Genomic DNA, 272,515 nt, shown 5'->3' with positions numbered 1-272,515 from the left:
GAAGTTACTATATTTTACTTCTGAGGCTAGATTATAAAAGACATTGTGACTTTCACCTTGCCTTCTTGGATCATTCGCTCTGAAGAAGTAACACTATATTCTGAGGACATTCCAACAACCCCATGGAGAGGTCCATATGGAAAGGAATTGACACTTACTGCCAACAGCCACTATCACCTTGCCAGGCATGGAACTAAGCCATCCTGGAAGTGGATCATCCAGCCCTAGTCAAACATTCAGATGACTGTAGCCCCATCCAGTATCAGGACTATAAGCTCTTTTTTTTTTTTTTTTTTTTTAAGGTTTTATTTATTTGTCAGTGAGAGAGAGAGAGGGAGAGAGAGAGCGCACTCAGGCAGGGAGAGTGGCAAGCAGAGGGAGAAGCAGGTTCCCTGCTGAGCAAGGACCCCCGAAGCGGGACTGGATCCCAGGACCCTGGGATCATGACCTGAGCTGAAGGCAGGTGCTTAACCAACTGAGCCACCCAGGCGTCCCAGGACTATAAGCTCTTGAGAGACTGGGAGCTAGACAACTCAGCTAAGCTATTGCTGAATTCCTGACACAGGGGAAACTGTGAGAGATAATAAATGTTTATCGTTTTAAACCACTAAATTTTGATGTTAATTTGTTGCATTTGTTATGTAGCCTAGATAACCAAAGAGTGGGGGATGAAAGAGGAGAAAGCAAAGACTACCTGCAAGGCTATAAATTGGAGCACTAAGTGCTTGAAAGAGGAGCAGGGAGTGGTTGGGATGGGGGAGATAACGAGTTATTTTCAGGCTCTGTGTTTGTTATGTCTGTAGGATTTCCAAGTGGATATATCCATAGGTAGTTTTTGCCTGCTCTCAAAGGCCTACTCATCCTTGAACACTCAGTTCAGATGTCACTTCTGTGAAACCTTCCTGATTTGCTCAGGCAAAACCTAAATCTTCTGAGCATTTATTTCACATTATTATATAGCAAACATAAATCATTTTGCATTGCAATTATCTGTTTGCAGTTATTTGTTAAATGCTTGCTAAAATAATACTTTTGAGAAATTTGGTGTGTGTACCCATTACACACATATTTTTCCTATTATTACAGGCAACGGGTATTTGAGCTTTTGGAGCCGACTGAGCAAACCCGCCGCTGGAAGACCTGGAGCCACACCTCCAGCCTGGTTCCAAAGTAGAACTCCCACCTATACCTAGGTCTAACTCCGTCCGTACCTGGGTTGGGCTTCTCCGCTCCTTAGCTCCGCCTCCACCCAACTTCGATTGGCTGGAAGAGGAAATCGGCTCGACCATTAGTCCTTTCTTGAAGGGGCGGAGCCAGGTTGCGTTCTCGTCTGGCCGACGCAGGACGAACCGGACCGAGGAGACCCGAGTGGGGCCGAGGCCTGCGGCCGGGCGGCTCTGAGCGGAGGTGGCAGGGCGCGCCCCACCCAGCGGCCAGGCGGAGCCAAAGATGCTGGCTTCTGCCACGCTGCCCCTCCTGGGCTCCCAGCCGCCTCCGGCCTTGCCCTTCCCGCTGCTACTGCTGGCGATGCTGAGCGGCCCGGTATCCGGCCGCGTCCCCCGCTCGGTGCCCAGGACCTCGCTTCCTATCTCCGGTAAGGCGTGGGCGCCCTCGCCCTCAGCCCTTCGCATGGCGCCCAGGCCCCGCCTGCAGGTGCCTGCACCCACCTACCCTCTCCACGGACCCGGGCAGGCGCCCTGGGGCCTCTCGGCGCAGCGCATCGCGTCCCGCGCCGCCCACGCCCCATCAGGACCAGGGCGGGACTCCCACGCGGTGCTGCTCCAGCGCGTCGTTCTCCCGTCTCGCGCTTCGGCTCCCAAGACACGGCCAGGAGGCCCCCGCGGCCCCTTACTCGCAGAACCGCGGGAGGGTTAAGCCCCTCACCGTGCCGACGCGGACACTGAGGCCCAGGGAGGGAATGGGGGTTTCCTGAGGTCGTCCATTTCGGAGTTCTCTCTCCCTTATTCTGTCTTCCCAAACATACACCTGTGTCCCTCACGCCAGCTTGACACCCGTTCTTCTTCCAAACTCATTGGCCTTTCATTCTCCTCCAACCACCCATCCTTCTCCAGCTCGGCATTTCCATCTGCCCACTTCTCAAATCCATTCCCTTATCATCATTTATATGTCCCTGCAAGCTTTTTGCCCTTCTGGTAGCCCTCCTCTCCCTAACTCACTTCCCAGGCCTCTCCCAGCTCAGACACAACTCCCATTCTCTGATCCATGATCCATCCTAACCCTTTTAACTCCTCAGCATTGCCTGCTCTCTCTACACGTTCCCTACATTGAGTGTTGAGAAACCGTTGAGTGAGTTGATTTAAAATTCTGTTTAAATGATTTCTAAAATCTTCAGAAGGAAAAAAAAAAAAGGAGGAAGGAGATTTGGTCCTTTCAAAAGATGTGGAAGAAGCCAGGAGATGCCACAAGGTTAAAAACGGTCATTGGAGTGATTCACACTTGAGTGCTGTCTCCTGAGGTGGGCATGAGCATGGCCACTGACCTTGTTTTCTTCTCAGTGGACAATGAGTGTTAGTACTTTGTGCAGAGAACCAGTGAAGCTGAGAGGACAACCTGTTGGCAAAATGTCACAAGTGGGTAATAGTAATAATAGAGTCTAAACTTCAGACTAGTGACATGTAGGGTTGCTACAAATCCAGAAGACAAAGTTGTGGTCAGAGACTGGGGTTTGTTTGTGTTGGGGCAATAGCCACAAAATAGAATTGAGGTTGCCTGCCTGGGTTGATAACCAGAAATTCAGAGAAGTCTAGATAGCAAGGTGAAACAGAGAGGGGGATGAAGGGAGATTGGGTGTTCCAGGGCTTATAATGAACATGAGAGAATAGGCAGGTACAGCATAGACATGAGTTTGTGGGAGGATGGGGTGGGTGGGGCCCCATACATCAGCACAACTGGGAATGAATGGCTTGGAGCCATTCTGCCTGTCTTGAGGGTGGCTGAGCAGATGAAGCAGGTAGACCAGAGCTGTGTTGGTGCAGGGATAGGGGCCCCAGAGTGAGCTAAGAAGGTAAAGTCATGCTAACTTATTTGTCATAATATTTATTTTTTTAAAAGATTTTATTTTATTTATTAGAGAGAGAGAAACAGCATGAAAGGGGAGAGGGTCAGAGGGAGAAGCAGGCTCCCCAATGAGCTGAGAGCCCGATGTGGGACTCCATCCCAGGACTCTGGTATCATGAACTGAGCCGAAGGCAGACCGTTTAACCAACTGAGCCACCCAGGCGCCCTGTCATAATCTTTAAATAGAGTTTTGAATGATGATACGAAGTTTAGGTTTGGCCCATATGGAGCACATGTCTAAGTAAGAAAGAAAGGAGCCATTTTGAAACATGTTGTACATGTCAGTTGCTTCCACATATGTTATCTCATTTAATTCTGTCAACAAGCCTGGTTGTTGGTGTTTACAGATGAGGAAAGTGATGCTCAGGGCAAGTAACTTACTCAAGATCATAGAGCTGGTAAGTGAAAGAGCCACATTTAAACTCGGGCTGATCTGTTTCCAAAGCACATACCCTTCCCAACTCTTTGGGTGGAAGTGGGGTGGGGTTGGGGAGGACAAGAGCAGTGGGAGAGACAGGGGATGGTCTCCTAAAGTGTTGGTGAGGAGAGTGAATTGTTCCCCTTCTAAGTAAGAAGTTACTAATGAGTAGTGATGAAAAAAAAATAAATTTGGAGAGGAAACTACTTGTACCTTCTATAGGTATTTTCAAATTATGTATCATATTGCTATGAATAGAAATTACAGACTTAATATTTATGCTGTTATTTTAATAAACTGTTCTATTTTTATAGAAAAAGCATACTTGACTGCATTGTGTGCTAAATATTCTGGCCTCTCAGTTCTCTCTCTGTGGGGAGGTTAGATGGTTGGCCTGTCAAAGCTCTGTTTTTCACCCTCATGGCTGCTAAATAAATAGTACTTGGAAGAAAACAGAAATTGAGCCCTTGGGTTTTTCCCTTATGGACCCAGCCCTTATGAAGCAATGACTGATATCACTCTCTCCTCTCACCCTCTCTTCCTGCCAGAGGCTGACTCCTATCTCACGCGGTTCGCTGTCCCGCAGACATACAATTACTCTGTCCTCCTTGTGGATCCTGCTTCCCATATACTTTATGTTGGCGCCCGGGACACCATCTTCGCTTTATCCCTGCCCTTCTCAGGGGAGAGACCCCGCAGGGTGAGAGATGGAAGTGGGGAGGACTCCAGAGCATGTGATTAGATGCATGGTTTTATGGGATTGGTGGGGGGGGGTTGTTCATAATAACCAAATATGTAACAGGGTGGGGGCGGGAGGGGGAGTGTTGGTGAAAATGAACATAAAATATTCGTTATCTTTGCTAAGGGTGATGGGGTGGTGGTCATGGTGACTGGGGAGGCTATGAGGGAGGTTCATGATAGGGAGGAGGCCACAGTGAGCAGGTTTCAGGTCATAGTGGGCAGAGGAATCATTAGAATCACATTTCTTTAGGGCAATAGCTTTTAAACTTTTTTGACCACCCCTTAGTAAGAAATATTTGATACATTTTGACCTAGGACAGGAAGTGTGTATTGGAAGAACCCTTTCTTGAAAGAGTATCTATTCTCCTATGTGTGATATATTCTGATATATCCTATTTCATTAAAAATAAAAGCAATTGATTTCATTACTCATTAATGGATGGAGACATCCAGTTTGAAAAACAATGCTCTGATTGGTGGGTGGTGGTGGTTGGGGTGGGGGTGGGGGGCTCTGCAGTTCTCAGATTGATGAAGGTCGTGGAACTGTTTTAACTACCCTGACTTGGGAGGAATTTGGGGAAAATCTGGGAGAAACAATTATTCCTCCTTTCTCAGATTGACTGGATGGTGCCTGAGGCCCACAGACAGAACTGTAGGAAGAAAGGCAAGAAGGAGGTAGGTGTGACTCTTGTCCCCATCCTGAGTGTCAGTTGAGACTTAGTTCCAGCCCTGACTCTGTGTCTGTCCCCTGCCGTGCTCCCATCCCAGTGGGCCCGGGCAGGGACTCTAACACCATGTCATTACCTGTCATCTCTGATCCCAGAGCTGCATCTAACTGTCCTGACACTACCTTGCCTTTCCTTGTACCTGCTGCTTCTGATTCTCTCTAACCATCTCTGACCCCCAGGACGAATGTCACAATTTTGTCCAGATTCTCGCCATTGCCAATGCCTCTCACCTCCTCACTTGTGGCACCTTCGCTTTTGATCCGAAGTGCGGGGTTATTGTGAGTGATGGGTGGGAGGATGGGAAGGGTCTTCTATGAGTGACCATGGTGCGGGGCATGCTTAAGGCCACACTTGTGCATGATACACATTGGGGGTGAGGGATGTCCTCACAGGGTGGAGCCTTTGTCTGCCACGGAAGGGGGGGTAGGAAAGGGAGGGGGAGGGAGGTTGTCTGTGGAAGTTGAGGTATACAGAGTGTAGAGAGAGAAGAGGGATGGTGAAGGGAGTTAGAGATGCTAGCTAGGCCTGGGAGAGGATAAATCCAGGAGAGACTTTAGAGGCCAGTAACTCCTGTTTCCTTTGCTCTGTGTATGCTTTGTCTAGGCAGCCTAGGTCCATTTCTTATTCAGCACAATTCATGCCTGCTTCTTTCTCCCACAGCATGTGACTGTCTCTCACCCCCTTCTCCCACCTCCACTGCCAACTTCATTCTGTGTGAGCTGTGACCCTCTGCTCTCACGGCTTCTGAGGTCACTGCCCACTAATATAGTACTTGGATCTTGCCTTCAAAGTGGGCACTGTGTCAGTCACCTTTTCCTCTAGGCCCTGTTCATTGCTGCTGGAGCCCTGGGCATCTCCACCCTCACACTCAGGCAGGCTTGGGACATGTATACTCCTGATCATCTCTAGGCCAGTCATGGCTTCTGGAGTTAATGGGACTGGTGGCATCTCAGGAAGGTCTTACTGTTTTTGAACTCTCAGCTTTTCCCATCAGTTATCCAATAGTCAGTCACTGGTCCTCTGCCAGCACACACTTGTGACAAGAATCTAGGATGAGTCAGAAGCCTCCCGTGTTCTTTGTATTCATTGGCTTCCTTTTCTGCTCCAAGGAGCAATAGGGTAGTACAATGACTCCCTTTTCTGGCCCTGATTCGTAACCGTAGATTTTGACTTGACCCTACTGCAAACTGGAGTACTGCTTGCCACCCAGATCTCATCAGTGTGTATGTCCAAACCCCTCCTTGTTGAAGACGATCCTCATATCTCTGGCTTTGAATGCTATAATTGTATATGCTTTGTTGTCCTAGTCAGTCCCTCTGGGCTGTCCCTGAGATTAGTTGGGTTTTTGTTGAGTCTTTTTCATAATGTGGATGAAAGACTTTCCATCATGGTGTGGATAGCTTCCTTTTCTTGGGAAGGTTTCCAGTTCAGGGTGGTATTGAAAATCTCTATCACCCATCAGGTGATGTTGCGGGTTTGGTTTCCTTACAGTTCTCACAAAGCTCGGAAAGTAATGGTAGAACTACCATTGCCATTTAGGTCTTTTTCCAGTCTGCACACACTTGGGGAACCCATGGGTGTGAATACCGGTGCCATGGCTTATAGACAACATGATCACTTCAAGTTAGTCTCCTAGAGCCTTCTATTCTTCTTTGGCTCTGTGAGGGGACCCTAATGGTTGTTATATTCTACAGACATAAAAGGTTCTGTACATCTTGTCAGGATTGGACTCCTATTCATTCCTGAGAAAAATCAGCAACCAGAGTGGAGCGAGGGGTCTGCCTTTTTCCTCCCATGACTTTTAGCTCCTTCTCTGAACTCTCCTATCTAGCAGGTGTATAAAATGAAGAACCATCCTTTGGTCAAGGCTTGTTTGTAGGAGAATATAGGGCACAGCCCCCTGCCCCCAAAATCAGCTGTGTTAACTCTTCAGGCCATATACTAGACTGCCCTCTAGACTTCTTCAGTGCTCTCAAGCCTTTACTGTTTGATCCTGCTACCTAGCAACTCCTGTCTGTTTAAGCAAATTCTTGCCTTATCCTTAGTGCTGAACCTCTCATGTCCCAGACTGATGACTTTGAGACCATGTATAACTATTATGTGGGAGCTTTGACTAGCTGATCCAGACACAGCAACTCACTCAGAGTTGATTGCTCAGAGAAACAAAGGTTCTTACAAAAGGCAATTCAAGCACTGGACCCACCAGCTCTGACAATGTGGAGTGCTGCCATTCAGTGATAGCTCATTGGACGTTGGAGTAAAATATTTTAGTTTGCTTTGTTGAGGAAGTCCTAGCAGTTAACAGAGAAAAATGCTAGACTTAACAATAGCAATGACAAGACTTCCCACTCAGTTGAAGATGTACTCTGTCCCAGGCGTGGTACTAGGGACTTTACATTCGAGATTTAGTTCTTAGCACCCCACTGTGATATTTAGGTATTATTTATATCCATTTTACAAGCAAGGGAATGGAAGTTCCAGAAAGTTAGGTACCATGTCCAATATTATGTAGCTGGCAGAGGCAGAGCCAAGATTTAAATCCAGCTGTGTCTGGTTCTGCCCCAGAACCCTGATCTTCTAGTCCAGCCTGCAGCAGAGAAGACCTTATCTGGTTTCAGTGTCTTGTGGCATTTGTCCTGTTTCATGTGACAGGGACCATCTTTTCTTTTTTTTCCCCCTAACCGCCTGGGGAAGGTCCTTTGTCTATCTTGTGTTCTTCTTGGCCAAAGCCAAAGGATGGATTCCAGCCCTACAGCTCAGTGAGAGCCTTCCTGCCTAGCTCTCTGTCTTTCAGCTGGAGGGACTTGCCTTCACCATAACTGCTGATACAATGAGGAATCTCAGCATTCAGACAGAGACTGTAATGGAGTAGTCTTACCCCCTTCAGACCCTAATTAAATGTCATTTTGACAAAACAGTAATCATAACCTATCTAGTTAATAGGAGCCTCACTTGCTCAAAAATTATAAACCTACATAATACAGTGATGCCATTTGGGGAAACTGGATGAGGACTCGTTTTGCATACTGAGTTTTAAGGGGCTGATAGGCCATCTCTGTGAGGAAGTCCAGCAGCCAAGTCCAAACACAGACCAGAGATTGGAAGGCATCAAACTTTCAGAGAATTTGGGGAATAATTTGCATAGGAAGTCTAACTGGAAATGTAAGAATGAGTGAGGTCATTGAAGTATATATGACAAGGACTAAGGATAGATCCTTACACAGTTAGGGACTAGAAAGGAAAATAGAAGCAACCAAAAGAGATAGAGAAGCAACAGTTAGATAGGGGGAGGATGGTAGGCTTCCAAGAGAATCAAGACAGAATATTTGAAGGAGGGAGTGAATCAAAAATATCAGATGCCCCATAAAGATTAGGAGGTTGAACACTGAGAAAAGGAGTCCTTGGTGAAATGTTAAGGGAGTAGTCTTAGGCACAGGGATGGGAAAGCATGATTTGTTTTCTGGGAATAACAAGCATCCAGGTCTGGTTGGAAGAAAGTGTTCATTTTGAGCAGTATTAGAAAGGAAGTAATTTGGGCTAACAGGTTTGTATTCTAGGCAATGGTGAGCCACTTTGTCACTCTCTTGCTCAAAAATTTATCGAGGCAGTGACTGATATTGTAGGAATATTAATCTGCAGAGCAAATTGGGGGCAAGGCTAGGCAGTGTGGAGAGGAGGAGATTACTGCTGTAGTTCAGGTGAGAGGTAGGAAGAGCCACCACAACACGTATTAACCTTTGTTCAAAGTTCCCAGACATCTTAGTAGTCTCTCACTCAGCTGTCATCCATCTCTTTTCTCAGGCTAGGCTGCTCCCACTGCCACACAGGTGAGATGCTTGTGCCCCTGTAGGGTCCCTCATTCCATCAGACTCCCTTGGCCCCGTGTTCCCTTTTAGGGGACCTCAGATCACATCTTATTTTAACAGGCCTTGTTCAAGGCTCTCTTGGTAAAACAAAACCTTATTTCCTGACTATAGTTAATAGATGAGTGGTCAGAACGGGCCCATAGTATACTTATACTCAGGGGATACATATCTGTGTGGCTGCTGCAACCACTATCAGTGTAATTAGGCTCCAGCAACACCATATGCCCTCCCTAGTGAACTAGAGGTATTGTGTCTGGCTCTTCATGCCATAACTTTGATTCCTAACCAGCCACAGTTAATTTCCCTGCCAGTCTCCGGTTGAAGTCATCCCCGGTTTCCATTTTTAGATGTTATCTTGAAAGCTGTCTTAGTGCTGGATGCTCAGGTAAGGTAACTTCTGGCTGGCCCTGGTGGACTCCTACATCTCTCGCCTCCTGTCCAGGTCAGTCCTGCTGTGGTCCCTGAATGAAGAAGGCAGTTATTTGACAAATCCTCAAATTTTGACCTGAACTTCAGATCTTTGCTAACTTTGCAGATTCCCTTCCCCCTTTCTATGTATCCCTGACTCTGGTCCTGTCCTTTATCTTTGGGGTAAGAGTAGGGGGAGGAGGCCCCTCTCTCTAACCCCCCGGGCTTCAGATGATCTTATATCAGCCTGCACTCTTTTTTACCCTTCCTCCGGATGCCTCCTCTCTTCCCTTCGTCCTCCTTGTCCTGTCATATAGTCCCCAGCCAGTTGCAAACCCTAGCATTTCGGAGGAAAGATCTGCCTCTTGGCCTCTTAGTGTCTTAGTCTAGGGCCATCGACGGGGTTCCTTCAGCAGGGCATGTGGGTGTTGGTACTAGGGGAATGGAGGGAAGAGGAGTAATTTGATGAAAAGGGGGATGGCAGAGATGGGAAATGCCGGAATAGGTGGGGGAATCAGGAACAGCAGACTGGGAGTTACGGGGATGGTAGTGGATGAATGGGAGATGAATGGAAATTGGGCATTTCCTTCATCTGACCATCTTTGTAATTCTCACCAGGAGCCTCTCCATGACCCTAAACCAATTGCCCCCTTCTGGTCTGTAGGATGTGTCCAGTTTCCAGCAGGTTGAAAGACTTGAGAATGGCCGGGGGAAATGTCCTTTTGAGCCAGCTCAGCGGTCAGCAGCTGTAATGGCTGGTGAGTGGGGAGAGCCCAGAACCTGTGGCTCCTTGCTGTAATTGCCTCCTTCCCCACCCCTGCTGTTGGAATTACTGTGTCCTTTCTTTCCTTTCCTTGCAATGCCTATTATTCCCATGTCTCTTTCTAGCCCTTCCTGTTCTTCCCACAGTGCCTGTGTCCTTCTGCTTTTCCCCAGATTCTTCCCCGGGGTTTTCTCTAGAGTATGCATCCCCTACACCTCTAGTGTAAGTGTTTGCTCTCTTAACCTCATTTTCTTTTCTCATGGTGTTCCCTCCCACCCCGCCCCCGTTTATAAGAGGAATCTACTACAGAGCATATTGTAACACATTTGGAAAAAGTATGGAGAAGAAGATAGAAATCTTGTAGAATAGTGCTGTCCAAAGGCACTTTGTGGGACAATAGAAATGTTCTGTGTCTCTGCTGTCTAAAATGATAGCCACTACTTACACGTGGCTCTTGAGCCCTTGGACAACATGACTAGTTTGACTGGAGGAAGGAATTTGAGTGTCTAATGTCTACCATCTTTGCACAGTTCTAGAATATCAGAAAACCACTGCCACTATTGTGGGATATTTCTTTCTAGCTTTTTAAGTAAATGTGTGTGGGCACTTGCATCTGCACTCATACATATAAATTTTGCTGGCTGGTCCTTTGTTGCTCAGAGGAATCAGTAATCAGTAATGACTGTTAAATTCCTGCTCTTACTTCCTTTGACCAAGCTGTATACAGTTCAAGTGTGCAATGGTTCAATCATAGTTGATGCCCAAATCTTTTCTGGAGAATGACTGCGTAATCCTTCAGCAGCCACAAAGTGAATTATTTGTGTGGCATGGAGCCTGTCTTTTAGGTCCACCCTTCAAATTCAGAGAGTCCATCCATTTTCTCACAAGAGTATAAAACGAGCAGGTTAATAGAAATTTTATGAGAGTGTGTGTATATTGTAAAACTTTTAAATGTCATGCCACATGGATTTAATTTTGAATTTTGTCATGTAACTTTTTATCATAGGCATTTTTATACAATTTAAAAAATTTTTAAAAGATTTTATTTGTTAGAGAGAGAGCAGGAGCAGAGGGAGGGGTGGAGGGAGAGAGAGAGAGAGAGAGAGAGAAGCAGACTCCCCTCGCTGAACAGGGAGCCTGATGTGGGGCCTGATCCCACATCCCAGGACCGCGGGATCATGACCTGAGCTGAAGGCAGACGCTTAACTGACTGAGCCACCCAGGTGCCCCCAATTTAAAATTTTTTTGTGAAGAAAATTTTTAATAATATGATGCTACCCATCCTGTGAGCATACCATAATTTAATTAAGCAGTCCCAAGTTATTTATACAAGTTTATTTGATTTCCAGGTTTATTTAATTTACCTCAGAGTTTTTGCTAGTACCCATAACACCATAATGAACACTTTTGTGTGTAAATTTTTATCCTCATTTTAGATTGTCTCAAGATTCCTGGAAATGGATTACTATATCGAAGGGTGTGAACATTTTATGGCTCATTATTTGTTGCTAATTGAGTTTTTAGAAAGAGTGGTACCAGTTTACACCCTAAATCAGCAGGAATGAAAGTGTTTTGCTTTTTTCTCACATACATTTTGCTAGAATAGTATTGTTTTCATTTTGAAAAATCTTTGCTAGTTTGAGGCTAAAAAATAGCACCTTGTTTTAATTTGTATTTCTTTGAATATTAGGGCAGTTAAACATTTTTAATATTTTAGTACTTATTTTTGTTTCTTCTTTGGTAAATCCTCTGCTCATATTCTTGGGCTAATTACCAGGTGGGATATGTGTTCCAATCTATATCCTTTCCTTTGTGGTTATATATGTCTTTAAGTTAAATCCTTCTCCAGTTAGAGAGCAGATAAAAATTTTTCTTCTTACAAGTTTTCCCCCCAAACGTTTAACTCTTTGATCTGTTTGGAACTTACTTTGATGAATGGCATGAGATGGAGATCTAAATTTATTTTTCCCAGTTAGCTGATCAGTTGACTCAGCAGCATTCATCATACTGCTTTTTCTTTCTTCACTGACTTTTGCTGTTCATTATTGTAAAATTAATTTTTACCCATTCTTTTGGACTACATTTTATGAAAAACAAAAATTGGGACACAAGATCTAACAGTGAATTTTTTTTTCTTACTCCATGGCGTTATAGAAAAAGTCTTAAAAGCTAGCTATACAAATTAAATCACTCTTAGTCATACAGTTAATGACTTCCCTTTTCTGAAAAGTAATAAAATAACAGAGTTTTTGAAAATGAACATAGGGGCGCCTGGGTGGCTCAGTCATTGAGCGTCTGCCTTCGGCTCAGGTCATGATCCCAGGGTCCTGGGATCGAGCCCCACATCCGGCTCCCTGCTCAGCCGGGAGCCTGCTTCTCCCCCCCTTGCTTGTGTTCCCTTTCTCGCTGTCTCTCTCTCTCTGTCAAATAAATAAATAAAATCTTAAAGAAAAAGAAAACATAAACTATAAATCTAGTAAATACAAGATTTGTCATTTTTATCATTCATCTGCAATTGAAATTGATGAAACCTTGTTTATAGTCATACATGTTTGCATAGAACAATTTAGTCAATAGTTTTCTTGGCTTTTTATCAAACATCTTTGGCAAAACTCTGAGCCAGTCATTGGGTCATTAAGAAAGATTTACCAGTTTTAGCAGCTGTCTCTTGATTCTACATAATTTTTTATCAACAAAATGACTTCTTAATTACAATAATCTAAGGTTAATTGATTACTTTGACTTTCTTTGTTTCTTCTTTTTTATTTAAAGTTTTTATTTATTTATTTATTCATGAGAGAGAGAGAGAGGCAGAGGGAGAAGCAGCCTCCCAAGGTGAGAGAGAGAGAGAGAGAGGCAGAGGTAGAAGCAGGCTCCCAAGGAGCAGGGAGCCTGATGCAGAACTCGATCCCGGGACCCTGGGATCATGACCTGAGCCGAAGGCAGACGTTTAACCATCTGAGCCACCCAGGCACCCTGACTTTCTTTGTTTCAAGTAATAATATTTATACTCAACCTTCTGCATGTAATCTGTGTTCCAGTCAGCAAGTGAATTCATGTGGCTTAAGAACACAAATTTCATAAATAAGATCATTGTATGACAAAGAACATTTTCAAAAAGGAAAGACATTTTTCAAAAGGATTTCAAGTTTCTTTTTTTTCCAGTTAATGAAATTCAGGTTGCCTTTCATCTGATAATTGATGGAAATGATCAGAAGTCACTTTCTAACTATTTAGAATGGCTGACTTCTCCATGTCTCTTTCTGTCTTCAATCCAAATCACAGTCAATACCAATATTATACATTTTCCTCTAAAGTTCGTACTTTATAGGGCTATAATTTAAATTTCTTTAAACTTGACATATGTGCCAGTGTTCAGTTGGAGCTTTCAATGTTGATCTATTATGCCCTGCTGCCCCTTTGTTTTGAAAATAGCATAGAAAATTGGGGCGCCTGGGTGGCTCAGTCGTTAAGCGTCTGCCTTCGGCTCAGGTCGTGATCCCGGAGTCTCGGGATCGAGCCCCGCATCAGGCTCCCTGCTCCGTGGGAAGTCTGCTTCTCCCTCTCCCACTCCCCCTGCTTGTGTTCCCTCCCTCTCTTGCTGTTTCTCTCGATGTCAAATAAATAAATAAACTCTTAAAAAAAAAAGAAAGAAAATAGCAGTATAGAAAATAGTGACAACATTATGTAAGAACTAGAACTTAAATTCCCAGTTAGGATCTGTAAAAATGTCCTTGAGGATTATAGAGCTTTTTGAAATAAAAAGAGGAGCTTTTAGTAATGAAAATATTGATTAGAATGTAATAGCAGGAGCATTTCTTATTTTAAATTATAAAAATTACAGTGTGCATTGTGGGTAATTGAGAAAATATGGAAATATATAATGAAGGAAGTGAAAAGCTAATTGTAATTCAGTCATTACCAGGTAGCCCTATTACTATTTTCGACTATTTTCTTCTACTGTGTTTGTGTGCATATTTGTAATACATTGGAATTATCATACATATTTCATTTAATATTGTATACTGAACATTTTCTCATAGAATTAAGTATTCAAAACATGATTTTTAGTGATTGCATACTCTTCCATCACATGAATTAGCACAGTCTATTCCCATATAATTGTACATTCAAAGTGTAAAATAAATTTTTGCTTTTATAAATAATGCAGAAGAAATCCTTTCACATAAATGTTTATGTAAATCCCTTACATGAATCTAATTAATTGCATATGAATCAATCCAGAAAGTAGAATTGCTAGGCCAAAGGGTCTAAAGGTTTTTGTTTTTTTTTTAAGATATTGTTTATTTATTTGACAGAGAGACACAGTCAGAGAGGGAACATAAGCAGGGGGAGTGGGAGAGGGAGAAGCAGGCTTCCCGTGGAGCAGGGAGCCCGCTGTGGGGCTCCATCCCAGGACTCTGGGATCATGACCTGAGCCGAAGGCAGACGCTTAACGACTGAGCCACCCAGGCGCCACCAGTGTAAAGTTTTTATGGTACTTAGTGGATTTGGCCAAATTGCACTCCACTTAGTCCCGCCAGCATTGGCAAGAGGACCTCTCTCATTGCACCCTTGTCAGTCCCAAGTAAAATAGTTAATAAACATACAGTGATTCCTCCAGAGCCCAATTTTATATATTTTTGCTTGCATCTCCATTAGTGAGTTTGAACAACTTTCCATGTGTTTATTGGTACTTGCATTTCTTTAGGAAAAAGCCTCAGAAATCTTATCTTCAAATATGGCATTTATTTTTACTGCACTTAGATAATTTTTTTTAAAGATTTTATTTATTTATTTGACAGAGAGACAGTGAGAGAGGGAACACAAGCAGGGGGAGTGGGAGAGGGAGAAGCAGGCTTCCCGTGGAGCAGGGAGCCCGATGTGGGACTCGATCCCAGGACCCTGGGACCATGACCTGAGCTGAAGGCAGACGCTTAACGACTGAGCCACCCAGGCGCCCTGCACTTAGATAAAATTAACAGAATTTTCTCAGTGTCTCTTTTTGCACTGTTCCAATTTGGAAAAATGCAGATATTTTTACGATAATGTTCACATTAGCCTAAGAACACTGGCAATTCCTTCTGTCTCCTTTGGAGGGTCTTTGTCTCCCACTCATCCTTTCAAGGTTGGGGTTCCTTGGACCCCCTCTCAAGGTCCTGTTGTCTTCTCATTCTATGTGGTTGTGGTCTCAACCAACCTCACAGATTTGTTTCTACTGCGTTCTGATGCCTCCCAGACATTATCTGGGGCTACAGACCACATATCCAGCTGCCTTCCAGACATTTCCACATAGGTGTCCCACAGAAATCTCAATATCAGCATGTCCCAAACCAAGCTCATCATCCTCACTCACGTCCCCCAACCCTGCTCCACCACCAGTGTCCCCTCCTCTGAGTGCACAGTGCTGTTACCCTCCCAAGTAACCCAGCTGGAGACAGCAGTCAGTCATCTTTGGTTCTCCCTATCAACATCCTATAACAAATAGGGCTTTTATCGAGAAGAGCAGAAGGAGGGAGTATTTGTTCTTTCTCTTAGGGAATCTATCCTATGTTTTATCTTCTCTGTTTGATCTCATTGCATCTTGCGATTACTGCCTCTGACAAGAGGCACTGCAAATGTCCCAGATGTACCGGGTGCTGCCAGCATTTTGGGGTCAAACCTACCTCTTAAATTCAGGAATGTTTGCCCCAAGACTAGCATTCACACACTGAAACAAGACAGAAATCCTATGTGATCAACAGAGGAAATGGTAGAATAAACACTGCATCTCCAGCTATCTAATTATGTCCTCATCATAGGCTGTTATATTAAAAAAAAAAAAAAAAAAGTAGCTGGCCTAATCCTTAGATAAGGAAATGGAGAATATTAGGCTAGGAGCTATCTATCCTGCAAAGCTCTGACTGTGTGAAGAAAAGGGAGTGCAGGAAGGAAGGCCAGGTCATGTTTAAAATCCTTTTTTTTTTTAAAGCTAATGAATGATTATTCCTATTGTAAATCTTCTTTAGAAGTGACTGTTTTGATACCAGAGTGAAAAATTGGAACCCCAGGGTGGAGTGAGATACTACTGTGGAGTATGCAAGGCTGTCAGCGTTGGGTTGCTGACACGTCTGGGAAGACTATGTCACAGGCTTTACACTTGGGCGATGAGAGATCTCTTTCCACACAGAATTGTGATTTTTCTTTGGTTGTGATTCTTCATCTTTTGTGGCTTTCAGTCTTTTTTTTCCCTCGATATTTCCAAAGTGAAAAATACCTTAATTTGGGGGGGTTATAAAAGCTTTTAAAAGATGGTAACTACAACAAACATTCAGTGAGTACAAAAAAGTAGAAAGGAGAAAATGAAAATCATTGTAATTCCATTAATCAGAAATGTGTCAGTAACACTGTAGAGTTGTAGTTCCTTCCAATCTTTCCTATGTCTGCAGACATATATGTATTTTTTTAAAAAATAGGGTTAGGGTATACCTGGTGTGTTTTTTCTAACCAGTTTGCTCACTGAATTCAGCACTGGGCATCATTCTCTTTTGCACGTCATCTTTTGCCAATAGCAAACGTGTGTTTTAATGTTTACTGAATTGATCCATTCAGTACTGACTTGCCAACGATTGCACCTACAGGGGTATTTTATTATATGAGCAATGCAACATAATATTTGAAATTGATGCTGTCCTGGAGAATCTAGGACATGTGGTGATCCTGTGTCCTCCTGTCCTCATGACTGTGATGCTGCTGTTCCTTCTTGGGGCGCGTGTGTGTGCGTGTGCGTGTGTGTGTGTGTGTGTATGTGTGTGTATTGCAAGCCCCTTGGTACTCCTGGAGTACCTGGAACCCTGCTACTTCCCCCCAAAGTGTCTGACCCCTCCCGCTGCTCTTTCACTCCGAGTGAGTGTGCTCTTCAGCAATTCTAGGCCCCGGAGTTGCTGTCTGTCCCCATTGATCCCTTAGACACTTTTGGAACCTTTTACCTCCATCCACTGCTGGGTCCTTACAAAATATTTGTTGCTCCCCCTGCTCCCGCCACCAAGTCATGCTCCCAAATATTCATAACTGTCTCCTCCACAGATCTCTCTCCATTCTCAGGGTGTCCATTGACACAGCTTCTGCTGAGTTTTGGTTTTAGAGTGTTTTGTGTACAATGCTCGTAGGGAGATTTTTCATTGTAACTCTGGCTTCTGTATCAACTTTTCCCACTGCCTTGGAAGTACAGACGGTTGGCTTATTTGCTGCTCCATGTGCTATCAGACTATGCCCTGCCCTCAACCTGGTTTTCTCCTTCCTGAAGTACTCTGGGAGGGAATGGGGTGACATTTTATAGCCCACCCCTCTCCCTACCTGCTGGCAACAACTCAAGCCTGTGGTCCCTGAGGTTTCATAAGGAGCCTCAACTCACATGCATCAAATGGCGGCCATGCGCCAGGCCCTACGTGGGTTGTGTGTTTGTATCGCATTTAACCCTCAGCACTGCTCCGAGTGGAGGGTGGTATTATCACCATTCTATGTTTGAGGTACCTGAAGCTAATTTGCCCAAGATCATACTACTTATAAGTATTTAGGGTCCAAAGCCAGGCCTTCCAAGCTACAGAACACTTGGATTCTTTTTATAATCTCCAGGGATAGAATAGTCTCCCCTCCCCACCCCACAAGAGCATTTCTAACCCTCTGCTGCTGCCCTCAGAGGCTTTCTGACCCTTTTTTGCTTTGTATGAAGTATTTTTTAAAATAGTGGTTATTGGGGCGCCTGAGTGGCTCAGATGGTTAAGCGTCTGCCTTCGGCTCAGGTCATGATCCCAGGGTCCCAGGATCGAGTCCCACATCGGGCTCCCTGCTCCTTGGGAGCCTGCTTCTCCCTCTGCCTCTCTCTCTCTCATGAATAAATAAATAAAAAAATCTTAAAAAAAAGTAAAAAGAAATCTTCTTTAAAAAAAAAAATAAAATAGTGGTTATTTTTCCAGTACCTGAGACAAGCAACTTTGCTCAAGCATCTGTGACCCCAGGATGATCATGCTTCCCCCAGAGTGGCTCTACTCTACTGCTTCCTTCAAGGTGCATGAGTCCCCATGGCTCCTGCTGAGCCTCCCCTGCACCACCTCCTAGCACACCAGTCTCTCTTGCTTCTCTAGCCTCTCTGACTTGATTTTCCTGGTTGTCTTCAGTAGCCTTCCCCCTTAAATGGTGGTATTCCCAGGGACCTTTTCCTCACTTCCCCTTTCTCCCTGGCTATCACATTCATGGTGTGGCTTAAGCCTGACTCCCAAGTTGCCTGACTGGCCCTGTTGCCTGGGCCCTTCTGTCTGATTGCCTTCCAGTGTCTCCAGCCAGATGTCCTGAAGGGACTTCAACCTTAGCACATTCCACATCTGACGTCCCAGCTACCTCCTTTATGGGCCTTCTCCTATCATTTCCTGGCTTTGCTCACAGTATCACCCTCTGCTGTCACCCATTTTATAAGCTAGAGACCTTAAAGACATTATTTTATTCCATTCTTTCACATCTCATATTCAGTTAATTTTCAAATCTTGTTTTTGTTTCTGCCTCAGAAATATCCCCCAGTCTAGTCCTTTTATTTTTCCTCCCTCCCTCTTTTCTTTTCTTTTCTTCTTTTCTTCTATTCTATTCTATTCTATTCTATTCTATTCTATTCTATTCTATTCTATTCTATTCTTTCTCCCCCAGCCCTTTTATTCCCTGTGCTGCTACCTAAGGTCTGGCCTCCACTCTTGTCTGGATTGTGTGAATGGCCTTATAACTAGCATTATCTTCTTAAAACCCCAAACTGATCATGTCACTGTCTTCCTCAAGAAGATCTGCAGTTTCACTCTTACCTGTAGGATAAAGTCCACACTCCGTGGCACGGCAGAGCAGACTCTTCACAGTTGGGTGCCCACCTTTTCACCTCCAGCTCCGTCTCTGCTCACTAACCCAGCAGTCCCCTGTGCCAGAGCTGCGGCCACAGGGAGTGCCCCATGTCCCCGAACATGGCTCCTCTCTTCCCCACCCGCTTGTCTTCCTCTCTGAAGCCCGGTCCCCTGGCAAATAGCTCCTTCCTCTGACCTGGCTCAGCTGTCACCTCTTGGATGCTGTTCCCCCCGGTTATATGTGGCTGGGTTCTCCTCTGTGCTCCCCCACATATCTGCTAGTCCATGTCTCCTGGTATCTGAGCACACGTTTGTCTTCCAGACTCGAACGGGGGCTCTTGGAGGCAGTGATGTGCTTAGCACATGGCACAGTAGCTTGGACGTAGTAGGTGGTGAAGGAATGCCACTCTGTTCTCTCCAGAGTTCCTGGGATACTCAGAATTCCTCTGGGGGGCTCATGACCTTCTATTACCCCCAAGTAATTTTCTCCAAGGCGTGTCTGAGCCCTTGTCTGTGTTACAGGGTGGCTGTGATTGTTTTAGATTCCTCCCACAGAGCTATACCTCCCATTCCTGCCGGGCACCTGGGACTTCTCTCTTCTCCAGTCCCCACCATCCCTAGAGCACCTCTGCCCCTGCACTGTACCAGGAGGGAGGCTCTGCCTCCTCATTGCTTCCTCCAGCTGCCTATGCAGCTTTCATTAATCCCCCAGGCTGGTGTTCCTCCAAGTGAGGTCCTGAATCACCCACATGAGGGTAGCTCTGACTGCTTGTTTGAAACTTAGTTCTTGGGCCATCCCCTAACTACTGGGTGAGAGTTGCTGGGCCATGGGCCCAGGAATCTGTGTTTTGATCAATTCCCCAATTGATGATGGTATACCCCAAAGCTATGACTTGTCCTGAAGCAGTGTCCACCCCCCAGTCAGAAAGAGCACCAGTTCCCTCAGACATGGACCAGAGTGGGAGAGCAGAAGTAAGACCGGGGTATGCTGAGAAGTGAACCCCCTTCCTGGAGAGTCACGGTGTAATCAGTACGGTAGGGAATAGAGGTGGCCCTAAAACAACAATGACAACAAACAAGCCAACAGACAAAGCCTGATTTTCACAAGGCAGCCCTTATTCTTCCTTCCTGCACGTTAGCATGTCGGCAGTTCTCCCTTAACATGGGTGGCCTTTTCTACCCTGGAGCCCTTTGTGTCTACGTTGACTGTAAGTGAGATGCTGCCTGTCAGGTGCTTGGCGGTGCCTACCATGCAGTGGGCGCTCAGCTCCTGTGGGTTCCTGCCCCCGTGTCATCCCCTGCTCTGCCTGCAACCCCCTTTGTTCCCCTCAGTCGTCTCTTACAGCCCGTCTCCTCCCTGTCGCCCTGCAGGGGGTGTCCTCTATGTCGCCACTGTGAGAAACTACTTGGGGACGGAGCCGATTATCTCCCGGGCTGTGGGTCGTGCCGAGGACTGGATTCGGACAGAGACCTTGCCGTCCTGGCTTCACGGTGGGGAGAGGGGGAAGGGTGCTCTGGGGAACAGAGCTGGCTGAGGCCGGGTGGCCCCAGGCTGCGTCTGTGGTATCTGAGGCCACTGGTCTCCCCAGCCCCAGCCTTTGCTGCAGCCGTGGCCTTGAGCCCAGCCGAGTGGGGGGATGAAGACGGAGATGATGAGATCTACTTCTTCTTTACGGAGACTTCCCGAGCATTTGACTCATATGAGCGCATTAAGGTCCCACGGGTGGCCCGTGTGTGTGCGGTGAGACCACTGTCCCTTCTGTTTGCCTGTCCCCTTCTGCTCTGCCTGTCCTGTCTTTGCCTCTCTGGGCCTCTGTCTTTGCATCTCTCCTCTGTCTCCTTTTTCCCTCTGCCTTGACTTCTTTTCTGGGAGCTTGGGGAGTGTGGGGAAAGGGCTCTGGCCTTTCACCCCCATAATTACCCTTATGACACATTGTCCCCAGGAGGCGGACTAGTGGAGAGGTCAAAGGCAGGAACTATTGAGAGCTAGTCCTGGGTTCAAGTCCTGGCTCCACCAGTTCCTGCCTCTGTGACTCTGGGCAGGTTCTTTAGCATCTTTGAACCTCTTCTGTGAGATGAGGATATTAATGATCTCTAGTTGTAAGGGTTGTTTTGAGGACTTAATAAGGTGACTTATGGAAAGCATGTAGGGCGGTATTTCATAAGCACGCAATGAACTCAGTCACTGTCATTGTTACTGTGACCCCGTCCAGCCCCAGATCTCCTTATCCCCTGCAGTATTCTGTATCTCCATCCTTGCATTTCTGTGCATCTGTCTTCCCATCTGTCCGTGTCTGCTCTGAAGACAGGGGGAAACCTATATTGGTGTCCTCATGCCTCCCACAATGTTGTTGTTCTAAAGAGAACTTCCCATGTGCTTGTCACCCCAGGGGGACCTTGGGGGCCGGAAGACCCTCCAGCACAGATGGACGACATTTCTGAAGGCTGACTTGCTATGTCCAGGGCCTGAGCATGGCCGGGCCTCCAGCATCCTGCAGGACGTGGCCATTCTCCGACCTGAGCACGGATTGGAGACCCCCATCTTTTACAGCATCTTTTCCTCCCAGTGGTGAGGGGGGCCTGGTGTGGGGGAGAGTTACAGGGTGGGAGATACATGGGGGATGGGTGCAGCATCAGTGCTATCTGCTCCAGAGGGGTTGGGCTCTCCCTGGAGCAGGCTGCATGGCTCCCTCTGCATTTCTCATGGGTCCTCTCATTGGACAGGGATGAGTTGCTGCTCCCTAGTTCCCTCCAAATATCTGGCTCCAACCTGTGACTCTTACAGGGAGGGGGCGGCCATCTCTGCTGTCTGTGCCTTCCGACCACAGGACATTCGGACAGTGCTGAGTGGTCCCTTCAGAGAGCTGAAACATGACTGCAACAGGGGACTGCCTGTCATGGACAACGATGTACCCCAGCCCAGGCCTGGAGAGGTGAGGGGGATGAATTTTCTCACTTCATGCCTGCATGGCCACAGGAGAGAAAGGGCCCAACTAAGCATCACGGACACTTCCTGGCCCCTGGGAAACTGTCACCCACCCTGTGTTTCCTCTAGTGCATCAACAACAACATGAAGCTCCAGCAGTTTGGCTCATCACTCTCCCTGCCTGATCGTGTGCTCACCTTCATCCGGGACCACCCCCTTATGGACAGGCCAGTGTTTCCAACGGATGACCATCCCCTGCTCGTCACTACGGATACAGCCTATCTCAGAGTTGTGGCCCACAGGGTGACCAGCCTCTCAGGAAAAGAGTACGATGTGCTCTACCTGGGGACAGGTATGTTCAGTAGTTCAGCGAGTTGCCCATCCAGTGCACACATGCTCCTGTCACAGAGCGGGTCCCCTACATACAGGTGTCAGAGTCCCCAGGCACAGGTACAGTTCTGTCATTATGTCTTACCACTTGTCTGCTTCCTAGAGGACGGACACCTCCACCGAGCAGTGCGGATTGGAGCCCAGCTCAGCGTCCTGGAGGATCTGGCCTTATTCCCGGGGCCACAGCCAGTTGAGAGTATGAAATTGTATCAAGTGAGTTATAGATCTGGGGGAGTCTGGTGGGGGTACATCTGAGTCCAGAGCTGGGGTCTGGGAGATCCAGCGTACTCTTCTTTCCTCACTCTCTTTCTGTAGAGCTGGCTCCTGGTGGGCTCCCGTACCGAAGTGACACAAGTGAGCACAACCAACTGTGGCCGTCTCCAGAGCTGCTCAGAGTGCATTCTGGCCCAAGACCCTGTCTGTGCCTGGAGCTTCCGGCTGGATGCATGTGTGGCCCACGCTGGGGAGCATGGAGGGTGAGTGTTGCTGTGCCCGTCTCTTGCCTGCTGCTGTCCCAGGGCACCGGCCCATCCACATGTTTGTGTCCGTTTTTCATCCGCTCCTCAGTCGGTAGAGCGTGTGACTCTTGATCTCAGGGTCATGAGTTCAGGCCCCATGTTGGGCGTGGAGCCTACTTTATTTTAATTTAATTTAATTTAATTTTAGAGAGCGTGAGTAGGGAGCGAGGGGTCGGGGAGGGGCAGAGGGAGACAGAGAGAGAGAATCCCAGGCAGGCTCCACGCTCAGTGCAGGGCTGATGCGGGGCTGGATCTCACAACCCTGAGATGATGACCTGAGCCGAAATCAATTTGGACACTTAACCGATTGAGCCACCCAGGCTCCCCCATGTGGAGCTACTTAAAAAAAAAAAAATGTCTCTCATCTGTTAGTGCTGCCCTATCTGTGTGTGTGTGTATTCTGTCTGTGTCACTGTGTGTCCATTTGTCAGTGCATACTGACTCGTGTGTCTGTCCATCTGGTGCTGCCTCATCAATGTCCTTGCCTCTCTGCTGGACCTGCCCTGACCATGTGACTGACCTCCAGGTTGCCCACACTTCTCAGTTTTCATTTTACAAGAGCTCTCAGAAGTGTTTGCAGCGTTGACTGCTCCCTCCTAACTTCCTTGAGATACTTGAGCCTCTTGCCTTCTCTGACTCTGCATTCTCCTGGATTTCCTCCTTCCCCCACCAGTCTGTCTCCCTTACTGACTCCTTTTCCATCCCACTTCTGAATGTTGGTACTCTTCAGGGTTCATTCAGTCCTTCTCTTTACACTTCCACACACTCTCTAAGTGATCTCATTCCCGTTATCTTCAACACCAACTGAGTGCCGCCGACCACCACTGATGTGTCTTTAGTTGAACTGGGGGATTCCCTATCTCATCGCCTACCTGATATTCCCTTCACAAGCAACTCAAGCTGAGCAAGTCTTAGCATGCACCATTGTTTTCCTCTTTCCTTCACATGCTCTTCCTGTTTTTCATCATTGCAAAAAAGGGACCTCCACCCAAGCCAGAATTGCCTGTGCTGTCGTGCAGTTAGTACTGACTCTAGCTCCATCTGTCATATCCTCAGTCCACAGCCACTTTCCCCCTTCCCTGCTGCTTTCACCCTAGTCCAAGCCATCATCGCTTCTTGACCAGATTACTCTGGCAACCTCTTAATTGGTTTCCTTTTGACTTTTGGGGGATCCGACCATCTCTTTTCCCCTCAGGGGCTAGCTTAAAATTATATATCACATTGAAGCAAATCCCTGACATCATATTCATCTGAAATATTTCAATATGTATCTCTACCAGGTAAGGACTCTCCCTCTCTTTTTCTTTTTAAATTTTTAAAAAGATTTTATTTATTATTTGAGAGAGAGAGCATGAGAGGAGGGAGGGACAGAAGGAATCAGACTCCCCACTGAGTATAGAGCACACCACGGGGCTCGCTCCCAGGACCCTGGGATCATGACCTGAGCTGAAGTTAGATGCTTAACTGACTGAGCCACCCAGGCGCCCCCTGCAATAAGGACTCTGTTAAAAAACATTTTATTATAAGGAATTTCAAACATTCAGAAGTAGAATAATACAATGAATTCCTATCATCTCTTGCTCAGCTTCACAACTATCAACTCCTGACCAGTCTTGCTTCACCAACACCCTTGCTCACTCCCAGTTATTTTATAGCAGATCTCAAACATCTTATCACTTTATCCATAAATCTTGTAGTATATTACCTTTAACGCAGGTGGAATTAAAAATAAGACAAAACCATATTATCATTATTATACCATAAACTTAATGTCATGAGACATCCAATCAATGTTCCAGTTATCTCAATTGGGTATGCTTCAAGATAGTTGCTTAAGTTAGGATCCAAATAATGTCCATCGATTGAAATTGATTGATGTGTTTCTTAAGTCTTTTAAGTTTTAGGTGAGATTCCGTTTAATGAAACATTTTTGATCAATTGCTTGGAAAATACTTTTTTCAAACTGACTTTGAGATGTCCTATTTTGAAGCCCAGTTAATTTATAATATATTTGTACATACTACTGAACCATAAGGTTACCAATATTTTAGAAGTAAAAGTATTTGTTTTGGGAATCAGTTTTTCATTAAGAATGTTGATCTGGTAGTTTCTCTTGGGAGAACTTTTAAATGTCTAAGACAAGGCAAGTGCTTTATTGTTTTAATACCCATTAAAATAAGAATTTCATTGTTCTTGTGTATACTGTGTACTTGAGCCTCTTAAGATGTATGTATGTGTGGGGTGTGGGGTATGTGTATATGCTAGTATATTTCTTGGTAATTCAAGAAATTACCAAGTTGGTACTTCTTTTTTTTTTTTTTAAGATTTATTTATCTGAGAGTGAGAGTGAGAGAGCATGCGCACGAGTGGGGTGAGGGGCAAAGGGAGAGTGAGAAGGAGAGAAGCAAACTCCGCACTAAGTGCAGAGCCTGAGGCAAGGTGTGTGGGGCTCCATCCCAGGAGTCTGAGATCGTGACCTGAGCCAATATCAAGAGTCAGATGCCCAACCGACTGAGCCACCCAGGTGCCCCACCATGTTGGTACTTCTATGCACTCTATCCTCCACACCTCAATTCATACAAGCGAGAAAAACAGACTGGAGTTCCTGTGGCTATAGCTGCTCATATGGCCTTCCCATGTTCCCTACTCTCAGCCAGACTAAGTGACCTTGGTTTTACCCAGGAGACTGTAATGTATTCATACCAGTTTTGGAGCTCATTTCAGGGGCCTTAATTCATGTGCAAGGAATTCACACTCAAATAGAGTCTATCTTTGGTTGAGATTTTGTGTGTTCAGATCAGTGGAGGTAGCTTGGTGGAGGTCTCCCTCTGGGGAGTGGTGACGGAGTTTAGAGTGAACAGTCTGTACTGCTGTCCCTGTGTCACGCACAGTCCACCCATATCCTGGAAGTAGCAGGATTGTGTTGTTTGAAACAGATCCATTAGAGGCTAATAGACATCAATAGGTGTTGGAGAGAGAAAGTTCCTACATAGAGGTGAGCCGCTTTTATGAAACAAAAAGTCATCTCCCTCACAGAATTTTGATTCACTTTTATAGAAAAGAAGTTTTCTCTCTTTTTTAAGATTTTTTTTATTTATTGAGAGAGAGAGAGAGAATGGTAGAGAGAGAGCATGAGAGGGAAGAAGGTCAGAGGGAGAAGCAGACTCCCCACTGAGCAGGGAGCCCGATGCGGGACTCGATCCCGGGACTCCAGGATTATGACCTGAGCCGAAGGCAGTCGCTTAACTGACTGAGCCACCCAGGCGCCCAGAAGTTTTCTCTCTTAATAGAAAACAAGTTAACTGTAGTTTTTATGTCCCCCCCCCCCCCCGCCCCGAGAAATCTTGTGGTTGTGGATACCCAGATACATTTCGTGGAACGTTCATATGAGTTTTTTTAAAGCATCCTCCAAACACCTTTCCAACAGACTTACTGCTAATTCAATTCTCTGTGGTCTGCTGGAAATATGTGTAGAATTTGACATGGCAAGTGTCATGAGGAGCAAAAGGGGTATTGGGGGAAATTTTATTGATGAGGCTGATAGTTTGACTATCAGAGAGAATGTTGACTGATAGTTTCAGAAATATTTATGAAATGATGGGAGCTATGAGCCCATGACATTACTAAATGTTCTTTGGTGCCGAGCAAAGTAGAAGGGGATGTTGACACTGGATTTACCAAGTATTCTCTTCTATACAGGCTGGTCCAAGACATAGAGTCAGCAGATGTCTCTTCTTTGTGTCCCAAAGAGCCTGGAGGTCTGTATGGTTTAGGGGAATGTGGGTGGAGTGGGTGAAAGGGGCTAGAACGCTGTCCATTTGGGACCCACTTTAAAAATTGGAAGGTATGGCAGCCAGTGACCCGTGGTCTTACTGTCTTTGGGAATCTCCATTTTATCTTTGTCCCCATGGCTCCTTCTTGTGTCTGATATCCAGCTATAGTCCGCTACATTACATCCCAGCTGGTAGCATTACCACCTTTCATGTCTTTGCTCTCTCTGCAGAACGCCCAGTAGTGTTTGAAGTTCCCGTGGCTACAGCAGCACATGTGGTCTTGCCATGTTCCCCAAGTTCAGCATGGGCATCCTGTGTGTGGCACCAGCCCAGTGGAGTGACTGCACTTACCCCTCGGCGGGATGGGCTAGAGGTGGTGGTAACCCCAGGCGCCATGGGTGCTTATGCCTGCGAATGTCAGGAGGGTGGGGCGGCCCGTGTGGTAGCTGCTTACAGTTTGGTGTGGGGCAGCCAGCGGGCCCCCCCAAGTCAGGCCCACACAGTGGGGGCTGGACTGGCCGGCTTTCTCCTGGGGGTTCTTGCAGCATCCCTGACTCTCCTTCTGATCGGTCGGCGTCAGCAGCGACGGCGACAGAGGGAACTTCTGGCTAGAGACAAGGTGGGCTTGGACTTAGGGGCCCCACCGTCTGGGACGACGAGCTACAGCCAGGACCCTCCCTCACCTTCTCCTGAAGATGAACGGCTGCCCCTGGCCCTGGCCAAGAGGGGCAGTGGCTTTGGTGGCTTCCCTCCACCCTTCCTGCTCGATCCTTGCCCGAGCCCAGCCCACATTCGGCTTACTGGGGCTCCTCTAGCCACATGTGATGAAACGTCCATCTAGGGCAAGTGACCACTAGTGCACAGGTGACTGCTGGAGGGGGACGACCATCGAGATGCTGGGGGTACTGGGCCTGGAAGACGGTCATGGGCTCTGAGTTCTCTTTGATCTTTGCGTCATCCCTTAGACTTCTGTGTCTGCCCTCTTGGGACCTGGCTGGGCTCGGGGCCAAGCCTGTGCTTGATTTCCTGATTCCCATGAGAGACCAGAGCTACTGTCTCCAGTGAATCAGGACTTTTCCCACCTCTGACCTCTGAACCGCTGCGACCCCTTCAGCCTTGGCCTCCTCTCTTCGGGGATGGGGTATAGGACATAGCTCTGACTTTGTCTTCTGGTAGGCCCTGGCCGGAAGGAAGAGCACTAGAGTTGGTGGGGGGCTAGTGTGCATTAAGTCCTTTTGTTCATTCTCTTAGTTTATCGGATTCTCTGTGGGGAGTGCATGATCCCCGTGTTGCAACATGAAATCTCTGCCCTGAGATGTCTCCCAACCCAGTTAGTTGCCCTTCTTCCATGAAAGAGTGTGTGTCAATATGCACGTGTTTGTGGGAGTCCTGGCCACATGTGCATGCATGACTGGGCCAGTGCTCTGGTGTACCCCTGGGGGGTCAGGCCCGGTGCTCGGGTGTACCACTGGGGGGTCAGGCCCAGTGCTCAGGTGTACCCCTGGGGGGTCAGATGGGGGAAGATGGGAATGAGGCATTGCCTGCAGAACTTCAGACCCTGTAGCCAGTGAAGGAATGGTTTTCCTTTCTAAAAGGAAACAAACCACCACCCCGTCCCCATCACCTCCCACAACCCTTCTCTTGAGTAGAGGAAAAACTCCCAAAGTGACCTTTTGGGTGGGAGGGACAACGGTACACATGACCCCATCATTTTCTTTGTTTTTGCCTCCCGGCTGCCACCACTGCCACACACAGCTGTTCTTTCTCTGGCTGGAGTATAGGCTGGAACCCCCTTCTTCGGCTCCCGTTAAAAAAACTTTACAACATTCTAAGTATTAAGGGACAACAAAAGGGGAACAGTCATAGGAAATACAAGTTGCATAAAAATAGGTTTGTATCAGTGACTTTACTCAGGTTGACACCCTTGCCCTAAGTCAGAAGTTCTCCACCTGGGGTCCATGGACTCCCTGAAATCGATGCAAAATGTTGTCTGTACATGTGTGTCTGTATTTTTATGGGGGATGGGGTGGGTGGGTATGGCTTTCATCAGCTTCTCAAGGCCTTAACAAAGCTAAAGGACCATGCCTCGAGGTCGCCACCCAGTGGTCACGCTGAGGGAGTGCCATTCACGGCAGTTCTTCCTGCCCCACCATCCGTTCCCTGTGGTCAGCCTCTGGACTCACAGCCGCTGGATGCCCTCTTGTTTCTCCGGTCTCTGGAAGCTGGGCTCTGTGTGTATTTGAAGATACTATCAACTCCTACCAAACATAAAGACCTCTTCCTGCTTCACAGCTCCCAGATGCTCTAGGAGTCTCCTGCTCAGTTCTGGTCTTGCCCTGTGTATGTGCCTCGTTCATCCCTGGTAAGGGACCCCCTTGGGCTCCAGTGAATGATCCAGCCCTTCCAAGTTGAAGTTTTCAGCTCTACTTTCCTTGGCAGCAGCCTGTGAACTATTCAAAAGAGTCCCCTTGGGCTTGGAATTACCAGTGGCTTTGCCACTAATATGTATATGATTTTCAGCAAGTAATCTAAGTAGGAACACTGGTTTACTCATCTGTAAAGTGGGGATAGTAATACCTACCTCAGGGTTGCTGCAAGGATTGAATGGGAAAACATGTAAACAATAAAGCACTATCTATACCAGTAGATGTTGTTACTGTAAAAACTGACCGATGATGCCATAATCCTATAGCTGAACCGTATGATAACCGTGACACGTGCAATCACTATAAGCCCCATTCTGTGGGAGGAGGACCATTGGCTCACACGGACATCCTGTCCTGGGTCATCTCTGGCCAGATCTTAGCTGCTGGTGTCCAGGTTTTGGGAGGCCGGGCCTGTGATTTTTGTGATCCTCAGATGTGCCTAAGCTTAGTGACCTTCTTAGTCCTATGTGAGAATGGAGGAAGTCTTGTGTTTATTCCCACTTTGTTCTCTTGAGGTTATGGGTTTGTTCCATTTTGGGGGAGGAAGAGAGGTGAGGCGATGTCAGAGGGGCCCGGGGTCTCTGTGAAGAGGAAAGGGACCACATCACAGTGGATTTGGGGCATTTGGTCCTTGGACAGTGGCTCTGGTTGGAGGAAAACGAGAAATGTAGGAAAAATTGAGGAAGAGGAAGATAGGCATGAAGGAAAAAGAGCCACCTTTTGGTTGGTGTGAAGTTCAAGCCTCCAAAGTGAGTGGATAGCACAGGAATATAAAGCCAACTCCCTAAGAAATAGTGTGAATAACTGATTGCATGATCTTTTACCTGTGAAGGTGTGTGAGAACGGAGAAGATCTGTCTGTGGATAGGGGAGCTGAAGAAGGGTGCAGGGTTCCTGCGGGGAGAATTGTAAGGATTCTGGCAGCCAGAGACCTGCCTGGCTTCACATGTTAAAGCAGCCACGGGGAGGGGGAGGGTTGGGCCTTGTGTTTGTGTTTATCCCCTGACTCCAAAGATGGCACACTTTCTGGCCCTCACTCTTCAATTCTCCTCTGTTTTTGGCTCTGGCCCCTGGTCCATACAATGTGACTCTTGGCTTGCCCCTAACCGGTGGTCTGCTGCTACCCACATGGCCTTACTGAAAGAGCCAGAGAGGGGTGCTGGCTGTTGACTCTTACAAGCCAAGTGAGCTCCCGCACTCCATTGGTCCTAACCCAGCAGGAGGCTGACTCACTTCCTTTCTCAGGCACTCCCCCTTTCCCCGGCAGTCCTGCAAGTTCACTGGTGGCTCAGTGATGGCAGGAAGGGGATCTTTCCATATCTGCTGGGTCCTGACCTTCCTGGCTACTATGTCCCTTTCAGGGAGGGGGGCAGTCATGGCTACCACTGACCGTTCTTGGTCATCTGCACACAGGTTGTGTCTCAACGGTCGGGATAAGACTGGCTTTGTTGGGTGTAGCAGATGTGACAATTTGTGTGGCCAGTAGATAGCAGGTGTGGTTCCAGAGTGTCCCATCTGGATTGTAGCAGAGGCAAGCCTGGCATTTAAAAAAAAAATCTTCACCAACCGGAGGAGAAACTAGCAATAAAAACAAAACCTAGTTCTGCAGTTGTTTTTTATTTTTTAAGATTTTATTTATTTATTTGACAGAGAGAAGAGCACAAGCAGAGGGAATGGCAGAGGGAAAGAAGCAGGCTCTGCGCTGAGCAGGAAGCCTGATGTGGGACTCGATCCCAGGACCCTGGGATCATGACCTGAGCCAAAGGCAGACGCTTAACGACTGAGCCACCCAGGTGCCCCTGCAGTTGTTTTTTAAATGCAGGCCCTTGGTGGGGTCTAGGGACAGGCCTCTCTGTGACAATGACAATTTGTGTGGCCAGTAGATAGCGGGTGTGGTTCCAGAGTGGCCCATCTGGATTGATGCAAACCACCAGGTCCTGGTTGAGGTTGGGAAAGGCAAGCCACAGAATGATCTAGCTCCCCGAGGAGGTTAGATGAGGCCAGGTATGGTTGGAAGGGCACAGACAAGAGATCAGTTTCAGGGGGCTGCTCCAGGCTCTGTGGAGAAATTAGTGCAAGTCACGAACTCTCTGCCTCTCCTTCAAGGACTCCCGGCCATGGGACTAAGGTTTTCCCCAGACAGACGGGGCCTGGGGCTTGGGGCTCCAGGTGAATCCTGGACCTGCCCACTGGTGGGTGTGGTAATCCTCATTTATGTCAGGGTTGGCCCTCCTCTGGTGGACTCTTGGGCTTGGCCGGTATAAGCTAAGGGCTTTCATTCCCTGCAGCTGGAGCCACGGTTGGAGCAGGAGAAATCAGCAACTGGTACTGGCCCCAAAGACCCACGTCCCACTCTCAAGTTCAAGTAAGGACTTTGAGTTGAGGAGGCTGGGAATAAAATCCTCCTGGGACTGGGTTCACTCCAGGGACTCTCTGACAGTTGAGAATTGGGGAGGCTGATAGACCTTTCCAGTAGAGGCTTAGGCAGAGCACTCATGGGGAAAGTCCAGGCCTGGGGCCTTGGGAGGCATACTTCCTAACTGTCAGCTAAGGGGTTCTAATCAGCCTCAGGTGGATTCACTGGAACTTTCCCCTGCAAGCCTGAGAATGCCAAGACTTGGCACCCATTGCTAGCGCTCTCCTTTTAAGACACGTCATTTTGTGTGATAGGTAAGCTCCCGTTCCTTCCCCTAGAAGAAGCCAGGAGGCAGGAATGGCCCTTCCCTGAGGTGAGAATGGGGGTGCCTGTTTTATTCTTTTAGTGACATATACCTGCCCCCTGCTTCCATGCAGCTTCTCCACAAGCTCTGGGGGGATCAAATGCATGGAGGTTGGAGACAGTCATGACCTTGAGGTTATGGAGAAGTGTCCCCATGATTAGTGTAGAAGGATGGAGCTGCCTACCGTTTGTCTCTGTCAGCTCAGACGATGAACTTCCCATCACTGATCATAGGAACCAGAGACTCTTCTGCTCTTCACTGGAAGCCGCACTAAGTTCCCTAAATTCACGTTCAATTCTAGAGAAAAGGATGGCTACCCCCACGATGGCTGAAATAGAATATTTTCCCCCAGAAGTGACTGGGTGCTGAGAACCAGTTAATTTGACTTATAGAAATAAGTAATCTTTTCTGTACCTGTGGGTTTGTGGAGAAAAATTCATGCCTACTGTAACTAATAGAGTTTCTAAAACTGGCTGAGTGCAGAGTGCAGGCATTATGAACTGGCCTATAGAGTGAGAGAGGAGAAGGGACTGTGGGCAGGGTGGAGCTAAGTGAGCACTAGGGGCCTGAAGTGAAGAAGGAGGACCTTCCTCCAACCCTTTGCAGGAGCCATTTGCCCTAATGTAGCTTCTCCTCACAGATATCCACCAAATTAATCTTTTGTCAGACTCAAAACCCATCACATCTCAGATGTACTGGATTTAAGTAGCTTGTGGTTTTGTCATAATACTATAGCTCATCATACGTTGTGATCACCTTGTACTTCCCGGGTAAACATCCTCGAAAAAAGGGCACACGAGCCTATGGAGTCCTAGTTGAGAAACCACGATGTCCACATGCTACTTCTACAAAGGTTTATGACAAACTGCCATTAGGCATTGTGCTAGAGAAGTTCATATTCTTTCGGGCATTTATTGCTGTACTAGTCAGGACAGGCTTTGTTATGGTGGGGTAACAAAAAACTGGATACTCTTGGTGGCTTCAAACAGCATGTTTCTTTTTACAGTACTTTAAGGAAGTTCTGACACCTGCTACAACATGGATAGACCTTGAGGACGTGATGAGAAGTGAAGGAAGCTAGTCACAGACAGACAAATTCTGTATGACTCCACTTCTAAAATGAGGTACTCAGAGTAGTTACAGTTATAGTGACAGAAACTAGAATGGTGGTAACCAGGGGCTGGGAGTGAGGAGGATGGGGGGATTGTTTAATGGGGACCGAATTTCACTTTTACAAGATGAAAAGAGTTCTGGAGATGGGCGGTGCTCATGGTTGCACGATATGGATGTCCTTAATACACACTTAAAGGTGGTGAAGATGATAAGTTGTATGTGTATTTTACCACAATAAAAAAAATTGGGAAAAAAGTGAGGAAGACACAGTCCCTGCCCCCTTGAAGCTCCTAATTCAGTGGGGAGGCAGACAAGTGAGCTGATAACAACACACTTTGAAAAATACTGTTTTCAAAGTGTGTCCCAAATCTGGAGGAACCCAAAGACACCCCTTTCTGTATACATCTCTTCTTAACTGGCAGCTTGAGAAACAGACTTGAGACACCAACAGAAGGCTCTCTGCCCCCTAACTGGACTACCCCGAAGCTATGGACACAGTCCAATGTAGCAGAGTCTAGTGAGATCCATATGCCTCATCTGGTCCTTGTCGTGTGTCTAACCGTATACCGCAGAACTTTTAGAAACAAGATGTGTCTCGGTCTACAAAACTGGCCAAGATTAAAAAAAAAAAAGATTGATGAAACTTTGTGACTTTGTGCTGACAAGGGTTTGGGGGTGGGGAATTGAGTATTCTATCTTATCCTATTGTTGAAAGTGAAATTAGTTCATGCCCTGTGGAAGGCAGTCTGGTGATATCTTATTAAAACTTTAAAATGTATACATCGTTTGACCCAGTAATTACACGTCTAGAAATCTATTTTAAGGAAATAACAGTATACGTGTGCAAAGATGTATTTCTAAAGGATTTCATTTTAGTATTATATGCCTAAAATATTAGAAAAAAACCTATTTAACAAGAGAAATTTGGTTACATAAGACTCAATATTGACTTGGAAGAAATGTTCACAACGTTGTTTGGTGAAGAAAAGGGACAACCCTAAGAGAGAGAAGAGAAGTCCCGACAGCTGGGAGCTGGCCTGGTATTACCGTGAGGCTAGAGAGTTCTGTGTCACAGCACAGCAACAGCAGGTAAGGCCACTCTGTGATGTGATGGAGCAGATAAAAACAAGACCACTCCGTAATCATGTCTGCATACAGATGAAACAGGAACCTTGTCCAAACCACAAAAATGACCAAGCATCCGCCTGTCCTGGTTCACAGTAGGGTCTGCTGCTCCTTTACCAATTCTTTGCCAGCTTCAGCCTCCTGGTGGTTGTCCCTCCTTCTGGGTGACATTTATTAAGGTAGCCAATCATAGAATTACCCCGCTTCCTGGCAACATCCAATCCAGAGCAGAGCCCAGCTTCCTTAAACTCTCCTGCAAATAACCTATGGAGTCCTGTAAATTCTTTCTAACAGCCTCTTACTGAAACGCCCACAGTTCCCATGGTTGTGTGTGCTCCCTTACCGCAGACTGAGAAGCTCAAGTGCAGGCGTGTTCCTGCTGGTCTTTGGTTTGAAGGACAACCAGCATAGCCCATTTGGTTTGTAATAGATATGCATTTCCATTGTCATAAAAATATGTGAAATAATACAGACCAAGCTGTTAGCAATGGTTATCCTTGATGAGGGATGATTTTTTGTTTGTTTTTGTTTTTGCAATATGCATGGATGGAGAGAGAGAGAGAGAGAACGGGAAGAACAAAAAGGGAAGGAAGACTGAAGAGAGAACAATGTTGACAATAGCAGTGGCAGTGGTTCTGAACTAAGTGTTGAATAAGGGTTGAGAATGGTGCTATTGGATGATCTTCATTTTCTTTCAATTTTCTACAGTGAATATGCATTACATTCGAATATGAAAGATAGCAGAAGTTACTTTTAAATGAAAGAAAGTTGGGATTTTTTCCAAGGGGCAATGCTCTATGACCCTTCTTAATTTTTATTTTTGCGGTGGTATCTCGCACCTGGTTTGTACACAAGTCATTAAGTTTGAAGCCTCCCGGTTTTCCAGGTCAGCTGCAGTACAGTTAACATACAGTAGGTGTCGCTCTTTCCCAGAGAGTGGCGCATTGCTAATGGCGGGAAGTCCTCCTACTGGTGCCCAATTCTAAAGCAATTATCTGTCTGTGAGATACACCTAATCTCTAACCTTTGAATACTATGTACTTGTAACTTTTCTTCCTCTTGTAACTTTGATCCATGACTCAATCTAGGTAAGAGGAATTACTAAAGTAAAACACACTCCTTGATCTTTCCATGTAGCCAGCCTGTCTCCACAGTAATTTGAAATACGCAGGCAGCTATTATATATTGCATTTTACAGATGAGGAAAGTGAAGTTAACCAGGAAATTAAGTCATTAACAGTTCGTTGGTCCAGGCTTCTTTCCCCTCCTTCAGCTAGTTCTAGAAATTAGCACATATGCAGCAGGACAACACTATTTGTGCTTTAAATATATCAGTATATAAATGTATCAACAGTAAAAATACATTTGGATTCACTTTCTGAGAACTACCGTTCAAATGATGAGAATCAACCCATGCTGCTTGTGCAGTGTGGTTGTGCAAAGGGGAGCCCTCTCTCCTTTGGGCAAGGTGGGCAGGCTTCAGCAGTCTGGGAGCTCTTTGCACACACCGAGGCAGCCTTGGGGAGCGTGCTGAATGTGAGTCAGGCTTGTGCATGACTTGGGGTTAGCATTACAAACATCTGCATTGTGCTCTGTGGTAGTATCAGGGGCCTAGGGCTGTGTGCCGCTGCTTCTGAGGTCTCACGCTTTCTGAGGTCTCACGCTTTCCCGACCCTAGCATGGGATCCTTCTCGGGTGGTCACTTCCTGATTCCTGCTGCGTCCCCCCTTTCTCATTTGCTTTTCTCAAAGGTTATGGAGTTAGAAATCAGATAACAAAGCCAGGCAGAAATGAGTATAAAGTTTATCAGGTTCAAAGTCAATCTATATGAGCATTTGTATTTGTGCGTTTACTTCCTGGTTTGTACCTGAATTATGGAAAGGTGATACTGATAGGGAGCTGGTTCTGGAGAGATGAGGAATGACTATACCAGTCTCTTTTCAAGTCCCAATATAATCAAGGCCAGCCTTGATCTCCGTCTACTGAGTCACCTTGGGACTTGGTCCCTCACTCCAATACTGTGCCATTTGGAAGAGAATGCTCCAGGCTAGGGCAAAGATGTCCCGCCTTATGGAGCTGGCCTGACTGTCCTCTGATGGTGTGGTGGGTTCTGGGCCCGGAGGGAAGTTGGTGGGGTGTGAGATGAGTATGAGGCAGAAGAGGCTCCAGAGAGGGCCTGCTAGATTATGACTTAAGTTGAAACAGGGAGGTGGCAAATTTCGTTCTTTTCCCAGCAGGTATTGAGAATCAGTCAGGGCCTTCTAGAGTCTCCAGGGTACAGAGTGGAGAATCAGCATGAGAACTGGATGCACCACATATAACAGCAACCTACGCCAGGCAATTGTCCTCTATGAGGTGGGTGATGGCAGGTGCAGGGTACAGACACAAAATTGTGGCCAGTAGGAATGAGGTAGCAGAAAGGACTCAACCAAGCTGTCTGAAGTGCAGGGCCAGGGCCCCTGGGAAGGGGAACAGGTGAGAGATATTTAAGGTCTTCAAGAGATCTGGGATGAGGTTACTGGACCTGGCATGCTCTGTGCATGACTTTCAGCCCAGTAGTGGGGCAGAGAAGCCTGGCATATGGAGGCTTGAGGCTGCCAGAATGATTTCTAAATCACCCACAGGGGAGGCAAAAGCTTCTGCTGGATGACTACAAGGGAGAGCCCTCTTTGGGCAAGATGGACAGCCTGCAGAGGGCTGGGGTCTTTGCAAACAGCTAGGATGGGGCTAGAACTGGCTGTAGGTGTTAATGCCAGGGGCCATGGTCACCTGGGGAATCAGGCCATATGAGGCTTTTCTGGAACCTGCAGGCCTGGGGCTCCCTTTCAGAGAGGAAGGGACCAGGCAGAGCAGATCAATATGGGTTTTCTGGGAGATGAGGGTGAGTTGGGAATTGCCCGAAGTCACGAACACTAACTACTTTAGGAGAAACACACCTCATCCCAGTGACCTTGAAAGGAGTTTGCATGTACTCCTATGTACATGTGTTTGTGGGCAAAAAGATTTATTGGCTTTTTTGGGTCATATAAAAATGCTTATTATAAAGCATTCAGAAAATACTGAAAAGTGTTTTATGTAAGAAATATAAGAATCACCTGGAACCCCGTAAACCAGAGATATAATTTCTAAGTATATTTTGGTGAATTTCCTTTCAGACTTTTCTCTGTGTATATATTCAACATTGGCTTATGCATATTTATCCTTTAAATTAAATCATTGTCTAATTCTGTTTTGTAACCTGCTTCGTCTATTTGGTACTCTATCTTGGAACTTCCATAATAATAGAGGTGGTTCTATCATCTTTGGTAGCTACATAGGATTCTTTTGACTGATTTTCTTATTTTAACTAGTCTTCTGTTGCTGAACATCATATCAGCTGAAAATAGTAATAAATTTGTTTCTTCCTTCTTTTTCTTCTTTCCCCAGCATGTTGGCTAGAACTTCCAGAACAAGCCCAGATCGAGCTCATCCTTGACTTGAACCTAATTTTAGTAGCAGGGCCTTTAGGATTTCACCGTTGTTTTTCATGCTTCCTGTTGGTTTCTAATATGTTAGTAGTATTAATGGAGTCTCATTTTCTATCTTAAACACTAACAGGGTTTTATGTTTTTCTTTTAAGAGAATCAGGATGGTTGTTGAATTCAGCCAAACACCTCTCTAGCATCCATCCAGGCGATGGTATAGTTTTTCTCCTTCAGCCTGTTAATGTTCTGATGCTGAGTCTGCCTGGGTCTCTGATTTTGCAATGTAGGAAGGGGACGTTGATGCTTTTGGAAATCTGTGGAAGAGGTGGCATGCTTCATGCCCTGTGCTCAACCCGCTCTTTTTACTGAACAACGCATCCTAGAAATTGCTACCTCTAGTTCACGGGGCATTTCCTAGTTGTTTTTCATAGGTACAGAGTGTTCTGTGGTGTGCTTGTGCCACAGTTTATTCAACCAGCTGCCTAGTCATCGCCACGTGGGGTATTTCCAGTCTTTTGTGGCAGCATGGAACCTCACAAATACGTGATTTCATAGATGTATGGGTATACTTTAAAAGAGTTCTCAGAAATAGGACTGCTGTCTGTGTAAGAATGAATTGGGAAGGGTTCAGCATTTTCGAGATAGATAAGTAAGCAAATAAACTCTGACTCAGATAACGGGAGTTCAGATAACTTGGCAATGATCTATTCCCACTTTTGGTAAAGCGTCCGTAGCAAAACCAGTTGGGCCTTGGGCTCTTGCACGTACGTGTATGTCCATGGCAGGGCAAGTGGTGGTTGGATCATTTCACACTTCCTTCTTGATACCCACCCTTTCTCATCACCATGCACATCCTTCAGCCTCAAGGGTTATGCACTTAGATTCTCCAGGACATAAAGGCAGCAGGGAAGATGATAATCGTGGCCACACACTGAGCCCCTTCCTGGGGCCAGGCACCAGGCTGAGTGCTGTGTCTTATTGCTGACCCTTATTTTGGCCATATCAGGAGCTCTTTGTATTCTTTTTACAGATGAGGACCCCAGACCTCAGTTTGCTCGAGAACCCTGCTAGGAAGCAGTAGATGCAGAATTCGAAGTCAAGGTGGTCTGCTCCACAGCCCTGCCCTACTAGCCATGCCCCTGCCCCTCTTCGTTGGCATTCGCATCCTACGCCTAACAAGAACCTGGGAAAGACTGACTGGTCGGGATAGGTCCTGATGGTTAAAAACAGTACCCTTCAGCTTCTGGATGATTCTTTTAGATAACAAATCTGTGCTGCTCTTTTCATTCTGATATCAAATCAGGTTGGATTAACATCTGCCACATGGAAGGCATGAGGCTAGTTGCTGTAAGGAATACAGAAGGGTAAATCAGGACTCAAACCTGGACAAATTGAGGCCTGGTCTTATAAAGCAATGTGTAAGCTGACTGGTTAACATAAAAATAACTACTCCTGCCAGATAATTTGCCGAACTGACTTCCCAGAAGTGGGACTGTGTACATTAGAAAATAGTTATAAGATAAATATAGTCCATCAAGACTGGGTTCTACTCCTTCCCAGGGCCCTCACACTACACGCTAAAGTAAACTCCAGGCCTAACAGCTTATTAAACATCTAAATCAAATCATGGAAAACCTAACAAAGAGTAGAGTCCTCGTTTCTATTATGGAGAATAATGTTATAAGGATTGAAGCTACAGGGAAAAGTGATAAAGAAAAAGATTGATAGATAATGGAAAGTTTTAAAAAGAATTTAGGTAAATGAGAAAACAATAAGATTATGTGTCAATGTGATAGATTATACAAAAATTTATAAAAGACATTCTGAGTTTTATAATGAATCAGCATAACTTCTTAAATAAAAACTGCAGTCATGGTAACTTAAACTCAAGTTTAAAAAGGCTTATTCAAATAAGTAAGAAAATAATGCCTCCACTCCAAATACTGACCAAAAGACATGGACAGACACAATGAGATAATCTGCCTGATTGTATTAGTAAACTCCATGACAGAGGACAGGATAAAGTCAGGAGAGGAAAAAAAGCAAGAAAGCAATGAAGATGTCCAGTGCATTCATATCCTTTAACCTAGTTACCCCCCTGCTCGGAATATAATGTAAGGACAGATTTTAAGGATAGGGAAGCTAAATGTACAAGGAGCTCCATGATAATAGGGAAATGGTAAACTAAACCATAGTGTGTTTTTGCAATGGAATGTTATCCAATCATTAATATAACCATTATGAAGACTTTGAGACCACGGGCTTATAAGGTAATGTCAAATGAAAACTGTAGAAGTTTGCCTACACAACTATTCCACTTCTGGAAAAGTAAGTTCTTACAATTAGGGCCTGGAAGTAAACACAGAGAAATGAAAAGATTCATGTTTGGATGACAAAATGGATTTTTTTTTAATTCAGAAATTTTAAGCTTTTGGACAAAATTGTTTTTTTTCTAAAGATTTTATTTGAGAGACAGAGAGGAGAGCACATGGGGGTGGGTGGGAGGGAAGGGCAGAGGGGGAGGAGGAGAGAATCTTGAGCAGACTCTGCGCTGAGCATGGAGCCCCACATGGGTCTTCGTCTCGAGACCCTGAGATCCTGACCCTGAGATCACGACTGGAGCTAAAAACAAGAGTTGGCACTTAACTGACTGAGCCATCCAGGTTCCCCTGGACAAAAGTGATGTTTAAAGAAAAAAAGCAGAAAACAGAGGTGCTGGATTCTCTGGGTGTCTCAGTGGGTTATACCAACACTGTCTACACCAGCCTCAGCCACTAGGCCAGATATGATGGTTGAGCCCCTGTCTCTGTAGCTGTGCCCAGACCCAACCTTGAGTTGGTGCCTTATACTCATAGAGCTCCTCTAGCCCCCTTTAGCCTTCTGCCCACCCCTCTCTGCATCCTCTCATGGAGCGCATCTCCTTGGACAACCCTCAGTGCTCAGGAGGGCTTCAGTCCTGCGTAGCATGGAAAAGCCCCAGGCACGGCCACTGCCTTCTCAGGCCCCTCTTGCCCTCTGTCTTGTGATGCAACAGAGCAACCCAGCTCATCTCAGCTTCCATATCCCATGCCCATGGGCTTCTATTATCCCTGCACCCACATTCCCACACGCTTAACTGAAGTAATTCCAAATGAATGAACAAGAACTGGATTTTGTTACATTGAAGGTAATTACCCAAGAAACAGGAGGCTGTATTAAACTTTTGTGATTTACCTTTTATATGACCAAATTGCTTTGTAAAAGGATTCATCCAAGTTAAAGTGTAAATTTAAAAGCCTTTGAATAAAGCCTAAGATAGAGGTAAAGGGGCATGGACGATTGACAGGTATAATGCAAGAATGAGAAGTAACTGAATATGGATTGTAAGAGTCTGGGCGTTCTCTGGAAAGTGGTGCTGAACACGCTCAGTCAACTTGCAGTTGTCTGTACGAGTGCAAGGCCACAGAAGGTAGCTGTGATGTAAACCAGGGCATGATCCAGGAAAGGCTCTTATTTATAGAAGAGTGGGTCTGGGAGGCCTGACTGCAGACAGGGCCACCCCCTCTTGTCTTTCAGCTCAGGAAATTCAGGGCCACCAGAGGCCCAGCCAGGATCAAATATGATCTGCTGCTGCCCAGTCCGGTCCCCTTTCCCCTTCTGGAATGCATTCTAGAGGGTTTCTTTTTTCCTGTATTAATTTCTTTTTTGCAAAGTTAAAATAGTCACATGATTTAAAAATAAAAACAATACAAAAGGTTGTACATTGAAAAGCCTCCCTCCCACTTCTCTTATTAATTTCTTACATAATCCTTCTAGGGTCTCTGCGAAAATACAAGCAAATCTAAAAATATTAAAATGCATTCTTATTTCCCACTCTTTCTAACACAATCTATAGAGGAAATCTTTCCACAGCAATGCATAGAAAGTTTCCATGTTCCGTTCTAAGATATTGCATGTAAGGATGTACCATGGTATATTTAACTAGTTCCTATTTATGGACCCCTGGATGATTTCTAGTCTTTTGCTTTTACAACCTGTACCTGCCATAACTAACCTTGAACTGACATCATTTGTAGGAATGTAGGTGTATCTGTGGGATAAATTCCCAGCAGTGCATTTGTGAGGTCAAAGGATAACTGCACGTGGGGTTTTGATAGATGTCGGCAAATTGTCTTTCATTGGGCTGTGTCATTTTTCAGTCCTATCAGTAGAAGTATGCTGATTTCCCCATAGTTAGAATTACTCCTTGCTGGAAATCTGTCTTCACAGATTATATTCTGTGTGGAATAATATTAAATTATGTTTCTTCTTTTGAGTAAATACCAGTTGGCATCAATTGAGGGGCATTAGTTCTGAGGCACGCTGGGTAACCTGGGGAACCAGACTCAACTTAAAAACTTGGCATACCCAGTGTGTGATACATATTCCAGTGTATCAGTGTCTCTCACCCCAAATTAGCTCTTCCCTGAACTTCTCGCTGAAAGGCTATTCCTCAGAATAACCTTGGATGTTGAGTAATCAGGTGGTCAATTCTAATTTTATCCTCAAAGGGATTCTGTGGGACATGAAAGGTAGTTACTATGATTTCCACTTGACAGACATAGAAACTGAGGCACAGAGCAGTGAGATAGCACTCTTTTACTGCCCCTTCCTCTCCTGGGGTGGGACTCAGATGGAAGATTGAGGTCTTGCTGAGCTGGAGAGCATTTTGAGGGGGCAGAGCTTTGTTGCCTCCTGCTGAGGAGATGTAGGTCATGCAGAGGGAATGGAGAGGAGTATACTGAAGGTTGGCTCTAGAATCCAGGCTTAAAAGAGAAAAAAGAAAAAAAGTTATCTTAGTTCAAGTCCTACTTTGAGACCTGGTCTTCTATGTCCCCAGTGTTCTTTGGGGTCAGGGACTAAACCTTCTTCTCCTTCATATCTATCCAAACCTTGGATTTACAGTGTCCAGAGCAAGAGTACAAATGGAAGATGCCAGCTTCCAGCCACCCCCTTCTCTTCCTTGGCCTCACTCTAACCTGCATCTCTAGAGAGACAGAGGTTGTGGGAAGCCAGTAAGCAAGAAAGCACAAGTACAATCTATGTTATGGGATGGGATGGCCCAAGGATGGGCAGGGAGGGAGGCGTCCGAGAGCTGGGGTCTTGTCTTGTCATGGGAAGATACATGGAGTTGACTGTAAGTGGGAACCATTCTTTTTCCTACAGTAATTCAAGTCTTCTGTCCTTTATGCTGAAGGCAGAGAGATCTGTAGACTCAGGCACAAAAGTGCTTCCCAGACTGCTGTTCAGGCCATTATGTTCCACCCAGATTCAGGGCTCAAAGATCCCTATGCAGTATGGTAATGCAAAATACACATCAACTGAGTGGTTGCATAAAAATAGAACTAAGTGCAAATACTTCCAAGAGAGTCAGGTTGCAGTGAGTCTCTTTGACTGTCAGTCCTTCCCCACTTGAGAGTTTATTCCATGTCTTCTGTCCCTTCAGCTCTCCTAAATTGTCTCTGCCATTATTTCCATTTCACGTGATTAGGGACTCCAGCCAGTAAACCAACCCCCAGTTGGCGCCAGAACAGTATTACCAGGTTTTACTGCATTTGGTCAAATTTTCATAAGCTCTGTTTTGCTTTCTCACAAAATTCTGCAGTCAAGGAATTTAAAGCCTGGTGCTTGAATGCTCTAAGTACTCAAGGTCTCACAACCTTCTCAGGCAGCTGAGTCCACCTTTGAGCCACTCTGACCTCCAAACGGTCTTTTTTAGGTTCAGCTGAGACCTGTCTTCTCCAATTTTCTAATCATTGGTCTGCATTTGACCCCTTGGGGGTCCATACAGAATATCTCCAGTTCCTTTCCCAGTTGACCACCGTGGCCCAGTTTACCACCACAATCCATCTGAGTTGTCCCTGTGGATCAGACACTTCTAGTGTCTTCAGCTGCTCTCCATTATTCTCCTTAAGAGCTGTCTCCTAAACCCACGTGCTGAGTTGTCAGTGTTTCAAGGGGCTGTTGGTGGATGGATAACCTGACATTCAGAAGAGAGGACTAAGCTGATGGATATAGATTTGAGAATCATTAGCTTGTGTAGGGGGTGAGCAAAACCTTAACAGTAGATGAGGTTGCCCAGGGAGACTTCAAGGTGAAGAGAGGATGGAACCTGGGGGGAGATGGATTGTTCAAGGATGGGTGGACGGAGAGGAAGGAACATTGGAAGGACATGGAGAAGGAGTTGTTGGAGAGGCTGGGGAATTACTGGCGAGAGTGTTATATGGAAACGCAGGGAGGAGAGAGTTTAAAATGGGGGTAGCAGTGATGTCTAAGGCAGCAGAGCCCCAGGCATTTGGCAGGTGGAGAGAAGTGAGAGTGGGAACTAGAGAACAGAGGGTTGAAAATGGGAGGGGGGAAATAGAGTCAGTGAGCTGGGAAGGGAAGTGGGGACCTAAGAAAGGGGGGAGTCTAGGAAGATGTATATGTCTCTAGATTAGGAGAGACCTGAGCTTGTTCCAGTGCTAATGGGAAGGGGCCAGGAGAGAGAGAGTGGGGTAAAGAGCAGAGGGCAGGATGCCCAGTTTTCCCTTGACATAGTAGGTGTGGTCACTTACTGATGACTAAGGGGAGCAACGGTAGAGTCTGAGAGTAAATACCAAGGTTTGGAATAGATTCCCCTGCTCCCAACAAAATGACATGTTTCCTGCTTGACTCTGGACTCAGGGCCACAGCTCCTGCTGCCTCTCCACCCCGTCGATGAGGGTCATCCCTGTGGATCCCACTGGTGGCCTGAATGGACCCCAGTTTATTACCTTTAACCTTGAGGGCAAATTGCTGATTAACATCTTAGTGTTCAAACTGTTCTATGGATGAGTCAGAACCTGAGGGACCAGGGACCCTTCCAAGTGCTATAAAAATATAAAAGTATTTACTACTGTAGCAGCTGCATGAGGTAGGTACTATTTTTATCTCCACAAGGAGACTGAGGCACAGAGAGGACAAATAACTTGCTCCAGGTCATTCAGCTGGTAAATGGGAGAGCAGAGCTAGGATTAGAATGCCAGGTATCTGGTCCCAGAGTCTAAGCTCTTACGTTTCTTCATTAAGAGAGGGGAAAAGTAATATACAGAGCAAAGGAGAGAAGGAAGCTAAAGAGATGGTGAGGGTCCTGATGGTGTCTGAGTCCTGGTTCTAGTCCTCAAGGTCCAAGCTTCCCTGGTTCCTGCTCTCTCGAGACTTGCTTCTTCAGCTACGTCTTCGGGGCTCTGAAGTGCCCCAGTGTCATTTTAGTAAAAGGTGAAACTGGAGAGATTCTCCTGGAGAGGCTGAGCTGTTTCTGGGAAACTGAAGTTTCATGTAGCCCTGATATCTGGGGATCTCTGAGGGGCAGGGTATGCTATTGGCGCCAAGGAGGATTGTGTGGGATTCCCACTGTCTTGCTTGAGGAAGGCGATGCGGCAGTTGAGGTAACTGAGTCAGACCCGTCATGGGATTGTCTAGCCCATTAGTCTCCCTTGTCCTAGCCTTGTCTTTCCTAGGTTTCCGCCATGCTCCGTCCCCTGGAGATCCTCGAGGGTTTACCCACAGCCCGTCCGAGCTGGGATACTCTGGCTGTCAGCTTTTCTGTTGCCTTCCTCCCTCCCTTCTCCAGCCTGGGACCCACTAGCTACATTCTCATCAGTGACCCACCACTTGCTCTCCCTATGCACCTGTCAGGCCCTGTCCCAACCCTGAAGTGGACCTACTATTTGTCCTCTCTGTGGGAATTCAGCTAGAGAAAATTCCACAGCCAGGCTGACTTGTTCTAGAACAAATTTATGATTTCCAACCTCAGCTGGGTTCTCAATGTTGCTACAAAATCTTTTTATGCCTCTATCAGTCAGTACTTTTCAGATACCCCATGCTGACAGCTCTGAGCTCTGGCTGTGCTTCCTGAGCCCCCTCCCCCTCCTCTCTGTAGTTTCTGTCTGCACTGCTGGAGCAGGGATGGGAGGCATACTGACTGAGTAGTTAATGAAGGTGGCATGGGCTATGCCTAGAATATTGAAAGAAAGGAAATCAGAGGGCCCTCAAACCACAGTATGAAATTGGTGTCTGTGCTTCATATCAGAAATATACAAAGTCACTGAAAAGAGACGAGTTGGATCCCAGGCCTGGATTATGGTTTTAACATATCCAAAAAGAATGTGTCCGTTTATAAGTGCCTTGGTCAGCCACGAAAGTCCAAGGAAAAGGGAGTCCCAGAAGCAATCTCTAGGATGAACCATTTCAGTCACTGGAGCAGTTGCAACTGATCACACACACACACGCGTGCGTGTGCACACACACACACACACACACACACACACACACACACACTCATTGAATCCCCTGGGACCCCAGTAAAAAGGAAAATATGGCACATTTGAGCTTCATAATGCAGCCACTGTGGCAACACAGGGAACAATGAAACCTCTACACGGCTCTCATCAACCTTTCTAAAATATTTGACACAATCTTTAGGACTGGGGCTCTGCTGGCTAAGAAGCACATTTGGTCCTCCTGCGGCATTTGCTTTAGACAAGGTTCCATGATGTTGTTGACTCACAGATTTATGTCTCTAGCCTTCTTGCTGAACTTCAGACTTGTGTATCCTACTGTGTATACATCTACCCTCGAGTACTGAACAGCTATCTCAAATTCAAGAGGACCAAAACTTAATTCCTCCCTCTGCCCGAAACCTGCTTTATCTGTAGTCATTTCCATCTTGGTTATGTTCATGGTGCAGCTAAAATTGTCCATCAGCATCTAATGAAGAAACCTCGGTGATCAGGAACTGTTATTGTTGTTGTTGTTTATCGGTTGCTTTTCCCACCATAGACTTACCCTATGTTAGCTCTCTGGGTAGTGGCTATGTCTTTCAACCCTTCCTGGGCAGCCCCAAGACCTGGTGTCTCATCCTGGGGAGGGCTAGGCTGGGCTGGCCAGGACCTGAAGATCTTAGGGGAGGAAGCTCAAGGATCATCCCAGAAGCCTGGATTCTGTTAAGGCAGGAAAGCAGAGCGGTCATCAACCAGAATGGCCTGGGTTCAAGTCCTGGTTTCACCACTTACTAGCTATGAGAGCCAAGCAAGTTATTTACCTTCTAGAAGATTCCGATCCTCATCAGTAAAATGATGGTTTTAACAGTGTCAGTGAGGGAGAGTGTTAATTAAATGAGAATATAAATAGATAGTGGTGCATAGTGAAAGCGCAATTAAGTACTGGTAGTTATTCTTCATCTTAGGATTTCCTGAGCTAGGAGTAAAGAAATGAAATAGGTTTGAGACCCTAAAGAAATTCTTCTGCAATTCATAAAGAACAATACATAAAATACTCATTGAAGAGTTGAGATGGAAAAAGATCATCTTCCCATAAATATTGGTGTATCATTTCATAGTTTTTCACATTATTCATCCCTTAATCAACACCCATTTATTGAATACTCACTATATGCCAGGCACTGTTCTAAATGCTAGGGGAAAAAAAATCAGTGAACAAAGCAGGCAAAATCCCTGTTTTCTTGACTAAGCTTCGATGGGGGTCAGATATTAAACAAAATAAGTTATATTTCAGGTTGGAAGGGTAAGGGTGATTCATTTGGAGTTTTAAATAGGGTGATCAGGGAAGGCACATGACCCTATGTTCTGACTTGGAGGAAGATATAAAAATATCTTAAAGTACAGTCCCAGCCCTCTAGAAATGCACGATCTGCTCAAGGAGACAAGGTAGCATTCACATGTCAATCAGTGATGAAACAAACAAGGCGTTATGTGAATGGCTGGTGGAGACAAGTAATGTTCTAGAAGGTCAGAGAAGCTGGAAAGCAGGGGAGGGATGCAGCCCAAGGACCCATTGGCAGGACTAGTCTGAAAAAGTTTCATGAAGGGAGTGGAATTTAGCTGGAAAACAGTGAAACAAGTTTTTTTCCTGCCCTTGTTCCTCTCCCGTTTGTTGCTGGGAAGCAGCTTGTGTTGCAATCTGTAGAAAAGAAACACGAAACTTGGCATTTTCTAGGAAGATGCTGTAATAACAGGAACAGAATACTGTCACAGTGGCTTCAGTGGAAGCCCACGTGGCCAGTCAGAAAGGGCTGGAGGGAGAACACAGCTTTCAGGGCAAGGCCAGGCTTTGAACTCAGTAGGAGCCAAACTCCTGGACACTCACTAATAACCTCCACATTGAGGTGATTCCAACTCTTTGTAGCATGAAAATGTGAGCAGGCCACAGGGGGCCCTTGCTTACCTACCAGGAGCCGTCAGCAGGAGGGTCCTTCTGTGTCCTTCCTAAGTCTTTGAGCTTGTACCTGTTCCCCGTGGCTGTGGCCAAGTCCCACTATGGGTCTGTGTTAGAAAAGCCCCGAGGAGTACAGACACAAGCCTGGGGATGGTAGCCAAGTATAAAATGGGGCTTGAGAAGTGTGAGTTCCTGGTACCCATTTTATATTGGATTGCAAGGGGAGAAAGAGGTCAGGGTGTGTGAATCAGAGAATAGATTAGTTCTTTGGACCTAAATGAGTCAGATTTCCAAGGAATCAAGTATATTAAATTCACCCCTGCTTGGTGAGGCTGAGGCAGGCGCTGAGTTGCTCTAACAAAGTAGACAGGGGAAAAAACAAACGCTTAGGTAATTGGAGCATTAGAGTACACTGAGGTTGGAGGAAGGGAGACTTCTTGATCTCTTTCTTCTCCTTCCCTATGTGGAGTTGCGACTGAAGGCTTACCTTTATTTTCTCATGGCTCTTTGGCCTTCACCTTGAACTAGTATCTAGTACAACTCGTGTGCTTGGTAAAGACGGTGACCCTTGTAAATGTGGTGGTTAAAAACTCCAAATAAGGGGTGCCCGGGTGGCTCAGTCAGTTAAGTGTCTGCCTTCAGCTCAGGTCATGATCCCAGGGTCCTGGGATGGAGCCCTGTGTCAGGATCCCTGCTTGGCGGGGAGCCTGCTTTTCCCTCTCCCTTTGCCGCTCCCTCTGTTTGTGTTCTCTCTCTCTCAAATAAAAATATCTTTAAAAAAAAAAACAAATAAGCAAACAAACAAAAACCACAAACTTAGGCTTTGAAGAAACATGGGCTTAGGTTCTCTTCCTGGCTCCCTCCATTACTAGCTCTGTGGCCTTGAACAAGTCACTACATCTCTCTGAGCCTGTGTCCTCATCTGAAAAATGGGTATAATGATAGTGCAAACTTCATAAGGTCATTATAGGGCTCAAATGAGAAAATGCTAATAGAGCACAGCACCTGGCATGTGGAAAGTACTTAAAAAGTGTTAGTTATTACTAGTATTTAGCCAACTGGGAATGAGGAAGAATGATTAAGGGACAAATGTACAACAAGCTGAGAGAAGAGTAAAAACTGTCCTGCCTTGAAATGTAACCAGACATCTCCAACAATGCTCCCAATTTGCAGGCCTTGATTGCCTCCAGAATGGTCCCTGGGTTTGTCTCTTCCCATCCTCTCTCTTTCTCCAAACCCAGCCCCACAATCCTGAGCTTCATTCCTGTCTTCCTTGAAATCCAACATGGAGGTCTTGCTCCCTGATTACGGTGGCCAGAGGCAGTGTCTTGGCCTCTCCACAGCCGTCTCTATCTGTTTCACCCTGCTCCTCTTCAGTTCCTCGTAACATTGCAGATGTCCTTGTTCCCTGCCCTCTTTGTCCTTCAAAGAACTTCATCCAAATTATGATCATTTTCTCTTTGGAGCCACTCATTCTAGATGAGCAGTGTTTGCAAATGTGTACATGGATGTGATTTTTTTATTGCATTTTTTTAAGATTATTTATTTATTTCACAGAGAGAGAGAATGAGTGTACAAGCAGGGGGATGAGTAGAGGAAGAGGGAGAAGCAGGTTCTCCACTGAGCAGGGAGCCCGATGTGGGATTTGATCCCAGGACCCTGGGATCATGACCTGAGCCAAAGGCAGACTTAACTGACTGAGCCATCCAGGCGCTCCCATGGATGTGATTTGAGGGTCAGGATGAAAGAAGTGCATTCATTCAGTTCAACAGTTACAAAACACAATTGGTATTTTTGCAGAGGAAATTAAAATAACAATTGATACCATTTTCTCCATGGCAAAAACAAGAAAAGAATGACTATATACCTTGAGTAGATGAGGAACATAAATTTATATAATCTTTGTGGAGAGCAGTTCAACAATGTGTATCAAAAGTGTTCATACCCTGGGGCGCCTGGGTGGCTCAGTTGGTTAAGTGACTGCCTTCGGCTCAGGTCATGATCCTGCAGTCCCTCGATCGAGTCCCACATCGGGCTCCCTGCTCAGCAGGGAGTCTGCTTCTCCCTCTGACCCTCTTCCCTCTCGTGCTCTCTTTCTCTCATTCTCTCTCTCTCAAATAAATAAATAAAATCTTTAAAAAAGATAAGAAAAAAAAAGTGTTCATACCCTAACATTTTCACATACTCTTCAATTTAGCAATTCTACTCATAGGAATTTAATTAAGAGTGACAGTGAAGATTTACAACTTGTTCATCACAGCAATTGCTTAGGATCAATGAAAAAATTGCAAATGACCTACATGCTCAAGAGTAGGGGATTGGCTGAGTAAGTGGAGACATATCCCTCTACGAGATCACTCTGTAACCATTATGCTAATGTTATGTAAATCTCTTTATGAACAGTGAAAGATGTTTGTCGTACTGGGTGGCTTGGTCATTTGAGCGTCTGGCTCTTGGTTTGGGTTTGTGTCATGACCTCGGGGTTGGGAGATGGAGCCCTAAGTCCGGCTCCACGCTCAGCGCAGAGTCTGCATGAGATTCTTTCCTAAATGGTCCCCCTTTCTAAAAAAGTTATTAGTCATTTTAAAATGAAATAATGAGTCAAAAAATTATCTTTACTGGCAGCTAAATAATTATCATTGTTGTGTAGACGATGAAAGTTATAAGAATGACCCCTCCCTCTCCCTTCCCCTCTGCTCCCCCGCCACCTTGCATGCACACATGGACTCTCTCTCGAAATAAATAAATAAAATCTTTTAAAAAATTAAAGCACTGTGCACGGTGTGTTATAATGAATATTTATGTATTTTTAAAGCGTTGAAAGATGTATATCAATTTATACACTAGTATCTTTGGATTTGAAATTTACATAAGATATTCTATCTTCTTTTTACTTCTCCATATTTTCTGATTGTCCTATGATGACTGTGAATTAGTCATGTAATTATAAGCCATTATAATTTGCATAAAATTGCCAGCAACATATTTTAGGCTTTGGGGATTCAAAAATGAATAAGGGGAAGAGAACAAACATTTGTTGAAAGTTTCTAATGTGCCAGACACTGGATTGAGGTCTTTGCATAACTTAATTCACTACACTTTCACCGTAATTGCATGAGATATTATGGTGAATGGTCCCAGTTTGCAGATAAGGGCACTGAGACTCACAGAAGATTAGAAATGGGCTCAAGGTCATACATCCATTGGGATTTCAAACCAGGTGTGACTCCAAAGCATTTACCATTATTCAAATAGATTTAAAGTTTCTCCATGACAGCACAGGAGCTTGCAGTCTGGGAGGAACTTAGCACCCACATACCCAAAGACTCCTGGCCCAGGCAGTCCCCGACTAGTGGCATCGGAACTGCACGACAGAGGGGCCGTGGAGACACAGAGATATGGCCTCTGGCCACTGCAGCCGGGGAGCGAAATCTGACATGGACTCGAGGTCAGATTTCAGGAATCAGCAAATGGGTCTTGGGCTTCCAGAAGGCGAAAGCACGTGGTGCAATGGCAAGGAGGGGCAGGTGGGCACAGAGGAGGAGTCCTGGAGTCCCCGTGGAGAGGCTCCTGCCACCAGCAGTACTGGACTAGGGTTGTCTGGATGCAGGTTACTGACTGATGTTTCCTGGTTGATCCCTTTGTACCTCATTTATTTTCTGGCAGGACAGCTTTTGTCCCATTGATTTTTACTCCTGGGTTTGTCTATTTGTTTGAAATCTCCTCATTTCTTTTTGATAAGTCTTTGTGCCCCATTGAGCACTGCTGAGTGTTTCTGCTTCACGCTCATCGAGGAGCCATGTGAGGAGGAGGGCACCCTGTTTGTGGGACCAGGGAGAGGCTCCCAGAGGCAGGGCCCAGGCAGGGTCCCTGGTGTGCCACTCCATCTTCTCTGCCACCTGGAGGCCTCCAGGACACTGGAAGCCTCAGAGGGGAAGAAAAGGAGAGAAGCAGAGGGCAGAGGGAGAGGCTAGGGAAAAACCTGGGGATGGGGCTGGACGATGGGGGCAGAGTCCCAAGCCAGGCCTAACAGGGCAAGCCTGGCATCTCCCTCTTTCTCTCCTCTGGCATTTGACCAACCAGGGATTCACTGGGGTTATATTTAAAAATATGCCTGAAAAATAAATGCAATTCATGATCCTGGATTGGATTCAGAATTGGAAAATAAAGTTTAAAAAAAAAACTCTAGGAAGATTAAGGGATATAAGTCAGTCATACATTAATTAGTTTTCTAAGCTTTCTTATTCTGTGGGGATAAGAGAGAAAAATAAAGGGAGATAGATTTTGGGTTAAGAGAATAAAAATAATTCTAAGAAGAAGAATTAAAAGGGGGACGAACCGCTTTTGCATTTCCCATACTGTTCACGTTTAAGAGACGTTGCCTGACTGGTCTCTGGAAGTGTGAGATTTATGAGTTGCATAAAGAGCCTAACTTTTAGGTCCCTCCAGGATGTGGGATCCTGGGGGTCTCCGAACCTCTTTCTCATCTGCAGCACATTCCATCCCTCCCCTCCTTCCTATTTGTCCTCCCTTCTGAGCACTGCCTCAGGAAACCCTCCTCTCTCTCAACCTTGCGCTCGCTCCTCCCTGGTGGGCTCCGCCTTCCCCTCCGAGGTGTTCCCTCAAGTGCTTTCTTCTGAGTCCTCCTGCATTGGAAGAGATTCTGCGGGCCTCGAAAGTTCTGGGCTCCACTTCAGACCCGAGGAATCAGCACCCGGAATCTGCATTTTAACAAACTCCCTCGGTGCTTCCTCTGCATCTGGGAGATGAGAAGCTCTTGTTCAGTGACCTCGGAGGTTACTCAGAACCTCTTTCCTGAACCTCCACCTCCTCTCCCTCCTTCTCTAATTGTAGTTGCCTTTCCTCAAGGGTCTCATTGGCATGGAGGTACTTGGTCTCGCACTATAAATGGTCCGTGTGTGATGGGTGGTTTCTAGGGTCCGCCACAATACCTACTGATTATTTAGAACCAGACATGACAGGAAATGAGTTTGGAATTCTATACCACCTTTGAAACTTAAAAAAAAAAAAATCTTGGGAACAAAAGCCATGAATGGTCTGGGATCGTCTGTACAGTTATTGCTGAAATTGCTGGAGTGTTTAGTATTTGGAAATCTGATTCCAGAAACAAATTGGCTGTGCCATCAGTCATAAAATGATGCAGTCCTGAAAGGCTTGATGGGTCAGGACAAACAGGGACAAGGGAAGAGAATGGGGAGGCTTCGGGACTGCATGAACTGAGTGGAAATGTTTGGCATTTGGGGCCAGGAGCATGCAAGGAGCAGCTGCTCCTCGTGAACTGGGCACCTGGGACTTGTGGAGGGAGAGACGAGGTCTCGGCCTGGCTGACCGACATTGAAACCACTTGTTGGAGGCATGGGTGCGGAGCTGGGAAGGCAAGCGCCCGTCTGTCACATGGAGGGCTTTGCTGATCTCTGACACTCGATATTCCCCCTTGCCCTGGTGCCAGGAATTAGGGGAGAGAGCACTCTGGGCCTGAGTCAGGGCCAGGGATACCAGGCACAGGCGGGGAAGGAGCCAAAGAAGATGACTCTGATATAAAGTCCCGCTGCTTGAGGTGGAAAATAAATCAAAGAGAAGGAATCAAGGTGGTTAGGTAGAAAGCATGCACATGCTTACCCCATCCATCGCTCCCATCAGGCATCTTTCTGAGCAAGGCCCGCAGTAGCTGCCCTGCTGGTCCTGGGAGGCAGGCTGGGCAGACGTTAGAGTCTTCTCAGTGTTCGACAGACCTGGGTTCAAGTCCCAGTTCTGCTACTTTGCTTACTAGTTGTATTACACTGGGAAGCCCAAGCTCTCTTTCAGCCTGCTTCTTTATCGGTAAAATGAGGATAACGAGAGTACCTAGCACACGGGGTTACTTGAATGAACTCACATGCGTAAGGTCTGCTCATGGTTGTCATTTGATAAATATTAGTTATTGTTGATGTTGTTATTGCTACTAGTCAGGAGAGGAAGATCATCAGAGATGTCTGGCCCAAAATGATCAAACCTATCCCTGATCTCTTTCTCTGTAGATTGGGATGAGTCTGTTATCAAGTATCTAAAGAGATGTCATCATTTCCTGACTCCTTTCAGTAAAAAGTGTTTCTTCTCTGCATTTCTTTTCTTTTCTTTTTTTTTAAGATTATTTATTTATTTATTTGACAGAGAGAGACACAGCAAGAGAGGGAACACAAGCAAGGGGGAGTGGGAGAGGGAGAAGCAGGCCTCCCACGGAGCAGGGAGCCTGATGCGGGGCTCCATCCCAGGACCCCGGGATCATGACCTGAGCCGAAGGCAGACGCTCAACGACTGAGCCACCCAGGCACCCTCTGCATTTCTTTTCTACAGATAGAGAACTGACAGATTAGCACCATCTTAAACTTCACAGAGCTCACAGTCTGTCCGGGAAGAAAGAGGAGGTAATAAGTAATTTCAGACTGCCCAGGAGGAGTTCAAAAGGGGGAGGGCTTAACACATTGCGGTGAAGATGATGCTCCCCCAATGGCCCAAGCTGCTGCCCCCTTGACCCTCCCTTCCCAAAGCAACACGTAACAGACCAGTCCACTAATCAGTCACGGAGAAAAGGTTCATTACCAAGAAAAGGCTTTAAATGTGTTTCTTTTAGTTTCCCTCAAATTTGAGGCCTGGTTTTAGGAAGTTGCTATAACTTGAAAAATTTCATGCATAGCATAGGTATCTGGCAAAGAGTTGTAAAATGTGTACTCATCCCATGTGTACTCGAATTGTAGAGGCACCTGTGATACAGTAAAAAGAACCCTGGTCTTGGGGAGAGGAAAGCTGGGTATATCCTGGTTCCATGTGCTGTATGACATCGGGCATACATAAACTACTCTGAGCCTTAGTTTCTTCATCTGCAAAATGGGATGAGGACATCTAACTCCCAGGGTGATGGAATGATTACATACGCTTGTACTCAAGACAACTGCAAAATGATGAACAAACAGATGGCATTGTTTATCTGTGAATCTAAGAACCAGAATTTTCCAGACAACAGAACACTGAAAATAACAAAAACTAGTTCCAGTGTAAAAAACTAACATTTGAGTACTTACTGTGTTTAAGTGCAGTACACATATTTCATTTAATTCTCATAAATAACCAGTGCAATAGATCCTCTTAACTATCATTTCATGGATGAGAAACCCAAGGTACAGAGAAGTGAAGTAACTCATCCCGTACCCCCTGAACTGGCAAGTGGCAAAACCTGAACACACTCCTGGGTCCTCTTTCTCAGCGTACTATACTGTGGGGTGCTCACGTGCGTGATCTCCTTTAAAACGCACAGCAATCCTATGAGGGCTGTGTTATCATTTCTACTGAGCAGGTAAGGAAGCTAAGGCATTGAGAGAATAATGACTTTCTCAAGGTCACAAAGTTAAAAAAAGTTGGAGTAAGGATTCAAACCCTGGCAGCCTGACCTCAGGGGCTGTAATCCTAGCCATCACTCTAATGGAATTGTTCTAAAATTATTATTTACATAATCAATCACTTTCAAAAATCATGGTATTGGGATGCTAGAAGGAAGAGTCGCTATGGTGCAGAGTATAGGGCGATGGGGTAACCCACTGGGCTGTGAGTGACCCAGACGATGACCCCTGGAGATGTCACAGGGGTCACTCTGAGCAATAGAGGCAGAGTGGAACCAGCTGTGATGGAAATCACAATGATGTTGCGGGGCGGGGGAGGGGGGCGCTGACCCATGTGGCTCCAGTACATGCTTTGGTTGTGAATGAACATCTACGCTGAATTACCTTTGTGTAAATATGTATCATCAGTCCCCTCCCAAATCTGCAAAATGGAAAAAACAAACCAAAGGGAAAACTCCGGAGGATGTGTGGAGGCTGGATCAAATCTCTGCTCTGTCCTGGACTCCTTCAGGCTCCGGCCACCCAATTACAGTTCGCTCAATTTCCCCTTTCACCTGCAGGTGGCAGCACGAGTGCCATCGCTGCGAGTCCAAGAGAGAGTAATTTAGAGACAGAAGAAAATGGGCTTAGGTACAGAAACAAGATCCCATGAACTCCGACTTTGGATAAAACACGTCATTCATTTCAACCCCTGCAGTCTAGATGAACTTGAAACTCCCCATGCTCAGGCCTCGGGGAGCTGCTGTGCAGGGCAGGCGGGAGGGCAGGTGCAGCACCCTCTGACCCGCTGCGCCTGAGGCTTCTCGAGGTCCAGTGGGGCAGGGGCCCGAGCAATATCCCGCGAGGTTATCAATCCGTTGGCGGCCATACTGCAACACTGGGTTGGTCCTTTGCCCTTTACAAGACCTTATATCACTGCATCCACTGCCACAGAGGATCCGCGCCTGGTCAGCGGCCCTCCCACGTGCTGTCCCTCTAGGGGACTGCGCATGTCCGAGGGGTGGGCTGCTGTGGGCTCCACCGGGCTAGCTTCCCGATTTGTGCAGGCCCCGGCCAGAGCAGAGGAATTGGTCCTGGCTCTGCTGGAGCCTGGGGACAGGAGACTTTTCCCTTTAGACCAGACAGGGTGGTGGTGATTTTGTCCCACTTTCGCTGTGCAAGGACCTGTTCACCATCTCTTTCTATACCTTTTCTCCTCCCCTCAAATAAATACTGATCACAGGCAAACCAAAGGATTAGCGACTGACTGTGGCCTTCCACAGGAGTACTTATATTTGTAAGGAGAGAGCTGGATACAACTATGTCACAAATCATGGTGTCCTTTCTGGTATGTGGACAGGCTGTTGGGGGAGGTCTTTGGGGGCTGTAGGTTCTTTCCTCAATTCCTTAAATTACATCTCATAACTTACCCAAGGCCAAACATATGTGGCTGAAAGGGAAGTCTGACTTTTTGGCAAACCTCCTTCTCTTGGGTGAAGCATGGAGATGTGATCTTACTCATCTGAACAGCAATTTAGAACCTCAAGATAGAAAAAGCATAAAACTCAGGAACTTCTTTAATCAAAGCTGATTCTCTAGGAATTGCAATTGCTTTTATTCAGCTACGGGTTTGGAAGATACCCATTCCTCCCATGGACTTCTAACAGGTAAGTGTTAATCCCTGCTGTTTGTAATTATGATAATTACTACATGTGACCATAGTAGCTGACATCCATTGTTATCTCCTGGTACTCTAGCACAAAGAATCATTAACTTAGTAGGTGGCACACTCCTATTAGTTTATCGGTGCCCCCCCCAATGACAGCGGGTATAATTATTCTCCTGTAAAATTACCCCTCCCTCTACTTTCCCTACCTAAATTCGCCTGCCTTTCAGTGAGCTCAACCTTCCAGTGAAGATTTCTGCCTGTTCCTCTCCCCTCCTCACCTAAATTCTCCAGACTCCACTCAAGCTTGACCACCCAGGAAACTGTCTAGGTTATACATTATGAAATTTGATTATAGTTGATTAAACACATTGTTAAATATTGCCCTGACTTGTTCTCAGTTTTCTTTCTGAAAGTATAATCTTCTGAACTAGGCTGTGCGTATCAAGAGGGCAAGGACCATATTCATTAATCCTAGGTTTAATAAGGTGTGTTAATAAGATTAATAGGATGCTTAATAAATATTTGTTTAATAGAAAGGTATCAAGATGAAAGTTCATTGTTGAGGAACAGGAAAGTTCTTCCACTTCATCGTTTGATGAACGTTTCCTGAGTTTCAGCTCTGTGCTAAGACGCTGTGCTGGGCTGTGTTGAGGATATTAAATATGAGGAAGACAAAGTCCCACTCTAATTTGTAGGGAGGTAATACATTCACACAGCTCACCAGAAGGCAGTGTAAATGCCTCAGAGTGTTGGAAGCAAAGAGCCCTAAAGTTCAGAGGGGCAACAAGAGAGCTTGTGTGGCTGGTGGTCGAGGAAACTTCAGAGAAATAGCATCTGAGCAGGGCCTTTGGGTATAGGGAAGATTTCAGAAGGTGAAGATGCAGGCATAGGAAATGGTATAAGCAGAAGTACAGGGATGAGAAATAAGTACTAAAACTTGGGAAACCAAGCAACTCAGTTTGATATCAGTAACAATATCTGACATCTATTAAGAGCCTACTGTATGCATGGTATTATGCTTTATGTACTTTATCTCATCCCATCCTCCCAATAACACATGAAATATGTACTGCTGATACTCCCATTTTATGGATGGGGAAACAGAGGCTCAGGTAATTTACCCGAGGCCTTAGCACTACTAGGTTGGGATCTGACTCTGAAGTCATGCTAGTCCACCTGATATGTGTGGAAGGAAGTGCGAAACAAGATTGAGAGGGTTGTTTGGCAGATGATTTTAAATTGTGCCTTGAATGTTAGAACTCAGTTTGGTAAGTAATGGAGGGCTGCTGATGATCATTGAACAGATAAGCCACCCAGTGAAAGTCAGCCTTTAGGAAGATTAGTATGGGGGTTGGAGGTAAGATGGATTGGAGGGAACAGAAACAGAGAAGGAAAGACCAAGGAAGAGGTGAAAGCAAGCAGAGGATAAAAACTCAAACTCTGAGTGGAGCAGTGAGAATGGGACATTTGTTGTTGTGGAGACATTTTAGAAGTAGATTCTGTAGGGCTTGGTGACTTGGTGAAGTCGAGGGCAAAGGAAGGAGTGGACAGTGACTCCAAGGCATCAAGCTGAGCCCCGAGGAAGTGGCGGCAACATGGGCAGGTGCTAGGAGGCAGGCAGAGCTGGTTCAACATGGCTCCCTTTGCTTGGACAGTAGTGTTGGCAGAAGTACAGTGGGCTATATTTTGGTGGTCACGTGTAACGGACGGGGGGAGATGCTGGTCTGGAACACTGGAATGAGGTTAGGGCTGAGGGTATAGATTTGGGGATCCTTCACAGTGAAGCCAGGAGAGAGAAAGCCCACCCAGGCAGAGAGAAGAAAGAGGAGAGAGAGAGCCAAGGGAGGGGCCTAGACAGAAACTTGGGGAGGAACCGGAGAAAGACAAGTCACAGAGGGCAAAAGAGGGACTGGTCAGTGAGGACGGAGACTGAGAGGACATCACAAAAGCCAATGCAGGGACTTTTCAAGGCAGATAAATGGTCAGCAGCATCAAGTACTGTGGAAAGTCACAGAAGAAGAGGACTGAATTGCTTTGGCAACTAGGGGATCACTAGATCTAATGCTAGAGGATGACATACACATATTATGGCGTGTGTATATGGTGGAATATTCTGCAGGCATTAAAAACCAGGCTTTCTAAGAATAAGGATTTGGCAATGAACAGAATGTTAACATATACTGGGGTGTTTTCCTGTGTTTTCTGCCAGGCACTCCTGCTTTTGTTGAGCTGAACAGAGTTATAAGAGGCACTGAGGACTAGAATGGGATTTGAAAGGCTCGGTTGCTTGATATTGGAAAGGGCTTGGAGTGATGTGCATGAAGGATCAGGGAAGATGAGGAAGAGGGCAGGAATGGGTGAGAGGGACAGGCGGTGAAGAAGGCAGAAGAGCCCAGATAAGGCAGAGAGCTTGCGACTGGGAGCGAGGACACGGCTTGAGTTTGTGAGATCTGGAGAAGACATAGAGGTCTGCTGATGTTTGCACTGATGTTGGCCATGTTTCAAAGAATGTGATTCCTTACATGGTTTATTGGAAAAATTGAGGCAAAAATATAAATTTATTTTTAATGACTTCTTGGATATTGTATTCCTCTTTTTTTTTTTTTTTAAAGGCATTTTGGGGCACCTGCATGACTCAGTTGGTTAAGTGTCTGACTCTTGGTTTTGGCTCAGGTCGTGATCTCAGGGTTGCGGGATAGAGCCCTGTGTTGGGCTCTGTGCTCAGTGGGGAGTCTGCTGGAGATCCTCTCTCCTTTTCTGTCTCCCTGTACCCCTCCCCCTACTTGCATTCTCTCTCTCTCTAAAATAAATAAATACATCTTAAAAAAAAAGTTAAAGAAAGCATTTCATGGTGGAAAGTTTCCAAACATCCATACAAATAGAGAAAATAGTCTGATGCACCAAATTCAACCATCACTCAGCTTCACCAATTACTGGTACATGGCCAGTCTGTTTCACATGTGCCCCATGTGCTCCTCCCTCTCCATATCATCTATAAATATTCCAGTAGCTAAGTCTAAAATAAATGTTCTTTGAACATAAACATAGTACCAATTTCACACTTAGAAACTACCAATAATTTCTTAGGTTACCAAATAGAGAGTTCACAGTTTCTCAATTGTCTTATAATATTTTTAAAGTTTATTTAAATTGGGATCCAAAGCCCACACATTGCAATTATTTACTCTAGCTCATGAATCTTGTTTGAACTGCAGTTTCCCCCTTCATCTCTTCTAATGTTCCTTGAATTTTTTTTTTCTGATGAAATCCACTGTGTGGATTTTGCTGATGGTGTCCCATGGTAGTGTCATTTAACGTGTTCTTCTGTCCCTATATGTCCTGTAGATGAATAGCTTTGTGGTTTTTATTTTCTTCTTTACATCTTTCCACAGGTTTTCTACCCATCACTCTTTACTTTTGTATTCAGAACTTAGGAAGTTAAAAAAAAAAAGTTCTTTAAGATGGCTTTAGTAAAAATCTTTCCTAAAAGAATGGATTCAGAAATTAGGCATTGATGGGGCTCAGTTGCTTAAGCATCTGACTCTTGGTTTTGGCTCAGGTTGTTGCACCGAGCCCCAAGTCAGGCTCTGTGCTCAGTGTGGAATCTGCTTGTCCCTCTCCCTCTGCTCTTCCCTCTGCTCATGCTCTCTCTCTCTCAAACAAATAAATAAAATCTTTAAAAAAAAAAAGGAAATTAGGCATTGATGAAACAATGGTGAAATTCTAATAAAGTCTGTAGAAACATTAATTTCTTGGTTTTGATAATTGTACTATGGTTCTATAGGATGTTAATATTTGGGGTGGCTGGGTAAAGGGCATATCGGACTCTTTTCACAATATTTGCAACTTTTTTATAAGTCTGAATTTACTTCAAAATAACAGAGTTAAAAATTTGAAAGAGGATAGGGCGCCTGGGTGGCTCAGTCGTTAAGCGTCTGCCTTCGGCTCAGGTCATGATCCCAGGGTCCTGGGATTGAGTCCCACATTGGGCTCCCTGCTCAGCGGGAAGCCTGCTTCTCCCTCTTCCACTCCCCCTGCTTGTGTTCCTGCTCTCGCTGTGTCTCTCTGTCAAATAAATAAATAAAATCTTAAAAAAAAAATTTGAGAGAGGATTTCAGTAGAGTGACAGAGATTGAAGCTAGTTTGTAGCGAATTAAGAAATAAAGGGAGACAGGAAAGAACATGCTGCAACATCTGGCTATTTAAAAATGTGAAGTTAGGAAGTAGCTCAAGGGAATAGTAAGATTACAATAGTTTTTAAATATTTTGAGACTGGAGGAGAGGGGTGCCTGGGTGGCTCAGTCAGTTGAGTGTCCAACTCTTGATTTCAGCTCAGCTCTTGACCTTGGGGTTGTGAGTTCAAGCCCTGAACTGGGCTCCACACTGGGCATGGAGCCTACTTAAAGAAAAAAAGAAAAGACTGGAGGAGACCTGAGATTTGGGGCAGGAAAGCCAGAGGAGTTTGAAGATGTAAAAGTAAAATCTTTTGTATGTATTTAAAATTTTCTGTAATGAGTTTTTTTTAAGATTTTATTTATTTATTTGACAGAGAGAGTGAGAGAGCACAAGCAGGGGGAACAGTAGAGGGAGAGGGAGAAGCAGGCTCCCCACCAAGCAGGGAGCCCAATGCGGGGCTCGATCCCAGGACCCTGGGACCATGACCTGAGCAAAAGGCAGATGCTTAACCATCTAAGCCACCCAGGAGCCCCTGTCTTAAGTTTTTTTTAATAAATAAATTAATTGATGTTAAAATGAAGGATAGGAGCCAAAGCAGAAATGGGTTTGCATGGACAAGGAAATAAAAACCTCACCTCTTTCTCTGAAATAGGAAAAATCCAGGAGAGGATGGATGTAGCCAGAGAGAAATTTTCGGGTGGAGAGAAACAGTTGAGGCAGACTTTTTACTTAACAGGAAAATGAAAATGACATTCTCAGGTGAAAGCGAGAGACACGGGGTTGGAACTGAAGACTTGTCGATCCTAGAAAATTTTTGCAAGGGCTGGAGGGAAACAACAGTAAGCCAATTCCAGGTGGATAACCATGGGAGCAAGGAGGGCCCAGATGAAGTTGGGGAGTGTAAATACTTAGCAGGCCCTGTGGTACAGTTGTGATACTTTCTCTAGCAAAACTTGGCAACCCTGGAGTGAGCAGATGGCAGGTGACCTAGACTGAGGGTTGGTGTTGGGAGCATTGGCAGGTAAAAGGGCCAAGGGGGCCAAGCATGTTAGCAAAGGCAGCACTGAATGCCTGGAGGCCAAGAGCTCTGTGGTAGACTTGCTTGTCCCTGGTCCCACGGGGTTACATCAATCATCATGCCTTCGACCTTGATATGTAGAGTTCTTGGATATTCTTTGTTTAGCCAAGGGGGATAGTTGTTTTGGCAAAAGCCAAGTCATAAAATGACAGAGCCAGGGTTTACCTTGTTTGTAGGTTGCTCCACCTCTCGCAGCTCTCTTCTCTCTGGATGAGCCACTAGAGGGATGTTCATGGTTCCACAGAGATGAGTCTCCCTTCTCCTTTGTGGTTTCACTCACAGTCTGAGATTCTTGGCATTGATTACTTCCTCAGGTGAGGAGAATGGGCATTTCTGTCCAGCAATTTCCAGTTAATAGATTTGGTTCTTTGATTTCTCAGGTGGGTTCTGGGAACAAACAGCAATGTCCCCAAAAAGCCACCCGCACTCCCTCCTCAGGTCGATGAGCATCCTATGGTGTTAGATGCACATGCCTTACCTGGCAACCACTGCTGCCAGCCCTCTCAGGAGGATGGCTTTGGGGAATCATTCCTCATGAGAAAGTGAAGAAATAGTAACTCAAAACCAGGAATGCTTTTCTAAAAAGATGGTGTATTAATTTGTTAGGACTGCCATAATAAAGTACCACAAATTGGGTGGCTTTAATAACAGAAATTTATTGTCTCACAGTTCTGGATGCTAGAAGTCCAAGATCAAGGTGTCAGTAGGGTTGGTTTCTTTTGAGCACTGAGAGGGAAGGGTCTGCTCCAGGCCTCTCTCCTTGGATTGTAGGCGGCTGTCATTTTCTTTCTTATGTGTGTCCATGCCAGAGCCCAAATTTCCTCTTTTTATAAGGACACTAGTCATATTAGATTAGGACCTACCTTAACAATCTCATCCTAACTTAATTATATCTGCATGACCCTATTTCCAAATAAGGTCACATTTTGAGGTGCTAGGGTTTAGGATTTCAACATACAAATTTGGGGACGGGGCACAATTCAAACCATATTGGATTGGCACGGTGGTCTGCTGGTCCCTTCTTTGTCTCTTCTTTGCCGCTTCTGTCCTGTAGGCCCTCATGACCCTCTGCCTGGGGTAGTGAAATTGCTTCACATGCATCCTTGTCTCCTGTCCCTCAACCCTGGTCTTCCTTGCATGTTGCTGTCAAATTCATCTTTCTAAAATTTCCACTTTTATCATGATTCCTGATTATAAGCTGTCCACGGTTCATTGCCTAAGGAAGTGGTCCCAAAGCTTGGAAGTTTGTTGGAATCATGTGGCAAGTTTAAAGGAATACAGGCTCTAGTCTCTGACATTCTGATTTATAAGGTCCAACGTTTTTTTAAGCTCCCCAGATGATTTTCATCATGAGATGCACCGACGTAGAGTATAGACTCAAACTCCCCACAGTCTGACCCAATGTCATCATCCTCTAGGACCCTCTGTTCTACTTATTGGACCCCAATATGTATCTTAAAGTTGGACCACTTGAGGAGGCCCTGCCTGCCCCTCCTTCTCCAGCCTGTTCTAGGTCTCAAGTTCCACCTTTTCTTTGGAGTCTCCCTACCACTCCGTCCTTCTGTTACCTCCCCCTCTTTGACCTCTGGTATCTTCCTGTCTGTCTTAGTCACTAGGCAGAGAGCTCCACCTTGTAAAGTTTCATAGATCACAAAACGCCAAGGCTGGGATCACCCTAGAGACCAGATGTGGCTCAAAGGCCCTCAGGGTTCAGAGGAGGAAACTGAGGCCTCTACATGATTTGCTCAGGGTCACACAGTTCAGGGTGTGACTCCAAACAGAAGGACTGAATAAAACCCTTAGACTTCTTATCTCTTCTCCTACCCCACACAGCCAGTCAATCGTTCTCTGGCAGTGGGAAAGGAAATGTGTTCTTGCAGAGGCTGAGCTGAAGAGGCTTTGGAGTTGAGGACTCAGAGCAGGGCACCTACTGAAAAGAGTGGAGTTAGGTGAGAGACCACATACCGAGCTGACTTCCCTCCCCTAGGACACTGTCATCAGAAATACCTGAAACAAAAAACTGGGTCACTTCTATCTGGAGAAACCGACCGGTCTAGAAGGAAATACTGACAGAGAGGATTGATCAACAAAGTGGTTGGTTTCCAACAAGCCCCACCCATGCACACTGAGCTGTCAGTCAGCCTTTGGTGTCTCACTTTCACATGTGAATAAACAGTCACGATCACCAGAGACCCAAACAAACAAATGAAAAGCACAGGAAATAAGGAAGGTCCTATAGTCCAGAGAGGAGTACAAAAAAGGAAAACGGGTTTTATGTAAGGGACTGGGAGACCGAATAGCATAAGACTTTTCAATAGCAAGTTGGAAATTAGAAGACAATGGAAGAATACCTTCAATATTCTATGGAAAGTAGTTTTTGACTTAGATTTCCTTCCCCAGACAAACCATCCATTGAGTCTGAGAGTGGGCCAATTCAGACAGGCAAAATGCTTGTATCTCCCGTGTATACTTTCTCAGGAAGATGGTGCAGGATATGAGCCTCTAAAACGATTAAACCAAGAAAGAGGAAGCCTGGGATTGAGGACGTAAGGGATTTACACAAGAGAGAAGACACCCAGGGTGATGGGGAACAACTAGGCAGCAGACTTCAAGAAGAAACAACCAGACAGAAGCAGAGGGTATAGGGCTTCAGGAGGAGAGAAAATAAAAGAATTGATGGATCATTGCATACATTTGACTATGTGAAAATTGTGTTGAAAGGCCGTGATAGAATATGGGAAGACTTAACCACAGGAATGAAGAGACTGATGATGAAAACACAGGTAGGAAGACAGAAGGCAGCAAGGAAGGATGTAGCCAAGAAAAGAACTGAGCTGATAGACCCTCAATGTACTTAGTTGTGTTGAGAGGAGGTTTATAGCTCTATGTGAGAATTTGGGGAATGAAATTGGGACATAGAAAGATAAGGCAATTATCTAATCCAGGAAAGACAGAAAGCTGTACCAGAAAGGAAGTGTTATCATGGCACATTATATGACTCAGCTGTGAACAATATTATAGGTCAGTGATAACATAAATAATAAGTATAGATTTAAACAAAAATTGAACTCTAACTATATTGTAAAGATTAGGGCATGATAAATGTGTGTGTGTGTGTGTGTGTGTGTGTGTGTGTGTGTGTGTGTGTGTGTGTATGTGAGCCAGTTATTACACTGTCGTGTCTCAGCTTCAAACTCACCCTTCCGCACTCTGCTCTGCAAACTGCTTTTCTCCTTTGCTGGCTCTGTGCAAGGCTCTGTCAACAGGGGAACTACAGTGATAGTGCAGAGTTGGAGGAGGAAAGGCTTTAACCTTCCGGTCTACTTTCTTCTCTCTCAGTGTTCATTCATTCATTCAATTATTCAACAAAGATTTGAGTGACTACTGTGTGCCAGGCACTGTTCTAGGTGTTTAGGACTTGTCTGACAATGTTGCTGCCTCCATAGAGCTTACCTTCTAGGGCAGAGAGATAATAAACAATGTATATAATAAATAAATTGCATAGTGTTGCAGGGAATAGAAAAAGAACAAAGCAGAGTAAGAGTGGTTGGGAGTGCATGGGTGAGGATTAAAATTTTATTTATCTATTTAAAACAAAATTTTTTAAAGGTTTTATTTATTTATTTGAGAGACAGCTCGAGAAAGAGAAAGAGCACAAGCAGGGGGAGGGGCAGAGGGAGAGAGAGAAGCAGACTCCCCACCGAGCAGGGAGCCTGATGTGGGGCTTGATCCCAGGACCCCAGGATCATGACCTGAGCTGAAGGCAGACCCTTAACTGACTGAGCCACCCAGGGGCCCTGAGTATTACAATTTTAAATAGGGTGGTCAGGGTAGACTTCTTTGGGAGGAAGACATTTGAGTAAAGACTTGGCCTTACAATGAGAGCAGGTCTGTCACCTTCAAGGAATGGTGCAGAGGCCATGTGGTGGGCTGCAGCAAGAGGGAGAAAGCAGTGGGAAAGCTGAAATTATTTGTCCTTGGAAGAAGGGAATGGAGATGAGGTGGGTTTGGGCAGAAGACTGCTTTTCTTTGTTAGGAGTCGTATATGATCATTTCACATTTTAAACCATGAACATGTATAACCTTGATAAAAATAAAAATTAAATTTTAAAATGATGAATCACAAAATGTGTTATCCTGAATTGGATCCTGGAATAGAAAAAGGACATTCATGGAAAAGCTGGTGAAATCTGAATAAAGTTAATCATAATGTACTAATATGGTTTTCTTAGTTTGTACAAATGTACCGTGTAAGGTAAAATGCTAACATTAGAAGAAACTGGGTGAGAGGTAATCTCTGGATTATCTTTGTAACTTTTCTGTAAATCTAAAATTATTCCAAAATAAAACGTTTATTTTAAAAAAAACTTTAAACAGAAAACCGAGTCACGTGGCAAGATGCTGCCGTTTTCCTCCCCCCAACTCCCAGCCCTGTTCTCTTTCTTGAGTTTGAACAGTTGGTTATTTACCTAGTAGTAGGAGGTGATTTACCTGTGGTCCTGGGCTGATCCCCAGATGGAAGGAAAAAAGCCAGCAGGGAGGATTTTGTGGACCACACCTATGGAGCATCCCGTTCACGGATCCTTGGTGGATGACATTCAGAAGCTGAGAAGCACAAACCAAGATAGAGGCGTTTAAGCAGAAAAAACATGAATGTACAATTCCCGTAAGTTTTTAAGAAAGCAGAGTACCAAAAATGTCTTCACAGGACTTTATGTCTTGCTTAATCTCCGTCTCTAGTGAGCTGTAAAGTTAAAGGAGTGGCTTCAATGTAGAAATAATTCCAGACCTTTGATTCAGTGGCTTTTTTCTTGCTTCAAAACTCCCTAAAATTTTTTGGTGAGAGTGCCTACTTAGGTGTTAATGAGAAGATATTGCCTATATCTGTGCTTTCCATGTACACTTTTATGTTCTTCAGTGTATGATTATTAGAAAGTTGTTTAAAAATTTTCTAGACAATTATTTAATGTTAGCAAAAAAAAAAAAGCCTAATTTTTGGTGCCAATGCTCAGAGACTATCAGCCTCCTCCTCAGCTCCCTGGGGAGTCTTTTTCTAGTATTGAGGAAATCCATTTCTGTTCATGCTTATTCCACATAATCTGCTTTCATCCACAAGCTCTCTCCTCTCTCTGATGCTTATGCTTTGGGAACTAAAGTGTGGAAAGTGTGGAGGAAGGAAAGTGTGTTGTACCCTATTTTTGTTTTTTGTCCTGCCGCATACCTCCCCTGAGATGGAGCAGGGCAATCCTTAAATTGGGATGAAAGGAAAAGGGAAAGAGAAAATGAGAGGGAGGAAAAAATATGGACAATTCAACATATTCTCCAGCCACATTTAGTCCATCCTTCTGGCACTTGGGAATCTGCCTGCTATATTTTCTGGAATCGTGAGCAGCTAAGTGATAGTGAGCAATTAGCACTCAGAAGTTTGTTTTGATTTTTTTTGTTTTCTTTTTTTTAAAGATTTTATTTATTTATTAGAGAGAGAGAGAGAATGAGAGAGAGCATGAGAGGGAGGAGGGTCAGAGGGAGAAGCAGACTCCCCACTGAGCAGGAAGCCTGATGTGGGACTCGATCCCGGGACTCCAGGATCATGACCTGAGCCGAAGGCAGTCGCTTAACCAACTGAGCCACCCAGGCACCCTTGATTTTATTTGTTTTCTTCACACTTCTTAAAAATTACTTAAGAAATAAGTATTCATTGCAGAAAAACTTTTTTAAAAAGACAGAATATTGAAATAAATTTAAAAAATCACTTGTAATCACAGGAGTCATCACTCCCTGCAATATAACCACCACTCAATGCAAGAAATCAATACACGTAGAGAAACAGAAACAAGAGATAAAGCACTGGAAACGTGTGAACCTCCAGCTCCAGAATCTTCTGAGACACAGAGCTTGTGGCTTGGTGGTTTCATGTTTTGCCCATGGATGCTCATCACTGTCACACTGATCTTCTCTATTGTATAACACCCTTTTGGTTGTAAGCAACAGAATCCCAATGGGCATTTATTTATACAAAAATGAATAGAAACAGAATGTTGGGCCACCTGGGGGGCTCAGTCAGTTAAGTGTCTGCCTTCGGCTCAGGTCATGATCTCAGGGTCCTGGGATAGAGACCTGAGTCGGGCTCCCTGCTCAGCGGGGAGTCTGCTTCTCTCTCTCTTTCATAAATAAATAAAATCTCAAAAAAAAAAAAAAAAAAGAAAGAAAGAAACAATGTTCAGGTGGCATAAGTTTGAATACTGGCTCTCTCATGGTCTTTAGCATATTACCTAACCTTTTAAAGCCCGTGTTTCCTCTTCTGGAAAATGGTACCCATCTTCTCAAGAAGTTGTTACAGAGTTTGAATGAAATAAGGCATGTGCCTGATGCATGGTACCCACTCCATAAATGGCATCTGGTATCAGCAGTAACTGAGTAGTATCTGGTGTCCGGAAGTTGTGTTGCTAGCATGTTGTTACTAACGGAAGCTGGAAGGCAGAAAACAAGGAGTGAGGCAGGAGCTTCCCTTCCCACATGTCCACTCCCTCTCGAATTCCACCGTGCCCTGTTGCACGCATTGCTGGTGTGGACACCCTTGCGGCTGACATCCTCCTCCACCGCGAGCTCTCCAGGGAACATCCATAGCTCCCTGAGTGCAAGTGACTATTTCTTGACTACTGGGCAGCACCCTGTAGCCGGAGTTCAGGAGAACTCCAGACTTCCTCAGTCACGGAGGGAGGTTTTGCCGCAGATTGTCTGGGGAGCCGAGAGCTCTATGGTTTGGGACAGTGGATGTGGGGATGCGGAGAATCCTGTAAGACACCAGTGAGTTCAGGGCTGCTCTTTCCATGGAGGGTAAATTTACACATTGTGTTTGTGTCCTACGTCCAACTTCTTGTCCTTTTTAGTCAAATCAAATTCATTTGGGGGGTGGTATTTAGGATCTAGTTAATAAAATGTGTCATGAAAAACCAACCGGTCTGGTAAAAACCTCTTCAGAAATAATTATCTTAATCTCTACCTTACAGATCTTCCACTGTTCTTCCTCAACAGCCGAAGTTTCTAAATGGGACACACAGCCTGGGACTAGTACACTCTGGTCTGCGGGGCCAAGTCATGTCTGTGTCTCAACCAAAATTTGTGATGAACTAACATACAAATAATCCTACCTGGCTTGTGAGGGCCTCAGTTGAAAATACAGCTTCAGAAAGGGACGTGCTGTTTCCCGTCACATCCCAGGTTCAGGTTGAGGAGGCCGTAAGGTGATTTCTCTTCCTAGGCCCTGTAGCCCGGGTAAAGCTGACACCTGTGTGAATCGTGGGCTTGCGATCCAAGCAGACAGGTTTTTCCTAAGTATGGCTAACTGAGTCACAAACTATAGCACCCCACCCAACCCATTTGTGTTTTTTTTCTACCAAAATAAAAATCTCCATTAAAACCAAACAGCAATTAAACAATTTCTAATCTTCACCATGCATACAAGGCAACCTGCAATTTAGAGCAAGATTTAAGAGACAGGCACATCTCTTAGTTCTTTTCCCACCAATCTGCTTCACTAGCTGGGAATCTTTGTTTAATCTGACTCCAGGTCTTTCTTTGCGTCTGAGAAAAACACCCTGCATCTTCTGCGGCTTCTCCATGTCCCATCTGCAACTTCAGGAACCCTGAGCAGTGCCGTTAAAGTTGTAATTTAAAGCTTTTGGGAGGCCCAGGCTCTCCCTGTGAGAGACAGTTATCAATTCTTATTATCAAAACCACTCATTCCCCCTTTGTTGCTCTGTGTAATAGAGAAAGCAGCTTCCTGCTCCTGGTGACTTGACAAAACTGAACACACACACCAGATTATGGCAGGTGCGCACAGCAGGGTCCTTCCCAGACCTCCTGCTCTGCAGTCCTTTTACAATCGGGAGTCAGTGGTTTCCCTTTTCACAGGGGCTTGTCTGCTTTGCCTCATCACAGGACAGAGAGGAGCTCAATGGTTACATTAGTCGGAATGCAGTGGATCTTCCTGCCCTCGGAAGTTTCCAGACCACTTCCACCAGAGCCATATTAATTTTCAGAAATCACTTTTCACTTTTCTCTGAGAAGCACACATAAACACAGCTTCAAATGTTAAGCAATGCCAAAAGGCTCATGAGGAAAAACAGCTGTCTCCTGCCCCATTTACTCCAACTATTTTTTAGTTCTTTTCTTTTCTTTACCATTTGTCTGTTTTTTTCTATGTGATATGCATATATTGTGGGTTTGAGGCATGAGTTTTCGACTTACCTGTTAGCTTTCTCATAGTTTAAATGAGCTTTCTTGCTGTCTTTCAACCTCCAGTCTCCACTCCTCTCTCTGCCAATATTGTAATTTTTGGTTAAATCTGTTTTCAGTATTTAGGTTACCATGACTATGTGAGTACTGTTTATTGCAAAGCCAAGGACTATATTGTAATTAGGCTTCCTTTCTTGTAAACGTTTTGATATTATTAGGGTTAATAATGGCCCCCCACCCCCTTGCTTAAATGTCTTGGTACCAAATGGATGGCTTCTTAACATGATTGTTCACATAACTGAATGTATCAGATAACTTCCCAGGTAGCCTCAGATAACTTCCCTGCCTCCCTCGTCCTGCTCCAAGCTGACTTGTGGCTCTCTGGTCCAGCAGCACAGCTGTGGCTCTGGAACTTTCCATCCTGGAAATTCCCTTTGACTCTCACCTGTGCTTGATCCCATTTCCTGAATCCCACGTCTTTCTCTTTTTTGTGTGTATTAACCCCCTCATTTTCATGGATCACATCCTCAGATAGCTTCCTGAGAAAAAAAGGCATGGGAGAAAAGTCTTTTGAGACTTATCAAGGCTGAATTTGTCTTTATCCTCACCCTCGGTAGTTAATTCATCTGGGTATAGAACTGTAGACTCAAAATGATTTTTTTCCTTAGAATTTTGAAAGCATTGCTCCATGTTTTCTAGCTTCCTGTATTACAGTTGAGAAGTGACCATTCTTTAAAACACTTTTTTAAAAAAGATTTTATTTATTCATTTGAGAGAAAGACACAGAGAGAGAGAACATGAGCAGGGGGAGCGGCAGGCAGAGGGAGAAGCAGGCTCCCTGCTGAGCCCAGAGCCCGATGCAGGGCCTGATCCCAGGATTCTGGGATCATGACCTGAGCTGAAGGCAGATGCTCAACCATCTGAGCCACCCAGGTGCCCCGAGAAGGGACCATTCTTATTGCTGGTTATTTTGATGTAACCTTTTTTTTTTTTTTTCTCCTTAGTAACTTCTATTTTTTCCCTGGTGTTTTGAAATGTTATCATGATATGGATTGTATTTTTTGTGTTGGCATTTCATAGGCCTTTTTAATCTAGAAACTGAAGTCTTTTTGTACTAATATTTTTCCTTGAATTATTTGTTTGATAAATTTGTTCTTTTCTCATTTTTATGTTTTCTCTTTCTAGAATTCTTTTTTTTCTTTCTAGAATTCTTATTAATTCTTATTGGACTCCTTGAATTAATCCTCTAATTGTCCAGCATTCCTCCTCATTTTGTCCTAGTTTCTAGCTCATTCTCTCTCTGTTATTTTGTTCTCTTTTCTGGGATACTCCCTTGAATTTATCTCCCACCCCTCCTATTGATTTCCCCCCCAACTTCAGCTATTGCATATTTAATTTTCAAGTGCTCTTATAGGTTTCCTACTTCCTCTGTCCATTCTATAATCATCCTCTTCTTGTTATTATCGCTCCAAAGACAATACAATTTTTGTCCTTGAAGTTCTTTTCTTCTTGATCTTTTCTCTAAGTCTCTATTTCCTGTGTATTTGTTCTGTTCCTTGTTTTTTACTTTTGGGATCTTTTTCAATGTCTGTGGATTCTTCGCTGCTCATTAACGTTTGAGTCAATTACTAAAATGCTGATGGGGGTCTCTGAGTGCATTGGTAGGGTTTTCTATTGGTGATCTTCACTGTAGGACAGTGGTTCTCAATAGGGATAACTCCTAGTGACATTTTGAAAAGTTGTGAAGATATTGTTGTCACAGTTATTGGGGGACTGTGGCATAATAAGAAATATATGTATTTGGTCTTTGCCCTCTAGAGTTCCAAGAGCCCTTGTAATTTCCTGAGTAATAGGAGTGCTAGGAGTGTCTTACACAGAGTTCCTAAGTCCCTTGATTTATTTCCTGGTGATAGGAGCATCTTTTATTCTAATGAGGTACCTCTTATTGGGTTCCTGGACAGAATGGGAGTTGGTCATCAGAAAGGCCAAATCATGATTAGAAGCTTGGAACTTTCAGCCTTACTTCTTATCCTCTGGGAAGGGATGAGGGGCTAGAGATTGAGTTAATAATCTGTCTTGCCTACTTAATGAAGCCTCCATGAAAATCCCTAACCTATAGTGTGTTGAATCCTTCTGAGTTGGTGTATATATTGAAGTGTTGGGAAGGTCATGCACCCCAAACTCCACTGGGACAGAAGCTCCTGTGCTCAGGACCTTCTCGACCTCACCTTAGGTACCTCTTCATCTTGTTGTTCATCTGTATTCTTTATCATATCTTTTATAATACACTGGTAAATGTAAGCAAATGTTTCTTTGAGTTCTGTGAGCTATTATAGCAAATTATCAAACCTGAGGAGGGGGTTGTGGGAAGCCCAATTTATAGCTGATTGGTCAGAAGTAGAAGTGACAACCTGGGACTTGTGATTGGTGTCTGAAGTGGGGGCAGTCTTGTGGGATAGAGCCCTTAACCTGTGGGGACTGTGTTAACTCTGGGTAGTTAGTATCAAAATTGAATTGTAGGATACCCAGTTGATATATACCTGGAAAGTTAGAGAATTTGACACATTTGGTATCAGGAGTATTGCAAGTGTAGAGGAATCAAGTTTTCTTTTAAAGGTCTACCAGTGTCTAGGATGTGGGTGCCAGGAATGCTTGTTGGCTTGCCAGACAGTCCCATACAATAAAGATTGCCATGTGTGAAGGGTTGACAGATAAAATATAGGACACCCAGTTAAAATGAAATTTCAGGTAAACAAAAATGTATTTTTTTTGTATCAGTATGTCTCAAATATTGCTTTTTTTTTTTTTAATCTGGCAACTTTATCTGTGTTCTGCTTTACTTTCAATGTTCTCCTGGACAGTTATGTAGGTAAAAAACTGTTTTTAATGATTTGATCTAGGATATATAAACACAAATAAATTTTTTTTGCATGGATTTAACATACCTTGAGATTTCTATAAATTTGCATTTCTAAGAATGCAACGACCATCTAAATTAAGGGGACACTGGACTTTGTTTTGTTTAAAACTTAACCAAGGGCTGTTCACCATTGAGAAGGACATATCATTGACAACAGCCCAGCTTGTGATCAAGTATGCTGACATTAGTCTGCAAGTAGTTGTCTTACTCATGGGGATTCAAATATACTAATTTGGACCTTATTTTAAGATGGCAAATATAAAAAACATAACAAAACATAATGAAAGAAATGTCAGCAAAATTCAGCTGAATACTGTGTAACTTATCTTAAATCCAAGCTTATTCACTGTAAAAAGATGAAAACATCCACAGTTATGTTGCACACGTGCTTTCACAGTGAAACACAGTTAACTGTATCATAAATTACTTTCCTTCTATTTCTTCTTTGTAAGGGCCTATAATTTTTTTTTTTTTTAAATTATGTGTAGGTTGGGGCGCCTGGGTGGCTCAGTTGGTTAAGCGACTGTCTTCGGCTCAGGTCATGATCCTGGAGTCCCAGGATCAAGTCCCACATCGGGCTCCCTGCTCAGCAGGGAGTCTGCTTCTCCCTCTGAACCTCTTCCCTCTCATACTCTCTACCTCTCATTCTCTCTCTCTCAAATAAATAAATAAAATCTTTAAAAAATAAATAAAAATAAAATTTAGAAAAAAATTATGTGTAGGTTGATTATTTTAACTGTGAATTTCATTTCTGATTGTAAAGGGGATATTTCAAAATACTTATTTTAAAAAGAAGGTGTTGGCACCCACAGAATGGTCAAATCTCAAAATAATTATGCTCCATGAAAGAAGCTGGGCAAAAAGAGTATATACATATGATTCCATTCTAAAAAAATTCTTAAAGATGCAAACTATAGCAACAGAAAGGAGATCAATGACTGCCTGAGGTTGGCGGGCGGGGGGTGAAAAAGGGAGTGGCAGGAGGGGGGATTACCAAAGGGCATGAGGAAACTTTTGGGGGGATGGATATGTTCATTATCTTGATTATGGTGATGGTTTCATGAGTGGATGCCTATGTCACAACTCTCTAAATGTACACCCTAAATGTGAGCAGTTTATTGTATGTCAATTATACCTCAATAAAGCTATTTTGAAAAAATGGTGTTGAGTCTGATAGAATTGAGGCCAACTGCCATAGGGCAATTGGGCAAAGATGCCACTTTTGCAACGAGGCACTTCCAAATGTCATTATCTGTAGGATCTGCAGGTCTTTCTCCACGTATGATTCAATTCTCCTGTTCAAGGTGCTTTATTCTCCTTCCTGGGGGATATGAATCAGGCTGCCAGCATTCTTGGAACCAAACAGGGGAAGGGGCAAGGAGGCCTCCCCATTCAGCATGCAAACTTTTATTTCATCCCTGTCTTCAAGCCACCTCATCATCTCACCTTCCGCTCTGCCTGCTGTCCCTAGTCAGACGCCTCTCTCACTTCTGTTAATATTCCTCTAGAATACATACTTTACACTTGATCTTAGCCCAAAAGCTGAGACGTGATGGAAGAATACATACTTTAAATATAAATAAAACAATTATAAAAAAGAAAAGATTTTCTGGCAATTGCTTGTTAGATAACTCTTGGTTGACAGAATTTGTTAGACAGGTTTCTTATTGAGACCAGGACAGATGTTTGGGGCAGGGGGATGGCATTTTAACCTTTTGTGGAGAAAGCCAGTAAGACAGCCGCTCTCCTTCAGGCAATCCCTTGCTGCCACTGCCAGAGACAATACCAGGTAGGATGTGGCAATTCAGGTGTTCTCATACCTGGACACCAGCAACTACAGGGCCAGGACCTAGAAAGGATTCAGGTCACACAGTGCCTACATTACTGGTGGAGCTTTGAGGTGTTCCCAGAAAGGCTCTGGACAGAGATTATCATGAGGATTGCAAGTATCTGAGGGTCAACCTGCAGGCAGCATTCCCTGGGTGCTCCCAGCAGGAACTCCCCATTCTTTGTGGAGGCAGGGGAGCTTCTGCCATTTAAACAGTGGTTTCCTTTTGGTGAGCGCTTACTCTGTGCCAGGCACTGTGTGAAGCACTTTTCATAGATTATTTCAGTGATTTCACAATAATCCTTTTGTTTTTATCCCATTTCACAGATGAGGCAACTGAGATTCGAATAAGTTAGATAACATGCCTAAAGTCACTGAGCTGGGAAGTGCCTGAGATAGAACCACATCCAGACAGGCTCCAGACCTGGAGATTCCACCAGCATCCAGACCCTATTTCCTCAAGAACTCCAGCTATGAGAATTTTAAGTAGAACTTGGAAACTTAAGGGAAAACTCTTTGGGATCATTCTTGCTAGGACCGTGTAAGGAGAGCAGGTGGATGCAGGCCCCAGTGAAGTGGGGAACCACTTGGTCCCCTGCTGAAATATAGGGGGGCAATAGTCTTCTTTTTAATTAAAAACTGTTTAAATTCCAGTGTAAACAGAGTTATATTTGTTTTAGGTGTACAATAGAGTGATTCAGCAATTCTATACATTACTCAGTGCTGGTCAAGATAAGTATACTCTTGGGGCTCCTGGGTGGTTCAGTTGGTTCAGCGACTGCCTTCGGCTCAGGTCATGATCCTGGAGTCCCAGGATCGAGTCCCGCATCGGGCTCCCTGCTCAGCGGGGAGTCTGCTTCTCTCTCTGACCCTCTTCCCTCTCGTGCTCTCTATCTCTCATTCTCTCTCTCTCTCTCTCAAATAAATAAATAAAATCTTTAAAAAAAAAAGATAAGTATACTCTTAATCCCCTTCACCTATGTCATCCATCCCCCCACCCACTTCCCCTCTGGTAACCGTCTTTTTATTCTTTCTAGTAAACAGTCTATTTTGGGGTTTGTCTCTTTCTTCCCCTCTTTGTTCATTTTGTTTCTTAAATTCCATATATGAGTGAAATCATCTGGTATTTATCTTTCTCTGACTGGCTTATTTTGCTTAGCATTATACTCTTTAGATCCATTGACTGTTGCAAATGTCAAGATTTCATTTTTTGGTGGCTGAATAAATATTCCATTGTATATATATACCACATCTTCTTTACCCACTCATCTATCAATGGACATAGGGGGACAATATTGTTTTTTTAAAATCAAGATTTATTTATTTATTTGAGAGAGAGAGAGAGAGAAGAGAGAGTGCAAGCATGAGTGGGGGGAGGGGCAGAGGGAGAGGGAGAGAGAGAATCCCAAACAGACCCCACACCGAGCAGGGAGCCCAATATGGAGCTCGATCCCATGATCCTGAGATCATGACCTGAGCTGAAACCAAGAGCCGGATGCCCAACCGACTGAGCCATCCAGGTACCCCAACTGGGACAATATTCTTAATAGATCATCATGTCTACCACATCATGGGCTTGCTGTCAAGAAACCCAAGTTCAAGTCCCCACTCTGCTACTAGCTCATGGTGTGACCTTGAGTGGTTGCTAATCCCTCACTGGACACTGGACACTGGGCCTCCATGTTCTCATCTGTGAAGGCAGAAGATTTGACTGGACAAGTCTAAAGTTCCTCTCAGCTTTAAAATGCTGGGATTCCATGTGCTTTCTCTCCCAGAGGTGTTTGTGTAGTGGAACAAAAGGACTTTGCTGTTGTCTCAGAGAGGAGTTTTGCAAATCAGAGGATCTCTCCCACTGCCCTGACCTCAACTCGAGTTCCTGCCTACCCAGGGGCAGCCCTCTCCCAGGCCGGGCTGTGGCAGCAGATGGGTTAAGTAGCACGCCTTGCCTTGCTCCAGGCAGAAGGGTTGTAAGGACTTAATCATGTTTCAGCTCTGCTGGCCCTGTGACTCACTGTGGATTATGTAAGCACCCAGGAACAGGCGGCATTACATACATGCTGGCAGCCAGAGACCTCTCCCATCCGATTCACTATTTTGTTTTTTAATCTTTCTTTTGGATACAAGCTTCTTTGAGTTCTTCTTTGGAATGGAAACGGAAGTACTATTGGAGAACAGGCAGAATGGGAATTGCCCATCAACTGGGGAGGACCCAGCCCTTGAAGGGAAGCTAGGCTTTGAATGTGGAATCCCTGAGCCTTGATCTTGCATGGTCAAGCCCTGAGTTACCACCCTCCGTGGCTCCCCACTCCCTGCCATCTGCGTGGTCCACCTACCCGCCCCCGCCGTCCCCCAAGGTAGCCCCACAGCTGTCAGGAGCCTCAGGCAGGAAAATGAGGCCCAGAGAAGGGCCTGTCCCTGGGGATACGGAGCGAGTAAATGTGTGTGCTTGCGTGTGTGTGTGGGGGCGGCCGGGGAGGGGGTAGACAGGAATACACGTCAGGATTCTGCAGCCACACTGCTTCCTCGGGGAAATGACGGAAACCCACATAGATTCCTTCAAGCAGATGGCACACCTCCACCTCAGCTGTCGCTCCAAGGGAAAGCTGTAGCTTAGGTCTAAGCTGCCTCCCCATCTCCATTGCCTGACCATCTCCACTGTTAGACATTCCTTCTACTGGCCAGGCTGGGTTCCTCCTGTGTCCCTCCAACTGCCTGAAGCTCACCTACCCCGCTGTGCTCCTCATCACTCCTTACAAACTACAAAATGCCCCGGACCCATCACTCTTTCTGCCTTTCCTTTTGCAAATTTCCTGAACGCACAAGTCTGTCCCTACTGCCCCCACCCCTTCCTCTCCCATCTGTGTTCCAGTCTACAGAGCAATCAACTGTCCTCGCCATCCCTCGTGCCCTTCTCACTGCTCAATCCCAGGGCTTTTTTTTAGTCCTCATCCAACTTAACCTCTTGGCAATGTGTGACTGGCCGACCACCTGCTCCCTCTTGTCTCTCCCCTTGGCTTCTGTGACCCATCTCTTTTACTACTCCGGCTACCTCTTAGGAAGAATCACCTCTTTCCCGGTTTCTTTCTCACGGTTTTCTCTTCCTGGGCCTGGGCGCCTCCTGTGTGTCCGCACACATGCATTCGTAGGTGGGTGGTATTGATTCCCTGCTCGATACAGCACCTGGCATATTGAAAACATTTATTAGCTGTTGACTCCCAGATAGCTTACTCCTTTATTTTATTTTTTTCAAAGATTATTTATTTATTTATTTGAGAGAGAGAGAGAGAAACAGCATGAGGAGGGGAGGGCCAGAGGGAGAAGCAGGCTCCCCACTGAGCTGGGAGCCTGACGTGGGACTCGATTCCAGGACTCTGGGATCATGACCTGAGGCGAAGGCAGTCGCTTAACCAACTGAGCCACCCAGGTGCCCAGCTTACCCCTTTATACATGGAGAGGACAATAGCCAAGAAACCTGGGTGATTTTCTTAAGTTAATTAGGATCCAAGCGATGGAGTTTATAGTAACTCCCTGATTTCTTTTGCCTGTTCTATCACTGCCTATATAGACTCTCAAATGTTCTTCTTCAGTCCCCACCGTTCCTCTCTGGAAAATCCTTGCTACCCTAAATGTAGATCCCCTGTTTATTGACACACATATGAGTACAGGCGCTGTTCAGCTCTAATCCTATTGCCTCAATCTTGCTGAGACCATTGTCTCTGTAATTCGCTGCTAAAACAGTCTGGTCTCAACGTGCACCGGGATTGCCAAATGGACTCAGAAGTCAGGGAGAAGGTGTCTCAGTGCCAGCAACCAGATGAGGACAGGGGCCACCAGCCTCAGCCAAGGCATTTGCCGGTCCCTGGTGCCAGGAGGAACTGGGTGACCTGAAGTCTGGCTTTGTAGCTGCCCCGGGTGTGTTCCCAAGGGCCACCTCCTCAGCAGCCCTCTGCCCACAGCCATTCAGCAGTATATGTGTGTGTGTGTGCCCATGTGTGTCTCTGTGTATGTGTGCGTGTAACTCTCCCGTTGGTGGGTTCAAGGACCTTGTGCCATTTCTCAAGATGTTACTTATTAGCCAAAAAGCATTCCTGGGCCAGAATCAGGCGCTCAGTGTTGCAGTCATTCAGCAACACATCTTCAGCTGGGGGGTGGAGAAATCTCCTAAGATTATACCCATACCAAGTAGTAGCGAGTCCTGATGCATCCCCAGAGAGAGGAAATATGCTAGATGCCCCATACGAAGTCACCTGGCTCGTATGTGGTGTTTGTATGAGGTCTGCCTGACCCTGGGCTGGGTCCTTTCTTCCATGCCTTGTGCCTCTTTCAGAAAAAGGGACACACTGAGGTCCCTGGATAACGTACAAGGCATGCTACAAATGTAAGTCATGTGTCAGAACCTTCCCAAGGCTCCAGGGCAGAAGTGCTCCTGATGAGCGTGCTTGGGGGGCACATATGGGGATGCACCCCAGGTAGGGAAATCGCAGGCCCTGGAAAGCAAGGACTGCGAATCACAGTTGGGAGAGAGGGTTTAGTAAGCACATGGGGAGTGCCGTGTTGGTGCTGGGAGCCTGGGTGCCAGCTCTGGAATCCTAAGCATGTTTCCCTCAGTTTCCCCATCTTCATATGAGAGGTTGGGGGAGATGACCTTGAGGTTTCTTCCTTTCGGAAGGGGTTTTCTTGTGGTGTCCACCTCTCCCGAGTCGATATTACTAAAAAATGACAGCGAGCACATAGTATCTTCTATGTGTGCGGTGCTTCCCTAACACCTTCCCCTGCACCTTCCCATTCAGAAGTGTGTCTCGGTTTATCTTGTTTACATAGCATAGTCTTTTTCATGCTGCGTGGTCATTGAGTAATTAATTACTCATGGCACCTTCCCTCTGCTGCGCTCCCGACAGAACGGACCCTGCTTCCATAGTCGGCATTTCACCCCCTCCAGACGTCAAGGAGAGCAACAAGCAGGGTGCTGTCCGTCCGGGGCACGGACAAGGACTGGCCTGGGGAGAGGTGCATGGTCAGCGGGCACTGAAGGCTCCAGAGCGTGGCAGTCAGAGAGGGCGGCCTGGGGAAGTAGCACAAGCTGGTGGTCTGCAGCTGGCTCTGGTCTGGCCTACACAGTGTTTTAAGGAAATTCAAAATAGTTGCTAAAATTGAAAACCAAGATATCGCACATTAGAAGTCAGTATTTAGGGCTCTGTGGAAAACTGGGAAGATGCTGCTGAAAAGTGGGAAGGGGCTGCATTGAGCTGGTATTCCCCCTTGAGCCCCTTTGGCCAGAGGGTCCTTCTTGGGGGACACACTGCCCCAGCCCAGCCCAGACCTGCTCCACCTGCTTCACTCATCCTGTCTCCGGCACTGTGGCCACCGTCCCTGAGTGCTCAGCCCACTGTGTCCGGCTACATGGGGGCTAAGTCGTGCTCCACAAACTTACAGGTGGTTAAATTTCCCCCATGTGACATGGCGATCGGACCCAATCTTCATTGTGCCTCAAATGGGCTGCTGAAAGATGGGAGATTTTGGACATAATTGTGGATCTTATTTTACAGAGTTGGCTAGGAAAGCAGACCCTCTCTGCTGGGATCATTTTTCCCTTGTCAGGCACTGTTCTAAGCATTTTAATTGCCACAACCCCCTAGTACATGAAGCAGCTACTAACATCCCCATCTCACGCATGGAGAAACAAAGGCACAGAAAGGTGGAGCAAGTTGTTCTGTGTCATACAGCCAGGAAATGGCAGGGCTGGGATGGGAACCCAGGCAGTCAGACTCCAGAGGGGCCTACTCCCAACCACCCTGCTACACCCCCTGGCCAGGTCAGACTTCTTGGAGTCTGTCTTTTCCTCTGTGAGAGGCCTGCCAGTCATCCCTGGCTCATAGGGAGCAAATGAGATGCTATGTGTGAAAGCGCTTGATAAATTGCAATGTGCTCTATAACTGTTAGTTGTTACTGGTAATTACTATAACCTGCAGGTCAGGATTCAAACCAGAAGCATGTGGTTGAGGCTAGCCAGCTTGTCCGTCCCTCTCCAGCTGTGGCTCGATGGCTGCTGGATGGGGATAGGGTGTCACTAGGCTAGATTCTTGAAGTTCCGACATGTGTGAACAAGAAATCGATTAAAGGCTACACAATGAGGTGGTAGCTGTGGCGTGGGGCTGGTTTTCAAAGGCAGAAAGTCTTGTTTATTTCAACACCCCCTCCTCCCACCGCGGAGTTAAGCCCACCTGCAATCGCTGTCTCTTGTTCGGAGGTCCAGGCTTGTCCACGGCCACAGAGAACGGGAGGGTTCACACGCCCCCTCCCTGAGCAGTTCCCAGAGCATCGCGCTACAGATGTGCAGTCTGTGGACTGCATACAGATGCCGACCAAGGGAAGAGGCGGGCACTGCAATTCAGCTCATGCTCTGTTCGCAAGTCGTGTGTCGTGGTGTGGGCTGCTCCTGCAGAAGGATGCAGAGTCTTTCTCTTTGTACAAAGGTGCTGTCTGAGAGTCTCTGGTGTATCTACTCAACTGGTCTGCCTGGCAGGGGTGCCATTTTCCATTCATTCAAGGGCCCCACACGGGCTTGTGGGGGCCCTGGCTGTGCACCCTAACGAGACAGAGGACAGACTCCTTCACTGCTCAGGGACTTAACCCTTACTTCCAGCTCCCAATTCTCCTCAGCCGAGCCCGTGGATCCCCTCTGCGGCAGGCTCACAGTGCTCCATCTGATCTGTATTCCCCCATGCCATTCATTCCTTCCCCTTCCCTCCCTCCATCTGATCCAAAGCAAGGTGATCCAGAGCCCACTCCCAAGATCCAAGGCCAAACCCCATTTGTTTTCCCTTTGGCCTCTGTTCCTGACTTCCTTTCTGGGTCACCTCCTAAGACCCCTGCCTCTCTGCCTATGCCTTCTTGCTGCCCAGCCCCCAGCCTGGGGGGTTCTCCTAAATCCCAGAGCTCAGTTGCAGATTCCTGGCGGTGGAAACCTGCTTGGCCAGACTTCCAACCACTGCGCTGTTGAGACTGCCTGCACTCTGTCCACCCGTGGGGCTAACCCCTGCTTTGTTCACCACCTGTCTCCACCAGAGCTGAAGACTGCCCATGACTGTGAGTCTCACCCTGCCTCACTTGCCTGGCTGAGCATCTGGGATCAGGCTGGGCCAGAGGGGTTACTTCCTCAGTAGCATCCCACCATAAGGGTGGGATGGTTCAGACGCTCCCTGAAGGACTGTCTCATGAGTAAATAAATCGTCATGCTCAGACGAGTCCAGAGTGATGACCCACTGGGGAGCAAAGGTTCTTTAACTGTGTGTGTGTCCCAGTACCTTGAGGAATTTACACATGGCACCAGAACACAGGAGGTGCTTAGTAAGTAGTTACTGAATCTTTTTGGTTGTCAATACTGCAGCCATTCTTACCTGGAAGATGATTCAGAATTTCTGCAGGTGGGTGTGGTGGTAGTTGGGGGGAATTAAAAAATCTCCCCTCCTTCTTCTGCCCCCTCCTCCCATTAGAGGCATATACTTTTGGGATCGCTGCACTGAAGTTTCTTTGTTGCCTTTAGCTCAGATGTGACAAGTTCTAGATATGAGGAGAAGGGATAGGTTTCTCTGTTTCTAACTTGGTGTTTTCTGTACCATCTCCAGTGTTATATGCCTTTATTCCTATCAGCTTGGCTTCCTGCCTCAGCAGATGGTTTTGGAGGACTGAGGTGGATGGATCTGATACTTGGCACAAGTTTGGGCTGGCTCTGAAGTCTCCAAGATTGAGCTGACCTGGCTTGGAGACTTGGCATCCCTTATCCGCCTCCCATCAGACTCAAACTGGCCAGAAATCCCCAGGCCAGTTGTCCTGGGAAAGGTGCAGGATTCCACCCTGCCGGAGGTTCTGGAAGCCTGCCTGGGATGCCATGATCCCACTTGACAACCCAGGAATGCCCAGTGCCTCACTGGAACAGAAAGTCAAGCTTGGGGATGTCAGAGGTGTTGGCTCTAATATTTCCTAGGCCCTCCCCTTATCCACAGGGGCAGACAGGAAGGAACTCATTATCCCCTCTAATACTCTGGTCCGGGAAGTGACAGAGCACATCAGAGGGCCAAGCCGGATGGGAAGCCAGAAATCCTACTGCCCGACACCTCTCCTCTTGAAGTCTTTGGAGGGGCCCCTCTGTGGTTTCTTGAGGCAGCTGGGCTCCCTCCGGTGACCTCAGCGGTCTAGGGTTGTGCAAGTCTCGCCGGCTCCCGCCTACACCCACGCCCTACCCGGCCTGGCAGGGCCCTGACTCATTCCCATGTGATTGGACAACCAGTTTTTGGAGACTGACCTTGGCAAGAGGAGCAGTGAGGCGGGGATCAGGGCTGACTGGGAAAGCATCCACCACGTGTCCGTGCTAGTCTCACTGAGGAGGGTGATTGTGTGAAGTGGGAGACAATGGACCAGGCTGTCTTCTTCCTCTTCCCTCATTCAGCCCCCTCTCCCACCCTCTGGAACCCAGGGCCCACATGCTGTTGCCCCTCACTCCTCAATGATCAGATCTACCAGGTGTCCCCCCACCCCGGGGCAGTGTTGGGTGCTGAAGACTCTATGTCCAGTTGTCCTCTCTGAGGCTCCCTCACTAGACCCCTCTGCTCTGTGTCCCACCTTTCTGTGAGCCCCCACACCTCAGAGGATTTTACCTCTCCTGGTGCCCCTCCGCCGCCACCCCTAAGCTTCTGCGCTCCCCCACCGCTCAGCGTGTCTCTTGGCGCCCCTCATGCCCTCACTCCCCAGGCCCCCCGCCCCCCCAACCACACTCCTTTTTCAGTGTCCTGATTTATTTACTCTCTGGTAGCTGTTAGGCACCGATAAACTGGGTCATTCTACCTAGTGAAGAAAATCCTTGCATGTTGCTGTCTTTCCCAGTAGCATCTGCATCCCTTAAGTGTAAGAACTGAAAAAACTCTATGGTAGGATTTCAAACATTAGCGATAGGTCAATGGGGGTGGGGGGCACAGGGGGATTTGCTGTTAGAGGAGTCTTTCTATTCACTATCAAATCATGCTTTGCAGGGAGGGAATTACCCAGATTGCCTTAGAAATGGTCCTTTTTCCCCTTCACTTGGCGCATCTCTTCAGGCTTCTCAAACTCAGAGCCCAGCAATGCATGCATTCAAATGGGGTCCTAGTGCAATATTGGCTCACTGTGTTTGAGGTCTGGTAAAATTTTCAGTGTTTTTTCCCGTTTGTTGAAATCCGTGTGTCACTGACTCTACCTTTTCAGTCAGATGCTCCCAGCCTGAACAGATTTTGGGTGAGAAAGAGAAAAGAAGGGAAAGGAGCACTTTTCTGTAAGCATAATAGTAACATTTTAACTTGAAGTTGAGTGAGAACTTTAGAGGAATCTTCAACATAGGCAAAGGTTTGAAGTTGAGTGAGAAGGGACTAGAAAACACCTTATATGAATGCATATATAAAGGTCCCAGAGAATCGGGACAAATTCTTAGAAATGAATTTGATTATTACTCTGGGGTGACTTGTGAATGCTAACACAGCTGCAAAACAGAAAAACCGGGACGGTTGATACATACGTTAATGCACCTAACCACATAGTGATAGAAATGCTGAGGGATCGCTAATCAGTAATTTTGACAACCGCTCTGCTTCTGTTTTACTCAGGAGAAAACTGGGATTTTGCCCAAAGATGACTTACAGGGCGAGGTTCTCAAATGGTATGTGAATGTGGAGCTCCAGGGGGCAGGCCCTGCGGTGGTGGGAGGCCTAGCACCTGGATGCGATAGGAACTGGCCAATCCTCACCCAGGACTGCAGCTTGGCCTGTGCAGTGGACTGTCAGTTTGGGGTTTGGGTGACATTTATGATCTGAGGCTTAGAAAAGTCAGAGAATACCATGAAAGATGCCCAGGAGCCTGGAGACTACCCAGCTTAAGCTGCTGGGACTGCCGTTGCCCAATCGCTGTGCCCCATGTATTTTCTGGGGCCATTTTTGATGTTTGGGCTGGGATGTTAGACGCAGTTAGCATGTGGCTAAGAGTGCATATTTGGAGACTTGCTTGGAACCAGATTCTAGATCTGCTGCTTGCTACTTGGGCAAGTCGTTCAAGTGTTCTTATGGAGATTTCCTTACCGGTATGGTGAGGTAATAATGATCCTGTGAGACTTCCAGGCATTCACATCACTTAAAATCACATAAAATATCACTCATCACTCAGCACATAGTAGGCACTTAACAAGCATTCACTTTTTATTAATTTTATTATTTAGAGAAAAATCTCAGCTAGAAATTGCAGTGGACTGCTAGCAAGAGACTGTAAGTAACTGTGGTTTAAACAAAATATGAGTTTTATTATATTATTATTTTTCTGTTCTATAAGAGAAGTCCAGAAGTATGAAGCCCAAAACTGGCATGAGGGACCCGTACTGGTTACTCTGTCCATCTGCTCTGCATCAGCATGGCTTCCATCTCTAGGTGGCTCATGGTCTAACACAGCTGCTGAAGATCCAGCCATCATGTGTATGTTTAGGCAGGGAGCAGGAGGAAGTGGGGAGACACAAGAAGAGAGATGTCTGTCGCCCTAGAAAGCGTTTTTCTGTGCACTGTCCCCACCCCCAACAAATTCTACTCACATTTTCTTAGCTAAAATGTCACGTGGCCATATGGTTTTAAGGAATGCTCAAAAATGTAGTTACTCCAAATAAAATTAGAGTTGTCTTACTCAGGAAAAAGAGGAGAGTGGTACTGGTTGGGCAGGAAAACAGTGGTTGCTTCCTAATTATATCCAAGAAAGGGGGTTGTGCTTATAGACAGGCTTGATTGTTTACATTTATGTGATGAGCAAGTGAGGTGAAAAGTATCTGTAGATACACGAGGGCCACTGATGAAGCTGTAATCAGGTTTAGAATTTAATATGGCACTTTATGAATATGAATACCTTTATGGATTTCTTTGATCACTGATCTGATCAAATGTGTTTGGTAAGCTTTAAAAATAATAGCTGAGGAGAATTCTTGATTAATAGCCATTAGTACAGCATCTCTCACTTTTTCAATAAAGTATCTATGAAGTCAGAGCAGGGAGTGGTGTGGAAACTTAAAACCACCCCCCAAAACTAAGTCTAATGGGCAGCATAAACCCAGAATTTTAGAGGAATCTTCAACATAGGCAAATGAAGGTTAAGACATACCTTTCCCTTATTCAGATCATGAAAGAGAACATACATGTAAAACATAAGACTCTTCAGATCTCCCCGCTATTTATCTCTTGACTCAGAGACCCAACTGCCGTTCTACTGTGGGGTCCTGTAAGATAATCAAGGTCGATTTTTCTCCTCTTTCCTTGTTATGTCTGTGCATTTACTTCAAGACCACAAGTCCCCAGGAGTCAATTAGGCAGTAAGTAGTGGGATGGTGTGTGTGTGCGCGTACACAAGCACACGCATGTGCGTACATGTTGGGAAACCCTGGGGTGGGGGCTGGCAGTAGTACCTACATCCTGGGAGATAGAATCCCTAGAAGTAAAGAGCTGTTTAAGTTGGCATTGAGAGAAAGAGCTCTGTCGGAACGAGTGAGAACTGTAGCTTTTCAAGAATCACATTGGTTCAGGGAGCCTGGGTGGCTCAGTCATTAAGGGTCTGCTTTCGGCTCAGGTCATGATCCCAGGGTCCTGGGATCGAGCCCCGCATCAGGATCCCTGCTCAGCGGGAAGCCTGCTTCTCTCTCTCCCACCACCTCTGCTTGTGTTCCCTCTCTCGCTGTGTCTCTGTCAAATAAATAAAATCTTAAAAAAAAAAAAGGAATTACATTGGTTCAGAGTATTAGGTACAAGGTTTAAATGGATGAACACCCACTGGAATCAGAACTGGGTTGACTGTTATGTACTCCAACCTGCCCTTCAACTGTGGAACTGAGAATGGAGTTTGACCTTCACACAAATAGAAACGGAGCCAGAGGAAATCTACACACATTATCTGGTGTCAGAATACTGAGTTTAAGTAGCTTTTACCTTTTAAAAATGACTTAAATATGACTGAGAGACAGTATAGCATCAATACTACGGAGCCAGACTGTCTGGGTTCAAATCCTGGCTCCACCATTTATAGCTCCATGACCTTGGGCAAGTTACCTAAGTTTGGTGTCTCAGCATTCACATCTATAAAATGAAGTTAATAATTCCTTCTTCATTGTTGTTGTGAGGGTTACATGAGTCAATACATGAGAAATGCTTTAGGACAGTACACAGTAAGCACTCCATAAATGTGAGCTATATTATGGTGACGAGAATTATGATTAAAGAGAAAAAGAATTTAAAATAGAACCTGTAAATAAATTACAGAAACAAGGGAAATAAAATAGGCTGAAGAGTCAGAGACCAAATATATCTTCAGAAATAATGTACTACAGGCTCCAAAAGAAAACTTTAGGAAGCCCCTTGGTATCCTCAGTAGAGTAGAGATGGTCTTTATGAAACAGGACAGAAATCCACAAAGAGATAAATGAATGAGATAACAAAATTTAAAAATGCACAGTGAGCCAATGAAGAACAGAACTGATAATATAGGAACAAAACAAGAGAGAAGCTTGATGAACCCTCCTCCCCTTAGACAGAGACCTCAAGGGTTACTTGCACCCTAGGAGTGAGTTGAACCAGAAGTAAATAGGCCTTTAGAGGGATAGCAACTCAGCTTTATTCAGCCTCCAAAATTGGATTGATGTGATCCCAGGTTACTAGTGCTTCCAGGCACATGGCAGAAGTAACATAAATTCACTCTGGAAAAAGATAAAATTAAAGGTTTAGTTCACTAGGAAGATATAACAATACTAAATATCTATGAACCTAATAGTATTATAAAATATGGTGATTAACATAACATAATAAAATAAAATAAAAAGAGTTAAAATATTTTGAGATGAGCAATAATAAAAATACTATGTATTCACAGTTGTGGGATATAGGTAAAGCTGTGCCGAGAGGGAAATGTATATATAAATACATAAAAATAACAGATACTAAATAATATATAAATATATTATCTGTTAAATAATATATACATATTAATAGGAAATTAATTAACTTAATATATAAAATAATATGTTAACATATATGTCTATATAAATAAGAATAAAATGGAAGAAATTAGCTAGCAGTATCATTTGTTACAAAACTATAGCAATTAAGACTTTGTGGTATTGACTCCAGGATGGACAAATTTATCAATGGATTAGAATAATAAAACAGATATATGGACTCTTGATTATGTCAAAGGTGACACAATAGAGCGGTGGGGAAGAGGATTCTTTTTATTTATTTTATTTATTTTTTATTTTTTAAAGATTTTATTTATTTGACAGAGAGAGACAGTGAGAGAGGGAACACAAGCAAGGGGAGTGGGAGAGGGAGAAGCAGGCTTCCTGCGGAGCAGGGAGCCCGATGCGGGGCTCGATCCCAGGACCCGGGGATCATGACCTGAGCCGAAGGCAGATGCTTAACGACTGAGCCACCCAGGTGCCCCGAAAAGGATTCTTTTTAATGAATGTGCTGGGATATTTGAATACTCACTTGGAAAAAGATAAATATTAAATTCTGCCTCACACATAAACAAAAATAAAATTCAGGTAAACTATTCTTCTAAAAGAAAAGCAAAACAACAAAGTTCCTAGAAAATAGTATAAAAGAATGTCTTCATGACCTTAGGATAAGGAAAGACATCTTAAACAGAACATAAAAAAGCATTAACTAGGGCGCCTGGGTGGCTCAGTCGTTAAGTGTCTGCCTTTGGCTCAGGTCATGATCCCAGGGTGTTGGGATCGAGCCCCACATCAGGCTCTCTGCTCAGCGGGAGGCCTGCTTCTCCCTCTCCCACGCCCCCTGCTTGTGTTCCTGCTCTCGCTGTCTCTCTCTGTCAAATAAATAAATAAAATCTTTAAAAAAAAGCACTAACTATAAGGAATCTATCTATCTATCTACTAAAACATTAAAATAAAAAGTTTTGGTTAATCAAAAATAACATTAAGAAAATAAAAAAGAAAGCCAAAGAAGGGGAATATATACAATACATATGACTAACAAAGGGCTTTTATATATGAACCCTGGATCTTTATATATGAATCTTTTAAGATGATCTTTATATATATATGATCTTTATATATATATAAAGATCATTATAGATATGTATATATATATATAGATATGTATATCTTTATCTATATTATAAAGATCATCTATAAAGATTCATATATGAAAATCCAGGGCTCACAGGATCTTAGGTCATGTATATCTTCAGTTTAGTAGATAATGATAAACATTTCCAAATGGGTTTTCCAAAATGAATACCAAATGGAACCCTAAAGTGCAATAGCTGGAGCAAAAGTTGCTATTAATAGAAATACACTGAATGGCCGAACTTAGTTAGAAATTCTGAGATCAGAGGAGAGCAACTAGAAAAGACCCAGAAAATACCAAAGAGATGAGCATGGCAGAGCATAAGACAGGAAGGAGGAAACTAAATGCAGTGAAATGGAAACAAAAGTTAAAAAGGATTAAAGAGAAAATAGTAAATGTAAGAAACAGTCAAAAGAGATCCAGCAGAGGTATAATTGATTTCCCTGAAAAAGAAAATCAAAACAGTGTGAAAGAAAAAAAAAAAACACTTTAAATATAATAGAAGAAAAATAGGTGGTTTCTTATAAAGTTAAATATACACTTACTATATGACCCAGCAATCCCATCCACTCTTAGATGATAATCAAGATAAATAAAAACACCTGCACCCCAATGTTTATAGCAGCAATGTCCACAATATCCAAACTATGGAAAGAGCCCAGATGTCCATGGACAGATGAATGGATAAAGAAGATGTGGTATATCTATATCTATATCTATATAATGGAATATATCTATCTATCTATACAGATATAGATATAGATATATAATGGAATATTACTCAGCCATCAAAAAACGAAATCTTGCCATTTGCAACGACGTGGATGGAACTAGAGGGTATTATGCTGAGCGAAATAAGTCGATTAGAGAAAGACATCATATGATTTCACTGACATGAGGAATTTAAGAAACAAAAGGGAGGATCATAGGGGAAGAGAGGAAAAAATAAAACAAAATGAAACCAGAGAGGGAGACAAACCATAAGAGACTCTTAATCATAGGAAACAAACTGAGGTTTGCTGGAGGGGAGGGGGGCGGGGGGATGGGGTAACTGGGTGATGGACATTAAGGAGAGTACGTGATGTAATGAGCACTAGGTATTACATAAGACTGATGAATCACTGACCTCTACCTCTGAAACCAATGATACATTATATGTTAAATAATTGAATTTAAATTAAAAAAGATAAATAAAAACATATGTCCACATAAGGACTTGTATATGAATGCTCATATAGGATATGAATGCAGATATAGGAATTTTACAAAATGATTCTATGCTTCATTCAAAAGAATAGATTTAAAGATGGTCAATAACCTTTTTCCCTGCGGCCTCTGCTCCGGCGGGAGCGCCCCAGCGGAGCTCCAGACATGTGCGGAGGGGACAGCTGTGGGCTTTGGACAGAGGCAGCCCCAGGATGACTCGAAAGTGGGGCATCCTGGGTCCTCCTAAAGAGAGAAAACTAGTGGCTGGTGAACAGTCTGTATGGCATTCTCAGATGCCTTTACCCGAGTGAGAAATCTGCCTCCATCAGGACCTCAGATGTCTGACAGCCCTATGTGACATCAGGATAGGATATTCCCATAAATATACTGCAGGATGTGTGGCACTCCAACACTGACAGCATTTACTGCATGTTGATGTACCAGAATTGAGAAAGAGAATGCAGGGCGGAGAGGGAGAGAATCTTAAGCAGGCTCTAGGTCCCTACAGAGCCCGATGCTGGGTCCCATCTCACGACTCTGAGATCATGACTTCAGTGAAAAGCAAGAGTTGGAAGCTCAACCGACTGATCCAACCAGGTGCCCCAAAGATTTACTTTATTAAAGGATGTTGTAGAGTAGGGTTCCCATTTTAGTTTTACATATATAGTAGTACAACTGCTAAATTAGGGACATAAAGATGTTATAGATACATATAATAGACAGTTACATAATAATATAACACAGAAAAGTCATTCTGAGATTATTTCAATAATATATCAAGAATAATCTCCCTAGGGGCACCTGGGTGGCTCAGTCGTTAAGCCTCTGCCTTCAGCTCAGGTCATGACCCCAGGGTCCTGGGATTGAGCCCTCCATTGGGCTCCCTGCTAGGCGGGAGGCCTGCTTCTCCCTCTCCCACTCCGCCTGCTTGTGTTCCCTCTCTCGCTGTCTCTCTCCCTGTCAAATAAATAAATAAAATCTTAAAAAAAAGAAAGATGGTCAATAAGATTTTCACAGTGATAGTGGAAGAACTTTCACTCTCAGCACTTTAAACGTATTTTAAAACTACATTTTTTAAAAATGTATGATACTGTTGTAGAAATAGGCAGCAGATGAGTAGAACAAAGTAGACACCCTGTATATGGTGTGTATATGTTTTGTATCTAATAAGTGTGACAGTTAAATCAGTGGGAAAAAACACTGACTATTTAATATATAGATTAGAATAAGTATTAATGCCATATACCCGAAGCTGACAAAACTTTCCCTGTAAAGGGCCAGATAATAAATATTTTAGCCTTTGTGACTATATCATCTCTGTCACAACTATTTAATTGTCATTGTAGTGTGAAAGCAGGCAAAAAGACAATACATAAACAAATGAGCGTGGCTGTGTCCTAATAAAACTTTATTTACAAAAATAGGCGGCTGGCTGGATTTAGCCTGAGGGCTGTAATTTGTTGACCTATGTCATATACAAATGTAAATAAAACCACAAACACACTAGGAGAAAATTAAATGGATAACTTCATTATCTTGGGATGACTATCATAAGGCAAAAACAAAAACCAAAAAACAAAGAAAAATATTGATAATCTAATCATTTAAGAAATACAAACTTTCCCACATTAAAAAATCGTTAACAAACATAAATAGCAAATGAAAAACTGGAGAAACATTTGTATATAGAAAGAGCTTTTACAAATCAATAAGAAAAAGGTCCACTAATTGAGTAGAAAACTGAACATAAGCATTTTATAAAAGAAAAAATATAATTGACTTCAAATTCATTCTAACACCTTGGAAACAATAGAACACAGAGAATTGTATGAAACATTTGAAATTAATACACTAACAAATATGGCCACTTGCTTTTATTCAACTGGCACCTGATTGTGGAATTAAATTGACCAAGAGAGATCACCAAAAACAGATTTTACCCGATTATTTAACATGGGTTAGGGTTGGGGTCAGGGTTAAGATGTGAAGCAAAGAAACAGAAATTGTGCTTTGGGCTGAGAATTTAAACACTGTATAAAGAGACATTTTCTTTATTTTTTTTAAAGATTATTTATTTATTTATTTGACAGAAGATAGAGAGAGAGCACAAGTAGGCAGAGTGGCAGGCTGAGGGAGAGGGAGAAGCAGGCTTCCCGCCAAGCAGGGAGCCCAACCTGGGACTCAATCCCAGGACCCTGGGATCATGACCTGAGCTGAAGGCAAATGATTGACTGAGCCAACCAGGCGCCCTAAAGAGACATTTTCAATTAGGATTCTAACCCATAGCAAATGGAAATTTTCTGAAAGAGCTCATCTTTGTACCTGGCTGCCTGAAGAGCTGTTCCTCCACTGAATGATCACAAACAAGTGCCTTGGGGGCACCTGGGTGGCTTAGTCGTTAAGCATCTGCCTTTTGGGATCGAGCCCCACATCGGGCTCCCTGCTAGGCGGGAAGCCTGCTTCTCCCTCTCCCACTCCTCCCTCTGCTTGTGTTCCCTCTCTCGCTGTGTCTCTCTCTGTCAAATAAATAAATAAAATCTTAAACAAACAAACAAACAAACAAACAAAACACAAACAAGTGCCTTGTGGTGAGGTGCTGGTCTCAGGGATCCAGGTTGCAATCTCTGATCTAGAATGTAAGAGTAAGAATCTATGAAAATTGCTTTTGAGAGGAGCTGCTGAAGAAGTAACAGTTGGAAATCTGATTGTCCTTAATTACAATCTGTCAGCTTTACGTTAATAGCGTGCTCCAATCTCTAGGAAGAGCCCCAGTGAACCTTTCTGCCAAACTTTTTCACATACACACTGGAGGAGGATAAGGAAGACCAGGAGGAAGAGAAAGAAGAAGAAGAAAAGAGAAACTTTGATTTGGGTCAAAGCCAAGGAAACATTTGGGCCACAGTGGTAAAATCAATAAGGGATTAAAAGCTTTTCCACATTAATTCCTTTTTCCTGTTGATATTTCTTTAGGTTCTTTCTTTTGAGACCTCCTGGCTCTTGGCCCTTTTCCTCTACAGCAGCTGGATTAATGAAAAACTGTCTGCCTTGGGGTGAGCCCTGGATGGCTCCACTCTAGAATTTTAGAGAAAAACACTCTTACTTGGGTCAAGATTAAGTTTAGGCCAGGAATTAAGTTTGGGTCTGGAGTTAGTCTGAGCTTTGAGGTAAGGTGTCTAAAGATTCATGTATGGCCTGGCTGAGCTCACAAAATTTAGGAAATCCAAGTGGGGATTTAGGGCCAAAGTTCTCTTGTGAACTATATGTTTGCTTATTTTGTCAGGAATTTATGGAAGAGAGATAAGCAGCTGACCATAAATTTGGAGATTTGTTATTATAGGAATCTCTCTCTCATTTTCTGCTGGGGAAGAATTACACTAATGACCATAATAGTTTGCTGACTGTTGTCTTTGTTGTTGCCAAAAACAGATGGAGAGAATTATTTGAGAGAAAGAATCAAGAAAATGGATCCTCTTGAAGAAATATAAGAGAAGGAAGTCAATACAGTTAAATTGCCTTTGAGAACACGCAAGTGAGTCTAGATAGTAGAAAAATACCAAAACCTATATGAAAATAACTGATACATGGGCAAATAATGCTCTTATGCGTGACTTTCTTTGGGAAGCTGGTGGACATAGTGTATATGATGGAAAACAGCCCTGAAAGCAGAGAGAAGCTGATGACCACAGACTACAAAAGGATCAGTTGGAGAGAGAAAAACTAATCTGCTCTGGTGAATGAGGGTTGTGTAAAAAAGAAAGGGACATCCAAGGAGTTCCTGTAATTTTTCCTTCTCTCTCCTGAATAATCAGTTTCTCTTTCCATGCAGCAATTCACCCAATGTCATATGAGCATGCCATTGTGAATCTCTCATGTTAAAAACAAACAATAGCAAAATCCTCTTCCACTCTTTATAACATTGGTATATTCCATTTCTCCAAGCACTTGCTACTTGAAATGTTCTTATGTATGTAATTGTTTATATATTATTTGCTTCCCTGTTTTAGGGAATAGTGTCTATGAGGACAGGGATCTTGTCTTTCTTATTCACTGCTACATTGTCAGGGTCCTAGAATAGTATTTGGCACATAGCTGGGGCTCAATAAATAGCTCTTGACTGAATATAAGAAGTTGAGTGGCATGAAGATATGGGATATAATTACCAGGTAAAAACAGATTTCTTTCAAAGGTAATTATTAGGCTCTAGGAAGAGAAACAATAGACTGAACTGTGACCCTAAAAATAATAGGAAAAGCAATTCCATAATATAGTTGGTTACAGACCAAGGATGACGAACACATGGCATATATGTTGCTACTTCTCATTCTGCTTTTAAGACAGACATTACTAATCTGTCACAACTCTTTTACCATAGAGTGTTTACTGTCTCTTGGATGATTGAATTCATAGTACAAATGGAAGGTGAGATTTTGCATAGAAAGGCAGGTTTGGGGCAAGACCTCATCAATATGAAAGGCCAAGGTCCTGGGCGCCTGGGTGGCTCAGTTGGTTAAGCGACTGCCTTCGGCTCAGGTCATGATCCTGGAGTCCCGGGATCGAGTCCCACATCGGGCTCCCTGCTCAGCAGGGAGTCTGCTTCTCCCTCTGACCCTCTTCCCTCTCGTGCTCTCTATCTTTCATTCTCTCTCTCTCTCGAATAAATAAAAATAAAATCTTTAAAAAAAAAAAAAAAGGCCAAGGTCCTTCTATAAGTAATGTTGCCTCACCATCAACTCTAGAGTGTGAATAAAGAAAAGAAAGAATAGTTGCATGTCTTAGCTTTTTTCCTTCCTAAACAAACCAAACAGCACCACAATCTAATTACCTCACATACCTTGATCAAGGGGACCAATTGGACAGCTCAGGATTTGGCTAAGGACAGATGCCAAAACCAAACCAGGAAAACCTGCCTGGTGACATCCAAAAGCACAAGACAGAGGTATTCCCCACTGGCCACGACTGGCAGCTGTAACTCATCTTCTTGGCGAGCAGCTGGCTCCAGAAAAATACGTGGACAGAATGGAGAGAATGAAAGAAATCATGGGTGAGACTAAGAATGGGACAACTCTTACCCAGTTTCTGAATATTTTTATTTAGGGAAGGAGACAAAGGGGGGGAGGGGACAGCAGCTGGGATGTTTCCTTTTATTAAAGTGTGCATGAAACCAACCCTTGAACTGTAGAACTGGGACTTCCGACAACAAGCAAGAAGAGCCAGCAAGTATTTATGAAGTCTACAGTGGTCTACTGGGGATAAATGCCAAGAAACAGAGAGTCTTTCCCATGGTTCTACCTCCTCTCTCTACCATACACCTAAAGCACTACTCTGTATTTTGCAACTGTCACACGAGTTACCTCCAGAACATGAGAACACTGTTCATGGTCATTGGGGGGAAATCTTTGGCTAAGAGACAGACTTCTGCCCAATAGAAGTGCCAAAAGGAACTTTGCAGAAATTTTGTCAAGATAGTTAACATGTCAAGCAAACAAATGAAGAAGCAAACTCCTTCTACTCTTTGCTTAGACTTGCTGCTGTTGTCCCTATTCCTGACCTCACAAAACACTGATGGGGTCCTGAGATGACTTGCCAAGACAGGCTAGGCCAAAGGGCTTAGTTAGATCTTGTCTAGACACCGCCTTATCTGCCAGTGGGCCGTTCTAATGGGTGAATCATCTGAGGCAGGACCACATGAGACCAAGAGAATGGTTTGTATGTCTCCTCTGGGAGTGGCACTGGATACACAAAGGAAATGAAGGGTAGAAGTAGAGTGAGTATCAAGAGGGACCTATTTGCTCAGGAGATTCTGTGTGGGAGATGAATCACTCCTTGGATGTGCAAGGGACTGGGGAGAGCATCTTCCAGGTGTGTCTTCTGGCCTGGATCATTTCCCCACCTTGTCCTCCAGCCTCACCTGCTGGGTCTTCCCCTCCCCTTCTCGTTCCTCTGTGCCCTTTCATACTTCAGGTGTCCTTATTCTTCAAGGAGCCATCCCCTGTCCCCAGTTCCTTCTCCATACATCACATCATCCTTTTCCACACCCAAACTGCTTGGGCTACGTTGTCTATACTGGCCACCTCTTTTTAACATCCAGATTTCCAGGCAATTTATAGACATCACTGCCTTTCATCCTCTCAAAACCCAACAATACCTCAATGAGTTAGCTATTATTTACTTCTTGTTAGGAAGCTCAGAGACATTAAGTAGCTTTATCACAGTCTAAACTAGTAACTGGTTAGAGTTGGGATTCAAACCTAGTAGTGTCTGCTCTTAACCTGTAATCTAGGGTTTTCCCAAGTGTGTCACTTAGAAGACAAGCATTCCATGAGATTTAAATAGGAACACTGTGAAGGAATTTGAAAAAATGTATACTTTGAAAATAAACATTATGTGCTTGGTCTTGTTATTTTGAAAAAAACCTGCCTCTAAAAATGATGTGTCATATCTTGTACAACCAGTATTTCCCGATGGGGGTGCTGTTGGCCTTCAGTCGGAGTATGCACAGTGTAGCAGGTTAGCATCTCTGGTCCCCTCCAGGTAAATGCCAGTGAGGTCCTTGGTTAATGTGCAACCAAGAGTGTCCCCCGATGTCCACATGTCCCTTGAGGATAGAGATGTTACTGCCTCCAGCTGAAGATAACTAATCCTAAAGCATAATTATCATGAAGTCAGGGACTGTGTCTTTCTTGTTCATCCCTGCATCCCCAGCATCTGGCTCATAGCAGGCCCTTAGTAGGTGTCAGGGTCATCTAATGTACAAATGTGTGACAAAAGATGGGCAGCATTAACCATCATGTATGATGTTATCTAATCTGATCTCACTGGGCATATTGTCTGTATAATCTTAAGCATGCCTGTGATAGTATTCAGTGTTTATTATGTATTAGACACGAGTAAACTCTTTGTCATTTCTTGCAGCATTTAAGTTATCTCACTATTTTATTTTAAAGATTTTATTCATTTATTTGAGAGATAGAGGGAGAGAGCATGAGCAGGGGGAGGGGCCGAGAGAGAGGGAGAAGCCGATTCCCTGCTAAGCGGGGAGCCCGATGCGGAACTCGATCCCAGGACCCTGGGATCATGACCTGAGCTGAAGCCAGACGCCCAACTTACTGAGCCACCCAGGTGCGCCTATCTGACTATTTTACTCCAAGCATGAAGTTTTCTATTGCGTGAGCTCTTGTTGCTGTCCCGTCCTTACACTCTAAATTACAATAGTGTCTGACTTTTAAACGTTTGGGTCTGGCTACTTTATTCAGTCCTGCTTGTTGACAGTTGCCAATCAGCAAAAAGCATCCAGTCTCTCTCACCCTCATGACCTCCTTTCATGAATAGTTCTGAGAACCCCATTGTCCTCTTGCTCTTCTCTTTATTCCTAATAGTGGTGTTTCCCCTACTTTCTTCCTCAGATAGTCCCCCTTCTCATGTTGAACTCTTCCTTCAGGAAAGCTCTTCTTCTCAAATCTAAGGACACAACCTGAACAGAAACACAGGTATGGATTAATAGTGGCCACTCATGTGCCCATGTGTTTCCAGTGGTTCATTTTCAATTTTGAATGATGACATCAACCAGCCTGTGGCTGGAGTTTCTTCTGGCCATTTCTTTGTCTCCCAAGATTCTGTTCTCCTGGTCTTTTCATGTTCTCACCCTCTCACTGGTTTTGAAGTCTCTGGCAGACACAGGAATAGGCATTTCTGGAGGAACAGGTGGGAAAAGTGTGCAGTACTAGCTCTAGAACTAGCTTGTGGGGAGGGACAGGCTTTGGGAGGATGGATTCAGCCAGAGAAGCTAGGGCAGAGCAGAGCAGCAGGCTGCCAGACAAACTAAGCTTGCAGCCATGACCCAGGCAGGCTCGGTGCCAAAAGGGAGTCTGATGGAAGGTGAGACATTGTGATGGAGGGGCTGAGATGAAGGAACTTGGAAACACAGACACAAAGCTAGCCACAGAGGCTATCCTAACTAGAGTAATCTGGGAAGGCTTTCAGAAGGAGTTGGGACTGGATTTGGGGCTTGAGGAAAGGGTAGGATTTCTAGAGTGGAGAAAGAGTATGATGAGCCATTTCCTGTGATGTGTGAGGTGAGGTCACACATCACTGGGTGATTTACACCTAAGCAGGGCATTTCCATGCTCTGATTGGCTGTACTCACCTATGGGCTAATGGGCCTGCCACCAGGGCAGGATGCTGACTCACCAGGGCAGCTGAGGCAACTTCTCCTGCAGGGATGTCACCTTGTACCTGATTTACACTTTGCGGGGGCTGTAATGGTTCCTATTTGTTCTAAACAAATCGACCAAATCCAATTCAGCAAGGGAGATGATCCCAAGCACGAAGTTTCTCTTTAAAAATGGTTGAAAGCACATGGGTACATATAGTGTTTACAAAGTCTAAGTACATTATACTTTAAATGAAGAGGGATTATGTCTGCATTCCATGGCCAAGTGTTAAATAAGAGGGGGATTTATTAGTCTGGAGCCATAAAAGCTATTGTCTATGGGAAACCTGAAATCAGAGGTCACAGACTCAAGGAAGATAACATAAATGATGAAACAAGACAAGTGTGATGCAATCGGAAATGGGGGGAGTATGGCTAACTGGAGAGCACACACCCCGTTTGGAGGACAGATGCTATTTTCTTTCCTGCTCTTTGGCTGTGTACGGAACGCCCACTGTGGTTAGATTTTCTAATTCCTCAAGAGAAGCTGGAATGCTGACTTTTTGTAAGAAATATCCCGATCTAAGGAATATTGCATGGGGTGTCTTCTGCCATGGACTGCCAGTTTTCAATCTCTGCTCTAGAGGCCACTTACTTACAAAAGTCATTCCTACCTGTCCTCGCTCATCCTGCAAGGAAGAGTAGACACCTGTAGGAAAAAGTCCAGTCCCTAGTCTGACATGAAAGACCCTTGCCTGTTTCTCCAGACTTACCCTTCCCTGGGCTCCCCTCATACTTTATGCTTCAGTCCTGCTGAGCTAACTGTAACTGTCTAATGTGCAAGGAACAGAGAGCCAATGTTAACCTTAACCTAAATCCTTGAGGAAAATGGAGTTTCAGGGGTGCCTGGGTGGCTCAGTCGGTTAAATGACTGCCTTCGGCTCAGGTCATAATCCGAGAGTCCTGGGATCGAATCCTGCACCAGGCTCCCTGCTCAGTGGAAAGTGTGCTTCTCCCTCTCCCTCTGCCTGCCTCTCTGCCTACTTGTGCGCTCTCTCTCTCTCAGTCAAATAAATAAATAAAATCTTAAAAAAAAAAAAAAGAAAATGGAGTTTCACTGTAAGGCTGAGCTGAGCCTGTGTGGAAATTCCAACATATGTTGACAACCTTTTTCTACATTCCTTCCATTAGGTAGGAGGCTTGAAAATGGGTTGGGCTTTTGTGGGAGAATGTGGGAGCAACACTAGGGGACTTCTGAGGCTAGGTCATAAAAGGGGATTCAGCTTCCGGAAATCTCCCTCTTGACTCCTTCAGTGGCTGTGTAAACAGCTGACTGCCCTGGAGCTGCCATGATGTGGGGAAGCCCAAACTAGCTCATGGGGAGAGACACCATAGAGATGTTCTGGGGTGATATAAAGAGAGCCAGGTGCCCAGCCAGTCTCTGGGTCATCCAGCTCCTTGCTGTTCTACCTCTTCTTGACCTGACTATAACTGCTGGAGACACTTTGAGCCAGAACCACTCAGTTGAGCCTTTCCCAGATTCCTGACTCATGAAAACTGTGAGATAAAATGATGATGATTACAATAAGCCACTAGGTTGGGGGGGTGATTTATTATGCAGAACAGACTTGAAATGGAACTCAAAGTTTGGGCAGGAGCAGGGACAGCCCTAGCTTGCCATGCCTAATCTAGTGTGGTGTCTTGCTTTTCTGAACTCGACTCAGTTCACTTACTGGCCAAATACTTGCTATTATTCCTTTTGAAATTGCAGAGGGAGCCAGGGCGACTGGCTGATTTAATTAATGTCACCTAGAGTGAATACCTCACAGGACACTCCAGCCAGCCTGAGCCTTTGGGTCAGGTGCATACCTATCTGATCTTGTTGAAGACCAGCTATCACAGTTGGCCAGTTGAGGGGCTTGTGGGCATGGCACTTTCAGTCTGGAGAGGAAGTTAGAGTGGCAGGTGTCCGTGGACCTGTGTGGCATCTGGGCCTTCCTATCTTGCTATACTGTGCTCCACGCTTTAGAATCACCTCACTCCCAGGACACTTTACTCATCTTTTGAGTCTCAGCCCAGCGTTCCTTTCCCCATGGAGTTTGGCCATTCTCCTTGGAGGCCCCGTCTGTGTCTTTGAGTTCCCGCCCCGTTTGAGAGAACTCCTAGCTTCCCTATCCATTTCTCCTATGTGGCTAATTGCTCCTGGAAGGCTGGGCCCAGGGCTCGTTTATCTCAGTATCCCCAGCACTGACCTCTGCTGCCGGCTCGTAACAGGGGCTGGTTGAATCCTTGTCCAATGAATAGATGCATTTAGTTAAGAGAGGGGAAAAGAAGCCATAATATTAGCTACTCTTGAACTTGGAATGCTTTTGATGTCTGGATTGAGAGGCCAGGTTCTGTGTCAGTGCCCCTTGCAGCATTTGGACACCGGCTCATTGATTATGGTATTGTTACTTGCGGAAGGAACAGGTTGTGTCCTAAGTGTGTGGTCTGGAACTTGAAGCACATTCTCTTTCACAGAAATGATGTTGCAAGTCAGTGGTTTTCAAGTTAAAAATAAAACAAGCAAAAAAGTCATGAAGCTCTCTTCAAAAGAAATTGTTCCTCATTGCTTCCCTTGCTCACCACACCCATTTCCCCTACCCTGCCCCCAGCAGATCCCTAGGGGACTCCTAGAAGCTCAGATTTGAAGCATGGATGAGTGTTGGGCCCTAGGTCACCCTAGGAAGCACAGTGAGCACCCAAAATTAAGGGCTGCAGCCACTGTAAACTGCCCCAAGCTTGTTGGAGGGAGAAGTGCCTCTGAAGTCCTACCCTGCCCAGGGCGGTGGGAACATGGCCAGAGGCAGCAAAAGGAGTCTGTGGGAGTGGGGGCCATGAAATGGATTTCCCATTTCTTCAGTGCTCACTTCAGGTGCATTCCTTTTATTTCTCACAACAGCTCTAGAAATTAGTGCTACTTCTAATCCCCATTCTAGAGATGAGGAAACTGACCTCAGAAAGGTTATGGGATGTACCAGGGTCCTGCAGCCTGGCAAAACCGTGACTCAAACCTCAAAAACACTCATTTGCACCACACTGTGAGGCTGAGGTAATTCATTGTGGCTGGGCGGAGGTGGATGACTCCCTTAGAGCTGTCCCATCACCTGGTGGGACAGATGGGAGAGGGGGAGGGGGCTCCCCCGAGTGCCAGCGTGGTGTGCGGTGCGTGGTGCATGGTGTGTAGCTCCCTGGGTGGCAGGTGGTGCTGAATGCCTAGGAGGGGGACACCCAAGGCATGATAATGCTTTCCACGCACTTAACACTTTCTGAGCGATACTCTCTTCATCTATAAAGTAAGGGAAATGATAAAAATCTACCTCGGAGGATGTTGGGGATTAGAGATAACACATGTAAAATGCTTGTGGGGTTGATTGTGTGGCTTTGTCCCCAGTCTGCCAAAGCAGTGCACTCAAGCCTGGGAGGGTTTTTCCTCTAGATTGTCGTGTGCTCATGGGGTTGGGGTCTCTAGCCGCAGGGCAGGTGGTGGGTGCCAGAGGGGTCCCGTTGATCAGTGGTCCAGTGTGAATGACTGTCCAGAAGGCATTTCTGAGCGGTTGTGGGGGAAAGACGATCCAACATCTGCTCTAGTGAGGGATGGCCAACCGAGGTCTGTAGTGTGGGGTGAAGCATGCTAACGTAGGAGTCAAAACTCTTGGGTCCAAAGCTTGGCTTTTTCACTGACTATGTGTGCATCAGTGTCCTCGTCTGCTAGCAGATGATGCTGATGGTGGTGGAGCTGGTGTTTATGGTGACAACTGTGTTGACACCACCCCCACGGCTTGATGGGAGATTAAATGAAGCGATGAGCATAAAAAGAGAGTGCAGTGGAACCATCCACAAATGTTAGATGGTGTTGTCATGCTTTTCCCTTTTGCTTTTTCTGCAGGGAGTGATGGAAGCATCAGGCCCTCCCACAAGAGTGCCCCTCATCCTTTTCTTTCTGTTTCTGAGCCGTCAGATGTTTTGCACCCCAGACCTACTGAAACAGAGAGCCCGGGAAGGGGGCTGGCAATGAGACACCACATTAAAGATAGCATTATTTAAAATGTCTCTGGACTGCTTGTAAAAAGAACTTTGGGTCATATTACCTACTTCCCTTCTAAATTCTAAAACAGAAAGTACTTTCCTATAGTTGCCACTTACCATATCCAGTTTGTGCAGGCTGCTGCTCACCATTCAGCTCTCTTAAGTATTGATTTGTCATCTATCAGCTTATAGCAGTCCTTTGTACATTAGGAAAGAATGGATCTGATTTTGTTTTCAGATTTGAAAAAAAAAGATTTATTTATTTGAGAGAGAGAGTGAGCACACAGAGGGAGAGGGAGAAGCAGACTCCCCGCTGAACAGAGAGCCCGATGAGGGAGTTCCATCCCAGGACCCTGGGATCATGACCTGAGCTGAAGGCAGACGCTTAACCGACCGAGCCACCCAGGCGCCCCCAGATTTTTTTTTTAAGATTTTATTTATTTGACAGAGAGACACAGTGAGAGAGGAAACACAAGCAGGGGGAGTGGGAGAGGGAGAAGCAGGCTCCCTGCTGAGCAGGGAGCCCAATGCACGGCTCAATCCCAGGACCATGAGATCATGACCTGAGCCGAAGGCAGACGCTTAACCAACTGAGCCACCCAGGCGCCCCACCCAGATTTTTTTTATTTTTTAAATTTTTTTAAAAGATTTTATTTATTTATTTGAGAGAGAGAGAGAGAAACAGCATGAGAGGGGAGAAGGTCAGAGGGAGAAGCAGGCTCCCCGCTGAGCCGGGAACCTGATGTGGGACTCGATCCCAGGACTCTGGGATCATGACCTGAGCTGAAGGCAGTCGCTTAACCAACTGAGCCACCCAGGTGCCCCAGATTTTTTTTTTTTTTAGAGAGTAAGTATTTTCGATGACATTCGGAAGTTGATACTTAAAAAGAATTTGAGTGAGGTGGGAGAAATTTTCTCTAGCACTTTAAAAGTGTCCGGAGTCCCCTTAACCCTTTCTCCCATCCCATACTAGTGCCAAAGACAAGGGACAAGTTTTTAGGATTTTCCTGCTCTTGTTGTGTTTTAGACTCTGGGTGCAAAGGCATTAAACCCCAGTTTCTGGGAGGTTTGCAGGATAGAGGGATGGCCCCAGTGATGCTCTTTGAGTTATTTTAGGGCAATGAGAGAAGTCGTGGAGGAAGAGGGTTAAATAAAAGTCATTTGGATGTTCAAGGGGGAAGAATGCTGCTTGCTCAAATACTGCTGCTCGAATTTGGCTTCAGTCCTACACAGGGTTCTGGACTAGATTATTTAAAATAAGTAGTAGTAGTAGTAAAGTTTGGAAGACTTTGGAAAAGCAACAATCACTGGCATACAGTCTGAGATTTTTAAAACCAAAATATGTCAGCTTGACTTTTTTTTGTTCCTTAATATTATATCTATAATAAAATATCTATTAAGGAAATAGAGGCCTAATCATAATAGGGACTTAATCCATATCTATTGGCTGAACAAATGGAGGCTTTTGCAAGGCTTTTGATAAGGTCTTTCTGACCTGGTTGATAAAGTGTTAGCACAATGCAGACTGGAGGCAAGGGCTATCTGCTGAATTAGAATAACCCAGAAAATGCTCTTCATACCAGCCTGGAGGCAGAGTTCTAATCTGGGCCATCACCCCCCAGAAAGCTCTCCATGACATGGATACAACACAGAGAACAGGCTCTTTGACCCACGCTGGGCAGGGCAACATATGTGCTGGGGGATGGAATCCGGAGCAGCCGACCGTACTTAGTAATTTTTAAAACCTCCTTTGCCACTGCCCCATCCCTGAATATAAGCAATACTTGCTCACTGTAGGCAATTGGAAAAATATAAGAAAGGTTAAGGAAGAATGAAAAAGGATTCGTGATCTCCCGATCTCCCTAAATATAACCGCTGCTAACATGTTAGTACATTTCTTTGCAGTGCTTGTTTAATGCATACAGAGATTTAATCTAGATGAGTTAATTTTATATCCTCTTTTTATTTAGCCTAAACATATATATATATATATTTTTTTTTTCCATCATATCTGTTGGCTCTGCACGTGTTTATTTGCTGAATGGAAACAAATAATAGCAGCAAAAATTAATACACTATTTTACTAAGGTCCAGGTACTGTTCTAAGGACTTTAAATTCATAAGCCTTTTTAATCCTCAAAACTATTCTATTATTGGGCGCCTGGGTGGCTCAGTTGGTTAAGCGACTGCCTTCGGCTCAGGTCATGATCCTGGAGTCCCGGGATCGAGTCCCACATCGGGCTCCCTGCTCAGTGGGGAGGCTGCTTCTCCCTCTGACCCTCTCCCCTCTCATGCTCTCTCTCACTTTCTCTCTCTCTCAAATAAATAAATAAAATCTTTTTTTTTTTTTTTTTTTTTTTTTTTTTTTTTTTTTAGATTTTATTTATTCATTTGAGACACAGAGATAGAGAGAGAGAGAGAGACAGCATGAGCAGGGAAAGAGGCAGAGGGAGAAGGAGAAGCAGGCTCCCCGCTGAGCCAGGAGCCCGATGTGGGGCTCGATCCCAGGACCCTGGGATCATGACCCGAGCCGAAGGCAGATGCTTAACCATCTGAGCCACCCAGGCGCCCCATAAATAAAATCTTTAAAAAAAAAAAAAAACTATTCTATTATTACTCCTATTGTACAGATGAAGAAACTGAGGTATAGAGAGTTTGAATAATTGCCTGAAATCATCCAAATACTGAGTGGTAAGGGCAGGAATTTCTCTCTCTTCTGAAGTGTGTTTTGGTAGATTACATTCTCTAAATGGTATTGGAATAATTGAATAGCCAATCTAGAAAAAAAAATGAGGTTGGCTTTCACTTCACACTTTACCTTAGTATAAATTCCAGATGACTCAAAGACTTAAATATTTTTATATTTTATCTTAGATAAAATATTTTATAATTTATCTTTTGATAAAATTGTAAATATGCAAAAACAATGATTCTCCATGCCCCTTGAGCTTTAGAATCACCGGGGGTATTTATTTAGAATTACCAATGTTTGGGCTTCACTCCAAATTTAAATCAGAATCTCTGCAGGTAAGACCTAGACACCTGTATTTTTTAAATTTATTTTATTTAAATTTATTTTTTTTAAAGATTTTATTTAGGGATGTCTGGGTGGCTCAGTCGGTTAAGCGTCTGCCTTCAGCTCAGGTCATGATCCCAGAGTCCTGGGATCAAGTCCTGCATCAGGATCCTTGCTCAGCAGGGAGCCTGCTTCACCCTCTACTGCTCTTCCTGCTTGTGCTCCCTTGCACTATGTCAAATAAATAAATAAAATCTTTTAGAAAAATAAAAATAAAGATTTTATTTATTTGACAGAGAGAGAGAGAGCGAGCACACAAGCAGGGGAGTGGCAGAGGGAGAGGGAGAAGCAGACTCCCTGCTGAGCAGGGAGCCCGTGGCAGGGCTGGATCCCAGGACCCCCGGGATCATGACCTGAGCTGAAGGCAGACCCTTAGCCGACTGAGCCACCCAGGTGCCCCTAGACCTGTATTTTTAAAAGCTCCCCAGGTGGTTAGAAAGTAGCCACGGCTGAGAAGCACTGACCAAAATAAAAATGTAGAGATTAAAAAAAAAAGAATCTGGGAAAAGAGAAACTCCAAAGTTCTAAAACAAAATGATGATAATTCAATAGAGGGGAGTTAGTTATTGTTTAATTGGTTTGGCATTTCAGTTTGGGAAGAGGCAAAGTTCTGGAGATAGATGGTTGCACAACAATATGAATGAGCTTAATGCCATTGAGCTGTATACTTGGGTTAAAATAATAAATGTTATGATATATATATTTTACAATAAAAAATTGCATTACAAAAAACATAGGCACAGTCAAAATATAAACCATAGGTTGAAAAAAATAAGGTAACCTACCATAAAAAGGGATTTATATATAAAGAGCTTCTGCAAATCAATAACAAAAAGAGAAGCCCACTGTAAAAATGGGTAAAAGATATGAACAGTTTACAAGAAAGAAAATATAAATGGTTCTTAAACACATGAAAAAGACCATTCTCACTAACTGTAAGAGAAAATAAAATTAAAGCTACACTAAAGTATAATTATCACTTAGACTGTAAAAGATAAAAAAAGATTGGATAACTCATTTGTTGATCAGGGCCTTAGGAAAAAGTCCCTCTTAATCCTTGCTGGTGGGAATAAGATAAAATATAACGTGGTATTTTAGTGTGGTGGGCCTGTTTTTTTGCATGATCAGTTGAAATTCCCAATTTCACACAATTTGATCCAGTAATTCCACACCTAGGAATTTATTCTATAGAAATATTCATATGTAGGGGCACCTGGATGGCTCAGTCGGTTAAGCGTCTGCCTTCCGCTCAGGTCATGATCCCAGGATCCTGATATTGGACTCCACTCCCTGCTCAGTGGGGAGTCTGCTTCTCCCTCTCCCTCTGCTCTTCACCCTGCTCATGCTCTGTCTCTCTCTCAAATAAATAAAAATAAATAAAATCTTAAAAAAAGAAATATTCATATGCAAAATGATGTATGTACAAGATTATTAACTGTAATATTATTTGAAATAGCAAAAGATAGATCCAAACATCTGTCAATAGAAAACTTGTCACATTTTGACGTGTCCATTATGTGTACTTTGGAGTACTCTGTGGGGTGTTCAAAAAAAATAAGGCCAATCTATATATGCTAATAGGGAATGACTGTCCCCATGTGGAAACAGCAAGTGTAAAACAAGAGAAGGGGTATAAAACAGACCTCGTTCTGGACAGGGAAGAGGCTGGTAGGAAAGGTGGCCTCTGGGAAGAGGCCAGGCATAGAAAGAAGACATTTTTCACCATGTGCTTTTTAAATACTGATTTAGAAAAAAAAAAAAACAACAACCAAACCTGTGAATATTTAACCTCTCCAGAAGAATTCCTTCTTCTTTTAAAGTTTCTTTTTCGTGGGGAGCGAAAGAGATATAAAATGGCATCAGGAAGGGTCAGAGGGTCAAGGATTTATTGTTGTCTGCCCTGTGTTTTCACATAGCTGAGCAAGGGCTTGGCGAGTTCCTGTGACCAGGATAAGTGGCAGAAAGGAAAGGCTGCTGGGGTCAGTTATCAAAGGAGGGAACTCAGGATCAAGAGGGAGACCCCAATTTGGGCAGGAGCAAACACACCTGCTTCCCCCGACGGACGCAGACACGGTAAGGGGAGGATCGGTCCCTGGAGAGACGAAACCAGGAGCATGCGGTTGGGTGAGAGAGCTCCAGCCTCAGGGCCTCTATATTCTCTGGAAAACAGGAGATAAGTTATCTGCTGCTCCTAAGGGAGCAGATGGTGGCCCAGGGGCAGGAGGACAGCACTTAAAACTTAAAGTAGCTCTTGTGGGAAAGCAGGCGAACATCGGGGAGGCCCTGAGGGTAGCGGGGTAGGCCGCTGTGAGGGTCCCATAGGCCCTTGGTGATGGCGGTCTGCACGGCTGAGTCTTCAGCAGTTTTCAGCAACCTGGGCCCCTGAGCACAGAGCCTGCAGCAAGTGAAGGAGGGAAGGGACTGGCAGAGTGGATGAGGCCTGAGGCCACATGGGGAGAGGGTGAGCAGTTGTAGCCCCTGGCTGCCTTGCGTCTCCGCAGTCACTGGGACCCCCTTCCGCCCACAGGCAGGAGTCCCAGCCCAGCTCAGGCCTGCGGCTCCTGGGCCTGGGGGGGGGCGGTGGCTAATCAGGGGACACACCTCCGGAATATTTCCTCAATTATTCATTGACTCTGCAGAAACCAAAACAAACAAACAAACCCAAGTCTTTATCACTTTCTTACTGCCGAAAGGCGTCTTTTATCCCCAAAAGGTCTTAACCAGCTTATTTACCTACGTGGTTTACCAGACTTGTTTGCTGTTGTCAAATACGAAAACTACTCTCAAAGGAAGATATTTAAGATATGTGTTTTTAAATACGCTTCAGGCTGTGATTATGATGGCAAATCACTTATTTGCATGACTTCAAGTTTTTTCTCCCCTTTCCTAAAAACATTTTCATCACTAGTGCTCAAAACTCCACTCTCCGTGATCCACTGCCACACACCTCTCTCCCAAAGTGTGTGTGTGTGTGTGTGTGTGTGTATGTGTTTTGGGGGGTGGGGGAGGTGGTATGGGAATAAGGTTCTACAGAAGGAGTGGGCCACAGGCCCCTGGGAGGGGTAACACTTGGTTACTATCTCCTTAGAACTGGTGGCTGGCAGCTCGGGGTGTAGGGGGCAGCTGACGCTCAGTGTGTGAAGAGTGAAGAAGGGAGACACTCAGAAGCCATTTGGAGACCAGCGTGTGCCCTCCATACCTGGGGAGGGCCGACCCTTCCTCCCCTCTGTGCTCTGCTGCATGCCCTGCTCTGGTTCTTTCTTTCTTTTTCTTTCTTTCTTTCTTTCTTTCTTTCTTTCTTTCTTTCTTTCTTTCTTTCTTTCTTTCTTTCTTTCTTTCTTTCTTTCTTTCTTTCTTTCTTTCTTCCTTCCTTCCTTCCTTCCTTCCTTCCTTCCTTCCTTCCTTCCTTCCTTCCTTCCTTCCTTCCTTCCTTCCTTCCTTCCTTCCTTCCTTCCTTCCTTCCTTCCTCTCTTTCCTTTCTTTCTTTTCTTTTTTTTTTAAAGATTTTATTTGTTTATTCATGAAAGACAGAGAGAGAGACAGAGGGAGAAGCAGCCTCCCCTCAGAACAGGGAGCCTGATGCGGGACTCGATCCCAGGACCCTGGGATCATGACCTGAGCCCAAGGCAGACGCTTAACCGACTGAGCCACCCAGGCGCCCTGCTCTGGTTTTTTCTAACCACAATGAGCAGAAGAGCTTCCCGAAGCCTTGAAGAAACTCACTGGTTCGGCCATTTAGCCAACAGTGTTTAAGCACCTGCTGCGTGCCAAGACCTGTAGCAGGAGGAGGAATGTAAAGGTGTCCACGTTCTGGACCTCTCCCTGGATGGTCTGCAGACAAGTGCCTTCAGCTCCCACTGGTTCCAGATCCCATAAATGCCTTGTATATTATTATCTGAATACCAGAATTAAAAACTCACTTTTGAACCCTGAGCGAGCAAGGGACAGCCGTGCCCTCCAGGGACCCGGCAGAGTGCACATGCCAGACAGCACGTAGCTGTCAGGGCAGGGATGGAGGCGTTGCTATGGAAACTGCCCAGGCAGCCTTTCCACTCACAACCTCTAGGTTCCCTTTTTAGTGCCATTCCTTCCAAGGGACACACGCAGAGCTGTCTCTCCTCTTTTTTCTTATCTCTCGGAAGCTACAGAGTTGAGGGGGGGTTGTTGGCAAACAGGGTAGGGAGAGGTTGAGCAGAGCCTGGGTAGGAAAAGAGCTGCTGGGTGCTGGGGCTCCCAGCAGACCTGTGGGGCAGGGCGTGTTCGCAGCTCTACACGGAGACTGGTGGCTGGTGAGGCCCCTTGACGCTGATGGCATTACACCACACCCACCCCCGCCCCTCTCCCTGCCCCCGCAGGCTGCAAGACGTTTCAGAACAGGGCCAGGGATAGCCGGATTGCTGTAATTCAGGCTTGCTCCGTGTCCCTGAAGTCAGGAGCATTGGTCTGGGTCTCTGAGACCGTGCACGACAGTGGAGAGAGCACTGGGATTGGAGTCAGCAGGCCTGGATTCTGGCCCTAATTCTGGCATGGTATGACTGTAGGCGAGTCATGTTTACCCTTCGGGCTCATGTTTGCTCATCTGGAAAACGAGAGGACTGGAATAGAGCAATGATTCCCAAGGGCTGCACCAGAATTATCTCAGATCTTTATTTAAAAATGCAGATTTGGGGGCGCCTGGGTGGTTCAGTCGGTTAAGTGTCTGCCTTTGGCTCAGGTCATGATCCCAGGGTCCTGGGATCGAGCACTGCATCGGGCTCCCTGCTCAGCAGGGGAGTCTTGTTTCTCCCTCTCCCTTCCCTCGCTCATGCTCTCTCTCTTGCTCGCTCACTCTCTCAAATAAATGGGTAAAATCTTTAAAAAAAAATGCAGATTTCCAAGCCCAATCCATAGATCCCTGTTCAATATGTCTGGGGTGGGCCCCAGGAATCTGTATTAAGGTGAATGTAAATTCATTTCATTCAGAGAGTCTGTTGATGTACTCGGGATAGTTACAGGCACCTTGAGAGCAGTCACACCAGGACGGCGCATCACTGAATTAGATGTAGATGTCAAGTACACTCAGATATTGCAAAGAATATCCTAAGAGTATGTTCTTTGATTAGCCCCAGGCCTTAGTGGCCATGATGCCACTTACCTCACATGTAGTGCCTTTTAGTACAAAAAAGAAAACAATCTTGGGCGCCTGGGTGGCTCAGTTGGTTAAACGACTTCCTTCAGCTCAGGTCATGATCCTGGAGTCCCGGGATCGAGTCCCACATCGGGCTCCCTGCTCAGCGGGGAGTCTGCTTCTCCCTCTGACCCTCTTCCCTCTCGTGCTTTCTATCTCTCATTCTCTCTCTCTCTCAAATAAATAAATAAAATCTTTAAAAAAAAAAAGAAAACAATCTTCACTGAAACCCTCTTACGTAAGCATAACTTGATGGGTATACTTTAGATTCAGGAATGGACAGGCATTCATACAGCCTCTCTTGGGTGACGGTCACCTACCAATTGCCACACCAATGCTGCAAGAGGTGTGGAGGGAAGCAAAGAATAGGATTCCTAATGCTTTCCTGAAACCTTCCTTCCTCCACTTTAGTAAATCCATTCCCTTGGTCTTTTCTGACTCTTTGATTTTTCATTTATTTATTCAACAAATATTGATTGAATGCATATATGCAGCCAGACTCTGTTACGCACTGGGGCTACAACAGAGGACAGGGTTATAGGCCAGTTACAGTATGGAGTCATGAGTGCTATGAGGGTGCTATAAGAGTACCTGGGGGGTACCCAACCAGGGCCAGCTCCATATATCTTCTTGCCCTTCTCCTGCTTCTACGTATGGGCATTTCCAAATCTCAGTTATACACAGACAGAATGGCATTTATTGGCAAAAGACTGGAGCAAAACAAGGTTGGTCATGACCAGCAGACTGGATGGATTGAGGAAAAGAAGGTTTCCTTGGCAGGAATAATCTCACAGTTAGTGATGAGATGTTTAGATGAGCAATCAGTCAGCATCAAGATGTGAATAGCTCAGACAAGATGAATATCCTGGTAGGTAGGTGAAAATTAAACACGTAGGTATGTATTCCATGAATTTGGCAATGGTTGTGTGGACTCAACCTTAGGATTCTGTGGCATAACTAGGGAGGTGCGTTGTCCTGAGGAAGTGGGAGACTGGGCAGGGCACCCAGGCATGGACAAAGACATGGGGCATGATGGCAGGTGGGAGGAGAAGGGGAACAGCAATGAGAAATTGTCTGAAGAAATCATATTTGTGTTGAGATCTGAAGAATGAGTAAGAATTAAGCACACAAAGAGAGGAGGAAATTATTTTAAGAAGAGGAAGCAGAATGCAAGGGCCCTGCAGAAAAGAGGCTATCAATGCCTGCTACCGGAATAGAATCAACAGCTTCCCCTTCTGTGGAGAATGAACGAGAGCTCAAGAACCTTCCATACCTGCAGAGATTGCCCAGACCCTGGAAGACTGGAGGGTACCTGCAAAGGGGACAGAATCTGAGAAGGAAGCTCCTTCCTAACTACAGAGAATATTAGTGATGACCGTGTAGTTGATCTGAGGGTCTTGAGGTGGCCAATTTGAAGGGATCTTCTTCACCCCTTAGGGACTGCTAGCTGGTGAGAAAGGAGACAGGAGGTGCTTGGATGTAATTAGATATTTTACTTCCACAAAGGTACACATCTAATAACAGATTATTATTTTTGCTTTGAACAATCAATTGTCTTTTAAAAGTTTAAGGGATGATAGAAAAAGTAGATTAAAAATATTTCCCCACTTATTTACCATTTTTTATGTTCTTTATAACTTTCTGTAGATTTGAATTTTCATATGGTATCATATCCCTTCAGCCTGAAGGGCTTCCTTGAACATTCCTCATATGTGGATTTACTGATGATAAATGAAGTTTTTGTTTACCTGACATATCCTTATTTCACTTTCAATTTTATTTTCACTGGGTACAGATTTCTAGTTTAATGGGGTTATTTTTTTTTTTAAGATTTTATTTATTTATTTGACAGAGAGCTGAAGGCAGATGCCTAACGACTGAGCCACCCAGGAACCTCTAATGGGGTTACTCTTTCAACACTTTATAGATATCACCCTATTATCTTCTGGTTTCTATTGTCTCTGGTGAGAAATTAGTTGTCATTCTTATCATTGGTCATCTATACGCAATCATTCTCTCCCTCTTGTGGCTTTTAAGATTTTCTCTTTCTTTGATTTTCCAAATTTAAATGATAATGTGGTTTTCTTTTATTTGTCCTTCTCAAGCATTGCTCTATAAATTGATATTTTCAATAATATTTGGAAACAATTTTGGTCCATATTTCTTTAAAGTACATTCTTTCTGCTCAATTCTCTCTCTCGTCTCTTTCTGAGATTCCAGCCTGTGTGTTAGACTTCTTACTATTTCACAAATCATTAGGCTATTTTCATTTCTTTTTCTTTTTTTTTTAAGATTTTATTTATTTATCTGACAGAGAGAGACACAGCGAGAGAGGGAACACAAGCAGGGGGAGTGGGAGAGGGAGAAGAAGGCTTCCCACAAAGCAGGGAGCCCGATGTGGGGCTTGATCCCAGGACCCCGGGATCATGACCTGGGCCGAAGGCAGACGCTTAACGACTGAGCCACCCAGGTGCCCCTTTTCATTTCTTTTAATGTTTTTTCTCTTTGTGATTCAGTTTGATTAATTGTTATTGATCTATTATTAGATTCACCCATTTTTCTTCTACATTGTCTAATCTACTCTTAATCTTATTCAATACATTTTTAAAAGATTGTAAATATTAGAATTTTTAGTTTTATAATCCCCACTTGGTTATTTTTAAGATTTTTATACCTCTCCTGAAACTTCCTCTCCTTTCATCCATAATATCCATCCAGAGATGCTTTAACATATTTATCATAGTGATTTAAAAATCTTGTCTGCTAATTACAACATATGGATTGCTAATATGACTCTTTCTACTGACTGTTTTCTCATTTTCTCTTGATTGTGGGCTATAATTTCCTGCTTTTTCATAAGTCTAATAATTTTTTTATTGTACATTCAGTATTATGGATGTTACATTGTGGAGACTTTGAGTTTAGTTATTTTACTCCAAAGAGGGTTGAGTTTTGTTCTGGATGGCAGTTAAATTGCCGGTGGATGACTTTGTTCCTATGGAGACTTCATTCAGGCTCTGTTATAGCAAGGTTATTTTTCTCTTAATCCTAGGATTTAGCTTTAAGTCTTGAACAGAGGGGGGCGCCTGGGTGGCTCAGTCGTTAAGCATCTGCCTTCTGCTCAGGTCATGATCCCAGGGTCCTGGGATCGAGCCCCGCATCGGGCTCCCTGCTCGGCGGGAAGCCTGCTTCTCCCTCTCCCCACTCCCCCTGCTTGTGTCCCCTCTCTCGCTGTGTCTCTCTCTGTCAAATAAAATAAGATCTTAAAAAAAAAAAAATAAGTCTTGGACAGAGGATATAGAGATATTAAACTGATAAGAAGAGATACTACACTTGATCTTAGCCAGAAGGCTGAGAAGTGATGGCTCTTAGTCTAAGGATAGAAGTCTTACTACTAAGATATGGCCCTTCTGGGGTTTCATTGGAAAACTAGCATTCTCTATATTGGTGGTATTAAACTTCAGACTCTGTCTCCTCAGTATCAGACAGCTGTTGAAAACTCTGCATGGACTTTCAGTCTTTAAGTTGTTGCTTTCAGCTGGATTTCTTGGATTCTTTCCCTGAACATGTCCAGTTCAGAGTTGTCCAAGAGTTTGAAGGGAATTTTTACACAGATTTTGGGATTCCTCCTCTGTGACTCCCTCCTTTCCAAGATTTCCCCCCTTAAATGTCCAGCTGCTTTGGTAGCCCCAAACTCTGACCTCTGACTTAGCTCAATAGGACTGATGCTTTCTGTTTGAGCTCTATTTCCATTCACCACACCACACCATCCTTAAGGAAAAGATTGGGTAAATACCAATCTAGTCCAGTGTGTTTTCCTTCTTTTAAAGGTCAAATCCACTCCAGTTTCTGCCTGTCCAAAACTGATCTCCAGTGCCTTCAAACAGTTGTTTTTTTTGTTTTAAATTTTTTTCTAGGATCTTTAATTATCAACAGGAGGATTAGTCCAATATCCCAACATATCACTGGGATAGGGATTGATGGAAGGTGAGTTTATTCTCTGCATCTGACTTAAAAAGTTGTGAATCCAAAGGAGAAATGATAAGAATGACTCAGATGACTTATTTGGATCTAAGGGGAGTTTAAGAGCCAAATATGAACTTTTCATAGAGCCTAGGGTCAGCACTCAGAATTATGCTGATGGAGACCAGTTAGGAAGCTGAGATTTTTATGTAGGCATGCACTGAAGGCTCATTTTACAGGGGTGGCAATGGAAACAAGAGTGGAGTTGGAAGACTTAGCTGGGCAAGTGGGAAGGAGGCAGAGGCAAAGGAGAGGGAGGAGGCAGAGACAACCCCTCAGTGTTGAACTTGGAAGATAAAAGAATGGCACTGCTCTTAAGAAAGGCAAGGAAATTGGGATGGGTGGTTACAGATGGGACAATACCTGTGAATAGTTCACAGGCAAGAGACATTGTTGGGGTTAATTAGGGTAGAGTGGTGGTTTTTTGAGGGAGAAGTTGTGGAGAGAGACAAATGGAGACCCAGGGACTGGTCCTTGGCAAACATTGGCATTTAAAGGATGGGAAGAGAGAGCGGAGTCTTCAACGGATCCAGGTGAGGGATCAGAGAAGTGGAAAGCGATCTCCAAAAGAACCAGTTAAGAAGGGAAGTTTAAGAATAAGGGGGCTTAAAAAAAAAAAAGAATAAGGGGGCTTAGAAAGTGGTAAAAGCTCAGGAACCCAAGTTGGAGGTGAGGCAAGGAAAGAGCCTCATAAACGAGCTGGTGGTCAATGGTGACTTGGCAAGGATAGTTTCTGGAGAGTAGTGAGAACAGAAAACATCATGGGAGGTTAAAGAGAAGTGAACTTAACTACTTAACAATGAAGAAGTTCTCTGCCTTTAATACAATCTTATTCCTCATCTTCCACCCTTCCAATCCCAGGTCAGGCCATTAGTTGCCGCTGGTCTTCTCAGAGGTGGTTGCCGCTGTTCCCAAGTGGCTTTTAGTGGGTAGTTTCGGCCCTCTGGGGATTGAGCATCCAGAAGAGGACTTGACTCCGAGGAGAGAGGGATGAGCACACTAGGTGAGCAGCCTAGCTTTCTCCTGTTTGGTAGGTAAATGTATCCCATCCCAGAATTTTAATTTGGGCTTTCCAAACATTTAGCTAAGATGCTGGATAACACCTAATTGTACACCTGTCTTCCTCAAAGCGTTTGAACAAGGTTCTCCTGGGATTCAGACTGGCTGGAGATAAGGCAGAAGGGAGCCTTTGTTCCTTAAGCACCATTTTCCCTTTTACAATCTCGGCACCAGCTTTTGGACCTGGTCTCAGGTGGAGTTAGCCTAGAGCTAGATGTGGACACAGCAGACTCTGGCACTGATTAGTGTACCCTTCTCAAATGGATAGGCTAAAACATGGGTTAACTGTGGAAAGAAGATGGGAAGACAAGGGTGAGGAGGAGGTGAGGATGCTCCTTGGGGTCTGGTTTGATGAATGGAGAGTCCATTAAGCAAGATGCAGAATATAGGAGAAATAACGTGTTTGGGGAAGAAGATTTTGACCTCAGTTCTGAACTGTTTGTTTAGAGAGTCCTGTGAGATATCAGGTACTGTCTGATGGTCATCGAGCTCTATAAGTCTAGGATTCAGAAGAGAGTTCAAGGGTGGGAGTAAAGAGTGAAGAGCAACTGGGGTATAGGCCTTTGGGCATGGCGCCCCTGGATGCTTGGTGGATTTGCTCTAGTCTTTCCAAAGTTCTTCCCACAGATTAAGGTATGCTGCCCTAAAGAGACCTAGGTGGAGAACTACTCAGAGCAAAACTTTCCAGCAGAGAATCAGGATACCTCGCTTACAATTCCAGTTCCACGGTAACTCTCTGGGCAACCTAAGTCAAAGAGCTTGCTGTTTCTGGGACTCAGTTTTCTCAGTGTGGACTGAGGGGATTGGCTCTTGCTGTCTTCCTCCACTGGCACCTATATGTTTCCATAGCAGTGTCTTAAGTGGTCCTCCAGATGAGGTAGGTTAGGAGGAATGGGGACATCTTGACAAGATACAGTCAGGCCTCAGAGTTCTAGAAAGAAACTTGGATGGCCTCCTTGAGGGCCATGGAAGGGAATAATCATTTTTACCAATTCACCAGGCACAGAGGAAAGCACTCTGCTTCACTCAGGTTGCTTGATCCTCACAGCACTCCCATTCCCATTTTCAGATGAGAAGCTGAAGCCTTGAGAGGTGAGACACTTCCCTGAGTTCTTATGCTTTACAGAGTGAAGGAATCAGAACTCAAATCCAGGGCTCCCTAATTCTGTACCGATGCCTGCTAACAACAGGTGTGAGTGAGTGCAAGGCTAAGAGGGGTAGTGGGGCAAAGGGGGAATTTGAGATAAAAACTTCTCTTTTACTCTGAGTTTTATAAGCATGTTTTGATGTTGTGCAGGTAACTAGTGATACAGAAATGAGATTTTTAAAAGGTCTTCTCAAAGATGTGCTCAGTAAATACTTAAAAATCCTTCTTGGGGCGCCTGGGTGGCTCAGTCATTAAGCGTCTGCCTTCAGCTCAGGTCATGGTCCCAGGGTCCTGGGATCAAGCCCCGCATTGGGCTCCCTGCTCCGCGGGAAGCCTGCCTCTCCCTCTCCCACTCCCCCTGCTTGTGTTCCCTCTCTCGCTGTGTCTCTCTCTGTCAAATAAATAAATAAAATCTTAAAAAAAAATCCTTCTTAAAAAATTTCCAACTTTTTTCAGTTAAAAGAAAGGATCACTCGACTTAATTCCAGTGTAATGACAGCTTCCAACTTCTAGGACCAATAGGGGTCCTGCCCCAATCCCTCTCCTCCCTCCGAGCCAAGCACAAGACAGCACAGAAATTAGGGTGGGTCTGAGCTGGTCCTGGGCAGGAAGGTGGTTAAATGCCCCAGTGATGGACTGTGGAGCGCTGGCTCAAGCATGACAGGGTGGGGTAGTTGGTGTTCCTGCGTGGGGAACTAGGCAGGTCCTTGCAGAAATGAATGCAAGATCCAGCACATAGTATGCACTTAATAAATGGTAGTTATTATTACTATTTGTACATTATTATTTTCAAAGTATTCTGCAGGCTGGAAATCCCAGACAATGCAAATGTTAATGAATATGAGAATGCAAATGGGTCTAGGATAGTAGGGACCACATCCATGGTGTCAGGGTGGGGAAGGGGAGGGGAGGGTACCTTCACCACCATATCCACAGGGCCTGACAAACTACCTAGCACATTGTAAGTGCTCAATAAATATTTATTGGCTAAATCAATGAACAAATAAAATCAAGCCAAATCCACTTCTCTCCTCAAATATAAAATCAACATGCTGGTTAAATGCACAGACTCCAGGGCCAGACTGCTGGGGTTCCCGTCCTGGTCCTGACTGGCTGGGATAGCTTGGGCAAGCTACTTAACTATTCCATGCCTTGGTTTCCTTATCTGAAAAAAAAGGGGATGATTATAAAACTAACTCCTTCAGATAGTTGTGGTGAGGCTTAGGTGAGTTAGTCTCTGGAATGTGTCAAGAACATTCTCTGGCACATAGGGAGAACTAGATGATGGTTTGTTATTATCTCTTGGAGAAACATTTGTATTTTATTTTTAAGATTTTATTTATTTACTTGAGGGAGAGAGCGCGTACCAGCAGGGGGAGCGGCAGAGGGAGAGGGAGATGCAGGCTCCCCGCTGAGCAGGGAACCCAAAACAGGGCTTGATCCCAGGACCCTGAGATCATGACCTGAGCTGAAGGCAGATGCTTAACCGACTGAGCCACCCAGGTGCTTGAGAAGCATTTGTATTTTTAAGGGACTCTAAAAGCAGATGTACTAATGATTGCCTATAGCCCCAAAGAATGAATCATTAATGACTGAATTCCAACATCTCTCAAAATACACAAGAAAGACAGTGTTATCCAAGACCCCATTCAGGTTCTATTTTGGTGGACAGAGAGGAGATTTAGGAATATTGCAACAGCAGGGTGGTTTTTGGTCCCAAGCAGCAATAGAAATCACTAACTTCTGTCTCCTGAGAGGAGAACCTTGGGGGCTGGCCATACCACCTCTCTGGGAAGGAAGAAGGAGGTGGCTCAAAGTGGCGCAGAGCCCACCCACCCCTAACACAGCCTGCATCTTCCTGTCGGCCCAAGGCTTGAGAACTTTTCACAGCCCCAGAAACTTGCATAATTAGAAATGCTTCTTCCGCAGGTCGGAATCTAGAAATGAGGACAATTTCACTTAATAAGAGTATCGCAGGCAGCCAATATCAGAAGTTAGGAGGTCCGGTCGAGAAGTGTTCTTTACTATTAACCCTACTTGCAGTGAAACATGTTCCATCATTTGTACTGGTCCGAGCTCAATCAGGGAAGTTGAACTCAAGGAAGATTGTGGAGCAAGGAGCTTGGAGGAAGTAGATGGGTTCACAACTGCGGGAGAGACTGGGAGATCACCAGCCTGAAAAGGAGATTTGAAAGCTCACAGAACAGTCACTAACCAGCCCTAGTGCTGGTAGATGAGCTGAAACTTGCAGGGAAACCTCAAAGACTCAGTGGCTTACCATAAGGGTATTTCTGCTGCTAGCAGTCCAAGCAGGTGTTCCTAATGAGTGGGTGGCTCTCCTTCACAGGGTGACTCAGGGACCTGAGCTCTATTCCACCTGGTGGCTCCACTCCCAGTCAGCAGATGGGGGAAGACAAGATGATGGTGTGCTTGCTTCTCAACCACATCAGCCCAGAAGTGGCCCACACAGCTGGACCACATTTAGACATCAAGGGGTGTGTGGGGAGCGCTGATAGAGACAGTAGCTGGCTCTGTTGTGGAAGAGAGTGCCAGTCTGTGTTGGGTTCTCAACAGCCCCTACCACATGCATGTTCTTGGGCAAGAACTTGGGTGTGGATAGGGATGTTGATTAAGGGTGACTCTGTGAACCAAGCTGAGAACAGAGAGGACATTCCTCTATGAAAATTAAAGCTACTAATCAGGCCATATGCCTGGCATATGGGGAGGGCCAAGATTTCCCTCCAAAAAGTACCCTGTGGATGCCAAATAGAAGCTCCGCATGTAGATGGTGAAGGCCTCAAAGTTCTTCACACAAATGCATGACTGTAACATATTTTATCTGGAAAAGCTTCAAAGAATTTCGACCAATTGCCCACCCAATATAGCATTAAAAAACCATTAACGAAGAACTCAGGGAACTTATAATATTAAGCAATGTAATCTCCTGTTGAACCTTCCAAAATACCATCATCTTAATATGTATTTCCAGGTAACTCAAGGATTTTCACCTTTGTCACTCTTTACATTTGGGGCCAAATAATTCTCTGTTGTGGGGGCTATCCTGGGCATTGTACATGTTAGTAGCTTTCCTGGTCTCTCCATACTAGATGCCAGTACCATCCTTTGCTCCTCTGTGACAGTGAAAAATGTCTCTGGACATTGCCAAGAGTCTCCTGGGGGCAAAACTGCCCTGGGATGAGAATCACCGAGGAACTGAATGAAAGAACTTACTGAATACAACTACTGAAAATGAGCCAACTAAATGTTGTAGGAGCGAACATAAATGACAATGTTGATCCTAGAAAGGTCGGTCTTGGGTCATGCTTTCTGACAACAATTAGGAACGGGGCTGATCTGTGAAGACCTCTTGGTAAAAGATGACACTTGATCAGCAGCATAGACAAGAATAGCTGCCTCCAATATGTTCCCTTCAATTCCCAGTAGCAGGAGGGCACTCAGCTACACATTCCAAAGTGGTTTCAGGTCAATAATTTAAAGTAAATAAAATATAGAGTATGGGATTGGGGCTAAAATATGCCAGAATTAACTTGCTTGAAACTATGTTCCAATCTGTCAATTTGTTCCTACCAACTCTGACCCTGGAAGGTGGGCACAGGTTTTAAATAGACAAATGCTGCCCAGAGCCCTCAACCTTTACTGTTTTCTGGCTGCCATCTCAAAGGCCAAAATATGATTACTAAAGTCTGAAAGATGAATCCGTTTCTGAGTGCATGCTCTACAGAAGGATAGAGAATGCTCTTAGCCTCGCAGCTGAAACAAACAAAAATGGTTAGTTATCTTTGTTGTTATCATTACTATCATTATTATGATAACAATGGGCAACGGCAGAGTGGCTTTGCCGAAAGCTATGCAAGCTGAACGTGTAGAACATCTCCTGCATCTTGTCCCGCTCTTCCCCTAGCTCACAGAACTCCACCCCCTGGGCTTTCTAAAGTTCTCTCATCTCTGCTGATTTGGCTTCAGGTCTGGGGTGGGTCCAGGAACAGGTACTTTTTTAGGTCCCCCCCGCCCCGCCTTGGTTCTGATGGGGCCAACAGATTTGCAAGTTGGTACCATGAGTTGTGCTTGGCTCACACCTCACCTGGCTCCAAAGCCCAGCAGTTGCCAGAAGAGGTAAAAAGCAGGTGCTCTTTGAGGCCAGGACTTCCTGTCCACAGATGGGGAGGCTGGCATTTAGTAGCAACCTGGGCTAAGACTGGACTTGCTGAGTGAGGGGCAGAGGGGACAAGCCCCGGAAAGGCAGAGCCTAGTGGGCAAAGTGAAAAATGCAGTGTCCACTCAGGTCATCCTTCTCCTAATTGTGAGCTCAAGGCACCAGCTCAGAACCAGACACTCCAAGGGAGGAGCGGAGTCTCATGGCGGGGAGTGGTGCTGTCAGCACTTAAGGTAAAACCTTCCTGTTGTTGGGCGCCTGGGTGGCTCAGTTGGTTAAGCGACTGCCTTCGGCTCAGGTCATGATCCTGGAGTCCCAGGATCGAGTCCCACATCGGGCTCCCTGCTCAGCAGGGAGTCTGCTTCTCCCTCTGACCCTCTTCCCTCTCGTGCTCTCTATCTCTCATTCTCTCTCTCTCAAATAAATAAATAAAATCTTAAAAAAAAAAAAAAAACCTTCCTGTTGTCAAAACACCCCAATAGGGTTGTTGTAGGGATTAAAGAGAGAGTTAATAAATGCCAGGCTCTTAGAACTGTGCCTGACACATAGTCAACTCTTCATGTGTGTCTTTTGGATTAAAATCCTTTGCCCAGTTTGACCCCCTTGTTCCTTCTGTAACCTCCTGGTGTCACTGGTCCCCATCACAAACTCTCTTCCAGTTCTCTTTGTGGGTTGCTTCCATCCCTCCCCTGCTTCTCCTACCCCAGAATTTTGAGCCTTCGCTCGCGCTGAGCGCTGGGAAGGCGCTGTCCCATCAGCCTCCCTCCAGCCTCCTGCCGCTTTAGTGGAGCTGGGGTGGAACCTACTGCTGAGACCAGGGAACCTTGCACTTGCTTCTGGACTTGAGCTAGCCATGCACCTGGAGAGTGATGGGCAAACCCATGGTAGTGATGAAAGCATGACTTGCGTGACTGAAAAGCCATGGGGAGGGGAGGAAAGGGAAGGAAGGAAAGCAGAAGGGAGGAAGGGATGAATTAGGAGTGTCGCTGAGGCTGTGGAAGAGGCTGGTGACAGTGGCAGAGGGTCTGAGAGCCAGCTCGGCCAGAGCTAAAGCAGGTCGTTGCCACCCCATGGCCTCTGCGGCCTTCTTGGGCATGCCAAGGAAAGCTCAAGTGGGAGTCTAAGGTGGGGTGAGGGGGAAACCCGTTCTGCAGCGAGAATGATGAAAGGTGCCCTGAGCTGGAAATAGACCAGACACCTAGTCACTGCTGCCCAGTGGGACTTGATCCTGGCTTGCTCCTGATCTGGACCCTTGTACCACAGCGTGGTCTTGGGATTGGCACCTGGGAGGCTATCAGCAGAGCTGAAGCTCAGGCCCTGCTCAGACCTGTGGAATCAGAAACTCTGGGGTGGGGCTCAGGAACCTGTTCTAACACACCCTCCAGTGATTCTGATGCTGCCCATGTGTGAGTGTTTCTTTCTCTCTCTTTTTTTAAGATTTTATTTATTTATTTGACAGAGAGAGACACAGCGAGAGAGGGAACACAAGCAGGGGGAGTGGCAGAGGGAGAAGCAGGCTTCCCGCTGAGCAGGGAGCCCGTTGTGGGGCTCGATCCCAGGACCCCGGGATCATGACCTGAGCCGAAGGCAGGCACTTAACGACTGAGCCACCCAGGCGCCCCATCTGAGTGCTTCTTAAAAAGCAAGTGAGCTGTAGGGAGATTTGGGGCCATCCCTCGACCTCCTGATTCTTAGCTGTTGCTTGCTGATAGCCAAATACAGAAAGACCAGCAGGGGAATGAATTAGCTGCCGAACAAAAATTCTTGTGTTATTTATTCCTCTATTTACCAAATGGTTGTTGGTTTGGGCATTGTTTTAGCCCGGTGGAAAAATTGTGAACCAAAGAGACAAGAATTCTTGTCCTGATAGAGCTTCCATTCTTGGAGGGGAACTTAGTAATTAAGATGAGATATAAATTATGTAGTATTTAAAAGGTGAACCGTGCTAAGGAGAAATAGAGAGCAGGGGAGGGAAGCGGGCAGTGTATGGGGGAGGAGGGCAGCGAGAGCATTTGCCGTTTTATTTATTTATTTATTTGACAGAGACACAGCGAGAGAGGGAACACAAGCAGGGGGAGTGGGAGAGGGAGAAGCAGGCCTCCCACGGAGCAGGGAGCCTGACACGGGGCTCGATCCCAGGACCCTGGGAGCATGACCTGAGCCGAAGGCAGACGCTTAACAACTGAGCCACCCAGGCGCCCCGCATTTACCGTTTTAGACAAAGTGGTCAGGGAAGGCCGAAGCCCAAGGGAGCAGTGGAATAATGTCCTGCAGGAAGTGAGCGAGGAGCCCTGTGCACACCTGGGGGAAGATTATTTTGGGCAAACAGCAGGTACTTTGCGCGCACGCAGGAGCTGCTAGGTGTGTGACTGTGTGTGGGGAGAGGCTGTGGGAAGGGGGCAGGGACATCGTATAAGTAGAACAGGGAGAAGAACCTATGAGACTGTGACACCCTCAGGTCACCTGGGCCCAAACGTCCTTGGGAGCGCCCAGAGCTTGCTGATAATCAGTTATCTTTGGCTCTGACTACCTTCACCACCTTTTCTTCCCCTGTGACTCCAAAGCCTCTCTCCTGTCACAAGCTCATCCCTTCTCCTTGGGCTGTTAAAATATTAATGAAGGTTGCTTAAATCTATTGCACACTTCCTCAATGCCACACCCTTACTATCATCCACATTTGACAGGTAAAGAAACAGGTTTCTTGTCCCAGATCACCCAGTGAGTGCAGGGACAGCTTCCGGGCCTCTAGCTCCGGGGTCCCCCGGGGCCAGATGTTGCCCATATTTGCCCACTACCCCTCGCCATCTGGGAGTCTAATTGTAACCACCTCTCAGGGTGAGGAGAAAAATGGTGGGAAGGAGAGGGGGACTGGCAACAGGGCACAGAGGTGGCAAGGAGAGAATGTCTTGAAGGTGAGGATTTTGAGCTCCCTGCAGTTTCTGTCCCAGGGTATTTGGCAGGGGACAGTGGAGACAAAGTGGGGGAGGGTACACCTCTACTAGAGAAAGAGCTGCTAGAAATGACAGACAGTGTGACTGTTATTGACAAGTGACCACCTCAGGAAATGGCCAACCATGCTGTGGTCACAACTGTGAGGCCATGTCACCATGTGGAAAAAGTAGGTGCTGGAGCCAGAAGATCAGAATTTCAGACTTAACTTCTGTTTATTAAACCTTGAGCAAGGGGCGCCTGGGTGGCTCAGTCAGTTAAGTGTCTGCCTTCAGCTCAGGTCATGATCTCAGCGTCCTGGGATCGAGCCCCACATCAGGCTCCTTGCTTAGTGGGGAGTCTACTTCTCCTTCTGCCTGCCTCTCCCCCTACTTGTGCTCTCTCTCTCCGACAATTAAATAAAATCTTAAAAAAAAAAAAGAAATGCAAATTCTCAGGCCCCATCCCAGACATACTGCATCAAAGTCTGGGGATAAAGCCCAACTCTGTTTTAATAAGGCACCAGGTGATTTTGGTGCATGTTGAAGCCTGAAAACCACTGGTGTAAAGTATTCCCAAATTGGGACAAGGCTCTCTGTCCCCAGTGAGCTAGCGAAAAAGAGCCAGTTGCCTCGATTATCTATTAGCCTCTTGTGGGGGTCCCCTGGGCTGGTTCTCCAAGCTGCAGAGAATTCCTTTTCCTTTTGCCATAACAGCAGTGAGGTGAGAACTTGCCTCTGAATGATTAGTTGCGATTTTATTTATTGGCAGAGAAGCATCTGGGATGGACAGACTTCACAGTGCTTTCTCAAATGAGTTGCTTCTCACTTTGAGTTATAAAGATTTAGAAGTAACCCAAAAGAGGTCCTCAGAAGGCACTGGGTCATCTAGTTCTGAGGTGTTACAATGTGTTCCCTGATGGTTCTCCAGACCTCCAGAACAAGCTGTTCCTTGCTTGTTCCCATTATCCAAGGACAGAGCCTCCCACCTGGCCTCCCACAGAACAAGGGGGTCAGGGGTGAACTGAATTGCCATGAATCCCTCAGAGACAGACCCAAACTTCGGACTCTCAGTTGCCTCACCTGGAAGCCATCTCTGCTTCATCTCTACCTACTCTACTCCCAAACTACCTGGTATTAAAGAACCATCTCTGTATGTCTTGTCTTCCTTATAGTCTGAAGTGCTTAGCAAATAGCAAAGAACTCAGTAAATAATGGTAACTATTATTATTGTTGTTATTATTTTGTATTAAACGGGAGAAGAGGGGAAGGGCACCCCAGGTAGAGAGAACAGTGGGGTCGGCAACATAATTTTTGGGTCCTGGAGCAAAGTGAGAATGTGAGGTCTGGCAAAGGAGCTGGGAAATCAGTCTCCCCTTCCTGTCAGCCCACTGCCCCAACCCATGTGTGATGGTGACCCCCAAGAGATGGCAATCTCTACACAGGGATGTGTTCAGATCCCAGATCAAGGTTGGGGGAGAGGTCCCCACTGAGTTACCTGCCAAAACCTACCACCAGAGCACTGCCAGCCCAGGGCAGGGATGGCTGTGACCATGTCCTGCCGAGATTATGCCCAAACCTGACCCTCCTCACTCATGCACCTGGGTCCTGGCTGGTGCTGGAGGGCAATGGAGGACTGACGCAGTCATCATCCAGGCAGAGGCAGCAGCTCTCATGGAGTGGGAAGGGGGATATCGGACTCCAGGGGCAGGGAGCAGGGGGCCAAGACGTGGGACCACATATGAGCAGAGGCTCTAAGTGCCTGGCATACCTTTCATTGCCCCATTGGACTTCACCTAGAAATTCAAAGGAGAGCACGTACTGCATGGAGCACTGGGTGTTACACGAAAACAATGAATCGTGGATCACCACATCAAAAACTAATGATGTATTGTATGGTGACTAACATAACATAATAAAATTAAATTAAAAAAAATTCAGAGAGACAATTAAGAATTGCCAGACAGCCCTTACAGAGCATTATACTCCAAGCAGAGGACCCTCTGAGTGTGGAGACTTGAGTGACTGCACGGGCCGTGTGCTCGTGAAGACAGTCCTGTGGGCTAGAATATGTGAAGACATGGCATGTTAGGGGAACTGCAAAGTGACACATAGTAAGAAAAGTTTTTTTTTTTCCAAAATTTTATTTAAATTCTAGTTAGTTAAATAGAGTGTAATGTTGGTTTCAGGAGTAGAATTTAGTGATTCATCACTTGCATACAACACCCAGTGCTCATCACGACCAGTGTCCTCCTTAAGGCCCAGCACCCATTTAGCCCACGGCCCCACCTCCCTCCATCAACCCTCAGTTTGTTCTCTATTGTAAGAGTCTCTTATGGTTTGCTTCCCTCTCTCTAAGAAAAGAGTAGGAGTTAATTCTGAGGTGAGAAGGGGTAGGAGGTGAGCCTAGAAAGGCAGATTAGAACATAATATTTAATAGGTAGACAAAGGGAGAGCCATAAAACTTATATTTTCAGATTAAAAGATATAGTAATAGAGAATCGACACAGAAACATTTGAAAGGAAGGCCTGTATTAGTTTCCCAGGACTGTTGTTACAAATTACCACAAACTGGGTCGCCTAAAGCAATAGAAATTTATTCTCATAGTTCAGGAAGCCAGAAATCCAAAATCAAGGTGTTGGCAGGTTTGGCTTTTTCTGGAGTCTCTGAGGAAGAAATTGACTGATGTCTCTCTCCTAGTTTCTCCCAGCCTCCTAGTTGCCCACAAGCCTTGGCGTTCCGTGGCTTGTAGACCCATCACTCCACAGTCTCTGCTTCCATCTTCACACGACCTTCGAGTTTGTCTCTGTCTCCACCTCTTCTTGTAAGAAAAGCAGTCAGTGGATTTTGGACCTACGCTAAATCCAGGATGATTTAATCTCAAGATCCTTAACTATACACCTGCAAAGACTCTTTTTCCAAATAAGGGCACATTCTGAGGTTCTGGATGGACATGAATGAGGAGGGGCGGGGCATTATTCAAATCAAAAAGGAATAAACTCACCAATGCTTCTGCTACCTAGAACTGCCAATTGTGAATACTTTAGGGTATATCCTTCCAGGGCATTCTATGTACAGATTTAGCTTGTATAATGTTTTACTTAATGCTGATCCAGTATGTAGAGTTTGCTGAAAGGAATTTTTAAGCAAGGAAGGTGATCTGCTCAGGGACAGTGGTGTGTTAGAGCGGTTCCTCCTGACTCCCAAGAAAAGAATATGCCCATCTCACCTCAATTTCCTGTTCAGTAACCTCATATCAGTAGCTTGCACTAAGCCATGGTGGGAGTACTTATACCACAGTAAATCAGCGAAGGCTACAAGTCTGGGCTTATTTTTAGGAGAGCCTATTTACTAGCACATCAGTGGATTCTTACCTGGCAGAGGAGAGAGAAGAACATTCTAGGCAGGAATTGTAAGAGACAAGGCAGGTAGGTATGGAGGCACTGAAGTGTTTGGGAACGCCAACCAGAAGGGGGTAACTGTCCCAGAAGGGGCTGACTGGGCGGTGGTAGGCAGAGGATGGGCGGCTGCATTGGGATGGGCCTTGTGAACCATGCAAAGTACTAGGGACTGTATTTTAGGAAGACAATAATTGGTAGCAAAGTAGTTGGTGGATGAGTGTGCAGTGGGACTAGTGGTTAGGAGGCACCTGTAAGAGAAGGGACAGCCATGAGAGTCAACAGAGCATCACTTAGTCTCTGCTTGCACTGGTCAAGACAGGTCCAACGGCAAGATTTCCTTCTGGACTCGAGCCCAGCTAGTCTAACCAAGCCTCAAATGTCTCTTACACTCAGAATTCAAGTCCCATTCCAACATGTCTCTGGAACCCTTGGTTATGGTAAACAAACCTCCTTATAGCTTGAGTCTCTTTAAAGACAAACAAACAAACAAGACCTCCCCTTGCTTCCCTCATATTTGATTCTTTCTGGAGAGCCTTGGGCTCTTCATTGACTAACTCCCATTTAGGGGGTGGAGGCAGGTTATCAGAATTCTCCTAGCATTTTATTGCTCCTCCCCAAACATTTTCCTCCACCTTTCTAAAACTCTCTGCCCTTGGAAGCAGTACCAGCCTATTTTGTTAGTGTGCTTTGTAGATCTTCTTCCTAGTCCTTGAGGTCGTAAGGACCCAGGTCACAGCGTTTTTACCCCGCTCAAGTTCTGTGTCATCCTGGAAAAGTTTAACCATGCGGCTGATCCGCCTATATCTGGACTCTAAGTACCCTGATCTTATGTTTTACTTAACTGATATATGTTAAATTTTCTATCTTACAGAGAATATACTGTATTTTCTGGCATTCCTGGGATATTTACCAGGAAGCAGAAGTTGTCGCTGTTCTCCAAACTCTCCTAACATATCACTCCTCCACTGTCTCCTTTGTTTTTCAGTAACCAACTACTTACCTATTTATTTATTTATTTTTATTTAAAAGAATGTTTTTAACGGATCTCTGCTCCTAATGTGGGGCTCGAACTCATGACCCCAAGATCAAGAGTCACATGCTCTACCAACTGAGCCAGCCGGGTGCTCCAGAAACCAACTCTTTTGAAGACCATGCCATCTGACTCTGCCACTTCATCTCATCATGGACAGGGTGGTCCCAGGGTTCCACACTCAGAAGGGTCCCACACTTGGTTTAATGCTCCCTTGTTACCATCTTGAAGGGTTCCTTTTGTTGTTGTTGTTTTAAGTAGGCTCTACACCCAATGTGGGGCTTGAATTCACTGACTGAGCTAGCAAGGTGCCCCATCTTGAAGTTCTTAATAATTTTGTCTTTGAACTTGTGTTTTGCAAGTGAAATCCAATAGGACAATGGAGCAGGCTTGTGAACAGAGGAGATATGTGCAACATGTGGGTCTGCCATTCCTTGCTGCCCCCTGTGTATTGTATTCATGATGCCCCACAAGAAAGGAATTCTGGTGGACACATGATGTGTGGGAGTCAGTGAGACATAAAATGAATACTAGGTAAGTGTGTTATTTCTATGACTGAATAAGTGGGATTTTTATAGCCCTAGAGGCCACACTTCCTGTTTCAAGTAGAACTTGCTTCAAATGCAGGAAGAAGGCACTTCAAGAAAAAAAAACAATCAAGGAACCCTATCATATCCTTTCTTATTGTATCATAAGCCAGCCACTTACTCTGTAAATGATGACACAGAAGGAAAGGGAAAGACTGGGGGACCCACAGTTCCTTATTCATTGGTAAGCCTACGGTAGAGAGTGTTGGTAGATTGGTATGTACATCAAGAAGTAAAATAAAAGGGACGCCTGGGTGGCTCAGCTGGTTAAGCGGCTGCCTTCGGCTCAGGTCATGATCCCAGGGTCCTGGGATCGAGTCCCGCGTCGGGCTCCCTGCTCGGCGGGGAGCCTGTTTCTCCTTCTGCCTGCCACTCCTCCTGCTTGTGCTCTTTCTCTCTCTCTCTGACAAATAAATAAATAAAATCTTAAAAAAAAAAAAGAAGTAAAATAAAAACAGGTGAGTTAATTCAGTTCTGGTAAGAATGAAACACACGTGCACATGCCAGCTATAAAATACAAATTCTGACATTGCAGTGATTCTGCATATGAGTCAAGTGTTCTTGCGTTTGCATTTAAAACCGGCATTGCATGATGTAAAGATGAACAGTAAAATTCAGGCTAATAATTTAAAATTTTAATTTTTCTCTACTGAGAAAAACATTAAACAGTAAGTGAAAAACACAATGACAAGAGAAAGAATGTGGAAGAAAGAAAAAAATGTTTTACCGACTCATGTTCATGGCCACAGGCTTCTTCCTCTCCACCCCAAAACCTGGCATCATGCTCTGCAATTTCCACATTCACTTGGTTGATCTGCAGTCCAGAAATACATGTTTTAGAAAAGGCGGTGTACTGTCTTAAGGTACAAAGTTGTATACACATGAAATACTTACAAAAATTGATGCTACTTTAGACAAGGATGTTTATTCCAATACTTCTTACAACAGTAAAATTTGAAACAATACATGTGGAATATAATGGAATGCAATATCATTGCCCGGGCCTCCAACCTGCTGGGTCGCCCTGCAGATTGTGGACTTGCCAGCCTCCACAACTGTGTGAGCCAATTTCTTCAAATAAATCCCTCTCTCTATACGTACATGTCCTATTGGTTCTCCTTCTCTGGAATTTAACACAAGGTCCTTCCTATTTTTTTCTTCCCTTGTCAATTTCTATAACCATATCTGGACTGTGTCATGATCAGAACCTGAACCACCTCTGAAGTCTTACCCCGACTCAGAACCTCAGATGCTACTGACTCTTACACCTGTGTGTAGATCTGTTTCTGCCGTCTCATTTGGTCCTGTCATCCTTCCATTTCCTCACCATCCACCAGCCCTTTTCTGGATGACTCCTCTGTCCTTACCCATCTTAAGCTTCTCCATCCCATTAGCTCAGTCACTCTCCTGCCCAAACTTTCTACTCCCTTCTCTGTCCTGCTCCAGCTGGCCTGCCAGTTTCCAACTCGAGATCAGCCTCACCAGCTGCTGCCTTCAATTCTGTACCCACATGACCGACATATTAGTCAGGGTTCTTCAGGAAGGCAGGATTCCTTCTTCCTCTGCGGGATGGCACTATTTTTCTCTTAAGGACTTCAATTAATTGGATGATTATGGAACATAATCTGCTTTACATGAAGTTTACTCTGCATTATGGAGAGTAATTTGCTTTACTAAAAAATCTACTGATTTCCCTGTAATTATATCTAAAAAAGAATCGGACCAAACATCTGGAGATCAGAACCTAATCAAGTTGACACATAAAATTAACTATCACAGCTGAGTCGCTGGAAAAACTCACGTTTTCATTTAGCGTATATTTATTGAGCACATAGAATGTGCTATGTGTTGAGAACATAAAGATGGATAAGACCCAATCTTTTTCCCCTCAAGGAGCTCATCATCTCTTGGAGTGAGGTGGACACAGAAGCAGATATTTTTAATACAAGATGGTGTGGTACGCAGTGTGTTATCTGCTTGTGGGATAGAAAATTTGACCTGGTTCTATTAAATAAATATAAGATCAAGGAACTTTGAATCTATAGAATAAATCAACCTCCTGGTTGAAGTTGTACAAGTTGACACAGGACTTGGGTTGGACAAGGAGGTGACAATGGAACTGTATCGTAAAGAGTAAGTAGGAACTGAGTAGGTGAGGAAGGAAGAAAAGAACAGGGCATTTCAGGTTGGATTGTGGGGTGATAGCAGGGCATACAGCACAAGTTAGGAATCAGAGGTAATGTTGTGCATCAGGAATTTGTGTTATTCGAGTGGAAAGATGGGGAAAGCAGAAGGAAAGTTTCTTGAGTTCAGTGAAGCAACATGTATTTACTGGGAGTCTGCTTTTGCCAGGTACTAAGCATGTATATGAGTGTTGGGGGAGAGAGGATACAGGGGTGGAGTGAGATGTTCCTGATGTCAGAGTTAATACGTTGGGGACACACACATATACTCACTCACACATACACTAGGGTTCTCCATGGAGTGATCAGAGATGGCTTTGTCCATTGTAGTTACATGTGTCTTGTGTTTGCAGTGCTGGAGGATGGGGAGCCCAGGGTGGAGGGCAAGGACAGCAGAAAGAAAAGGTGCAGTCATAATGTAAACAGACAGACGTTCAAGGAAGGCTCCTAGGAACCCGGTTTCCACTGTACTAGGAAGAGACCAAACTTGCTGGTGGGGAGATTCTGTCAGGAAGGACACACGGCAGAACAGGGAGATCGATGAATACAAAGTTAAGTAGTTTGGACCTGATCTTGTGGGCAGGGAGGCTTGATCAAAACAGTGGTATTGTGAAAACAAAACAAAACACAAAACTATAGGTGATATGGGTATGGGAAGAGTGGCTCAAGTGAGGTCTTCTGAGGGTAGGGGGAGGATTGGGCTGGGGCACTATCATGAAGGGCTTTGAGTGATAAGCTAAAGGTGTGAAGTGTTATCTTTCAGGCTAGCATTTTTTTTTTCAAAAAGTCGTAAAGCAGTGGAAACCTTTTTTCAAAATAATCTTAGCAGAAGTCCAATGTATCAAGCAGACACAAGCAGCCACCAGGTTTGGCTGGCTTGGAAGCCCCTGTCTGAAGGTGATGGGGATCTAAGGAAGTTGAAACTCTGATGGCAGCGTGGGACCCAGCCTGGAGTGGAAGAAGGTGGAAGCTGGGGTCAGGGTTAGAAAGAGATGATGAGAGTGTAGCTTATGGAGGAAGCAGCAGAGATGAAGGGAACAAGGTGACCTTGAAGAACTTAGAGGGGAGAAGCAGCAGGCAGGAGAGGGAAGAACGTCAGGCAGGGGGGAGGAAGGAGAGCTTTAGGTGTGGTCGTGGGTGAGACTCTTGACTGCCACCGCCACCGGGGAGGAAAACTTAGAAAACATCTGGTCCAGCTGTGTGGCCACTGTCACAGATGGTCATCCCTGCCTGCCCCACTTTGTTCAGCGCTGGGACTCTTTGGAAGAACTTCTGGAATAAGCTTTCGAATTTAGAGTCTTATGGAAATTGCAATAGTATGCACTTGTTCATGCAGTCTGACCATCTGCAGGAGTAAGAGAATCCCTCCACCTGGGCTGTCAAGGGAGTTTTGTTTGGAAGATCCAATACTGGCCTTGAGTCCTGGGCCAAGATTACACAGACAGATGCTTGACTGTCAAGAATTATGAAGCCTTTGAGAATTTACCTTACCTGCAAGCTAATAAGCCTGCTTCATGGATGCTGGCAGAAGACACAAGACTCCTGGGTCAGAGACAAAGCACAGCTTATTACTTACAGCAATAGCAGTAACTCAGGTAACATCATGTTGGCATTTCTTCCTCAAACCTCAATTTCCACAGGATAATACATGAAAGGGCCAGGTAATGCTTGCACAAGGAGGGGGCTACATTAGAAGAGAGGAACCCCAAGTTTGGGGAACTTGAATCTTTTATAATGGGCAGTAAGCCTACCTGAAATTTGCCCTGGAGGGAGACACTATCTTTATTATTATACCAAACAGTAAACTTGCCAGTGCTCTGGAGGGAGATGTAATCTCTGTTTTCCAAGGCTGTTTGCCAACATCCTTGAGAAGATAGTCTCAAAATCAAGTAAGTAGGGCGCCTGGGTGGCTCAGCTGGTTAAGCGACGGCCTTCGGCTCAGGTCATGATCCTGGAGTCCTGGGATGGAGTCCCGCATCCGGCTTCCTGCTGAGCAGGGAGTCTGCTTCTCCCTCTGACCCTCCCCCCTCTCATGCTCTCTCTCTCTCATTCTCTCTCTCAAATAAATAAATAAATAAAATCTTTAAAAAAAAATCAAGTAAGTAGTCTTGTGATCCCCAAGATATTCAGAAATGCCAGGAAACTGTGGAGAGCTGTCTCCTCAAATGACAAGGCTCTGATAATGATGCCCTGAAGGGTTGACAAAAACTCTTCACTCCCTATCTCTTTCCTCCACTGGGCCCACAAAACATATAGGTGTCACTTTTCTCTTTGACCTCAAAGGTGGAACCTTCTATTACACTGGCATTCTTTAAAATGTCTCAAAGATCTGAGTTTTGTATCTGAAGTTCAACCCTAAAGGGAAGTTCCGCTTGTCTGTATGTGGTTAGTCTAATGATCCTTCACCAATCAGGTCTTCAAGCTACTTTGTTTTACCTCAAAGCTCTCTGGTTCCTGACTAGCTTGAAATTTTGTGAAACTGGATCAATCTTATTTACTTGGACCCAGAGGCTGAGCCCATAATTAAGAGGTGTATGAGGAATGTTCAGAAACTTTGAGTTTTCTCAAATTTGAGAGAAACAAAATGCATATAGAACTTGGCAGATAGGAGTTGTAAAATAGAGCAACTACATACCCAAGGGAAAGATTTTATGAAGGCGTTGAAGGTCCTTCTAAACCACCAGTCTTGTTGCAGGATTTTTTTCTCTGTCAGTTGCCGTAGTTCTTGGTCATGCCACTTCAAAGAATGTAGAGGTAGACTGGACAGAGTGGTGGGCAGCAACGCAAGGTTTATTGAGCAATAGCAAAGTGATAGTACAAAGCTCCCAAGGAGGGAGGGGACCCGAAGGGGTTGCCACCGGAGTGTCTATGGCTAGGGGTTTTTATGGGCTTATAAGGATGAACCCTCCCTGCGCCCATCATCCAATCAGATTTTTGTCATCTATCTATCAAATGGGAAAGGGTGGAGGGCTCCTTCCAAGGCAATGTAAAATCTTTTTAAGGGCAGTTTTCCTCTTGGGGGTGGGGGGCTTGTCCCTGCCTGCCTGCCTTCCAGTGATCCTTCATCATTGTCACTTTATAACCTTGACAGACTGAAGATTCACACTTCGGCACGTTCAGATGAGGATGAATTGTAGCAACAGCCATGAAGATGGGACCAGGAACTGCAGTTACTTTAAGCCAATGCTCGAAAAGGGTCTGAATCCTCAGCCCCTTCAGAGACCAGAGGGCTCAGATGGAGGCTGCATTTGTTGTAGTCGTCCAGGCCTGTACCGTGAGTGAAACGAACCTCATTTCCATCACAGTGACTGACTGAAATGGGGATCATCATCCATACTAAAGGCAACCAGGTATAGATTGGACATCATGGAGCTCAACCCATGGGAGGTGGCCCAGAGAAACACTTAACTCAGTACAGGGACCCATGTTGGTTGGGACAAACAAGCCCAAACAAATCCTCTCTATTGAAGAGTATGAACATCAGATCCACAGAGAGATGCTGGCATACGCTTAGTAAGCAAAGCTAGGGGTGTTTCAGTTCTTCTGAGGCCTGCTGATCATTCCAGTCCAGGATACATTGGAACCTGGGAAAAATAAAGAGTTAAGGATGAACAGATCCTTCATGCCCTCACATTCCCTTGTACCCTCATCGCTGTTTCTGATCCACCCTTGAAACTCTGCACTGTAACATGATTGTGTCCTAAGACAATTAAGAGGCCTTTTATTTATTTATTTGACAGAGAGAGACACAGCGAGAGAGGGAACACAAGCAGGGGGAGTGGGAGAGGGAGAAGCAGGCTTCCCGCTGAGTAGAGAGCCCAATGCAGGGCTTGATCCCAGGACCCTGGGATCATGACCTGAGCCGAAGGTAGATGCTTAACGACTGGGCCACCTAGGCGCCCCTGACAATTAAGAGGCCTTTTTATTTTTTTATTTTTTTAAGATTTTATTTATTTATTTATTTGAGAGAGAGAATGAGAGAGAGAGAGAGAGCATGAGAGGGGGGAGTGTCAGAGAGAGAAGCAGACTCCCCGCTGAGCAGGGAGCCTGATGTGGGACTCTCCCGCAACTCCAGGATCATGACCTGAGCTGAAGGCAGTCACTTAAGCAACTGAGCCACCCAGGCGCCCAATTAAGAGGCCTTTTAATCAATGTGTGACTAGACCGAGACTCCAAGGTAGAGAATAAATGAAGGATTCTCACCTGTGAGTGAGCAGAGATGCTGGAAGTGAGGCATTATGCTCGAGCTGTCTGCACTGCTAAAGGCAAAGGTAAAGATTTGTTCCCAGCTGCTCCCGAAAAACTTTACGGGGTGTGGTCCATAATGTATGAGAGACCCTGAAAAACTTCCCAGCACATTAGAAAATAAAGCTTCTTTGTGCACATTCCCTCACTAGAGGATTCACTCTTTCACAAGTCTTTCAATACAACCTTATGCTGTGCATATTGTATCTCCAACCAGATCTCTGATACGAACACAAACTCATAAAACCAGCAGTCTCCTTGCCATCTCTACTTAATTATTGTAAGCATTTCAGCTTATGGAACTCTGGATCTACCCACTAATCCATTCTTCCCCAGGTTCCCCAGTCTCAATAAATGGGACTACCCATTTGCTTAAGCCAGAAACCTGGAGTCATTCAACCTACCAGGTGTTCTGACTTCTAGTTCCAAAACTTGTCTCGACTCCATCTACTGTTCTCTCTTTCTGCAGCTGTCATCTTTTGCTGAGCCACCTTCATTTCTGGCCTGGTTGACTCAATGGCCTCCAAACTGGTTACCCACTTCTTCTGCTCTTTTCCAACCCATGCTCCAGATGGGAGCCAGAGTGGCTTATAAGTATTTATACATTGGACCATGTCACTTATCTTAGATGATTTCGAGTCTTCCCACTCAATTTAGAATAAAAATCCCACTTTCCTCTCATGGTCTCCCATATGGAGACATGAATCGGAGCCTCATCTCATGCCTCCCTTTCTCTATGCTGCCCTTCCTTTGTACTTCTTGCAGTGGCTTGTCCTTGCCACAAAGATTGCTCTTCTGGTGCCTGTGAGCATGCCTTTCCCTCTCCTGGAAGGCTTGTTGGCCCCACTCTGCCGGGCTGACATCTGGGCATGCCATGCACACTGTGTTTTCCGTGGGCAACGTCCCCTAGAGCTGTACGTTGAGGCAGCCCTCTTTCCTGACCACACAGTCGAAACTGGGCTGCCAGCTTCCCACTCTTTTTTTTTTTTCCCTCATAGCATGTGTCATAATTTATACTACATGCCGATTTGGGTTTTGCTTTTCAACTGTTTCCTCCCTAAACTGTAAGCCCCATGAAGGTAGGGGTCGTGTTTGTCATGTTAACCGCTGTGTTTCTGGGCTTGATACAATGCTTGGTGTAGTAGGTCCTGTTGAATGAATGCATGAACGAATGAATGAATGCAAGCCTATAGGGCAAGGGAAGCAGGGTGATAGGGGGCTGGGTAAAGATGACCCAGGCGGCAACACGGTACCAGTACTGAGAGAAGCTTGAAGCTTGAGGGCATGGTACGCTGGGTGCTGCTCTTAGAGTCCCATCTGTGGAAGCTCTTGGAACTGTGTGCTGATCGGGTTTGAAGTGGAGCTAAATATTAACCCACGATCATTACCCTGAGTGTGAGCTCAAGCCGTGCAGTGCTAGGGGAAGGCCTCATCTCCCGACGTGATCACCAGACACAGAAAATGAAGAGAGATCGGGAGTTCCTGCCTCAGCCACATTGAGCCCCTGCCTCTCCCCCAGTTTTTATGTCCCTACTTCAAACCCTGATACTCTTTGCCCTTTCAAGTCCCTGGGTTCTGCCTCTGCTATTTATCTATCTCTTTATTTTTTTTTTTATGTTCCCTTCTCCATGCCCAGAAGGCTGCCCTTTCTTTTCAGTCAACTGCGTTCCAGAGGGGACCCAGGCATTCTGGCCCTTCACGTGTTGTTGAATCAACAGCCTGTAGGCTCCCGTCTTTCCCGTTGGTCCAGAGAGCCCCTAGTGCCTGCCTGCCCCCACCGATCAGCCCCGGCTCTAGCTGAGCAGTACATCATGTTTGCAACCGGGCACCCACTCCCTGGGGCTACACACAGCCGCCTCTCGGGAGAGAGGGAGAGCCACATCTCATGCTCCCGTGGTTTGAGAAAGCAGGCATTACTTCGTCACCAAATACCTAGAAAAAACCAAACTTCAGAGTAAAAACAGACCCTCTCTCTACCGTGTCTTTCTACTTCCTTTTTAAGCTTCCTTTTTTGTTTGTATATACAGTCAATAGAACTGAGAACCAAAACTCAGTGGGCACCAAGGTTTCTGCTGGAAAAACCGGTAGCATTTGATATATTTATTATTCTTTACATTTTTATTACATTTCATAATGATGTCCTGGCTATAAAGTTCAGTTTGTAGGAAAGGTAAACACGAAACGTGAAGTTTCGCTCCCATGCTGGCTGCTCCGATTTCCCCTCAAAGTTGCTTTCATAACCTTCCGAAGATCTCCTATGCACTTACAAGCAGGGATGTGTTCTCACTCTCCTCCTCCCCCTACTTGACATTGTTCTGCATCTTGCTCTTTTCTCTATATGACATGTTCTGCATCAGTAATCCAAAAGCTTTGCAACTTTTTATAGCTGTATGGTATTCCATTACTTGGACAAATCATAATTTACAGTAATAAAATGACACATGTAATTTCAGACATATTCAAGTATGTTTGTGAATACATTCCTAAAAGTCAAAGGCTATGTTCATTTTCAATCTTTTTAAAAGATTTATTTATTTATTTGACAGAGAGAGAGAGAGCACGCACCCGGGGTCAGGGGTGGGGGTGGGGGGGGAAGGGCGGGGCAGAAGGAGGGGGAGAGAGAGAATCCCAAGCAGATTCCCTGCTGAGCGTGCAGCCGGAGGTGGGGTGCGATGTCACAACCCTGAGATCACGACCTGAGTTGAAACCAAGAGTGGGGCACTTAACAGACTCGGACACCCAGGCGCCCCTCAGTTTTACTTTGATAGAGATTGTCAAATTATCCTCTGGAGAAATTTATGAGAGCGGCTATTTTCATACATCTTTGTCAGCTTGGTTTCTAAATCTTTCAATGTTGTCAATCTGTGAGCTGAAAAATGCATTTTAATTGTAATTTTAATTAGCTTTTTTCATTTTATAAGTGATCTCAGGTATTTTTTTTGTATATTTGGAGCATTAAATTTTTTTTCTATGAACTCTTTATATTCTTGCCCGTTTTTTTTTTTCAAATGGGACAATGGTCTTTTTCTTATTGATTTGAATAGGTTACTTATGTTTTAAGGAAGTTTATGGTGGATTTGTCTTGAGGAATTAAAAAAATTTTTAATGTACCTAAATTCATCTTTCTTTTGATGTATCTGGGTTTTTGTGTGATGCTTAGAAAAGCTTTAATTGGAGATTATTTCAAAAACTCTCCTAAAGATTTTTTTCTAATAATTTAATTTTTTAACATCTAAATCTCTGCTTCATCTGATCCAATTTAATTTGTCTTCCCAGATGGTCACCCTGATGTTCCAACATTTACTAGTTAATCCATCTTTTCCTTGCTAATTTGAAAAACCACCTTTTGCGTATACTAAATCCTTATATGTCTCTGGGTCTATTTCTAGACTTTTTACTTTGCCCACGAGTCTGTCTGTCTAATCAAGTCTGGCTGCATGTTTTAAACCTTTTTACTTCTATCTTTATGTCAAAGGGGCTGCAACAACATTTTAGGCTAGTGTTAGGGGTGCTCTTGGTATCTGGCAAAGCTAACTGGGCCATATGGAGACTAAATCCTTAATCCAGGCCTAAATCACTCTTCATTCAGCCCGTTGCCAACTACAAGAAAAGAGGTTCTGACATTAAGGAGCAATGGGCCATGGGAAGTCCAGACACCACATCCTGCTCTCAGTTAAGCCTCACAACCACCCCTGTGAAGTAGGGTGTTCCTTAGGTTATTTTGGTTGCAAGAAACAGAGACTCACCAGCGCTGATTCAAATAATAAGGGGTGCATTGTTTTCCTTTATAAGTAAGGGGGACATAAATGTCAGCCACCTCATCGGGAGGAGCCATACAACAAGACGGCATAGGAAGGTCTCTTATGTTTTTTTCTTTTTAAATTGCTCATCATTTATGTAATTTAAAAAAGGAAACATATAAAACCCATTTTACAAGGTTGAAGGCAGGCATATTTAAGGACCTATATCAAACATACTAGAGTGCTGATGTATGACAAGGGCTGGGGAGGAAAGAGGTACAGGTATCAGGGTTGAGGGGTTGCAAAAAATGAAAATGCAAAGAAACCATGAGTAGAGGGGCAATTCATGGGCTAATGAAAGTGTGGCTATGCAGTGAAGATGGGTGAACCATTTGCATCTGAGATCCTTTAAAAAAGTAGAAGTCAAAGTATAAGACCGCGGGCAAGAACTCACTGTCCCATGGACTCCTTGAGACAGGTCTCCAGTTGTTGGGTGGGTTCCATGGCAACTGATGACAGCTCAAAGAGGCAGTGGTGGGCTCTTCTCAAGGAAGACTAGGAAGCATGGGGCAGCTCCATCTCATGGATACTTGACTCCCTGCAACTCTTAAGTGAGGTCCGGAGGCATGGCCATGACCTGGAAGCTGGTTAGAAATGCAGACACTCAGGGCTCACACCAGATCTGCTTCATCAGAGTCTGACTTTTAACAAGATTCCCAGGTGATTAGAATAAACCATTAAAATTTGAGAACCACTGCTCTAGGACACCGTTTGGAAAGTGGAAGTTTGCTTAGGATCCAGTGCAGCTTAACCTACTGAGCCATCTCATTGTCCCTGCACGGTGGGTCATCACAGCTTCCACTGCAGAAGGGAAGCCGTTCTGAGTGGTGACAAGGTTTAGGGTGTAACCTCAGAGAGTGTGGCCAGAGCACAAAGAGGGTGGAGACTATTGCACTTGGGAAAGTCAGGAAGCTATGAGGCTAGGGTGTTTGGTAGTTGTCCATAGGGTCACTGAAGCCTCCCAGGATTCTGCAGGACTTGGAGAAGAGAGGAGAACTATGATCCAGGTGCCCAAGAGGGCAGTGGAAGAGAAGGAGTGACCAGGATGTCTATCAAATGTGAAAAGGCCTGGGGTGACCCAGCTGGAGACCATGAGTCCAAAAGAAGTGGAACTTTTACTCCAGGAGAAAAGCAGCGTTGGCATCGGAACTGCCAATGTCACCTCCCAACCCTTGGGTCTGAGATGTGTGAGAGGAGAAGCCTCTAGAGGAGAGCTAGTGTTCGGGGAAAGGCCCAGAGGTGAAGGACACATTCTATGGAGAAGCCAAGAATGCAAGGGAACTTGTTTGGTGCAAAATTGAGGCTCCAGAAGACACACTGTGTTGGGATGTGAAGAGAGAAGTAGAAAATGAGACTGGAGAAATACAGGGAGGGGAAGGAGGGCACAAATGACTGGAGGGGAGTCAGCATTTCGGGAACTGTATCCATCAGGAGACAACAGGCTCTACTACTGCAACAGGTGACCCCAAATCTAAGTGGCTTAAAAGGTGATTTCTTGCTTATACTACTTGTCCATTACAGGTTGATGGGGACCTTGCTCCATGTCATCCTCACTTAGGGTGTAGGATGATGGAGACTGTGTCTCTATGCTTCCATGACCCAACGCTCAAAAATTTTTAAAGATTTTATTTATTTATTTGAGAGAAAGAGAGCAAGCGAGTACGAGCGGGGGGAGGGCAGAGGGAGAGGGAGAAACAGACTCCCTGCTGAGCAGGGAGCCAGATGCAGGACTCCAACCCAGGACCCTGGGATCATGACCTGAGCCAAAGGCAGACACTTAACCGACTGAACCACCCAGGCACCCCTAAAGCTCAATTTTTTTGTGTGCACTTGCTGGAGTTTTCATTAACCAAAGCCATTCACATGACCACATCTAAATTTAAAGTGACAGGATGTGCAATCCTACCATGAATTTGAGGAAGAACTAGAAATATTTGGTGACTGGATCTAATGATTACCACAGGTAGAGACTAACTTATAGGGGTGTGAGTAAATGAACCTGACTTTAAGTTTCAGACGAGAACTTTGGGACAGTTCTGTTGGTATGCAAGCCTGCTGCCATCCACTGGAGGGTGGCTGAATCCTGATACACCAGAAATCCGTGCCTATTCTTTTTTTTTTTTATTATTATGTTATATTAATCACCATACATTACATCATTAGGTTTTGATGTAGTGTTCCATGATTCATTGTTTTCGTATAACACTCAGTGCTCCACGCAGAACGTGCCCTCTTTAATACCCATCCCCAAGGCTAACCCATTCCCCCACCCCCCTCCCCTCTAGAACCCTCAGTTGTTTCTCAGAGTCCATGGTCTCTCATGGTTCGTCTCCCCCTCTGACTTCCCCCCTTTCATTTTTCCCTTCCTACTATCTTCTCTCTCTCTCTCTCTCTCTTTTTTTTAAACATATAATATATTATTTGTTTCAGAGGTACAGGTCTGTGATTCATCAATCTTACACAATTCACAGCGCTCACCATAGCACATACCCTCCCCAATGTCTATCACCCAGCCACCCCATCCCTCCCACCCCCCACCACTCCAGCAACCCTCAGTTTGTTTCCTGAGATTAAGAATTCCTCATATCAGTGAGATCATATGATACTATGGGCATGAGTTAGTTCTCAAGAAATTTCCAGAGGCATAGGAATCAGAAATCTACACAGACATACACAGTTGTTGGGATGGCATGTTAACCCTGCTCTTTGCTCTAAAAAGTTGGTCTTTGTAATTAATGGTTTTGTTTTCAGGCCAAAGAGATGTTGGATAAATAACTATCTCAGCAAAAAACCAAGAACAGGGATATATTGTTCTCCTGGGTATTTTAGCTGATACTTTAATCTTGACTCCCTGAACTCCCATGTCTCCTTGAGATACCAACCAATGCTGTAAGCGGGAGCAGCCAACCTCACATTTTCCTCACTGCTAAAATTCTACCAATAGTAAAGTCATACCTCCCTCTCTGAAAAGATTTAGAGAAGCACATTTGTAATGTTCTTCAGTTGACCAATGAGCAAATGTCCTGTGGTCATCTTGAGTGTCTAGCCTTCTGGTTCTGCAGAAATATGCATATTAAATCAAGAATGTTAGGGAGTATGGAAGTGGATGAAATGGGTGGAGGAATTCAAAAGGTACAAACTTCCAGTAATAAAATAAATATCATGGGATGTAATATATAGCATGGTAAGTATAGTTAATAATATTGGATATTTGAAGGTTGCTAAGAGAATAGATATTAAAAGTTCTCATCACAAGGGAAAAAGTTGTGTATGGTGATGGATGTTAACTAGACTTATTGGGGTGATTTTTTTTTGCGATGTACACAACTATTGAATCATTATGTTGTATACCTGAAACTAATAAAATGTTTTATGTAAATTATATCTCAATAAAAAATTAAAAAAAGAATATTAGCCTCATTGGTTTCTAGAACTGTAGATCCATATAATCCACTGTGATTAGAACACTGATTTCTAAGTTCTCCTTTAAGATTTTATTTATTTATTTGACAGAGACACAGCGAGAGAGGAAACACAAGCAGGGGGAGTGGGAGAGGGAGAAGCAGGCCTCCCATGGAGCAGGGAGCCCGATGCGGGGCTCGATCATGACCTGAGCCGAAGGCAGACACTTAACCATCTGAGCCACCCAGGCGCCCTTGAGCAGCATTTCTGCCAGTAGCACGCCAACTACAGTTGAAACAAACAAAAGTGTCTCCAGATATTGTCAAATGTCTCCTGGGAGGAAAAACCACCCCCGGCTGAGAACCGCTGGTGTGAGCCAACCATGATAATCCTATTCTTCTTTCTACATAGCTAGCATAAGAATGGGTAAGTGACAATTTGGCTAATGAGATTAGGGGGAAGGAAAGCTGTTGAGGGGGTTGAGGAAATGTTTTCTTCCTTATAAAAAAGAGACCCAGGGAAAGCCTGGGTGGCTCAGTCAGTTAAGTATCTGCCTTCGGCCTGGGTCATGATCCCAGGATCCTGGGATCGAGCCCTACCCCTGCTTGGGGCTCCCTGCTCGGCGGAAAACTGCTTCTCCCTCTCCTTCTGCCCCTCCCCCCACTCGTACTCTCTCAAATAAATAAAATAAATCTTTTAAAAAAAGAGAGAGACCCAGGAGGAGGCAGTTCCTTTCCCTTTCTCTGGATCTTGTAGTTCGTGGCTGAAACCTGGACACGTTGCATCTATCTCACTACCAGCATGAAGATGCAGCCAACTCAGGAAGCATGGCAGAGCCAAAAGATCCTCAGAGAAGGAAGGCCAGGGCCCTGACACACCCAGCCAGAAGCTCAGCCTGCCATCGGGTGGCTTTTTATTTGAAACAACAAATATCTTTTTGTTGGAGCCAGAGTGTTCCGTTCCTTGCACCTGAAACCATTAACCTGGCAGAGAGAGGCAGTGCCCTCGTCCATTCTGACCAGGACAAGGACCCTCTTAATTAAAGGTAATACATTTCCCATCACCAAGGTGACAGGAGGTTAGGAATTTACTTGGGTTTTTGGCAAGGTGATCAGAAGAAAGCTGAACACCTACTGTCTAGAGGGGAAGAATGAGGCAGCTACAAAGATAAGGAGTAGATAGGCCTGGCCAGGAATGGGTACAAAGATCAGAGAAGTAAATGCAAACATATAGGGCTCAGTGGGTGGAGGAGTCACATTTAGATGCAAAACTGACACAGGTTCAGGAGCTACTCCACGCACGGAGACTAAAGTACCCAGAGTCATGCTACAACCATGTTTTTTTTTTTTTTTTTTTTTTTTTTTTTTTTTTTTTACCGTTGGCTGCACATTGGAATCACCAGCGGAGCTTTAAAAGTACGGGTGCCTGTGTCCCACCCCTGCACATCCTGGTATAATTGGACTGGAGTGTGGCCTGGGCATCCTTTTTTTTTCTTTTAACTTAAAATTTTAAATTTTTTGGTGGATTCAGGTGTCTCACCCCATGTCCTTTTTACTCTATTGTGTTGCCTTTGATGCAGGCTGGCTGGGTCCAAGGACCCAGATCGCACCCCCCGCCCCGCAGAACCATCCAGGAGGATTGGTCCTTGGCTTCATGCAGGATAAAAATCAAACTGAGCCAAGAGGAAGTGAGAGCGGAGTTTACTGAAGACACAGAGCAGATACAGACAGAGCATCTGGGACACTCAGAAAGGGAAGAAGAGTCTGTCTAGTCTTTGCTTGAGGTCTGGGGTTTTTTTTGAGGATTGTAGTCTGGTGCACGTGCCTTCTCAGGCATCCAGGAACATAGACGAGTGTTGAGGTATACTCCATAAGTCACTTATGCCCTGGAACCAGGGGTCTCGGTGAATCAGTGGTCTTGGAAAATGTTCCTGACGACCCTGCCTGGTCACCCCTTAGATGTTATGGCTTGTGCTGGAAGACTCCAAAGAGACCATTAACTCCTTAACCTTTACAAGGAGGACCTACATTACCTGTTTCATAAGGCGTGTGTAAGGCTGGGGGTGGTGGGGGGTGTAGGTCCTAGCAAGAACAGAATCAGGAAAAGGAGCAGAAAAGCAGTTTTTCATGAGGTCCCTTTAGTTTCCCTGCCTCCCCTAACTTTACATCAGTAGATTCTTTTCTTAATTTCATCCCGTTTTTTTGTGAATAGATAATACTCATACCTAGTACAGAAGACACACAATAAAGCCTTCTCTCATGCCTGTCTTCCAGTCGCTCAGTTTCTCTACCAGAGGATAGTTTATAACTCTATGTGGGTATATGTTTATTTTATTTTCAGTTCGTTTTTATTTGACAGGACTTTGTATGTGTACTTTTCTACATCTTACATTTTTGATTTAACTGTACCTTACAGATTATTCCATGTTAATACTTTGAGAGCTTCTTCTTTTTTTTTTTTTTTACATGCAGCCAAGTTATTGTATGGATGTGCTTTACTCTACCTAACCCGTCCCCAAATGATGGGATTTAAGTTGGTCCCAGCCTTGCTTTGACAAACGATGCCCCAGTGAATAACCTCACACAGCATGTGTAGGTATACCTGTAAGAAAAATGGACTCTCAGGGCCAATGGGCAGGTGTACTTGTAACTGATGGACAGCGTCATGCAGACTTTATGGAGGCTGTGTTTTCCCATCAATAACGTGCTAGGAGGGGCTCCTGGGTGGCTCAGTTGGTTAAGCGTCTGCCTTCGGCTCATGTCATGATCCTGGGGTCCTGGGATTGAGGTTTGTGTTGGGTCTCTCTGCTCAGCGGGGAGTCTGCTTCTCCCTCTCCCTCTGTGCTTGCTCTCTCGCTCTCTCTCAAGTAAATAAACAAAATGTTTTAAAAAAAAATGTGCTGAGAGAAAGAGCACCTCTTTCGTCATGATAAGGTGTATTATCACTATTTAATTTGTGCCAACCTGATGTATGAGAAATGGTCTATTAGTGTATTTTATAGGTGCATTTTCACCATTCTGAGTGACAGTAATAATTTTTTTCATATGTCAAATAGCCATTTGTTCCCTTCCTGTGAACTCGCTGTGTTCTTTACCCGAGGGTTTTTTATTTCCTTTTCTTATTAATTTGAAGAAGCTCTTTATATAGTAGAAAAATGAGCCTTTTGTATCTGATCTGTATTTTTGTCTAGGTTGTCTTTTGATTTTACATAAGATACTGTTTTAAGGGTCTTTCTCTCTCTCTCTCTCTTTTTTAAAGATTTTATTTATTAGAGAGAGAGAGAGAAAGCGTGAGAGAGCATGCATGCGCGCACGAGGGGAGGAGGGGCAGAGGGAGAAGCAGACTCCCCGCTGAGCAGGGATGTATGGGTCTTTTAAGACATTTAGATTTTTAGTCTCTCTCAGAAAAGACTTCCCCACTCTGACATTAAAAAAAGCAAATGAACAAGCTTCTTCTTGTGGTTTCCAGAATTTGGGAGGAAAGTCTTGTTTACGTTTCCATATGAATGTTACAATCAGCCTCTTTTGTTTTTTTTTTTTTAAATCCCTTATTTTCAGTTGGATCACATTTAAAGTTAACAAGTTTAAATAAGAGGAAATGAAATTCAGTGAAGCAACGGTAAGCCTCCCTACTTGTTCTAGTTGGCATCCTGAGTTCCTTGTACGTTTATTTAAATTCCTAGACATTTTGTCTTTTTGTTCACTATTACAATGGAAGAAAAGATGCCATTAACATCTGTTGATTGTTTATATGACATCAGGATTTGTAAAAGCTCTCCAGATGATTTTTTTTAAAGATTTTATTTATTTATTTGACACAGAGAGAGAGCACAAGCAGGGGGAACAGCAGAGGGGAAGGGAGAGGCAGACTCCCTGTGGAGCAGGGAGCCTGATGCGGGACTCAATCCCAGGACCCTGGGGTCATGACCTGAGCCGAAGGCAGATGCTTAACCAGCTGAGCCACCCAGGCGCCTTCTCCAGATGATTCGGATGGGGTGGATATAGCAGGACAGGAAGTGGGGATGCAGGGAGGGCCCTTAGCTGTAATCCAGGAAAGAATATTTTGTCACCAACATTATTTAGAATTGCCAGCCCATGGTGATAATAAAAACCCAGACTGACTAAAGGTTTTACCATTATTTATACATTCTCTATGGCAAGGTACCCCTTGTTGTCTGTACCCAGGGCCAATAGCCTCCACGCCTCAGCACACCAGTCTTCCAAAGAGCTGCCAAGGGTGAGAATCATCGTCTTAGAGTTTTTCCTGTCCCCACCCCTCACATTTAATCATCTTTTTTTTTTAAAGACTTTATTTATTTATCTGTCAGAGAAAGAGAGAGAGTGAGTGCGCACAAGCAGGGGGAGTGGCAAAGGCAGAGGGAGAAGCAGACTCCCCGCTGAGCAGGGAGCCCGATGCCGAGACCCCATCCAGGACCCTGAGATCATGACCTGAGCCGAAGGGAGCTGCTTAACCAACTGAGCCACCCTGGTGTCCCCACGTTTAATCATCTATCATGTTCTGTTTGAGCCACCTCTTACTTTTCTCACTTCTTTCACTTCTCTGACCTTTTGCCTCGTAGAATCTTTCCCCAGGACACTCTGGTCTCAACCCCCTGCAACCCGCCCCCCCGCCCCCGCCAATCTGTCCTCCACACTGCTTCTAGCCCAGGTGCTGATGGGATGCTAATACTTCCCTTTTTGTTGAACCCTCTTGCCTACCTGTCCAACCTTCCTCCTGCCATTCCCCACTGATATTGGCTTTCTAGACCAGAGAACTGCATGTCATGTGGAACAAACTAATCCTTCCCACGTCCCCAAGACTCTGCATTCACTATTCCTGACATCTGGAATTTTTAAAAATCACTGAGTTCCTATTGCATAGAAGACTTGATATTATGAGTGATGTGTTTAGGAAACTGGTATTCGGGATCTACTATGTACCAGGTTCTGAACTGGAGTCTTTGAATATTCCATCTCATGATTTCCACTTTGCAGATGAGGAAACTGGAGTTCACGGAGGCCCAAGACCACATGGCATTCCCATGTGAGCCTCAGCATGCCACAATGCTCTTTTTAATGCTTTTGATATATTTTGGATTTTTAGGAAGCCAATTTGTTTAAGGGCCCTTTAAACTTTACAAGGTAGCATATTCAGTGACTGCTGGGTGTGCTGGGTGTTTATCAAGCTTTGGGCTCATCTAGCCCCTTTCTCCAAGTTACAACTCCTGATTCCTGGGGCTGCTTTCCCAGCTTCCCTTGCAGCTAGGGCATGGGCATGTGGCTTAAGCTCCGGCAACGAGGTGCAAGATGTCAGTTTGGATGCAAGCACCATAAAGGAGGTGCTGTGCAGAATTCCTTCTAGGAAGGATCCTGAGAGACAGACAGCCAGTTGTTAAAGGTGGCTGTGGCCTGTCCTGGCTAATCTTGTGTCCAGCATCAGGAGTGTGGGCAGAGATACCTGAGCCCAGTGGCCAGAGCAATAGCATCTCCACTGGCAGAGTCTGATGATATAACTTGGGCATCACTCTTGAATGGCAAGTCTGTCAGCCTGATTCTCTGGCCCTCCTGAAGATCTTAAAAGAGACTAAATATTCGTCCATTAACTCTTTTTCTGCTTAAACTAGCTTGAATAGGTTCTTTTTGCAAATCTGACAGATAAAATGAGGTTGTTGTGTATCTTGTGGCTTCCATTTTTCTATTTTAACTACTTTCAATACCTCCCCCCACCAATTTCCCAAACTCACACATTATAATTGAACTGTGAAACACAAGAGATCATGGAGCTCATTAGGGCCCAATGTTAAAGGTAACACAGTGCAAGGAGTCTTTTAAGTATTTACATTCAGGGAAGGCCCACCCTCCCTCTTAAAATCTACATAATCTCAACACTTATAACTTGCTTCAAACTTGATAAATCCTATTTAGAAAAAGGAATATGTCTTCTGGTCAAGTGGTCTCTTCCCAGGACAACTCCCTAAAAGCTGATGGCCAGGTGCAGGTCAGTCCTATATAAGGCCATAGCCAGCCTGGTGTAAAAGCTGACATTTGTATTCATCAGACCACCCTTGGCTGACTCAGGCCTGCGGCTCTGTCTCTTCCTCCTCTGAAACTCCATCACATAGAAACACACGCACGTTTGGCTCTCAGTGATAGACTTTTCCATTCTGCTATAATTGTTTTATGTGTTGGCTTTGTAGCTCTGATTAAACAATTAATCCCTCAGGGGGCGAGAACCACATCTTGTTTCTTTTATAATTTTTACAGCACTGAACAGACTGTCATGAACATTGTAAGGGTCTGTTTAATAAATATTTGCTGATTAATTTCTCTCTTGGGGCTGTTAAGTATAAATTACACGGGTGTCTCATTATTCTTAAATGTGTGTGTGTGAGAGAGAGAGATCTAAGAGCCAATAAATCATACACTCCAGGCATGGAATTTAGAGCTAGAAAAATCGAAGACACAAGACACAAGCCTCAGCCTGTGAGACTACCCTTAGTTTTTTATGTATAAATTGGGGCTTATAACAATACTTACTCTAACTACTTCCTGGGACTAGGGCCTTCAGAAGAGAGTATGTGTACTTAAGGCCCCTTGTGATTATTATCCAGTCCATATGAAATGGGGCCAGAGAGGGGAGTGGAGAAGAGGCTCTAAAGTCAGTGTATAGAGAAGGGATCATAGCTGACAGGACCTATGGGGTTTGGTCCCACCTGCTTGGGGCCAACAGGTTTTTTTGTTTTTTTCTTTTTAAGATTTCATTTATTTATTTGTCGGTGGGGGGAGAGAGAGAGAGAGCAAGCACACAAGCAGGGGGAGTGGCAGGCAGAGGGAGAAGCAGGCTCCCCGCTGAGCAAGGAGCCCGATGTGGGACTCGATCCCAGGACCCAGGGATCGTGACCTGATCCGATGGCAGATGCTTAACCGACTGAGCTGTGGGGCCAACAGGTTTTAAAGCGCTGGACTTCCAAGTATTTCCAGGTAGCAGGCATCCTCCTTTTTATCCCCCACTCCCAGCCCAAGGTGTCAGTTCTACCTCAGACTTTAAAACCTCTAAACCTGTAGCCTGACACCTTGTCTCTCCCCGACCTTGGTTCAGGCTTTGGTCCTACCTTACAGCTTAGGCCTCTTTCTGCCTCTGGTCTCTAATCCCCCTCCCCCCACCCCCACCCCCAGGGCAGCTATTGACCTAAAAAAACAAATCTGATCACATCCCTTCTCTAAGAAGCTCTGTTGGATAGCTAAACCTATATATCTTACCTAAAGAGGGAAGTCCAGTTACCGAGGCCGTTTCAGTCATGTGAGAGATGTTGGGTGTGTGAACTAGGAAAGATCTAGAGGTGGAGAAGATTAGAGAAATAATATATAAAACTATAAACTCTGTATGTGTGTGTATTGTTCTTTCTTTCTTTCTTTTTTTTTTTTTTTAGATTTTATGTATTTATTTGTCAGAGAGAGAGAACACAAGCAGGGGGGAGCGGCAGGTAGAGGGAGAAGCAGACTCCCCGCTGAGCAGGGAGCCCGATGCAGGGCTCAATCCCAGGACCCTGGGATCATGACCTGAGCCAAAGGCAGACACTTAACCAACTGAGTCACCCAGGCATCCCGAACAATAGTTATTTCTAAAATTTCTTCTACTCATTTAGATATTCAACAGACATTTATTGTGTGCCTACCGTGTGCTGGGCACCATTCTAAGCACTGCAGATATGAGGGAACAAAACAGATACAGATCCTGCCTTCTTAGAGCTCACAGTCTAGCAAGCAGAGAAAGAACAATAGGAAAATCAGTAGGGAATCAATCTGGGCCACATGAGAGTGACTGGGGGAACCACTTGAGATAAACTGATCAGAAGAAAGTCCTCTGAAGAAGAGTTGATATTTAAGCTGATCCTCAGTGAGGAACAAGAGTCAGCTGAACACAGAGCTGGAGAAGGATATTCCAGACAGAAGGATTTTGAATTTTATTCTAGGATTAGAAACCATTAGACAGATGGCTTGGAATGAGGGAGGGAGAGACATAGAATGGTTTATCTTTTCAACAGGTCACTGTGGTCCCCGAGGGAGAAGATTGTGCCGGGGTCAGGAGGGAGGCAAGCATGAATGGAAGCAGGGACAAGGTAGGCTGAGGGGGTATTGGCTCTGGCCAAGTTGTTGGCGAATGTGTCCAAGATGTGACATGAACAGAAGTGGTCAGTTATAGGATTTATTTTATGGGTAAAATAGACTGCTTGCTGATGGACTGACTGGATATGAGGGTGAGTGGCAGGAAGGAATTAAGGATGACTTAGGGTGGATGGTGATGTCATTTGCTGAGACAACTGGGAAAGGAATAGATTAGGGAAGAAAAGTTACGTTTGGCTTTGGACATGTTGAGTGTGAGATGCTAGTCATTCACTGGAGATGACAAATGGTTGCTGGAGAAGTAAGTCTGGAGCTCCTAGAGAGGTCCTTGGTGTAGATTTACATCTGCGAGTTACCAGCACATAGATGATACAACAGTCTTGAGGCTGGGAGGGATCACCCAGGGAGAGAGCATAACCAGATCAGAGGGTGGAGGACAGCCTCTGGATACTCCAGCATTCACTGGTAGAGAAAACAGGGTCTGAGGACCCTGAAGGACATCAGAAGGGTGGAGCTTCCCCAGCTCCCACAGAGGAAGGTGTGTCCGGATGCAGGATTCGGTCAACTGTGTGCAGGTATCCCAAGAAGCGGAGTAAGACAAGGGTGGAAAAGGGATAAGAACACAGGATTTGGCAACAGGTTAGTCATTATGGTGACTGTGACAAAAGCAGTTTGGGACCCAGGCCTGACTGGAGTACGGGGAGGGAGAGGTGTGAATGTATAATTGGCAAGAAGTTTTGCGGAGAGGCTGGATCATGGATGTTTTTATTTCTATTTATTTCTGTATATTCCAACCATGAACATTTGTTACTTACATAATGCTATAATAATGTATACATTGTAGATAGCACCCAACTGGTTATGAGAGGAGAAACTCCTCAGTAGAATACAGCAGCTCTTCAGCGACCTCTCCAACCCCAGGCTTGCTCTTCTCCACAAGCATCCGTCCCCTGTCTTCATCAGTCTGCATTTCATTCTTGCCGGCTGCCACCGCATATGTAAACTCAGAGTCTGGCGCCAGGCATTAGCTGTGGCTGGGCCTCCCACTCCTCTCAGCATCCGTAAGCCACCTCACCCCACACACGTCCAGGATCACTGGGGTACACACTAAGCACCCACCAGTTTCACCCACGCGTGCGTCCGTCCCGCAGCTGCAGATATATCTCCTTTCCTGCCGTTTACTCCCCTGGGCTCTTAGACCAATAGGATAGGAAAATAGGGAAAAGAATTGGGCCTCCGAGTTAGACGGGCGTGGGTTCCTTCCTCCATCTGCCACATAGCTGTGTGACTCTGGACAAGTCCCTTAACGGCCCGTGCCTCGGGTTCCTCATCTGTAAAACGAGGTTAGCAAAACCCACCCCCTATCCGTTTTGTGATGCCTGGCATAAAGTAAGCAGCAGCTAAGGCGGCGCCTCAGTTTTGCTTCAGCGTAGCGCCCTGTTGAGCCACAACAGGTGAGGACTAAGATGTTTCAGAAATGTGACCCAGCAGTGGGGGCCCCTCACATGACCCCGAGATACCAGACGGTGTCCCTCTCCCCGCACAAGGCACGTGCTGGTCGGGTGACCCGTCTTTCCAGTCGTCCCACACGCTGGGTCTGTGATCACGCGCCCCCCACCCATAGCTGAGCCTGACGCGGCAGTGGCTCATGCGCCTTTCCGCCCCAGCCTCTAGCCACGGACCACACGTCCCATCCCTGCCGCCGGGCCCCGCCCCCTGCCCCGGGCGCGCCCCTCCAGTTTCCCGGCTCGGGTGTCGGAGGGGCCGCGCCCGCGGGCCGTGCGCACGGATTGGCTGCGCCGCGGCGGCGGGCGGCCCGTGGGCGCACACACCCTCCCCGTGCAGCCAATGGGCGTGCGCGCGTCACTGACCCGGAGGCCCGCGAGCCGGCAGCCCCTCAATAAGCCACATTGTTGCACGAAACTCCAGAGCAGGAGTCCCGAGCCACCGCTAGGGCCGCCGTGTCATCAAGCGGAGGAGATCCGTGGGCAAGGCAGCGCGTGTGTGAGCCGTATAAGTCCGCTCGCCCAAGTGAGACCGGACCGAGATTCTTCCCAAGTGGAGCCTTTAGTGATCCTGTGGTGAAGTTAGCACCTTGGCGGTGGGGCAACCCGACACGTCGCCAGCAGTGATTTTTGGGCTCCTTCTAGCAATCGGGACTCCCAAAACCTGTTTCCAGAGACCCTAGACTCTCAAGCTGAGCGTGCCATCGCCTTCTTTTTGTGCCGTCCGGATTCACTGCTCCCGGCTGGGCCGCCAAGCCCCCATACAAAGCGGTCGGACCGCGCTGTCCTCCTCCCCCGCACGCGCTCCAACCTCGGTTTCCCAACTCGGCGCCGTCGGACCGCGGCAGGATGATCGCCTCGCATCTGCTCGCCTACTTCTTTACGGAGCTCAACCATGACCAAGTGCAGAAGGTAAGTAAGCGCGTGCAGGGGCGGCTGGCTCGCCTTTGACAAAGTTGTGTGGTCCCCGGCTCTCACTTTGGGGTCCCGGCCGGCCGGGACTCTCCTCGACCCTGCGGGGAACCACTTCCTCCTCATTCGGGGTCGAGGACGCGGAAAAAGTCAGGGCTGCCGGGAAACTCCTGGGCGCGAGGAGCCACGTCCGCTAGGCACGGGCAGGCGTGTGCGCGCGTGCGAGGTTCCTGGGCTCGCGCACCGCGCGGCTCTCTGCCTTCCTGCCACCCTGCGCGCGCTCGCGCTTTTTTTTTTTTTTTCTTCCCGCTGGAGGGGCGGGTCACCCGGCACGTAGTCTGAGACTGTGGGGCCCACGTGGGAGGAGCCCCCCTCTCGCAGCCGGAGTTCCGGCGAGAGCACGTGGGGGGAAGAATCGTGGCTGGTGGGGGGAGGCTCCGCTGCCACGTGGGACTGCCGGGGGACTCCGGTGCCAAAGGATCGCGTTCTGGGGACTTGCGGTTCCCCTCGGCGTTCCTCAGGGCCTCGCGGAGGTGCGCTTGGGGAGAGGCCGATCCGGGAAGGAGCTGGGACAGCGGCCGAGAAACTCCGCCCGCCGCGCCCCCTCCCCGGAACTGAGGCGCCCGGAACTGAGGCCCAGCGAGGGGCGTACATTCCCCCACAAATGTGCCTTGGGACTGCCGGGCCTTGAGTCCCCGGCCCCCGCCTCCAAGTAGGGGGCGAACTTTGGTTGATATTTCTAGTACTACTAAAAGTTACACGAACTGTTCCCCCCCCCCCCCCCCGGCTTTCCTGTCTTTGAAAAGTTTTCGTTAGGTAAACGAGCTTTTTCCTGCCCGAGACTCCGACAGGTCTGCCCACTTCGCTGTCGGCAGCCCTCCGAGCTCTTGAGCTAGGTCATTTACATAAGAAAGAGCTTCAGGCTCCTCCGGGAGCCAAGCTCTAGGTGCCTCCGGGTATGGGGTTGGGGGTGGGGCTGGGCCTGAGGCGCTCTCACTCTGGGGAACATTGAGTTTCTGAAATACTCGGGATTTCAAGATTGGCACCTGGCCCTGGACCTCACTAGGACTTGAGAAGAAGGGATGGGCGGTGGGGGGTGTCCAGAACTGTGAGGCAGTGACAGCGTTGCTTAATTACATACTTGAAATTTCTGTGTCTTAGAGGGAACACATTTGGGATAGTGTCTTGAAATAGTTGTTCGGTGCCGCGACCTGCTCGTATCGTACTCCCATTCTGGGGATTCTCAGAGCAAAGGAGAGGGTGGTGGGTTACCCTCATGGTGTTTTCAGAGCCGATGCAGATGAACCCCCAAATAAAACGTGGCAATACTTAGCCTCAGACTGGGAGTAGGGAGGAGAGGGCGGCTGGCTGAGTGGACGACTGTTGCCCTCTCCTTCCTGGGATGTGGCTCTGCTCTGCCCTGAATTCAGTTTAAGAATGTGTCTGTGAGCCGGCAGAATCTTGGCAACTTCCATGGGCTTCTCTGCCCAAGAAGTGAGTTAACCCTTGGGGAAGACTCATCCCTTGGCAAATCCTAAAGTAGGAAGCTGTCACTCCAGGACATTGTAATTCCTTTACCAGTTTACTCTCCCCTAATCCAGAGGAAGGAGGCTAAGACTCAAACTGTCTTGGTATGGATTCGGAGTCCTCTCTTTGGTCCCAGAGCGGAGAGAGACTAAACCAGGGTATCTGGAAATGAGTTCTAATCTTTGTTTTGTGATTTATTAACCACAGGACCCTGAGCAAGTCACTTTGCCTCTTTGGACTGTTGGTTTCTTCTTGTAAAACAGGAGTCACAGCAGCAGCCTTGCCCACATTAGGGAGTTGTGATGATTCAACACAGTAATGTAGACATGTCTTTTTTGTAGGCGACTCTTACCTACACTCGCAGCTTCCTTTTAGCCTGTGAAGTGTCTGGGTGGACACTGGGTGTATTTCCTCTAAATTACCAATGGGGGCAGAATAGAGTCAGGCCTTTAATTTACCAGGTGTCAGAACCTGGGACTTGGCCTCTAGGCTTAGGTGAGCAAAACTGTTTGATTCCAGCTGCCGTTCGATAGGAAGTAGGAGGAGCCTCAGAATATTTTGGAAGCAGCTTTTCTTTTTCAGCGGACTCCACTGCACACCCAGTGTGGAGCCCAATGTGGGGCTTGAACTCATGACCCTGAGATGAAGACACGTAACTGAGTGAGCCACCCAGGTGTCCCTAGAAACCTCTTTTCCAGTTGCTGCTACAAGGATGAATTCGGGGAGAAGGATGAAGTTTGAGTTTAATTTTAGAGAGTCTTTTGAAAAGGTCTTGATTTGGACTCTTCTGAAATCCCCATTATCCTACATATTCTGGGTTGTAGTCTGAGGCATGGAAAAGTTGGATTCACCAGAACTAGCCCCCCACCCCCCGCCATCTCCTGATGGACAAGTCCAGGGTTTTGTACCATTAGGAGGAGACTGACACTTTGAAACTCGAGAGCAAACACATGTGGCATTTACAGTGTAGCAGGAACTGGTTTAAGCTCTTTACGTATGTTAGCTCATTAATGTTCGCAACAATCTCACAGAGCAGTTGCAGTTATTATCAGCATCCCCCTTTTACTGGTAAGGAACAAAGGCACACTAACTTGTCCAAGGTCACTAGCATTTTTGTAAGAGCTGGGAATTAAAGCCACGCAGTTGGGCTCCAGAGCCGCATGCTCTTGACCACACTCACCTGATTCTGGAAACAATAGTGGACTCCATCCTGGCTCCTGTCTGCATCCACTCTGGGATGCTGGCAGCACCATCACCCAGCATGCCCAGAAATGCAACTAGCTCTTTTCCTTGGCTACATTGATGGCACCAGTACCCTCTAGCTCTTCTGGCTGGGAGCTCTGGACTCCTTTCATGACTTTCCTTTCTGATCGCTACGCATTTGTCAACCTGTCTCTGGCTTATTTCAGAGGGCTCCTAGGGTTTCTCTGTTTCCAGTCTGTTTCTGGAGTGAGACTGGAACATTTCAGAAGCCTTTTAACACTGCATTCTGAATGCCCCTTGACCCCTCCATGTTCTCTACCTTCACTCCCCGAGGACTTGCATCACCATTCCTTTGAATGCCACGCTCTTCACACTAGGCGCCTTTGCCCTGTCATGGCATTTTTTTTTTTTTAATGGGAGTTCTCATGACCAATGGTTTTTTTTTTTTTTAAGATTTTATTTAAAAACATGAGAGAGAGGCAGAGAGCACGAGTGGGGGAAGGGCAGAGAGAGGGAGAAGCAGATTCCCCGCTGAGCAGGGAGCCCCATGCTGGGCTGGATCCCAGGACCCTGGGATCATGACCTAAGCCGAAGGCAGGTGCTTAACTGACTGAGCCACCCAGGCGCCCTATCATGGCATTTTTATTGTTCCACCATACCTTAGACTTTGTAGTTTTCAGTTCCGGTTCCTTCCTTGGGGCAGGGAGAATCCTGGCTGCTCACCTTTGTAGCCATAGTTTCTGGCCACTGATGAGGTACTCAGTGAGTGTGAGGCTGAGAGAGCAGCACTTCCTGGAGACAGAAGCTGAGCAAGGGCTGCAGGAAGGGGAGGAGGGTGAAAGGCAAATTGGGGGATGGTTAGGATGGGGCTGAACGGGATGGGTGGAAAGGGGGACATTAAGAAAGGCGGTGGACTCGGGCGCCTGGGCGGCTCAGTTGGTTAAGCGACTGCCTTCGGCTCAGGTCATGATCCCGGAGTCCCAGGATTGAGTCCCACATCGGGCTCCCTGCTCAGCAGGGAGTCTGCTTCTGCCTCTGACCCTACCCCCTCTTGGGCTCGCTCTCTCAAATAAATAAATAAAATCTTTAAAAAAAAAAGAAAGAAAGGCGGTGGGCTCTTCTTTAATCAAGGCCTGAGGCTGATCCTGATCCTGAGGCTGATTCTGAGGAGAAAGGGAGGGGGTCAGGGACACAGGGAGGGAGATAGGGAGGGTGAGGGAGTTTCCTGTCTTCCAGCAATCAAGGCTCTCTGTCCTCTGGGTGGAGAGAGAGATTCTTTTTATTGATTGAGGTATAGTAAACATTCAAGATAGAGGATTTTCCTGCTTGAGGAGAATCAGTTTTAACCATAGAAGTGAAATGAGGTATGCATGCCTTCCTTTAGCCATTGGATGAATTTTTTTTTTAACATGCATCGACTGGTGACATATTTTCACTCCTCTTATGGAATATAGATAGCTCGCTTGGGCTCTTTTCTGTGTGAGGAGTGGCTTTCAACTCTGGACTTATGAGAGGAGGGAGTTATCTTGGAAGCAGAAAATTCAGCAGAGCCCCCAAGAGTCAAGAAAGACAAGAGTTTTAATGTTTTTTGAGAACTTATTGTGGGTACCAGTTCCTCTGGCTATGATGTGGGAAACTGAAACTAAGACACCTTTCAGTCTGGTGAGATGAGGCAGCAGTCAAGAGAGGGTTCCTTACCACGGGGTGAGGAGTTGGAGACCTCAAGGGAGCCTTGATTGGTCTGCCTTGAGTACCTACTATGTGCCATTATATCTTCTGATAAGGGGTTAAAGTACCGGGAGTCAGATTCAACTACTGATCACAGCCTTACTAAGATTATTTTTGATTGACCTAACTGACATTGGCAGGTACAGTTTCTCATTTGTTCAATGTGTACATAATACTTAGCATCCTAATACTGTCCCTTCCCTGCTCGGAAGGAGTTGATGGAAGCTTTTGCTAATCATCCATTTTTTGTATCACCAAATTTCTATTTCAGAGAGTGCTAGGAAGCATTTTTCTTTACCACTGAATTAATTAAAATTCCCTCTGAGTCTCCTCAGACAAAGCCAACTTTTTTTTTAAAACATCACTTTTCAAAGATGAATGTTTCCAGCACCCTGAGGAATTTGAGGGCAGTTAGGGGCCCTTTTCCAGGGGAAATCAAAACAACGCAAACCACAACAGTTTTCTCAAAGCCTGGCAGCCAGAGTAAGGAGATCTGATGTACTAAAAGACCTCAAGAACTCCAGAAAACTGACTTCCTTTGTTCAAATATTTCTTTGAAAGACACCTCTTGATAATGGGTTTCTCATTATCATTGTTGAATTTTGAAGTCGGCAAGTTTGGTTTGTTTTCCAACACTGTATTGTCTTTCCCTTTCCAAAGCAGTGGGGGGCTGGGGGTGAGTGGGGAGGGGTTGAGAAGATCAGATCCCAGAGTTCCTTGCCTGAGTCTTAATATTGCACGCCATGGATCACAGGCCATGCTTCCTTGTGCTGGAGGGGCTGTTTCTGCCTACTCCTAAAGTAGGTCTTTCAACCTCAGTGCTATTGGCATTTTGGGCCACACAATCTTTTGTGAGGCGCTATCTGTATCCCAACCTATAATAAAGAGCAGGAATTCCCACCCTACCTGAAGTTTGTAGGGGCAAAGCCTGTATTCTCTTTGTTTTGTTTTGTTTTTGTTGCTACTTCTTTTGAGCCATAGTTTTCAACTGCTAACAATTTTGCCCTCCAGTAGGCTTTGGTAATGTCTGGAGACATTTTTGTCTGTCACCAGTTAGGTGGGTGAGGATGTGTTGCTGCATCTAGTAGGCAGAGGCAAAGGAGATACGCAATCTTACAGTGCCCAGGACAGCCCCCTTGCAACAAAGACCTTTGTTGAGAAACTGTGTTAGAAGAAAGAACATAGTTCATCCCCTCCTTCAATTTTATAGCGCATTGTTCACGATCACACAGCTTGTTAATAGTAGCTGTAACTAGGACCTTGGCTCCCAGCTCGCAGTGTGCCAGGTCTTGGGACAGTCATGGGTGGGTGGCAAGTGATCTTTTACAAAAGATGAATTTGAGGTGAAGTCTGCAGACCACAGCAGTCAGCAGATGTCCGTGCCCCCCTGGCTGAAGGGTGGGTTACCTGGGTTACTGTTCTTCTGTCTTCAGTCAGGAAAATGCCTGCAGTGTCAGCACGGCAGGAAGCAAGTGGGAGAGAAGTTTGCTCAGTTGTCCACAGGAGAATCTTCCCCTGGTTGTTGCTGGGATTTCCAGGGAGGCCAGGCATCCGTCAGACTTCTGAACAAAGCAGGTGGGTGAGCTGGCAGATCATGAGCCCAGGAGCTACTGTAGCTGGGACCAGAGGAGAGGGGCTAGTGATAACTCACTGAGGGCCAGTCCCACAGTCCTATTGGGAGAGGCTGTACGGTGAGTGAGAGAGCCAGTCTCCCAGGATTGAATCCTGGTTTATGTAACCAGCTCTGTGAACGTAGGTCAGTTGATTTAACCTTTCTAGGCCTTGGAGAGTTTTTGGATAACACCTTAATAGGGTTACTGTAGGGATTAGAATTAATATATGTGAAGCTCTTAGAGCTGTGCCTGACACACAGTCAACTCTTTGTGTTAAATATTAGTACATAGAGAACTACATACGTATAGTACTACACTCTTAGATACCTACTGTGCTGTCCATCTGGGCAGGAGCAAAAGAGGCCCTGCTTCTCTTTTCCCAAGGGCTTGTAGGACATATGGGTTCTGGAACATTGTTGCTGTCTGTCTGATGTCGGATTAGAGTAGAAGACAGGGAGGGCAGGGTGGAAAGTTCCTGAAGCTGAGGAATAAGGAAGTATTCTCACTGCCCCCTCTGCCTTCTAAAACACTCTTTCCTAGGCATAGGAGAACCATCCTTGAGTTCTTTCTCTGACTTGCTTTCCTTTGGGTCCCCTGGGAAGTAGCCTCCCCACTGGGGGCGGGGGGAGGGAGGTGGGTGTCTCTGGGACGCCGTGATCATTGTTCCGCAGGTTAAAGCATCCTCAGTGGAACGCATGACTGATCACAGCGTTCATCCCACCCTTGTGACTGTAGAAACCTAGTCCCCCCTCCTCCTCGGTCCCTCCCGCAAAGGGCAGAGGCTCCCAGGGCATTTGCTGAGCCCCCTTATGCTGCAGTTGGCCAGTGAGATGCTTTCTTAGCCTTCCTCACATCTGCCCCAGATTCTGGCTTTCTGCTCGGGAAACTGCTTGGGGCGGGGGGTGCCCTGGGCTGTTGAGTTATAGGACCAGGTGTAGGTTTTGGTCCCAGTGACTCCTGGAGTTTCACTGAAGGGAACCATCATTCCCACAGTCTTTTGGCAGATCAGGAGGAGAATCCCTGGCTGTCTTGGGTGTCAGTAGAGAGCTCTTTACCCCTCATACAGACTCTGGGCTGTCCAGTGTGGCCCCTCCTGACACTCAGGTGCCCAGGGCTCTTGACAAAGCCCAAGGCAACCCTCTTTGTGGAACCCAGATTCTCCTCCCTCCATTCCTGTACAGGCTTTGTCTTGTCCAAACCCAGTTGGGAGGCCTTGTTCCCCTGAAATGCTGCCCTCTTTTAGGGGTGGCCATGCTTTTTGCACTTTTGTCTATGGGTCTCTGAGCATTTTCCTGATGTTCCTCACTTGGAGGGACCTTGGTTAAAACTTATCTTGGAGTTAACTAAGAGAGTGAGCCAGGGCTGAGAACCTGGCCCTTGGTGCCCACCCAACCAGCCTTCCTGACTCTCCTCACCCTTGGCTCAGTGGTTCTACCCTGGAGGTGTGGTCCATGTTCTTGAAAGGCCTTCTTCCTACCCTCTTCTTCTGGCATCTCCATATTGTCTGACAAAGGAATGAAGCCAGATAAGCCATCAGGGTTAAATGAGGGCATGTGAAGCTGCCACTTTTCCTTTTTCCCATTTGAGAGACTTCCTTCTCCTGCTTCCTGCTTCCTTCCACATTTTTCTGTCTCAACCCCTTGCAATGAAGCCTTCTAGCCATGTCTCATCAGTTCCATCCCCCCCTCACCCCCAATTTCTAAAGCTCTTAAAATAACAAACACCACTGTAAGTGCTAGGCTCTGTCTGTGCACTCTAACTCAGGTCATCCTTAAGCAGCCCTCCCTGGTAGACATTATTAGCTATTATTCAGATGAAGACACCAAGGCACAGAAAGGGACAGTACCTTGCTCAAGGGAAAGCCTGAATTCAGTCTGACCCTAGAACCTAGGCCTCTAACCCCAGCATGGGGCTTCCTGGGACAACTGGAGATAGGCCACTTGTGTTTCATTTTCACGGGGCTGTGAGTCAGGTGTCAGTTGGGGAGGGACCTTTGGATCATCTAGTTTCAGTCCTTTTTATCGATGAGGAAACCAGGTGCTGTGTACTAAGTGACCAGCCCAGGTTTATATAGGACAAGCCCCAAGCAGGAACCCAGTTTCTCGGTCCCTATTTCCCTTTTAGCACCAATTGTGCAGCATGAGCTCTTCTCATCAGTCAGGTGTGGGCTCCCCAAGAACAAAGGCAGGATTTGCTTTGTGGCCTGTACCTAGAGTAACCCTATAATTTGTCCAAACTGGGCCACTTTTGAGAATAAAAGGGGACACTGTTAATACTTAGGCTGCTACCTCAGTGTAAACTGAGATTGTCCTGGGCAAACTGGTATGTATGGGTTGCCCTGCCTTTGGTGGGGGTGATTGTGGGGTGGGTGGGGCCGACTGGGAAGGTCTGGGGCTGGATGTTATGCAGAGGGCCAGATCCGCAGGGGTTTGGCGCAGCAGGTGAACACTTGGAGTGGGGAGTTCAGATGTCCCTGTGAGGCAAGAGGCTCAGGGGTAGACTCCGGTTCCCTGGTATGGGGCTGTCCAGGGGAGGCAGAGTCTGACTCTTAGGGGACCTGGGCAACTGAACAGGACAGCCAGGTAGCTGGAGAAGGAACTGTGCTGCTGCCAGGGTCACGTGCAGTGAGGGCTCAGGCCTGAAGAACAGGGTCAGGCTCTGAGCTCCTGGGCATTCTGGAATGACCAGCTCTCCCCTTCACCTAGGTTACTCTCCCACCCACCCCCTTGGCACCCCAATAGCCCCTTGTGCGTGACCATGGCCTATGACGTGAGCACCCGCTCTGTCTCAGTCCTGAGGTAGCTGCTGACATCACAAATGTGAAGTTGGGAGCATGTAGTTGGTGCCTTTAGTTCTCTGGGACCAGCGAGGGTGGGAGACACAAGGTGTCAAAAGTGTGTTGGTGGCTGGGAATTTGGGGAGAGGCCATTTGTGCTGGGCCCTGAAGGGCAAAATGGGAGTTTTTTGTTACGCCAGAGGAGGAGAACATTCTAGGTGTGGGGTCAACATATACACATTTCTCACCCTCCTGAGACACTCCTTAGAATTGTATTGATGTGTGCATGATTTCAGTGATTCAAGATCTGTATTTTATAACAGGGAGAGAAACTGCCTATTCTCTGCCCTTCCCCTCAGTTTGTAATTACTTGTTGACATATTTGCCTCCCACCAATAGACTGAGCCCCTTGCAGGCAGAGACCGGGCTCTCCTTTCCCCTGGTGCCCTCAGCCCCTGGCCAGGGCCCACTCCATCCATTTAGCACTCACTTTTATGTAAATGAACTGTGCTGGGGTCATGTATATCTGGGACATGTTATTGCACAGGTTCCCCCCCACCCCCCAGCTGGCCCAGAATGTCTGAGGACAGGAGGCTCCCAACACCCGTGTCCCAAATGCCCATCTCCTGGACCCCAGACGGGTGCCACTGCCTGAGCTGAGTCTGGCTATAACTCCAGGCAGCTGAGGCAAGAACTGGAAGAACTGGAAAGCCTGTGACTCACCAAGGTGCAACAGGATCCTGGGGGAGTGGCCTGTAAGCCTCCTAGGTCAGCTCCACACTTAACCCTGGTGCCCCAGGCTTGTGAGTGCAGGGTGCGTCAGCCGGAATCTCCCTGAGGTCCCCTGGTGGCCCCAGCGAAGTTCTGCCTGGTGCCATCTGAAGAAAGTGTTGTGGCAGATCTGTTACTTTTGGGTAGCTGCCTTTCAGAGGAAGGAGCCTTAAAGCATCGAGGTTCTGCTATGTCTTTCCCTCCTCAGTTTATCCTTTCTTTTCTTTCTTTCTTTTTTCTTTTTCTTTCTTCTTTCTTTCTTTCTTTTTTCTTTCTTTCTTTTTCTTTTTCTTTCTTTTCTTTCTTTCTTTTTTTCTTTCTTTCTTTCTTTCTTTTCTTTCTTTCTTTTTTCTTTCTTCTTTTTCTTTTTTTTCTTTTTTCTTTTCTTTTCTTTCTTTTCTTTCTTTTCTTTCTTTTCTTTTTCTTTCTTTTCTTTTTTTCTTTCTTTCTTTCTTTCTTCTGTCAGAAACATCTGGCCTTGGCTTGGCACCATTACAGTATAAACTTGCTGCTCTTTGCACAGCCGTGGTCCTCCCAGGAGAAGTCTGTGAAGGCATTATTATTAATGAGGTCACTGATGGTAGTTACCTGGCTTTCCCAGGACGGGCACACCTGTGCCCCAGGTTAGGGCACTCAGCTGACCACCGTATGTAGTGGGTCCTGCTAGGGACTCAGCCCGTGGTTTGGGGAGGCTTCTCCAAGGCTTGATTTCCTCATCGAAGACTTGAGGTGACGCTGGCAAAGGAATAATGCAAAAATAAATTCTTTTGAAACAAAGTTGTAAGCCCGTGTCAGCATATAGGGCCACTGGAAGACTGTGCATGTGGCTACGTTTAGATGATGGCTTTTCCCTCTGGTTTGACCTCTTACAGACTTCTTTGAGCTTCTTGGGCCCTCTGACCATGTGTAGTGGGTAGACCAGGGCCTAGTTAGGGCCTTGCCCTTTTTTCTTCCTATGTTTTAAAATGGAAGTATAATATACACAGGAAACTGAAAACACCTGGTAACCACCACCCAGATCCAGTAACAGATCATTAGCAACACAAAGTGTAACCCCTATTCCACCTTCTGTCAGCAGAGATCTGTTTCTGTGCTTCATATGAATGGACTCATAAGGTATGTCCCCTTTTGTGTCTGGCTTCTTTTGCCCGACTTTATATTGTGAGATTCATCTATGTATGAACGGCTGTATGTGGTGGTAGGTGGGGCCTTCCTCCTTCCTTTTTTTTTTTTTAAGATTTTATTTATTTATTCATGAGAGACAGAGAGAGAAAGAAGCAGAGGGAGAAGCAGGCTCCCCGCTGAGCAGGGAGCCGATGCAGGACTCGATCCCAGGACTCTGGGACCATGACCTGAGTCGAAGGCAGATACTTAACCATCTGAGCCACCCAGGCGCCCTTCCTTTTTTTTTTTTTTTTTAATAAAGATTTTAATTATTTGTGAGAGAGAGAGAGAGCACAAGCAGGGGGAGTGGTAGAGGGAGAAGCAGGCTCCCCACTGAGAAAGGACCCCGATGTGGGGCTCCATCCCAGGACCCTGGGATCATGACCTGAGCTGAAAGCAGACACTTAACTGACTGAGCCACCCAGGCGTCCCTAGGTGGTGCCGTCTTAATTGCTGTAGAGAGTATCCCTGCCCCTGTACCCCCAACCCTGTTTTGACTGGTCGCATTAAAGCACACGAGATCAGTCAAAGCCCTTCAAGAGGGTGTGGTCTTCCCTAAAATTTCTTTTGAGGAAGTTAGGTTGGAGCCCTGGAGCCTTTGCCTAATGTCTGTATACATGACCTGATTCTATCTTTGGGACAAGGACCCAAGCGCTAGGAAAGCTGAAAATCAGTTGGTCTGCTTGGGGTCGGGAAGAAGCTAAATAAAAGGTAGGAATTAGCTACTGTACCTCCAGCACCTTCTGGAGAGAAGGTTCTAGGTCTTCGATAAGAAATACACAAAGCCTGGGGAAAGAGTCCAGCAGCGCTTCAGGGTGTCCCTGTGTCCTTGGCCCTGATGCTTACATGCTTGTGGAGTGGCTTTCTTACCCCATTTGTTCGCTTGAATTTCATCTTCTGTTCAGGATGATGTGTCCTGTAGGGATGACTGATGAGCATTTGCTTGAGCCTATATTAGTTCTTTTGTCACCTTACTAAAAGGATTAGGTGATAGAGCTCAGCTTTCAGTGAAAGGGACAGGCACCAATGCACTTAGACTAGGGATAGTTCACTGGAGCTGAGGGCCAAGCTCTGAGCCCCTTGACAGTCCAGGCAAAAAGGACAGCTGTCCTAGAGTCAGGGGTTTGACTTTCATTGGCCGTAGCAGGAAACAGTGACTCTGGGCAGCCAGACTCTCTCCTGGCGCCAAACCCTACAGGGAATTAACGGGTCAGTAAACAACACAGCAACTTTACATAGTGAGGTGATCTTGATGATCCTTTCTTCCCATGATCCCGTGATGAAAAGTGGTCAGTTGAAATCAGACTAATCCGAAGACATTGCAGTCTTCTGAATTTTGGTCCTGGAATTCATAATGTCCTTCCAAGATCTCGGCCCACATCTTCTGAGCCCTTTCACATGATAACCCCTATTCTTTAGGTCACCGTGTATCCACTGACATGTATGTTGGATGTATATGTTCTTAGCCCAGAACACAGTCTCCCCTGCCTGCCAGTCTCATGGGCCATGTACCCCTGTAACTCTTCCATGGATCGCCTCGCATTGTGTTTGCCTTTATCTACTGAGATCCATCCCTCCATTCAATTTGGAGACATTCATTGGGTCTATAATGTGAGTTGAGTTTTGTGCTATCTTGTTAAAGTCCTAGAGAACAAGAATCTTGAGTTCTTAAAAAAATTATTTCTGTGTGTGTGTATATATATATATATAATGTACAATTAAGTGGTATTAAGTACATTTACATTGTTGTACAACCATCATTACTATCCATTTCTAGAAGTGATTTATTTATTTATTTGAGAGCAAGAGAGCAAGAACAAACGAAACGCAAAGCATGAATGGGGGGGGAGGAGCAGAGAGAGAGAGAGAGAGAGAGAGAGAGAGAGACTCAAGCAGGCTCCATGCTCAGCACAGAGCCTGACAAGGGGCTCAATCTCACGACCCGGAGATCATGACCTGAGCTGAAATGAAGAGTCAGGTGCTTAACTGACTGAGCCACCCAGGAGCCCCCAGAATTGATTTCTTTTAAAATCATGTTCCTGTTCACTGTAGTGCTTTGCATATAATTGGTTTTCAATGAAGGCTCTACAATGGGAGGAGCTGGGGTTGCATCAATGGCAGAGATTCTGGGGTTGAATGCTACAAATCTTACAGGTGTTGAAATTTGAAGTTTCCTCCACACTTTTCTTTGAAACCCCTTAAAGTATTCAAGGTATACTTGATATAACCAACTGTCAAAATTGGAACATTGTTTTCTTCTGGATCTGAATAGTTTGATCAGGACCATTTTCCCTCTCGGAACGGACAGGGTGGCCTGAGGATCTAGGCAGTGGCCACCAGCCATTTAGTTGGGATTGGCCTGTAAGATGACATGGGTCCTTGTGGACCAGCAGGAGGACTGTCCTTTCTTGTTTTTGAGAGTATGGGAAGGTGTCTGGGGGATCCAGATTGTAGCCTCAACTGTGTGACCTTGGTTTAGGCTGCCCCCTGTCCTCGGTTTTTCTGAGGTCCCTTTCCAGTTACTTCCAGGTCTTTCTTTTCAGGGCTTCCCCATCCATACCTTGGCCGGGGCTGTGTCAGCCCCAACCCAGGCCATTGCACACTTTGAGGTGGATCCTCTGTGAGGGTGACCTGCTCTCTCCATTCTTTGTATAACTTCCCCTCCTTCTAATGCTAGTCTGGGGGAAAATGTGGACACTTAAATGTGGCATGGACTTCTCATTTTATTTCATAAAGAGGATGCGGTTGATTTCTCTTTCGAACTTCTCCCACCCGTACTCACAGTTCTGTAGAGGAAACAGGCTTGTTGGGCTGGTGTGTCATGGGAAGAAAGAAACTGACCAAAATTGCACAATGAGGAAGTTCTAATCTCAAGATTGCTAAAGAGATGTCATTTAAAACTGCTATCTCTTCCTCTTTCATACACATGCTTGCCTCCAGGCTGGCAAGTGGACTTCGAATACCTCAGCCCGGCTTTGCTTCCAGCCTGTTTCCCAGCTTGGAAAGCGCCCCCCCCCCACTTCCCTCTTTCTCCCTGATGGGGTTTTAAAGAGAAACATCCCAGTATGATAGGCCACACACCCACCACAGAAAGAGAAGGAACAATTTGGGGAAACAGCCTCTGTTTTGTTAACCCTGGATGTGACTAGAATAGGATTAAGAAATGTCCTTGACCCTCTGAGGGTGCTGCTGGCCAATGGGGAGGCTAGGAGACAAAGAAGGGGTCGAGAGAGCTTTATGTTCCTCATTTATGCCGGTGACTGCTGTGTGGGGCTATTTACCCTGTTTTACAGGGAGGAGACTGGATCTCGGTCAGTCACTCAGTGCAGTGTTACACACCTGTACACGTGTTAGAGCCAGGATTCGGGTACCGATTTCCCGGTGCCACGGGCTGCACTGGACTATCACTAGCTGTGAAATGAGGGTTGGCCTGAATGATCCTGCTTTGATAGTTTCCAGTGACCTAAATGTTTCCAACAAGGACAGGGTTTAATCTTTTCAATTCCCAGCCCCCAGGATCAACACAGGATTATTTCACACTTAGCCTAATGTCTTAACTGCTGACTTTCAGAGACTTCCAGGTAGAAAAGTGGTAAAAATGACCTTAGGCAATGTTGACCAGAGCCTAGCCCACCATTATCACATTTATTGGCATGGGGGATACCAGGTCCGGGAGAGGGGAAGGTGTTTGAGCACCCAGGGCTGAAGGTATCAAGTTGGTCAGTCTGGAATGGCTCTTTGGGATTCTTCATGTTTTTTAAAAAAAAAACTCCTCATGTCAGTCATGCTGATGTGCAGCCAAGTTTGGGAACGCTTATCCCAAATGGCAGAATGGAGACTAGATGGAAGTTACCAGAAAGTAGATTTATCTCAGATTGAGGACAAATTTTCTAACAACTAGAGCTGACCAATGTTAAGAGTACTGAGTGTGGGCGCCTGGGTTGCTCAGTTGGTTAAGCGACTGCCTTCAGCTCAGGTCATGATCCTGGAGTCCCGGGATCGAGTCCCACAGCGGGCTCCGCGCTCAGTGGGGAGTCTGCTTCTCCCTCTGACCCTCTCCCCTCTCATGCTCTCTCTCACTCTCTCTCTCTCAAATAAATAAAATCTTAAAAAAAAAAAAGAGTACTGAGCGTGTCATGGTTAGAAGCATTCAAACCTAGGGCTGATGGACTGTTGGGGTGAGAGAGGCAAACTGGACATACTTGAATGCTATCTGCAGTGGGATTTTGAACGTGATGTTCCAAAGGCATTTTTAAGGGTATTTATTAGTTGCAGTCGTACTGCCTTGCCTACATTTGATATCTCTTAAATGACTTTGTCCCGTGACTTTGGGTCTGGTGCTCCCTCCTTCTGGCTGCACCGTGGGTGAAAGTTGGCAGGATTCTGTGAAGTGCATTCACTTCCTTCCCAGTCTAGGAAAATCGTCTTTGTACAGAGGCTGCTTCTTGTTTCTGGCTTCTGCATCCCTTGGCCACCCTTCACCCAACACAGCAGCGCCAGCCAAGGCGGTGTGGGCCCCACGGTGTGTTTAGGAAGCCATGACATTAGGTGATTAGACAGTCCTTCCCTAATAAACTCAGGGTGGCCACATCATACTGTGAAAGAAGGGAAGTTTGGGCCAAGGTGCTCTGGTTGCATTTTTCAAAGCTGTCCCATATCCTTTCTCTTAGTCTCATGTGTTAGAGAGGAAATCAAGGCCGTGAGTATTCATCCAAGAAACCATAGGGCAGAGAGTGCCCGCCCACGCCAGGAGGGCCCGTGGGGCAGGTGAAGGGAAGCTGGCGGTCCCAAGCCCCCAGTTGGAATCCCAGCTCTGCCCCTCCCCATCGAGTGGCTTATAAAGCAGGGATCTAGAAGTTTTACAAAAGGACAATGGAGGTGAAGTCAGTAAAGTCATAGGATGGCGTCTGGCAGGTAAGAAATATTTAGCTACTGTAACAATCACCATGATTGTTTTCATCTATCACTGAACACTGAAAGATGATTGTACTCTATTGGGTAAAAGGTGACTTGACTTCAAATAAGGCTGTGTACTTGTTAGAGTCTCTCCGGGTTAAGGATGAGAAGTATCGACTGGAATTCTAACCAGCCTGTTGAAGCTTAAGCTTCAGAGTTGAACTAGGAATGGCTGCCATGGAATTGTGGCCAATGCACCTTTGCTCCTTGGTGTACATGACCTCACAGTCCAAGAAGTGGCCAGGCGTCCTGTTAATAACGCAGTACAGGTGCTGTTCTCCTGGCCCCCTTTGTAACAACACCCAGGGCCATCCATGGTGGTGGTGGTGATGGTGGTGGTGGTGGTGGTGGTGGTGGCGGGGGGCGGGGGGCAGGGAGTGGGTGGCCAGGAGGCTTCTGGCACTCGACTTCTCTCTTTGGGAAAGTAGTAATATGGGAGCTCCAACTTGATCATGTGTCGAATTCATGACAACGTTCAGAGACGTGTCTGCTGCCCCTGCCGCCCTCTGATCTGCCAGACAAGCCCCAAGGGCAACACACTCTGCTCTTGGCCCTTCGTGTCGACATCGGGGGATGACTGGAATAGAAGATGGCTTTTTAGTGGGCATAGCCAGCCTGAATTCACTGCGGTGCCATTTGGCCTGGTGTCGAGCAGAAGAGGGGCATTTATCTAGCAGAGTGGACGAGCCAGGACTGCTGCCTAATCCAGTCCAGTCCCAGCTTGGTCCTTTGCATCTCTGTCTGGGCATGTCGCCTTCCCCCTCTCAGTAGAATGGAGAGAACACTCCCTGCCTCATAGGATTGTTGTGAGGATTCAATGAATTAATGGATGTAAGACCTTGAGAACAGTGACCGTGCCACGTAAGGGTTTACTGTTTTACTGTTGCCCACCAGGGCATCTCAGGCTGTTCTTGGACATGGCCTGGCCTTAGTCTATGGTCTGGGGGCCCTGGATTTTGTATGTTAGCATCATAAGCCATGAGGCAGTGTTCCTGGGCCAACCTGGGTGTCACTGGATCAGGAGCCTAGAGGCTTCTGGGGTGATTAAAGTTGCCCTGGGCTCAGGGTCGCCAGAGATTGGCCTCCCACCAATAGGGAGGGGCCTTGTCTGCTGTTGGGCTGAAGCTGTACCCTTTTACCCCCTGGGGAGCCACAAACCTCATTGTGAGGGAGGGCAGGCCTCCTCAGGAGCACTCTGGCTCTCCAGTATTCTAGGAGACCCAGCTCGTGGTGGGGGCTGGTGTCCACACAGCCCTGAGAGGCTGGGGCAGATGATGCGCTCAAGGCGGGTGAGCTGCCCGCGGCCCGAGGTCAGGAAACAGAATGGATTGGGTTCTTCCTGATTTATATTTAGTAAATGCTGGCCACAGACTAGTTCTGGGAAATCGTCATTTCTGCAAATTTGAAACCCCGCATGACAAACCGGGTCCCTCTGTTGGCGGGGCGGGACAGAAGTGGCCCAAGGCCTTTACCATTCTCCATGTCCACCCTGTTCTTTCCCACCCTATGCGTGCGAGGGTCGCGTCTCAGTGTTGTGACTGAACCACATGGCAATTGTGGAGTTGGGTGGGCTGACTCACCAGGGACTCTCCTTCGCCTCCTTTGCAGCTGTTTTCAGCATTTTACTCCAGACTCCGATCTGTGATCTTTGGGGAATCTAGAAGAATGATCAAAGGTGAGTCCTGAGCAGGATATTTGAAATGAGCCAAGGAGGGCCAATCTCCTTATTCTACAGGGGCAGAAAGAGGCCTAAAGAGGAGGATGTGCCCTAGATCCCAAAGGGAGTTAGGATACAGCGTGGAATAGAGGAAGACGTGAGTGAGGGGACCGTCTCTGTTGACCAAACTGGGTTTGTTCTTTTCTTAAGGGATTAAGCACCTTGCGCCCTTCCTCTGGTTAAAAAAAAAAAAAAAAAAAAAAAAAAAAGTTCAAGAAGCCCTGTCAAAAAAGGGACAGAAAATATAACAGGCTATACTACTAACGAGCACATTTGTCTGGAAACTCTAATTATTAAATAACATGTGCTTCTTTGTCAAAGTTGAGCAAGGGCAGGGGGCAGGCAGGAACTTCCTTGTTTCCCACAGGAATAGCAGGGGCAGTGGTCATCAGCCAGGCTTTGCCCCTGGGGACCCGGCCGTTGCAGAGCTGGGAAGAGCAGGGCTGCTTGAAGTCCCGCAGCTTCGAGGACCGTGACCCTCACCCCTTGAAGGGGTAGCTGGGGCCTGGCCCGACGTTCCTGACTCTGTGTCTACCCCTACCCTTCCGTGGCCGGCAGTGTCACCTGTCCTGGACAGCGCTGCCAAGAATGGGGGTGTTGTGGAAACTCGTGTGCCTCCTGGGAGGGATTTCTGTCAGGCCTCTTCCTGAGAGGAGAAAACTGGGAATATCCACAGCCACGGCAGACGGGAGCTTCCAAGAAGGAAACTGTGTGAGAGGTACTCCTGGTGCTTCTTTGGTGGTGAATCTGGGGAAAGTTCGTGTAAGTTGATGTTGGAAACAAGGTCAGTGAACTAACTAGGGAGAGCTGGCTCTGCCTCTGAGGAGAGGCGAGCTTGCATGCGGTTTATGTAGAAGCTCTCTTCTGTGGCAGCACGTGCCAGGGATGCAGGGGTGAACAGATACACACGGTTCTTCTTGCCCTCGGTGCTTATTATATTTTAGACACTAAGAGATACATATCGTGGGTGGTGTTGGGAAGGGAAAAGTCTGAGTTCTTGGAATAATGGGAGGCCTGACTGTTTCAAGAGAAGGCTGAGAGGTCTGGAGAGGGCTGAAGAGACGGGCAGACGGGATAAAGGCTGTAGGGCCCATGTATGGGTTCCAAGGCAGGGAAGGACTGAACCAAGGGTAGGGTTTGCGCGAGGGAGTCCAGAGGTGTCCAGTGGGGAGAGGCCAGATCCTGTGGGGCCTTGGAAGGATTTCAGGTTTGGTTCTAATGGGAAGCCGCTGAAAGGTTTCTTTAAGCAGGGGAATGGTTGGAGTCTGGCTGGGGATGGAAAATGGATGGAAGAGGTAAAGGCAGAATTGGGGATTGTGTAAGTGAGGCAAGAGGTGCTGGCTGCTTGGCCCAGGGTGGAGGATACTAGGATTGCCATGACGGCCTCAAGGTGTGTGGGGAACAAGGGGGGTCAGTAATGAACCCCAGTTCCCAGAATGTTGTCAGAGACCCTTAAACTCAACCTTTCTGGAAAGAACTCTTCCTCTTCCCTAATGTGCCTTTCCCCTCGTCTTTACCACTCTTCAGAAATAAAGTTAAACCTATTTTTCTCATTTTATCTTGCAGTTTAGTTCTTTTTTTTTTTTTTAAAGATATCTTGTCAAATAGATTCCAGTTACATGGTCCTTAATAATAACCTTCTGTACATAACAGGTTTTATTCTTTTGAAGGGCCGAGGGATGTTCCATGATGTAGATGCGTACCACACTGATTTAACCCTGCTGCTCTCTAACTCTTGTTTCCCCCCCACCCCTTTGCAGGTTGACCAGTATCTCTACCACATGCGTCTTTCTGATGAGAACCTTCTGGAGATCTCTAAGCGGTTCCGCAAGGAGATGGAGAAAGGGCTTGGAGCTACCACCCACCCCACTGCTTCAGTGAAAATGCTGCCCACGTTTGTGAGGTCTACTCCGGATGGGACAGGTGCTGACCCTGGGGCGGAGGTGGCGACTCAGGGTGCCCCATTGCCTGGGGGAGATTTAGGTGGCTTTTTGTTCAGGGACTGTAAGAACGATGTATCAGCAAAGGTTCTTTGGTTTCACGCCCCAGAAACCAGCCCTGGCTAGGTGAAGCATACAGGAAATTTAACGAAGTCGACGGGGAGGGGTAGACAGGAAAACTGGGAGGCAGGCAGCCATGGCAATCAAGGTCGAAGCAAGTGTTTGTCAACCCTACCAAGGCATTGCTGCCGGCCATTTGTTATCCGTCCCTGTGCTGAGGCAGGCTTATCGGCTGAGTTTGGGAGCTCACAGTTCCACAGAGATTGCACACAGTCATGGTGATGAAGAACAACCGTGTTTGAGATGGCCACAGCCAGAGGCCGGGCAGTCATTCTACGTGGCACATTCCACAGCCTTGCTCGAGAAACAGCGTGGTACAGATTGTCCTCTGTGTTTCTGGAACTCTGTGAAAAAAAAAAAAAAGAGTACTTGAAGTCCACATACGCTTGGGAGAACGTGAAGAGCCACAATGCATGTCTAGGGATTAAAGGCTCCGAGGGTGCGCTCAAGAACCTATCACGCTTTGTTTCATCCCCTTGTTTGGATACAGACCCTGTATTTCACTATGCACCACCCAGCAGGTGATTTAATCAAACCAGAGGAAAGGGTTGTGGTGGAGATGGAAGTGGGAAGGTAGGTTGGGCTAGAGGGCCTTGCACGCACACCTAAAACAGTGGGTCTGTCTTCAGTAAGCTCAGGGGAGTAACAGAGTTTTCAAGGGGTGTGGGCAGAACTGTCTGGGTAACGCACATCAGCAGCGTCTGCCCTGTGGGACGGCGTGATGGGGCGGCTGGTAGAGACAGGGCGAGGCCCGGTGGGATGTGCTGGGCAGGGACAGGAGTCAGAGGGGTTGCTAGGATGTTGAGCCCTGCTGCTGAGGGGTGGTGGCATCCTCCGAGAAGGGACGGAATGCAGTTGTGTCAGCACATTCACATCCTTGTGTCATTTAACCCTCGCAGTAACTGTTCCCTGGTAGACGTGAGGTACCTGTGGGGGCCGGGAGGGGCAAGCAGTGTGTGACAGCCACCCACATGTGGATGGTGGGGCAAGAGTCCGAGGGGCAGCCACCCAGGCAGGGGAAGGAGGCAGCAAGCACAGATCTCCGACCCGAGGGAGGAGAGAGCACCAAGATACCGCTGGGGAGGGCACAGGGCAAGGGCTTGTTCATGCGCCCTATGCCCTCAGAGGTTCCATCACATCTGGCTCCTTGAGGCTAACCTGCCTGAGAGCCTCTGGGGACCTGGTTTGTCTAACGAGACTTTGGACCTTCCTACAATTTGGAAAATAATTATGTTTGCCTTGGGACTCAGCCTGGACCCAGCACCGAGTGCGTGGCCTGGTTCAGGATTGCTCTGAGTGTGTGTCTCAGCCCTGCAATGAGTTCCCTGAGGTGAGCGGCCGCCTCTGATCCCCGGGTACCCCTCATATCCCCTCCACATTGGCACTGTTTACTGTACCTACCACTCCCTCTGACTGGCGGCCACACCCGCTTCTATTGTTTTTATTTGACATTCTCATAAATTTACTAGCTCCTTAAGGCCAGGGACATTGTTTTATTTCAGGCACCACCACCAGGCAAGTACCCCAAGTATCTACTACATTTTTATGGTCTGAGAGCTTTTCTGAGCACCTATGTGCAGTAACTCATTTACTTTTCATAAAACCCTATTAGGGAAGGACCAATTTTATCTACATTAAAAAAAAATTTTTTTTTTAAGAGGAGGAATTTGAAGCTTGGATGGTCGAATTCTTGCCTAAGGTCACACAGCTAATGAGAGGCTGAGTCAGGATTCAAACGCATATATGCCAAAGGTCAGGCATCAAGACTGCACCCAATCCATTATGTGTGTGCGTGCACGCGTGAGCCTGTGCACTCAGCACCAGAGCACATGGTCTGAGCGCAGCTGCAAGTGTTTGAAATGTGGGGCTGGATGTCTGGCTTCAGTAGGTGAATACATTTGTTGAGAACTAGGTATGGGGCCAGCTTTTAACATTCTCACTGCTTTCCTGAGATTGGAGCCCCAGACACCTCCCTTTGCCTCTTACAGTTTGCACTGATTACTGTGCTATGTGGTCATTGAGTCTTCTTCTGTGACCTCAGGCTGGGGTCCTGGGATCCTGTCTGCGTCCCAGGGTGGAGCCACAAGGAGCATTTAGCCTCTGTGAATGTGAGTTGCCTGGACTGAGGTGGAAGCCAGAGGCTGATTCCTGCAGCCTTCTGGGGCAGAAGGGTCCAGGGTAAGAATTTTTGCTTGACCTCCTTTGCACACAGACACAGGGAGATTTTACATGACTTTGGTGATACACAGAGTACCTCTTTATAATGTCAAATCCTAGAGGGTAACTGAGGATGGTGTGTAAAAGGAATAATGTGTACTGAAATGCTTTATTCCCTTAAGCAGAGCAAGTGCCCCAAGTGTAGGAACCCCAGCCCTCAGCCCCTTCATTTCTCCCTTGCTGGGGTCCTTGGGCCAGGTCCTCACCCTAGCTCTCTGGGACGTAGTGTGTTCTCCTTTGTACAAATGAAGAGGTGGGTCTGGGAGTCCCAATCTGTTTTGCGTGTGTACTAGAACCAGTGTGCTGCTTATTTATGCACAAAAAAAATTCTTTGAAATACTGTGATGGGGGCATAGCCCTTAATGTCCATCAGTTGGGCACTGGTCAATTCATGCAGAAAACGGTCCTCTGCAACCCATTATAAAGCACGAGATAGATTTACCTATATTCATACTCTGTAAACTCATGTATATATATGTAGGTACAGGTATATAAAGTCTCAAGGACACACACTGAACTATTAGTAGTAGTTTTCCTGGCACATGAGGTTGGCAATAACTAGTAAAGTGGAAGGTATATGTATATGGCAACTCAGTAACACTCCCTCCAGCTATATTGTAACTAGAGCAGATTCCCTTATGAACGGAGGAGGCATGTTCAAGAATGTTCATAACATTGTTGCTTATAATGACAGAATATTGGAAACCGCTTATGGACTATCCCTGTGGAGGGATACTGTGCAGCATGCTACATAAATGTGTGTATACTAATATGGATACATCTAAAAAACAATATGTGAAACATTGGGGAAGGACGGGGACCTCCTAGTAGCTGGATGTAACTTAAAATCACTCAAACAATGCTGTGCATTGCTTATGGACACATATACATCGTAAAATTTATTAGGATCTAAACTGGACTATATATCCAAGATGAATGATAGGAATTGCTCTTGGAAAATCAAGAAAGGAAACTGAACTTGGGGAGGGGAATATGAGGGGATGTAATTTAAAATAGTCAATGTCAAGGCTTTCAATTTTATATTTTGTTAGTTGTTAGCCTGGGTTCTTTGCTGCTACTGGTGGTTATGTGTGTCTCCCACAGAAGGCTAGGGGTCTTTGCTCAAGTGATGCCTTTTCCACGAGTACCTTCCTCAGCCCATTCCTTTCCAGCGTTTCTTTTTGAATCTGGGAAATTAAATCTCAGATCTAAATCTCTGATCTAGAGGGACTTAATCTTTAAATCATTGGCTTTCTAACTTTTCTGGACTGCATGCTTATACCAAGAAACACCCATGTATAAATATTAATATACAGCTGAAACAAGTTTCAGGGACCAATGTCTATTCTTGCATGTGGTACAGTCAGATATATTGCTCTCTGTTCATTTTCAGAAGCTGCTGGTCAGGAGCCACTGAGTTTTTTTTCCAGCTTGCAGTGTGAACACTGCTGCCTTAAAAGCTCCTCACCCAGTTTTGTCCTAGATGGGCATTTGTAAAATTGGCTTCTTCCTGGTGGGGATGGGAGGTGGTTTCAGGGCAGTGTCAGGAGCGGGGGCGGTGAGGATCAGAATTCTAGGTTAAATGGGGTTGAATTCAAACTGCGTGCTTAGGAGCAGTTCAGGTATGCCCTGATCCTCAGTTTCCTCATTTGTAAAAAGAGGAACGATTAGGGGGCTGGAGGCCCAAGAATTAAGGGAAAAGCAAATATGTGCCCTTCTCATGTGTTCTGTAAACACAGTCCTGTGGTAACGACAAGTCAGCTCTGCAAGAGCCACGGCCAGCACCAAGTTCACTGAGAGAGGGCGAGTAAGCCTTCCAGGTCCTTCCTTTTGGAGGTAGTGGCTGTGAGGGTTCATCCCCATCCCTAGAGGCCCTGCATTTTGGAGTGAGGACCGGGTTCCAACTCTTGTTTCTCGATGGTTTCCGGCTGTCTAATGGTAATGAAAATCCTGGTAGAAAGTGTGGGAGAGACTTCAGGAAGCTTCAGGCCGTCCCTTTATGATGGAGGCCTCCGTTACACTGAAGGAAAATGAACCTTCAAGTCTTGGTTTGCTGTCTGTGAGCAGGAAGGGAATGTCAGTGGACGCAGAGCCCATGGCCGCTGATTCTAAAATAGCCACACTTCATAGATTGTGTGGACCATCTGTGCATCATAGAAATGTAGTCGGCGCAGATAAAAATGAAATATATGTAGATGGGCCAAGAATATCAGACGGCTGGGGTGCCTGGCTGGCTCCGTCGGTTGAGCGTCTGCCTTTGGCTCAGGTGGTGATCTCAGGGTCCTGGGATCAAGCTCTGGTTGGGTTCCTTGCTCGGCGGGGAGTCTGCTTCTCCCTCTCCCCCACCTGCTGGTGCTCTCTCACTCTCCCCCCCTCAAATAAATAATATCTTAAAAAATATACCATTAAGAATATCAGATGGCTGTCAGTCGGGGTATATAAAAAAAATCCTCCCCCTTCCTCTGCCTCCCCCACCGCCCCCAGTTTCAAAAAGTTGAAAGAATTGTATAACGGACGTCCACATACAGACTATCCAGATTCTTCTACATTGATATGTTACTAAATTTGCTTTACCACACTCCTCCATCCTTCTACCCATCAGTGCATCTTGTTTTATTTGATGCATTTGCAAAGTAAATTACAGAAATCAGTTTATTTCAACCCCAAAATTTCAGTATGCACATTACTAACTAGATTTCAATATGTTTTCTTTTTAATATAAAATTGACATACAGTGAGATGACAACTTTTAAGTATCATCTGATGAGTTGACAAATAATGTACAGTTTTAAGACATATATTTAATGCAACCCCCATCAAGAGAGAAGACATATTACCACCAGCCCAGAAAGTTCCCTTGTGCCCCTTCCCAGGCAATCCCTGACCCTGACCGCCAGAAACAATCACTTTTAAATTTACCATGTGTATGAGTTTTGCCTGTTGACCAACGTTCCACAGATCTAGTCATAGGGTATTTACTCTTTTTTTTTTTAAGTTTTCAATCACTATTTATTACAGTCTTTCCACTGTCCCCATCTCTCCATCATTCTATTCCAATCTCATTCTCACAGCAACTGTAAGTGGTAACGGAAGCCAGGCAGATTAAAGAAATTGCTTAAACAAGCAGAATTTGTATCCAGGTATACAAGTCATGGTTGCAGTAAGAAATAGATGGCCCATATGCAGATTGGCATCTGGAGCGCTTAATAACTGAACAACGAAGGTGTAGGAAACCAAGGAAGTACTCAGGGAGAGTTCTAGCGTGGCCATTACTATCTCCAGCTCAAAGTGCAGAGGAGGTGGTGCTTATCAGCACACTGTGTGGAAAGAGGACCGTCTTATAGGAACTAGGACTTCTTCCAAGGACATAGCCAGCCATGGTGACTGCGGAGAGGGAGCTAATGGGTTTAGTACCCTGACCACACACCCATCCCTCTTTCTACTGGTACCCCCCCACCTCCCCCCAACACTGACTCAATATCAATTTATTTATTTTTGGGGGGGTATTTACTCTTTATGCAAGGCTTCATCTATCTATTATACTGTGAGCTTTATCCAGGTTGTGTATATCGGTAGTTCATTCCTTTTTGTTGCTGATTTCATGGTATGTTTGGAAGCCTATATGAGGTGCATATTGATGGACACCTGGGCTGTTTCCAGTTTTCACCCATTAGGACTAAAGCTGCTTTAGACATTTTTGCACAAGCCTCTTCGTGGACTCATGCATTCATTTTCTTGGGTAAACAACTAGGAGTGGAATTTCTGTGTCATAAAGTTTGGTGTGTATTTTATTATAAGAAACTGCCAGATTTTTTCCAAAGTGATCGAACCATTCCGTTTTATATTTTACACTCCCACCAACAGTGTGAGAGTGCTGCTTGCCCCTTATCCTCACCGATATTTTTGTCTGTACCCTTCCCCTACCTTCTTCTGGGTTTTTGCAGTGCAGAGTTGAATAAAGAAAGCATTTGTTTCTATCTGCCAGGAACTCCTCCTTCTCTGACTTCTCCGTAGGCAGCCCTGCCCTAAGGCATGGCTGTGTGTCTGATTGTGGTGCCCGCTCCAGCCACAGTCCCATCAGCGGGCCTACCACATATGTCACAGGAACCCATCCGGCTCTCAGAGGACAGAACAGTTCTATCCGAAGAGTAAACGCAGGAATAATTGACACTATTTAATGAGCACCCACGATGTCTATGCTAGGCGATTTACATAAATAATCTGTTTTATTCCTCACGCAAACTCTTTAAGAGAGACATTCCAGTGTAAAAGTAAGGCAGCTGAGGCCAAAGGAAGTGGGTGATTGCCAATGAATGGCAGAGGTGAAGAGGTGAAGAGTTGAAGGATTTAAGCAGAGGGAATCCTAACTCTATGGCTATAACATTCGTAATTTACATCCACTCCTGTTGCTGAACGAAAGTTTCTAGAGCAAATTGGATTATCACCTTTTAAATACATCACAGATAGGGGTTCGCCTGGTACCATTAAAATAAGCTCAAGTACAGCCCAGCTGAGAATCTACTAATATTCAGATGCAATTTCCACTTTAGAAATAAAGTATCTTTGTCGTGTCTTTATCTCAATAAGATTGTTTAGATATAAAGATGCCTATTGTAAGGCCCAGTGAGTTGAAGGCTTTGCTGTATTGATCATTTGATACTTCCCCACTTCTCTGAATTGTGAATTATTTTCACAGGTGAGTATATCTCTACCATCTAGCCAGGCTGAACTCCCGAGAGAGCAGGGGATGATGATGATGGTGATAATGACAAACTGTAGGTTTATTAAATGCCAACTGCTGTGCTGAGCTCTGTCTTTGAGCAATCTCGTTAATTCTGACAGTGACCCAGTGGTAGGCACTATGAACCCCATTTTATAGAAAAACTAGATTTGTTTGATTAGGCGCCTTGCCCAAAGTCACATGGTGAGCCAATGGAAGTGCTTGATTTTTAGGCCCGCCCACTGGGTGTCAATGCCTGGGTGCTTAGCCATACCACGAGAGGTGCATTTTATGTTTCTCTGCCACCCGCTCAGCCCCTCTGCCCCCTGCTAGCGCAGTGCATTCATTCTTTGGCTAGTAACTCAGGCCTGTCTCTTCAGTTTGGTTCCACAGAATCCCCACCAAGGCTGGTCCTCCGTGGGGAAGCAGTATGCTTAAAAATGCCTTGTGCCCCACCTTGGAAGAGTGGAAATTGTCCTGGGGGAGATAAGGCTTTACACAGATCAAATGATTATAGAATGGTACCCAGTCATATCATGGAAGCACACAATGTAAAGAGAGACTAGGCTGCCAGGTTTGCACAGAGGCTAGTAAGACCCCAAAGGAGCCCTTATCTTGGTTGCTCAGCATTTTATCTGTTAAAAGGCATGCCGTGGAGACAGATCAATAACCAGCACACAAGCAAGTTAGTGGATTTATATGGCACTGACAATATAAACCAAAGATTGTATTGATAAGTGGCTTCCTTATAGTAGTAGCTAGAGTTTATTAAACATTTACATGTACCCGGCATTGTGCCAAACACCTTACACATTCATTGCATTGAATCTTGGCCGGACACTGTGTGTGTGTGTGTGTGTGTGTGCGCGCGCGCGCGTGCACACTCGTGTTTGTGTCCCCGTGCCGTGGGGAGTGGAGGGGAGGTGCTGGCTAGAGAGGTCATTACTATCCCCTTTTAAAAGATGATGAAACTGGACATTTCTAGTAACTTACCTGAATTTGTACAGCTGATTCATACTGAAACAGGATTTGAACTCCCAGTAGGCCTGCCTGAAAATCTGAACACACCCAATGGATTGAAACATGTTTTAATCTTTTGAAGAGTGGTTTCACATCTGTGGAGCGAATGTAACACTTCTGTGACTGGCACGTATTTTGAGCTTAAACACTTCTTGAGTATCAAAACACCAGGGTGGTGCTTTCCGATGGTGTTCTGGGAGCTTTGGGGGCACTTATCAGTGTGTTAATTGTGCTCCAGCCCCCTTCTTTCAGTAGGAGCAGCTCTGTTTTTCTCTAGTTTTATATGTTGGCATTTGGCATCCTATGGCTTAAAATGATTAGAAGGCCAACATCGTAGAAGATCCGTTTACCCCGTTCCTTGACTGTACTAGACATTAGCATTAACTGTGATTTGATACCTTCAATGACATGGAGTTACTTTATTTCTGAGCTACTGAGTGGAGACCAGCATTGTATTCTAATGGAGTAGCTGGGATCTTGGAGCTTAAAAAGAGGCCACCAGACGTGGCAGTGGCGAGCGATTCCAAGTACGCGGGAAATACGTGCCTCAAAGCCTGTGTCTGCCAGAGGTAGTTTTGCTGGATTACCTATCCAGGATCTGGATATTTCTCTTTTGAGTCTTCTTAATTGGAGTCCATGCCATATCATCTTAGAGCAGTCTCTTGCAGTGTGCTAACTAGCACGCATTGGAAAACTAAAGGATAAACAAGGTCTCCAACCCAGAGCTACTCCGGGGAGGCAGAGCGGAATGTTCGGTGCAGTCATCTGGAGCCCCTGGAAATGTTCCTGCTGTGGCAGGGCAGGCAGGAGCTAGTCCCTTTGGGGGCATTGAATTATTAAAGGGTCACTTAGGAACTGGATGTGATAGTATGGGTGTGTGTCTTTGACCTACCTCAAAGTTCAAGGCTCCATGCCTCTGGCATTAGGTGATAAGCGGTGATGTCCTTGTGGTTGGATCTAACATGGCCCGGGGGTGACCAGCCATCCTGGTGTGCCTGAGACTTAACTTTAAAGCACCGAAAGTCCCATGTTGGTCTTGGGCAATGGGGTGGTTGACCACCATACATGGCCCTAGAACCCAGGGCTTCATCACTGCTTGGCCTGACTATTTTGCAGCGTCCTCCTCACCAGTGTCCCTGGCACTAGACTCATCATCCACAGTGCTACTAAAACCCTCTTGAAAACAAAGCTGACCCTGTGCTTAAAATCCAGAGTCCTTGGCTTTGGCATTTGCTACATGCAGGTGGCCGTGTTGTAGGAGCCCTACGTTGCAGCCACTCCTGAACATGCCATGAACTTCCATACCCTTATATATGTCCCCTTTTCCCTGTCTGGCAACTTCATACCAGCATTCAGACCTGGCTAGAACTCTTCCTTGTCCGAGCAAAGCCATTCATTCCTTCTATCATGGACTCGCCACTGTGCATCTAAGTGCTCCCTTTCTCACCATCTGGTCAGGGACTGGGTTTGCATACAGCACCAGTTAGCCGAGAAGCTCTTAGTACTGTGTTCAGTGCTCAGTGTTGAAGTAGCTGATTGCAGAATGTGAAATATTTTGTTGGTAGGTCCTAGAATAGATTCTGTGTTTGACTCTTTAAAATAGTGATTTTTTAAAAAACATTTCTTTAGTAGTGGACCCCATTCCCAACTTTAAACAGAATGAAATCTTATGTAGAAGCCCATTATCTAAGACAGTAACGGTAAGGGAAAGATATAAAATTGGAAGTGAGTAGGTGGGAGGTGAGGTTGTGCCTTAATTGGCCTTCCTTAACTCGAGAAGAGCTTGCCACCTGCAAGGATCCCCAGAACTCTGGGAACACTGAGTAAAAGCCTCTTGTTCAAAAAGAGGCTTCTAGAGCCAGTTCTGAAAAAGTTCTGGGGCAGGGGGGCCGGGCTCTGGCTCCAACCTTGAACAGGCAGGGCGCTGCCCCTTCTGGACGTAGTTGCCTATGACGAAGGGCACTGCTGCTTCAAAACACAAAACCAGACCCAACCTGTTTGCAAGTCACTCTTCGAGCTCCAAGTACCTGATGGAAGGAACAGGTGGTGAGCTATTTTAATTAGTGGCAAGTACCTACTGATTGAGAGTAGATCCTGCTAGAAAATCCAACTGGCCCTTGCCTCTCCTTCCTCAAAAATTGCGTGGACATTGCCAGATGCAGGCCACTTACTTCTGTGTTATTAACAATGCTGAAGTTACGGCCTGCTTAGACCCGTTACTGATGTCTCATCGGCGAACCTCATGGTGACTGTCATGTTCAGGCGGCCAGTCTGATCCATTCTAGTCCTCCTCAGCCTTTCGCTGAGACAGGTGAATTCCCAGAAGACATTGAAACACTTTTATCTTGCTGACCTTAGTATTTGATAAGAGCCTCACCGAAAGTGGGCAGAATGGTAGTCCAGGATGGGAAATGAGTCAGCAAACACACTCCGCCATACGGAGCAACTTGGATCTTAACTGTTGGGCAATTTGATGGAGGGTGGCACGACCTAATGCTCCTATTGCCCGTTCCTCTTAACCGTGGGCCAGCAGTGCTGGGTTGAGTCATTGCTTTCTTATAGAAGAGGGTTGGTACCCCTTCTCTTGTCTGGTTTTGGGGGGGATGCTTTTAATGAGGAGGACCTTTGGCAGAGAGGGCTTGGTAGGAACAGAGGTTCCATGTGATTGTGGGAGATGGCAGCAATTTGTGGCTACCAAAAAAGACTGTATCAACAAGCTTTAAAGATCCTGGGCTCCTGGGGGAGAAGGGCATGTCACCTCCATCCAGTGGATGTGTGTCTGCCACCACCCACTCGTGTCTCAGAGCGCTTGGCCATCCAGTAGGCCTGGGGGAGGGAGGGACGGACTGCAGTTACTGATAAAGATTAGGGCGTCTTTGCTTTCTTTTTCACCACTTTATGGCTTATTTGCCTCGTTCTAGATTCTGTGCCAGACCCTCCTCATCTTCCAGGAACAAGAGACACGGGTGTGGTGCAGTGGAATAGGCATGGGCTTTGGGGTCAGATGGACTTGGTTCAAACCCAGCAGTCATTTACCCCTGTGTGACCTTAAACCAAATGACTGAACTTCTAAACCACAGTGTCACTTCCTCTTCCACCCAGGCCAGCTTGGAGGCTGCTGGTGACCTCTGGGCTTTATGCTCTTGGTGTTGTTAATGAAGAATTCCTTATTTGGGGATTTACAACTTTCCCATGAGGAGCCTCCTTGCTCATCCCAGTAGAAAACTTTGCTGGAGAACCAGACCTAAATTTGAATCTTGGTTTCAATTACTTGACCTGAGTCTTGGATTTTTTCATTTGGAAAATTGGTATTATGATGCCCCATAGGGTTGCTGAAGATCGATGAGATAATGCTTATAAACAAAGTGACCATCACTTAAATGTTTTTCTTCCATTAAAAACACCTATGTGTTGGGCCCTCAAAAACTAAACCCTCCCCACACCTGCCTCTTTCCATTGTTTTATTACCACAGTAATCCAGATGCCAGTGATGAAGTTGGAACTCTGTCCCAAGGGACGAGAGAGATGAAGACAGGGTTTGGGGCTTTGTTTTCCAAAAAAAGTCCCATTAAAAAATCTAGAAAATGGGAGCTGGGGAATTAGCTCAAATGGTAGAGCACTTGCTTAGCATGTGAGAGCTAGCAGGTTCGATGCCTGCATTCTCCACAGCTGAATTTTATGCAGGGAGGGCCCTGCCCATCTGGGTCAGTTTACCCCAAAATGGCGGCTGTGCAGTGAGTAGCTGGGTGCCCCTAGTGGGGTGCCTACCCCAAGGGAGAGGTGGGGTGGGGATGGGGCCTTAAACAACAACAACAAAAAAGAAAATATATGAATTTGGTCTTTCCAATACACTTTGAAACTTTGCTTCCTTCATTTTAGCAGTGGTGGTGGCCGCATTCAGGAGGAATTGGGGAGAGTTAGGAAAGGTGGCAAACTCATGTAATCTTTAGAATTTGTACAGATACAACATAAAACCCAGAAACCATAAATATTTTGGCAACATAAAAATTAAATGTTTCTGCATGGCAAAAATACCACAAAGTAAAAAGACAGACATTCAACTGGAAAAAATGATAATAAATATATAAACAATAAGACTAATTTCTTTAATATGCAAAGAGCTCTTTTAGGTAATTAAAGTAATGAATGTGTGTTTTTTTTTTAAAGATTTTATTTATCTGTCAGAGAGAGCACAAGCAGGGGGAGCGGCAGAGGCAGAGGGAGAAGCAGGCTCCCTCCTGAGCTAAAGGCAGTCGCTTAACCGACTGAGCCACCCAGGTGTCCCTGAATGTATTGTTTAAAAAGGCAAAAGATGTGAATAGGAAGTTCACAGAACAAGGAATTCAAAAGGCCAGTCAGCAATTCAAAATGTGTAACCTTACACAATAGAAGGAAACCCAGTTTAAAAATGAGATACCACTTTGAGCAAGGGGGTTGGCAAAGATTAATTGCCACATAACATAAGACCTTGGTGAGAACAAAACTCAGCTGTTGGTTTGCGGGGATATCGTTGAGAACTTTCCGGCATGAACTTGTAGGCAATGTCTTCCAAATTAAAAGCATACATCCTAAGAACCAGCAATTCCAACTCCTTTCTCTGAATGTGTCTGTTAATAGCCTCTGCTGTCTTTATAAAATAAATGTGCCTAAGGACACCCAAGAAACATTAGTAATGATTACTTTTGGTGTGTGGAGAAGAAAAGAGAGATTTGATTTTAATTTTTCCCCCTTTTGTATTGTTTGAGCTTTTTAAGAAATCAGATGTTTATATTTTACTACTTTTAGAAAGTTAGTGTTCCAGACATAACAGCATGCTCAACAATGAAAGAGACCTTATTACCTCAGATCTGACGGTTTCATATTATAAATTGGTTGGTACTCAAACATTTTGTTTAACAAATGAACCATCAATGAGCAAATGCAATAGGAGGTGTTTTCTTAAAATGTTGTCTCAGATAGCAGCCATAATTCAGCAGAATGATCTCTCTGGACCTTACTGGGTCCTCTGTCACATGGCTGTGCACTTGCTTAAGAAACCTACTGTAAGCACGTTTTCCTGCCCCAGAGCCTTGCTCCCACCCGTCCAGTTTGATGGTCCCAGGCACATAGATGTGATGCTCCTTCACGACCCATCACACACTCCCACGCTGTCTGCGCTGGGCTTCTGGAATGTCCTGGAAGGTTCACAGTAGAGGTGGGACTTGCACAATGAGTAGGTGTAGGTGGGGATTGGAGGGGCTGAGAAGAACTACATGATCAACCAAAGGGGAAAGAGTGGACAGTGGCCGTTTATTGACGGCTTACTGTGAGCCTACATATTCACACATAATATGTTCTGTATTTCGTGTCAGCCTCATGACCCCTGGGAGAAGTCAGTATTATGGGCCCTGTTCTACAGGGGAGGTGACATGCTTAGAGGCCACATAGGGAGTGAAGCAGCTGAGCTGGAAATCAAATCAAAGCCTGTTTGCCCATTGCTGAAGGCCCAGCTCTTCACCCCTGCTCTACAGGGGCCTCTCATGCACGGTGTGGAGCTGGGCACCAGGAGAATGGTCTGTCCACTGTCCCAAGGGGGGGTCACCTTAGGATTTAGCTCTAGGAGTCATGGTGCTGGGCCTGCCCCAGAGATACTAGACCCTGGAAAGCATCCAGTCCTAGGCTGTGGTAATTGTGATCCTGTGTGTTTGCAGACGGGGGTGCCGGGGAGGAGGGATGCCGAGAGAAATGTCTGTTCCGGTGGAGTCTGAAAAGAAAGCAAGGGATGACATTCCTTCCTGGGAACGGAGGTCGGGCTGGCCTTGAATCATGACCCCTGTGGTCGCCGATTCAGCGCATTGCGTGTGTCCTAGGCTGCAGAGTGCTGAGGCAGGCAGTTCGTCTTTGATTTTCCTTTTCATCCCCCATGACAACCACCACATAGCTTTTCCTGCAGTCTGGCTGGGTTCCCACTGCCAGGAGAGGCTCAGACCTGGAGTGCCTGGAAAAGTTGCCCATGGCCACAAGAAGGGCCGAGTCACCCCTGGTGGGGTTGAGGTTACTCCAACTATCGAGCACCTGTAGCTAGTGGGGTTGGGAGGCTCTCCAGATGTCAGGGAGGGGACAGGGAATTAGCGCCCCTGAGGAGGAACACTGGAGTCACTGGGACAGATGCCAATGACTTTTCTTGGACAGGTTCCTTCAGTCCCCACTGGTGAGGGTGATTTTGCTTTTCAGTCTGAGAGGCGGCCCTAACTGTGAAGCCCAGAGGTCTCCAGTGTGAGGACTGGGCCATGAGTGGATGCCTGGATGGCTTGTTTCTAGTACTTACAGAGTGTGTCCTAAGTTCTTGGCACCATGTTGGGTAGTTGAGGCACATTATCTAGTTTTTTGCCTCACAACAACCCCCTGAAGTCAATGACGTTCCCATTTCAGAGGTGAGGCGGCCGAGCCTCAGGAACTTGGCACGGCCAAAACGTGGCCAGATACCAGACAAAGGTAATGTGGGCTCCAGAGCCAGGCTGTGCATGTCGCCACTACCAGACCACAGGTGTGTGGAGGCAAGTCCCACAGAATCTTGGCTGGATGACACCCCTTTCCCCCAAGTTGCCCCTTCGGACTGTAGAGGCTATGGGTAGTGCCCTCAGGGAGCTGAGCGGAAATAGCTTTTCTCAGGGCCAAACAGTTAACTGCTGCTCAGAGGGCCTGGGCGCAGAATGGACCCTTGTTGGCTCATTTCGGTCAGAGCGTTTCCCTGCCCCGCTGGTCCATGCTGCCTTAGCTTCAGTGGCCAGTCACCCAGTGGGAAACGGGCTGAGCATTGACAAACATGCCAATAAGAGAATTCCCTAGGAAATAACACTGTATCCTTCCGAGACGTTGTGTGGCAGGGCCGTGGAAAACTGGTGGAGCTTTGCTCGTAGGGGAAGGCTGCTGAGAGGGTGAGCCCACCTCCCCGAGCCCTTGCCAGCCCCGCCAGCCCCCAGCCCTGGCCGGGCCTCTGCGCCTCTTCAGCACTTCTCTTCCGTGCCATACAATGGAGCATGTCCCTGCAGCCAGCTGTATTATTGTCTAGAAGCTGGATGTTTCTTGTCTACACTGCTTGTTTCCTGGGGAGAAGGGATAGTGCCTTCCTGGTGACACCTGAAGATCTGCACCCACTTGTGTTTGTGGACTCTCCCCGTCCCCCCTCTACCCCAGCTCTGGGGCCTGTCTGAGTGGAACAGCTGAGTGGATACCTTTGGGTCAGCATTCTCTCACATTCTAATAAGCCTGGGATCTTTTTGGGGGGCACCTGATTGGCTGATTTGCTAGGCCTCTTAATTTATAGCTATTTGGACCCCATTCACTTCATCACATGACCCTCTCATCCTGCCACAAGACATTGCCATCATTGTACGCAGACATTGAAAAGTAAATTCTGTATGGGGACCACTATTTGACTGAAAGCCCAGGGCCCCATAGGCCTATAGCGGTGCCCTGGGTGTCCTGGAGGCATGAGGAACAAAACTGAGGTGTGGACTCCTGGGAGAGGGCCTGAAGGGCCCCTTGAGCCTATGGGGACTTGGCTGAAAGCCCCCGAAATAACTGAGCTCTTGTGAGGGGGCGGGCACCTCATAATTGGGTGTAGGACTGTATCGTTGTTTGCGTGAATTCTTAAAAGTAATATAAAAGTGCTTAGCATGACGAAACAGAATCAGACCATACATAAACGTCTGTGGTAAAAAGTAAGAACCACTGGCCACCCCGTCACTGGGAGGTGACTAGTGTTTATGGAGGGACTCATGGGTTTTAAGTCTTGGCCTCTGGGAGGATCTTATCTTTCCGGAACTCATAGCAGTCCCTTGTCTCTGCAGAACACGGAGAGTTCCTGGCTCTGGACCTCGGAGGGACAAACTTCCGTGTGCTTTGGGTAAGAGTAACAGACAATGGGCTCCAGAAGGTCGAGATGGAGAACCAGATCTATGCCATCCCCGAGGACCTCATGAGAGGCAGCGGCACCCAGGTAGGACCCTCCTCAGAGTGGCCACTGGGGCTCTGGGCCCCACAGGCGCAGATGCTGCCCTTTCTCTGGTCTGGAGGGAGGAGACCCTGACTGAGGCTCAGATTTTCCGTCTTCTCCCTGCCTGGTGATCCCTTTCTATGGCTGGAGGTTGAGTGAGGCATCTCCATTAGGAGAAGTACACACGGACCAGAGAGCCGGGAGCATGTGTGTGAGACCCCAGGGTCTGGATGGGCCGCAGCGGGTGGTGTTTTGGTTTGCCGTGTCTTTGGAGGTCTGCTTGCACGGGCTGACTAGTGATGAAAGCCTGCTGTCGGGAGGTTGGACCCACCTGCTGGACACCTGTGGTTAGTGGTGCCATCAAATGGCAGGTCAGAACACACGATTGTGGTCTGATATTCCCGCCTGCTACTGTGGTCGTTCTGCAGCCCTCTGTCTCACACTTGTTACCACAGCATCATAGGAAGATGGAACTTGGCCCTTCAGCTTTGTGGTTATTTGCTCTTTCTCTTCTTGCCTATCTAAAACAGAAGAGGCATTGCACACAGGGGTGGAAACCTACTGAGAAAACATCAAAATCCAGCTTTGGGGTGTCTGTCCCAGCTGGTACTGCAGTGGGCACCGTGTGCTTCCACATTGCCCCAAATCATGCTTAGTCATCCCCATATCTCTGTGGCTTCTAGAGCATCTAGACAGTAAAAGGAGTGGATAGAGAAGAAATATGAAATCCAAGTAAGAATCCTCTCAGTAATAGCCAGGAAAAAAGGAGAAAGGAGGGAATTGCACTGTGGTAATCTCCAAACATGTATTGAGCTTCTCCTGTGCGTGGGGCAGTGACCCTTGCTGGGAATCAAAGATTCCCGGCCTGTCCTCTCCTGGGCTTACCGCACAGCTGGACCACCAGGACACAGAGAAAGCAATAACGTGTTGAAGTGGATGAGTAACCCTCAGGAGGTGCTGACACACGATGACCTGTTGTGTGACAGGCAGAGCAAAGGCTTTTTGCCTGCATTTCTTTTTATCGTCACACTGGCCCTATGAGGCTGAGTGCCTCTGTTATCTCACTTTATAGATGTCGAATTGGGTTTTCAAAGACTGAGTGACTTGGCCTTAGATCATAGGGGTGGGAAGGGCCAGAGTCACAACACAAAGCCAGATTGATGTGTTTGCACAGTTCTTGGGGTCTCTGTCCACTAGGTAGGCTGTGTGATGCGGTCCATGTGAGAGTTACGTCCTGGAATTAGGCAACATGGTGGTCCTGGATCCCAACACCCTACCCCTGCTTCCAGAGTAGTAGGCCCTCCCTGAAGGCACTGGTGCTCCTGCACACATGAAGTCCTGTGGCGCAGGCCCTTTGGGGCCTCTCCCTCTCTCAAGAGTTCCCCCAGGAGAGCCCTTCTACAGAGGGGACTCTTCCTGCCACCGCTCCAGAAGTATCTTGCCGGTTGGTGGGTGACAGCCACTGGTCCAGCATGATTCTCTGCTCTCGGGTGTCCAGGGAGACTGGTCTCCCCTTTTAGCTGCTCTGCAAAAACCTTCCTTGGGATGTTCTTCTGGTTCCTTCTTCAGCTGCTTATCCGTCCATGGGTTGGAATCACTGAAGACATTCCTGGATGATGGCACTTCTGTAAGGATGACTCCCAGCTTGTGTGCTGGTTAGTCTTGCTGATTTTCTCTCCAGCATGTACTCAATAAAAGAGCGAATAGAGGACATGAAATCCAATAAGATGCCGTGCCAAAGTGGTCACCTTTTAGGCCTTAGGGTTTAGAAGGGTGGAGCCTTCTTATTCCTGGTGTACTGTTCTTCCCACCATACTGGGTCCCCTCTTCAAAAGGGAATTTCAGACCAAGAGGAGGACATGTGGGGGAGAGACTGCCGTTAGAGTCTTTATTTGTCCCTGGGGACAGCTCTGAGGGTAAACCTGCTTTCCTTGTTTTCATGCTGGGGTTGAACAAGGGAGGTGAAGTCCCTGAGACTGTGGGATTTTAGCTCTATGGGGGTGGTCACATAGCTCCAGTATACATAAACAATGTGTTAGTCCAAATTAAAAAAAAAAAAGTGAGACCCATCTGGAAGAAACTATAAAGCTATTGTGATATTTTACAAGTTTTGAATAAATGGAAAATTGCTATATAAAAATGAAACATAAAACTAGAAGAAAGTATAGGTGTTTATTTCACCCTAAGGAAGGGAAAGAATACTGTGCTTAAAAGCAGAAAACAATTGGTCAAAAGACTGGAAGAAAATTCATAGTGGCCCTTTTAAAGATTTTTTTTTTTTATTTATTATTTATTGAGAGAGAGAGCAAGCATGAGTGGGGTGGAGGGACAGAGGGAGAGGGAGAAGCAGACTCTGTGCTGAGCAGGGAGCCTGACGCGGCGCTCGATCCCAGGACCCGGAGATCCTGACCTGAGCTGAAGGCAGATGCTCAACCGACTGAGCCTCCCAGGTGCCCCTATAGTGGCTATTTTAGTGGTGGAATTACTTTTTCCCTATATTTTCCTTTTCTTTTGGATAATAGGTGTCAATCTTTTAATTGGAGGAAAACAAATGGATTTTAAACATAAAATTTAGTTAAGATCAAGACCAAATCACCAAGCCCTGAACTTGCAAAGATTTCTGAAGATCTGTGAACTCTGGCAGTACGGATCCCTGGATAAAATCTGTCTTCTAGCACACGAACTTCCACTTGAGAGCAGTGAATTACAAATTGTAATAGCAGCCACTTTAGATGTTTAAAGTGTATCTTGTGGGAAGGGGAGTGAGCAGTCTCAGACCAATAAGGAAAAGGAATCCTTTTCTAACCTCATGAAATGGCGCCCTTTGAGCCTTTTTATGGCAGGAAGGTGTTAGCTCTTTCTCCCAGTATCTTATCCTTAGATCATCAGCTAATAGAAGAGGAGATAGTCTTCCAATTAAGGGAGCAGATAGTCACCTCTTCCCTTGTGTTAAAGAGGCATAGGTTCTTCTGAGCACTGTCCAGTAGAACTTTTCGCAATGTATCTGCCCCTTGCAAATATGTTAGCTACTAGCTAGCTACTGGTGGCATTGAACACTTGAAATATGGCTAGTGTGATTGAGGAAGTGACTATTACATTTTTTAAGATTCTAAGTGATTAAGATAACCACAGATGGCCAATAGCTACTGTATAAGTTAGTACCCCTTCACTGCCTCTTCTTGTTGGTAGCACAATTGGAAAGGGAGCAGTGGATCGGGGCTGGATGAGGGAAACCATTTTGCTTTTCCCCTTTCCTAAGCTCCCCCTCCCTTCATCTCTGATGATTGGCCTTCTCTCTTTACACAGCTTCTGCCACTTCCTTTGTTTGGATAAAGACTATTTTTAGTGAACATCATTTTGACTAGACTACCAGGAAGAAGGTGCTGGGAATTTGGTCATACTGTAAATTTTGTCTCTGGTCAGCTTCCCAACCGAAGAACAGAACTTTGTTGAGTATCTGTCTAGAAACCTTATGTACATATTAAAATACTTGGCTTCTTCTCAGGGTAGTTGACACTTATGTATTGGTGATCCTCTTTGCAACAGAGCCTTGTTGTTGCCTAGCCTTTGCTCTTGAGAATGTTTTGGTTTGGAGATTGAGGGTTTCAGCATCAGCTGAGGTTAATTTTGCATGTGACCAGACAGGGACAGGATCAATGCAGGAAGTTGTTACAGCTGGCCCCCTTCTAGATGGGGTGGCCTTGTCTTCCTGGATTGCTCCCAGGAAGCATACCTCAGACATCTGGGGAGCCAGTGGGGCTCCTAGTCTACTCTGCCACCCCCAACCTCTCAGTTCCTTTGTAAATGCAAATACTTTTTGTTAGTGCAGTGGTTCTCAAAGCACTGCTTCAGGATCACCTGGAGGGCCCCACCCCTACAGTTTCTGATTCAGCAGGTTTGGATTTGGACCCTAGAATTTACATTTATAACATGATGGTGGTGATGTTGCTGGTCCAGGACCAGCAACCCCTGGGAACCCCTGGTTTAGTGGAATCCTCCTTGCTTCTGTCCAGAGAGGAAAAGGTATATTCTCATCCACCCCCCTTGGCTTTTAGATTTTGCCATCTGGTCAACCTGGCTCTTGGCATCTACTTGGTCTCTTTGGACTCTGCTTACTTTTTGTACCAGAATGCCCCTGGCCTCAGCCTGTAAGCATCTGGAGGGGGTCACTGCCTCTCTTTGGGAATGCTGAATGGGAAAGAAGGAAGCCATGGGCCTGTGGGCCTTGGGACTGATTGAAAGCCTGGATAATTGTAAATACAGCTTTTTCTTAGGAGCTGTGGGTCCTGCTTGGCATGGTCACAGTTATAAGGCTGCCCATCCACAAAACCCTATTTATTCTTCAGTGCTCTTCATGGATTCACTTGGTGTTTTCATTTTGAAGTTAGAAAACAAAGATAACTTCTTTAAATGTTCCTGGGAAATGACTTTTCCAGAATGGAAGAAAAATATAAGACTTATTTTTGTTAAGTTCATTCATAGAATGCTAACAGAATGTCCCATTCCCTCCCTAATCACAAGAGACAGGGATGCTAGAATACTTCTTGGCAGTGAGATGGGCTGCCCTCCCTGGCAAGACAGTCAGCTGTGCACCCATGTCAAGGGGGGGTTCTGACAGAGCCACCAAGGGATGTTCTGTTCCCAGTGTATGTGACGACTTTCTTCTGATCAGCTTTACCTATGATTTCCCCTGCCTCTCACAGGGTTTTGACAGTGGTTTGGATAAGTGGTTTGAGTGGAAGACAGTATTTAATAAGCACTAACTAGTTAGTGTTAAGCCCTTCTGTGTATTGACTCACTTAATCCTTTTGGTAACTCTGAGGGCAGGTATAGTTTTCACCCACATTTTATAGATGAGCAAATTAAGACTTCAGAGGGGATACACATCTTGTACATGTTCAGCTAGTTCCTTTCTGAGCTTAAAGTCTAGGTATGTTCTTAATTTCCATGCTATTCTCCCTCCTCACTCATCTTCTTGTGTTGTGTGCTCTTAGCTGTTTGACCACATTGCAGAATGCCTGGCTAACTTCATGGATAAGCTACAAATCAAAGACAAGAAGCTCCCCTTGGGTTTTACTTTCTCATTCCCCTGCGTCCAAACAAAACTAGATGAGGTAAGATGAGTCCTTTAGACACTTTTGTTGTTCATTCTTAGGGCTGGGAGGTCTGGGATGAGCCAGCTGCTTCTGTGGTTTTAGAGGCAGCTCTGATGGTTATATGAATGAGGCTTGAGTATTGAGAGTTCTGTCTTTGTGGGTGGGTGGGTGTGTGTAGGTGTGGGGGGATGGTGAAGAAGTATCAGAAGTGGGGGGAGGGTCTTTACCACTCATCCCTCAAAGGACAATATGCAACCTCGCATATGTTGTACATTATCCTCATTCCTTGTAGGGAACCAGGAATGGGAAATTAGGAACTCCTTTGATGTTGCTTTATCATGATAAAGCTCCTTGGAAGAAAGAGGTCTGGGGAGTTAATGATGAGAGTCTCTTATTTTGGCATTTCTAAAGCCTGTTCTTTCCACTTCTTGGGGGCAGTAGATCATGAAGGAATCATTCATTTAATCTTCTTTCTGGGGCTTCGAATGGGTCACATTTTCTCTTTCCTAGGCTAATCAGGAAGCAGTATGAATATTTAAGCACGGTTGTAGTTTAGCTTAGCTCTGTGGTAGGAGGTCTCCACTAATGGTTGTTTGAGTAGTGTGGTCTGGGTTTTGTGAGCAATCAGCGTTCATTCCTTGGTCCTTTTTTCAGAGTTTCTTGGTCTCCTGGACCAAGGGGTTCAAGTCCAGTGGTGTGGAAGGGAAAGACGTGGTTACTCTGATCCGGAAGGCCATCCAGAGGAGAGGGGTGAGTAGGGGAGTGGGGGATGGGGAGAAGGGAGGTGGGGTCTGGAGGCTCTTCACATTCTTTTGGGTCTACTCTGAAATCTTTCCCAGTCTGTCTTCAAATCAGCATGAGAACCTTTTTGTAGTTCTTAAGGAGAGATTTTCTTTTCCTTCCCTGCTAGGTGTACCCAATAATAATAAATTTTTTTCTAGTTTTATTGAGATACAGTTGACATACAGCTAAGTTTAAGGCATGCCTCATACTGACTTGGCATCCATTTACTGTGAAGTGTTTGCCACACTGATAATCTCACATAATAAGCAGGTGCCTCTTGGGTCTTCAGATGAGGATGATGGATAATAACCAGATGCCTTTGGGGTCTTCAGATGAGCGTGATGGATAAATAATCTTAGCCTTGGTACAAGAAAAACCCTTCAGTCTCTAACCTGAAGAAGACTTGATTATCATTTTCAAGTAAGAAGGTTGGGGTGATGTTGTCATCAGGTTGGAATGGGGTAGAGAGATTACAAGATAAAGGTTTGGTCATAGGAGTTACAGGGAAGGAGGGAGAGAAAAAGAAAAGAAGAAAGAGAAGCAGAAGGGGACAGCGATGACAAGATGGGCTCTTATGAATGCAGTGATGTCTATAAACTAGATCACAGGGCTGGTGGCCTCCATGGAGAGGACAGGCAGGGTGGGGAGTGCGTCACTGCTGTCAGACTGGATCTGGACCCAATTCCTAGCTCTAACCTTTGGCTCCAATTAGGGTTAGTAAGGGGGCAGCCCTAATGTACCTGAGCTGTGTGTCTTGCTGCTCTTTCTCTCCATCTTCACAATCATAACCTTTGTGTGATGGTGAAGATCAGAGCCCCATTTTTATCCCTGCAGGACTTTGATATTGATATCGTGGCTGTGGTGAACGACACAGTTGGGACCATGATGACCTGTGGTTATGATGACCAGAATTGTGAGATTGGTCTCATTGTAGGTGAGTGAACACTGGGTGTGGGGGGCTGGTGCTGGCTAATGGATGGGGGGTGTGGGCTGGAAAGGGAGGAGGGCTCCATGGCCTGAATAATTCTTTGTACTTCATATTAGAAGGTGATGGTACAGTCACTTTGGAGGACTGAGCCAGAACTTACGGGTTGGGGGTGGTTGTGGATTGGCTCATGTTGGGATACTCCAGGAGCTTGCACTGAGCAATCCCAGCTCTCTAGCTGGTCTCAGGATGCTGGAGTAAGAGGGAGATGGGGGCTGGGGAGAGGCTGGTTGGTGCAGGTGGGTGTTGAGCAGTCCCTTGTTTTGGCCAGGCACGGGCAGCAATGCCTGCTACATGGAAGAGATGCGCCACATTGACATGGTGGAGGGCGACGAGGGGCGGATGTGTATCAACATGGAGTGGGGGGCCTTCGGGGACGATGGCACACTCGATGACTTCCGCACTGAGTTTGATCAGGAAATCGACATGGGCTCCCTGAACCCCGGGAAACAACTGTGAGCAGCAACCCCTGTGTTGCGGTGGGCTCGTGGGGGTGGACTCAGGAGCTGAGCTGGGGGTTGACCAGAGCTGGGGGGTGGTTCTCACTTTTGCGTTATAGTGTTACATCCCCGAAAGATTGCCAGGGCACCCCCTGGTTATGGGAGTGGGGTGCTCATCACATGCACCGTGACTTTAAATTGCTGAGAGGGCTCTGAAAACGAATAAACGAGAGGACAAACCAGATTATAGGTAATTTGGCTTTGTCCTTCAGAGCCATCATTTTAGAATGTCATTTCCTGAGTGTTGGCCCTGCTCTTTCTTCCACCTTCAATGTGTAAGCTGTCTATAGAAACAGTTTGTGAGACACAAAAGAAGAGTCATCTTGACATGGCCAAGCTTAGGGTGCCTGAAAGCTGTCTTCGTAGCTCCCACCCCTGCCACTGCTCAGGGGATGAGGCTTATGACACTTGCCTCCTGCACACTGGCTGAGGCCCCGACTCCGACCTCTAGTAGAGCTGCCTGTGAGCTGAGCTGGAGCTGGCTGTAGGCAGACCAAGGGCCTCTGGAAAAGCTGGCTTAGGAGCCTCCTTGGCCACTACCCTGGACCTGTGGCCCAGGACCATGAGGGCCTCCAACGTTTTGCACCCTGAATGTTATATTCTCCAGCCTGGCTAAACTTGGTTTTTAGGTACTTTTGACGGTTACAAAACATTATTTTGCTGTCATTACTACACCAACATTGACCCAATGTCCCTATTAAAGATATTGAAACAGGGATTGCTCTAAGCTCTGAAGGCAATTACAAAATGTTTTGAGCAATTCAGGCCCCCTCTGGTCTTCTTGTTGCTATGACTGTTGCAGGAAAGCTTCTGGCATAGCTCTCTGCTCAGAGAGGAAAACCCGACTCTGTAAGCCAGCTTAGCAATGGGCTGTCTTTTTCTGTACAGGGAGAGTCCTTGCTTCTTCAAGGCATGGTTATTTAAGTCACAGGCTTCTCCCATACTGAAGCATGAGTCCACTTACTTGTAACTTTCATAGGAATGCACTGGCTATGTCTGCCATGGCTGGTGAGAATTTATGGACTGAAAAGTCACTCACTCAATGTCTGCCTCCAAGAATGAGGCACACCCAAGCCATTCAGAGGAGCTGTATGCCCTTCAAAGTGTCTGAAGACAGAATTGCCAGCCCAGCCTTGGCAACACACCACTGGCTCAGCCTGAGACAAATCAAAGGCTGGGAGGACATCGACTACAAAGTGTCAGCCATGGTAGCCCAGAAGTCATTATTGGGCCCCAGGAGGAACTTCTTCCCACTCTTGGTGTATTTCTAAATATTTTTCTAAATGTTGACTGAAACAAAGTTTAAATTAAAAAAAAAAAAAACACTGGAATAAAAGCTTTTATAAGTCACCCACACTTCAGAGCCCCACTGGACCTGTCCGCGGTCTGCCGTCGAACTAGCTGTTTTGGAGATGGTGGAGAGGCCGACATGAGTTGCTTACAGATAAAGCCAGGCAGCCTCCCACACAGTGTGCCTGTGCTGGTGCTTGAACAATTTACATGCACCCTCTGTTCAAGCAGTTTTGCCAGCTCTGCACTGAGCTCCAGTTCTGCCATACCTGGGTCTCGAGCGAGTCACTTCCTGAGGGCCTGGCTTTCCTGTCTTGTAGATTGTACCAGCTGATGTCATAATCCCGTAAAGAACCCCCGCCGCTCTGGGTTGCTTCGCTGAAGCCCAGCCTAGGTAGTGTCCGCTGGCCCTGGGGGGACTCCTCTCTAGGCCCCAGATGCTTAGATACCAAGAAAAGGGCCTTCTTGCTGCAAAGAACTGCAAACAATGGTGAAGGTTCGGTTTCTCCTATCACACCGTTTGAGCCAGAAAGACTGGCTTCCAAAGAAAACAGCATCACCTAGTGTTGAAAAAATAAATCAGCTGATTGCTCTCAGCTTGGGGGCAGCCCTCTGCCTTTCTAGAACATGCCTTTATCTGCTCACCTGTCTGCTCAGGAACTTCCAATGTGTCGCACTCCCAGATTCCCATGACCATCTGACATTTAGAGCTTCTTCCCATCTGCCCTAACCTGCCCTTCTAATCCTGCGCATCACCCCACCCCCAGCCCCGGGGTTCTTTTCACCCTGTTTCCTAGAAATCCACAAATGATCTTGCAAGGGGAGGGCAGTGTGAGATGTTGCTGGGCCCGTGCCGCTAATTGGATCAGATTGGCCTTCTCTTGTATATAAATATTGAGGCTCCTCATAAGGTTTCATTTTAAAAATATTTGCTTGCTAGAGAAAAAAAATTTAAAAGTAACTATCCTACATGTAACTTTCCCTAAAATTCAGGCTGTTCCACAATGTTCCGCATGCCCTTTCCCTCCATAGTTGAAGGCCCACCCTGCCTGCAGAGATGGAGCAGACACCCCAGACCCTGCAGCCTCCCCTGAGCTGTCACCTCTCTGCACAACTTATTCCCAGCAATGCCACACAAATTAGCACTGTGTTGTGCACCATCTTGCTTTGCACGCCTGTTGCCTCCACCTCCGCGGGGAAGTTGTGAGTTCACTGACAGCCAGGACTGGTCTTTATCGTCTGGTCTGTATCCCTGCAGATTCGAGAAGATGATCAGTGGGATGTACATGGGAGAACTGGTGAGGCTTATCCTGGTGAAGATGGCCAAGGAAGAGCTGCTTTTCGGGGGGAAGCTCAGCCCAGGGCTCCTTGCCACTGGCCAGTTTGAGACCAAAGACGTTTCAGATATTGAAGGGTAAGCTTCCGGGTCCCTCTCTGTTCACCTGGTCTCCAACAGGCCGTTGGGGAATGAGGAACGGGAACCGGCCCTTGACCCTTCAGAGTTGGACAGCAAGAGGGCCTTGTGCAACGTGGGCCGTGGCAGGCCTTTGTCTTGACTTGAACTTTTCAGATAGTTTCCACCCTTGTCTGCTACCCAAGTGGCTCCTGGTGTTGCATGGGTGGGGGTGGGGCTTGGCTTAATGCCGGAGGCTCCATGAGACCCCTTGCGGACTCATGCATCTACTTTCTTTCCCTTCTCCCCTCTGCCTTCTATTTCTTTCTCAGTTGGTGATTCTCCAAAAGGGCTCTGTCCTGACCCCTGCTTCCCTAACAGAAGAATAGGTCTTCGGATGGCCCTAAGATTTACCCATTTAGTTCCAGTAGGTATAGCTGAGGCCTGCATTTCACAGAGTGGCATGGATGGGGGTGAAGATGGCCTGAATCTTGTTTTCCAGTTAACAATATCCAAAAAGTTGGGCCCAGTTTCCCGTTCTTGAGAGTTCCACTTGTCACTTGAGGAGGCCCTGTTGTTTCAGGGACCAGATGGTGGAGAGGAGGGGAATTGGGTGCTAAAGGAAGCAGTGAAACCATTCCAGTGACCTCAAGTGGAAACTCTTGAGGGAATTGTGCCTGCTTGTTAAACCCCAAGGGGATGGAAGAGTGTGTACTTGTGAGGTGCTTAGCCTCCCTGAGAAGACTGTGAAGTTCATGGCAGCACGCTGGCACAGCCTCTAGCATTGGTTAAAGCAGTGCCCGCTCCGTCGTGAAAGGCAGTGAGCTGGCTGCTTCCTAGAGAGAGAATGGGGTGGGCTCCGCAGCTGGGTGGTTGCTGGCAGGGTCACTGTTCCCTCTACCCCCAGATAAGCAAGCATAGCTCATTTTCTCTCTCACACACACAGACACACACAACTTGGTGTGTAAAGCCATAAGAACAGTGTCTTGTCCTTACTTAGTATGTGCATAAAAAATACTGCTTTTCCCATTGGGAAAAAGAAGGACCTGAGTTCTGTGTGTGTGTGTGTGTCTGGGTGAGGAGCCTCCTGTTGGCTCTGTTGTGTTTTCCCCTTGTTCTACCTTCCTGTCAATGGGCAGAGCCATGGAAGGGGTGCCTGTCCTCACTGGGAGATGGCGCTGGCCCCATTGGGTTGGACATGTGCCCACACACTGTCCTTTTCTTTCCCAGGGAGAGGGATGGCACCCGGAAGGCCCGTGAGGTGCTTGTGCGGCTGGGCATAGACCCGACACAGGAGGACTGCGTGGCCACTCACCGGATCTGCCAGATCGTGTCTACACGCTCAGCCAGCCTGTGCGCAGCCACCCTGGCGGCCGTGCTGCGGCGCATCAAGGAGAACAAGGGCGAGGAGCGGCTGCGCTCCACCATTGGGGTGGACGGCTCTGTCTACAAGAAGCACCCACAGTGAGTCAGCGTGGCCAGACCCCCCAGTGCCGCGGCCCCCAGAGCACTCGAGGACCCCTGACAGGCCTGTGAGAGACCCTAGTGACTCCACAGCCAGCTCCGTTTTGCCTTCTGGGGCGGTGGAAATGGACCGTAGCTTGAGGGACTTTGTAGGATAAGCTCCCATCTGGGCATGTGGGGGTCGGGAGGGTGGCGTCCTTGGCAGGGGTGGAGGCGATTTCTGAGGGCTCCTGATGACTGGAGCTCTAGCCAGGGCTCTCCTGGCCACAGGGCTCTGTCTGCCACCCTCTTGTTGAGGAGTTTGGGTTTCTCTGTGCTTGTTTCCTTGACTCTCATGTTTGTGGATGGTCCGTTCAGGTGGTGTGTCCTCTGACAGAGGACACCCTGGCACAGCCTCTCTGGCTGACCTGGGCATTGAACTGATCCTGCACTTCCCTCCATGGTTGGTCCCTTGGGTCCTAAGTGCCAAAATACTCAAGTTTCAGTTGGCACCTGGCCAATCGCTCTCTCGTGCCCACTTACTATTTCATTTTCACTGGATTCGAGCGCCAGTTCCGTGTGCCTTCTTTAACTGAATCAAGGTCTCCGCCCTGGTCTTCTAGTCCAGGGCTTCAGAAACACGAAAGTGCACGTGAATCACTGGGGGATCTTGTTAAGCGGCAGAGTCTAATTCAGGGGGTCCAGGCCGAGACCCTGTCTCTGAGCTGGGCCCCCAGGGGTGCTGTTGCCCACAGACCACACCAGGGACAGCAAGGCCCCGGAGACCATGGCTCAGCTCAGCCACCACCCAAGGAGTTCTTGTTGAACACACCTGTGGTCTTGAGCTGTTCAGACACCTTTGGGATTTTTGGCAGAAATTGGCCAAAGAGACCAAAGTCCAGCAGAGCGTTTCTCCTTTTTCTGTTTTGGGTTTTTCGCAGGCAGCGTCTAATGAAAGGGGCACTGCTGGTGTCCAAATCCCTCGATTCTGAGGCGGATGTATTGGGTGGAGGAGCCTTGGCTGTGGGATGGGGAGGTCTTAATGTGACTGTGTGCGAGGGTAGGGGCTTCCTACAGCGGCCCTTTTCCCTTCCCTCTGCTGGGGTGATCACAGATGACTCTCTGAGCTTGAACAGTGTTGACCGAGAACCTGGGAGGGTGCGGAGAGGATGTTCAGCGCAGCATCTGCTCCTGGGGGTGCCTCCTGGCCTTGGGGTTGAGGCAGCGAGCCCTTTGCTCCCTTGACCCTCACCGTGGACCCTCGTCTCTTCCCCTCTCACGGCAACTGCAGCTTTGCCAAGCGTCTTCACAAGACAGTGCGGCGCCTGGTGCCCGACTGCGATGTCCGCTTCCTGCGTTCCGAGGATGGCAGTGGCAAGGGGGCAGCCATGGTGACAGCGGTGGCCTACCGGCTGGCTGACCAACACCGAGCCCGCCAGAATACCCTGGAGTCTCTGAAGCTGAGCCGCGAGCAGCTTCTGGAGGTCAAGAGGAGGATGAACGTAGAGATGGAGCGAGGTCTGAGCAAGGAGACTCACGCCATTGCCCCCGTCAAGATGCTGCCCACCTACGTGTGTGCCACGCCTGATGGCACAGGTAGGCGACAGGGCTACCACTCAGCTCACCGCGTTGGGCCTTTGTCCTGGTGTCGATGCCCCAGCGGGACTCCCTCTGCCTTAGCATTGGGTATTGGGACCAGTACTAGAAAATGCTAGCGTTCAAGAAGTTCAACCCAGGTATTTGCTATAATTTTTTTAAAGATTTTATTTATTTATTTGAGAGAGAGAATGAGAGACAGAGAGCATGAGAGGGAGGAGGGCCAGAGGGAGAAGCAGACTCCCTGCTGAGCAGGGAGCCCGATGCGGGACTCGATCCCAGGACTCCAGGATCATGACCTGAGCTGAAGGCAGTCGCCCAACCAACTGAGCCACCCAGGTGCCCCCTTCTGCTGTAAATTGAATGATAATAATGATAAACACTTACTGAATGCCTACAATGGGTCAAACGCTTCTGTAAGCATTTTACACATAATTTAATTCATTTAATGTTGAACTATTAACAGAGATTAGTACTTAATTTTGTTAACAAACTAATATGTTTGTCATAAAACCGAGGCACAGAGAAATGAAGAAACCTGCCCAAGTTCCCACGGCTGGAAAACGGCAGAGCTGGGATTCGAACCCAGGAATTTTGGTTCCAGGGCCAGCTCTTATAAGCCCTGGGTCAGGAAGTTGGCACACGAAGGCCCATGAGTTCAACCTGGCCTGCTGCCTATTTTTTTAAATAAAGTTTGACCGATATGCAGCCATGCCCATTTGTCTACGCATTGCTTGTGGCCACTTTGTGCTACGATGACAAAGTGGTGAGGTTACAGTAGGGACTGTGGCTCACAAGACCTCAAAAGTTGACTGCCCGACCCTTTACGGGAAAAGATTGCTGACCCATGGCCTGGGTCTTGCACATTAAGAAATGGTGGTCCTTTCTCAATGCAAAGAGAACTAACATAGAGCAGGCCAGCGTCGCATGGTTGGTGCAGGAGCAGGAGCCTGGGCCGTGGTGCTTGCTCTACCCGCTCCTGACCTGTGGGCCCGAGGGAGCGACTCAGCCTGGCTCAGCCAGGTCCCCTTCCTCCATTAGAGGGAAGGGCAGTGCCTCCGCCTTATGGCTGCATGAGAAGTGTGTTTGAGGCACGTAACACGGTATTACGATTGCCCAACAGAGGAGGGTGTTCTCACGTAAAAAGGTTTCCCTTCGATTTCCTTTAAAGAGTTGAACTCTGCTGTTTCTTCTCTATTCTAGAAGCTAAGATAAGGTGGCCTTTGATTTAGCATGAACGACACATTTAGATTTTTTTTTTAGATTTTATTTATTTATTTGACAGAGAGAGAGTGCGCGCGCACGTGTGAGAGAGAGCACAAGCAGGGAGGAGGCGCAGAGGGAGAGGGAGAAGCAGACTCCCTGCTGAGCAGGGAGCCGATCCCAGTGCTTAACTGACTGAGCCCCCCCCAGTGCCCCTAGATATTTTTGAGTGTACTGTATCACGTATCACAGTTTCCGGTGTCACGCAGAGCTCATTGTGACGTCTGGCCCACCTGAACTCATCTGAGGACCACTAGGGAGGCAGCAGGGCTCTGGTCCCAGGGATCTTATTTTCTTTCCTATTCTGTGGAGCACACAGTCCATCTCCTTCTGTGGAGCACACAGTCCATCTCCCCTGAGGGTGCTGAGGGCTGCCAGAAGAGGTCTCCCTTAGGGGAAAGGACTTTATAGACCGTCACTCTCTGTGGTGCTGACGTGGTGACACTCCAGTCCATCACCTTCCCGGGTTTATTTTTCAGAGAAAGGTGACTTCCTGGCCTTGGACCTTGGGGGTACCAATTTCCGGGTCCTGCTGGTGCGAGTGAGGAATGGAAAGCGGCGTGGAGTAGAGATGCACAACAAGATCTACTCTATCCCGCAGGAGGTCATGCACGGCACGGGGGACGAGGTGAGGCAGGGTGGCGCCTCTGGGAGGGGACCCCAGTAGATACCCAAGTCTCGCCCGGGAGGACAGTGCTTTCTCTGCTCAGCCACGGTCCCAGGGAAGGCCAGGTGGGTTGGGGCCCTGGCCTGGTCTTCCCCCAGGTTTGTGCCTGAGCATGCATTTCTCCTGAGCGCAGCCCCCGAGCTTGTGGCCAGACCCTGCCCTGGGCCAGGACCCCTTCCTCAGAGCCTAACTTCTCCCCGCAGCTCTTTGACCACATCGTCCAGTGCATCGCCGACTTCCTTGAGTACATGGGCATGAAGGGCGTGTCCCTGCCTCTGGGTTTCACCTTCTCCTTCCCCTGCCAGCAGAACAGCCTGGATGAGGTAACAGACTCCCCGGGGCAGCGGGGGGGAGCGCTTACCTCTGGACCTTATTGACCCTACCCCAGCCAGGGTTTGGAGCAAGGGAGAAAGTTGAGTTGAGAGAAGGAAAAGGGGATGAGTAAGCAGTCATGACAAGGGGCCTGTTGATGGGCATGATTCAGTTGGAGCTGATGGAGGTTAAAAAGGTCACAATCTTTGGTATGATGATGATGGAGCTTATCAAATATTAACAGTGAACATTTTTATAGCACTTTATGCCAGGCACAGTGCTAGGCTTCCTATGTGTATTATCTCATTTAACCCTCACAGCGACCATAGAAGGTAGGTAGGTGTTTGTATGCCCATTTTGCAGAAAGGAAAACAAAGTCTGTAGAGATGCCAAGTATCTTGTGCCAAATCAGAAGGCTTGGGTGTGGCAAACCAAGATCTGAATTCTGGTGTCCTGATACCTGAGCCCATGTTCTCAGGGATGCTCACCAGCTCCTGCAGGATATTTTCATTCACCTCCTGTTGTTTAGGTGCCCCGGTATTTCTCTAGTCTTAGCTTTGCTTTTCATTCCTTTTCAACTTGCCTTGCATGAGTGAAGCAGGTGGGCCGAGAGCTGGTGTGCTCAGATATTCCGGACATGGTGTGTTGAGAATGGAGGAGAGCGGAGTGTCATGCTTGGGCTTGTTCTGGGTTGACAGTCGGCACACCAGATGTTAGGATACTATTGTCTAAGGAGTTGTTCTCTGTCTCCATCGGTCCTCTAGAAGGGTACGCGCACGTTTACAAATGGACAGTGTGCGGTGGACAGAGAGGCCAGGGTACACAAGGCGTGGTTCCTGCTTTAGGGTCTCACACACAAACTGTGCTGATGGCAAGTAAGCAAGCGCAGGAAGGCATGAGTTGCTGGTGGGAACGGGGGGCGGGGCACCAGTGGGGTACCAAGAGTGATGTTAACCTGAGCACACACCCAGACAGCATGAACAAGACTTGGATTGGCTTCCAAGTCCAAAGAAGGAGTGGACGGGGAAGAAGGGCAGGCAGGCCTGGCTGTGTGCAGGGGAGCACGGAGGCGGGAAACGTCCCAGGTATAGGGAGCTCGGTCCAGCGGGGAAGAAAGGCCCGCATTTGCCGCAGGGACCCGGAACAGTAGCCTGCATGTTGCTCAGCTGAGTTTTGTAAATGTTTCCTCCTCTTCCCCTCGGAGCTGAATTCATCATGCGCACCAGTTCAGCAGAGATTTTGGGGTGTCCTGCAATGAAAACCGTTGCCTGATGCAGTATTTCCAAACACCTGTCACCGTGTGTCCACTGTTACTAGGGCAGTGTTGCGTCTCGCTTTTCTGTTCTTTTCCGGTTTTATTGAGATGGTAACATGCACGCCATAGGAGTTGAAGGAGCCCAGCACCATGATTTGACTTACATATATTGTGAACTGATCGCCACAAGTTTAGTTAACATTTGTCATCTCCTATAGAGACAAAACAAGAAAAAGAATAAAAAAGTGTTTTTTTTCCTTGTAATGAGAACTCTTAGGATTTACCCTTTCACGATTTTCAAATACACTGTACGGTAGTGTTCTCTGTGTTCATTTCATCCTGAGCACTTAACTTACCTTATCACTGGAAGCTTGTACGTTTGACCACCTTCCTCTGATTCCCTCTCCCCAGCCTTTCTCATTCCTTTGTCTCGACACATGATTTTTCTTTTTTTTTTTTAAGATTTTATTTATTTATTAGACAGAGAGAGAATGAGAGATAGAGAGCAGGAGAGGGAAGAGGGTCAGAGGGAGAAGCAGACTTCCTGCCGAGCAGGGAGCCCGATGTGGGACTTGATCCCGGGACTCCAGGATCATGATCTGAGCTGAAGGCAGTCGCTCAACCGACTGAGCCACCCAGGCGCCCCCGACACATGATTTTTCTCATGATTTTCAATGCACTGGGTTTTCAAAGCCTTCTCCATTTGCATCAGTTTACCAAAGGGAACATGAAGATCCATATTTATGTGATACTTAATGAAACATTGTTTACTATAATGAAAACATCAGGGACAAACCCATTGTTCAATACTTGGGAAATAGTTAATAAATTCTGAGCAACCCGCTGCCTCATATCAGCAACTAGTATTTTTGGAAGAAATTTCAATGATAGGGGAAAAAAACCGATGGTAAGACTCACACATTTTTTAAGAAAAAGATAGTCTCTGCAATATAGAAACCTGAAGAAAAAAACACAATTCATACGAAGATGGAACATAGCACTCCAGTATACATGCTTCCAGGCTTTTCCTACTGAAATATTTTTCAATAGACACACCTTAACTTTTCATGCCAACACGTATATATCGTGAATTATTTATCCAGTGGCCCAAGAACACCTTCACTATTTCTACCTGAATGATGAGATTCCAGGTTCATTGTATTAGATTTCATTCTGCATGCTCTAAGTTTCTGCAGGGAGCACACGTATAGTCTAGCATTGTAAAAATTAAGAGCAGATGCTGGGCGCCTGGGTGGCTCAGTCGTTAGGCATCTGCCTTCGGCACCGGTCATGATCCCAGGGTCCTGGGATCGAGCCCCACATTGGGCTCCCTGCTCAGCAGGAAGCCTGCTTCTCCCTCTCCCACTCTCCCTGCTTGTGTTCCCTCTCTCGCTGTGTGTCTCTCTGTCAAATAAATAAATAAAATCTTAAAAAAAAAAATTAAGAGCAGATGAAGCAGAAGCTGGGTTCTGTCATTCCATCTGTCTGTAAGCTGGGTTCTGCTTTGCTAAGATCATCCTGTTGTGTGGAAAATCAGCAGGTGCCAAGGCCCAGAGACCCCAAGCTGCCTTGACCACCTGGCGGCCTGGGGCACGTCTCCCCAGCAGCAGGAGCCTCTGCCTGTGTCATTATTAAGGACCACCTGAAATAATGTCATTTGATCATTCTGTAAACTTGGAAGTGCCAATACAAAATTTCATTAGAGGTGTGAAGCTAATCTGTAGGCAAGACAGTTAGGTGGAGATGAGCATGCCGTTGTTAGGATGTAGGTATGTAAAGCTGGGTGCGGCTGGGATTGTATCTTGTTTTCCCAAATCTCCTGGGATCTGAGCACAGTGTGACATATCCAGGTTGACTTGTGGTTCCAAACTCACCTGGGCCATGAAATGCCAAGCTCATGGCGAGGCCAGGCAAGGCCTGGAGAGACCATGGATTGGGTGGATAGTGAGCATACGGCCCATTTATGGATTCTGGCCTTGCAGGAAGGGGCCCATGAGCCCTTTGGTGCTGGTTTCCTGCTGGGCTGCAGCAGCAGAGAGGGCCAGGGGACAGTACACGAATCAGTTCTCCCACGTGTAAAACCACCACATATCTATCTGTTCCCCAGAGGGCCCCGTGACTCGGCAGATGGCCGCATTAAAGACGAGTGGCTTAGGGTGGTCTGTGAGGAGACGAGAGAGCGTTTCCCTCACTGGGGTGGTGTGAAGCCGGGTGTCACCCACCTATGGTCAGCGCACTTGTTCATGCCCAACTGGAGTTTGACAATTAAGAGACATACTCTGACTTCTGATGTAAATAGAGGATAGGACAGAGCAAACTGCTTTTCCCAGCGAAAGAAACACTTCGCTCTGTGGCAGGGGCACTAGTGTGGTGCTTAGGGGCCCATGGAGTTGACGGGCCTGGGGGATGGCGGCGGGGGGAAGTCCTGCTCCTCTCCTCCAAGGCCTTTCAGGCCTTGAGCAGATTATCCCAGAGCTGCAGTTACCTAGAAAAGGGGCATTATAATGATATGTCCCCAGTTTGCTGTGAGGATTAAATGATGGAACGCACGCCTAGTAGGTGCGCCATCACGTGTGGGAGAGACGGTTGGTTATTGAAGGGGTCTGGACGACTTGGTGGTGAGGTTGGGGACTGGAGGCACAGCAGGGCCACGGGGATGACACAGGAGCCCTCCTCTGATACCCTCCTGATTTTTTTTTTTTTTTTAGAGCATCCTCCTCAAGTGGACTAAAGGCTTCAAGGCATCGGGCTGTGAGGGAGAGGACGTGGTCACGCTGCTGAAGGAGGCCATCCACCGGCGGGAGGTAGGACAGGGGCACCACGAGGCCTGGAATGACCCGCGGTCACAAAGTGGGGAAATGCTGGGTGCAGGTGCATGGGTCAGGGGGAGAATTAATGTGATCCTTCGGCAATGACTGAGTGTCCCCTGTGTGTCAAGCCCTGCTCTTGGCACTGTGGATTCAGGAATGACCACAGCAAACTCTTGTGCTATAAACAAACCCATGAGCTAGTGTCAGGTGCTGTTGCACTGGGAAGAAAAAGGAAGTCGGGTGAGGACAGGGTGAGTGGGCTAGAGAAGGGCACTTTTAAATAGCCCAACCAGGGAACCTCTCTGGGGAGGTGACATTTGAGCAGGGACCTGAATGAAAAGAGAGAATGAGCCATGCTGTATGAAAAACACTTCTATAAATTATATACATACAAATCTCCCTTGCAAAAGTGTCTGAAAGAAGAATGTTGGGATTCATTGGTGGACTGGGGATCTGCTTTTGCCCTCTCAGGAGTTTGACCTGGACGTGGTCGCTGTGGTGAATGACACAGTCGGGACTATGATGACCTGTGGCTATGAAGACCCTCACTGCGAAGTCGGCCTCATCGTTGGTAAGGCCCCGGCTGCCGTTCCTACATCATGACCCAGAGGCTCGGGTGGAGGGAGGACGGTTCCCGGCAAGGTGCTGACGTGTTTGTGATTGGCAGGCACGGGCAGCAATGCCTGCTACATGGAGGAGATGCGGAACGTGGAGCTGGTTGAGGGGGAGGAGGGCCGGATGTGTGTCAACATGGAGTGGGGGGCCTTCGGGGACAATGGATGCCTCGACGACTTCCGCACGGAATTTGATGTGGCTGTGGATGAGCTTTCCCTCAACCCTGGCAGACAGAGGTAGGTACCCCAGTGCGGGTGGGTCCTGGTACGGGTACCCCAAAACTGCATGGGGACGAGCAGTCAGATCCTCTACAACAACAAATCCCAGGACACTCATTTTTGAGATGTGAGGAGAGGAAATGTCCTTGGAAAGGGCTTCTTGTCAAATACATCTGGAAAGTTCTCCCTGCTGGATTGTGACGCCTTCAAAGTTCATTTGGGAAAACAGGTCACAGTATCTGTTTTGAGGAGCATTTCCTATAGGGAATCGGTCACATAGGTTTTAGATGAACAGGGGGCACTGAGGAACACAGAGCTAGAAAATTCAAGAAGCAGGCCTGCCCACCCCTGCCTGTGAGAACAGGAGAGAGGTTGTTTAAACCTAGGTCTGCGATGGTGAGGAAAAGCAGACATCTGCTGATCGTATAGTAAAGAAGCTGGTGTGGCAGAGAGAGGAACAGGAAGCAGACAGGAATGCATCTCTTCCTCCATCTATCCAGTATGTAGCATCCTCTGTTGTCCGGCCTGGACAAGGGTCAGCCCCAGCCTCAGAAAGCCCCCAGGATGGTGGGGAGGGGCTCTGAGCTGCGGGACGATAGTGTAAGATCCAGCACACTTGCCACTGGGAAGATGTGTGTAGTGTTTCCTAACTGGATATGGTCAGGGACCATAGTTCTGCAGAATAATACACTTGTGTCGAGAGTAGAGGTCACAGACTAAAATGCTTCTAGGGGCCAGACAGGTGTCATTAATGAAACAAAGGGTGAAACAAGATGGAGTGGCGCTGGGGTGTCTTGGTTGAAACTTGGGGTCTCAACTTCTTTAAAGGCACTATGCAGGGCCACAAGACCCTCAAGCCACTGAGTAATCACATTCAATCCTAGTGGACAAGACGGGTTCTCCAGTTGCACTAGTTACTTGTGTGATAATGATGTCATGGTTTAGAGAGAAAGCCTGCTGAATGCCTGGTGAAGTTCACGGTTAAGACTCAGCATTCTGCTCTCTTCTTAGAAGTGGGCTTTGGGTGTGTTTTCCTCCTTGAGGAGTTGGGAGTAAGCATTGGAAGGTAATGAGCCTGGAAGATGGGGATGACCCCGGGAACCCCCTGGTCCTCAGGTGGGCGCTGTGGTCAGTTTCACTGAAGGCCGTGGGTCTGTGTGTGCAGATACCAGGCATCCTGCCCAAGTGAATCAAGTAGCACTTCCTTTCCCACCCAGGGGAATCTGCATGCCCTCTCTTTGCAAATGCTCTGGGCATCACCCCTTCCTACATGCGTCCTCCGTGAACGTCATCTGCATTGCAGGTTCGAGAAAATGATCAGCGGCATGTACTTGGGGGAGATTGTCCGTAACATCCTCATCGATTTCACCAAGCGTGGGCTGCTCTTCCGTGGCCGCATCTCAGAGCGGCTCAAGACAAGGGGAATCTTTGAAACCAAGTTCCTGTCTCAGATTGAGAGGTGAGAATTTGGGTCTGGGGTCGGGTGGGACCGCGTCCTCCCTCTCATGGACAGACAAGCTGAAAGATTTCCAGAGCTCAAGTAAGATCGGGGTATGGCTTATATACAGGTCAGTTTGGTTGCAGAGACATTCATAGCTCTACTGTTTATTTAAAGTAACTCATGGATAGTTGGCATTTTAAGCATGAAAAGTCCTGCCGAGCTGCCAGGAGCCCATGCAAAGTAATATTGTTGGGTTTTAGGCCAGTTATCAAAGGTGGGAAGGTAACCTGTTCACAGGATGTAAATTGGAACGCACGGAGGGTGTAGCCAATGAAAGCCCTTGCGCCGGGCAGGAGGGTGCTTCTAACTGGGGCCGCAGTGAGAGGAGAAGCAGGACCGAGTGAAGGCGGGCGTGCCAGGCAATCAGAAACCTGTGAAAGCAAAACCTCCCTCCTCCCGTCTGATAATGGCAGCGAAGCCGGCTCCAGATTAGAACAGGGACTTCCAGAGCCCTTGACGAGTGGCTTCTGTGCGTCACTGTCAGGTGTGTGGGAGAACAGGAGTGCTGAGCGCCCGAGCGGGGGCGCTAGGCATCTGAACCAGCGAAGAGAAAGAGGGCTGTTCGAGTTGGCGTGTCCGTTGGCGTGCAGGAAGCCGATTCCGGAGCCCCAAGACAGTGCCCTTGATATAATAAGATTTATATTCTTCTTACAATTCGATTCACATTTGTTTCATAAAGACTGCACGAGTCGCCATCAGAGCACCCTGGGAGGGGGTAGAAATAAGAGCAGGGATCTATGCTGGGAGGCAGCCGAAGCCTCCTCCCATTGCCCCGGGAACAACACGGAGGAAACGGGTAGGAAAGAGCTTTGCAGCCGAAAATGCCAACTACAGCCATCCTCACTGCCTTTATTCTTTCCAAATGAGTGGAAAGCTAGACAGGGGCTGTCCTGTTCCCTTGAGTACGGGTTGTAGGGTAGCAGTGCCCCCCCTCACCCAGCCAGGTAGAAACAGGAGCTGTTTCTTTGCCCTTCACACTCAGGAGGGCTCTGCGGGGTCCAGTGGGATGAGTATTGCTTCCTGGGCAGAGTTCAAGAACAGGAGCCACCTGGCCGGGGCTGCCGCCAGCGCCTCCTGTATGTGACCGACCACTTGCTATTGTGTGTCCCCCCCCCGCAGTGACTGCCTGGCCCTGCTGCAGGTCCGCGCCATCCTGCGCCACCTGGGGCTCGAGAGCACCTGTGACGACAGCATCATTGTCAAAGAGGTGTGCACCGTGGTGGCGCGGCGGGCAGCCCAGCTCTGTGGCGCGGGCATGGCCGCCGTGGTGGACAAGATCCGAGAAAACCGGGGGCTGGACACTCTCAAAGTGACCGTGGGCGTGGATGGGACCCTCTACAAGCTACATCCTCAGTGAGTGCCTGACCTCCACTCTCCCTGCCCATCTTTCTCTCTCCATCTGTTCTTTCCTTGCCTTCTCTTTCTCTCTTTATTTTATAGCAAACCACCCGGCATTCCAAATGAGTGTATATAACGTAGATGCTTTAGTTTAAAGGTTAAAAAACCAGAAGTAGGGCTGTGTTTACCACCCAGCTTGGAGGACTCAGGGTTACACCCCTGTCCCCTGCCGGGGGAAGGTACTCTGGTGACTCAGTCCCTAGCTGCCTCTCCCTGTGTATCTGGGTTTGTATCGCTACTGTTTGGTTTTCCTTAGATTTGAAACTGCCGTCAGGGGAATCCTCTGGCATCTCTCCTTTTGGGACTGGCTTTTCCCACACAGCATGTACAGTTTTGAGATGCATCCACATTGAAGTACGGGATTGTAGTTTGTGAATTTTCAGGGCTGTGGAGCATACCTCTGAATGAGTATATGGTAGTTTATTGTACTGCTAATGGATATTGGCTTATTTCTAGATTTTTGTCTGTTACAAAGTGCTCCTGTGAACATTCTCGGAATGTATGCTGGAACTCTGGAGCGGGGTATTTTCTGCAGTCTGGCACGGGGGCTGGCGGACTTAGAGCCATGATTGTAAATAAAGTTTTATTGGAATGCGGCCATGCCCACTCATGTATGTGTTGTCTCCGGCTGCTTTCACTCTACAATGGCGGTGTAGTTGCCCACAAAGCTGAAAGCCTATCTACTGTCTGGCTCTTTATAGAAAGCGTGTCCCTCGAACCCACTGTGCCCCCCCCCGCCCCATGGAAGCACTGAATTCCCTATTCTTTCTATACTTTTCCCTGTCTCTCCATCTCTCTTCTCTCATCAACCATTGTTCCTCTTCCTTCGTCACTCATTTGCATATGTTTTGAGTAACTCATTTTGAATTCAGGAAGTGCCCCAATCCCTTTCCCCTGGAAGCTTCTCAGCTCAAAGTGAAAAGAATAGAGCTGTTACTCTGGTCTGGGCAGTAGGTGGGACAGTGAGGGTAGAGAGACTCATCAGTTGAAATGTTGCCTGCTCTCACCATGACCGTCTTGAGGAGTTGAGAGACTTGCCCAGAGTTTACACAGTTACTGGAAAGAGAGAAACTTGCAGTTCCTTGTCTTGATGGTCAGTGCCTCATAAGTGGGAATCTTGGTCCCAGATAAGAGTGGGGAGGGGAGCAGAAGTCAGGCCCCTGGCACTGAGCCTTGTTTCATGGATGAGGGCATCCTGACCCTGTTATGTTGGGGGACATGGTGACTTTCTCTTTCTCTGATCCCATACTGAAAGGCTCTACAATCACCATAATGTGCCAACAGTAACCCCCCGAGCCTGCTTCTTGTATCTTTAATGACATCTTGGATTAGATGTGGGTCTATGTGAGTCCATACCCCTGGAAAACAAAGTGTCACGTGCATGGGGCTTGGTCTTCCTTCCAGAGTTCGTGGACAGGCTGTGCACTTCCGCCGGGCACACCTGTGGTGCCCGTGACCCTTGACCCTCTCTTCCACTGATGAGTTTTAAGAACACAACCTTCAGAATCTCAGACAGTTGCCTCCCAGTGGCTCCCCACTTGCCTGCCGTGACATAGACTTTGGGCATGTTGCTAGCCTCTTGAAGCCTTGGTTTTCTGATACACAGTACATAGTGAGTGTTTAATACACGGTAGCTGTCATCCTTTTGCTCATCTTAATAATTCCTGGGCTTCCAGCATCACTTCCTAGGATCTCACCTTGGGGGACACAAATCAATCATGACTAAGGTGTTTTCTCCCCCTGTGTCTTCCTCCCAACACTCGCAGCTTTGCCAAAGTCATGCACGAGACGGTGAAGGACCTGGCTCCGAAATGTGACGTGTCCTTCCTGGAGTCAGAGGACGGCAGCGGGAAGGGGGCAGCTCTCATCACTGCTGTGGCCTGCCGCATCCGCGAGGCTGGCCAGCGATAGACTCCCTGAAATCCAGAAAGGACTTCCTCTGGTTCCCCTTCTTCCCTGCTTTAAATTATAAGATGTCATCCTCTGTGTCAGAGACGGGCCCCTGGGCTTTTCCCTGGCAAAGAGGAGCCTGTGGGACTGGGTGTGGTCTCTGTGGATGCTCACTGTTGAGTTCAGTGCCCAAGCCTTGGCCCTCCCGCGATACATATGTTTTGAAGTAAGGACTTGTTCATACTTGTCCAACTATTCCTACTGGTTCTTTTAAAACTCAAGACAAATTTTAACCTTTAGTCACCCCTCTGGCCAAATTCCACGTCCCTGCATAATCCTACAGGATGGGGACACTAATGAAAAGATACGGTGGCTTCCCCATGGACCCTGAGCATGGTATTTCTAAGGTGAAGAGCATTCCCTAGCACGGAGGCCGATACTGTGTCTCCTCTGAATCTGGAGGGATCTCCACTAACTTGAGCCTGATTCTCCCACAGGCAGAGGGGCAGGGGCGGGAGGAGAGGCAGCACTGGGGTGGGGGGTAGTCCGTGGATAGCCACGTGGCAGCCCCTCTTTAACCTCCTTTACTAGCCTGGTGGGTTCCAGCGGAGGCTCGTCCTGGAATTAAAGCATCCCGAATCTGAGAAAGCAAAACCAAGGCCACGAGTGGGTTCCTGAGTCATCCATGAGCAATGGACCTTTGGGGCAGAGGAGACTTCTTGGTCTGTTTTTAAGATTTTTCCTGCAGAAGTGGAAACAACTCTATTTTCATTTTAATTTATGTTTGAAATTTATTTAGTTCATGAAGTACATCTGCTCCTTTACCTTGATACTGTATGTAATGATTGGTTGTATGTAATGTATTTATATGTCAATGTGTTATGTATATAAATACACAGGGTCTTTTCAGACTTGGCCTCTGTAATAGATTTGTGTAGTTATAGGATGGAAGGTGAAGATACTGACAGGTTACTAGAAATACCTCATTCGCCTGCGGGAAGAGAAGGGAAGCCTCTTCAGGGTGAGTGAATGGCTAAGTAGCTCCTTCCCGGCTCCTTTTTAAACCTGCAGACTGGGAAACGTGGAAAGCAGGGCACAGTGAGGGAAGCTGGGTCTGTGGATCGAAGAAACCACAGAAACAGGCTGCTCTGTCTAGACCTTCCTGGGGCAACAGTACACCGGCTCTTAACCAAAGCAAACAGGAATCCTTCCAGACAGACTCATTGCTTAAGAATGGTCATTCTTAGGGTAGTCAGTAGTATTTTTAAGCTAAGAAGATAAAGGAAGCCACCAAGAGCACTTCTTTTAAAAATTCTGTCTCACTGTTAACAGCAAACCAAAACCAAACAATGAAACAATCAAAACGAAGAAAACCTCAGGACAACACTTTTAAAGGCGGATTTGTGCCCTCCTAGCCAAATTGGTCTGTTTTGTAAATGTTTTTCCCAAGAAGCGTTGTCCGAGGCTTCTCGAGGCTGAGCTGTTTTTATACACAGTATTTATTTCAAACTGGTGGTGGGGGTGGGGGGAGTAGGGTGGCATAAAATCTTCCATGCTCTACCTTTCAGGGGTGTAGTTAATTCTGAATCTGAACTCCACTTCCTCCCTAAAATATGCACACCCACACCCTGCAACTAATGACCCTAGAACACTATTGAGTGGGAAATCAAGGATCACAACAAGGAAGGAAAGACAGGACTCAACAGCACCCAGCTTGGCACATTGATCACACTTGTACTGAGAACAATGTCTAGATCTGCGGATCACTAAAGAACGCCCAAGAAGTAGAGATGAATTTTCACTTTTAAACTTGAAAATTAGGCACTGTCTGTGAAATTGCACCTTTTTTTTTTTTTTTTTAAAGGTAGAGCTGTGTGTGTGGCTATTCGAGATATGTTGTTGGTTTCCAAAAAGGAAAATGCATTTGAATGTCTCTGTTCCCACAGTTAGGTGACAGTTCCTTGTTGATGCTGCTTTGCCTGATGTAAATACAGTGAATCTCAATCTTGGACTGGGATGTGTTGATTCTCAAATCTTTGAGCACTCAGTCTAGTAAAGATGTTGTCATGTATAATAAAGAGCTAGTTGAATTAACTATGTGATGTTAACTATTAATAAATTTTAACATTTTTCAAAATATCCAACGTGTGCTTCATGAGGATTTCTTTAGAGTGCAGTCATCTTTGGGGCATGTTAGTACCTCCTGGCTGGTCTGCATAATTAATGAGTATCTCTATTTTGACTGTATGTACTTACTTGCCTGACCAGGACTTGTGGCCAAGACTTGGTCTTGACCCCAGATATTATTTCTCTTCCCAGAAACTCAGTTCCAATGGAACTGGAGGATAGATGACCTTTCCTAGGCCATTTTTTGAGCCCCTAGCTTTCAAGCATCAGTGAAGAAGCCTGGCTGGCTAAGGAGTTTTAAGGAGTTTGGCTGTGCCGTTAGCATGAGGCCTCAGGGCCTCCTGGGTGGTTCTCTGTAGGCATGTGATTCACATTCAGGATGGAAAGCCCCTACTTATGTGCACATCTAAAAAGCATGTACCTCTGTCTTCTCCTTACCTTTGCCCTCTCTCCAATAAACAAAATACAAACCTGGGCAATCCCTTCCTCAACTGGACCCTACTGGACCCCCCACGGACAGAGCCCTGTTTTGACAATGAATTATAGAAGCATCTCCTACACTACTGAAGTGCAAGCTGGTACAACCATTTGGGGTGGGGGGAACAGGCAACATGCATCAAAAGCATGTTTTGTGTAATTTTCTAGAAATTTGTGCAGAGCAAACACAGATGGTTGGAGACCAAGATTCAGCTTTGAGGGTATTGACTATTACATGATTATAATAACAAAAAAGGAGCAGCCCATCCAATGAGTCTGCCAGTCCTGTATCAGTCCGGTCAGGAAGACAATCCATGCCAGTTATTTCAGATTTTAGGACAGGGGCTTGGTTATTACAGGTGATAAAAGAGCTGAGAAGCCAGTGTGTGGAGATGCAATCCAGAGATTAGCAATGCCAAAAAACAGCCTTTCTATCCCACTGGCTGGACCAGAGTCCCAAAGCTAGGGAGGGGGTGCAGGAGCTGGAACCACATATGCAGGGAGGAAGCGTGGTTAGAAGTAACCCTCCCATCTAGTTTTCTGCAGTGTCTCCGTTGGTGGAACCTGGCAGGGAACCAGCTGGAGAGGGAGACTGGACAGAGCAGAGTAGGGTGGGGCCTGGACCTGAGCAGTAAGTAACTTGCACGGACCCCATAAAACCATGAGAGTGTTCTAGAAGAACATTTAATATCATAGGAAGTGTTGACAGCATGCTGCTTCATGCTGAAAGTATGTTACACAACATATCTATCATCTGGTTTTGGTTAAGAAATTATATACGACATACGAGGATTACCAGGTTTCCCTGAATGTCCCCTCCTCCTTGCTGGACCGTGGGCACGAATGAGGCCTCCACCTGTGGTAACAACCTCAGCACCCCCTCAGCTGACACCCCCCCCACCCCGGGATTCGGACACCGCCACTGGGAGACTCAGCAGCCTCCCACCCCCGCGCTCAGCGGTTCCCCTCCCAGGGCCTCAGCCCAGCTCCCGACACCGCCTCCAGAGTGGGGGATGGGAGGGACCCCTGACCACTAGGAAAACCATTTCCTTCAAACAATTGGACAGTCTGTACCCAAGTTACCTGCAGCTAGGAAATAGCTTTTCCAGCTTCTGTCAAGCCCATTGCGCCTCCCCGCCCCACCTTGTTAACTTTTCTTTAGGCCCCGGGTGCTAGAGGCTAAATTAACTCATACTGCTCAGTTCGTTGCATTTATTTTCTATCTTTGCACGGATCTTTCTTTCTTTTTTATCTTCTTACTCCCCTTTGTCTTCATTTCTCTTTCCTATTCTCCACTCACGATCAGCAGTCATGTTGTGTTGTGACATGCAACTTATTTGTGTGTCTGAAGCACATATTGCTTGGTGGGCATGGTTTTTAATTTAAAAGTTTCTATTAAGCATCACGCTTTTAAAGACCCATTGATGCCGCTGTGTGTCCCTCTAATCCATCCCCCCCCCCTTACGGCACAACCTCCCGTGTGCGCATGCGCCGTGTTCCCACCCGCGCCCCCAGTGATGAGCAGCTGCGGCTCGGCCCGCTCTGGCTGCGCAAACATCCCTGGGGCGAGCGTCTTTGCACATGTCCCCTTAGTCATCTTCGGATGATCTCCCGGGGCACGTACGCAGGAGCAGGATAGCGGGATCACAGACTGTGCATTTGCCTAATCTGATCCCGTATAGCCAGGCTCTTCTTCTGAAGAGAGGCTGCCCCCAAAGCCCCAAAGGCAAATCTCTGGCACCTCTTGGCATTATCCAGCTTCCTAATTTTTATTAATGTGCTGAGAGTAAAGTGAGATTGTATGGTTGTTCCAATTTACATCTCTCTACAAGAAGTGTGAGCATCTCTTTGTATGTTTCTTAGCCTTTAAGGTCTTCAGGTCCCTGCCTGTTGATATTCTTTGCTGACTTTTTAACCAGGGTTCTTTTTCCGTGCTGATTTACCAGAGTCCCTTGTTTGATGTAGATATTAGTCTGTTGTTGCCTTAGGTAGGGCTGTCTTCTCCCAGCCTGTTATTTGTGCCCACGGCATCCTTTGTTGACTAGGAGTCCTTTCTTTTGGTGTAAGCAAATCCACCCCTGCGGCTTATACTTCTGACCTTTCTCATCCTTAGCCCACTGACACTGTCTTCTATTAATGTTATGTATAGTTTTACTTTTCACTTAAAAGGGTTCATGTAAAACCCTGTGGGTGTGCATCTTCCATATAATAGGTAGGGTGCAGTTTTGTTTGGGTTTGGTTTTTCATGTCTTTAAGTGAGTTAGTCTGCCCTTCCCCACTGATTTGTGGCAGCGTTTCTGAAACATAAAGTTCACAAGGGTCTGGCTCTGCTCCTTTCTGCCTGGTTGATCCCTTGTTTGTTCTTGACCCAGTAACTGCCTTTCTAACACCACGACTTTCTAGGGTGCCTTAATATCTAGCAAAGCAAGTATCTCCTCTTTTCTTTTTCAGACTCGACTGTGCGTGCTAGTCATGGTCCATTATTACTCTGTGTAAATTTTTAGAAAAAGTTTACCAAATCTCTGAAGAAAAATCAGCTTAAAGTTGGATTAGAGTTACAATGAATGTAGTGATTTTCAGAGTAGAATCGGCACTTTACATGTTCACAAGAGCATAGAATGTCTCTGTGTGTTCATGTAATCTTTTCTGCGTTTTCTCAGAATTTCAAAGTTTTCTCTATAGAAATTTTGTGAATTCCTTTGTTAAATTAATCCCCAGTTTATACTTGCTGTGCATGGTCCTTGGTTTTTACTGTATTTGCTGGTTGGTTATTCCAGAGTGTTTCAGCCTCGGCATGAGTGACATTTGGGGCTGGATGATCCTTCGTTGTGAGGGCTGTCCTGTTCACTGTAGGACACCATCAGACACCAGTAGCATCCCCTTCCCCGGTTGTGACAAAATGTCTTCAGACATTGCCAAATGTCCTCTGGGGGTGGGATTGTCACATAAAATACTGACCTAATATTTTTTCCCCAATATTGCATGGGACATGTTTGACCACATAATTATTTACTGCTTATCTGAAATTCAGATTTAACGGATGGTCTTTTTAAATTTTATTTGTTAAATTTATCATCGCTACCTAGGAGGTATAATTGCTCCTAGTTGAGAACCACTGGTATAGAGAAACATTGGAAGTTGGGTAAGTTGATCTTGTTTCTGATAACCTTGCTCAGTTTTATTATTAATTATGATAGGCTTTATTCTGTTGGTTTTTCTATGTAGATGATCATATATTTTATAAATAATTGAAGTTTTATCTTTCCCTTCCATTTGCTCTACCTCCTTTTTTTCCCTTTTCTTACCACATGGGTTAGGATCTCCAGCACTATAATTGCTTCTCGGCCTTTTGGCTAAGATCAAGTGTAGGATCTCCAGCACTATTACACAGTACTTTTTACAGTACACTCTTACATAGTACGTGTTTGTCTCATTCCCAATCTTAAAAGGAATGTGCCTAAATTTTCTCCATTAAGAAAAGTGTTGGCTGTAGGTTTTGGGTACCAATTTAAGGAACTTTTTTTCTATTCCTACTTTGCTAAGATTTTTAATTATAAAATCTTAAATAGATGTTGTATTATGTTAAATGCTTTCTCTGCATCTGTTGAGAAAGATACATGGTTTTTCTCCTTTGGTCTTTACTGTGATGAATCACCTCAGTGCATTCACTGGCAAATCTTTTATTGCTGGGATAAAGTCTATATTTTTATATCATTGTTGGATTAGTTCTTTTTTTTTTTTTAGTTTTTTTTTTTACATTTCACTGAAAAGTTTTTATTGGCCTTTTGGAAAGAAACGGGAATTTATTTGCCAGGAAGGATGATCCCATCATACTTCTGCTGGAACCAGTGCATGGCCTCCTTTTTGCTGATTCTGTGTTTGGCCCCAGTGCAGCCTGTCCTGTGCTTCTTGTCTGCGATGCTGAAACCCGGCCTACCCAGCACCACGTAGAAGTCCAGGCCGTAGATACCAATGCTAGGGTCATATTTGATCCCCAGATCGATGTGCTCCTGGATCCCAAAGCCAAAGTTTCCAGTATCAGAGAAGTTATTTTTTCTTAACTCATACTCTCGCACCCCTTAGACCTTTTTTCCAGGATTTCTTCTGCCTTGGCCCCACGGACTGTGCAGTGGACAGCAATCTTTTCATTTCTCCTGATGTATCTAGCTTTGGAGAACACGAGCGTCTGGCCTGTGAGCTGCTCCAGCACCTTGGCTGCCCGGGTCAGTCTGTCTCGGCTCTCCCCCACACAGATGTTGAGGCAGAGCTTGCAGATGCCAAGTTCCCGCATGGGCTTCTCCTTTCTAATTATCTTATTTTCTGCATTCTCTTTCATAAGTGAAATAGGCCCGTCATTTTTCCCCTTTGTATTGTCCTGATCTGGTTTTGAATCAAGATTACATGAATTTCACAAAGAAGGCTGAGCAGTTTTCTCTCTTTATTTCATTTATTAAAACAATCTGTGATGAGATAAAGATTATCTGTCTCTGCAAAGTTGGGTAGAACACATCTGAGAAGCCTACTGGGGCTGGCTGGGGCTTTGGGGATAACCACTTCAATTCCTTTGATGCTTATTGGTCTAGTCAAGTAGTCTATACCTTCATATTTCCCAAGAAATTCATCAATAACATCAAGATTGTTACATCGCTTAGGGTACACTTGTCCATAGTACTTTGTTTTTTGTGTTTTTTTTTTTAGGATTTTATTTATTTATTTGAGAGAGAGAGGGGGAGAGAGAGCAAGCACAACTGGATGGAGTGGGAGAGGGAGAAGCAGACTCCTGGCTGGGCAGGGAGCCCGATGCGGGCTTCAATCCCGGGACCCTGGGATCATGACCTGAGCTGTAAGGTGGACGCTTTACTGACTGAGTCGCCCAGGTGCTGCTGTCCGTAACACTTTAAAACTTTTATTTTAGAAAATTTCAAGCATGTCCTAAAGTAGACAGGATTACTGGCTCCCCTGTGCTTCAGTGGCTCTCAGATCCTGGCCAATCTTGTTTCACCTGTTGCCCCTGCTCAGTGCCTCATGTCAACGGGAAGCAAACCTCTGACACTGTATCATCACAACTGCAGATGCTCCCGTATAAAGGTTCAAAAGACAAAGACTCTTTTTTCCAACCTATCCACAATGCCATGACCTCCTCCCCGAAACTAGTAATTCCTCAACACTGAGAAACCGCCAGTGTTTTAAACGTCCAGTTGTCTCATAAATAAATATCATTTAAAAAATTTAAATCAGAATCAAAGCAAAGTCTATGCCTTGTGCTCGGTTGACCTGTCTTCTAATCTCTCCACGACCTTCTGCTCCCTCCACTCTGTTTTCCTCTCATCTGAAGGAGTCATGTCATTTGTCTAGTTTCCCATGATCGAACCTCTCTAGTCTGTCATGTTCTCCTGTCCTCTGTACTTCTTATAAATTGGTGGTGTAATCGCAACTTTTGTTTTTAAGATTTTATTTATTTATTTGAGAGAGAGAGAGAGAGAGAGATATCAAGCAGGGAGAGGGGCAGGCAGAGGGAGAAGCAGGCTCCCTGCTAAGCAAGGAGCCCGATGCGGGACTCGATCCCAGGACCCCGGGATCATGACCTGAGCCGAAGGCAGACGCTTAACTGACAGCCACCCAGGCGCCCCTGTGTAATCTCAACTCTTGATCAGATGTATATCTGGTATTTTTTTTAAAAGATTATTTTTATTTATTTATTTATTTAGAGAGAGAGCGCGAGTCGGGGAAAGGGCAGAGGGAGAGAGAGAAAGGGAATCTCGAGCAGACTCCATGGTGAGGAGAGCGGGGCTCGATCTCAAGACCCTGAGATCGTGACTTGAGCCAAAATCAAGAGTCGGGTGCTTAGCGGACGGAGCCGCCCAGGTGCCCTGTACATTTGATACTTTGGCAAGACGGCTTCAAGGGGGTCATTGCATTGTTTATTTTTGTTCTGTTGGTGCTTGTCCCTCCCCTTCATTGTATATTTGTATATTTCAACGTACAATCTCTCTCTCTCTCACTCCTGTTCTTGATCAGTCTTGCCAGAATTTTATTTCACTAATCTCTTTAAAGAATTAGCTTATGAGTTCTGTTAATTTATTTTCTTTTTTCTTCCCCCTTCATTAATGTTTGCCTCGATGTGCTTCTTCCTTCTTGTTTCTTGAGTTTGCTTTATTGCACCTGTTCCAGCTTTTTCAGGGAGTTGGGTAGCTTGTCTTTGAAGTTGCGTTTCCCTCTGTCTGCTGTGGTAAGTCCCACACATTTTGATACACTGTATTGGAATTCTCAGTAATTAGTAATTTGGCAAAAGTTTTCTTTTTTCCCTTTTCAAAAATTCAATATTCTCTTAGTTCCCAGTAATATGTTTTTGACACTATCACTCTGTTATTCGTTTCTGATTTTTTGGCATGATGGTCTGAGAATATGGTCTGTTTGATACTGAATCTTGAGAATTATTAAGTCATCCTTTGTGGCATACGACACGGGCAATGCTGTAACCCTCCTAGATGTGTCTGCAAAGTGTCTTCTCTGGCGTTGGACGCAGAATTAGACAGCGAGAGAGGGAAAGGCAAACACAGAGGCAGAGTGACTGGACATATTCTACAGCTTTTTGGAGCTTCCTGACAGGGGAAGCCCAGGTGACCTCTGTTTTCTTTTTCTTGGCCGACAGTTGTTTTCGTTTGTGTTTCCAGATGTTCTTGAAATTGGCCAAGGTTTCACATGTGCCCGTCCCTTCCCCGGCGGGTAAGGGCACTGGTCTGGACAGAAGGTGACATTTGTCACCGCAGGTCCCGTGGGTGACTCACTCCTTCCTGGCCCACCATCTTGCTCTGTAAAACGAAGGGATTTAAGCTCCCGCCCTGCTTGAACGTTTATGTGCTGTTCTTTGTAAGCTCCATCTGCTGCTGGCGTGGTTACCTGACCATCCTGGCACCGCGGTCCAGGCTCGGATCCCAGCCTGGCTGGAAGCCTCAGAAACCCGGCCCTCGAGGGAGCACACACTCCCACCCACGCACGGGGGACGAGGCCTTCCTTACTGCAATATCAGGAGATAATGTGGCCGTTTCCCTTCTTTCACTTAGCGATAAATGTATTTCTTTCTGCATCATGTTCACTGTTTTCCAGGCTGCAAGTCCATTTCCAGGGAAAGCAGACAAGAAGGGCGCCGCTCGGGACGCTGAAATAAACAGGTATCTGTACCCTTGGCAGGCCCAGGGCTTCAGGCCTGCTGAGGGACAAACGTGTGCTCTCTGTTTTGTTAAATGTTTTCCTTCTTAATAAGCAGTGGGAAATGCCAGAACGGTCCGCAGCTGTCTGCTGATGCTGGGGACTGGGGAGGGTGTACCAGTAGGGCCTCTGAGCTTCCATTTTCTGTTTTCCTCAGTCATGCCAGGAATGTCCTTACCTTGGGATTCCAGAATCGCCCCACGGGACCAGCGTGTTCTTTTGGCAAAGCCAAGCGACCCATTCCTGGGCAAATTTCTACACATCTCAGAGCCCCAGGTGCTGCCCCAAGTCCATTTCCCCATGCTCCAGAGACTGAACGTGCGGGGGAGAAGGCGCATGTGTACGATTCAGTTTACATACGTTATACCTGAAGCGAGTTATGAATTTGCTTCACAACGCTTGGATGCAAGAAATGTCACAGTGCAGAAATGAGCTCTGAGCCCTCCCTCACCAAGAGGATGATATGGCTAATATCGGGTATTATTGGGGTGCCCTTCCCCTCCCCCTCCCTGGGGACCACAACGTCCCAGAAGCACCGGAGAAAGGGCCTTCAGTTTGGAGCACATAGGGGACCCCTGCTTTGCGAGCCCGGGTGACCTGCCAGTCTGCCGCGGCCCCTGAGCAAGTACCCACCTCACTTGGCACCAGACGCTGGCCCAGACCCTGCTGAGGAGACGGCGCCTCTGGAGGCGGCCCCGACCTCCCATTTGGCAAATGCCCATCCTTGCGCAGTCGGCAGCTCCGCCTCCGAGGCGCCCTCGTGTGGTCACGCGTGGGAACGACGCCCCCCCTTCACCCCTGCACGGCCCGCCCCAGGGTCAGAGTCCTGGTTCTCCTCTTTGGGTCTGCGGTTCACCTTGAAGACTGGAGGCTGCTCCAGCCTCAGATGCTGGACGGGTATTTTTCATTTAGATTCCCCCCAAAAGAGCAGATTATTTTAAAATAGTGCGTGTTTCCTTTGTTTTCTTAGCGACGATATTTCAAAGGAGGAGGGGAAGGAAAAGGAAAGAGGAGGGAGAAATTGCTAAGAGGGCTTGGACACTCCAGAGGGTGGTCGGGGAGGCGGGGGTGAGGGTGGTGAAGTGTAGGGAGAACCGTCTGGTTTTGTCTGGTGTGTGCATTCAGGGCACTGTCCATCCCCACCTTGCTCCACCATTACCCCAGTACCCCTGGGTCCCCATCTTGCAGGTCCACACCCTGCAGAGGTGGCCTCAGAGGCACGAGGCTGTGACTAGAGAGAACTGGCTGTCTTAAAGAGACAGACTTCCCAAGGCAAGTGGTCAACCCTGGACAGCTCAAAAGAAAAGTCAGTTCTTTACTGTGAATCAACAACGTAATAAACCAAAAGTCAGTTAGGTTTCTTGTAAATCAGTACTTTAAATTTTCCCACCTGAATGCTGTGGTGGGAGCAGAGAGCAGGCTGGCTGTGGAGAAATGCACTCTGGGAAATTCGCATCCACGTGGCCCTGGGCCTCTCGCTGGGTTGCTTCCAAGGGCTTAGCCAGCTTTGTTTGACCTGCCGCCAACACAGAGACTTCTGGGTTCTCTTGCTCTCTTGTGTTTATGGAAACGCAGGAGTGCTTATTTTTCTCTGGCTTACACTGTTTCTTTTGTCTTTCTACCACTGTCTCTTCCAGTTCCCTGGAATAAATTTTCTTGCTTACGGCTCAAAGCTGAATCCTGACTTGTCTGGAGGTTGAATGAGGGATACTTTTGTGGAAGACCATGAACGGACATTTTAATCAGAGAGTCTGGGACAGTTGAGAGCTGTGTGTTTTTTCTCACTGGTGACACCTCATCAGGTAGAGGGAGATCAGGGATGACACCACCGCCACCAAAGGCTAAAGGAGAGGTCCCCAGGCCCCTCCCTGTACTAGCTCACTGTCGCTGGGCAGAGACCCCCCAAACAGGCCAAATTTTCCCTCCAGTAGCTCCAGCATCTTCTCCGCTTAGGGTCAGTGGGAAAGTGCCCCTCACACGACATCCCAGATTTCGTCGGTCGCTGGTGCTGCTAGTATTCCCTCCTTGGAGGCCTTCCCTCTCCTGCAGCTCCAACAGGTTTGCGGTTTCTTTCTCTGGTCTAACTCTTCATTCGTTCAACGTTTCAACCCTTCTCCTAGGCCCCTGGAACTCCATAACCAGCAAATTACCCCAGAGGCCCAACCTCACCCCTAGATGTTCCCTCCTCTCCCTTGCCTTAATTCACTCATTCAACAAATACTGGTTGAACAATGACTAGGACCATTGTTTTGATGCTGAGGATACAGCAGTGGACAAAATAAATCAACTCCTACCTTACATCCTTATAGCGAGAGAGTGAGTACCTAACATCTATGATGTCCCACGTGGTTAAGTGCTATGAAGAAAAATACAGCAGGGTTAGGGGATAGAGATTGATGGTGTGGGGGCAGTGTGGCTATTTTCTACAGAGGAAAGTAGAAAGCGTTTCAGATAGAGGGGGAGCCACATGCCTCTGTGGGGGAAGGGCTGCCCACACTGAGGCAAAGGCAAGGGCTGCTGAGGAGCCGCAGAGGGGCTGGTGTGACTGGGCGAGTGGGGGGATGAGCTAGGAAGGCAGTTGGAAGCCAGGTCCTGTGAGGCCTTGCACACCATTGTAAGCCTGTTGGAATTTGCTCCAAGGGAAATGAGAAGTCACTGGAAATGGTTTTGAGCAAAGGGATGCCAAGACCTGAGTTATGTTTTCAGAAAGAGCACATTAACTGCCCTGCAGAGAGTAGGCAGACACGGAAAAGCCAGTTAGGAGTCGATTGCAGTGACACCAGGTGAGAGATGACAGACCAGGCAGGTGGCAGTGCCGGTGGCGAGAGCTCTCACACCGGGTATGTTTCGAAGATAAAGTCAACAGACTTGTGAACAGAATGGTTAGGGGGTGTGAAGGAAAGGGAAGATCCAAGGTTGGTGGCTTGAGTAGCTCAAAGAATGGAGCTGTCCTCCAGTGACGTGGGTGAGAACTGGGGTGGGGCAGGTTTGGAGGAGCAAAATCAAGAGATCTATCCTGAACCACCTCAGGAACAACAGTCACCCCAGCACCCAGACTGTGGCCTTGAAATACCATCTCCCAGGTTTGCTGGTCCTAGGTCTGGGGCAGGAAATGCACCGCGTGATCCTCGAGCATCTTAAAATACCAGAGGGAAAGGCCTAGCAAAGACAATTTGGGGCCCTGTCCCTGTCAGAAGGACGAAGCCCCACGCTAAAGGTGGGATAATGTGAGCACCAAGAAAGGTAAGACTTATGGACTGAAACACTCTCAAAGGTGTTCGAATCCATGAGTTTATGGTGCTAGTACATTTGGTCACTTAATTGGTCTTAGAGAATGGTAAGGAACCAACTCAGTATTTTGAAAACTGGTTAATATAGGAGAAAAAGTCAAGCATTTATACTGCCTTTCCTATGCAAACTGTACCTCGGGGTAACCAAATAGTAGATGAGGGGACATTTGTCTTTACAGAAGTATTTCAGCTAAGGAATAAAGAAGAATTACAGAATTTAAAAGTCTTCATTTGACAATGCTAATGATGTAATGGACCCAGGCAGTGAGCATAAACTGCTTTGAGTATGATGAAAAGAGAGAGAAACAGACATTAGCTGCCTCCTGGTCTCTTCTAACACCTCTAGAATCTAAATACTGATTTGTAGGTAATACACAGGTAGGACATTCAGCAAAATCCCAAATTAAGAAAACTCTGTAGGACAAATGGTCTTCTTTCAACAAATACATTGAAAAGGAAAAAGAGAGGGAGGGGAGAACCTAGGGATTAAAAGAGACTTTAAAGGTATATCAGACAATCACACTGTGTCCATCTCTTTTGGATCCTGGTTCAAACAAACAGGCTTACCAAAACTTAATGAGACCATTGGAAATTGGAACACTGGGTATGAGGTCATATGAAGGAACTGTTATTTTCTGTGAGTGCAATAATGGTATGATGATCATGTTTAAATGTGACGTCTTTTTTAAAAATTTATTTGAGAGAGAGAGAGAGAGTGAGATAGAACGTCACAGCAGGGTGAGGGGCAGAGGGAGAAGCAGACTCTCCGCTGAGCAGGGAGCCAGATCTGGGACTGGATCCTGGGACTCCAGGATCATGACCTGAGCTGAAGGCAGACGCTTAACCGATTGAGCCACCCAGGTGCCACAAATATGAGGTCTATCTTTGAGAGACACACACACTGAAATACACACAGATAAAGTGACACAGTGTGTATCTCTGGGACTGGCTTCAAAATGATGCAGGCTTCAGGGGGAAGAGAAGAAAGATTGGCCATGAGTTGAATCTGTGTGATGGGTACATGGGCATTCATTAGACCAGTCTGTCTATTTTGTAGGTGTTTGAAATTCCCCATTACAAGTAAAAGAGCAAGAGAAGGAGAGGGAGAAAAGATTTAAGAAGAAAGAAAGGAATAGAGGAAGGGAGGGGTGAAGGGAAGGAGGGAGGGAGAAAGGAGAGGAAGGAGACAGTTTTGTCTGGGGCATGTGAAGTTGGAGCTGCTAATTGGATGTCCTGACAGAGATGCTGAGTCGGTAGTTGGGTGTGGGGGCCTGAAGTTCAGCAGAGTGTTAAGGTTGGACACAAAAATCGAGGCGTCCTAAATTTATATATGTATTAAAATCATGGAATTGGATGAGATCACCTTAAAAGTGAATATAAATAAGGGAAAAGAGATGTTACAGACTAAATCTCGAGGATTTCCAAAATTGAGAGGTCTGGAAGATGAGGCAGAAAAGCAGGTGCGCCGCTGATCATGGCATTTGGCATAGGGAGGCAATCCCTGACCTGGACCAGAGCAGCTGGGGCGAGGGTGGGGTGGATTCCAGAAGGCAAAGGACACCAGAGGCAGTGAACATGGTTGAATCTTTAGAAGAGTTTTGCGAGAGAGCAGCGGACAGGTGAGTTTTCAAGGTGGGAGGAATTATGGCATGTTTCTATTTCGATGGGAATCATGCAGTAGAGAGACAGAATCAATAATGATGGGGGGAGAGCGGCGATTACCAGCAGGATGTTCTGGATCACCCCTGGGGGCCTGGAACCCGGAACAGGTTCATGAGCAGGTTAACTATGATGCATTTGGTGTTACGACACACACATTCCACTGTCTGAAGCCTGAATATCACCCCATGGCCTTCCCAGGGGCTCCGTGAAAGTGCTGATGTAGCTTTGATGCTCATCTGGCCGTTCCGGAGCTGAGTCCACAGTGAGAGCATGAGGATGCCCCCTCCGCCCCCCCCCCCCCCCCCCCCCCCCGAGCGCAGGGCTCACGGATCAGCGCAGAGTGCCTTGTGAGGTGCTGCATCAGCCCAGGGTGGGCACATCTGGGGATACGTTCTTGGGCAATGTGTACGCATTCTTAGCCAAGTCCTCTCCTCCCACAAACTGGGTGGCGCTGCGAAGCACTTGCTGACTTCCGAGTCCGACACGAGCGTGTGTGCACGGTCCCCAGCAGCAGCCGGACCACTCAGGCTATGCGCTTGCTCTGGGGCTCCTCGTAGCTGTTCGTGATGGAGGACGCCGTGACGAGACCTGGCCAGACCCTGTGCTGTGGAAGGAGCCGGGAGAGCCTACTGGTCAGCACAGGGCCCATGCTGAGGCCAGGCCGTGCTGGGGCAGGAAGTCTACATGTTGCTTCTTGGGCTGAGGAGGCCAGAGGGAAGGCTGGGGTTGGGGCTGGGACCAGAGCAGGTGCTGGGGATGAAGGCGCTGGAGGAGCTCTGGCCCTTATGGGTTTTTTTGGTCAACACACCTTTCCCCACCATAAACACTTCTTGTATTAAGTCTCCATTTATTTCCATTACATGAATAATAATAGGTCTGGTAGACCCTTAGGTGCCAATCATGAACGTTCCATCACCGCTGATGGAGTCTGCCTTCCTGGGTGTCTGCACATGGCTCCCTACACAAAGGCCTCACTCACCCGTGGTGGAGTGCAGAGTGGCTTCTCCCGTCCCCTGCACACATGCACTTCCCACAGGGATGCACAGTGAGATTTCCCATGCCCTGGTCTGAGTTCTGACTCGGGTAAATGAGCAGCTCTTCATTCCCCAGGGCAATCTGGGCCCACATAAGGCTTTTCAAGATGCTTCACGGTACATTGGGAAGAGCTGTGGATAGAAGGTCTGGAGAGCGACAGTTTATTTCAAGCTCTGCATTGACAAGCTTTGGGCCTCACTTCCTCAAGTTCAACTTGTTTTATGTTGCAGGCCCTGGAGAGGCAGCAGTGATAAAACAAAATTCTTGCTTGCATAAAACATATATTCTAGTTGGGGAGACAGATATTAAGCAGATTAAACCAAATATATAATATGCCAGGCAGTGACAAGTTCTCTGAAGAGAAATAAAACAGTGTTGGGGGTGGGGCATGAAGAGTGCTGCTGGTGTGTGTGTGTGTGTGTGTGTGTGTGTGTGTGTGTGTGTGAGAGATTGTGATTTTAAAGGTGATCAGGGAAGGCCTCTATGAATAGGAGACATTTGAGCGGAGATCTGAAGGAGAAAGACACATGGTTACCTCGTGAGAGCATTTTAGGTGCAAGGAGCAAGCACGTGTGAAGGTGTTGAGGCTGAACATGCTCCATATCCCAGAAACCCCCAGGCCCAACAGGCCTGAACAGGAAGATCAAAAGAGGCGGTTGTAGGAGATTAGGTTTGAGAAGTGGGAACAGGGTGGGCAGCTTACATAGCCTCATGAGTCATTGTAAGGACTCTATTACCCTCCTTCAGATGGGAAACATCGGAAAGGTCTGAGAAGAGGGGGGGACACATTTAAAAGAATCACTAGGGTGCTGTGTGGAGAATCGGCTGAGGGGGCCAAGGGCAGAAGCAGAAAGTCCAGTAAAGAAGCTATTGCAACGACCCAAGTGAAAGACGTTGGTGCAGGGAGAGAGAGGGGTTGAGGATGGTGAGGGCTGTGCACGGTATTTCAGGTGTTTTCTGCTTTTGGCACACAGGCTCGCATTTTCCACCCTCCTTTAAGTTAGGTGTGGCCACACTTGCCTTGGACAACAGAATACGAGCAGAAGAAATGTGTGTGGCATTTAAGTGTGAGAGCAAGACCTTGCAACATGCCTTCTCCTGCCTCAAAGCACGTGGAAATATTTGGTCAGTTCCCTAAGTGAACATGATGTATAGAGCTCCTACCAGCTCAGGCTGGACACGAACAACAAAATAAACATTTGTGTGTGATGCCTCTGAGATTTGGGGGTTCTCTGTCACTGCAGCATAACCCAATTTGTCCTGACAAATTCAGATCTCAGGATGAAAGGGTTTGTTCTGAGCAACTGGAATATTGGGCTTTTCATTGCTTGAGATGGGAAGGAGTGTGGGAGGAGCGGGGTTTGGGGGGAGGATTCGGAGCTTGTTTTTGGACACACTAAGTTTGAGATTCATATCAGGCCTCAGGGTCCAAGTGCAGATGTTAAGTCAGCAGCTGGATACACGGGTCTGATTTCCGGGGAGAAGTCAGGCTGGAAATACACACTTGGGAGTTGTAAGCGGGAGGCCAAGTTAGATCCTTAGGAAGTGGGTGCAGGTAGAGAAAAGCATAGAGAGCTTTCGGGCACCGGGTGAAGACACACAACAGTGTTGAATGCTGCTGACAGGTCACCAAGATGAGAACTCTCAACTGACTTGAGACTGGGCTGTGGAGTGATTTGTGACCTCCACAAGAGCAATTTGGGTGGCGTTACAGGAATGAAACTGATTGAAGTGGGTTCAAGAAAGGCTAAGAGGAGAGAAAGCGCAGTCTGCATATAATTAACTCTTTTGAAGAGGATTGATGTAATAGAATGGTGGCAGTGGGAGAGATCTGGGGTCAATGGGATTTTTAAAATTAAAAAAAATTTAGATGGAAGAAATCATAGTACATCTGCATGTTTTGGGAACATATCCACGTTTCCTTCAGTAGAAAGAAAGATAAAACAATTGTTTGGGGCACCTGGGTGGCTCCGTCAGTTAAGCGACCAACTCTTGATTTCGGCTCAGGTCATGATCTCAGGGTGGTGGGACTGAGCCCCCCTCACGTGCATGTACTCTCTCTCTCTCTCTCTCTCAAAAAAAAAAAATGTTCAGGTAGTGTGAGAGGGGCCGATGGATGAAGTGGTGTCCATGAGTAGGCACAAGGCTGAGATCCAGCAGAGGCCTGCACTTGGGAACATGCAGGGCTCATGCTTTCCGGGGGCCGGGGCAGGAGGCAGAGATACGGTGCAGACTCATGTGGCTTGAATCAGTGCCCGAATTGACGACAGAATGGGGTTGTTCTGGATGAGCCATAAGGTTTTTTCCAGGTCTAACAATTGATTATCTCAAAAGTGAACTTTTCCTAATAATCTGGTTGTCAGCTCTTTCCTATTCTTCATCTTGCAGATCATTTCATACTGCTGATGGCCCCCATGAAGTGGGTCTTGGCTTTAGCCCCGGCCCACCCCCCCCACCCCGGCACAGCTGACTCTGCTGTCCACAGAATTGCCCAGGTGTGCAGCTGGCCCACGAGTTTGAACCTAACTTCAGTGTAGCCGGCACTTGATGGCTGCCTGTTTTTTCCATTGGTTAAATTGGAATGATAATAGTACTTGGCCCACAGGCTCATGTAGAGGGTGCCAAGTGCTCAGCTTGTCTCTGGCACCTAAGAGTTTGAGCTGCTAGTATTCTCACCTGTCCTCACTTCTGCATCTCAGGGTGAATGCAGTCTCTGCTGCGGATGCTGGGATGCTCCCTGTTGTCCTCCAGATCTGGTCCAGACTTCTTCACTCATCAAATGGAGCCCTTCACGATCTGGCTCCAAACTCCTTTTCCAGCCCGGTGTCCCAGCCCCTCACTTCCATGTTCCTTGTATTTCAGACACAGAACTTGCCACTCTCCAACCCATGTCTTTTTTTTTCTTTCACAATTTCACAAAAGATACCCCACCCCCAACTCCCAACCTGCCCATTCTTCAAAATTCAACTCAAGGAATATGTTTTCCTGGAGGATGTCCCTGACCTCCCTCCGGACACCTCTGATCCTGGGCTGGCTCATTCTTAACTCTTTCCCTTACCTCTAAGTTTGCCTGTCTGTCCTACCCGTGATGAGCTCCTCAGGGGCAGGAGCTTGTTTTGTTCCTTTCTTTATTTCTAGTGCTTTTAATGGCACCCGGCACCAATAAATGTCTTGGGTGGTTGGTTAACTCCCTCCTTTTTTTTAAAAATGATTTTTTAAAAGATTTTATTTATTTATTTGAGAGAGAGAGAATGAGAGCACGAGAGGGAAGAGGGTCAGAGGGAGAAGCAGACTCCCTGCTGAGCAGGGAGCCTGATGTGGGACTCGATCCCGGGACTCCAGGATCATGACCTGAGCCGAAGGCAGTCGCTTAACCAACTTTAGCCAACTGAGCCACCCAGGCACCCTCTCCTTTTTTTTATTTTGAAAGAGTGACAGCGAGCGACTGTGAGCAGGGGAAGCGGCAGAGAGAGAATCTTAGGCAGGCTCCACCCCCAATGTGGAGCCCTACCTGGGGCTTGATCCCAGGATCCTGAGATCATGAACCTGAGAAGAGATCAAGAGTACGGCTACACTGACTGAGCTGCCCAGGCGCTCTGGTTATTCCCTCCTTTGTATCCATCTCTTTCCCAGCCCTAGCGTTACACATTGAATTATTTTTCAAGGGTCTGTCTTCTCCATCAAGCCATAAATGTCATGGGAGACCGGACGTAAGCTTTATTTCCACCCGTGTCACCGGAGCCCAAGACACAGCAGTGGCTTAATAAAGGATAAAAGAGAATGAAAGGATTCTGCCACCTTCCCAAGGGCCTGCGGCATCCCCGCAGATCTTGAGGTGGCCTCCAGGTGGCGCCCGCCGCCCAGAGGTGCTGGCGCTTGGTGGGGGTGGGGGTGGGGTAGTCGCGGCCGCGCCAGGCCAGGTGCCTGTCGCGGGTTGGACCACAGCCTCTTCTTCTGAGTCAGGGGGGCGTTGCCTTCCTGCGCAGTTGGACCTCACAGATATTTTAGAAATGTTAACCAGGGAGGGAGGAGGGGGCTGCCGCCTTCCGGTGCCTCTTGAGTGATGTTTAAGCCTCCAGTGCCAGAAGGCGGTGCCATTGCCACGTCTCTGCTAGCGGCTGACGGCTGCAGCGTGCACACACACAAGATGTTATCTTTTCTGAAATTGTGAAAGAAAAAAAAAGACATGGGTTGGAGAGTGGCAAGTTCTGTGTCTGAAATACAAGGAACATGGAAGTGAGGGGCTGGGACACCGGGCTGGAAAAGGAGTTTGGAGCCAGATCGTGAAGGGCTCCATTTGATGAGTGAAGAAGTCTGGGCCAGATCTGGAGGACAGCAGGGAGCATCCCAGCATCCGCAGCAGAGACTGCATTCACCCTGAGATGCAGAAGTGAGGACAGGTGAGAATACTAATAATGATAAAAGCAAGTGCGTGACTTGTCCAGCACACTTACTAGGTGTCAAGCACTGTTCTAAGTGCTTTACATATATTAATTCAAAGGCACATTGTAAGATAAAAAAAATTCAAATTGACATTTTATCGCGAGGAAACTTAGGTGCAGAGGTTGAATAACTGGGCCAAGACGGCTCATTTAACAAGTAGCAGAGGTAGGGTTAGAACCCAGGCCATCTGGTGCCAGAATCCGCAGGCTTTCCACTCTGCAACCTGGCTTCCCTCTGATTGGTGAGCTGCGTGGCCATCTACCTGTCCAACGAGCTAGTGCCCAGACTACATTTAGTCAGCCTTTTCACTGTCTTCCCAGGCAGCCCATCTGGCTTTTTTCTGGTGTCCCATTCCTGTTATTAGTCTTCTTTTTTTGTCCATCAATCTTGGTGCTGGAAACCTGTTGGGGCTCAGGCGTCCCCCTCTCCAGTCTCATCCTGCAACCCTTGCAGAGGTCTGGGACCTCCACTGCCCTCATTCTCCCCACATTTTCCCATCGCCATCCTGACCCCATCACCTACAGCTGCAGCTTGCCTGATCCTCCACTAAGCTCTGCTTTCCAAGGCCCCAGCCCAGCCACAGCATGTGCTCTACCTGTGAAATCTTCAAGCCCCAGCTTGAGGGCTGCATAGTTTTTATTATCAGTAAATAATAAAATCATTGTTGTGGCTCAATCACACTTCTACTTCCACCCAAACTAGTGGTGTCTGTAAGACCTGCAGACTCTAGACTCTTTCCTTTTCTTCGAATGCATCAGTCCTCTGCCCGCCCGTCCTAGACGCCATGGGTGGTCTCTGGAACCATGTGATGGTCCCTCAACTTTTCTGTCTCCATGTAAACACCTGCTCTTGAAGTCCACCAGGCTGCATCAGCTGGGATCTGCTTTCTCTACCTCACTGGGGATGATGCAGGAATCCACACAGTTGGCAGGTTGGTGCCAGGTAGGCCTGGCCGCATGATTTGTGGGACCCATTGCAAAATGAACATGTGGGGTCCTTGTTAAAAATTTTAACAAGTTCAAGACGGTGACAGCAAGGCATTAAATGAAGTGCAAGCCCTTCCAAGCACAGGACTCTGTGAGACTGCACGGGTAACATGCCTTGGAGCCCTGGCGCTAGGTCATAAACAGGGCTTCTTCTTCGCAGAGCTTCCAGGGCTGTCTGATCCCCCCCCGCCCCCCGCCGGTGTCTCAGAGTGCTGTCTCTCCTGCCCTCTCCATTGGCCAGTCACTGCTGCTGTCCTAAGTCCCAGACAACCTCTCTATAGTGTCCCAGTCCCAGACAACCTCTCTCCCGCCCCACTTGCATTCTGGAAGGCTTTCTTGAGTGGAGAAAGGCTGAAGTTCCCACCAGTGTGACAGCCACCTGGGGACCACATGGCATGGGAGATGAAGACTGAGAATCTCTGTCACAGTGAGTCCTCTCAGAGCTCAGTCTCCTCGGCTACCTGTGTGACTGAATCTAGACGTCAAGGGAAAAAAAGAGGCTGGGAAAGAACCAGCAAGCAGCTGGGCTCTCTCTGGCTAAGTGTTGATGAGGCATTTCACATGTGTTCCTGGATCTATCCCTTTAGGGGCCTTTTAAGTTTCCCATTTTATCACTTTAGAGACAAGGGAACAGGCTCAGAAAGGTTAAGAGCTTGCTCCAGGTCACACAGCTAGTAGCTGGCAGTGGCAGGCGTTAAGCCTAGGTTGGTGTGAGGACAAAGTCTACATGCTTTTCCCTTTCCATCTCTCTCTCCAAAGGGGCAGCGTTAGGTCTGACACTCACCAAATCCAACACCTCTTCCTGCCCCCTCCCTCCACCCCAGCACATTGATTACCTCCCGAGGAAATTCAATCTCGTCCCTGGAGCCTGCCGAGGTGACAGGTGTATACTTCTATTTACTGATAATGAATACTCCCCAGCATTCAGGAAGAATTCACTTCTCTCACAGGGGGTTCTTGCACAGCCCCTCTTCCTCCAGCCTCTCTTTTCCTTCGGGCTGGGAAGGAATGGGGGACGACTCCGTCCCCCTCTGCTCAGCCCTGGCCTGCAGTCTCCATGTTCCCTGGACATCTCCCACCATCTCCTCCCCCACTCAAACCGTTGGCACCCGCCTGGTCCGGGCCACAGCCAGGCCCGCCGTTGTCCTGTTGCAGATTGTCCTCTGCCAGTGCGCTTCCCACAACACCACGGATGGTATTTAGGAGACACAGAAATGAGACCACTGAGTGCATAGTGGAAGATGTTAAGGTGTGTGTGTGTGTGTGTGTGTGTGTGTGTGGTGTGTGTGTGTGTGTGTGTGTGTGTGTGTGTGTGTGTGTGTTTTAACCTAAGTGTCCTAAATATAACCTTGAGGTTATATTTTTTAGAATCATTTTTAGGAGACATATACTGAAGCCTTAATTGATGAAATCAAAGATACTTGGGCTTGCCTCAAAATAATACAGGAGGGGAGACATAGGCGGGCGTTTGGACAGAACAAGATTGACTCCAAGCTGGTGGTGCTGAGCCTTGGTGAAGGGCACATGGGGGTCGCTGTACTCTTCCATTTGATTTTGCCTTTGTCTGAATTTCTCCATGGGAAAAGGTTTAAAGAAATGTATTAGGTATTAAAATAAAAGGCAGTAAACTCAAGAACTCTGAGTGTAGGAGTGTGGGGATTTGGGGCAGAGTGGGGAAGACGCCTAAAACTGGCGAGTGCACCAAGGTGAAGAAATGTCATATCTGGCCTTTCCTAGAATATGCAAGCGGGTGTCTCTTTCCCTTCCTCTCTGCCACCCCCCAGGCCCCCACCACCCCTATCATCAGCCAAGACAGGGAAGGGCCCAGTGTTCATTCCTGGAAGCATGCCTTTTTCACGTGCGTTGCTGGGATGCTGGCGGCCTGTGCAGCCTTCCGTCTAAGCAGATGGTGCCCCGGCCAGCCCGCATGGCTCTTGCCCCCTCTGCCGCACAATGCTGCTACCGAGCGAGCGCTGGCCCACACCTTGATGTTGCTTCTCACTATGGCTCAGGAGTGCTTGCTTGGGTGGGGGCTTCAGAAAGAGGCTGGCCGCAGGGCAACCCCTCCCCTGCACTCCGTTGTGCCCAGGGAGGGCTCTTTTGTTCTCTCAGGCTGCAGTCCTGGACCATTGTTTCAGGAGCCCTGTTTTGGCTCTGGTGGGGGCCAATCCCGCCCCACAGGACAAGTCCAAGGGCCAAGTCTATGCCAACCAGCGTCAGTCCTTTCTGACTGTCCTATGCCTTGGGTACCTGGGATCCAATTTCTCTGCCCAAATGCCCCAGCCTCTTCCAGGGTGCATGAGCCTCTTCCCCATCGGTCCTGTCTGTGGTGAGTTCACCCAGACCTCAGGGACAACCAAGGGCAGCTGTCTTTAGCAAGGCTTTGGATAGAATTTAGACATGTGGGTGGAGGTGTTTGTTTGCTGCCTGCTGGGGGGAGTTGGGGGTGTGAGGAAAAGGTGGGAATGCAGGGAAACTGGCTCTGTTTATACTTCTGCACATGTTAGGGGCAGGTGTGGGTCTGGGGTCCATCTGGGAAAGGAAAAATACTACTCTTCCCTTCTTACTGAGTCACTCCCTTCCCTACCCTTTCCTTCCTCTAGGGTGGATTAAAAGGCTTCTTGATAAAAACACACCAATTAACAAATGAGCAAAAAATAGTACTTCAAACTACACTACATACAAACAGGTCCAACCCATGTGCCCAGAGACAGAGCACCCAGCAGACCACTCACCAACATGCCTTTGAAAGAATACTCTTAAGGGATTTGGGGGACAGTTGGCTTCTGTAGGGGACAAACAGGGACTGACATCTGCCTGAAGCTGGTAGGGACAGAGGACATCTCAGAAGAGGAGACTCTGGGAAGTGAGCCTTGCTGGCTCAATGGCAGCCAGCGGGTTGAAGGATTCTCCTCTAGGGTAAGGGTTTCTCAGCTGTTTCCTGCAGAACCTCCTCTTCAAATGTCAGCTGGCTTAGAAACCCAATGTGAGGAGCAAATGCTGTGGAGCTATTCCAGCTGAAACAGGGCTGGGGAAGAAGGTAATGGTCCTGCTTGGGGACCTGTCCACCTGCTCTAGAGGAACAAGGTGAAAACTTCCAGATCTGGGGAGTGCACTAGATGAGGGGGCACAGGGCAGGGTGCACCAGGCTGTTCCAGGCCCTGGGAGCCAGAGCTCAGGGTCAAGGCTGAGGTGAAAGGGACCAATGCTGGACACTGGGGACAGTCTCCATTCTCCTCAGTGTCAGAACACACTGGCAGGTACCATTATCTACCTTTAAATAAGATAATATAAAAAGTTGCCTGTACTGTGCAAGGAACTAAGCAAACATTAGATGATTTCCACAGTGAAAGGGTGGGTGTGGATGTTCCTGGCCAGGTATTTCATCTGGTCCCCCACCATGATTGTCTTCTTCAGCTTCCCAGTGGTGGTGACGAAGCTGATGTCACTCAGCTCAGACCCACCCTTCCATCCTTTACTCTGTGACTCTGGGGCCAGGACTCTGCATGCCAGTTCTCTGTGGCCAGCTGGCTCCAGCTCAGGCTCTGTCCATAAGGGGCTGGGAGTGGGCCTGCTCCTTCCCCGCCGCTTCCTGTTCCTGTGAGCATCACTCCAGCAATGACTCTCCACCTTGCCGTGACAGTTCGTTCCCATGGCAATGTGTCCCAATTTCTAGTTGTTTCCACACGTCCAACACCAGTCTCAGAGATACCAGGCAGTCACCCCTCATTGGGGGTCTGGGCCTCAGCTCTGCAGGCCCGTTTCAAGCCTCTAAGTGACCGGAACCCCCATCTCTCCCCTTTGCTCTCCAGCCACAGAAATGTAGCTGCTTCCTGCCCTTCTTTACCTTGATACTCTCTTCTTGCCTTTTCAGCCTCCAATACCTGCCTCACCTAGTGCCTAGAATAAATTCCCTCTGTTAAAATAACTGGAGTGGTTCCTGTGTTCCTATTGAGACTGATCAGTACACGCCCTCAGAGGCATTGCTTGGGATGCCCACCAGGGTGTATCCTTGCCTGGCTGGGCTGCTGACTGGAGGAGGAGCCTGACCTCGGAAACTCTGTGAGCAGCCCCAACAAGTCAACGTCTGTGGTGAAGGGACTCTGTGCTCACAGGAAAATTCTCCTAATCTAACATAACATTTATAAACAAACTCACTCCAGGAGGGAGGGTTTAATTTAAGAAAGCCAGTAGGGACCCTAAATCTTTTCATCCCAATGAAAGCTGTCAGAGCCCGTTAGCATCAGAGCTAGTCAGGTGGCCCCAAAGCTGCTGTCCGCCCAGCAGCCGTCCCGTCACCAAGGAAACCGCACGTCAGAGCAGAAAGCGATGAATAGGGCCCCCAGGAACCAGCCTGAAACTCAGTCGTCTGACATGTTGTCATTATCAGCTCTGCTGAAATGCAGCATCTCCAGCAAGAAAGATTCTCTGAAACTTCTCTGCCTCCATCCCCCGGTCTTTTGTCTCCCATATTGAGACTATGCCCACTTCTGAGAAAGACACACATGCAGGCAGGCAAGACAGATAACAAAAACAGCCCCTTGCTTCCTCAACAAAGATAAGGCATACTGTCTGCTACACTGACACCAAGACTAGTATTGTTAGGACACCCCCATCTACCTCTGCAGACCCAAATGACTCCTGGTCACCTAAGGCCCCTGAGCGGTCATGACGTCTGTCCCCAATCCTGCACAGCAGTACCAGGACAGCACATTCCATAATGATCCTTTCCTCTCTTGGAATTGATGTTGTCACCACCCTGCGAATGATTACTCTATCTTATTAATGGCTGATAACTTCAAATGTGACAAGAGGATTTACTCACTCATCCAATCATACCATAAATATTTACTGAGCTCCTCCTGTGTGCCTGGCCCCAGGCTAGGCACTGAGGTTAATAATCACTTTGTAGTCATGGATGGAGCCAAAGGACACAGGATGGTCAGAGGGGGCAGTTTTGAGAAGGGGACATTATCAGCTGTGTTCCAGGTATCCACTGCTATGTAACAGACCACTACAAAACTTACTGGCTCAAACAATGACAGCAATTATTTTCTCACAAATCTACAATTTAGGCAGGGCTTGGTGGGGGCAGTGTGTCTCTGCTCTACCCAGCATCATCTGGCGCAGCTTGGAAGCTAGGGACCGAACCCATCTAAATGCGTCCTCATTTACATGTCTAGTGGTTGCTGCTGGCTGTTGTCAGGGATCTCAGCTGGGCTGTCAACTGAGACACCTGCATGTGACCTCTCCATGCGGCTGCTTGTCTTTTTCACAGTATGGCGACCAGGTCCCAAGAGTGAGCCTCCCAAGGAAGAACTAGGTTGGAAGCTGTATCATCTTTTTTGACCTAGTGCTAGCACTTACACAGAGTCAATTCTACAGCATTTTATTCATGAGAAGCAAGTTGCTAAGACCAGTCCATGTTCAAGGGGAGGGGAATTAGATTCTACCTTTTGATAGGTTAAAGTCTAAGAATTTGTAGACGTGTTTAAAACCATGACAAGCTATGACTAAAAGAAACAAATCAGTGGAAGAGCATTCCAGGAGGTCCTAGTGTATAAAGGCCCCAAGGGTAGAAAAGTGCGCTGAGTTCAAGGCAATGAAAGGCCAGCAATGCTGGAGCACAGTGAGCAAAGGCGGATGTATGGGATGAGGTTAGAGGGACAGAACCGTATTAAGCAATTGTAGGAGTTTGGATTTTATTCTAGGTGCAGGGGAAGCCATTGAAAGATTTAATATTTAAATTCACATCTTGAAAGGAAGGATTCTGCAGTTGCTACATGGAGAATGGATTGAAGTGATAGAGGAACAGGGAAAACCTGTTAGGACATTACTAGAGAGGTCTGGAGGAGGGATGATCATGGCTTGGACTAAGAATGTTGGCACTGGAGATGAAGATAAGTAGATACCCTTGAGAAAAGGTGGGAAAATGGAATTTTTTAATAGACTGGATGTGAGAGTGAGGGAAAGGAAAGTAGGCAAGAAGGACTCTCAGGTTTCAGGTTCGGGCATCTGTGTATATAGTGGAGCCACTTCCTTTGATTGGAAGACTAGGGGAGGAACTTGTTGATATGGGTGATAAAATTTTGAGTCTATTTTTAAGCACTTAAAGTTTGAGATGTTTGTGAGATATACCAGTGACAATGAACATACAGCTGGATATATGATCTTGAAACTCAGTGGAGAGTATGAAGCTAGAAACATAAATTTGGGAATCATCAGCTTACAGATGGTATTTAAAGCCATGGGTCTGGATGAGATCACTTGGGGATTCTAGAGTGAGCAAGGGTATGAAGATTTAGCCCTAGAAAGAGTAGCCTGCAAAAGAGACTGAAGAGTGGCCAAAAAGGTAAGAGGGAAATCAGGGCATTGGATGTTACAGACACAATGAGAGGAGGCTTGGAAAGAGTGAATTCAGAAAGAAAGAATTGGTCTAAAGCTTCTCCAGGTCTGAAATGTCTATGTTTTTATGAATGTCTCAAATCCCCTCAAGCTGGGAAATTCTGTGTCTCTGTTGCATCTTTGAAAAAACAAACTTCCTGATGAATTTTTGAGACCATAAAAAAATAATTCTTGACAATGAGGAATTTTGTATCTGGGCCTTAAAGTAATCATGAATGAGGTCAAGCCCAGACAAAAATGAGGATCCCTGGAGGGAAGCTAGGGCATAAATAGCAGTGGCAAAATACGTGGGGGGATTTCTGATTCCAGTAGAGCTGGTTTAGTCATGGCAGACCCCAAGGTGACTAGGGATAAATGGCAGCTCCTGTCTTTAGATAGCAATCTGTGTGGACCCCAATTCTTGTTTTCTTCCCTTTCGAACACTGTCTGAATCTGCATTCTATGTGCAGGGTTGACTTGTTAGGTCAAGGCACTCCAAATTTGTGTCAATGGAGTCATCTGATGGTTCTTGGCTGGACCCTGGTCTGGGAGGGCAGTCTGGCAATTGGATTGCTTCTGCTGGCTGGTGTGGGATTGCGTGAGATTGGGTCGCCAGAATGGCACTGACACACTGATTTAGGGTGACTCTCACATCAGACACAGCGCAAATTCAGTGCACTGGGCTGCTGCTGATCCACTGCCAACAGGCGGACTTGAGCTGTATGTGTGGGCCCATCTCACAGCTTTCACCTGTCCGTGTTCCAGCATAGTGCCATCTCTGACTTTTAGCACTCAAAGGTGTGGGATAGTGGCAGGCATCCTTTACCCTGTATACTCCCTTGCCTCTTGGGGTCATCACACCCTGTCCTCCACAGGCTTCATACCACCTATCAGGAAGGCCTTCAAGCATGCCTATGCATATCTCCTTTGAGGGCTTTTAAGACTGTTGCTTTGCCGCGCCAACAGGTTTTTCCAACCAATGTCATCTCTTGCCTCCAAATGATATGGTCATGCTGCGCTTTCCCAAGTCTGTCTTGAAGCTATGCCCAACAAGGAATGGACATTCCTTATGTGAATGAGACTGTTTTTCTTGTTCTTTCCATGTCTTCTTGCCTTTCCTCCTTGTTAATAGTGGTGTGTGGACGCAGGTGTACAGGCAACAACTGGAAGTGATCATATTCTAAAAATGTAGTGTGATTACAGCCTAAAGAATTAAAGAGAATACATGGTTCGAAGACATGTTCTATTCTAACACTATAACATTCCAATCAGAAAATTTAACATAATCAGAAAATGGATTGTCATTCATATTTTTCTGCATATTTTGGGTAAAGCTTACATTCTTGGTCATCAATGAAGCACAGAGACAACCTTTGATAGAGTGATTGAAAGCCAGCATGCACAGCTGCTGTGATGGATGATGCAATGTCCTAAGTAATGATGCAATCAGCATCAAAAAAATGGTGTTAGAGAACGGCAGAGGCACAATGAAAACCCCAAACAAAAAAACCCAACCCTAAAACAGTCTTGTTTCAATACAAACAGGTTTCAAAGCATGACATTGTGAGCAGTAACAGCGCTCCTGCCTTTTTCTTGCTGCGAGAGAAAGAACATTAACCAAAAGAGCAAGAAGAGATATTTCTTGCATCTGAACAGAAGTACTTGGCGCCTGGACTCTATAAAGAATCTTCGTGTGCAGCGATAGAACAGTAAACAATACGTAAGTCCCTCTAAGCTCCTGATGATTCTAAATCTTCATTGATAAATGTCAACATCTCACATGGGCCCACAAATTTTAAAATACATTTTTTTTGAATTGCATTTTGAAAATCAAATTGTTTAGACAGACAAGGGCCCTGAAAAATTACCTTTCCAGGGTTCTGCCTACCAGCGGTGCCCCAGGTCATTGGTGATCTTGATAATGGTCTCGGTGGACTGGCGGTGATAAACACCTCATTGGAGTAAGTGCAAGAGGGACTGAGAAGAGAAAAATTGGAGACAATGAATACAGACTAAGTTTTAAAAAGACTTTTGCTGTAAATTAGAGGCAAAGAAATGAGGCAGAAGTTAGAGGGGTGTGTGGGGTGAAGAGTCTGCTTTTTTTTTTTTTTAGGTGTATGCTGATAGAAATAGTTCAGCAGAGGGAGGAAAAGTCGATGCTGTAGGGGCGAGAGCAGTTTCCTTGAGTAGGCAAGAAGGGATGGGAGTCTAATGGAGAGAGGCCGTGGGGCTGGCTGTGGAGTGGACCCGGGCAGCTCAGCCTAGCAGCAGGTAGGAAGGCAGGGCATGTGGGTGCAGGTGCTGCCAGGTGTGTAGGTGTGGTGAGTGGGCAGAAGCTCTCTTCTCAGTGCTTCTATTTTCTCCATGAGACAGGAAGTGAGATCATCATCAGAGAGAGTGCGTGGATGGTGAGAAGGTGGTATGTGTTTGAGGAAGCACCACCTGGGTGAGCAGGCCAGGGAAATGCGGCAGGATTGCTGGCTGCCCTGGTACCAATTTGAGACTGACAAGACTAGTGAGAGCAGTCAGTCTGGTTTTTGTTATTGGTGTTGTTTTCTCTTTTCACACACAGCTGCATGGGTGGGTGTCAGTGTAGAACAGGCATAGGATTCGATTTAACCAGGGTTAACGTGCTGTTATCAGTCCACTGCCTCTCAGCTCCAACTCCAACTTCATTGCTTGTTGGTGCTGTGGGAACGTCTCTCCTTGGCCAGGTGATACGATGTTAGGCTTCATCGGTAGAGGGTGCTGGACGAAAAAGGGGGCATTTCCTGGTTCCACTGTGCTTTCTCCGGAGCAGGCTTTTGTAATGCATAGTGGGGGGCAGTGTGCAACACCTCTTCAAAAGGCAATTCTCAAAGCACCCAGGAGGTGACTTGCCAGCAAGTCTTGCCGGCAGGCACCTCACAAAGACTTCACTGCTCAGTGACTCATGGCCATACCCTCTCCAACAAGGTTTTGATTTCAGCTCTGGTGCTAAGGCTGCTCTCCCATGTTCATTCCATCCTTGGGTTTTCTGCCCCAACCCTGGGGGTGGTGGCTGCTCCCTATCCTTGTGATTCCTCTCTTTATTAGAGTTCTCTTTACTCCTTAATAGTCGATGCAGGTTATAGTTAGTAATTTCTTATATTAAGCTTTCATTTCTACTCCTTTCCTTGGTACCATCTTAGCTTCAGAAATAAAGAAGAGCAACAAAAATACTCCAAGACTTCATCACATTTTCAAAACTCTGAGTCTCACTCATTTAATCCCTAGTTCCCAAGGAGATGATTGTCACATTGACACGGAGGGGAGTGCATTAACAATGAAGTAACAGCCATGGTGGAGAGAAAGGCTGATCCACATGAGGACTTCGAGAGTGCTGGTATATCAGCAGACCTTTAGGAGTTCTGTTTACTTGAGTAAAATTGGCAGAGAGGATACTGATGCTGAGGGTGGACCCTAGAACACTAGTGTATTAGTTTTCTGCCATAACAAAGTACCTGGGTCTGAAGGTACTTTATAACAAAATAAACTGGGTCTGAAGGCTAGACATCTGAAATCAAGGTGTTGGCATGGTTGATTCAGTTGCCATTAATGATGTGTGTCTTCCTCAAGTTTGTATGCTGAAGCCCTAAACCCTAGTACCTCAAAATGTGACCTTCTCTGGAAATACAATCTTTAGAGAGGTGACTGTTTTTGGAGACAGGGTCTTTAACAGAAATAAGTAAGGACAAATGAAGTCATAAGGGTGGGGCCCTGATCTGATGGATTAGTGTCCTTATAAGACAAAATACCAAAGAGCTCTCCCTCTCTGTGCAGGCACAAAGAGGTCACACACAGTGAAAAGGTAGCTGTCTACAAGCCAGGAAGAGAGTTCTCACTAGGAACCAAATCAACTGACACCTTGATTTTGGATTTCTCAGCCTCCAGAACCATGAGAAGTAAATTTCTGTTGTTTAAGCCACCCAATCTACAATATTTAGTTATAGCAGCCCAAGCAGACTAACACAATTGATTTAAATTATGTCTTCCCCATTAGAAATCAATTTCCCCAATATCATCTCTATTTCCCCAATATCACCAGTGCCTGGCATGGTGCCTCTCATATGGTGGGCACTCAATAAATATTTGTTGAATGAATGGTTAGTAAATCAATGAGATGAGAAGTGTTAGTCTCCTCATTTTATAGTGGAGAAAACTGACAGATATGAAAAGATACTTAATAATCACAACCCAGAGACACAAATGGCATTTTATTAACTGAAATTAACTAAAAGCAGGCCAAGATCAAAGAACATCTTCAGGTGCCAATTACATTAGGAGTTGGTGTAGCTGGTTAGTGAAAAGGGTCATGTATGCTCTGAATTCACTCTAGTATCCTTTCTCTAATCTGGATCAGAGATTTGCCAATCCACATCTGGTTCTTTCCCTATACATCAATGCTCTCAGAGTCAGCAGACAGATACAAAGCTGAGAGGAATTTCATTGCAAAGACAGTGTAGGGATATCAGGGGATGAAGATTTGGTCATCTCCTGATACCTCATACGGTGGCATTCCCTCTGCCAAGGGTCTGGTCCCCACCCTGTATGTTTAGAAACTGGATCTGTCAGCATACTGAATGTGGATCCATCTCATTGCTCTCTTATTAATTAAGCTCAGAGAGCAGATGCATGAAACCAGAATGTCTACTTATCAATTCACAAGAGGATTAGAACCACTTCTGTGTCTCCACATGGCTGGCACATTCTTTCACTGAAGACAGACCTCTGAGGAAGGCAAATTGTTAGAAGGTTGCTTAGTGAGTGAGCCTGGAATCCAAATAAGGGGAGCAAGTTAGATGATTCAAATTTTTAATGGCATTAAGCTGGGAAAGCCTGACACTGCCATTTTTTACTATAGGAATGGTCATACCAATGGTACCAGAATATTCATAGCTGTCAGCTGAGGGGCCATCCTCTAGTAGGCGTTTCTTAAAAGGGCTCTGCTGAGATTCACCATCATGATGCTCTTTTTTCTATGCTCTCATGGCCAACCAGCCTTGCATTGATGGCCCTTTTATTTATTTTTGAAAGATTTTATTTATTTATTTGACAGAGAGATAGCAAGAGCAGGAACACAAGCGGGGTGGGGGGAGGGGAAGCAGGCTTGCCGCCAAGCAGGGAGCCCGACTTGGGACTTGATCCCAGGACCCTGGGATCATGACTTGAGCCAAAGGCAGACGCTTAACGACTGAGCCACCCAGGCGCCCTTGATGGCCCTTTTAATCTTTCTCTTTGCTTACACTTTCAGACTTATTCTGTTTCCTTAAGATGACTTTGTATCTCTTCTGATCTGTTTCATGTAGTTGTAGAGCTTATTTCTCAGAGCATAACTTTATTTCCTTAATTTACACACACTAGAGGGAGGCCTCACCAAGTTCCTCAATAGCCACACAGGTATCTTCTATTATTGTAATTTTACCTTACTTCATTCAAAATATATATTTGAGGGCACTTATCAGAGACCCTTTATCCCATCTTTGAACTATGCTAAATTACTTTCTCCATTTATAATTTTCATCTTAATTACCACTTATTATTAATTGGCTCATTAATTCTTCTTGGGCACAAGATTACATAAGAATTGTGTAAATGGCAGGGCACCTGGGTGGCTCAGTTGGTTAAGCAGCTGCCTTCAGCTCAGGTCATGATCCCCGGGGATTGAGTCCTGCATTGGGCTCCCCGCTTGGCGGAGAGCCTGCTTCTCCCTCTCCCTCTGCCTACCTGTGCTCTCTCTCTATCTGTCAAATAAATAAATAAAAAATCTTTTTAAAAATTTTTTTTATTTTTAAAGATTTTATTTATTTATTTGAGAGAGAGAATGAGAGACAGAGAGCACAAGAGGGAAGAGGGTCAGAGGGAGAAGCAGACTCCCCGAAAAAATCTTTAAAAAAAAAAAAAAGAAAAGAATTGTGTAAATGGCAGTAAGGGCAATCCTGAGACAGAGTACTTTTCTTTCCATAATGGTAAATCCCTGTTACAGTCACCTTTAGGTTATACAGAAAATACATAAACACATGGTTATGGTCTATTTCCAAACAGATTTACTTAAAAAAAAAAAAAAAGTGGCAGGCTGGACATGGACCCCAGTCTATAGCTTGCTGGGCTCTGATTTGTATTATCAGTTTGGTCCAGAAAGGCACATGGGTTCACAGTCTCTAGTCTAGTGGAGGCAACCCTTATACATGTAGGTGGCAGGTTTAGCATAGTTGTGTACAGGTGCCGTTTGTGTAGATTTTCAACTGCGCAGGGGTGTTGGTGCCTCTAACCCCCACATTGCTCAAGGGTCAACTGTACTAGAAACCCTTGGTAGATATTTTCAAATAACAATTCTCTCTCCAGGTTCTGACATGCTTCCTTAGGGGATAGCAATTCTAGATGACCCACAGCTAATGATTCATTCATTCACAAATGTACATTTGTTAAAGCAACCAGATTAGGCCCAAGATGGAGTTGCTCATGATAAGTCCCATGTCAGCAAATCAAAACTTAACTAGTTTCTATGCGTGGTTCTTCTAGAAAAGGAGGGCCTAGGTCAACCAATCAATGCTTGCCTGATCAGCATAGGTTATCTAACCAGGCTCTAAGACTTCCCTTTCCTCCATATACGGAAACTAACTCTGCTTTAACCAATCAGCAAATGTCCTGTAAAACTTCCTTAATCCTGCTCACTTTGTTCTATAAAAATCTCTTTGACTTGTACAGCTCTTCAGAGTGGCTTTCTATCTATCTGCTGGGTTGGATGCTACCCAATTCATGAATTGTTGAATAGAGCCAGTAAGATCTTGAATATTGACTCAGTTGGATCTTGCTCTTTAATACAGTGTTACAAACAAGACAACAGGCCCAAAATGGAGTCACTAATGCTAAGCCCTACATCATCAGACCAAGACACTTTTGGCTCTTCCAGAAATGGAATCTTAGTCAATCAGGAATCGTCTGATCAACACCAGTTAAGTAATATGCCTGATAGATCCCTGCCATCTCCTAAAGGGAAGTGAGCCGAAGGCAGGTGCTTAACTGACTGGGCCACCCAGGCGCCCCGTGATTCCCCCTTTTAACACGACTTAGTGCCTTTCATGGCTCATAGTCAAGAACTCCTGTGTGGTCTAAATAAACCTCTTCCTATTAGTCATAGTAAAACCAGGGAAAGGAGGATGGAGCTGGGCCAAGTGGTAAAATACACAACTAATGAGGAAAAAAAAATAGGAACTGGGGGGAGAAAAAAGAGGGGAAGAGGAACAAGTGGAAGAAAGGTAGGGAAAATATGGATAACAGAGAAAACTGGGAAGAGAGAAGGGTTGAAGAGAATCCTTCTGGAAAGCCAATTTGACTGGACCCTTCAGGAAGTCTAAAGGGATTCCTGTCCCCACAGTGTTCATTTATTGTGTTAATTCAGAATTCAGGCAGCCATTAGTACTTAACTGCTTTGACATTGTTAGGATATTTGCTCCATGAAGTGTTCCACTGCAAGCGGACACAAGAATCTGGCCGTGCTTTTATGAATTTTGTGTGGCGCTTTCCCTGTGCAGGAGTGTCCACAAATGTAATTGGAAGGGGGACTCAGGACTGAGGTCCCAAAGGAAGGTGTAGTGAAATTTTCAGTGACACAACCCCATTTCTGAAGGTTTTTAAAGATTTTATTTATTTGACAGAGAGAGACACAGTGAGAGAGGGAACACAAGCAGGGGGAGTGGGAGAGGAATAAGCAGGCTTCCTGCCTAGCAGGGAGCCCGATGCGGGGCTCGATCCCAGGACCCTGGGATAATGACTGAGCCACCCAGGTGCCCCTTCTGAAGGTTTTAATCTCGGTCAAGCCTCTTGTTCTGTTCTAGGGGAGCGTCTGCTAATCCAGTCATGTAGAGTTTACTACATCATTGATGCATGCAGATAGATACTACTAATTTAACCTCATCTTGGCTTGACTGCATTCTGATGTGGGTAAATTAACCACCTTGTGACTTAACTTCCTCAACTGTAAAAGTTAAAATATTAATTACTCCAGAAAGGGTATTATGAGAATTGTTACTCAGTACATAAATACATAAATGTAAAAGCAATTATAAAAGCATGAACCATGTACATAGGAAATGCTAAAAAATGTGAGCTATTAGAACTGACTTAGATTAAAACTGTTACTGCAGGGCGCCTGGGTGGCTCAATTGGTTAAGCGATCACCTTTGGCTCAGGTCATGATCCCAGAGTCCCAGGATCCAGTCCCACATCGGGCTCCCTGCTGAGCGGGGAGTCTGCTTCTCCCTCTGACCCTCTCCCCTCTCATGCTCTGTCTCTCTAATAAATAAATAAAATCTTAAAAAAACCCACACAAAACCTGTCACTGCAAATATGAACTGTTTCTATGCCAGGTTCAAACTTTGCTGTGGGGACTAATCAGGGGTGGTGTTTATTCTGAGATACTCTTTTCAGGTGTCTGTGAAGTCAAAACTATTTTCTAACAATACTAAGAGGTTATTTGCCCTTTTTATTCTCATTTCTCAAGAAGATGCAGAGGAATTTCCTGATCTGTGAGAAAAGTGGTAACGTTAACATAGAGAAGCAGCTAGAGAATCCAATGGTCTTCTATTAAAGCCATTCATTAAAGAGAATTTTCTCATTAGACTTTTTTGGGGGGAAACTTGTTATAAAAATGTTATTTATGATAACGTGCATTAGTTATCTTAAACAAAATTCTGAAACTTTTAATTTCGAACACAATAAATATAAACTAGAGAAACAAAAGCTCTTTGGGGTCCTCAGTAATTTCTAAGAGCATGAAGGGAGCCTGCGAACAAAAAGTCTGAGAGCCAACGCTCTGCTGCAACTCACGACTGAACAAGCGTGGACGGCTTGTGATCGACACAACTTCATACTTCACAGCCTCTATGCTTTTTATTTGTGGTTTCCTGTCAGGACTGAAATTCTTCGATTTCTGCCTGCCAAGGTCCTACCTCCTTCTAGGGCATCTTGTTCACCTTGCAACCGGTCCAGATTTCGCGCCCCTCTCGGTACCCTCTTTCTCGCACGCTGGATCTCTCCCGGGGACATCTGGGCCTCGCACGGGCACCTGCCCTTCTCAGTCTTGTCTATCACTCGCTTATCTCTTGACTGAGACTCTTGCAGGCTGGGTCTGGGTTTCTCCAGACCAAGGAGCTCCTCCCGGCACTAGCCCGGCTCAACCACATTCAGGCACTGGAGGACGGTGTTTGGAGTCAACTAGGCCCGACGGCGCTCACCAGGACCTGGAAAAAAGTCCACGCGAGCGTAGCGGCGGCGAAGCGCAACAGCGGACAGAGCCGCCACGCCCAGCGCCGGTCCCCGCCCGCCCGAGCGTCCAACCGCGTAAAGGGTGGAGCCACGCGGCCACAGGGGGCGTGGCCCCCAGCGCGCGCGGGAAAGGGGCCGGCGCCGCATGCGCGCGCACAGTCGGCGGCCGCGCGCAGCACGCTCGGGGCCCGGATGGCGGCGGCGGCGGCGGCGGCTGGAAGCGGAACGCCCCGGGAGGAGGAGGGGCCCAGTGGGGAGACGGCGGCTCCGCAGCCCCAAGCCCCGACGAGTGTGCCCGGGGCTCGTCTCTCGAGGCTGCCTTTAGCGCGAGTGAAGGCTTTGGTGAAGGCGGACCCCGACGTGACCCTCGCGGGACAGGAAGCCATCTTCATTCTGGCACGAGCCGCGGTGCGGCGGGAGCGTCAGGGCCACCCGGGGTTGCGGGGCGGAGAGGTGGCGAGGGGCAGGGCCTCAGGAACCTTCCGGGAGGCGGGCCGTAGCGGCGACGGGGGTGGCTTGGGGACGGGGCAAGCGAGGGAGGAGGAGGGCCTGGACTGGGTGTGCGTAGCGTAAGGAGGTGAGTGAGGTTCCGGGCGGGATTCTGAGACGTAAGTGTAGGAGAGAAGACTGGGAGCAAGAGTCACATACCTGCAGTAGTTTTGTTTGTTAACACCTGCCTCGTCGTAAGGGCTTTGGACAACAACTTTAAGTGGTATTTCGAGTGTCTAACGTAACTTGTAGGAGTGTCAAGTGAATGAGTGGGGTGGATTTACAAGTGAGGGATGAGGGACGTGTCATGGACTACCGGGGTAGGCGGAAAGGGAATAATAGGCCCTCATGAAATCCAGGACTGAGCACGTCTGTAGAGCACCCCTCACTCCCCTCCCATCACTCAAATAGCGCTCACAAGAATTGTGCTAGAACCTATTGATTCAATTCTCCTTGCTCGCCTCACAGGAACTGTTTGTGGAGACCATTGCAAAAGATGCCTACTGCTGTGCTCAACAAGGAAAGAGGAAAACCCTCCAGAGGAGAGATTTGGGTAGAATGTCACTGTGGTATTCGGTACCTGGGGGCAAAGAAGGGAGGGCTGGGGGAGGCTTCCCTCTCACTGGGGGAGAAGCCACCTCTGTAAGGTGAGAGGTGCTACAGGGTCTCTCCCTATGTTTTCTGTTGGACTGGCACAGTGATAGAAAATCCTAACCTTTAGAGTCCCTATGCTTTGGGTGGCTGGAGAGGTGGTGGGGTAGGCAATGAAAGGAGTCAAAGCTGACTAGACCCCTTTATACCTTTTGCCATGTTGTACCAGTCTTGACACTTCTTTTTCATCCAGAAACTGGGGGTTTAATTTCTGCCTCTTTAGTTGGTAACCCTTGCGCATGTGTAGGCTTTTGTATACCTTAATCCCACTTTCCCTTCTATTTTGCTACGCTCTCCTTTGATGACTTTCAGAGCAAAAAGGTTGTCTCCACTGAACAGGGTTTACCTAGAGTTTTCCTACTTTTGTAGAGAGACAGCTGCTATGTAAGATTTGGTGGTGGAGTAGAAATGGATCTCATGACAGCAGGGGACAAAGTTTATATAAATGCCCTTATTTGCATAAAATGTCATGCCCTTTATTATGTGAGTTGTGGTTTTTTAAAGGGGTTGATGTCCAAATGACCAGACTTAGTCAGATGTCCTTTTACTCTGTGTTTCAGATAATGCAATAGAAGCTGTGGATGAATTTGCTTTTCTGGAAGGTGAGTTCTCTGTCAATGGGTAATCATTTCCACCTGTCTATCCCATGCTAATGATATGAGTTCAGAACCTTATAAAACTGCTATTTGGTTCTTAGGGATAATTCTTTCTCCCTACTTTCTATTAAGTTGGGAAAAACTAATATGTTAAATCTAGTGAGATTTAGCAATTCTAATTCTCTTGGGTAACTAGAACTTTTTCTTGAAAATTGCTGATTATAAAAAAATGAGAGGGAATATATAAAGATCCTAGTGGGGTTAGGTGGATGGAGAAGTTTGTTTCCTACTTTGATCTCCATTCCCCTCATATAATGCTATATAATCTTCCCCTCATCATAATGCTAGAGATCAGAAGCAATTGCCAACATTTAAAGTGTTGCTTCTTGTTCTTTTTTCTTCTTCAACAGTCTGTATAAGGTGATTATTTTGCCACTGGGAGATTGTGTACTTGCCTGTGTCTGTCTGTTCTTAAGAATTTTGCATTAACTTGTGTACTAAGTCTGTCATTGAAGTAGAAAATACTTGAGATACCTTATTTTAGCTGTCTTCTCTTGGATGGTATCTATTTCTCCAATAATTCCTAAATCCGGTCAGCTTATTTTTCCCTGCACATATTCTGATTGAATATGAGACAACCATGCGCTTTCCGTTCATTCTCACCTTTACAATACCAGAGTGTTCACATTATCTCCTTCAAGCATCATTACCTTCAGAAATCCTTTCTGGATGTATTTATTTCACTATTTTTCTCTTTTGTTCTGTATATCAGCCTAGGCTTCTCACCCTTTCGATACATTTTTTTTTTTTAATGTGTTTTAAGATACATTCCCATGGCTAGCTTCAAGTCTAGATTATTGAGTATTCTTTCAATTTGTAGATCTTTCTTAATCCTTTTTTTCTGTTTATTCATTTTTCTTAAAAACAACTTGTTAATTGCCTACCTGAGGAAGCAACTTCTTGTGACTGACTTCCTATCAGTTCTCCAAATATGTTCGGAGCCTACTTTACCTGCTCATCTTTAATTACCAACTTTTCAAAGAGTATATAATCAGACTTGTATTTTAAAGACTTAACACTACAGACCTGTGGACAATGAATTGGGAGGTGCCAGGAATAGAAGTGGAGAGATCTTATGTATTTTCTACTCTGGTCTCCACCATGGCATAGTACTTAGCTTAGATTTTTGATAAATGGTCCCTAAGTGGTGGCCGTATTCATTTTCATCTTTTGATCCAGTAATCTCAGTAATTGCATTCCTCTGCTCTGCCTACATTAGTAGACCTGAATTTTGGCCATTTTAGCAATTGTGGATTCAGTCAGTATTATATTTTGTACCTGGTAAAATGTTCTCATGTCCTTAGATATATATGCTCTAAGTAGAAAATTATTTTTTCTTTTTTAATCAAGGCAGTATCCATGCTTGAAAATCAGCTCTCTAATGGCTTACAATGAAATGCAGCTCCTGCTCCACACTCCTGTTGTTTGTGTTTAGCTTTTCAGGTGTTTACTTACATTTCTAAATAATATGCTTCATCCTTGATTTTTCAACTGCAGATGTTATCTGTTAACTTCCAGCTGTGATAAATGAAGATTTAGGTAACCTAACTCCATAAATCCCTCCATTCTGATTTTTGGGAAGTTATATCATTATTTTTAGTTCCTTTGTTACCTTTACAGTTTACGTAACATACTAAAATATCTATTTTGGGGCATCTGGGTGGCTCAGATGGTTAAACGTCTGCCTTTGGCTTAGGTCATGATCCCAGGGTCCTGGGATTGAGCCCTGCATCGGGCTCCATGCTAGGCGGGGAGCCTGCTTCTCCCTCTGCCTCTCTCTGATTCTCATGAATAAATAAATAAAACATTTAAAAAAATATCTATTTTTTTTGGTTAACTCCCCACTTTGGAAGGTATGACTATTAGTGGAACCATCCTTTCCCATTTTTTTTTTTAAAGATTTTATTTATTTATTCATGAGAGAGAGAGAGAGAGGCAGGCAGAGGCAGAGGGAGAAGCAGCTCCCCGTAGAGCAGATCCTGACGTGGGGCTCGATCCCAGGACCCCGGAATCATGACCTGAGCTGAAGGCAGATGCTTAACCGACTGAGCCACCAGGCGCCCCTCCTTTCCCATTTTTTAACCCACTTCTAGCTTTTACTTGGTGTCATCCATACTTGTACTTTGACATTGTGAAGACTGGTAACATATCTTGTTATCCTAGTTAAAATCTCCCATGCTTTACTTATCGGTTGAGTGTAGTAGTTGAAAAACAGTACTGTGAATAATTCTCCAAACATGGAGAACTTCCTCTACCTCTTCTGTTCTTTAATCTCTCATACAGGTGCCTCCCCTGTAGGCAACTGTTATTAGTCTCTTGTGTAATTTTCTGGATATTTTATGCAGATGAGTTTATGTATATTTTTTTCTAAGCCTTTCCTTAGGAACACAGATAACAAATATAAAGTCAATAAATAATAAAATGAACACCATTGCAACCACCAGCTAGGTCAAGAGATACAATAGTGTCAGCCTCCAGAAACTCCATATATATTTTTTTCTTCATCGTAGATCTTTCCATCCTCTTTCCTGACATAACAGTATCTTGACTTTTTGGTAATTACTTGATTTTCTTTATAGTTTTACCGCATAAGCATGCATCCTTAAACAGTAGGATTTGGTTTTATATTTTTTTGAATTTTCTAAAAATGTAACCAGACTGTATGCATTCATCGGTCATCTTCTGTCCTGGGGCTGTTTTCTTTTGTTAACACATTTATGAGATCCACCTGTGTGGTTGCACATATCTCTTGTTTTCTGTGCTGTATGGCATACCATTGTGTGACAGTATTACAACTGAACCATTTTAATGTGGGTATTTGGATAACTTTTCTTTCTGTTACAAGCAGTGCGCTATTGATGCTTTGTCTTCAGCTTGCCTTCTGCTCCCTCGTCACTGTGAACATTCTTACACATATTTCTCTAGGGATGTGTGTATATGTGTGTGGGTAAAATTACTGGGACATAGGATATGTATATCTCCCTCTTTTGCAGATATTGCTGAACTTCCTACATACCTGATTCACATTTCTACCTAGAGTGTATGATAATTCGCATTGCTCCTCATTCTCACCAACACTTGGTATTTGATTTTTGCCAATCTGGTAGAGATGTTAATGGTAATTGCATCGTACTTTTATTTTGCATTGCCCTGATTACTGGTGACATCTTTTCATATGCATGTCCATTTTCTGAGGTGGGGTGGTGTCTTATTTTTGTCCTGGTTATTTTGTCTTTTTCCATACCAATTTATAACTGTATGTATCTGTGATTATATGTGTGTGTGTGTGTGTGTGTGTGTATGCTTTTTATTTTTTATTTTTTCTGAATGTGAATCTTTTTCATCATATGGGAAGCAGATATCTTTTCCTGGTTTATGACTTGTCTTTTCACCCTTTAGGGTACCTTTTGATAAACCAGTTCTCAGTTAAAGGTAGTCAAATGTGTTAATTTTTTTTTATAGGTAATGCTATTTGTTTCCTGTTTAAGACTTTTTTTCCCTACACCAAGGTCATGAAGTCATTCTCCTATATGCTAAAATTTTTATACTTTTCTTATCTTTCCTAAAACCACAGTTGACTTTTTTGTGTATCGGACTGAGGTAAAGGTCTAATTTTTTTCTTATTATTTAGATAGCTACTTTTCCATATAATTTTCTCTGCCATGCTACTTTTGTGATAGATCAAGGCTGTTCCTCGATTTTCTGTTCACCTGTTGATCCGTTGTGTCTATTACCATGTCCGTACCACCCTGTATCAATTATGGTAGCTTTATCTGAAAGAACAGATCTTCCTACCTTGTTCTTTAAGTGTCTTGGCTATTTTTGATTCTTTGCATTTTCATGTATATTTTAGAATCTGCTTGCAAAATTCCACAGAAAAAGGATATTGATTGTGATTGCACTGAATCTATAGATTACTTAGGGGGAGAAACAATATATTTATAATAGTGAGTTTTTCAGTACATGAACATAGTATATTTCTCCATTTATTTAGATCTTTAATGTTTTTTTAAATAAAGTTTTTTTATTTTATAGGAAGAAATCTTGACATATTTTGTTAGATGCTTTCCTCTAAGTAATTAATTTGGATGCTCTTGTTATTGGCATCTTTCTAAGAAAAAATTAATTTTCATATGTTGCTAGTATATAGAAATATAACTGGTTTTATATCTTATTTTGTACCTAGCATCTTGCTCAACGCTAATTCTAATTTGTGTTGATTCTTTCGGATTTCCGTAGTTACATAGTAATACCCACTAATAGTGGCAATTTTGTGAAGTTTTCCCAATCCTTATCTTTTTCTTTTTTCTTTCCTTTTTTCTCGGCCAGATTTTCCAGTGTAGTGTTGAATAGATGTGCTGATAGCAGTCATCTTGATTTCAAAGGGAAAGCTTTCAGTGTGTCCCCATTAATTATACTTAACTCTGTGTTTTTTTGTAGATTGATTTTAACAGATTGCAAATGCTGTATCACTGGTTTTAAATTTTATTTATTTATGAAGATTTTATTTCAGAGCGAGAAAGTGTGCGCATGTGTGTGCATGCATGAGCGTGGGGGAGGGGCAGATGGCGAGGGAAAGCCAAACTCCCTGCTGAGCAGGGAGCCTGATGCGGGCTGGATCCCAGGACCCTGAAATCATGACCTGAGCGGAAGACAGCCACTTAACTGACTGAGCCACCCACGTGCCCCTGTATCACTGTTTTTAAAGAGAGATTGGCATTTTTTTTCCTATTGAATGTGAACCTCACAAATTAGTTGGAGAGTGTGTGTACCCTTTTTATGTGTTCTCTAGAAAACTTTGTAAGATTGGAAATATTTCTTATTTGTTTTTTTTTAGTTTAAATTTTTTTTAAAGATTTTATTATTTGAGAGAGCGTGTGCACGAGAGTGAGTGAGTGGGGTGAGGGGCAGAGGGAGAAGCAGATGCGGGGCTCCATCCCAGGACCCTGGGATCATGACCTGACCTGAAGGCAGACGCTTAACCCACTGAGCCACCCAGACGCCCCGTTATTTATTTGAATGGTAGAATTCACCAATGAAGTCATCTTGGCTAGAATTTTCCTTATGGGAAGATTTCTGATTAAATTTTTTTGGGTGATGCTGGAATCATTTTGGGTTTATTTTATTTTTTGAAGCAGTCCTGTCCTGTTTCCCCCTCGAATTATAGTTTTTCTAGGAATTTTACATTTATCTAAATTTTCAAATTTGTTGGCATGAAGTTCTTCATAGTATAGCTGACCCTTGAACAGCACAGGTTTTTTTTTTTTTTTTTTTTTAAATTTATTATTATTATTTTTTTAGTAATCTCTGCACCCACTATGGGACTCAAAATCATGAGCCCAAGATCAGGAGTGCACGCTCTTCTGCCTGAGCCAGCCAGGTGCCCCAAGGGGGCATTTTTTTTTTTTTTTTAAGTAGGCTCCATGCCCATTGTGGGGCTAAGTCGCATGCCTGGGGAGCCTGGGTGGCTTAGTCTGTTACGCGTCGGGACTCTTGATTTCAGCTCAGGTCATGATCTCAGGGTTGTAAGATCTGAGCTCTGCATGAAGCTCTCTGCTCAGCAGCTCTTCTGCTTGAGATTCCTCCCTCTCCCACTCACATGCACGCTCTTTCTCTTTCTAAATAAATAAAATTCTTAAAAAGAAAAAAAGACTTGCATACCCTACTGACTGAGCCAGCCAGGTGCCCCAAACCACACAGGTTTGAACTGTGTGGGTATGTGGGGATTTTTTACAGTATAGCACTAAATGTATTTTTTTCCCTTATTTTCTTAATAACATTTTCTTTTTTCTAGGTTACTTTATTGTAATAATACAGTATATAATACCCATAACATACAAAATATGTGCTAATCAGCTATGTTATTGGTAAGACTTTTGGTCAACAGTAGGCTACTAGTAGTTAAGTATTTGAGACTTTTTATAAGTTAACCATTGTTACTTCTGGTAGTGCTTTTTGCCTTAAAGACTATTTTGTCTAATACTTCTAAAATTTTCCAGCTTTCTTTGTTAGTATTTGCATGGTATGTATTTTTTTTTATCTTTTTATTTTTACTTTTCCATATCTGTAAACAATATAATTGCGTTATTTTTTAAAATTTAGGCTGACAGTCTTTTTCTTTAACTGGAGCATTAGTTCATTTATGTTTAATGCAATTAGTGGTATATATGGGTTTAAATCTGCCATCTTTGTGCTTCCTATTTGTCCTATTTTATGTTTTATTTTTTTTTCAATTTTTTGCCCTTTCTAAGTCAATTTATTATTTCATTTTTTACCTCAAGAACTTACATACTTTATTCTTTTAATTGTTACTGTACAAGTTACTGTATGCATCCTTATTTTATCAGAGCCTAAAGATAGTACCATTATCTTGTCCTCAAGAAAATAAGATCTTAGAACTACTGTCTGTACAAGGCCCTCTTTCCCAAACATGCTATTATTGTCAGGCATTGTTGTTTTGTTTTTGTCAATTCACGTAGGGCATTGTTACTGCTGTATTATACAGGCAAAGATAGATGAATTTATCCACATATTTATATCTTTGCCTTTATATTTCTGCTTCTCCATTTGTGATCATTTTCTTTCTTTCTGAAGTAAATCCTTTAGAACTCCTTTAGTATGGGTCTCCTTTAGTATGGGTTTTTTGGAGGGTGGTGGTGGTGAAAAAGCCTTTATTTTCATTGTTGAGGGTATCTTGCTGAATATAGAATTTTAGGTGGAAAGTTATTTATCATGTTGAAGCTCTCATTCTACTGTTTTTTGGCTTCCATTGTTTCTGATGAGAAATCACTGTTACTCTGTTAATCTTTTGAAGCTAATTTGTCCTCTTTTGGTTACTTTGAAGATTTTATATTTGTCTTTGATTTTTCTTTAGTTTCAGTTGGATGTATCTACGTGCAGATTTCCCTCTCTGGTCTGCTTCTTAAATCTATGGATGATGTCTTTTATCTGTTCTGGAGAAGTCTCAGTCTTTTCAGATAATGGCTCTGCTTTGTTCTTTCTCTCCTTTCTCATTAGGATTCCCATTAAATGTATATTAAACCTCAATCATTATTTTGCCTCTCCATGCTTCTGTGTAGTTTTTTTCTGATCTCCCAGCTTACTGATTCTTTCTCTGGTGGTCTTGTATCCTTAAACTTTTCTGTTGATTTTTTAGTTTGTTTTGTTTCTGTATCTTCAGTTCTGTGAATTCCATTTGCTTATTTTTCAAATCTACTTTGTCACTTGTTATTGTATTCGCTCTAGATGTTTTGCAGCTTGTATTTTATTTCTTTAAACAAAGTAAGTGCAGTTGTTTTATAGTCTCTGTCCAGTCTAATATCCACAGCCTTTTGAGGCTGACTTTTTTTTTTTTTTTTGTGCCTGACTTGTTCCTGTTGATATTGTTTCATGGTCTTTTTTCCTCTTTATGCCTAGTTACCTTGGTGTATTGGTCATTGTACTTGAAAAAATTATTTGTTGGATAATTAGAGGCCTGTGTGATGAAACATTTCTCCAAAGATTTTCATTTGCTGCTGCAAGGTACCTAGGGGAATGTGTAAATTCAGGATCTCCTTAGTCCTAATCCAAGACTTGAGGATTCTTGGCTCACTGTGGTAATTAATATATGTGAACCCTGCCTGCAAGTCTGTAAGGGGGCTGATTTAATTCTAGTCTAGCTTTACTCTGGGGGGTATAGCCTTTTGGGATTACAGCTTTTTAAAAAATTCAACCTTTTCACTTGGGCAGAGTCAGATTTGACTCAGCCAGAATTTCTCAGTTCTGTCTTTTGGACTGGCAATGACCTCAGGGCAAAAGCAGATTTGGAGGCTGGGTTTACTTTGTGTTCTTGCTTTCTCTAGATCTTGGATTTCACTTTTATTGATGCCTCTTCAGTGCTTGGAGGATTTTTTTTAAAAAAATATTTCAGTCAGCTTTATCATTTGATCTCAGCTGGAATTTGCCTTTATCAAAAGAAGCAGCTGATTCTTTTTTTTTTAACTTAGAGTTATTTTTGCTTTGTTTTCTTATATGTTCTTTTCTCTGAATTATCTGTTTTCTAGGTTTGTTTTTTTAAATAAATTTTAGTTTTTCCTTGCATTTTGCAGTTTTTCATTCTGTTTAGAAATGAGGGAGTACGAAGGCTGTTTGGAAGCTGTGTATACGAAGGTGGTTTCTGCTTGGCACTTTTACTTTAGGGTGGGCAGAGGTGGGATCAGATGTTTTACTGGGGCCCCGAAAGCCTTACTGTGGGGAGCTGGCATTTTCAGAGGCTTTCTCTAGTTCTTCAGATAATTTATTTAGTTTATTGGAAGAGAGCCCTCTGATTTTTTTCCATTTAGCTTTAAGTGTTTTGTCTTCTGGTAACGCTCCAGGCTGGAAGGGTTATAGGGAAGTGGGGCCAACTGTTTCTCACGTGGACCCTCAGGTCATTAACCCTTTCTAGCCTGTGCTTCTTTTGTCGTTCCCGGTGTCTGTGTGGAGACTGTCCATGAGTCTCTTGGGCAGGTGGGCTCCCACCTCTGCTGCTCCTTCTGGTTCTAGGCTTATGTTTTTTCCTGCTCTTTTATAAACATACTTCAATCAGATTTCTGTTATTCAGCTTTTTGTTGAAATCTCTTAACTGCTGATGGGCCCCATTCTCTGTTTAAAACCTTATTTCCTTTTGAATGGAATCTTGGATGGGAGGACATAAACTTGTGGGCTCAGTTCCCCCATCTTGAACTGGAAATTTATCAAAAGATTATAAACTTTTTGCTTAGAAAACTTACCTCATTTATTTTGTATCACGCTTTGTCTGGAATCTCCAAATACTCAACTAACACGGCAACCTCTTTGCCCTTTCCCTACTTCTAATTCTAACTCTCTGGACCAGTATGCTTAATTCCCAGCTGCCCAGTTTCTGTAGTGACATGTTTATCCTCTGAGATCTTTTGGATGGATATGCCTCAAAATGAGTATTTCAGTCTTAGAGATGTGCCAGTACCAGTGCAGCTTCCACTTGAACTTTGCCTGGTCTATTACACTCATCCAGTTCTTGAGGCACTTTGCTTTACATATTGCTCTTTGTTTTTTTTTTTTTTAGGAACATTGGATTGATGGCTGAGCTCAGCAGTTTTGTGAGCTTTCACCTGCATCCTTTGGCCAGCCCTTCTGCAGGCCTCAGCTTTGAAGAACAGACTATTTGGAATATTGTACTCACATGCTTTTCCTGTTCTACCTTCACCTAAGCCGGGATAAGCAGAGATCTCACCTATTAGCTTTTCTCTACAAGGTCTTCCACTACTGTGTCTTCCATTTCAGGCTTGGATGCAGCCTCTGTGGAGGCAGAGGAAAAGAAAATAATTTGTGTAGGTTGCTTAATGAATGATGAGGACTATAATAAAGGTCTCTGATCAATTTCAACCTAGTGTGTTTTATAATCTTGCCTTTGTTCTTGCCATGATGACTGGAGAGCCAGCATGTGCAGCCACAGACCTTCTGATCTTTCTTGCCATCTGTTTTAAACCTCAGTCCTTTGATTTATTTGCTTTCATTTGCTTTTTTCCAATATGTCACCAGAATGTGATTTCAGAACTTATGGGATATCACTTAAGGTCTTCAGAAGTTTAAATAAATGTGATCCTAGATTTAAAACCAGTTAAATTTTAATAGCTTTATTGAGATACAATGCACATAGTATACAATTCACCCATTTAGAATGTACCTTTCAGTAGTTTTTAGTATATTCACAGATACGTGCAGCTATCACCACAATCAATTTTAAAATATCTCCATATTAGTGGAGTCATAAGATAAGTGGTATTTTGTATCTGGTGTCTTTCACTTAGGTAATGTTTTCAAGGTTTGTTTTTGTTACAGCGTGTAGCAATATCCATTCCTTTGTTTTTTAAATTGTGGCAAAATATATGTAACCTAACATTTCCTGTTTTAATTATTTTTAAGTGTATAGTTCTGTGGCATTAAGTACATTCACATTGTGCAACCATCACCATCGTCCATCTCTGGAACATTTTTTTTTTTTTTAAGATTTATTTATTTGACAGAGACACAGCGAGAGCGGGAACACAAGCAGGGGGAGTAGGAGAGGGAGAAGCAGGCTTCCTGTGGAGCAGGGAGCCCGATGTGGGGCTCGATCCCAGGACCCTCGGATCATGACCTGAGCCAAAGGCAGACGCTTAACAACTGAGACACCCAGGCGCCCCAACTCTGGAACATTTTTCATCTTCTCAAACTGCAACTATAGCCATTAAACAGTAACTCCCTATTCTCCCCTCCCTTAGGTCCTGGCTAAATTTTGGTTTTTAAGGGAAGGTTTGGGTGATCTATCAGGAGGAAGGCAAAGTACTTGGAAAGTAGTAGTTACGGAGAGCAGCAGGAAACTGAAACACTTGACCATATTTCAGATTCATCTGTGGCACTTGTTTGAAATGCCCATTTCTGCACCTTACTACCCCAGGCCTAATAAATTAGAATCTCGGGGTGGAGTTCCAAGAATCTCTATTATAGTTTTTTCAAATAAATTCCCCAAGTCATTTCCTGCCCACCAGTGGTCCACAGACTACTGATCTACAGGAAGATGTAAATCTCCCTTCTAAGGGCAGGGGGCGGTAAAGTATGAATGTAGAATGTCTGGAATGGAGAGGAATTGAAGGAAAACCACCACCACCACTCTTTAAGAAGTAAGAGGGGAGTAATCAGATTTTGTAGGTCATCTGGTGAAGGTCCCACATCAAGGAAAGGACTAGGCACAGAACAGTGTGGAGAAAGATTCAAACCAAAGGAGGGCCTCAGTGAGACTATCTGTAAATCTGTTGAATCTACTCAATGTGATCTCTAGTTTATCAACACTCCTTGTCTGTACAGTCCTCACGATGCACAGTGCCTAGCTCATGGGTCCTTCATGCATGTCTGTTGAACTGATTCATCATTTATAAAGTAGCCATGTCATGGTAAGAAGTGGCCTTGGAATGCTGGCATAAAGCCTTCAGGTGGCCCAGGAGTCCAGAGGCTCCCGCATTCCTGGGCCATAACCAGCAGGGGGAAGCTGACTTCCTGAGCCCTTGGTGAAGGCAGCCACCCTTAGACCACCACTTACTGGATGTGTTCTGTTCTGCCAGATCAGGTTAAGGCTGTGACAACCTTAGGGATTAACTCTTGAGTTTCCTGAGAAATGACAATTACACTTTTCCTATGGATTGTGGCCCAGAAGCCTCCCAGATTCTTTCTAAGCAATGTGTCCATCATAAAACAGAATTCTCACTGCTCTTTCACTGCAGGTTACCTGAACTTCAGAAACGTGTTGTCCCTGTTTGCAAGATCTGGTGAAATGTAAAGGAAAACAAGTGTGAGGCTCTGCTCAGAAGCACAAGATCAAAGCCCTTTGCTCATATGATGTGCTCCAGTATGTGAGTGATGGTAGATCTCCCCAGGAATTTGGAAATAAGCTAGGAAGATTGCCCTCTGAAAGTGGAACCTCTAAGTCAAACATTTCAGAGGCTGAATTGCTCCCAGACTCAACTAGACCTGATCAAATATATGAAGAAGAATGTGCCAGTCAGTAGAGGGCACTGGTTAGTCGTGAAAGAAGAAGGAGTTCCAGAGACAAGTTGTTAGGTAGGGTAGCTTGAACCTTAGCCAGTGTTCAGAGTCCAGTGGTCCCATTGACCAGCTGTGTCAGCCTGTTCCATTCAGGTTCCTTCAAACACTGCAGTCCTATCCAACTCCCATTGTCCATGGGGTCACTGTGGGATCTGGGCTCCTTCCAACTTACTGCTTTGTCATTCCCTTCTATATTGTACTGTCCAAGAGAACTTCCTGTGATGATGGCAAAGTTCTACATTCACGCTGTAGCCACACGTGGCTGTAATGTGGTAGCTACCTGCAACATGTGGCTACTGAGCAGTTGAAATGTGGAACTAAACTTTTAATTTTACTTTAAAAATTTATTTTGTTTCAAGTTTTTGTTCAAATTATAATTAGTTAACACATAGTGTAATATTGGTTTCAGGAGTATACATCTTTAATTTTACTTCATGTAAATAGCCAGAAGTTTCAGCCACAGCATCTTCTCTCTGGAACTCTTGACTGTAGAAATGTGGGCACAATAACATTCCTAAGCCTCGGTGACAATAACGGTCATTACTCCATAAGGAGGGTCACAGAATAGTGCCAGTAAAGCCCTCAGCACTGTGTGGGGCACAGAGTATTGAGTCAACATTAGGCATTGTTACTACAGCTTTTGCCAACCCCAGTGTCCATCTCCAGCAATGCTACTGAGCAGTGAAGCCCTTTCTATTTGGAACATCACTCGCCTATTGTAACAAAAGCTCTAAATAAGAAATGCGGGCTCCTCCAAGCACACGTGAGGGAAATACCATAAATGGAGACGTGTCTCCACATCAGACACTGAGCTTCATTAATGAGAGTCTGCTTCCGAGAAAAAGGTTCATTTTGACGTGCTGACAATCTCAGGCTTCTTAGCCTGAGACATCCTCACTGAGTTTATTAATGTCAATGTGAAGGACCTCTTTGGAGATGCCAGGGAGCTTTTACTCAAGACAGAGCCAGGGAGCTTTTACTCAAGACAGACAACAAGCCCCTTTTGCTTTCCACTCCCTAATTGAGTCTAGTACAGTGAGTGGAGAAAGACATGCTTTTAAAAAGGTGTCTGTGCCCATCACTTCATGGTGTTTTCTTGAGGCGCTGCTCATTAGCACATCTCTACCCTATTAGAGATGATAAATAGAGACCGACCTGGTCTCCTCTGGGCAGGGATAGTTGTAGAAATCATCTATCCTTCTCTCAGGGATGCCACACCAGAATGGCACAAAGCAGAGATCAACGTTTGGCTTTTTAAATTACACTGAAGATAATGAACTTACTAAAGACTCTCAGTGCATTTTAAAGTAATGCGTCATTTCAGAGCAAGTAACCGAGAGACTGTATCTCAAAACAGCGGGCAATTGTATTGCTTATTTGCCTAGCTGCAAAAAGAAACTTTGTGCTTTTGGTGTTTTGAGGTAGTAAAATACTCACCAGGTGAATGCGGGCTGAAAATCTTAGGGATAATTTCAGGGTTCCTCCTCGTGCCACTGTTGCTGTATGGTTCAGCTAAAAACAAGAAACCAAGTTGTTTTTTCTCCTAATTGTCATTCTTAATTGTGAGTGACATGAATCACAGTGATTTCATGAAGCACTTTGTAAAAGTGAAAAGATCTGTAAGTCAGAATGTGTGTCCTTATAGAGAAAAATGTCAGACATAACCGAATTGGGGAGAGAAAATTCCCAAGAGCTCATTGTCATGGGAAACGCTCAAGCTCAGAGCATGAGCCATAGACTGTGGCCTAATAGCAGACACGTGGACACAGGACAAGAGGAAACCCTAAGCTGGGGTGGCACTGGGAGACAGGAGAGGAGAGCGAATATACCAGCAGGTGCCAGCAGATCGGTATTTGTGCTAATAAGGATGAGTGAGGGGCACCTGGGTGGCTCCGTCGTTAAGTGTCTGCCTTCGGCTCAGGTCATGATCCCAGGGTCCCGGGACCGAGGCCCACATCGGGCTCCCTGCTCAGCGGGAAGCCTGCTTCTCCCGCTCCCTCTACCCCTCCCCTCTGTTTGTGATCTCTCTCTCTCAGATAAATAAATAAAATCTTAAAAAAAACAAAGGATGAGTGAGGTATTGATGGTGGTGTGCCCTAAGGTTCACGAATGTCGCCTACAGGGCCCCGAGTAGCTGAACAGGCCTGCCCTCAGAGAATTTCACAAGGGGCTTCCTCTGCATTAAGCTTCTGGAAAGGGCTGAGATTTATCTGAGGTTTGATTTCATAGGTTTATATAATAGCTAGTGGTTTAGGAATGACGGTATAATCAGCCCTGAGGCAAGTGCCTACTAAGGCTGGCAGGGGGAGCCAGGAGTCACAAGCTGGGATAGATGGATGGATGGTCCTCCTCCAGGTGACACTAGGAAAACCCTGCCCAGTGTTCTGGAAGGTAAGAGGAGACTTTGCAGGAGTGCTCCGCTGACAGTAATAATTGTCACGGCTGATGTAAACTGGAGGGAAAATCCTAGGACTGATATGCCAAAGGCCAGGTCTGACCAGCTCTCCTGCTCGGAAGCCTCAGTAACTATTGGCCCTCAGGGTAAGGTCCGAGCTGCCGAAGCAGACTTTACAAGACCTTCACGAGGTCTTTGTGATCCACCTTGCTTGTCTGTCTGTGCTCATTTCTCCTCCCTGCCCTCCTTGTGCTCCAGCCACCGCATTTCCTGAGGGAGCCGTGGGCTCTGTGGCCCGGTGGGTGCTGTTCCCTCGGCCTGCTGTACATTGCTGCGCATCCTCTTCTTGTTTGCTGACCCCAAGTGTAACGGCTGGGAAACGTTTCCTGGCCTCCCTCTAGGTGATGTGGGCGCCCTTCCCTATGGCCCCCACAGGGCTCATCTCTCCCCATCTTAAGACTCATGACGCTGTGGAATCAGTGCTTGGTGCCCTGTCCGTGTCCCCATTAGACGGCCTGCTCCGTGAGGGGGGGGCGGGTCTGCCTGCTGCTCTGTTCTGGCCTTGGCGCCCCCACTCCGGCTGTGGTGTGAGACAGGTAAAAGATTTATTTGAAAAAAATTATGTTAAAATATTTATAGTTTAAAAAAGCAGTATGTAAATCTATGATTGCTGTAAAAAAAAAAAAAAAAGACCCGTAACAACACAGAAGATTGATTCAAAAGTGGCATTCCCTTTAGTCTAGCTCCACCATTAAGCTCCCAGCCCCGTAGGTGTCCACTGTGGCCCGTTTGCTATGCTCGCCTGCCAATTTTGTATGCATGCTCATGTTCACGCATATGTGATCTTAAGGCAAAAAAGGGGAAAAAAAACATACAATTTAGTATATATGTGACATATAGAATATATATATGGACACACACACCATTTATGCATGTGTGTGCGTGTGTGTGTAGTTAACATTCTAAGTTGCAAGCAACAGAAATAAACCTGGGTGGTTTTATTCTATTTTTTTTAAAGATTTTATTTATTTATTTGGCAGAGAGAGACACAGTGAGAGAGGGAACACAAGCAGGGGGAGTGGGAGAGGGAGAAGCAGACTCCCTGCTGAGCAGGGAGCCTGACATGGGGCTCTGGGGCTCGATCCCAGGGCCCTGGGATCATGACCTGAGCCGAAGGCAGATGCTTAACGACTGAGCCACCCAGGCGCCCAAACCTGGGTGATTTTAAACAGAAAAGGAATTTAACGTCAAGTAGCTCACAGAATCGGCAGTAGGCCGAAGAAGCAGGCTTGGAAAGTGGGAAGAATGGGAAGCTGGATGACTAGCATCACAGCCAGAGACCCCCGCAGGGCAGATCTGCTGGGGACACCGTGGCTGTCCCCTGAGCTGGGACTCCTCAGCGGGGCCCCATTGCCTCTGTCAGCCCTGCTGGAGCCGCCCCTGACCAACAAGAGCCTCCCCTCTCTGCTCTCTCATTCCTTCATTCTCTATGCAGAGGCCCTTGCTGAGCACTGGCTGGGGGCTTGTTGGGAGCCGGCCGCCGGCTGCAAAGGCCCTGGACCTACGGGTGTCTTGCACACTGACTCCTAGGGAGGTGGTCTCTGCCTCCTGCTAAGTCTGCTCCTCTCATGGTTTTTCTTCTAGTAGCTTTTGTTTTCTTTTACGGCTTAAGTTTTTGATCCATCTGGCATTTGGCCCATCGAGTGAAATGGGGAGCCTTCATTACTTCTTTTCCGGATGGCTACTCTGTTTAACAGATGCCATATAAAAAATAATCCATCCCCATCCCTACCCTCAGCACACGGTATTTTGAAATGCTCCCTTTAAATGTGTTAAATCTCATACGTGTTTGGAGAGGTGTATTTACAGATTCTCTCTTCTGTTCCACTGACCTATCTATTCATGTACTGGTACCAAATTCTGTATTTAGAACTTTTGTCAAAAGAACCCATCTATGTTTTTGGAAGCTTTACATTTTGAAATAACTTCAGACTTGAGTTGCAAGATTAGTACAAAGAACTATATTCCCTTCACCTGGATGCACATTTGCTTGCACTCTATTACATATGTTAGTATTGTACAATTTTTACTGGGAACCATTCAAGAGTAGATTGCAGACATGATCCCTCCCGTGAGACAATGACAAACATCAGGAAATTGAACATTGCTGCAATGCTATTCTCTGATCTTTTTTTTTTAAAGATTTTTATTTATTTATTGAGAGAGAGAGAGAATGGTAGAGAGAGAGCATGAGAGGAGGGAGGAAGGTCAGAGGGAGAAGCAGACTCCCTACCGAGCAGGGAGCCCGATGCGGGACTCGATCCCGGGACTCCAGGATCATGACCTGAGCCGAAGGCAGTCGCTTAACCAACTGAGCCCCTCAGGCGCCCGCTATTCTCTGATCTATGGATTTATTTAAATTCTGTCAATCGTCTCAATAATGTCCTTTAAAGTAATTTTCATAGTCATTTTTTTCTTAGCCAGATGCAATACAGGATCATTGCTTTTATCTAGTTTTCATGTCTTTTTTGTCTTCTTTGATCCGTATCAGATCTTCAGATTTGTTATTCACGACTTTGGCATTTTTAAGAAAACGGCCCATTAATTTTTTTTAAGAATGTTATTTGGTCATGTACAAAATTTTAAAAAGTCACAACGTTCATATCAGTCAAGGTCCTGGCAGAAAACAAAGGCACTCGGGAAGTTCAAGAGACTGTAGTAAAGGAACACCCTTTTTATCTGAGTTCAAGCAGAACCAAGGACAAGGAACAGCAAGGTCAGCCTCCAGGGGCTCAGAGTAGGGCAGAGAAGAGTGAAGAGTGGACAGGTAGGGCTGGGCTTCTAATGAGAAACAGCCTTGCCCGTCCCCGCCCTTCCAGCCGTGTTCCTCAGACACAGCCGCCCAGCCACGCACGACAATTCTAGTTTCTCTCTTTAGTATTTATTTCTGTATTTCTAAACAGTTTTGAAAAATTTATCAGTTGATGTCCTTTCTACCTTTCCCCCTTCTTTCTCTCTTAGTACAACCTACAAAGACAGTTCAACCGTTTTTACTGAGATCATATGAATTTATAGTTTAATTTAGGAAGAACTGACATCTTTAAATTATTGAGTCTTTTGAGAACAGAATATGGTTTTCCATTTATTCAATTATTCTTTTATATCCCTCAGAATTTGAAAGTTTACTTCTTGCAGATTTTGCTCCTGTCTTATATTTTCTCTCTTTGGTTGCTATTATAAATGAGATCATTTCTTCTATATACTTTGTAACTGTTTGGTGTTTCACTTACCATTGTATGAAATGAGGTCTTTTTGATCTTGATGTGCACAAATCTCCTTCATATTTTAAAATGTATCACTAGATTTCTGTTTAGTTTTAAAAGTAATGTATAACAACATAAAAATGATTAAAAATATAAAAGCGTATACAATGAAAAGTAAATTTCCCTCTCATCCTGGTCCCCCAGTTCACCCCCAGTTGATTGCTATGGATTATTTATTGTATGATCCAGAACCTTTCTTTTTTATATATATGGGTGTATGCATATGCAAAAAGATCTTGAAACGGTACTCTTTCTCCCTTTTGAGTGAGGCCCAAAAGCCTGCAACAACACTGTAGATGCCTTATGTTTGCACCGGTTGAACTGCCTTTGTAGGTTGTACTAAGAGATTTTAAGAGAACATTGGCTGCATTAGCAACTCTCCCTGTGGACAGTAAGAGTAGAGGGTGTGAAAGCTGAGAGATTTCTTTGGAGAGTGTTGTCAGTGTGCTTGGTCAAGTGAGCAGGGCTTCAAGGCCATCTCCCAGAGAGCCGGACCCCATTTCTTGGCATTTGTTAGAAATAAAGAGAGTAACTATTTCTACCGGGAGATGGTGGAAAAGGCTACTTTGAAACTGTCTACCCGGGGTTGAGTGAAGAGGGGTAGCTACCCTCCAGTTGAGATGCATTTTCAGTAGCTGTGGGGCAAAGGTGTATGTTTTGGGGGTACAGGTGGGTTTGGGGAGCAGCCCAGGGGTGTTTTGGGTCCCACCCAAGAGGATTTTCTTTTTTTTTTATTATGTTATGTTAATCACCATACATTACATCATTAGTTTTTGATGTAGTGTTCCATGATTCATTGTTTGCATATAACACCCAGTGCTCCATGCAGTACGTGCCCTCCTTAATACCCATCACCAGGCTAACCCATCCTCCCACGCCCCTCCCCTCTAAAACCCTCAGTTTGTTTCTCAGAGTCCATAGTCTCTCATGGTTCATCTCCCCCTCTGATTCCCACCCCCTTCATTTTTCCCTTCCTACTATCTTTTTTTTTTTTTTAACATATAATGTATTATTTGTTTCAGAGGTACAGGTCTGTGATTCAACAGTCTTACACAATTCACAGTGCTCACCATAGCACATATCCTCCCCAATGTCTATTACCCAGCCCCCCCATCCCTCCCACCCCCCACCACTCCAGCAACCCTCAGATTGTTTCCTGAGATTAAGAATTCCTCATATCAGTGAGGTCATATGATACATGTCTTTCTCTGATTGACTTATTTTGCTTAGCATAATACCCTCTAGTTCCATCCATGTCATTGCAAATGGCAAGATTTCGGTTGTTTTTTTGATGGCTGTATAATATTCCATTGTGTTACACACCACATCTTCTTTACTCATTCATCCGTTGATGGACATCTTGGCTCTTTCCACTGTTTGGCTATTGTGGACATTGCTGCTATAAACATTGGGGTGCACGTACCCCTTCGGATCCCTACATTTGTATCTTTGGGGTAAATACCCAGTAGTGCAATTGCTGGGTCGTACGGTAGCTCTATTTTCAACTTTTTGAGGAACCTCCATACTGTTTTCCAGAGTGGTTGCACCAGCTTGCATTCCCACCAACAGTGTAGGAGGGTTCCCCTTTCTCCGCATCCCTGCCAACATCTGTCGTTTCCTGACTTGTTAATTTTAGCCATTCTGACTGGTGTGAGGTGGTATCTCACTGAGGTTTTGATTTGGATTTCCCTGATACCGAGTAATGTTGAGCACTTTTTCATGTTTCTGTTGGCCATTTGGATGTCTTCTTTGGAAAAATGTCTGTTCATGTCTTCTGCCCATTTCTTGGTTGGATTATTTGTTCTTTGGGTGTTGAGTTTGATAAGTTCTTTATAGATTTTGGATACTAGTCCTTTATCTGATATGCCATTTGCAAATATCTTCTCCCATCCAAGAGGATTTTCTGGTGGGACCATATGATCCCAACAGAACGAGTCTGTGGGCCTGAGGGAAGGGTTGTCCAGAGCCAGACAAAAGGCAGCTCCTGTTGAAGGGCTCCATACCAATGGGTCCCAGTGAGAGAAGCTCCAAAAAGGAGGAGAGAAAAAGAAAAATCAAAACCCATAACAGCTTTCTGTAAAACCAGCATCTGGAAGCTCTGTATCTGTCATACTCAGAGAAACCGGCTCCATAGCCTCTGCACCAGCCACAGAAACCACCCTCTCTCTCTAGACCCTCTTCCCCTGCATCCCAGGCTGGGCTGGGGACAGGGTCAGTAGCTATAGCCAGCAGGTGGTTTGGAGAGGTGAGGTGAGGGGGGAGGGAAACAATCAAATTCGCCCCCACACGTGCCCCCGCCCCCGCCCCCACCCCCACCCCCAACAGCACCCACCCGCAGACAACCTGTCAGTCCAGCCTGACAGGGAAGGAGGTTTTACACTGGACAAGACTGGAGTTTTAGTTGTTACGCTAACTGGAGTGTTAAATTACTAAAATGAGGTTTTCCTTATTAGTGAATGTCACTGGGGGCTTTCCGATGATCTAGCAGTGGCTCGAGAACTGTGGGAGCTGCAAGCAATGTCCTCCTAGAGCAGAGTAAGAACAAATCCACGGTGTGAGTTTAAGCAGAAATGGTGGGAAAGAATGAACTTACTCTCTTCCTGCACCCTATTCCAACTGATTCTGGCTCCATCCAAAAAACACCCCCCCAAGTCCCAAAAGCCTCCACAGATAGGGCCATATCATACCCACACTCGTGTCCCTTGCTTTTTACCTAGTAATCTATCTTAGAGGTGTTCCTTCCCCTCCCAGCACACACATGCACCTAATTTTAAGTCTGTTATGTGGTGTTCCACTGTACGTACAAATGGTGTTTATTTAGCCATTCCTCTATTGGTAAACAGCATTTTTCCAATCCTTGCTTTTCGTACAATGTTGCAGTGAATGTCTTTGTTCAGTTTTTTGTTTGCATGTGGGAGGATATCTATTGA

At 46.0% G+C, this 272,515-nt stretch overlaps 3 protein-coding genes, 1 long non-coding RNA gene and 3 pseudogenes across 12 annotated transcripts; 4 read left to right on the top strand and 3 right to left on the bottom strand.

Moving 5' to 3' along the window:
* The first annotated feature begins 1,335 nt into the window (after window positions 1-1,335).
* On the top strand, window positions 1,336-29,113 carry SEMA4F (ssemaphorin 4F). Of its 7 annotated transcripts, XM_027620503.2 has the most exons (15): window positions 1,496-1,594; window positions 3,426-3,476; window positions 4,045-4,196; window positions 4,853-4,912; window positions 5,145-5,243; window positions 9,904-9,997; window positions 20,232-20,351; window positions 20,450-20,601; window positions 21,251-21,429; window positions 21,646-21,793; window positions 21,916-22,138; window positions 22,280-22,389; window positions 22,492-22,652; window positions 26,394-26,452; window positions 26,698-29,113. In XM_027620503.2, the coding sequence occupies exons 4-15, from the start codon at window positions 4,862-4,864 to the stop codon at window positions 27,306-27,308; spliced, it is 2,007 nt and encodes a 668-aa protein (XP_027476304.1). In that variant the 5' UTR covers window positions 1,496-1,594; window positions 3,426-3,476; window positions 4,045-4,196; window positions 4,853-4,861; the 3' UTR covers window positions 27,309-29,113. The 7 variants fall into 7 exon arrangements, with proteins under 7 accessions (XP_027476300.1, XP_027476301.1, XP_027476306.1 ...); XM_027620499.2 differs by lacking the exon at window positions 3,426-3,476 and having other exon boundaries at window positions 1,336-1,594; XM_027620501.2 differs by having other exon boundaries at window positions 1,507-1,594; window positions 3,426-4,196.
* Window positions 29,114-113,822: 84,709 nt separating this feature from the next.
* On the bottom strand, window positions 113,823-113,972 carry LOC113938848 (annotated as a pseudogene).
* Window positions 113,973-153,065: 39,093 nt separating this feature from the next.
* HK2 (hexokinase 2) lies at window positions 153,066-214,504 on the top strand. Of its 2 annotated transcripts, XM_027621289.2 has the most exons (18): window positions 153,066-153,128; window positions 172,344-172,506; window positions 188,433-188,581; window positions 193,573-193,692; window positions 194,329-194,424; window positions 195,292-195,391; window positions 195,714-195,897; window positions 198,491-198,646; window positions 199,856-200,089; window positions 201,360-201,664; window positions 203,407-203,555; window positions 203,798-203,917; window positions 207,870-207,965; window positions 208,443-208,542; window positions 208,639-208,822; window positions 210,108-210,263; window positions 211,425-211,658; window positions 213,470-214,504. In XM_027621289.2, exons 1-18 carry the CDS (start codon window positions 153,066-153,068, stop codon window positions 213,612-213,614), a joined length of 2,754 nt encoding a protein of 917 aa, XP_027477090.2. In that variant the 3' UTR covers window positions 213,615-214,504. The 2 variants fall into 2 exon arrangements, with proteins under 2 accessions (XP_027477090.2, XP_027477091.2); XM_027621290.2 differs by lacking the exons at window positions 153,066-153,128; window positions 172,344-172,506 and adding an exon at window positions 174,732-174,821.
* A 5,026-nt stretch (window positions 214,505-219,530) lies between these two features.
* LOC113938854 lies at window positions 219,531-219,610 on the top strand (annotated as a pseudogene).
* Window positions 219,611-220,000: 390 nt separating this feature from the next.
* On the bottom strand, window positions 220,001-220,497 carry LOC113937973 (annotated as a pseudogene).
* Window positions 220,498-232,977: 12,480 nt separating this feature from the next.
* Window positions 232,978-250,367, bottom strand: LOC113938085. Its single transcript, XR_003524816.2, has 3 exons — window positions 250,176-250,367; window positions 243,075-243,183; window positions 232,978-233,552 (listed from the first exon to the last, which is right to left on the bottom strand). It is a non-coding gene; the product is annotated as an uncharacterized LOC113938085 (long non-coding RNA).
* A 249-nt stretch (window positions 250,368-250,616) lies between these two features.
* POLE4 (DNA polymerase epsilon 4, accessory subunit) lies at window positions 250,617-267,234 on the top strand. 2 transcript variants are annotated; one of them, XM_027623215.2, is made up of 4 exons: window positions 250,617-250,899; window positions 251,449-251,533; window positions 252,192-252,233; window positions 261,352-261,671. In XM_027623215.2, exons 1-4 carry the CDS (start codon window positions 250,684-250,686, stop codon window positions 261,363-261,365), a joined length of 357 nt encoding a protein of 118 aa, XP_027479016.1. In that variant the 5' UTR covers window positions 250,617-250,683; the 3' UTR covers window positions 261,366-261,671. The 2 variants fall into 2 exon arrangements, with proteins under 2 accessions (XP_027479016.1, XP_027479017.1); XM_027623216.2 differs by lacking the exon at window positions 261,352-261,671 and adding an exon at window positions 263,546-267,234 and having other exon boundaries at window positions 250,618-250,899.
* Window positions 267,235-272,515: the final 5,281 nt, after the last annotated feature.

The sequence above is a fragment of the Zalophus californianus genome, chromosome 8, assembly GCF_009762305.2.
Source record: "Zalophus californianus isolate mZalCal1 chromosome 8, mZalCal1.pri.v2, whole genome shotgun sequence".
Lineage (NCBI taxonomy): Eukaryota > Metazoa > Chordata > Mammalia > Carnivora > Otariidae > Zalophus > Zalophus californianus.
The sequence above is the reverse complement of the archived record's forward strand: the minus strand, read 5'-3'. Positions and strand labels throughout refer to the sequence as shown.

Coding starts and splice junctions, on each gene's coding strand:
- SEMA4F (XM_027620499.2), top strand. CDS start 1,450: ATGCTGGCTTCTGCCACGCTGCCCCTCCTGGGCTCCCAGCCGCCTCCG. Junction 20,602..21,250: donor GGGTGGCCCGTGTGTGTGCG/GTGAGACCACTG, acceptor TTGTCACCCCAG/GGGGACCTTGGGGGCCGGAA. Junction 22,139..22,279: donor TGTGCTCTACCTGGGGACAG/GTATGTTCAGTA, acceptor TCTGCTTCCTAG/AGGACGGACACCTCCACCGA.
- HK2 (XM_027621289.2), top strand. CDS start 153,066: ATGATCGCCTCGCATCTGCTCGCCTACTTCTTTACGGAGCTCAACCAT. Junction 188,582..193,572: donor TGAGAGGCAGCGGCACCCAG/GTAGGACCCTCC, acceptor GTGTGCTCTTAG/CTGTTTGACCACATTGCAGA. Junction 195,898..198,490: donor CTGAACCCCGGGAAACAACT/GTGAGCAGCAAC, acceptor GTATCCCTGCAG/ATTCGAGAAGATGATCAGTG.
- POLE4 (XM_027623216.2), top strand. CDS start 250,684: ATGGCGGCGGCGGCGGCGGCGGCTGGAAGCGGAACGCCCCGGGAGGAG. Junction 251,534..252,191: donor CCTCCAGAGGAGAGATTTGG/GTAGAATGTCAC, acceptor TCTGTGTTTCAG/ATAATGCAATAGAAGCTGTG. Junction 252,234..263,545: donor TGAATTTGCTTTTCTGGAAG/GTGAGTTCTCTG, acceptor CTTTCACTGCAG/GTTACCTGAACTTCAGAAAC.